The sequence below is a fragment of the Buteo buteo genome, chromosome 23, assembly GCF_964188355.1.
Source record: "Buteo buteo chromosome 23, bButBut1.hap1.1, whole genome shotgun sequence".
In the NCBI taxonomy this organism is placed as follows: Eukaryota; Metazoa; Chordata; class Aves; order Accipitriformes; family Accipitridae; genus Buteo; species Buteo buteo.
In genome coordinates, this window is record NC_134193.1 from 2,664,627 (window position 1) to 2,940,721 (window position 276,095).

Sequence of the window (276,095 nt, forward strand, 5' to 3'; positions counted from 1 at the left end):
ACAATAGTTCAAATACAATTCCCGTAATATAATTCTGCTTTGTAGCAAGTTCAACACTTGCCATTTATAACCCTTACAATTCCAAGTCAACTCTGTGTCAGTGGCAGAGCTGACCATAGAGCCATTCTCCCACAGAGAAGTGGAGGACTATCATTTCTTCACATCACGTCAATAATTCTGTTTTTGCTCCCTATCTGTTTGTACACATAGAACTGGAAGTTCTACTATGAACTACCTTAATTACACAGGCCTGTTTGAGCTAGTTCATCTCAACCAGGCATCAGCTTGAAATAAAGAATGAGCCAACTTTTAAGTAGGTTCAATCTTTTTTTTTTTGATAATAAAGAAGTTGTAGGTATTATATACAAAGTAAACAAACATCATCTATTACCCCAGCTGTCATGAATGTTACCAAACAAACCAATCATGGCTAGGGCTACTTTTATTCTTTCTATCTGAAATTCAAGAGAGAACTAAGCAGTTTGTGGTAAAGCCACTGCTCCTTATTCATAGGGTGCTAATGTTTTGGGTTAAGTTTCCAAGGATCACCCTGTGTAGGGAAATACTTTCCAGGATGATAGATACATCTAACACTAAACAGCTGGCACAAAACCAGATCAATATTTCTAGAAACACTGCCAAGTACTTCACCCCACCCAAAGCTTGCTTTGAAATAAAACAGCTCAGGTCTCTACTTTATGGGGGTTTTTGTTTTCTCTGTACTCTTCGACATACAAGATACATATGTTATAGTACAACCCTGGAATCTGCTGTGAACCATTTGGAACGTGACGGTTGCAAGGGATTTGGTACGCTGAACATTAAGACAGATAACTTCCGGAACGAATATATCAGCACAGTTCAACTTCCTGATGGATCTATGGTCAGTCTGATACAGAAAAAGCTGGGCAGCTGTTGTGTTTGGTAAGGATTTTACAGTGAAATTTTACATGATCTTTGCCATGCAGCCAATGAAGTCAAAAGCAAAGCACAAAGCTGAAAAACAAGAACCGAGTCCTAAGGCCTTTCTCTTCTGCTCATTAAGGTACACAAGGCAAGTAATTAAAGAACGTTAGTGTCTCTAGTCAGATCTGGTTTTATTCAGTAGGTACTGAAGACCAGGCAAAGGGTTTTAAATTTTAGACACAAAGTCAGCACTTCTGCAAGACTTCCAAAGTCTCCTGGCACTAACAGCACAGCTGAAATCAATGCAGCCAGCCTTAATGCCCTTGGTATTGCATCTGCCACAGGGCACTCATCGGTCACACAATGTACCAGGCTTGTTCCCAGCAGCTCTGCAGCTATAAGATATTGTGTAATACAGACTTGAATGTTCAGGGTCACGGACTTGTTTGGATGAAAATATTTGGAAGTAGAATTCCAAAACCCACTGAGGATAACTAACTTTAATTTGATTTTTAAATCACAGGGACCTGTGTAATCATGCTGCCATCGATGGTCAACCATTTTCTTTCCTGCAATGCATAATCTGCAATGCACAATACTAGCTGGAGGCGTAGGAGAAAGTCATAGCAAGACAGTGATAAATTGATTCCCCTTCATATTAAATAAGGCTTACTAGAAAAAGCATATTTAAATATTCTTCATTATTCCAGTACAGATTAATGCCTAATCATAATCTTACATTTATGTAACACCATTCATCCCGAAGTGCTTTACAATGACAAACAGTTAAGAATTCTTTTACCACTGAACTGCAGCCAACTCCAGGATGCAAAGCAGCTGCCAAGTAGACAGCATGCTGCAAGGACCATGGTAAGCATCATTCTGTAATGAAATTCAGTATGTGATCTCTATCAGTTCAAACCGATATGTTGATTATTGAGGGAGGTTCGACTTGAAAGACACTTTTCTTACACAGCCTGGAATGCAGTTCATCCACTTCCAGCCAGATGACAGATGGGTCACCTCTCCTAGGACAGAACCCAGAGTCCCAGGGTTTGAATCTGAGAAAGAGTCCTACAAGAGACAGAAATTACTAAGCTATCTTTTATTTTCTGCTCTTCTCTCTGGCACGTAAGAGCTAGCATGCTTTTTGAAGTCAAGTAAAATGGTCATTTATTATAAATCACTCAATTACTTTGTCATGAGAGATCAGTGTTACATACCCTATTACGTTCGCAGTCTGTGTGGTTTCTGAAAGCATACCCCAAGGAAGAGTGCATATCCCAAGTAAACAGCCTTTGTGTGCTATTATTTGGGTTAAGGGAGTGTCTACAGGCTAGTATAGTCTAACAACTACGAGTGCCTCTTGCGCAAGAGGCTGTACGAGCATAGCAACTTGCAGACTCGGAGAACTTGCACTGTGAACAAAGCAGCCAAGGGATGGTAAGGGAACGGCACCACTGGCTCCATCAGAGATCAGAGGTAAAGCCCGAACTGTGTAAGCCTGAAGAGGAGTCTCCTTAGTTCCAAGACTGCAACAGAGAACCAAGCCATACCTGTTCCTGCAGCTATGGATCACTTCTTCCTATTCCAACAGGCATTTGCAAGTCTATGAACAGATTAATCTCCTCAGCACACATACTTGATCATCACGTACTTAAAGCAAGGATCCTTCTCTGTGCCAGTGTTTCTGGATTTCTACTGCATTATTAGGTTTTTCTCTTGCTCTAGCATACAAAGTGGATATAGCCTCTAGCCAAACACCCATAAAAAGCCTACAGAGAAAACAGGTTATTCCAAACCTGTATAGATACTGCATTCATAGAACTGAGAGATGTGCTCTTCAATTTATGCAGCATACAGGAATGACGAGAGAGAAAAGCAGGATGCCTGCCTTGAACATCTCCTATGAAATTAACTCCAAGTTGTTGATGCACCACCCAAAATTCCCTCTTCTCATCAGGAAATATCAACTACGCTCTGCTCTGAAAAAGCATCAGCATTTCCAAGCAGCTATTAGCCAGGGGACATTTTAGCTGCTTTGCTGTCTGCAGTGTCTCTTGTCATCTTGCACGCGTGAGACAAGCTTAACAAAGTGAGTCTGCACTCCATTGATTTCTCATTAGAAAGCATGCCTCACATTTTGGACAGCAATGAGGGGAAAAAAACAACGGGGAACAAAGCTGGTCAAATAGAAGCCAAACAAAATCTCTGGTGCTTCACTTCTTATGTCATCTGAATGCTGACAGCTTGATGTCTCTGGGTAATGCCACACGAGGGAAATTAGCACCATAGCACTCTTAGGCACTGCCATCTGCATGTCAACGTATGTAGAAATTTGTGCAGGCAGTTATAAAGCAAGACTGATAAAAAAGACTTGATCTTTTGCATTTCTCTGGCTACACTTATTTCCTGGAGGAAAGTGCTAATTAAAAATAACCCAGTATCTCTCCAACGTAACTGCAGCCACACTAGGATTCTTCCCCGCTGTGCTATGGCAGAAGCTTATTAGTTCATCCCACCCTAGCATATGGCCTGCTTTGGAATAGGAAATTTCCACTAACAGAGGAGACAATGCTAGAAATACAGGTGTGTTGCGACTCTCATCCTGACTTCTATGGGAACATAAAACCAAAGAGAAACCGGTCCTGTGTCTACTGGGCACATCTGACAGTTCCATACACAAAAGCAAGCTAATAAGAATTGAATAAAAAAAAAAATTTTCATTTGATTTTGCTTCTTCCTATTGTCTGTCAGCCTCTCAGAGCCAATGCCATGCTCCAGCAACAGACTGCCCAGATAAGCAAAGGGGTTTAGGGACCAAAGGACACTGAGAAAACTGGGAATACAAAGGTCACACCCCCTTTGTCTACACCTTTTGGAGGTTTTGCCAGTAGCTGTTCTTTTAGTACCAATTTACTTGTCTTCATTTTGAAAAGTACAAGTATATATTTAGTTCTGAGACTAGCAAAGCTTCAACAAGAATGAATCTGGTCTGTTATTTCTGCTGCGCTTACAGAACATACCCAGAAAGCTTCTTCAAGAGATATTGGCAATGGAAGAGCTACAAGATAGCGTGCAGCATGCAGCAAGCTGCTTTGGATGTGAAGAGTGCCAGTCTTCATTGTGAGTGTTGCAAGCAGACTTTGGCCTAAATTAAAAACACAGCGCGTGAAGCTAGAGACCCAAAACCACTTGAAGACGGCATAGATAGGATCTATGCCCAAAACAGGACTAAGAAAGCACCTTCAAAAACTGTGTATTCAAGCAAAACTATGCATTAGGCTACTATGCTAGACACAAAATCTAGGCCCTTTCAATTACAAAATTTTTAAGCTGCTTTAGAGCCACTTGCTTTGACTAATTCACTTATTCTCCTGAGTCATCACTGTCTAAATGGACATAAAGACAGCTGTAGATGATTTTAGACCACCAGAATACCAAAGCTGCAACAGTTTCCTCACAGGGTGGTCAATGAAGCCAACACAATCAGATAATTATTTGGTTAAAAATGCAGATGGAATAACACAGGGTCACATTTGAGGGAAGATTGTGAAAGCTACTGCAGATTTACCCTAGCATCCACTCAGATGTTAATAAGCGCCTAAAATATTTGGAAAAAATTAAGCAATCTGCTCTTGTGCAAAGACCCATCACAAGACTTTCCACAATGTAGCTGTGCTTTTTATTGGACCCCAGGTTGGAAATGAATTTTACTCTGTAAAGTGAATTTTACTCTGCTTCAAATTTTACCCAAAGTCCAAATTACTTTCTTTGTAGCTTAGAATTTAAAATTCAGATAAATACATCTTTTCATCTCACCTGCTACCAGAAGGCAGCACTCATAAGTGCCAGGAAGTATATATTCAGCAGAATATGTCCACTTTTTTATTCCACTCCTTATGGGAAATCAAAATTTAAAAACTGCTTAAAAGCACCTGACACTGGCCACTGTAAGAAACCTTTTACCTTATTAACTGGGTCCCCACTCTGATTGGATACAAACATGCCAGTGATGCATGAACTTGAATTGCTCCTTACCTTTGTGCCACTCTGACGGCACAAAGCAATTCTCAGCAAATTGAGCAGCACTTGCTGTGAGTCGACCACAAAAATCATAGGACTTAATAAGAAGCAGCTTTTGGGCAGTGGCAGCACTTTGATAACAACCTGCCACTCTCCCTGCATCACTTGAGCCTCTTCTTGCTCCTGCCAGGGGGTTCAGAACATGGGCACCGATGGCTTTGGCATTAATTGTAGTGTACGTTGCCAGACCTGACAACAAAGCAGCATTACTTTCCCCTCCCAATGCCTTGCTAGTGTATTTAAAGCAGTCACATCTCATCGTATACTATAATGGCTAGCAAGAGATGCCAGGTGGATCCAAGCCTGCCGTTTTCCAAAGCCCAAGGGAAAGCAGTGCAGTTAACCCCATGCTCTGTCCCTAATAATAAGTTTGATTTTATAGTCTCTGTATTCTCCCTAGCCTCCCAGCAGAGATCAAAGACAGCTATGTTTGGGTGTGTGCATGCACATACATGCATGGAGAAGACACATTAATTATGGTCTGAAAATTTCTCTGCTAGAAAAAGAACTGGTTCCCTCTTTGTCACTTACCTCTCCCCCACAAAAAACTCATGCTGGCCCAATTTACTCCTTGAAAACAAGCTTGGATTGCAAATGACCTAGGGAGAAGAGGCATCAACCAAGTGTATCTTGGCTGAAAAACCTGTGCTTTGAAGAGCAGAAACTCAACACCAACGCAGGCTTTGATGCCATAGCACAGACCCAGTGACTTATTTCTTGAGCTTTACCTTCCCTGCCCAGCACACGGTCAGATCAGCAGTCACTGCAAAGGAGTCTATCTGCCTCATGGAAGGGGAGATGTTTATGGCTAAATGGCTACTTTGTTGGGTTGCTGCTTTCACAGATGCTGCTGGTTTCACAGACGCTGCTGATGGTATGACTGCAGAAAAATCAGGAAACTGAGATCTCTCTTTTGCTGACTTGGTTACAAAAAAGGAACAGTGCTGGGAACTCACAAATGATGCCATAGGACTTTCAGCTTGGATTACTAGTCAAAACTCTGCCTAATAAGAGTTGGGGAGAAGCATCCCTTCAGCCCAAAACTGCACAGTCTTTTGACATCATCTTCTGGCCACTGCTAGAAAGAGAAAGGAGAACACCCTCCTGGAGGGATCACAGCCTGACCCAGTGGCTTTACATCCCAGAGGAGACTCGATGGGGCCATGGTAGCCACCGATAGACAAAACCAACCCTGGATATTCCCTGTGATGCTGTATTTCATAGCACGGACACCGCGCCAGCATGGCATCTCCTTCGCAGGCTGCCACACCACACACTGGGGCTGTTGGTCAGGACACAGACCAACGTCAAGAATGATCTTGTTTCTTTTACTCCTGCAAGGGAAGCTGCTGTTTTTGCAGGACGTGGCCTCTGAGGGGGTGTAACAAAGCGGTGGGAGGGAAAGTATAAAATACAGGTTTAGTTGGGTGAATCCATCAAGCCTGCAAGGTCTGTGCACACCTTCGCAAATTGACCCCAGGTGCTGAACCAGTTGGAATGTGCTCAGGGGAAAAAGGTGTATAAAAAGTTGACAAGACTCACCCTTTCTCTCACTGGAGAGGTGGGGAGGTTGGCTTTGTAGCAAGCGATGTCTGGGCATGCCAATCTGAGTGAGAAAGCACGTTTGTGCCACTCAAAAGACGGGTCTATTGCTATGCTCGAGCACGCCGCTGGTCCCTCTAACTCATATCCATCCCTTTGCCTTGGCTAATGCTTCAGGAGACAACTGCCTTTATTCCTACAGTGCATGAAGACCCCAGTATCTTGCCAGATAGCTATCCTGTGCTTCCAGAGCTCTAGTAACAGGTTTTGAGTATTTTCTAAGCCAAGCAGGAGCACTTGTGCCTCCCCCACTACCTTCCAAATTTCTTTGTAAAACAGACAACCCAATTCCTCCCTCTTCCCACTTTTAAACACAAACCAGTAATTGTTTCATGCTAAATAATGTTTCATGCTTGACAAGCTTGCTTTTTTTCCCTGCTGTAAGTTGGTGCTAGTCTGTTGCCCCCGAAAGACCCCTTTTGCAGCCCCCGCAGATACCCAGCTATACCCTTAGAGCCCCCTTTAGCATTCTCATGGTGTCGATGTACACTGGAGGTGACAGTGTCCCTGTTGCTGAGGCCACGTAGCTTGACATCCTGCTGAAGTTACTACCAGAAAAACATTATCATAAGATGACTGCCGTCACAAATTGTGCCCCACACGTCAAATGCCTCCTCCAGCTGGTGGAGTCCCACAGCCAGAGCCGGACAACTGCGCTGCCTTCTAACCAAGGGTGAAGGAGGTTGAAGCACACAAATAAGCAGGGCTGGGGGTTGGGATAGTACAGCAAATTCATGCATGGGCACGTTCCATAGTGATCTAGGGGTCTTCCAGCTCTGGGTCTCAGCATGATAGCTGTCATCGGTCCACAGAATAAAAGACACCGGCATTACGCTCAACAAATTTGCATTAAGAGTGATAACAGAAAATCCAACTGAATTTATAACTTCAGCCAATTGTAGAAACAGAACTGTTCCTCAACACAACACAAGGTACTTAATTCTCTGATAACAGAGTGAAATAAAGATAGCAGGGAAAAAGCAAGAGCTCACTATCAATGGAAACAGAGAAAGGGACACTGATATTTTAAGGCATTCACCTTTAGGTTATAAGCCGCTTATCTCAGACTGCTACATATGTGGTCGCCTTGGGAACCGAGTCAGACAATAAATCAGATGTGCCAACATTTATCAGAAGCTCCAACTAGCCAAAAACATCAGCTCTCCTAAGAATGCCAGATCAGTTTTGCAAGATGCACGGCCAAGCCTGGAGTCACTCTTGAGGCATGCAGCAGGGGTAAGAAATGCTGCTATTAAACTCAACGGAAATGCTGCTTATATTCCTGTTCCTCATTGTTGTGTCCTGCTGGAGCCACGGGCTGTGTCAGAAGCTTCAGAGGAAGGCGAAAAGAGAAGAATCAACCTGGCATTGCGTTGGCATGGTTAATGTGCACATCAGGACAATGTCTGCGTCTCATGTGCCCAGTCAGCCACAAAAATAACCCTACCCATTCTCCTCACAGTTTGAAGCATGTAAGAGATTACTCTTGTCTTAGTTGGAACAGGGGGAAAAAAAGCAGTATATGGATAGGGTAGTGGTAGGAATAAAAACAGCTTGAGGGAAGTCAGCAAGATCAGTGTATGAATATTCTCTAACTGCAACTCTCCTGCCAGACACAAGGGAAAAATCCAGACATTTCACATGTGCAAAAACAAACAAAACAACCTCAACCAAATCTCTCTTTTTACACTGGTGAAAATTTCCCAACCAGTTCCAAAATGTTTAGCTGCTTATGTGTAACCAAAAGAATGTCATGGCAGGCGTTCTCGGGGCAAAGGCCTCTGTCTCATTTACAAGGGATTTGGCCATAATTAACTAGCGGGAAAGCAAAGGCAGCGATATTGCTTGGCGAGTCTTATTTATCCAGGAATCCTGACCCTGGTGGCATCAGACATACTTTGCTGGGCATGTAATAACTGCCCCACAGACCAAGAGCAAACATCTTCAGCATCAGTATTGGGGAGCGGGGTGAAAACAACGCCGACATCAGCCCACGGCACAGCTTTACACGCGGCCCAAAAGAGGAGAAAGAAGTCACCCTTTCCCTTAAATGTTGTGAAGCGACTCAAGCAATGCACGTCTTTTAAAAACATAGTAAGTAAAACAGCTGACACCGGGGCTGGCCGTACGCCGGCGGCTGTGTTTGTCCAGAGGGACAATCACCGTCCTCCATCCCAGCACAGGCGCGATGGTCCCAGCTCCCTGGCCGTCACGGAGCAACGCGTTTTGGAGGACACCTGAGCACAACCACGGCCAGAAGAGATGGGATCGAACGGCCTGGTCAGCTGAACTCGCAGCCCCCGCACGCTCCGAACGCGTCCCTGCCAAGCTGCAGCGCTCCCAAGGGAAAAATCCCCACCGCAAACCCCCCCCCCCCCCCCATCCCAGCACTTCCAGACTGCAAACCCCATTTCCAGCATCCGCCTGCAGCCACGTCTGGCAGGGGAGCAGCAGACCGAGGGGTAATTCCCTGTCACTCCTGGTGAAGCCGCAGAGGCCCCCGGGGCACCGGAGGAGCCGGAGAGGCTTTTCCCTGCCCGGGAGCCGCCCGCCCCCCCCCCCGGCTTCAGCCCAACCGAGCGGCCCGGCCGGGGGTCGGGACGGCCGGGGGTCGGGCTCTCCCAGCCGCTGCACGGCCAGGGCCTGCAGCACCGACCTGACTGACCCCCCCAGCCGCCAGCACTGGCAGCCCCCCGCCAGCACCGCCCGTACCCCCCCCCCACCGCCTGACCCCCCCAGCACCGCCCATACTCCCCCCCAGGCACTGCTTGACCCCCAGCACCTCCTGTAACCCCCCCAGCACCGCCCATAACCCCCCCCGGCACCGCCTGACCCCCCAGCACTGCGCGTACCCCCACCACCACTGCCTGACCCCCAGCACAGCCCGTGCCCCCCCCCCCCCTCCCGCCACCCAGGCACTGCCTGACCCCCAGCACTGCCTGTACCCTCCCCAGCATCACCCATACACCCCCTCGGCACTGCCTGACCCCCCCAGCACCACCCGTACCCACCCCCCAGCACTACCTGTACCCTCCCCAGCACCACCTGTACCCCCCCAAAGCACTACCTGACCCCCTCAGCACCGCCCGTACCCCCCACAGCACCGCCCGTAACCCCCCCAGCACCACCCATACCCCCCCAAAGCACTACCCGTACCCCCCCCAGCATCGCCTGTACCCCCTCAGCACCGCCCGTAACCCCCACCCATACCCCCCAGCACTGCCTGACCCCCCCAGTACCACCCATACCCCCCCAGCACTGCCTGACCCCCCCAGTACCACCCATACCCCCCCAGTATCACCCATACCCCCCCAGCACTGCCTGACCCCCCCAGTACCACCCATACCCCCCCAGTACCACCCATACCCCCCCAGCACTGCCTGCCCCCCCCCCCCCGCCCGTGCCCCCCCCCCAGCCGCGCCCCTGCGGCAGCCGGGACCACGGCGCCACCTGCCGGAGCGCGGGGGGATCGCGCCCCTGCGCGCCCCGCATAGAAAGTTTTGGAATTAACTTTTTAAATTGGTTTGGGGGTTGTTTTTTTGTTTTAGGGGTTTCTTTGTTGTTGTTGTTGTTTTGAATTTTTTTTTTTACCGTGATCGTGGCGTAGAAATCTGCCTGATTAGGGCAGCATAGTTCAGTGGCACTTCGGTGTGAAACACGGCCCCGGTACCTGACACTGCCGGGACAGAGGGAGAGCACTGCTTTCCAGAAAATGAACAGTCCGTACCAGGCAGGCAATCTAATTCGTGACTTACAGCTTTCCCTTTCTACGTGAATGGCAGCTGAACCCCTTCTGAGGTCATTCTCCATTAGCAAAATGAGAAATGAGGAGAAAAATAAAGTCTGTAGAGTCTCAGAAATGGTTCATTTAAAGTCTTTGCTGAAGTCGTCTTCTGGTTAGTGTTTTAATCTGACTTTACAAACATTTTTGCAGCTGTGTTTTGACTTTGTGGCTATGGAAAATCTGCCCTTCACCAAAACAGCTTCAAAATACTGTAACTGCCATTACCTCTCCTTTACTGGCCAAACCAAGATAATCCCTGGAGAATATGACGACTAGGACTTGGCTTCCCATTGGCAAACCTCTTCTCTTGGAATTTGTGCTGAAGTTCAGCACATACTTACCAGTCTGTTTTCCCCTCAGAAGTGCCATCAAGTGGATAATAGGTAGTGGAAAGCCATTTAAATCCAATTAAGTAACGCCTTACCTATTTGAGACTATCAAAAAGAAAGAAAACGGCTATTGAGGGGTTATCCAGAGAGAAGGCCTTCAGCAGAGCTAATCATGGGCATCAGGACTTAAGGCCATCCAAAAACAGCATTCACAATTTAACAAGCTTTGATTTAAGTTTGCATCTACTCTGCAGCACTGAGCTTTTCAGGAAACAAGCAATCCTTGGGGACCATGTGGGAACAACTACTTAAACCAGTCTCCCCTTAGCTATTCAACTCCCTTTTTTCTGTCCCCTTCTCTCCCTTGATCATACTGTGAATCTGAAAGGAGCAAAAGGCAATTACCTAGGATGTCAGAAAGGTTGTGCTGTTTTACTGCACGTCAGGTTGGATGCTTGAACTTCTCTTAAATTTCCCAGATTGGACTGGTCATTGCTGCTGCTTGGCCAGAAGGTTGCAAACAGTTCCCAGTGTGACCGTGCCCTGGCAAATACTTATTGACTGTTCGGGACTTGCTTTCCCCTTGCTCTGCAGAAGAGCTCAGCTCATTAGTGCCTCAGCCCTTCACCACGAGCACAGAGGCTCCAGAGACCCCAGCTGTTCAGGTTGGGAAGAACCTTAAGGGATGGAATCAGGAGCCACTGTCTGGCCCTGAAGTGCCGCTGCAGGACCGGCCAAGACCTCACAACACACCCTTGGCCCAAGGGCTGCCCAGCACCCTCAGCTGACCGCCTCGGATCCAAGCAATCTCACGCTTTAGTCCAGTCAGCCCCATAAAAGCAGACTTGTTGAGCTGATTCGCTTTGATTTCCTCCATTAACAACCAGCCTGCCTGAAGTGAAGCAAAACCAAGGAAATGAGGTGAAGAATGAGGTTTTCAGAAGAGGCAGAGTCAGATCCCAATCATTAACACTTATGTAATTTCTAAATGTTTCCCAACACCGTCATTGTGGTTCTCTCTCTCTCTCTCTGGTGACAGACTCTGCTGCTGCTTCACTTGTCTCCAAGCTGAAGTCCAAGACAAAACAACAATAAAATTCTACATTTAATCTACCACGGCCTCCCAGCAGTACACACTTTGTTGGAACTTATTAACCAGCTCCCAGCTTGTTCCCTGCATAATCAGTTTGTACTTCAAAGTCTCCGCCAGCAGACAGAGCTAAATGATGGTGTTAAATTCACTCATGTATAAAATTAATTAGTTTGGGGGCAGGACAGTGGATATTGGTTGTCAGAAGTTGGGATATTAGTCGAATGGGGTTGCCCAGGGCTCTGGGGACCTTTGTAACTTCCCAAGCAATACCTCGTGCTCTTCTATCCTGAACGTGGTCTTTCAAGTGGGGCAGATGAGAAGAGAACTGGTGGCTCCCTGCAGCGACTTGTTCAAGAGTGCGAGAATTATCCCCGAGTGCAGCAAAAGCTGCGCTTGTTCCCGTTAAAGGCAGAGGGACTGCTCCCGCACTTAGCACAAATGCACGCTTGCAAGATCAAGACATGTTAGGTCAGATACCAACTGCTGCTCCAGAAATCACCCAGCGTTATAATTCCCCTCAAAACTGCTGCACTGTCAGAGCTGCTCTGCTCTCCATCCCGGCGTGGCCGAGACATCCAGCGAGATGTCTCAAGGCCAGCTTTCCCAAGAGGTTGTTAGTCGAGGCCAGGGTTCGTCGAGAGCCCAGCCTGGCTGCTGGGACTAGCAGGGGATTCTGTTACACACAAATCACCAGGAGGGAAAACAGCATCTGGCTCATCACCCGCTGAAGCAGCAAGTACAGGTCACATCAGGGAGCTGTCCCTTTTCCTCTGCATCTCTGGTTTCCTTCTAGGATAATCCTTTCCCAATTAGGTTTTGAGGGCTTAGACATTAATTTAATTATTTTTGAGTCTCACCATTGAAGCTAACAATCAAAGAGACCCCGGACCCATGAGGCATCGGGGCGGGTTCAAGCCTCCTTGCCTCGCTTGGCTAAATGCAAGGGGTTTAGCAGTGATTTTCACATTTCATCTTAATCCAACAGTTAGCTGTAAATCCACCCCCCTCATTGAGGCGGTGTTTGCTCTCACCTCGGTGTGACAGGCGCAATGCTTCGTTAAGCTTCAGGCTGGGATTTGATGCCCTGAATTGATATGAATGGTCTGCGAGGAGAGCCAACAGCTCTCTGGCTTATGGTCCCAAACTCCAGCCAGGTTCAATGGTGATCTCTCTTTGGTGCTGGATAGTAAGGCAAAAGCTCCTTAGATATAACCAGGTATGGACTATCTACTAAACACAAGCAAATACAGGGCTTTGAAAGGCCCAGGGCAGAACCACGCACACAAATCCCCATCTAATTTGGAAATATCAGAACTACAATCAGAGCAAGGTCTCTCTCAGGTTTTTTTGTTTCGCCAAACAAAACACCGTAAAAACCTCAAACGACCGACGCACAAAAAAAGAAGCATCTGTCCTTCCACCCCCCACCTTGAACACTCTCTGGGATTCCCCACACTCACCCACTTCTGCAGCTAACTCAGCATGTGAGCTCCCCTGAAGACGGGATGCGGAACAGATGTAATTATTTTGTTGCTGCTACAGCAATACCCATATTCTCATGCCCATACAGAAACCCTAAAGAAAAATCACCCATTGATGCTTGACCTGCATGTTAATTTGGTTCGTTTTCTAGACAACAGCAGCTCGGTGAGACAGGGAGATAATGTAAAGGCCAATGAAGAAATCCATTGATTTCAGTCTGTGGTTTCCCTACCAGCAGGCTCTCACTACAGACTGTGATTTGCTTGCATGATGAAGTGATAATCCATTACAGCCAAAAATCCCGGTCCACAGATCATCTGAATTATAAGTGATAAAACTATGCATTTGGCAGGTTCCAAAATGTCATTATTCTGAAACACAGGGCAACATTTCCCATTTGCAGCAGTGCTAAGTACATCCTCATGGCCTTTCAAATCTGTTGTGCAAATGCATATGAAAATAGCTTTTAAGAGATGCCTTGGCAATTAGCACTGTACATGTAGGGAAGAGTCAGAGACAAAGCAATTGTCTGGTAATGTTAAACAGTGTTCTTTGGAGGCACACAAACCAGACTGCCACAGACTAGTCCAACCTTCAACTAAAATAATCCCTTCAATCTATGATCTGCCTGAAAAATAAGAGCTAGACTCCCGCCACAGCTTTTACCTTCATTCGCCGTTATCGTGCACTTAGAGGCACCAAGTCAGATACTTGTCAAAATCAATTTCTGAGGAGGGGGCAGAATCATTTCTCTTCCATGCTGCTTGAATACCTTATTGGACAATCAGTATGAAGTGAAACAAGTTGCTTTTATAAGAGCTCTAGATTGTTGGCTTTACTGTCAAAGCAACCAACCATTCTTAATCACAACTGCTGCCTCCCCAGAGAAGTCCTGGTCTGCAAGGAGCTCTTGGGAAACAGATGGACAAGCTTCCTGCTTTCTAGGCCAAAAATACCAATTTCTGCCAGTTCTTCACAAGAGCCCAAAAGGAATCAGAGGTTGAACTTCAGGATAAAAAAAAAAAAGTAAAAATTGAGATGCAGAAGAATATCCAGATGTTTACCCATGGATCCCTGGGAGGTTTAAACCTGATTTCCCATTGAGTTGAATAATCCCCTGAACACTGGAGCGCACACCTGAGTTAGACGACAAACACACCCACCTATAACCCTAACATTAGCAGGCATAATCCTAAATTCCCACCGCAACAAGTGCCCGTTCAGCATCCCAGATGCTGGGGAATGGTGTCCGTTGGGGGCAGAACAGGGACAACCCAGCTCAGCGCCCTGCGCTGCAGCTGGGTTCAGGATACGTCCCGCAGAGCCCGCACCGGTCCTTTTGCCTCGGCGCTGACGCCGCTGCCGGTAACAGGTCTGGGCTGCCTGACGCGACCCCAGCCATCCATCTCCCAGGCAGGCAGTACATTACGTGCAGCCGCTGTACTTTATCACCTTCTCCTCAGACACCCCACATCGGGAGAGGATTAAACAGCATTAACTGCCTTCCCGAGGGCTCCCATCCTGCTGCTCTGCCTGCCAGAGAACCGAGACGAGAGCAGTTTGAGGATTAACTACTCTTGCCCGAACCAAAGGACAAAGAGGTGGTGGGTGGGTGTTAATGAAGCTGCAGGGGAACGGCTCACCGCGCTTGTGCAAGCCCTTAAAGCTGGTGCCCGTTTCCAGCCAAGCCCCGGCAGTGGCGATGGCAGCGCCGCAGCCTCGGGCAGAGCGGGCTGGGGGGTTAGGGGAAGGACTCCCCGGTGGGGTGTCACCTCGCACCAAACCCCCTGCTGTTGCCCAAAGGGCTGAAGCCGCATCTCCCGGTTCACACCAGGAAAGTCTGCTCCCCTGGGTCACGGTCAGAACAGATCTGGGGCAGCATCGCCTTCGGCAGGCAGAGCTGGGATGGTCCCCAACCTCCACATCTGGGACCTTCCACCCTGGCAATTCGTGTGGCAGCAGGGATCGTCAGAGCACGGTAATGAACCGTGGATGCCCGAGAATCAAGAGCTACGGCAAGAAACTGCCAAACAAAGCCATCATCCTGGTGTTACAACTCCATCAACACTACGAGGCTCTTCTGCCCACAGCCATTTAATTAGGAGAACCAGACAGCATATTTAGAGCACAGCTTTCTGCTTCGTTTGCAAGAACCGCAGCACAGGGAGGAGGCAGACCATTAGGGCTACGTTTCCTAGGAGATTTTCACACACTAAGATAGGGGGAAAAAAACCCCACCCCACATTTCATGCAAGCTGAAGGTAGTAATTCCACTGGCACTTCTTATCTGTTAAGCCTGTTGAGCTAAACTACTAGTGAAACTACAATAATGTGCTTTAATTGGGCTTATTTTGTCCTATTCTCCATATACACAAAAGGCAGCAAGAAAAGGAAAGAAGTTGCTCAAACAGCTTAAGAGAAGCAGCATGCCTAATAGCAGCACTTCTAGTGGCTCAGCCTTGATTCTGCGAACTTGTCTCTCAGCACCTTAAAGTCCCTTAGCTTGACTCTCCAAGAGCTTTCAGGGTAATAATGTCAGGGCAGGTATGAAATACCCAGTGTTTTAATTGACTGATATAAGCTGACCTCAGTGCTGATCACTCAGTGGGAAGTGGACTCACCGAGGCAGCTGCACAGTCCCAGACAAGTTTCCCTGTATTTGGGCATAACCTGGGCCCGACTATCACACAGGCAAGAACAACCTTTAATCACGAAGCCTTGAACTTTGCTTTAGCAGAGAGAGTACAGATCGCTGCAGACATTTTCCCTATGATTCATCATTTTCTAATATATTGTCCTGAAACAGCTGCTCCTGTCCTTTCACAATCCTGATTGATGCCTCTCTTACCTGGAAGGCAATGGGTTCTGAATAACTGCAGCATTTGCAGCAGGCAAGCAGGGGAACAGTAGACAAAGCAGATCTGAGGTCATGGAAAGGTTCTTGTGCGCTTCCCCCCGGTATTGAGATTTTCAATTAAATGTATCTTAAATCCTGGGCTCTTCTTTGCCTACACCAAAGGGGAGGGAGGAGGGTGAGACCAGCGGTTCATCTCCCACTCCAGGGCACAGGACATCTCCAGCATCCCTGTGCCCACCGGGACTATTGCAACCCCGATTTCAGCTGCAGAAGCTGGAAGGTGACGTGGGCTGGAGCGGCTGTAGGTGCCAATGCCCGAAGCAGCCCAAGCAGCCGCCCTGCCGTGAACTGCCTGCGGGACCAGCTCTGCCAGCCCGGTCCCACGCAAACCTGTCCCCACGCAGCCACGCTCGGGACCGGAGCCTGGGAGTTATCTGAGCAACCAATGCAAATTTTCTATCGAAAAAAAAAAAAAAACGAACAGAAACCATCTTGTCTCTATAGGCTGTAGGGCCTGAAAATCCCATGCGCTGATCAGACCTCCACTGTATAAAGCAAAATACAGGACCTAAAGAAAGCACCTTTCCCAGTCTGACCACGGTGTCACTGCTGCCTTGGTGGGACTTCCAACCCGGGTGAATTCTCCTGTCCCCGCTGCCTCACGGCTGTTAACTGGCTTGTCTGTCTGTCCACACCAGAGCTAACAGACATATATTTTCCCCACAGCAGCCTGTCAGGAGAGGACAGGAAAAAGCCATTTGTTTCCAGCCTTGAAATGTAATTTTGGTTTTTTTTATTATTGATTTTAAGGTTGTAAATGCTCTGGCTGTGTCTGGAGTTTAAATGCTAATGATGATAACAGCAAAAGGAGATGAGGGAGTGGGGAAGTAAATTGAAGCATTTCACAGCTACCAAAGTCTTTAAACATCCCTGGCTACACAAGGAAACCCACAGGGAGAACGTAAGGATGATAAACAAGTAATTTGCTATCTCGAAGATGTCTGTAGCTTCAATTTTTCCTCTGGCAGTTGCCTCTACTTAAGCAGACTGTTTCCACACATATGGGTCAAATGAAAAGACACAGCAAAACAACAAGGAAAAAGTAAACTGTAATAGAGTTATCAGCTGCAATAACACCCCAGGATTGGATTTATTTTATCCAGCAGAAATCCCCTGGTGCTGTTCACCAGCCTGCAAGGCATTTCAGGCTCACCTTGCTGCCTGTGCCAGGGAGAAGAGGCCAGTCCAAACCCCACCGGTGCGGGTTGGCTTGCCTCTGCAGGTTTGGTTTTTTTTTTGGGGGGGGGGGGGAATATATGTGTTTCTCGGCTTAGTTTTGGGAGACACGGAGTGTTTGGGTGGGCAGGTCTGGCCCCAAGCAGCAGAGACGGGAGGAGCAGCATGGATGACGAAGGGAGCGATGCTCCGAGACAAGCGATGCTGAGTCAAATTCACAGCTTGGACGCAACACCTCCAGGGACAGCAGCTCAACCTCCCAAGTTTATGTTCAAGGCAATGTTTTTAAGTACTGATGCTTTAAAGTTTAGTTCTTTAATGCAACACTGTCAGCTTTTGTTATTCCACTTGCCAAGTTTTACAGCTTCACATGGATTTTCCATTAAAATCAAAACTGCTTGTTCTGCCTAGCAGTGTCCCTAACAGGCACTGCTTTGGGGCATTTGCCATGTGTTTAGCATATTTATTTATGCACCCAGCCATGCTCTCTAATATTAAGCAGGATCAGATGTTTTAATTAAATGGAAAAACCAAATCTGAATGAGGGAAAGGCAGGAGGAAAGGGGAGACTGACTGACACATCTGGCTTATAATTACCTTAAAATTATAGAAGCTCCTGTCTTCAGATCCCAGAGCTGTATGACAGATAATGCTGCCCAACTATACAGCAGAGTTTTCTCCCTCTGGAGGGTAATGGGAGTCATGGTGCAAGTGTTGAAACAGGTGTTCATTTAGAAACAGTTTAATATTTGGGGGCATTTCACATGGTATCAGGATGGACCAAGGCTGTGCTAAATCCTTCAGCACTCCCAGTAAAGGCTGCAGTCACATCCTCTGTCTAATGACCACACTGCAGAGAAATTTGTTTCCCTAATAAGACAGACACGGCAAAGTCACTTTGAGAACTCTTCACAAACATCACAAGCAATAAAAAAAAAATCAAATTATATCAATTTTTCAGCTTCCAAACTCCCCAAGTCTGAGAAAAACAAAGGATGGTCCTACATGGAGTTAGAGCAATAGCAAGAGCAAGCTAGGCTTTTAAAGGTCCTGAAGCCTTTAAGAACTGGAAAGTCTCAACAGTTTCTATTTTCAGGAGGTAGAGGGGAAGTCATTCATGGCTTAATTTTGACAGACACTTGGCATTAAAAGTAGCATTAGATACCAGGAACTCCCAGCCCTCATTCCTGTCCTCAGCTTTTCCAAGGAGATGATCCCAAGCTGCTATAAAGCAGTTGCAACACCAGTAATTTTACAGGATCTGAACCAGCACAAAATGATCAAATCTTGCTTTTTCCTGACCTGAACCACAGAAGGCATTTCAGTAATTAAATGCTAGAGACAGACCAAGTATGCTTTGTGCTGTCAGCAATAAGTTTAACACCATCACATACCACAAATAAAATATTTGTGTTGAAAAGCAAGCCAAATCAGCATATAAACCCAAGCCAACAAATTTTATTTATTTATTTAACCAGCAAGCTACCCACAAAGCAAAGTAACCAGCTACCCTGCCAAATGATTTAGCAATCACAAAACCTCTACCTCTGTGCTCCACAGTAAAAGAGCACAGGATACCAACTGGCAATAGAAACAGCATTTTACATGTTATGCTTCATGGTGTGTTGATGCTACCAGCTGCCAAAAATTAGCTACGTAATACAGTGTTACCTTGACAAACCAAACCTTAAGAGCTTAGAAATCCAGTTACACGGTCCCATACCTCAGCATCGCACCCAGAGGGAAGGGAGGAAACACAGACCTTGTGACAACAGTTTTCACAGCCTTTCAGGGCTCACATCACCCCACAGCAGCAACAGCCAGCAGCGCAGAGCCCTAAGGGTTATCTCCAATCCGTACACCCATCCTCCCTCCACTGGGGACACAAACCACTGCAGCACCAAAAAAAAACCAAACCCCAAAACAAACAAAAAAAACCCCAAACCCACCATTACCACAAAATATCATCATCATCATCTTCTTCTTCTTCTTCATCATCTTCTTCTTCTTCATCATCATCTTCTTCTTCTTCATCATCTTCTTCTTCTTCTTCATCATCTTCTTCTTCTTCTTCATCATCTTCTTCTTCTTCTTCTTCATCATCTTCTTCTTCTTCTTCTTCATCATCATCTTCTTCTTCATCATCATCATCATCTTCTTCTTCTTCATCATCATCATCATCTTCATCTTCTACTACTACTACTACTACTACTACTACTACTACTACTACTACTACTACTACTACTACTACTACTACTACTACTACTACTACTACTACTACTACTACTACTACTACTACACCCCAACTCCCCCAGGGCCTGGCATATGGGAAACAGCCTAAATAGCTGCAGTTAGGGCTGGGCAGGATGGGGCGGGGCAGGGTGGGGCTGGGCGGGGCAGGGCTGTCCAGGCACAGCCAGGCACAGCTGGGCCATCACCACCCGGGGGTTCCCAGAGCACTAAACAAACCAGCACCGTGCTTGGCGAGTAATTCCCAAGCTGCCGAGTTGGAGAACCCAGCTCTGGTTTTGCTGAAACACATCCAGCCTGGCAATACTAGTGATGTGTCAAAATGTTCAGGGAACCAATGCAAGAAAATTACTTTATTTTTAAATCCATCTGCTTGAAAAAATTCCTTCCTGTGATAATCTCTCTAAAGAAAATGAATTTCTACTTTCCAAGGATCATTTTTCTTTTGTGAATTAGCTTCACTTTCCTCTAAGCACCTTTGCAGAAGTATTCTCCCCACAACTAAACTTAGGTAAATCTGGAGTAAAAGCTCTAACTTTGAGGGAATTGCTCCCAAGTCAAACTGCTGCCAGTGAAAGCCGAGTCTGTCCCCAAAACCTTTTAAATGTTTCTTTCTCTCTGCAGAATCTGCCCTTTCGTCTCTGCCTTCATCTCAGCTTTTCATTGCTTTGTAGGTTTTTTGCACTGCCCTCTATTAATCTTCCAGAAAATCAGCTGTCTGATCACAAACATAGAAAATTACATTATTCGCTGAAATACCTTCCTATCTCTAACTCCAGCACCTCAGCCAGGCACTTTCCTGTGATGGGTACTTTATATCCATAGGGTCTCTTATAAGGATGAATGTCTTTTAATTAGATACAAACTGCGCTCATTTATGGTTATTAGAGGTGATCTGCAAACCTTTATTCAGCAAATAACAGCCTTCTTACAGGCAACTTAATTGTAATATCACAGCCAGTGAGCCAGAGCAGGCTCTGCAAGCAGCAAAGCCTGTGTCAAGCAGACAAGTGCTAGAAAGAAGCCTGTGTCGATGCATTTCTTTTGTTTGCTGCTGTTGTCTTTCTCCAATAGAGAAAGGGAAGAGTGCTGGAAATGGACGTGTGGCTTTATTTCTTATTGACATCATTCCACAGCCAGTAGGGGAAAAACAAAGTCTTAACGTTGCAAAATGAAAGTGAAATTGTGTATACACACACCTATATTTGTATAAGTATGCAATGAAAATATTTTGCAATCACACACCATGTGGGAAGACACATTAAAGGCTCAAAAAAGAGTGGGAAGGGAAGATCAGGAGAAGAGACAGGCGAGCAGGTGCCCAAGCTCCCGGCCCCGTGCTCAGCCGAGGCAGGCGAGGTGCAAGACCATTTCAGCTATAGTCTCATCTGTATTTTCTGCCACGGAATTTATAGCACATTTGTCCTTTGGCTGGGGGTGCTTCTGTCGTCCATCGCCTTTCCTCTGGCTCACACCACACCTTTGCATAAAGTCTGCAACTGCTGGCGCCCCTTCAGCTCACTTTTCCCCATCAGCTTTTCCTTTCCCATGACTTTTTCCAGGCTCTGTGCAGATGAGGGATGGGGCAAATACTGACGACCCGAGGCAGAGCCTGCTCTGCGGATGAGCAGCATCCCGCTCCCCACCTTCGGGGTGGTTTTCTGTCAGGTGGAGTAAAACAACAGCGTTTAGTTGAGGACTAAGCAGGCAGACTCAGGCTTTTGCCATATCCCAGGGACAATCTCCATCCCCTTCCTACACAGGAGGAAAGGGACAGCTGATCAAAACACAACGTGGAGCCAGTAAATGATGTTTCCGCCGACTTTGCTGCAGGGCTGAGACCCAGCCTCACAAACCTGCTGGATGTCTGACTCCTGCTGCACAAGCTGCTCTGGGGGACCCGCACCCCCTCGTCCCCCCCTGCACAGGCTCTCAGGACAGAGGCTTCTCCTGTTGGGCCCGTAGAAGCCAAGGGTAGAGATTTGGGGGGGTCAGACCAGTAGGGACAGTGCAAACTGGGGGCAGAGCATCCCCAGCCCTGACACGCTGCAGAAGAGGGGACGCGGGGGACGAGGGTGGAAGCGCAGGAGGATTCTCAGCCTTTGGCTCTCGCCCAGAAACCGCGTTTGGTAAAAGCCCCTGGCAAAGCCCATGGATAGCAGCTCCCGAGAGAACGGCAGGAGGGGAACCGGCTCTCACCTGCCCGTTGCGGCGTCCGGCAGTGCTCGGCACAGCGCGGCGGCAGAGCCGGCGTGGTGGAGCCAGGAGGCTGGGGCCAGCCGGAGAGGGGAGCTGCCAGGCTATAAAACCCAGACCCGGGCGGACGGCGTTCACACACAAACGGAGACCAAGAGCCATCGCCGGCAGACGGTCGCTCCGCTTCCCGCAGAGACACGGGCGCTTGGACACTGCTCGCCTGACGTCTGCTATTCTGGGAACGAGAAGGCCAAAGAGATGCAGCCTCTGTAGCGTTTCCCTGTTACTTTTACTGCACTAAAAGGAAGCAACAAAGACGACTCCCCTTTCCCCTTCAATTTACCAGCGCAGGGCGTAGAGGGGGCACACAAGATGAGCAGTCCAAGGAGAAACAGGGATTTGGGAATGTTTAGTGCAGATGAGAAAAAGATCGAGGACTGAGCCGGGAGCTCTTGCACCTCTTCACTTATAGGGAATATTTGCACGGAGCAGCCCAGCCAGAGAGGGGAATCGCAGCCACGCGGCACAGGATTAGCGTGACGCTGAGGAGCACAAGGCAGAGGAGGTGACAACCTGCACCGGTGTTGGGGACCGCTGGAGGAGGCATGTCCAGCCCCCCCGCGGCCAGGGGCAGAGGAGCTGGCGCAGCAGTGCTCGGGGGCAGCACCGACCCCGACAGCTCAGCCCTGGGGAGGCAGGGAAGGGTTTAACAGGCCATCAGAGACGAGCGTTATAGCTGCCTGTGCTCCTGCAGAGCTTCCTGAAGGGATGGAGCCAGGATGGGGCTGGAACAGCACTCATCGCAGCCGGTCTGGGCACAGCCAGGAGCTGCTGAGCCCCCAGACCCTGGCAGGGGACCCCAACCTGACCCTTTTGCACACCCGGGATGAGGAGCTGGCCAAGGCAGAGATCGGGGTGCTGGCCACCATCCTGGCCGTAGCGACCGTAGGCAACGTGGGGGTGCTGCTGGCGATGTACCGCCTGAGGAAGAAGATGAGCCGGATGCATCTCTTCATCCTGCACCTGGGGCTGACCGACCTGGGCGTTGCGCTCTTCCAGGTGCTGCCGCAGATGATCTGGGAGGTGACGTACCGTTTCCTGGGCCCGGACCCTCTCTGCAGGGCGGTCAAGTACCTGCAGGTGCTGAGCATGTTCGCCTCCACCTACATGCTCATCATGATGACGCTGGACCGCTACATGGCCGTGTGCCACCCGCTGCACACCCTGCAGCAGCCCAGCCGCCAGGCCTATGTGATGATCGGGGCTACGTGGCTGCTCAGCTGCTTGCTCAGCCTGCCCCAGATCTTCATCTTCTCCCTGCGGGAGGTGCGCCAGGGCTCGGGGGTGCTGGACTGCTGGGCAGACTTCAGGTACCCATGGGGAGCCCGAGCCTACATCACCTGGACCACACTGTGCATCTTCATCCTGCCCGTCAGCATCCTCACCGTCTGCTACAGCCTCATCTGCTACGAGATCTGCAAGAACCTCAAGGGCAAGACCCAGAGCGGTGCCCCCAGCTCGGGGGGGCCCGCAGCGGCTGCCCCTCCTGCTCCATGCTCCTCTGAGAAGAGTGGGCAATGCCCCAGCGGGCAGCCCTCACGGGTAAGCAGCGTGCGGACCATCTCCCGTGCCAAGATCCGCACAGTGAAGATGACCTTTGTCATTGTGGTGGCCTACGTCGCCTGCTGGGCACCGTTTTTTAGCATGCAGATGTGGTCGGTGTGGGACGAGGATGCTCCTGATGATGGTGAGTAGCGGCGGGGATCCCGGGCTCCAGCTCGCAGCAGGCAGAGCCCTGGGCACCCAACACACACAACACACCCGTTGCATTTTTAACAAACAAGAGCTGTCTTATTTTGTCATTTTAAAAATCATGGGGATGGCTACAGATTTGCTCCCCGGTAGTATTTATAGAAAACAGTTTGCAGAGTCAAATCATTTCTTTCACCAGAACACCCACTGAAAAGCAATGGATTCTGCCCATCACCTGTAGGGACGGGTAAAGTTGTGGAAATATCTTTGCCGTGTGTGTTTCTCCCCTCATGCGGGAATTTGCTTCAGGAGCTGCTGTGTTTGCTACGTGACTGCAGGGAGGGTTTGAATTGTGCCTGCTGCTCCCACCCTCCCACGGCCTCAGGGAGCAGCCGTGCTGCTGGAGCAGGTCCTTCGTGTGGAACACCAAGTGCCCGTAAGGCTTTTGCTGAGCCAGCTCCAGAGGTTTCAAAAGTGGATTTCTGGTTTCATAGTTAACTTTTTCTGGAAGTTTTCAGTAGCTCTTCTTGCCTGTTCATGGGTAGAAGGAACTTTATCCAAGATTTTGAAAGGCCTCTGGGAGATGCTTTGGCCAGCAAACAGGCTGAAGGAAGGTCCAAAAGCTGCCGAGTCTCATCTCCCAGCACTGTCCCTAAGGATGTGCTCCAGCACATCCCCATTAACAGTACATCACCCACCTCCAACCCACAGCCAAAATTAGACCCCAGCTCTCCCTGCCACACTGCAAACTCTCCTACCCAAAGAAATGCCCATCAGATGGGATGGCAATGGGACAAAGGACACGTGCCCGAGCCAGAAGGAGCCCCCAGGTCCTGCCCATTGCGCACTGGGACCCTGCCCAGATCATACCCACCCTGGTAGATGTTTCATCTCTCTCTCTTGCCTTCCCAGAGTCCACCAACGTGGCTTTCACCATCACCATGCTGCTGGCCAGCCTCAGCAGCTGCTGCAACCCCTGGATTTACATGTTCTTCAGCGGGCACCTGCTCCAGGACGCAGCACGCTGCCTGTCCTGCTGGGGCGGCCCCCGGCCCGGGCTGCGGAGACAAGCGTCCACCGGGAGCCTCTGCAGCAGGAAAACCACTATCCTGAGCCACAGCCACCACACCAGCCCCGCCAGCCTCCCCCTGCACGGGGGCAGCGCCAAGGACTTCTGCCCACCCTGCGAGGAGGGGGTGACCGAGTCGGGCATGCTCTAGGCTGCGGATGTCCCCAGGCACATCTCTCCATTGGAGACAGCTGCCACCAGATGTGACACCACGAACGTTGTCGCTGCAGAGCTGTCTCCCTCCCCACTTAGTAGCATCTCATTTTGCAGGAAGCTGTGTGCTTCACCCAGAAAGCATCGCTGTCCGTCTTGCCCTTGCGTGCTTGCTACTGTGCACGCTGCATCTGCTGTGAGCATCGGGGACGATAGACAGAGCCCCGTCAGCTCTTGCCTGACCACAGCATGCACCTCCCTTGTACGTTAGGAAGCTTCTCGGTGCCCGGCTGCTCTCCTCCAGGAATGCCTCACAACCCAGGTGTCTGCCAAGGGATGCTGCACCAGCACATCTTCCTGGAGGGACTCGAGGTTTGGGTGTTTAACAAATGCCAGCAAAGCAGCCTGAGCACAGCAGGAGGCAACGTGGCTACATCTGCTCGAGAGCTCCCTGCAAGCAAGTTACTCATCTCCCATCCTCAGGGTTTTGCGGGCAGAGCAGACACAGCTTTCCCACGCCCTGGGGCACCCCACACTCTCCCCTCTGGGCGGCATAGCGTTGCTTTCTAGCTGACAGGCAGCTCTGGAGCTGGACCCCCTGCCCACCTCCCCATGGGCAGGGACGGAGCAAAAGCCACAGGGCAGAAATGTCCTCTCCCGTTGCACACAGCGGCATCGCACCGGGCTGGTGCGAGCATCCGAACTGCAGCGCTGACACCACCAAAGAGCCGCTGGGAGCAGCCCTGGCCCAGCTCCAGCTTGCCCAGGCAGATCCTGCCTCCCTCCGTGCCCCGACACTTCCCATCAGGTTTATTTGCAGCCCCCAGCCGCTGTGCAGGGCTGCTCAACAGCTGCTGCATCCCATTAAAGAGCTGCTCTCAATTTACTGCTGCTTTTGTCTTATTTAGCAGAGATCGGAGTGCTGAAACCACCCAGGGCTCAGGGACGGCTTCGGGGAGCTTGGGAGCACAGAGGAGGGGTGGCTGGCAGCCAGGACCGAGCCATGGCCTTGCAGTCCCAGCCTGGCCCCCGTCCTTCCCCCTGTGTGTTGTGGGTCTCCCAGAAGCTGTTTGGTGTAAGAAGAAAGCACGAGTAAGGCAGGCAAGAGCATCCTTTTGCTCTGGGAGTCCAGTTCAAAAGCTAGTGATGGGGGATGTACAAGTGCCCCAGCAAGCACGAGGGTACCGGATTCCCTGCAAGAAAGGTGCATTATTCCCTCTCTTATCGCAGGCTAACTCTGTAAAAATAAGACATTAAGAGTAAAGTGTTTTGAAATCTTAAATTATTTTCACTTTTTAATCACCAAGCATTTGAATCAGTTTTTCCAGAAACTCCCACTAGCTGCTTTTGACCTCATTTCCAGTTCCATTAACGCACCTCTCCTGGCCTTTAGCAAAGTTTTCCAGAGATTGTTTGGGGTTTTGAACATTTTCCTTCATGTGCCCTTCAAGTTGGGCCAGATCTGCACAACAAGGTCATAAACCCAAGAGTGCCTGACGCCCCCAGGATCGATACTAAATCAATTGTCTCACAACCTTTCATTAAAGCACATCGCGGCTGAGCCGATTTGAAATGCACTTGGGGCAGCTCCATCCCTGATGGAGGGGGGCTGTGCTGGAGGCAGGGGCTCCATCCCCCTAACAGAGCTCCCAGCTATTGCACCGTTCCCCTTTCCCAGCACGTTGAAAGTTATTTCTTGAAAAATCATAAGTACCAAAATGCAGAGTGATGGGAAGGAACCAGCTCCATTTGCAGCAGCAATTTGCTGCAGCAGAGGGAGGGCAGCGAGCCCCAGCCATGGGGAGGGCTGGCCGGGCACTGGCTCTCCTGGACCTTGGGAGCATGAAGGTGACCTGACAAATATAATCACTGTCAAGCAGAGGAAACAGCACCTCTGAGAAGATAACAGCCTTCAAGCATATTCAGTTCACAATCACAAGCTTATCTCTGCAAGCTGGAAGACCCCCAACTCAGTTTTGTTAAAGAAAATTGCAGTGCTCTACTTCAAGTCCCCTGGAAATTAAACCAATACTTAAGGAAAATGTGAAACGTGGTGCCAGATCACGGCGGGGGGCAAGCAGCATGTGCCCCAGCCCAGGGCACTGACCCCCCCTCTGCAGCTCTGCTGGGTGCAGGCATCGCTCAGGCGAGGAGAGGCCGACTCCTGCACCCGGGGCATTCGGTGCAGGAACAAAGCAGGAAAAGCAAGACCTGGGAAACAGGGAATAGTGCCCCTCCCCACAAGACACAGTGGGATTCCACTTGCCTACACTCACGTGGAGACCTGTGGTCCAGTCCTGTGCCCTCACAGCCCAAGGGGACCAGCACCAACCCCTGTTACCCAGCTGAAAAGGGGGGATATAAATCCCCTGGGAATCCATCGGCCGTTTGCCAGCTGGGCTGACGACTGTGGCTTTCAGCTGGGGGAGGAAACTCTGGTGCGTGGTCGGGGAGGTCAAGCTGCCTGCGCTGCCACCCCAGCCCCAGTGACAGTTCTGGGAGTGATGGGGACTTGGAAAGATTTTGAGCATCAGTGGAAAAGGGCTGCAGGGGAGGGTGATGAATCAGGGCTTGTTGGGCAGTGAGGGCAAAGCTGGTGGAGGAACCGTATTTAAAAGTATTTTATGACAGCGATCAGCAAAGAAAGCATCATTCAGAGGAGCTGCCAGCCAGTTTGGGTGGATATTTTGAAGATCACTGCGTTTCCCTCCCCGAACTACATCCCATTTTGAGGGGCAGGGGGGGATGTTTCATTTGCTTTCATGAAATGAGAAAAAGGGCCGTCACACAAAACTGGAGAGCACATTTCAGCCCGGGTAGGAGGAACGCTTCTCTGCGCCATCCCACGCTCAGCAGCCTTCAGGAACAGTGATGCATTTAAGTAAAATACCAAGCAAATTGTATCAGCGGGATAGAGTGTTACAAGGAATAAAAGCTGGCAGGCGTCAGCCGGTGCCAGGCACTGACCGAGGCGAGGGGAAGGGGAAGCCCCGGTCGTGTGGCTGCCAGGGGCTTCGGGCATCTCCCCGTCCCGGCGGCGGTCTGACCCGAAACCCCACCAGCAGCATCCCGGGTGTCACAGCTTCACCTCGGTGTACTCGATGGACTTGGATGCCACGGGGCTGGAGCAGGTCCAGAAATCTGCTTTCCTCTTCTTTGGGTCCACGTTGACGTAGTCCGCCCCTGTCTTCATGTTCTCGTAGTCGCTGGTGGAGCCTGGCCCGCAGCCTTTCCCCGGGAAAACCAGGGAGGTGTAATTGAGCTTTTCTTCTGCGCGAGGGCCCTGCAGAACCAGACATAAACCCCAAGTCAGGCACCGGCATCCCCCGGGGATGGATTTGCCCTTGAATCCACACAAAGGCGTGCAGCCGCTCAAGGTGCCCGGGATGTGCCCAGGGATCTCCCTGGCCCCTGGGGATGCTTCTCTCTAAACGGGGAATGTTGTGTATGGCAGGTGACAACCATCACCCCAGCCTCACTGCCAGTATGTCCATAGGGTTCGATGCATTCGTCCCCCCGTTTCTGCTCTGCGGGTCTCAAGGCTGCTCTTTGCAAAGGCTCTCTGCCACGGCCGTACCTGCGGGCTGGAAGGGCTGCTGTCCGAGTCATCCGAGGTCTCTGAAGATGTGTCGCTGCTCTCTTAAAAAGAGGAAACATTAACACCTTCATCGCTATTTGAGGGGGGGTTAAACGAAAAAAACCTAATCAGGGAGAAAAAGCGAACACCCTCAAGAGTGAAAATTGAAAATCCAAAAGGCATCAATGTGATCCCTCCCCTCGTCATCCCCCTGCCTGTGGGGAACCAGGCAGGGCAAGCCCGGAGGAGGAGGCAGGAGGCAAAACTGGAATTGCGAGCGGCTGTTGCGCCTGCCCTTCGCCCGGCCGCTCGCTCCCTCTTCCACCCCGAAACCAGCAGGTGAGGGTCTTCCCAGCTGGTTAAGGAAGAGAGTACTGCACAAATGCAATACCATACGTTTCTATTCATGTGCCAGGACAAAACCCCGTTGCTGCAGGATCCCCTTACCCAGGTAGGTCGGTCTTTGTACCCCTTCCCCTCCCGCTGAAGAGGTCGGAGGCTGCCGGGGCTGTGCTGCCGGGCTGCGGCTCGCCTGCTTGCTGCAGGAGTGGCTGGCTGCAACCAAGAGGTGAGTTAGCATCTTGCTCCAGCCCAAAACGCCGGCTGTGTCCGACGCATCCCACACACCATGCCACACGGACCCCCACCCGCTCTCCGAGCCCCAGCACTGCCCCACAGCAAAGCCAGTTCGGTGCAAGCCGCTGGCACGGCAATAATTATTATTATGTATTGGAGCAGGCAAATATCTATCAGTTCAATTACTGGGATGATTAAGTGCGTGCCCTGTTCTCCCATGATGAAAGACTCCAGTGTTAAATCACGGCATCAGGGCCTCTTCCTGTGCAAGTTTGAAATTAGTTTGACCCACGGGGCCAAGCAGAGCTTGTCTGTGTACAAATGTGGGCAGCAGTTTTGCATGAAAGATTTTCCTGCTGGAAATTGTAGGTTCATCCGAATTAATACTTTGCAAATGGGTTCTGATGGTATTTTTCCACCACTTTACTAATAAAAGCAATAAAAGAAAATGGTTTTGAATCAACAAAAGGCTCTATAACCCTATCTGATACTGCCCACACCACCTATAGCTGCTCACAGGGGTAGCCTCCCTTAGCCGCAGCCTGGCCCCCCAGCACAGCGCAGCGATGTTGGTGCTCAGTCCCTGCCCTGATCCATTCCCGTCCCACGCCGGTGCCCAATCCACCCGGGGGTCCGGCGGGTCCCTAGGGGGGGCCCAGCTCCTGCACTCGCTCCAGGTGGGCTCCGCAGCGGTGCCAGTCACTCCCCGGAGTGGGAGCAAGAACCGGACCCAGAACAAGGACTTGGTTATGCTTTACAAACTGGGGGATGTTGAAGTTTTGGGCAAATGATTTTCCCCTTCTGAACTGGACGATTGCGAGTGAGAATGAGGAACACAACAGATAAAGCCAACAAGATAGTAAATTACCTATTTTCCTGCTGAGCATGATGTAAAGTGTCAGCAAGAGGAGAGCGTATAGGATCAAGGTGACAGCTGAGATGACAGCAAGCACCCACCTGAACAAAAGAAAAGTATTTTGTCTAAGTGAAAGAAATAACCAAATTATTTTAAATCTGTTTAGCTGCCATTGCTTCAAAGCATATTTTAGACAAAGGTTTGCTGGTTGTCCTGGTTTCAGCTGGGATAGAGTTAATTTTCTTTCCCGTGGCTGGTATAGTCTTGGATTCAGTATGAGAAGAATGTTGATAACACCCTGATGTTTTCAGTTGTTGCTAAGTAGTGTTTATACCAAGTCAAGGACTTTTCAGCTTCTCATGCCCAGCCAGCAAGAAGGCTGGAGGGGCACAAGAAGTTGGGAGGGGACACAGCCAGGGCAGCTGACCCCAACTGGCCACAGGGGTATTCCATACCATGTGGTGTCATGTCCAGTGTATAAACTGGGGGGAATTGGCCTGGGGGCGGATTGCTGCTCGGGAACTAACTGGGCATCGGTCAGCGAGTAGTGAGCTATTGCATTGTGCATCACTTGTTTTGTATATTCCAATTCTTTTATTATTATTATTATTATCATTATTATTTTCTTCCTTTCTGTCCTGTTAAACTGTATTTATCTCAACCCACAAGTTTTATTTTTTCCCATTCTCTCCCCCATCCCACTGGTTGGGGGGAGTAAGCGAGCAGCTTCATGGTGCTTAGTTGCTGGCTGGGCTTAAACCACAACACGGGTACAGTTTTTAGTTTTGCTTTTTGTCTTTACGGTGATGTGCCCAAAAATCTGGGGCTTCGTTTTCACAAATGACTAGTGCTCCTGGCACTTCATTTTTGGGTGCCCGTCTTAAGTAGGGTTTTCAAAAGCCTCATTGCCAGCGGGGTGGGGGAGGTTGCGCGGTGCTTGCTGAAAGAGAGGAGTTACAAATATGGCTCCCACCAAAATCACGAGCCCTTTCTGAGACTCTGCCAAACTCGGCCACCCAGCGAGAACACGTAATTGCCCCCCAGCACCGCAAAAAGCCGGCACGGTGTCACCAGCGACGGGGGCTGCAGCATCCCCGCGCTCCGCCGCTGCTCCCGGACCCGCGGCGCAGCATCCCTGCAGCCAGAGCCCGGCCAAGCGAGGACTGAGAAACTTAGCAGAAAGGTGCCACGTAGCAGCGGTTATCCTTCCATCTTAGAGCGTTTCCCTCCCTGCAGCAGGGCTGCCCGCCGCTCTTTAGCCGGGGGTGTTGTACTCACCACTCGCAAGCGCTCATCCTCCCCGCGAGGCGTCTCGGCGGTCGGCGTGACGCCCAGCGAAGCGCTGGAGGTCTTGGGAGGGGACGGAGAGAGGCAGCTGGCCCTGGTGGCAATCAACCAAAATGGTCCCATTGAGCTTCACGCTGCTCCTCATCAACTGAAGATCAGGCTCGCCACTTGAAAGCAGTGGTCTGACATTGCAGACGTAAAATAAATGTACCCGGCCTTCCCTCCGCGCGAGGCTCTTACTGTATGTGCAAGTCCTTCTCGCATGCACCCCTTACACAGCCAGGCTCTCCCTGCCGTTATCATCGAGCTTAATGGTTTTATACACTGTCGCCTCAGTCATATCTGATACTTGATGGGAGCTTCTGGGCTCCGCCGTGGCGCTGATAGTAACAAGAACTGAAATTTATTCTTCTTGCTTTTATCCTCTCTCACGCTTCTTTTTTTTTTTTTTTAATCCATGAGAAATATTTGATAAGTATAATCTGGAAAAAACTCCCATAGAAGAAAGTAACCAAAAGAAGGCCACGGGTTTCATGGCAGGCTCTTGCATCAGTCAAGATCCAGCCAGAAAGGTCAGAGGCCCTTCAACACCTCTGCGTTTGAAACACCTCAGATTTAATTCTAGATGAGTGCTTAAATCCTCTTGAAGTTAAGGGAACTTAAGGCACATAATCAGAAAACACATATGCCTGAACTGGGCCCCTTTGCTTGGGAATTTTGGCCATAATACTAAAGACATTTATAATAAAGGACGGCAATCGGGGTCATTCATTTTGTGACCTTTCACTTCCAAAAAAGTACGTTAAATTTTCACTCAATGCCTATATACTTACTATTTATAAATGGCTAACATAGTGAGGTATCTTCAGCTAAAGCTTTGATACAATGATTAAAGGAACCATATAATATGATTGATAGACTGACAGATAGATTGATAGTTAGAGCAAAGGCATTACCCATCCTATGGATCAGATTCTATAATTTCCTCTATGACACATTTCTAAGAGTAATTCATTAAAAGCTTTTCCGATAACCTCGCCAATCTCCTGTGAAATTCCACTTACCCCAACAGTTTGGGAACTGCCAAGCTAGAAGTCCATTTCTTGCTGGAATTTTCCCCCCTCCCTTATTGAACTGATCTGTCCCCAAATATCCTTCTCAAATGGCTGTCATTCTTAAATGGCTCATTTCCTACAGTGGGGCAGGAGATGCTGCTGCAGCAGATAATAATCTGAAAAATGAGGTATTCAAAAGGAAATTGCAAAACAAGACCCAAATCCAAATATCAGTAGCAGGCAGCTTCTTTGCTGAGATGGGGTATGGTGAGATTGAAGAGATGATATGCATATGCGTATTGAAATATCTATTTTGAAGATAACAGCTAGCACGATGCTGGCAGCACATGTACTTTTTTGGTGTATCAATCAGGTAACTTGCTGTGAGCCTCCCTCCCACCAGCCCCCAGGATATTAACTCTTTCTCAAGCAAGATGCCCTATTGAAATCAAGGCTTGTAAAGAGCTCCTACTCAGCTGGTTACCAAGTAGTGAATTCAAGACATCTACACTCAGTCAAAAGGTAAGCAAAATCACGGGAATGCCTCAAATTATTTTAATCCCATTTGACTCGGGCCTCGATGCCCCAGGTTAAGGCTCAGGCTGGCAGCGACGCACGCCTGCAGACATCCCCGGTCACCAAACCCAGCTCTCGTCCCGATGTACAACCCCTCTGCTTTCCGAGGCATCGCGTGCAGCAGCCGATGGAGCGCAATATCCAACGGTGTTTTACCTGGGGGACCAGAGGTTTCCGTACCTTCCCTTTCCTCAGGACCTGAGCAGCCAGGGCCTTGGAGGGAGCAGGAATTAAGGACGTTTCAGCAGCATTTTTGGTGGCCGTGCAGCCACAGGGGACCAGCAGTGCAGAGGCGCTCGCCGGCTCGGTGCCGGATGCGGTCTTGCTCTACCTCAATGGCGATGGCAGGAACGAGCCCACAAGAGGTTCCATGACGCTTCCCCTCTGTCAACTGGTTCATTTAAATATATTTGATTTGTGCTTCTCTGCTGTTCTGTGGCCACTTCTGATCCAGGGCTGGGGACGCTGTATCCCCCGGGCGGTTGTCCTTGGAGGTGTCCCCCCAAAACATCTTCCAGCAGTTTTGTGCTAAAATGCAGCTGAGTATCATTGGAGCAAAGCCGGTCCACGAGGGCAGAGAGCTCTGCCAGCAGCAGTGGAGCTGGCTCAGCCCTGAGCAATTCAGCTGCCACCCAAAAAGTGCTCCAGGTGCTTCCAAGTTAAAGTCTTCTATAGTGGTAAAACATTTTAAATCGTAAGGGACACGGTCCCAGAGCCTGGCATGGCTTGGTGTCAGCTGGGGGTGAATGGGCCTCCACCTGTCCATTTTCTGGAAAAATTTTCTGGTCAGTAGTGACTTGCAGCATCACTTAATAACGGCAGGGTGCAAACAGCAGACTGGCAGACTCACTCTCATTGGATCACAGCAGATTTGGGGACCGCCGGGCCACTGCTCTGTAGGAACTGATTTTGCAGCTCTCGCACTGAAGCAGCGTTTCGGTGCTGGAGATGCCCTGCAGCAGCCCAACCTCTCCTGTGCTTCTTCCCAGGCAGGAGATGGGCAGGGAGCGAGAGATTCCCCTTCTTGTGGGGTTCCTGATTCATGGGAACGGTGCCCGCTGGCTTTTAAACATCTCCATCGCCCCCCCACTCCCATAGCAATCCTCTCCTGGGCTGATAACATCCTGGCATCTCAGTGAATCCCCCTGGACTTTCTAAAGGCAAAGAGAAGACCGACTGCCTAAAAAGCACTACGTACCCCCAGCTGCCAGGCGCCGTTGGCGTTCACCCCCAGGAGCTGCATCGTGAGTTGGGGTCCCCTGGCAGTTCCCCAGCATCGCTGCCCGCATTTGCCCCCCCATCCCCTGGGACCGCGGGGACCACGCCATCCATCAGCTCCATCACAGGGCGATTTTAGTCCTGCTTTACCCACAGCTTCTGTGCTATGGGTAAATATTTAACTGAAGCTTGCTTGTTGCTTTTTTTTTTTTTTTTTAAAAGTATTTCCTATTGCAGGGTTTCATTCTTTCAAGTGCTCACTGATGTATAAACAGATTAACAGGTGGAAGAAGTATTTGATAAACAGAGAAAAAAGGCTTTTCAGAAAACCCTATTTGAGTGTGATTTGAATCAGTCAGAGCTAATCGTGGAAGTGGCTAAACTAAAGGAAATATAAAAAAAGAATACTGATAACATATTTTTAGCCTGAAAGCAGGTTTCTTAACATGAGTAAAGCGCTGTATGCTGAACCGGCAAGAGGCATGTCTTCTGCACAAGATGCATAACCTATTTCTACTTGAGGACAAGTATGTAAAGCTGGATGGGGTAAGATACACTTTATGACAGCTACTGCCTTTAAGCAATACAGCACTATATATAGGCCATATATTACTTATAAGACCTGGAATGTTCCAGTAGCTGGCAGTCACCTTTCATTACATTTCTACTGAATGTAAGCACTTTTTCTGCTGTTTTATTAATGAGGCGGGTCCAAAGGCCCCCAGTCTTATAAATAATTCTGCATGTTTGGCTCCGTCACTCTGGGCTTTCTCCGCCACATCAGGAGGGGCCGTAAAGGCAGCGCGGATGCCCCAGGAGCAGGCAGGGACGGGCAGGGATGGGCAGGGACAGGCAGCACCGCAGCAGACCCCTGCTGAGGTGAGGAGCACCAAGTATTGAAAATGGTGCGGCTCTCCCATCTGCAAACACAGTACGGCTGAAAGTATGTATGAAGCAAAGCCTTTTTTTCCCAAAGTTCCGGACAAATACAGCCAAGTCTCGCATTGGCTCCCAAAAGAAAGAGAAAAAAAACATTTTGTTCAACTTGAAAGAAAACTTTCGATTTACCTTTAAGAGTTTGGGGGTTAAAATTACTTTTAAAATAACTAAATAAAAGTAGAAATAGTTTTGCTTAACTTCAAAAATTTCTAAATGAAAGGTTTGGCCTCTTTATTTCTTTCATCTTCATATTTTAACGCTGAACCTACTGCCACGAGTTTGCAGATTATGATGATCCAATTGGGGATCTTTTCCACTAAATAAACTATTTTGCTTGAAGTATTCAGCTTGTCTGTACTACGGCTCACACTCACGTTTATCTCAGAAGCCCAGTGATCCTTCAGGCTGGATTTTCTTACAGGATTTTCAGGTTATAAACCATGTCCGTAACAATCGTCTTGCTGCTTTCGGCTGATCTGGCACTTGCTGCAATTGTTTTTGTTTTAGGATTTTTTCTTTTTTAAATCCCTTCTATGAATATATGATTAGGACAAGAAGGGAGGCTGGTATATTAAACTGCATCTTAAAAGGGAAATAGATAATAACTTTGTGTAAAAGCTACTCAGTAAAGAACACTGCAGCTACCGACCTAGGCATGGGGAAATGCAGGGAATTTGCATTTAGCTTGGAAAAAAAATGGCTGCATCTGCCACCAGCATCGACTCTGCCGTGCCCCGCGTCTCCGCACTCACACTAAGGAAACCTCTGATAAGATTTTTTTAAGCTTAAGCTGCCGGCGAAGCCGAGGAGAGGAGGAGCCCAGCAGCATCTCCCAGGGATGGGGACACAAGACACCCCTAAGAGGAGACAGGATTCGGCTCTTTCTCGGGCCATCCCCCATTAGCCGGGGTTGCATGTTGCTGCGTTGGGCTCACGGCCCCGCTGGTACCTGTGCCTCACAGACGAGGACTTTAATTAGATAAAATATACTAACCGGGATAAATGCAAAATCGATTAGCACAGTGCTAAGGGTAGAAACCCTGTTAGTTACATGAACAGCGCTCACTGGGTAAAACACCTTTCTTTGTGGCACCCGTAACCCATTACTATAGTGCCGTAAACACAGAAAACAACCTCAAGGACGACACGGCATCATCACAAGCCTTCAGCCGCGTGTCTGAGAGACGGTGGCAGCAAGAAAATCCTCGCCTTCCCCCACTCGCCTCCCCTCCGTATCTGAAAGCTTTATTTGTTCATTAGCATTTTTTATTTGCATTCACAGAGGCTTAATGAGACGGCCATCCTGTGTTAAACAAAAATCAGCCACTGGGGAAGAGCCCGTTAGTGGCTGTAAAGCAACGCGTAACCGTCTCCCATGCAAAGCCACTTCTTCCCGACCGTGCTTTGATGGCACTGACTGCTATTTAAAAGGGAAGGTTGCAGATTCCTGAGCAGTTCATCACTGCTAATTAGTCTTTGCCTTTTAAAGTTTGTTCAGCAGTGCTATGAACACATCCCTTCCCTGCACCCTCCCTGCAGCTATCGGGCTGTGGGGCACCCCACGGCCATGGGCAAGTCCCCGGGGGCGGCTGCAGGGGCAAAGGCAGGGGGAAACACATCTGGGGGGGCTTCCACCGGCTCAGGTGGGCCGTGCGATTCCCAGTGCATAAAGGGGCTGGTGCCGGGATGGACACCCCATTCTGCTCCTGCCACGGGAGCTTCGCTGGCCCCAAAAGCGGCCGACACAGCCCAGCGCCCGGCCGGTCCCCATGTGCCCCCCTGCTCGGCCGCCACCAGCCACTCGCCCACAAAAGCAAACTTGACCCGGCTCTGCCTCGCCTGGGGCATGGCCAGTGATTCATTTCTACTGCCAAAGCCCTGTGTTGACATTGAAAGGGTGTTATCGCGGGCGCTGGTACACCGGTGAGGGTGTACCCGTTGGTATAAGAACAAAGCCACGGTGCTGCCCGTACCCGCAGACCCCAGCCGAGACCAGCGCTGCCGCCGAGCCGCCGACATGAAGCACCTCCTCCTCCTCGCCATGCTCTGCCTTTCCTTGGCCAGCAGCTTGAAAAGGTAAGGGGGTCCCCCAGGGTGCACCCCAGCTCCCTGGGCTCTCGGAGGGACTTTGCCCCCAGGGTCCTGCCAGCGCCGAGCGCGGCAGTGACGAACGGGCAGAGTTGACACCCTGCGGCTGCACCCGCGTGCAGGGACCACGCGGTGCTTTGCTGCTTTGCTCCCATCAGTCCGTCGGCTCCGTGGCCGTCTCCATCCCTCTGGGCAGACCCCGCCAGCAGCGGTGGGCTGCGCTGAGGTCTGCAGGACGAGCAGCCAGCCGCAGCCGAGGTCTGTGCAAGCAGACGGGGCAGAAAATGCTGGCAGAAATTCACCTTGGCCCTGGTCCCCTCTCCCAGCCTGAAGGTCCTTTTCCATCAGGTTGAGCTCCTGCCTGCCCCATTGCTGCGAGCAGGACTGCACGGAGGCATGCGTGCTCTCCTGCCAGCTTTGCCCTTGACTTGCTGTCTCCTAAAACAGACCAAAAGTCCCCCGTTTCGCTGTGCCTCGGCTAGAAAGCGTTGCGGTGGGGAATGCAGGGCAGCAGGCTCTGGACCTGCATCCTGGCGGTGCTGGGACCCTCAGGGTGGACGTGGGGGCTGCAGGATATCGGCGGCATCCGTGGCCGTGGGTCAGTGACCAGGACCCTTGCTCCCCCAGGGTGACCCTGAAGCGGCACCCCTCCCTGAAGAAGTCGCTGCGGGACCGTGGGCAGCTCTCCCACTTCTGGAAATCCCACAAGCTGGACATGGTCCAGTACAGCGAGGACTGCACTGCCTTCACGGAGGCCAACGAGCCCCTCATCAACTACCTGGACGTAAGCGTGGTGGCATCGAGGGCTGGGGGGTACCGAGACCCAGCAGCGTGCCGCAGACACCCCAAAAGCACATTAGTTTGCATGAGCGGTCCCCAATGCCCGAATGCTTCCCATAAAGCCCACGCCTGCTAACAGAGCATGCCTGCAGCCAGTGCCCCAGCGTGCCAGGGCTTGCTGCCTGCTCGCTCCTGCCTGGTCCTTTGTTCCCGGGAATGTGATGATGAGAAGGGACAAGGGACCACATTCATGGCAGGCGCTGCCAGCCCTCTCCCTGCCTGCTGCACTCCCCGAGCCCGCAGTGCTCTCGGGCACACGGCGACAAGACAGGTTTTCTCCAAAACTAACACGTTTCGCATGCATCGGAGAAGACCCCACCACAAAGGACCCAGAGCCAGAGGTGGAGGGTGTTCCCCAGGCTCTTCCCATTCCCCACAGCGTGAGGGTCCTGTCCCCAAACCCCTGCCACTGTCTGCATCCCGCTGATGAGGGTCCCCTCGGGGCCCAGCCTTCCCGCTGAATCCAGCGGAAAGAGGATGGTGCCCACACCCGCCGTCCTGCCTTTTGTTCTCGGCTTGCCTTAAATATTTGGCTCCTTTAATTCACCTGGCACGATGTGGCCATGACAGATCAAACGCTGCCCCGGTACCAGCCATCCCCTGCACCGAACCCCATCGGTCCTCTGCAGACACCCTGGCACAGGCTCCCCTTTGCCAGGATTTCTTGCCGTGCCGAAGGCTAACGGCTCCGCTCTCTGCTAGATGGAGTATTTTGGGGAGATCTCCATTGGGACCCCCCCCCAGAACTTCACCGTGATATTCGACACGGGCTCCTCCAACCTCTGGGTGCCATCCGTCTACTGCGTCAGCAAAGCCTGCGGTGAGTAGGGGCTCCCCGACCGGCCGTGTCCCCCCCCAGCTGGCTGCAGTGGGACCCCGGGTGACACCCCCGGGGTGGTCCCAGAGAGGCTGGGGGGGGTTCATCAGCACACACAGCCATGGGACCTTTGGGGGGACCTCCCCACCCAGCTGAGCCCTCCAAGGTACACACGGATAACAGAAATCCAGGGCGGGGGGTGAGCGGGGGGGAGCCTCAGCGCGTTTGTTTGCTCAGGCGCAGGCGGCAATCACAGCACCAGCACCATCAGCCCGCGGGGAGATATCGGACCTGCTCTTTAGGCCATTCTTATGGGAGAGCCTTTAAACAAACAAGCAAAGATGATAGCACATAATATAGCCTGTCAGCAAGGGGCTGGGTGGCAGGAACAAGGCGGGCACAGAGAGCATGGCACGGCTCCGGGCTGGCTGCCCAGGGGCTCGGTGGGTGACAAGCACTGGGCTTGTTCGGGCTGTCGGCGATGAGCCGGGTCCGGCGAGTCCAGCCCTGCTGCCCTGGGATGTGGAGCATCTCCGAGCAGCCCCAGGGCTCCTCGGGTTCTTCTAACAGAGCCCAAGAGGGGTTGGGAAAAATAGCTGGATACAGCAGTGCCCATGGGGCTGCTTCTGTCTGTAAAACAGGAACAGCAGCGCTGATCTTCAGGTCTCATAAAAATATTGCACGAGCTAATCCCGCTCCCCTTAACAAACCTCGCATCTTTCAGGCAGATTGAAACCGGGTAAGTTTTATCCCTCCTCAAAATGCCAGCATGCCCTGTTGTCTCATGAGCAGCCCTTTCCCGCAGCAGCACGCCCACGACACAGGCATTTCGGCAACGCCACGTTGCCCCATCGGTTTGCTCCGAGGCCATGGCCGGGGCTCCTGGCATCCATGGCCACGCAGATAAATAGCATTTCTGCTGACAGCTCCCGTCTCCTTCCCCAGCTAAGCACACCAAGTTTCAGCCGTCCCAGTCCAGCACGTACCAGGCGATAGGGACCCCCTTCTCCATCCAGTACGGGACCGGCAGTCTGACGGGGGTCATCGGATCTGACCAAGTAGTCGTGAGTCACCTTTGGTTTCTCCTGCTCTGGATGACATGCCTGGGACTCGCCTACAGACTCAGCACCACCATCAAGCCTTCTCCTCCCCACAGGTTGAGGGCCTCACCGTGAGCAACCAGCAGTTTGCAGAGAGCGTCAGTGAACCAGGAAAAACCTTCCTGGATGCCGAATTCGATGGGATCCTGGGGCTGGCTTACCCCTCGCTGGCTGTGGATGGGGTCACTCCTGTCTTCGACAACATGATAGAACAAAATCTGGTGGAGCTGCCCATGTTCTCTGTCTACCTGAGCACGTATGGACACGGCTTTGCTCCCGGCTTTTGCTTAGACTCAGGCATTGCTTTTAGAGGGAGCTGCTAAAATAAGGATGTTTTACTGATACAGTAAAAGGTTTTTTTGGTACCGTGCCGAGCATCGCAGAGCTCAGGCCTTACAGGAATAAAGCAAATGACCTTAAGCATTTGTGGGGAGCCAGTGGGTATAAATCCACCCGTTTAAGATGCAATGTGCAAAGTAAAAGAGAGGAAATCCCTCACATCTCCTCCTCCCTCCAGGAATCCTGAATCCTCCCTGGGAGGAGAACTGCTTTTTGGTGGCTTTGACCCCTCTCGCTTCACGGGGACCCTGAACTGGGTGCCGGTCACCCAGCAAGGGTACTGGCAGATCCAGTTGGACAAGTGAGTGGTGCTGGGCAGGGAGGGAAGGGTTGGGCTGGAGCAGGGGAGCAGGACAAGTCCCTCCTGGTCCTTTTCTCTTTCCTCCTCCTCCAGTATCCAGCTGGATGGGACGGTGGCTTTCTGCGTGAACGGCTGCCAGGCCATCGTGGACACCGGGACGTCGCTCATCACAGGTCCCACCAAGGATATAAAAGAATTGCAAAACTATATTGGTGCCACACCTGTGGATGGAGAGGTGAGAGCAAGGGTGGGGAGAGGAGGGGGGCAAAGCCCTGGGACCCCCATCCCGCCAGGAGGGACCTGCCGTGGAGCAGCACCGCTGAGCCCCCCGGCTGTTTCGCAGTACGCCGTGGAGTGCAGCAACCTCAACGTGATGCCCGACGTGACCTTCACCATCAACGGGCTCCCCTACACGCTCAGTGCCCAGGCTTATACCCTCATGGTACGGCTGCAATTCCCAATGGCTCCGGGCACAAAGGTGGCCCAGAGCCACGCCGGGAGCTGAGCCACGAGTCCCAGCGGGTTCGAGCCCCGCTGCTTCGTGCACGGGACCTGCAGTCACCATTCCTGCATGTTTCCATGCGCACGAGGCTCTCGGGTTTGTCCCCAGCTTTGCACTTCTCCTTCCCCAGGAGTACAGCGACAACATGGCCTTCTGCACCAGTGGCTTCCAGGGGATGGACATTGCCCCTCCTGCCGGACCCCTCTGGATTTTGGGCGACGTTTTCATCCGTCAGTTTTACTCCGTCTTTGACCGTGGAAATAACAGGGTGGGCTTGGCCCCTGCCACCCCTTAAGGCTGTGGCATCCCATGGGGCAGGAGGGGAACGGAGCCGCTGGGCTGCTGCCCTCGGGCAGGGCAGGGGATTTCACCGCTGCATCGGTGTCCCTGGAGGTGAGGAAGACACCTGGGGACTGCGGCTGAAGAGCCCAGCAGAAGTGCAGTCCGCACCAGGAAGCCATTTAATAACGAATATGAAAATGTCTTGAGCAGCTCTGTGATCTGCTTTGCAGATTCTCTTTTTTCATACACGGGTCAATAAAAGCTTTAATAAAACAAAACCTGCCACGCTCATGTTGTCATTAGCACAGCAGCAACCCTGCAGATCTCGACTGGGTTGCACTGGAGTGTTAAATCCTCCTTGCCCAGACCCTGCCCTCCTCCTCCCTGGCGAGCTAAAAGCCTCGGTGCACCCACGGCACTGCCAGGGCTGCGTGCCCGGTGTTACCGGAATTTCCCTGCTCTGGAGGGAGCCTTGGTGGTGCAGGAGGTGCTGGATCTGACAAGTTGGCCTCTGTGGTCCTTAGCTGGGATTTCCAGCTGGGCAGAAGAGAACACTTTGTTCAGGTAGGGCAGAAAGTCCCCAGAGGTGGCTGTGGGCATCCCTGAGCTCCCCGCCGAGCCTGAAAGGTAACGAGGAGACTGGAGAGACCCTGGGGCTCTTTCTGTGCCACAAAACTCCCGGAACAACGGGTGATTTCCAGTGAATTTTACTTTGATCCGCTGGGGCGCTTGCAAAGACAACGTGGTTGGGTGCACAAAGTGAGAGAGGGCAGCGCTGGCTGGGAGGGTGGCAGGGGCTGGGGGGGCTGTGAGGGGCAGCGGGGGGCTGGGGGGGGCTGCTGGCCACGGGGGTCCCCAGGAGTCACCGCGGCGCATGTGACTTGCTGACGGTGCAAGAGATGCGGGAGAAAGCATGAGCAATCGTGGCTCATGCATGATGCATCCCGAAACACGCATGGAAGGCAGCGAGAAAGGGAAGCACAGAGAAGGGTTATTTTTATCCGTGCCTTTGCTCAGCTTTCCTGAAGTGAGGCCCTGCAGAGGGCTGGCATCGAGGTGGAGGTGCCAGGGTCCCCGTGGCCAGGGCCAGGCTTCGTGCCTGCTGCATCTTTCCCAGACCGGAGGGTTGGGTCTGCGAGTGCTGGAAAATTCAGATCTGATTGTAAACTTTGCGGCTCAGCCTTGTCGTTTGCAATAAAAGAAGATATCTGCCTTATTCAGAAACATTGATTGTGCCACTGACCAGCATATGGTTTCTGTAACCGGTTCCTGTATTGACTTCACCTCAGCTGTGCTTTCCCCAGGCACGACACAGATAAGATGCCAGGGCAGCTGGACAAAGGTCTCCTCTCCCTTTTCCAGCTTAACTCTCAGCACGCCAAGGTGCTGCTGGGCACCAGCCCATCACCGCAGCTGTAGGCAGCGGGGGAGCATCCAGCTTCCCCAGCATGACGAGGGACCACTGGCCGGCAGCGAGAGGTGGCCCAGCCTGGACTCGATCAGGACTGCTCCGGTGCCACGTGCTCTTGGGATCCCAGAGCATGCTACGTCTTCCTGGCAGGTTTTGGGGGGTCCTCTCCGGCCCTCCTCCCCACCCATGGCAGATGCTAAGGGAATGTTGCTCCAGCAAATACAGAGCATCCCAACAGGGAGCAACCCACCTCCCGCTGTCCCCTGGGGAGCAGAGGTGGCCGAACAGCCGTAGGGAACAGTTTAGTCACTTGGATGCCTTTTAGCTTTCTTCCCCTTCCCTCGCCGTCACTGCCCTGCAAGCCTTGCTGCTGGGAACAGCCCGTCCTCTCCTTGTCCACACGAGCCTTTCCTCTGGACGTGGCAGTCCCAGTCTGTGTTTCGTCGTGTCCTAGCTGCAAGATCTTCCTCATAGTCACAGGGCACAAAACCCCACGTTTTTTTCCTCAGAATTGCTGACTTGGTGAAGCAATCAGGACAGGGTTGTAGCTGTGGTTGCAGGAGCTGCCGAGCAACGATTTGGCCATCACCTCCCCTAAACCACTGCTCCCACTGCTCCCACCGCCTTCATGTGGGGCAAAGCTCACACCAGGAGCTGTAAGGAGAGCAGGAGCTTTGGGAAAATACCTTTTCTTGTGAAATCAAACAAAAGCTGGAGCCGGCACTGAGCCCGGGGCTGGGCACCCTAATGGGTATGGCCCCTCCTGCCCAGAAGCAGAAGTGGCTGCGAGCATCGGCTGTAGCAACGTGACCGCAAACCCCATCTCCACCAGCGTGGAGCGGCACCGATCATCTGACCGGGTGAGCAACCTCCATCCCACCGGGCTTGGAGGGACACGCGGAGAGGAATGAGGGCAGAAGTAGTCCGGGGGGGGGGAGGTTGGACAACAGAGTCTTGCTGCAAGGGCAAAGGTGAAGCGGCATGATGAAAATAGGCTGAAAACAGGGAGTAGGGGAAACATCAGCCTTTTACCCACCAGCGGTGAGAATTGGCTCAGGTGCTTCTCCTGCCTCATCCCAGCTCCTCCCTGAGCTTGCCCTGTGGGGGGAAAAAAACAGATTTTTCTGGCCAGACAGGTCCCAAAATTACACCTGGGAAGGAGGAGGAGGAGGGCTGTCCTGCTGAGTGCAGTGATCTTCCCTGAGATCCCGTAAGGGATGACTACAGCAAAAATAAAAAAGTCTACAAAAATGAGGCAGCCAGTGGGAAAGCAAAAGCCGGTGGTCTCAGAGGGACCCCATGCCTGGGGACGCGGGGGGGACACCCAGGTTCCCCCTGTGTCCCCAGGCGCAGGGTCCCTCCGAGGCCACCAGTGGTTGTTGTTCAGGCTGAGGGAGCCAGGAGGGTTCACAGATGGAGGGGACACCCCTCTCCCAGTGCAAACCCCAAACCCTACTGAATTCTTGGGAAAGGCTCAGGAGCTGCCCTTGCACACCGGGGAGCACAGCTCTGCCTTTGCAGCCACAATCAAGTGGGTTTTCCCACGTCAAAGAGCTGTGGCCACCAGCTTGATGCTCAGAGAGATATCCAGAGGCTTCCTCGGTTGCTCCATGGTGGCAGCTGAGATCCCCAAAATCCCACTTGAAGTTTGAACACATCAACCTCCAGGAGCTGCCACCCGCTCTGGTTACTGGGGCTCCCATCCTGACATGGTCCCCTCCTTTTGGGGTGCTCGCGGGATGCTGGCATTGACCGTGGGTTTGGGGTGGGAGCCCCTAAGACTGGGGGTTGCAGGGACGTGGCCCAGTGTACCGAGGGGCTGCAAACACTTCGGCTTTCCACCCTGCCCCTCTCCTGCCTGCAAAAGGAGATGAAGTCGCACAGAGCCCACAGCCCCCTCAAAGGGACCCCTGCCCATCTGCTCCCCGCTCTCTGCTGGACCAAGCCCCCAGCCCAACCTCCCCTGCCACCGTCCCCCACTGTTCCCAGCTCCTGAAGCCACTTATCCCATCCCACGCTATCATCTGAGCTGCCTGAGCAAAGTCCAGGGTGGCTCCCACGGGCTCCAGGGATGCTGCTGATAGCCCTGCCAGACTTTTGTTCTCAGCCCTAAGTAATTACCGGCAGAAACGCAGATAAGGGGTCCTGGGGAGGTGGGTAAAAGGTACTGGGGGATCCTGAGCAAGAGAAGAGGCCAAAAGTCAATCCCAAAGTCCGGGGGATGAGGGGAGCCTTGTTCTCTTTCCTCTATCAGAGTCTGAGCCGGGGAGAGCCTGGCAGAGCCCCAGAGCCGAGGGAAACGCCGTGACATCCCAGCACCCGCCCGTGGCTCCTCCGCCGGCTCCGGCAGGATCTCGGCCCCTTTCTGCTGATGTCACGGTGCGGGGCCCCACAGCCGCCTTCCCCGGGCGGTGAGCAGGCGGGAATCAGCGTCGGAGCCGGCCGCCCTTTCCTGGATCCTCCTCTTTCGTCTCTTCCCTCCCCAGGACGCAGGCTGGAAAGGAGCCGAGAGCCTTGGCCGCCCGGCAGACGGATGCCCCGGCAGGTGAGTGCACTGCCCTCCAGCCCCCGGGGCTGCGGCCGAGACCGCGGCTGAGCAGGGGACCCCCAGAGCAACAGCCGGTGGGAAAAAACATTGGGAAACTCCATTTTGAGTTTAAAACCCCCTGGCCTCCGAGAAAGCTGTCCAGCGCTGGCAAAAAGACTGGAAAGTTTGTGTATGCTGAGACATGAAGCTCTGCCTGTGCCAAGGATGCTGCCCACGGCCGGGCTGGGGTGGCAGAGGGGGTGCGGGAGAGCCTGGACCCCACGGCCGAGAGCCGCCCTGGCAGGGGCGATGTGCCAAGGGGGAACGGCGCAGGACTGGCCAACGCATCGGGGAAAAATGCAGAGATGAGGCTGTCAGTAAGTATTTCCATCTGCACCTTGGCCAGTGCTGTGCCTGATGCTGCCACATGGACGGGGCTGCTGAGACCACCGGAGGATGCTCTTCCCTGCCTGGGGAGGGGGTTTGCTGGAGGTGCGTGGGGCTCCTGCCTCCGGATGGCCGGGCACAGAGCACGTGGGGACACCAGGACATGTTGGGGATGCAGCCTGCGGGGAGTCTTTTGGGGTGCTCCCGAGCTGGGTGGCATCCCTGGGCTGTGCTTGGGGTACCCAGGAAAGTCCAGCTGACCATGGTCTTCTTTAATAACTGTAATTTTCCCCAGGACCCCCGGTGTGTGCCAGGTTTAGGGGGAAGGATTGCACTTTAGAGGGAGAGGGAGAGGCAGGGAAGTTAGTTGCTCACAGCAGCTTTTAATGGCGATGATTTGGTGCGGTGGCGTGTCTGGACGTGCACCGGCACCTCGGGAGCCAGTCCCAGGTGGTGACGTGTGCTGGGCTCAGCACGGGGGTTTCTGCCCCCACCACCGCCGGGATGTGAGTGCATCTGGGTGCTGGCATGGCACGGACACGGTGCTGGCACGGTGAGGACACGGTGGCATCCAGGGCCCCAGGACGACTGGGGTGGGAGCGGGGAGAGGCCGTGGGGAGCAGCGGCTGCTCCCACACCTCCACCAGTGTCGCAGGGCTCGCCGGGAGCCGGTCCCATCTCCGCAGCCGGGTGACCCCCTCTTGTCCCGCAGGGCTTGTCCATGGATGCCAGCAAGAAGGTGGATCTGAAGATAATTATCATAGGAGCTCTGGGGTAAGGAGCGGTGCTGGTGGTGGGAGGGAAGCCCCACGTGTGCACTGGTCCGGGAGCCTGTGGGTACGCAGCCCCTGTCCTTGCTGCGACAGACCCCCTGAGCCCGGCTTTGCAGTGCAAATCCTCACCCACGTCCCTTCCCTCCCGCCAGCGTGGGCAAAACCTCCCTCCTGCACCAGTACGTGCACAAGACTTTTTACGAAGATTACCGCACCACGCTGGGCGCCAGCATCCTGACCAAAGTCCTGGCGGTGGACAACACCCCCCTGAAACTGCAGGTGAGAGGGGCTGGGACTGCCCGGGGTGCCCACCCCGATCCCGTGGGCATGCGTGTGCCACCATGTCCTGCTGTCCCCAAATGCCTACAGGTGTCATGAGGTGTGGGGCTGGATTTGCAGGGCCTGATTTTCAGCAGCCCCAAGCATCCATGAGCCATACTGAAATCCCACAGGAGTTTTGGGGGCTCGGCACTCCCTGAAGCTGGTCCCCTGAGCTTAACAGAGCACAGGGCTGCAAACGCTCGTGCATGCCGTGTGTCTGTACCCATGCCATTCTCTCCCTAGATCTGGGACACAGGGGGACAGGAGCGATTCCGGTCCATGGTGTCGACCTTTTACAAAGGCTCGGACGGCTGCGTGCTGGCCTTCGACGTGACAGACAGGGAGTCATTTGAGTCCCTAGACAACTGGAGAGATGACTTTCTGGAGAAGGTCATTCCGAGGGAGCAAGATTTCCCCATGGTCGTGTTGGGGAACAAAATAGACATCTGCGATCGGCAGGTAAGGGTGGAGGAGAGACAGCGGGGTGCGTGGATCGGGACGCCTTAGTGCCCCAATGGCTCACGAGCGCTGATCCTTTGCCTGCAGAACCAGGCTTCTTCTGATGCTCACATGAAAACCAGGGCTTCTGGGCGAGGAGCTGCTGGGCACCCAGTGCTGCCGCCTCCCCCATGCCTCTCGGAGGGCATAAGCAGCATCCCCCCACTGCCCTTCACGGCAGAGATTGTCCTCGCTGAAGCCAGCAGGAATTAAGCATCTCAGATAGCTGCCTGCGCTGCCAGCACCCTGCCCTCTCTCCGCAGTGCCTGGGTGGGCGAGGAGGGTCCCCTCTGCCAACTCGCCAGCAGCTCCAGGCAGCCCCGCGCCCGGCTGGGTTGTGGCTCCATCCTCCTTTCCCGCAGGTACCCAAGGAGATTGCCTCAGCCTGGTGCAAGGAGAAAGACATCCCTTATTTTGAAGTCAGTGCCAAGAACAACATCAACGTCGCAGAGGCTTTCGAGACCCTCGCAAAGCAGGCCTTAATGACGGTGAGCATCGCTCCTGCACCAAGCCTGTGCTGGCAGCAGGGATTTCGGGTGGGAGCCGGACTCAGCCACCCCCCTGAGTTGATCTGACAGACCCTCCCAGCTCACCCTCTGATACAGAATATCTTCTATTTCTAACGTGTAGGAGAGCCCCAGGAAAGAGAACTGCATCAGTGTTTGATTTCTTAAAATAGATCTTAATCCAGTTAGAAAAGAATAAGAATCGCTATTTCTCTTTGCCCGTGGTGATGGGACCGGGCGTGCGGCACCGCACAGCGCACCAGCGCTGTCCTCTAGTGGCCACCCCACGGGGACCTTCGTGTCCCCACACTAAGCAAGCGGGATGGCCCTGCTCCCTGGCTGAGCCAGGTGGCTTTTCCCTGGATTTTGTCTTTAATCACGAATCGGGACTGAACCTGCGCTCCCCAGCCCTTCAGTCCACTCAGGCTGGCGCTGAGCTGGCATCGCTCACCCTTTCTCTTCTCTGTTTTTTTTTTTTTTTCCAGCATAAAGGGATTTTTGAGAGCTATTTAACCGACTCCATCAAACTCACTCCCAACGACAAGCCCAAGAAGAGCTGCTGCTGACCCCGGGCACGCTGCCACGCTCCAGGCTGTCCTGCGCAAACACGGCCCAGGTGTGCTGGACCCCACGATGCCCAAGGCTGGAGCCCTGCCCGGGGGGGTCCGTGCCCCCCGGCCGCCCCAGCCCGGCCGCAGAGGCTGGCCAAGCCAGGGCACAGGACGGCCGCTGCTCAACACGCCGGGTCCAGCTGGCTGCGCATCCTGGGACTTGCCACATCCCGCATCTCCGGAGCAGCTCTCCCAAACCAGCAGCCTCCCAAATGGCCGCTGCGTCACAGTGGCCTCGTCCCCCTCGATCCGCTGCCGTCTGGCACCCGAGCGGGCGATCCCCCTGCGGTGACGGTGCCAAGGAGCTGGGCGATGCTCCTGATGCCTTTCCAGAGACCACGACCTTGGCCCCATGGGTGACCCTTCCCCACGCGTGGACTGGTGGTCCCACGGCACTCACAGTGCTCACGGTGTGTAGGGGCTGTCCTAGGGGGAGAAGTGGAGCTGGTGGCCACGGCACAGGCGTGAGAGCAGCCGGGTCCCCTCCCGGGCTCAGCCGCTGTGGACGTAACCATTCCGTGCCTCAGTTTCCCCTGCTCTCATGCACACCCCCTGTCAAACACCTTCCACCTCCCGCCTCACTGGTGAGGATGCTCTGTAAAGCACTTTGTCAGGGATTCTTTTTTTTAAAAAAAAGGAAATTAAATATTTCATTTTTATTTATATACATGTGTCGCAAAATGCTCCTGTGGTCCGCCAGTAGGAGGACGGGGTGGGGGCTCCGGACTCTTGCGCTGTCCCGTGGGCCATGCTCCAGCCTTTCCTCCGGCGAGGCCAGGAGCTCTAAGTCTGTGCCAGCTTCTTGGGGCAAGGGGATGAATTTTGAGGCTGGTTTTTTTTTCCAGTGCAAGGGTGTGCGGTGGTGGCGTGGGAGCCTGGCCGGGGCGGCTGTCAGCAGAGGGAGCCTGCTGGGAGCCGAGCCGAGCACCGGCTTCCCTTCTTGCGTCCATCCTGCTCCTGCTTGGGCACCTTCGAGAAGCCGTGTCAAGGCACAGGCTGGGGCCGGCGAGGTGGCCATGGCCACCCCGTGCCACCTTCCCCGTGGCCTTGGGAGCCACATCCCTGGGTCCACGGCACCCCCGCTCGCTGCAGAGCCGTAGGGTTGGATGGACCCAGGGAGACCCCCGGGTGGGCACCCTGCCCCGTGGGTCTCCGTGGGTCCTCCTGCCTCTCTCCACCCTCCTCCAGACCCATCCACGACGACTGCAGTGGTCCCGCAGAGCTTCCCAGGGGCCGTGGGGGCTCTGCCCTGGCATCGCCCAGCCCTTTCCACAAGCAGCAGCCCCATCGTGGCTGTTCCCCACCCAGGACCATCGAGCTGTGCTGGGGACAGCACCCGTCCGTGGCAGTGGCAGGGCACGGGGCTGGTGAGTGTGTGCAGGCAGGGCAAAACCTGAGGGGGGGCTCGGCACGGGAGGCCACAACGCCGCAATTAGACAGCCAGTCTCCAGAGAGGCACGTAGAGGTGTTCCCACCCTCCTCCTTGTGCAACACTCAGCCTGTTTATTTGGGCACCAGGCCGGGGAAAGGATTTGTCCCTTAATATTGGGAGGAGAGGGGCATTAACTATTTCCTCCCCGAGCTCCGCACGCTCTTTCCCCCTGCATCCCCCGAGGCACCTCCCCAGTGCTGGCTGGTGCAGCCCCAGTCCCCAGCCGGGCTCTGCAGCCTGCCCGGAGCCCCCATCCCGGCACAGCTCTGGGCTGAGCATCAACCAGTGCGCTCGGCCGGGTCTGTTTGGATGGCAGGCTGTGTCAATAGCGATGTTGTTCCTAATTACACCCTTTCTCCGGCAGCTCTCAGTGCTGGAGGCAGATGCAAACTTGATCTGTTTTACTCCAGCAAGCAGTTATTTGGACACCCAGCGCTGAGCAGGTCGAACAAACGCACTCAGCGGAGCGGGTGCTCCCTCGGCCGGGGCTGAGTAGCCACTGGCGTGTGCCCAGGGCTACCGTGGGTGCTGAAGCCTGTGAGCGGCAGGAGCCGGAGCCAGGCAGGAGCTGCAGGTTTGGCTTGGGGGTCCACCTGCAGACCAGGCTGCTCCAGCAAGGCACGGGCAGGAGCGTGTCGCAGCACCCAGTCGAGCTGGGGTCAGAGCTTCGACTGCAGGCACAGCTTGCTCCAGAGCCCTTGTTCAGGGTCTGAGGTGCTGGACTTGAGCTCAAGGAGATGGAGAATAGCAGGGCCCGAGCACTTTGTGTGGCCATGGAGCATCATTCCAGACACAGGAATTAAGACTGCATAAGAGATTGCAGCCTCGGGAGCTGGCAGGATCTCTAATGGCATCACCACCCCATAGAGACCCCGCTTAACCTACCTTGCAGATGTGCAGCACCACGCTGGAGCCGACCGCAGCCATCCGGCTTTTCTTCTCCCTCCACCACCGGTGTGGTCCTGCCAGCCCGGCAGCTCTGGGACAGTCGGGATCGCTCCGGGAATCCTTCCTCCAGGAAGACCGGGAGACTGAATGGGGTGGCACCGTGCCAGGCAGGATGCTGGCAGGAGCGGCCAGAGGTGCTAAGCTGGTAATACTATCCCGTGGCCGAAACTTGATAAAGGACAGGGGGAGGTTTGTAACGCACGGGATTAACAAGGTCAGCTCAAGATTTTCTCAGGGTGAAAATCAAAGGGAAAAATATTTGCCTTGTGTGACTCAGTGAGTTCCTGTGCAGTCAGTGGTACCAGCTCACCCCAGCGGAGGGCCTGGCCCATGGCGATAGTGAAGAAACCAAATCAACCCGAGCTCTTGCCCTCCCGCTGTCCTACCCCACACTGCCGTATTTAATAAGTCAGAGATACTTTGCAGCCCTGATGCTGGGCTCTGCGCTTCACTCAGCTTGGCCAGCTCAGCCAGGCTGTACCTCTGCCCTTACAGGTTTTCATTCACTGATCAAAGCTACACACAAAAATGGGTAAAACCCCAGCCTGAGCATGCCAATCACCCAACGGAAACCATCCCTACCCTGTCGGCACGTACAGAAGAGCTGCCCTTGGTATTTGCAGAATTAGCACTTGACACTCACCCTAAATCCTTGACTCCCCGCTGCAGTTTGCTTCAGCGCTTCTGAGGTTTAATGACTCCTAACAGCTCTTCCACCCTCCGCCATCCCATGTGCTCTAAAAATGCAGCATGCGCTCCATTTTATCTCGTGTAACCAGACTGGTGGAGTTCTGACTGGTTCCAGGTGTGGGAGTCTGGTTAGAGCCTGTGGGTTTGCATTGCAAACTGCCTTTTTGCAGCGCTGACAGATAGCGGCTCCTCTGCAGCTCCTTGCCTGCAGACATGTCCCAGCAGTCTGGGGACAGGCAGCAGTGTCTGTCCGTCCACCCCAGCCTGCGGCACCCGGTGCCGGGTGGAACTAAATTCTCCTACTGAACTTGTGATAATTAAAATAAAGGCACTGCAAAGTAGCTTAAAAAGCTGCAAAGCAGATTTTAAAAAATCAAGTTTTCCTGTTCCAAAGGAGAAGCCCCATTAACCCGGAGCTGGGATTGAGAGTAACGCAGCGGTTTCAGTCACTTCAAGATGTTGGTCTTAAAAGCAAACCCGACAAACCCCAGAGGTTCAAAGTTACAGGTAACCTTTCAAGAACTACAAACACGAAAAATAAAATCATGGCATCACGCAAAGCCTTACCTCTGCCCTCTAGTGCAACCGGGCAGCAGGTATGCAACTGCAGCTGCAGGGTGTCAGCCCAGATTTTTGCAGGCTACGTGTGCCGTACTTGGACGCGCCTGGTCCCTCGCGTGCGGCAGCACCAGCCCCGTGCCGGGCACCGCTCGCTCATTAACGAAGGGTTTGGTGGCGTGGCGTGGCTGGGCACGGAGCAGCGCCGGAGCATCCCGCGGCACACTGGCACCTCTTTACATGAGCACGGCTGATGCTATTAATTATTTGAATGACTATTCTTTGTTTCTTCAATCACTGCCCCATTATTCCACCTCAACCAGCCAGCAGTGAGCCTGTTGCGGGTGACACCAATGGGATTTATGTGACTGTCCCCCCCGTAACCGCCAGGGACGCGCAATTAGCCCCTGCTTGAAGCCATCCCCTTGCCCTCTGCTTCGTTCTCCACCTATTCACGGCAAATATTGATGCTTCTCCTTCAAACCCATCACACGGGAGCTTTTGTTACCGCGTCCCAGCTGCGGCGAGCGTCCACTTGAAGGGTCGTGCGGGGCCGCGGGGCTCTGCCCAGCCCCGGGGGCTGCGAGCGGCAGGGCCGGGGGACGCAGCAAGTCTGCGAGCCAGCACGTAGAGAGGATTAAGGGCTGTGGCCAGTCCCCCAGTCAGCTAAGGTACATGCTGAAGTCAGCAGCGAGCCTGAGCCTCGGGCGTCCTTCCCGCAGCGCATGGGACAGCAGCAAAGTGCAGTCTGCTGGGACGGGCAGGTTTGCCCCAGCCAGCCTGGCACGGGGCTGTAACACGGTCCTGTGGGGCACTAGCTAGGGCAGTGTTCTGCTTGGAGGGCTTTTCCACCCTTTTTTGCAGCCAATACGCATTTTGCAAAGCCCTCCAGAAATGCCGAGTGCTGTGGAGAGGGTCCTGTGCGTGGGCCAGACCCACGGGCAAGGCACGGACAGGAGTAACGGCAGCAAAAGCAACTTGGAGAAATCCAAGCAAAAGCAGTGGGCAGCTCGGCAGTGACCGAGGCAGGATCGAGCGCGCAGCGGTGCTCGCCACGGGGTGGATGTGGCCTTTCGCGCAGGGGTGGACATTGTCTTCGCTAAGGACTTTCGGTGCTATCTGCACCTGGAGAGTGGGAGCAGCTTCAGCCTCCTGCTGATGTGTACCTGCTGCCTGATGAGGAGCTCACTGCCCCCAAATTCCCGTCCTTTTGGCTTGAGATGGGCCAGACTCTGTCCTGCATGAACGAGCAGCTCCTCAGAGTGTGGACAGATGCGAACCATGGTGACTTGCAACCTTTCCATCGCGCTGACCAAAGGGAAAGTGCAGACATACTTCTTCTTCTTGAGCACCGTTGGGTCTTGCAAAGCACAGCCTGCATGAGACCACCAGCATCCCTGGCGACATGGCCAGACCAGACCAGGAGCCCTGGGCACGCGTGGACCAAGGCTGCAGAACTCCCTCCAAGCCCTGGGCAAGGCTCAGGACAGAGAATCACGCTCCCACCAGATTTCACCCAGGCATTGCATCCCTCTGGCCCGAAATGATTTATTTAGCTTTAAATGCCTGCTGCCCACTGGCTCTTTCGAGGCAGACTGGCAGCCTGAGCTGGCTCCTGGCCTCGTGCCACCGGCGCCCGGCCATTGGCAACACCCTGCCTAAAACTTCTGAAAAAGGCCAAGCGGGCTGCCGGCTCTTTCATCTAAAAGCTGGATCCTGATCTCTCTAACCAGGGGCGACAGGACCTCCATCGCAGCCATCCTCACTTTAAACACCTGAGTACTTCTGAAGATACTGACCTCAGAGCCCTGAACAATGAGATGGTTTATCTCCCATCACTGAGGTTTGAGCATTTTGGCCTTAATGAGTTGCCCAAGGCCACGTAGCAGGCAGTGAGGTACAAACGCGATGGCTCCTGCTCTGCCAGGACCCCCTTTGCTTTCCACGCACACCCCAGCTGCTCCTGCGGCTTCCCCGGCTTTGCACTGCCTTGCACAAGCGCTGGTGTAAAGGAGGGAGCAGCTGCACGTTGCTGAGCTTCTCCCAAACTCCTCCGCACACTTTCCCACATTTTTGGGGGGAAAGATTCCTCTTTTCTTTTTTTTTTTTCAAAAAGCCTCCCTTTACTGGAATTCAATTGTGCAAAAAAAGCCTCATTTTGGTTGACTCTCCTAATTCACAGAGTGGACAGAAAGCCTCGAGGGGGGAAGCAATGAGCGGTTGGGGGGGGGAAGCAGAGCCCGGAGCCAGCCCCAAGCCCGGATTCCAGGCGAGCGGGATCCTCCGCACGGCAGCCTGCGGGCTGGGGGGCGATCCTGCCGGCGGTGAGGCCCCCCCGGCCACGGAGCTGCTGCAACGCCACGCATTTTTGACTGAAGGTGTGGGCTGGGGCTGCTCCCCACCCAGCCCCTGGGAGCAGCTGGCCCCGCTGCTGAGCACCGTTCGTGTTTCTGGGCCTTGGGCAGACCTTGCTGAGCACTTGTGTGTTCCCCCGGAGAAGGCAGCTATCTTGCACCTATTTTACAAATAAGATAACAGCCCTTGCTCAAGGTCACCGGAGGCAGAGCTGGGAAGAGGGCTGTCAGGAAAGCGCCGTCCAGCCTCAGCACTTTGCCGAGGACAAACAGCCCCGCGCCTGCTCCACGATGCTCGCCGGGGGCTGCCCCTGTGCTGGGCAGGGTCTTCTCAGGGGTGATGTGTGCTCTGGAGACCCTTGCTGTGCTCCAGTGGGAGATCACAGTCGGTGGGGTTGATTAACCAACAGAACGTGCCCTGGTCCCCGAGCCAGGATGTCTTACACGGCAAAGCCTTCAGTTGGGGGATGCACTCGCACGGTGCACTCGTGCCAGCCCTGCTGTTGTGGCCCAGGGCTCTTCCCGGAGGAGGTCTCCCTCTGAAGACAAGGGCCAGCACCGACGTGATAGGGATTATTCAAAAGACACGTGCAGGGGACACTGTCTCATCAGGAGGCTGCCCCTTCCCTTGCCTTTGGAGATGTTCCTGCAGGGCTAAGGCAGGTTGTAAAGGCCGTGCGCAGATGAGACACGACAATTCCCTCTGCTAGATAACCAGAAAGCTGTATGCCTCTCCCCAGCTCTAAGTTCACACCATGAAATAAACTGCACAAAACATCCACGTGGTGCTGAGCCATAGGGGCAGCTTTGAACCTCCTGATGCCTTTCTGCATTCCACCCTTTATTTTGGTGCTGTAAATAATCCCGCTGTCTCCCTCCAGGACATTGTGTTCCTCATTCCTCCCCGGATAAAGCCCTTGACCCCTGTGCCAGCTGGTGAGACCAACCGTGTGTCCCTGCAGCCAAGGGGGAAGCCTGGGAAGCGTTAAAAGTTGGCGGTTCCCTTTCAAGCGGGACCTGTGTCTCCATCGCCTGGCACCGCGGAGCCGGCGGCTCGGCCACGTCTGCCAGCGAAAGCATGGCGTCCAGCCCGGCCCCAGGAGCTGCATTCCTGGGAGAGAAGGAAACGATGATAACCAGCCCTGGGAATGTCACTGCTCCAGCCAGGCTCTGTGCGGTGACACGCGGTGCCCGCAGGTGACACTGCTCGCTGCGCTGCGGGGACCCGGCGGGTACCAAGCCCTGCCTGCCCTCTGCTTGCAGCCAGCAGCCCAGAGCATCCTACAGTATGGGGCATGTCCAACGCCCCGCTCCAGGAACGGCCACCTCATTCCTCATTCCTGTAGGAATTTGGCAGCCTGAATCTCTGCTTTCCCATCTGGCTGAGGTACACTACTGATTTCAAAAGCTCCCGAAGGGACAGACAGACAGACAAGCAGGACACTCCACCTAACTTCAGATGTCCCCTGTGCAGGTGTCACAGCCTGAGCGACACATCAGCCAAGTGGAGCAACAGCCCTTCAGGACCTCCCAGATCCACCTGGAAGCACCAGTTTCTCTCCACAAAGGCTTCCCGCTCCACCAGCAGCATCCCCATCCCAGACCCTGGCTCCTACCCGTGCCTGTGGCTGCACAAGCCCCGCTTCCTTGGCAAAACTCTCCGAAAGCAAGAAGCAGCTCCAGCCACAGGTCCCAGGGACGGGGGGGAGGGCTGCCTGCAGGTCCCACCACCAGCAAAGCTCCCAGGAACCAGCCCCCTCTGCCCCAGGGGATGCGCTGCCTTTCCCCACCGACTCTAACCTCAGGGCTCCAAGAACCTTTCTCATAATTTCCAGCAGTAAATTACCACTGAATCATTACCCTCATTAAGTGCAATATATCTGCTAATATTAATAATCTGCAAACAAATACACACATTCCAGCACTTGGTATGCTGTTATCGGACCAGAAGATAAACAGCTCAGCAGTCCTTGCACCCAGGGCTCCATGTTTGACTCAGGGGAGTCCGTATGGTGTCTTTCCATCTCCCAGTGCCTCCCAGCTTTCTGGGCAGCCCCACTACTCCCCAGACACTCGTCTTTGCCCTACACATTGTCCTGGCTGGTTTGTTGGTGGGCACATCCCATTAGAGTGGCCTGGGCCACACGCGGTGAGTTTGGCCGAAGCAGAAAGAGGCAGAACAGAGTTATATTTATAGTTACTGAAACTGGAATTTGACCAGGACTGCACCTCCCGTTGCAAGAAATGCCAAAGGACCATTGGTGGCTGTATGGGGCTGCTTTCCCCATAGGGCAAGACCTTGCAGTTCCCTGATCACACCCACCAGGACTTTGGAATAGCAGCTCTTGCAATGGGGAGCCGCCAGCCCTCCCCATGAGCTCACCTGTCCCCGTGCAGTGGGAACCAGTGGTGAGTCTGTCTGTACGGAAGGGACACCTGGATTTGGAGGGGACAGAGTAAGCCTGAAGGCCTTGTATAAGTCATCTCCTGCGGGCAAATTGCATTGCACAGGATTGAGAACTTCCTCGGGTTTTCCCAATGCTGGGTGGGCAAGAAACCCAACCAGTCAGACTTCTGCCCCGCCAATGTCCCAGCCCAGGCCACGAGCAACTGCACCACTAGGTCCCTTTGGCTGGTTTGGTTTTGCATCCCAGTGTAACTGCATTTTACCGTCTGTCTGACAGGGATCGCTGACATTCCCTTGGTCCTGGCATCCCCACTGCTGATCTTGCCAGGTCCTACACAACGTCCCTGCCCAGATGCAAAGAGCAGACAGCTCAGAGCACGAGGAGCATCCGCAGCTCCTCACCTGGACCTGTTCCTGTTTCACTCATGCAGTCAGCCAGCTTTGGGATTTTGAGATTGAAATTAAGGTGACGTTGCTCCCAAAGCTCAGAGCTGGGCTGGTCCCCAAGGTGAGACCTGTCCCCTCTGGATGCACAGAGTGGCTGCACAGCCCCTTTGCTTGGCAGCTTCTGTTTTTCAAAGGCAGATGGCTGTGATTAGAGTGGAAGCTTAAATTCAGGGCTCTGTGGTCCTATTCCAAGCGCAGATACTGATCTCAAACAAGTGATTTACCTACCCCCCCATGCCCATGGCCACTTCTGTAGCTCCACAGCTCTGCCCACACTGGGATGACAGTTTAGGAAAGTGAGGGGGAAAAAAAAATCTTTCATTGGTGGAGCTCTGCTAGGAAAAGCACCAGTTCAATGATGGCAAAAAAAGTCCCTTTTTGCATTAGTTGACTGCCCAGGCAGTTTATCAATGCCAGCATCACCTCTGCAGCAGAGATGCTGTTTCCCTTCTTTCTGTGGTGTTTGCGAGCAGGACCCCTGTGGCTGGGATCTTCAGGTGCTGGTGCTCCGGGTTCCCTGGATTTGCCCCATAGCAGGGACCACTGCGTGCACGTGAGGACTGGTCCTCCTGCCATGTCATGTGTTTCCGTTTCAAAGGGCTTGGGGCATATCAGGCTGCCCTTTTAAAATAACACTTGATATGGGTTATTAATGATATTTACAGGATAACCACTTGGCAATTATTACCTCTGTCTATCAGATGGCAATGAATCAGCCCCCTTTCCCCTGGCACCCTTCAGCAGGGTGTTCCTTTGGCATGCTCCGGACATAACAATCGATTCCCATAAGATGAAGTTTCTTGGCAGTAAATGCTGATGCCTTGTGCATTCACAAGGTACCAGAGATTTTTACTCTGACAGACTCTGGGAGTCAGCAAAAGCCACATCATTGCCTTCTCCCTTCCTCCCATCCCAGCCATATCCCCCCTCCTTCTCCCCGCTCTCTTGATCTCCTGCCTTCTCTCTCCCTTTTCCCTTTTCCCATCATTTTCCCCATACGCAGGCCAACAAAAGCTCAGAGCTCGCAGCACATCCTACCCGCCCTGCGTCTGCACTTTGGGATTGAGCCCGGAGCAGGGAGGGCAGCAGAGCCATCCCCTATAAACAGCTCATGCCAAGCTATCCTTGGGGATGATGGGAGCATGAAAGATCAATTCCTTCCGCAGCAAATACCCCCCGCAGCTTCCTTCTACGGGCCTATTCCTTCAGTGATGTCCCCTGCTGATGTCCCTATCCATCTCATATCATCTCTGACATCCTGGCCAGTGCCAGGCTCCTGCACTCTCGAATCCCTCTGGGAGGAGAGGAGACCACGAGCCCGGACACAGCTCGGCACGGCGGTGCCGGCGCGGGCTGGGGACACGGCGGCAGGAGGGGACGAGCCCGTTCCGCTAGTCCGAGCTGGCTGCTCCCCGCCAACACGCACGTCACACACGTGCCTTTTTCAGCTCCGAACATTGCATTTCCCAAGACAACGGCAAAACCCCGGGTCGGGAGGTTGAACCGGTAACTCTGGGGGGGTGACCCCCAGGTCTGCAGCTCCCAGACGGTCCAGCCCAGCACCTCCCTGCTCCATCCCTGTCCACTGCCAGGGGCATCCGAAGAACTTGTCAAACTCTCCTCCAGACGAGCACGTGGCGCAGGTGTGGCTCCCGCCTGGGGACCGTGCCTGCAAGGCTGATGACAGATAGCCCAGCCCGATCCGCACCGGCACATCCCCGCGCCGCCGAGGGCTTCGACCTCTTCCCCGTGCAGACGAACGGAGCCCGCGCCCTCTCTCCTGGGCAGGTAGCGGGGGCTTCGCCTCTCTTTCCCATTCCTCTCATCCCTTTGAACCTGGAAATAAGAAAGAAACTGCTTTCCCCTGCCAATCCCATCTTCAAAGCCCGAGCGGCGGGGTCCGGCGCTGGCACAAAGCGCACCATTGTCCGTTCCGGAGGCGGAGAGTCGGCCAGAGCACAAAGGCCGGGGAGACGCTACCCACCGCACCGGGAAGCTCGCCCAGGCCAACAAAAGCATCTTCTCCTGCCCCGGGTCCGAAGCAGGCGAAGGAGGGGGCCCCGGGGTGACGGTGAATATGGGCTATTGTCACCGAGAGCCCGGAGCACGGAGGGACCCGCAAAGGTGATCAAACGGCCCAGGCCGGAGCGGGAAGGGGTGGGGTGAGGGGGGACATCCAAAAAAGCCCTTGTCCCTCTTCAGATCTCTCCTTATCTCCCCTGGCTATCTCCTGGGCTTAGCCTGGGTGTACTTGCTTGCAATTACCTCCTCCAAGCCAATCAGGCGCCGAGCACAGCCCTCGGTCCCCTTGACTGAGGTGATTTATAAATGACTCACTGGCTTATTTGAGCACAGACCTCTGCACACCTCCTTGGGAGCACCTCTCTGCCGGGGCTTTCTTGCCACATCTGCAGCTCCCCTCGCAGAATCGGCCCTTTCTCCGCCCGGCGAGGCGCAGGTAACCCAGCTCCAACAATCGTGCTCTTTGTCTGGGTGGGCGTGGGGGATTTACACTCTGGTTGCACAGCCACTGGGTGTGAGTTTCAGTATTTGGAGAACTGGTACTTCTTTTTTTTTTTCCCTTCTCTTTTTCTCCCTCCTTTTGCAAAGAGGATTTACAGCAGCAGATTTACTGAGGAATTAGCAATACCAACGATCCAAGAGCTTGATTTATGAAGAGAGGCTGGAAGAGCCAAATATGTGAATTAATTATTACTAGAATAAATCCTGCCATCTTATCCTGGCTGGCTCCTGCTGAGATCTGTGGGGGGGATTTGCCTGGTATAGGAGAGGCAATACTGATGAGAGACCCTCTGTTTCTGGATCCTTGTTATGATCAGAACTTTCTGTGCATGGGACTATATAAAATGGTCCCTGCCGCAAGGATGTTGCAGCCCAAATTAGGCTTCGCACATACAGGCATAGTGAGAAAGGATGTGGAGCCCAGTGCCTGTAGGCAACGGTTGAGGAGCACTGGTTGTGCAATAGGAATCTAACCTAGGCAAGGGGTCTTTGCTGCACAGGAGATCCTGGTGCATGGATCCATGGCTGTGGGCACGCAATCAGATGAGGAGGGAATTTTAAAGCTGGGAATGAGAAGTGCTCCCAGGCTGAGACCTGTCAGACTGGGTGCAGGGTCTCCAGCTCCTCCCAGTTCCATTTCATGGGATGTTTAGGTCCAGTTTGGGCAGGCTTCCTCATATATAGGCGGGAGAAAATATCCCCATAAACCTGCCCCGTTGTACTAAACTGCTGTTCATGCAGCTAGGATGCTTTCTGCTCTGTCCTGATAAAATTTGTCCACACCTCATTTGTAAGCAAGCTGAAAACTTAAGCTGGGGACCAGTCCTTTCCCTTGAAGACAAGTCCTTGGAGTGACATTTGTGGCTGGCCACACAGTATTTCTGCCCCAGGTCAGAGATTTCCAGTAGAGAAATGCTGTCCCGTCCTCTGCCTCTGGGGGAGGATGGACTGGGTGACCCCAGAATCTGGAGGGGCGGGGAGCACGTGCAGGAGCAGCCTCTCAGCAGGATCCCGGATAAGTGTTCGCAGGCAGTGCAAGAATGCTGCAGTCTGCAAACTTTTTAATTCCTTGGGATTTGCATTGCCTACCTGCTCTTCAAAGGCGGAGGGCAAGGTCTGTGTCAGAGGCGTGCGGAGAGCAGAGACTCACGGCAGCCAGGGACACCAAAGTTTCACTTCTTTTAAGTGCGCTTTCCAGCCTTCCCTCCTTCCCATCCCAACGGCTCTGTATGCCGAGGGAGCGGCAAGGGGATGGCGAGGATGGACACACCACTTTCCAGGGGACAGACTCAGATGCCGTTAAGGTCAGGCACTGCTCTCTGCCTGCCAAGGGGCCGGCAGCCTGATCCCAGCACCGCTGTGCCACGCTCAGCAAGGTGACACCTCTGGGGGACTGCAGGACAGGGATGTTGGTGGCTTTTGGAGGATGATGATGGGGACGTATCTACATCCCGGACCGCAGCACCCCAGGCCATGCGCCTGCTGCCTCACCCCAGCCCAGCCCTCCCTCGGCGAGGTACAGCGCTGGATGCAACTACAAAAGTAATGGAGAGTTAGGGTGGGGTTGGGAATAAGTGGGTTAACCAAACAAATGACAGAAAGAGCGGGCCAAATCTGGGCTTGTTTACCCCCGTGTCAGTGCAGAGCAGATCCCCTGTGCCTACAGCATTTGGTGCATTTACGAGAGCATTAAAAAGAGCCGAAGCCGAGCTGCTGAATATAAGCATTTTACTTAATAAACACCCTTTGAGCCAAACACTTTGGCTTCACCTTCAGTAGCTGGCAGATGTCTGCAGATCTTATTATTCTGGTTACCAAGTGCAGAGCTAGTTTGGTTAGAAACTCATGTGAAGTGGTACATCAAACATTGGCACTGACCCAGCGACGGCGGAACAAGAGTACAGTGCAGTGCTCCTGCCTGGTGCCTGCGCTGGGCTGGGTCGTTTAAAACAAGAAAAGGGCCATCTGCCTTATGGAAATCACCTATTTAACACACCAAATATTTAATCTAAACAAAAAGATTTAATGCCTGGCTGCTCCATGGCAAAAGCGCAGGAGTGGAGGAACGGGACGGCTGCTCCCGAGGGGGATGTTGAAGCCGAGGCTGCAGCACGGTGCAACGAGATGGGAAGGTGGGAACCGGAGAGAAGCGGAGATGTCTCCTCCCTGCCCCTGTACCCATGGCATACGTCTCTGTCTATGCCTCTCCACAGTCAGGCAGGGCCAGTTAGCAGCTCCCAGCACCTCTCTCCCTCTTTCACCCTCTCCCTCTCTTTCTGGCTTTTATTCCACCAGCCATCATGATGGTTCCTGCGTGCTGCTCCTGGAAAATTGACTGAAACAGCAAAGTTCTGGCTGAACTTTTTGGACTGGCATTTTGCCTTTCCTGAGGCTAAAAGCCACTTTTGGGATAGAGTATTTTGCATAACTGATATATATGCTCTCCTAGCATCAGCCTCTTCTATTTCCAAAGGGCAGAGGTTAAGAAAAAGTTAAATTCCATGGCCAAATTGTGTGTATTCAGTGTGTGGCACCGTGCGTGCAGCCAGCTGCTCAGCCCCTGAAACAAAACCGCCACTTCCCTGTTTCTGCCTCTTCCCCAGATTACTAGGAAAGATCTTTTTACCAATACACTTGGGCCAGAAATGTGGGACTATAGACCTGGCTTTACCACCACAGGGTGCTTTCTTCCTGAATCAGTTCATTTGCAGATGAACCCTGGCAATTCAGAGCCAAAAGTAAAAGAAAACTAAATCGAATCAAAGCGATTTTAACTGTGAGCAAAAAAGAGTGCCCAGTCAAAGGGCCCATCTGAAGACACTAACCTGAATGAACGTGCCGGGGGTCCCTTGGTGATGAGCTCCCAGTGTGGCCCATCAGCCGGACTCGGTCCTGGCCTGTCCGGGATGCCAGAAGGTCGGAGAGAGTGAACAACCCAGGAGCGTGGGGGCGGATCCGCTGGGCTGATCGGCACCCGATAGCAGAGGTGAATTATACAACATCCTTTTGAAATACCTGAACTGACTGACAGCAGAAACCTCCTTTTCCTCCTGCCTGTGTGCTTTGCGAACCCAGCTCGACACCAGAGGCGTGAAAGGGAGAGGGAAGCGGGTGTGTGGCAGGAGGGTGAGGCAGAGTTCAGCCTGGGCGAGCACCCGGCACTGCAGCGACCAGCACTGCAGGGCCTGGCATTGCAGCATCCAGCACTGCAGCATCGGGCACTGCAGCATCTGGCACTGCAGCATCTGGCACTGTAGCATCTGGCACTGCAGCATCTGGCACTGCAGAGCCTGGCAATGCAGAGCCTGGCACTGCAGCATCTGACACTGCAGAGCCTGGCACTGCAGCATCTGGCACTGCAGCATCTGGCACTGCAGAGCCTGGGACTGCAGCATCTGGCACTGCAGCATCTGGCACTGCAGCATCTGGCCCTGCAGAGCCCGGCACTGCAGCCGCCCTGTCCTTCCCCATGCCATGCCTCAGCAAGGAAGGACAGCACAGGTTTCAGGGGAGGAGGTAAGGGCTTCCTTGCCTGACCTTGCGAGACTTGGGCCCTTTCACCGTGTTGCCCCAGGGCTTCCATGGCACCTGCAGCCGGAGCTGGGAGCGGGAGGCTGGGAGTCGCGGCAGACACGGTGCTAAAGGCACTGATTCAGGGGAACAGGAGTCAAGACCTTGTCCTGGTGTCGCAACCAAACCCTTGCACCTGTGCTTGCCTTCTCCAGGCAGACCTTGTCTCCTCGGGTAGGGGAGAGTTGCTTTTTATAACCCTTCCTTGGGCAATGGAGCTGGGAGAGAGATGTTTTTAATGAAGACTCGCCCAGGATATGGAAGAGACCAGACCTCTGAACTCCATCAGCTGAGAAGCAATCAGCAAGGAGATCTGCATGTGCATCGCCTTGTGCAAGGAGAAGCGAGGATAGAGAGGGGGGCAGACAAAGGAGGAAACGTTATTTCCAGAGCAGATTTTTTCTCCCTAAAATGTAGCAGAGGCATTCCCTGAATGTTCAGCTCTTGCACTGGGATCAATTTGGGCCCTTGTATTACGAATAAGGCAGTGATCAGATTGCTTTCCCACTAAATTTTGACTCGCACTCCTTCGACTGGAGTCCCTTTTCTATGCCTATGCCAGCACAGGAAAGTGGCTTTATGCCAATTGCTCCTATCAACACTAGCCAGAAACCTCAATGTGACTTTCCTCTTCCCAAACACAGCTATCACCAGCATAGGGACTGAAGATAAGGGCTTAGTAAATGCATTTGCAAGATGAACACTGGGAAAAAAGGTCTGTGCTTGGGATGCACAGGCTGGTTTGAGACTGATAGGGCAGGGATCAGCCAGGTATGAACTGATGGGACTCTTAGCTGATGACCTACTGGGACCATATATTTCACCCACCTCATATTCTTGGAGTGAAGCAGTTCTGCCTTCATTTGTTGCTTGCTCCAAGTATCAGGTCACAGTTATGTATTCAGTGTGCCACAATTTCTCCAAGACCCCAGGCTCAGTAGACTTATCGGTGAAGCCAAACTTCACATTTCTCAGCATCATCCACTCTAGCTGACACATTGGAGGAATGGGCTTCCTGAGAAGCTTGTAACGGGGGCTCTGCACTTGGAGCTCTTCCCCCAGACCTCGTCCTTTATTTCCATGCCCATACTGGAACAGAGCTCTTGAAAAACCTGGTCCCTGCAATGCAGCAATTTACTGGCACTCTGCTTTTCTCTCCGCACACATTGCATTGCTTCAGTGTCCTGCCCCAGCTGCAGGATTTAAACCAGCTCTGCAGCTTGCTGTGGTCATATCCCATCAACACCAGGACAGCTGGTTTTGCCTTTTGTTCAAGGAGCACTCACACAGCTCATTCTCTTTAATTCCGAAATCTCAAAGGTTTAACCTGGTGTTTGATCTAGGGCAAGGCCAGTGATAAGCCAAGTCAAGAACTTGACTCTGTCCGAGATGCTGACATCATTAGCCTGTTTGTTTAAGATGGAATTTAATCATGGGGATATTTTTCCCTCTATACTTGCCTTGTTTATTATTTTTCCTGATTGCAGGCACTTTCACTCAGCAGGAGAAATTCATTAAAGAGCTGTGATATAATTGGCTGATTCAGTCTGTCTGATGGCAGGCATGCTGCTCAGCAAGTGATGGAGCCGAGAAATAAAGCTGAGTGAGACTTCTTGCACCCGAAACTCAGCTGGGTTTATCACGCCTTAAAAGCTTGTTGCTAAGCCTGGACCTGGGCTACAAAATATTCACAAGGGAGAACTGGAAATCTAGAGCAGAGCTGTGGGGCTGGGACCAGGAGAAAGCCTGGGCACGCTGGGAATCTGTTCAGCAATGGGATCTGGAGCAAGGCTGCAAGGCAGGGACAAGACTTGCGCAGACTGACGTGGGAAAACCAGGGAATGACCATTTATCAGATGGGCTTCTGGCATGAGCGTAGGGACTGGGAAAGAGCCTAGGACACTGCTTAGTCTTGGCCTGCACCAATCCTCCAAAAGGTAAAGCTTGTAATTGCTCTTGGAAGGGTATCTCTAGCTGAAAAGGAGCAGCAGGGATGCCCGTGTGTGCATGCCTGCAGAGGGCACTGGATTAAGCACCTGGTAATGCAGGAAGAGGGACATGTCTCCTCTTTCAGCTAGCTGGCACCTAGCTGGCCCTCCAAAGACAGAGGCTGGGGTCCCTCCCGAGGCAGCACGGGTGCACATCAGAGCCTGGAATGAGAAACACACCGTTGCTGGAGCTGTTTTACAGCAAACTGCACTTGATTGCCCCTCTGATCACTAAAGCATCCACCGCAAGAGAGGGGTTGATGACCTCCCTTTCTAAACCCATTAGCTCCTATTTGAGTAATGATTCTGTTGACCTAAATTCTCCCAAAAGTTTCGGCTGCCTGCATCATACTTTCCTTCCTGTCCCGGACTGCTGGGCCACTCTGCTACATATTACTCATGTCTTCCAGCCCCCACTCCAAGGTAACTGCTTATCAGTGAGGACTGACATTAGTCCTACGGATGAATGTTTTGCTCATCCTGGTTCCAATGAACTCGGTGTCAAGGTGTGCACTGACTTCAGCAGTACTCACGATGCCAAAAGGGGAGAGAGGAGAATCTGGTATACTCAGATCACTCCATAAGCTCTCAGCAACCTGGATGTTGTTTCTTGGTACGTTCTCCTGCCTGAATCACCAGCTTTTTCCACCCCCTCTTCTACTCCTGTGTTGGGCGATGACCCACTTAGATACATGCCATACCACAAATAATTACCAAGATCCTTGTTTTATATCTGACCACTTCCTCCCTCCACTCCCAGCCTCTCCAGTTTGTAATGATTCTCCACACTTCCTAGGCATTGCTGGTCATAGTAAAATAAGGAAGGGTTCTCTGAAGTTCATCACCTTTCTTTGGTGAGACCCAGATACTGGGCAGGACTAGTCCATCCAGATGTTTTGACATCTTCATCACTGAAATGAATTAGCAACAGTTATCTTTCTGCACATCACTTCCTAGGATAAACCAAGGAGTCATCCACAGCCTCTCATGGCAAGTGAGAGATAGGAAGGCTGCTGAACGCAAATGAGACCACTCAGCAGCGTAGCAGGAACATCTCGGACGGAAACTGCGTTTAATCACAGTGCCAGTATCTACCATTGCAAACTGTGTCAGGGCTGCCCAGCGTTGCAAAGTCTCACCAACCCCACCGGCACATGGTGAAACTGAGGCATGAGAAAGGTCAAATGACATGCCCGAGGCAAAAAGGCAGTCACTGGCGGAGCTAAGATTAACACCCATGCTCATCTGCCAGACAATCCAGGACGCGCTCCGGTCCCCTTGGTGCGGCATTGCTCATTAGCATCACCTCAAAATAGCTGGTAAAAACTCCCTGTGCCGGGGAGCAGCAGCCCCCGGTGCTGGGAGAAGCCACTCCCAGGACCTGCCTCTGCGCCACGGGGAAACTATTTAGGGTGGAGATGTTCGGGGAGGGCTCCCAGACGCTGGAGGTGTCCGGTCTGTTATACTGCAGGTGGGGCCAGCTCCAGTCACATTCTTGGCTTTGCTTTTTCTTTTTTTCTGGGAAAAATTTAAATGATCCAGGGATGAACCACGCCAGGCCTCGCTATGTCATCGAACGTCCTGCATATTCGGTCAGCCTCTTCGATGAAGAGTTTGAGAAGAAAAGTAGAAGTTACCCCGTTGGGGAAAAATTGAAAAACCTTTTCAGGTAACATAGAATGCTATAGCTGGGGCAAATGTAAATCAGATTTGGTCTGGAATTGGGATATAATTCAGACCTGGGGATATAGCTCCCATTTTTATCCTGGGAAACCTTCTCCATGATCTTCAGGGCTTTGATGGATGAAAGGCACAGGAGAAATGCAAATTGTACTGAAGCAAGTGAAACTGGTTAGACTTTTCACTGCCTCAGCTGTTACACTGTAGGGCAAATAAGCGGAACAGTTTGCACCAAGTGCATTCGGGATTTGGGGTTCTGTTTCCCAATTTTTTTTAAGAATGAAAAAGGCATTATCGGTGATGTAGGTATGGGTGTGCGGATTATTTCTTTAAGCTTTCCAGCTGGGATTTCCTTTTATCAACTTTCTGATTAAAAACAGTACTGGCTTTTCTTAAAGAAAGATGAAAAATCATGCAAAGAAATATGAATAATCCTGCTGATTGTTGTCTTGGAAATCTAGCTCGATTTCTTGGAAAAATGAAGGCAGTAATACATGAAAGAAAGCGAACATACGTGTTAGCAGGCAGAGCTGTGAGATGCTGCATGTGCCAACCCACCCAGAAACAATCTTCTTTCAAAAACACTTGGGGTTTTTTGACCAAGCACCTGAAAAAGTTCATCTTTGGCTCTGTCCAACTGCCCCATGAATCTCTGAGTTGTGTTTCCTCTCTACAGCTTTCCTATCCCCTGTCTGAAGGGTATCAAGATATTGGGAAGCAAAATCCTTCACTTTGTGCAGGTTCTCCTTCCAGCTGTGGCAGCATTGGAGACCTTCCACTGAGTCAGGAACATCCCTACAATAATCCTCTATGGCATGTCCACCTAGTTAACTGCAAGAGCCTCACACTCGCAGGGGAGGGCTGTGAGCCAAATATCGGGCTCAGGATTTGGTGTGGGAGAAAGGCTGAGACATTCCTAGAAAGATTCTTCCTTGCTCCCTTGCTTGCTCACTTCCCAGCTCACTTGCTTCCTTCCTTGTTTACTTATTTGCATTATTTTTTTTTAATCTCCTTTAGATGTTCAGCTTCCAGATTCAAACTCATCCTCTTTAGCCTGTTCCCAATACTTGTGTGGCTTCCCAAGTATAAAATTAAGGACTACATTTTGCCTGATGTTCTTGGTGGGCTCAGTGCGGGGACGATTCAAGTGCCACAAGGTGAGATGCAACGACTTTCTGGGTGACCAAGAGGGGACAGCACTTTGCCATTTCAAGTAAAGGTCTGCAGATGACAGCTGATGTCCAGTCTGGCGGGGGTTAGCTACCTTTACTGCTGACATGTATAAACCTAAGCTCTACCTCTGACTTGGCTATCCCTATATTTCTCTGCGGTGCCCTTCCCTGGCCTCTTTGGCCTCTCCTGCCCAGAAAGCAGCAGTCTGTGCTGGCCATGGCACCTTCTTGGAGCTGATGTGAGTGTGAGCAGGGCAGGGGGCTGACACCAGCTGCAGAGACCTGGGTGACCTGCCCATTTCCTTGGTGTTTTCCAGGGATGGCCTTTGCACTGCTGGCCAATCTGCCTCCTGTCAACGGGCTCTACTCCTCCTTCTTCCCCTTGGTAACATACCTCTTCCTTGGCGGTATCCATCAGATGGTCCCAGGTAAGAGTCTGCAGAGCAATTGTCTGCACAGGGCAGTTAAATACTGGCTGGCAATACTTGGTGTGTCCCAGAACATAGACGTTTGGGTATGTTTGGTCCATCAGGGGTTTACCGGATCCCTGATTCTGGCTGCACAGCAGGATCTCACCCCAGTGAACTATTGCCGCATCTTGCCACAGGGCTGTCTGCGGTGATGGGCTGGGTGGTTTGGTCTGGACAGCCTAACCTGTCCAAGTGCCTTCCAGGACAGGATGCTCTCCAGAGAAAACTACTGACATCACTGTGTTGTGCTGTAGGTACTTTTGCTGTCATCAGCATTATTGTTGGCAACGTCTGCAATGAGCTGGCTCCGGAGTCAGATTTCCAGTACTTCAACCATACTACCAATGAGACCAGCGTGAATACCACAGCCCTGGAAGCAGCCAGGCTGGAGATCTCTGCCACGTTAGCCTGCCTGACAGCCATCATACAAGTAAGGACTCGCTGCACTGCCTGTGCTGTGTCCTCTGGCCAGAGCTGACCCACACGGAGTCAGCCAAACTCTCTCTCGGGAGCAGAGACGGTGGTCACAGATGCTAGAAGAGGCCCCACTTCTAAGTGGATGATGCCTCAGCATAGAGGTTTTTGGGGATCCCACCCCAGCTGCAGTCTTGGCGTGAAATTCTCCGAACGGACTAGCCAAGGGTGATCTCCTGGGGCAGGATCGCAGCCAGTGATGACACCCCAGCACCCTGCAGCTTTCCTCTCCCCACCCCTGCTACGGACCGGTCTGCTCAGCCCAGCCCGTGCCGTGGCTGCGTGGGAGGGATGCACCCTTCTTCCCAGCAGAGCAGCCTGCCCGGCACAGGCACGCTCAGGCTCTGCACCTCGCCCTTTTGGGCTGGCACGCTTCTAATAACGCCTTGTCTGTCCTACCCTAGCTGTGCCTGGGATTCGTGCAGTTCGGCTTTGTTGCTATCTACCTCTCAGAGTCTTTCATCAGGGGCTTCATGACAGCAGCAGGGTTGCAGATCCTCATCTCCGTGCTCAAGTACGTCTTCGGCTTGACAGTCCCATCTTACACCGGGCCCTTAGCTATCGTCTATGTAAGTGGGTGCTCTGGACAAGGGCCTTCCCTGCACCTCCTCCCCCAGTGACAATCCACACCGCAGGCATCACTGCCACCCGTGCAAGGAAAAGGGGGGCTTGGAGAGAGGGAAAGGGTGGAGGGAGGGGGAATACGCCTGTCCGCACCATCCCTGCCCAGCACACCTACGGTGCTGCCATTCTATTTCCTATACAGTATTATCTGAGCCCTTGTCTGCTAGTTTCTAATCAGATATAATGAAATGGGTCTGCAATTTGGGGAGAATATGAACTGTGTTGCTTTACAACAGGCGTCTTGCAAAGTTGTTAGCAACAGAAACTTTTCCCATGGACAGGTTTACCCATTCCTGGGCTTTCCTGCATCTTCCATGGATGCATCCTCCATTGATGCAGCTAGAACCGCATTTCACTGGACAGCACAGACTCAGGGCTGGCTGCTGATCTCTCAGCAGCAGGGTTTCTAGCATTTCTCTCACCCTCGTCACATCTCGGGGTGTTTGCAGTTGATTATGGTAAAAAGTGTTCTCCATTATGCTTGTCCAGAGTCTCTGGTTCCCCATGACACCTTCTCCTCTTCTCTCCCCTTTAGACATTCATTGATATTTGTAAAGGTCTGCCCAAAACCAACATGGCCTCCCTGGTCTATGCCTTGGTCAGTGCTGTGCTCCTGATCATTGTCAAGGAGCTCAACCTAAAGTACATGAAAAAGATCCGGATGCCCATCCCCATGGAGATCATCATTGTAAGTGACGTGTGAGCTGTCCCTCGGACCCTCCAGGAGACAGTCCCTCCCCTCACCTTACAGCCCTGGGACACCCACTTCTGCTCGCAGAGGGTCCATCATGTAGAGCATCTACACAGTGAATATGACATGACCCTCACGTGGGTTGGGGTCAGAAATAGGGCCATCCTCATGGAGGATACCTCTGATGCTCAGGTCATCCCTGTTAGACTGTACCTGCATCCTAGTGATGCTGAGGATGAGGAACATAACTCCTGCTGGGGAGGTCCTCTCCTTTCCAAGCCTGAATTGGGTGCTAATTTTCTACTGTCAGCCCCAGGAGCACAGCAAGTTTAGTGCTTCTGAGAGAGCTCATGCTCTTTCTGCTTACTGCTCTTTTATTCTCTGTACTTTCAGGTAATAGTTGCGACTGCAATCTCTGGCAGCTTCAACATGCCCGAGAAGTATGGCATGCCAGTAGTTGGGAAGATCAGCATGGGGTAAGTGCATGTGCAGGTCTGACTCAACTTCCAGATAATTTTCCTTCCTCCTCCTCCTCCTCCTGCAGCCTGGAAAACAGCTCACTCTTCCCTGCTGTATGACAGTCCCCTTCCAGGACTGTCAGGCAGCACTGCTGCGCCTTGTTACACAACTGCCACCATCCACTCGAGCTGTCCACGGTGTAGACACGGATTATGTCATTCCTGAACACACAAGCTCCTCACCCACTTCACCAGCCTCCGGACACTAGTGTCACAACTGCTTCTCGCCTCCACTCTGAGTGCAGGTTCCCAGCGCCAACCCTGCCCCTGGTGAACAAGTGGAAAGACATGATCGGCACAGCTTTCTCACTCGCCATCGTGAGCTACGTGATCAACTTAGCCATGGGGAGAACGCTGGCAGCCAAGCATGGCTACGACGTGGACCCCAACCAGGTAACGCTTGGTCTGGAAGGACGCAAAGACCGTTCCCCTTGCTCTCAGGCGTGAAAGGAAAACCTCGCTGCATGAATGGGAAGCTTTCAGACGTGCTCTGCTTAAAACAGACGTGCTGCTCCCATGCATGCAGGCTCACGTGGCAGCTTGCCATGTGGGGGTTGAAAGGATATGGCAGATCCATCTCCCATGGACTGGAGAGAGACTGCAAAAGGGAAGAAAACTTTAGGCTGAGCTCTCTGCTTTGCTCTCCCTCCTGATCTGAGGCTTCAGCCCTGAGTGCTGGCACAGATGGCATTTTTGCAGATTGTTGAAGCACAATGAGGCGCATGTATTTTTCACTGAGCAGAGAAAGACCTGGATTCCTGGTGTGTCACCCAGATACTGTAAGAGGCAGGACATTAAATAATCCTCTTTTGTCATCACTGGCACAGTGGCAGTTTTCAATAACAGCCACACATACCACATGAAGCCCTGCCCTTAGTGTGTCAACAGATGACAACATGTTTATGTGGAATTGTGCTTCCAGGTTTCCCTGCTATACCAGAGCCCATCCCAGCTCTTACTGGAAGGAAAGGGTCTGGGACACACCGTAGGGAACCCAGGTCCCTTCCCTGGCCATGCAAACCCCAGACTCGGGTACCTGCTCTCCTGCCTGGCAGCTCACACACGTTGGCAGGGCAGGATGGGCAGCTGTCCTTTCTGATGACCATGTTCCCCCATCTCCACAGGAAATGCTGGCCCTGGGCTGCAGCAACTTCTTTGGATCCTTCTTCAAAATCCACGTGATCTGCTGCGCTCTCTCTGTCACTCTCGCCGTCGATGGGGCAGGAGGGAAATCACAAGTTAGTACCTCCTCCTCCTCTCTTCCCTATGTGACCCTACTTGACCACAAACCCCTATAGCTGCTGCAAGCTGCCAGCCTGACATCGCTGCTGCGGGTCTGGAGAAGCTCCATATATAAAAGTGCTTCACGTTGCTGTTGGTAAAGCAGAATTTCCTCCTTCCCCAACCCCATTTTGTTCCCTGGATGGTTCTTTGGATTGGTCACAGATGTAGGGCTGTAAATCTGCATTCCCAGTCTGGCTCCCCCAATTGAGCAGAGCTACCACGTGAGGGAATTTTGGGGTTATCCGTGAGATCTGCAAAATCCTAGCCTACTTCTCGGAGGCAATTGTCTGCTCACATAAAATACTGCAGTGATCAGTTTTGCCGTTGGCTGAAGCAGCGGGAGACGAAAGACCCAGATGGGGTTTAGGAAGACCCTGATGTTTGCTGAAGTGATTTCTCTTTTGCAGGTGGCAAGTTTCTTTGTGGCCTTGGTGGTTATGGTGACCATGCTGGCTCTGGGGATCTACCTTGAACCTCTTCCAAAGGTAACACAAACTGTGCAGGCAGCGTGGCCATTGCATCGCATACTCTACACACCCAAGCGAAGGCACAGCCTTGCTCCAAAAACCCCTGACGCAAACTGTTGCACAGCACCATTTGCTCCTGGCCTGGGGTCCTGTCTGCACTGAGTCTCTGGAAGCAAGAATAGTCTAAATTAACATACTCGGCTCCAAGCGGGATCTTTGTGAGCATCACCCTTTCCCATTCCCTTGTGGTAACTGGACCAAGGAAGGCAGACACTGCAGAAAGCACCTGCTGCAAAACGTGGCACATCCACACTGTACACCCGCATCCTAGCTGATACAGTCCCCTCTCCTCCGCAGTCTGTCCTGGGAGCCCTGATCGCGGTGAACCTGAAAAACTCCCTCAAGCAGCTGGCTGATCCCTTCTACCTGTGGAAGAAGAGCAAGCTGGACTGCGTGAGTGCCTGGGGACGGGTGGGAGGCATCCGCCTGCCTTACGCTGGCTGCTCAGCCCAGGGCTGCGTGAGGCAGAGGCAGGGCGAGCAGACTAGCCCCCCAGCAGGCTTTTGCAGAAGGTGGGTTTCACTCTCTCGGTGCGATCGTGCTTCCAACCGCTCGCCAACGAGGTCCCGAGCAGCGGCGGAGCCTGTCCTGCCCAGCTGAGCACTCTCATGCTTAGCGCACATATCAGAGAGGCCTGAACTATTACCTGCTCTGTTTAAATGCCAATCAACTGCGGGAGCCTGTTTGCCCAGAACTAGCCAAACCGGCCCTGCTCAATATCTGGGAGTCATGACTTAAAAACTCACACAATAGCCCTCCAGGGTGAGGAGAGCCCTTCACAGCGATAAGGACTCCAGGCACTGGTTGATGTATAAACCCAGGCAGGGGGTGCAGGGGAGTGAGAACGGAATTTGGAAATGTCTGACATAAAAAGACAGTGTTTGAACAGGACTCCCACGGCTGAGTGGTGTGTGTGGACACTGAGCCAATATCCTGTCAGGTCCCGACAAACCGCCTTATCGGAGAAATCAGGAGTCCAAAGGGGCTGACCTGAGTCATCAAGAGCTTTCCCAAAATACGGTTCAAACAGGTGCTGGAGAACAGATGGGTTAGCAGTCCAGGCAGAGATTTCACAGGAGTGTGATCGTGACATGAAGGCACACTCCAGCACAGGGCATGAGCTACAAAAAAACGGTCCATGCTTAGGAGTGATCCCAGCAGACTAACCGGACCAGGGATGTGCGACATCTGAGCTGACACGGTTATGCAGGCAAGAACCAGCAGAGTGGGAAAGTTGCTGATGGGAAGATGCAATTCTCTGTCGGGAATCGTTTATGGCAGTTTAAGCACATCTCTGAACGGGTTCTGCTGATGCCTGGTAGGTAGGATGGAAGGTCTCGGTCGGCTCTGGCAGTTCATGTGAGGGCAGGTGAAGTTATTGCCTTTTATCAGACCTCGCAGAGGGGAGCACAGACTATCCCCATGGGCTCCACAGCCCCCAGCCCAAAGTCCGGGCAGACACCTGAGCAGACACTGGACTGAGCGGAGATGCATGGTGCTGCCTGGGGAACACCCTGCCAGCGTGTCTCTGCCAGACTTGGCCACCACAGCGGAGGCAAACGGCTCTCAGAAACCTCTTTGATTTGCCCCACGTGAATCATCCCTCCTCCATGGCACAGCCAGACCCACTGACCCGGCTGTGCTGTTCCCACTGAGCTGCTGGAACAAAGCTCTTGCTACCAGCAACCACAGACAGCCTATAGGTGTAGGGAGCGTGGGGACCAGGCAGATGCCAATGGAGTGAACGGCATTCCCCTGACCTTAATCTCTCCGGAATTTGAACTAGATTCAGTGTCCTGTCCCAAAATGGGGAACACCATTTCTGGGTGATGTCAGACCATCAGTGTTCATTACGTCAAGTCTGGTTGTGTTTCAGCACTAACTGCAGGGATCACTCCACAGATACAGCCCAGTGTGAAGTCTGGATGGAGGGAAGCCCTTACTTGACATTTATATGCACAATGCATATAAATTAAGATGCCAAAGTCATCAAAGTTACCCTGATTTGTCCAAGGTCAAAGTTAGGTTTTATCAGTTTTGAGGATGGGATTGTAATAACCTGATAATTATTCTCAGAGGGCATGTTTATATGCTTAGGCAGGACTAATCTCATACGGAGGGAGATGCTCGAGTGCTAATACATAAAAATGACAAATGACAGAGCTCTGAGCTCAGAGGTGGAGCAGGATTTGGTATGCTCTGTCATACTTTGTCATCAAATTTGCTCTGTGTTCAGGTCATTTATAGTAGGTGCTCAGACGGTTTTCAGATCGATGCTCATTCCTCCTGAAATGCTCTGACAGCAGGAGCTTTCTTGGGGTTAGGAGCAGTTACTGAGCATCAGATGGTCTGATCTGCAGGAGCCTTTTCCTGACTAGTTAGGCTGATGCTTTTTGAACTGAATGAGCGGTGCGGGTGTTATGCACTAGCTGCTTTTACGGCTGAAAAAATGGGGCTTCTGGCAAGCTTCCCAGCAGTGATGTTTCACACGAAAGCGTGCAATAAACTGTATCATTAGAATAGCTGCAGAATTCAGGCCTTGGTCTTTTGATCCTCAGCTGTGTAGCTCTTGAGGTCCACAATATCAGCACATTGCCATTTTCCATCCATCACCATGCTCCAGCCTGTGGTACAGTAAAATTATCTGCCATGCTCTTCTCTTGCAGTTGGTCTGGCTGGTGAGCTTCTTGTCCGCTTTCTTCCTGAGCCTTCCCTATGGAGTTGCTGTGGGCGTGGGATTTTCCGTGCTGGTTGTGGTTTTCCATACCCAGTTGTAAGTACCAGTGTAGCTACAAAAAAAAAAAAGAGAGAAGGAAAATCTCCCAGTTGCAGAATAAACGGACAGATTATTTTTATAACCGACCTCTGCCCATGTTTCGAAGGAACGTGCGGCAGGAGCCTGGGGGAGTGCAGGTGTCCTCCCCAGCCCCTGGAATGTGCAAACAGGAATGGCAGGCGCTAATTTACTGCCTGCATTCTCACTCCTGCGCACAGTTAGCGATGTGCACATCCCAAGGCAGGGGGAAGTCTGCAGGTATTTACTTCAGCACGAAAAGCTGCCTGCATAGTTCCCAGCAGAAAATCCTGCTCATAAAAAGAAAGAGCACCATATATGTGCAGAGACTGGTGTGAAGTTTTCACACCATTTTTAATCCATCAAAGCCCTTTATTAATATTTCCGAGCGTGGGATCTCAAACTGCTGACTCTTTTTTGCCCTGTAGACTCTGCAGGGATGAAATCTAAGTATTTTCATAAAGCAAATTTTCAAATCCTGGTATGGAATGTGAAGCAAAGCAGTTTTCTTCCCTTGCAACATTTACTCTAATTCTGATCGCCTGTTTTCTCCTAGCCGTAACGGCTCTGCCCTGGGCCAAGTAACTTCCACTGACATCTACAAGAACCCTAAAGCCTACAACAAGGTAAGCAGAAACTAAAGCATCCTCAGAGAAAATGCTGTTCTTTGCCACTGGTACCCAATGTGATCAGGAAACTCAAGTTCATGTTTCTGTCTCAGAGAGGCTTTTTGCTGCCTGTTTCAGAGGTAGCAGGAGAGCTCCTGTTCAGTTTGACCTTCCCAGTTATCTGCTGGCCAAAATCCCAGCCACCCTGCACGCCACACACACCCCGTCAGGCGTGGTTTGAGCTCTTGTCTCTGTTGCAGGTACACGAACTTAATGGGATTAAAATTGTGACCTACTGCTCGCCACTGTATTTTGCCAACTCAGAGATATTCCGTGAGAAGATTATAGCCAAGGTGAGCAATGCTCTAATAAATTTCTGCTTGCAGCCAATCCCAAATGGCCCTTGCTCTCTCCTGTATTGCTCCGTGGAGATAATTAAGTCTAGGATGTTCACGAAAGATGGTCACATCCATTCTCCACTCTTCCATCCTTTTCTCCCTGATCTTCAGGACTGTTTGTAGACCTCGTTTTAGAGGTTATGCCTGCATCCTGGCAGGTATCCTCCTCCAAGCTCTGCCAGAGCAGAGTCATCCTGCTACTGCAAGTGTCTCCTCCCTGCATGTGCAGGTACCCTGAGTTACTGAAGATGTTGTTTGGTTGCCGTCAGGATCACCTCACTCCAGTGTACAGCTGGCGCTGTCCTCCTGTGCCACATGCCACAGGCTGGGAAACAGCAGGAAAGAAACAGCAGCCCTTGACTACGGGACTGAATGGACTTTTTCAGATAAAACTCCCTCTCTTTTCCACAGACCGGGGTGGATCCTGGTAAAGTGTACTTAGCCAGGAAGAAATATGTGAAACAGCAGGAGAAGGGGACAGCACAACCACCAACAAAGCTACCAAAATTCTTATTGAGGCAGAACAAGGTAACTCAGTTTGGGTTCCTGTGTTGATGAATAAGACTCCAAGCCCCCATCAAACAGTTCCTCTTGACATAGGATTTTCTGCACTGTCTTCCTAGCCACATTTACCACCTCTTGCCTTCTTTCCTTCCCATCCACATCTCCATTCCTCCCAATAGCCAAAACTTTAAGATGCATGAGAACTGGAAATGGCTGGGAGCAAGAAAGCCATAGAGACAGCTAGAATGGAAACATGGTGAACAATTTGCTAGAAACTGGGCTTGCCCTCTTTCTCTAAGGATGCATCTATGTCAGCATTTCAGTTCAAAAGTGCCCCTTTGAAGCACATTTCCCAGTCATCCCAGCTTCATTTGGTTTGCATTGCTGAGCAGTCTTGAAGCATGTGAACAGGAATAATTTAAAATTAACCTAACAATCTCCAACCCCAAGGGACATTCAGTCTAGCCCAAGTCTAGCATCAGGCTGGAGTTAGTCCAGATTAAAACACTTCACGCCACTGCATAGGTGCATTCACGTGTCAGGATCTCAGCTTGTGCTGATAATTGTGCCCTGCCCTGACTGTGCATTTCTGCTTTGCTGTAGACCTTGTCTTTGCAAGAGCTCCAGAAAGACTTTGAAAGCACCTCTCCAACAGATACCAATAACAACCAGACGACTGCTAATGGTGCCAGTATCTCCTACATCACATTCCGTCCACCGGCCAACGGTGCTGGGCAAGTGCACACCTCCAGCGAGCTGGGCAGCACCACTACTCTGCAAGGAAGCACATTCAGTGTCATGCCCACAGCAGATGTTGACCCTATGATGACAGCACCGCCCTATATCAGCTTTCACACCATCATTCTGGACATGAGTGGAGTGTGTTTTGTTGACCTCATGGGCACAAAAGCACTGGGCAAGGTTAGTTCTGTATACTACAAACATAGCCAAGCAACACATCAACCAGGTACCTTCTACTCTCTTGGGCAACTCAGACAAAGATGTTTACCCTCCTCAAGAGAAGGTTTGTGTGGCTTTCTCCTTCACCTTCCCCAGGATACATGTAAAGCCCTGGGTAAAAGACTTTATGTCTAAACACAAAACTGGAGCAGCAGTGTTATTAATCCTCTCTCTCCCCTCTCATCCCTTCTAGTTGTGTTCCAGTTATCAGAAGATTGGGATTAAAGTGTTCTTGGCAAACGTGCATGGTAAGAATCCACGAAGAACACATTTCCATGTGATCTTCCCCCATTTATGTGCTCCTGACAGACAGGAGATCTTTTTGTGTTCTTTATGCAAACTGTGTGAGCTGTCAGCTTTTTGTTGGACCAAACCAGAACAGATGAAAGAAGAGAACAGAAGAAAGGAAACACTGTTCTCTGTGTGTGAAATAGGTCCTTTCATTTGGGAAGTGATATGACTGGAACATCATCACATTTAGCACATAGAAAAATAGATCCTTACACTCTCCTTTCTATAGCAAACCTGCTTCTTCCCTATGCATCCCAGCCTTGCTTTAGCTCAGAGGACCACCGTCAGCCATGTGCACTATCAAAGGCTTCCTTCTTTGGTTTCCTTCTTGTTCATGTGCTTTTCATTTCTTCAGCTCAGGTGTACAATGACATTAGCACAGGTGGAGTCTTTGAGGAAGGAGGCCTGGACCGAAGTCACATCTTCTTGACGATCCATGATGCTGTTTTGTTTGCACTGGCCAATATCAAAGAAGTTGTCCACCCGCCCATCTTAGAAGAGGTAAACTTGCTCCCCAGTCTTTCTCCAGCTCACGGTACTGTACTATTAGGTTTACACATTGCATCAGCAGAAAGGAAGAATAACAACTCAATACTGCACCTAATGTAAGTTTCTTATTTATCTCAAGTGGCAAAGGTCTAAATCCAACAAAATATTTCATCTCCTAATTCTCATGTATGGGCCAAGTACCTACTGACTGAATTGATTTCAATGGGAATTCAGAAGTGTAAATGTCTTCTGCAAACCCCTAGCTGGGAGATGAATGTTGTCCCAGCCTGGAGAAGCCAAAAGAGCTGTTCCAGCACTATGCCCTCGGTTTGGTGTTGGCTGGAACACGCAGCTGCACACAAAGGCAGAATTTGGCCCTCGGAAATGAAGGCAAAGCACGTGTCCCTGTCCTTGAATAGCCCCAGCATCCATGAACGCTTCCCTTGGTGGGAGGAGAAAAGGCCAAAGCAGGAATGTGGCACATGCTGACAACACAGGGTCAGACAGGCTATTCCCCCAAACATGGGTTGGTTTATTGCATGGTAATTGGAGTTAGAACCAGGGCAGTGTTAGCCAGTTATCTCATGAGAGTAAGTTAAAGTATCTCATACCTCGGCAGAGAGATATGTAAATGCCAGCTCAGTCAGAGGAGATAAAAATTGAAAGAGGATTCCTTCTGTGCCCCTTCTTCCTGGGCATTTCCCTTTGAGCACGTGTGATGTTTTAAGCCTGGGTTAGTAATTTTTTTCATTCCTTTCAACCCTGCACTCTGCTAATTTGTGGAATTGATTCTTTCCTGCACAGATGCCGAATCAGACAGAGCTCTCCATCTATGATGAGTCCGTGGACGAAAGCAGTGCAGAGTTCAAGAACTTGGAGGAGGTTAGTTCTAGTGCCATGGGTCACTTCTTCAGCTGTGGACACAAGGTGGAAATCAGAAGTCATGGTTGGGATTGGTTAGATGGGAAGTCCCCTGTGCCACTGCCAGGCAAACTGCTAGCAACAGTAAAGCTTTGAAAAGTTAGTCTCAAAAATAATTTAAAATCCCTGTCATGAGGAGCTCTGGCAGGCACCTGGAGGAAGGAGCAGCTAGGTTACCCCACAGGGGAATCCTTTAATCCATTTTGGGCCACATAGCTCAGGTTCACAGTCAGACCTGTGGTCTCTATGCCCTGGGATAAACTTGGAGAACCAGGTTTAGCTCAAGCCCAAAAGAAGGGTCACTGCTTAAGTTTTTCAGCACAGACTTTCTTAATGCTGAAGTGATCTGCACCCACCGAACCCAGGTCCCTGGGAGGAGATCTGTTCCAATGTTGACCTTCCCCATGCGATCCATGCACAGCTGGAAGCAGAGCAACCTCCCCACCACCAGCTTTCGGTTGTGGAGGAGGGCTGGGAAGGGTTGGAGTTTCTGGTGGCGTTTCTCTCTGTGATTGAATGACTGCTGAGCTGCACTGCTGGGTTTGCACCACGGTATCAGCCCTAACCCAGCGTGCCTTGTGTGCCCTTTAGGAGATGTTTGGAAGCATGTTCCACTCAGAGACCCAGACAGCTCTGTGAGCACACAGGGAGCGTCAGCATGCGGGCAAACCCTCCCGAACAGACTCTGCTCTCCCATCCCTTCGTGAAGAGCTGCACTTCTACCTGGGGATACAATAAGTTTGCAAAGCAAGGGGCCATCGCTCCTCTTGAACTGATAAATTCTTCCCTCCTTCCTGCTCTGCTTCTGGTATTCAGAGCAATGGACGCTGGAGCAGGCAACAGAAATCTATGGAAGCTGGAACTCAGGAAATGCCATCTCATTAATTACAGAAGAGAAGCAAGTTTATTCGGAGGCAGGTGCCTTAACTCATGGGACGATTAGTCATTATTGCCAAGTGCTCTCCTTTGTCTCACACAATCGCACCCTTCTGCCCACACAGGCATTACGTAATTCAGGCATCCCCCTTCTTTCTTTTCCCTCCTCCCTCTTTTCCTGATGAAGTGAAATACAAGCAAATATCAAGAGCCTCTCATGGCCTTGATTCACGAGCAAAAGCAACTCCTGCAAGGTGCAGCGATGCAGCTTTGTAAGGCAACGTTGTTCTAAAACGTGCACTGACCTTCGGGGTGTCTGCGCAGTAAGTGCAAACCCCTGAATTTCCCTGCGTGTCTGTGTAGCACCACTTCTGCCTTTCCTGTGACCCCTCTTCTATCACCCCCTGCACTGCTGCCTTTGTGACCCAGCATCCCAGAAACCACTGGTCAAACCAATGCTCTATTTCTGATACCCCAAAGACGTTGGTACTATCTCTCAGTAGGGCTACTTTCTGGATTACATTTTTCTTTTCTTATTAATAGGACTAGCTTGTAACCAGAAATAAGAATTCCTTGTTCCTGTGTGTTACATGCACATATTGTCCTGCCTGTCCAGTGGGTTGAGTGTGTGTTCAAAAGACCCGGGGTCCAGTTCAAATCCCCTCTGAAGTTTTTTAGGGATCTTTCTACTGACTGAATGGTGTTTCAGATAAGGCTCTTAGACTGTGAAAGGCATGAAAGCATTAATCCCAGGGCATTCTGACTCTTCCCATCTTCTTGTTGACTGGAGCAACTAAACGATTTAGACTAGAACATGGATGAGTGCTTTGGGGAAAGATGTTTTTCCCAAATCATTTTGATCACAAGTAGCAAATTCTAGGGAAAGGGAAGGAAGCCCTTTCTGCACACTTTTCATGATGCCATCGATCCACAGCAGTAAAACTGAAATTTGAGTGTATTTTATGCCTGCAACTAAGGAACAGCCCATGTGACACCCTGTGCTATGCAGGGCTTCTGGTGACAAGCTCTCAAATGGTCACTTGTGCAGCAAAAGAAAACTCTTGTATAGTATGTGATATTTCCACAACAATTGTCTACTACATGTTTGATGATTTTCACTAAAATTCACCACAGACTGATGCTACCAGGACCATCTACCTCTCAGGCAAACAAGCTTGCCTCACTAACCCAGAGACAGACAGCTGAGATCTTAATAATTTCTAAAAATCTGACATTCTTTTATATTTGAGTGATGCTAATAACAACTGCTATTTTAGTTTCCTTTTCCGATGCCTTCCGTTCTTACCCGGTGCTGATGTTGTGACAGTAATGACAAGATGACAATATTTCTTCAGTGCATTTCAACCTCAAATATGGCTTTTATGAAAATAAGGTTATAAAAAAAATAAGATAAAGACACATACTGGTATGTCTTCAATTGCAATGAAAACAATTTCTTTTGTTTGAATTTCAAGTCTTCCTACAAAGTATTTCCAGCACTGGGATAAAATGCAAGAGTCAACAAGAAAAACAGAACAGTAATGGAAGAAAAAGTGAACAGTCTGTTATCTTTCCATGACTGCAAAAAATAAAGAGTGGCCTTAATAATGAAAGTAGATTATATTTTTAAAAGTTATTTCTATTTTATTACTCTAAGATATTAAAAATATTAGCAAGCTTTAATGTACAGTTTTGAAGTACATACTCATTATTGAGCTGATTCACTAGCAGATTGCTAGGAGGCTTTCTGGGGAGAGAAAGTGGGGCTTTCCTACAGCTCCCAGATGTCTCATTTTTAAGGAAAATAGAGCTTCATGAACCATCACAGCTAGACAACCATTAAAGAAAACAACATCAAGACCCTGCCAGTTTGGTTTTATGTAACACCTCATTAACTAAGTCACCATTTCTCTACCTCAGTTTCTGATTATGTGGTGCAGGAGAGAGTAATAAAACCAAAGGAGGTTAGTTTCCAAAAGGAAAAACCCACTAACTAATGGTTATTACTTATTTTAATCTTAGACAGCAGTGATTTTTCCAGAACCATGTATAGCTTGTTCTATAAGGTAAAATCAAGAGATTAATTCTCTTAAATTATCTTTGAGGATGATTACTCATGGTCTTTTGTTACTGCCTGAGTGCTTCTTTTACTTGCTCATTTGAAAAAAAGCAACAAAGAAATTGGTGCAATGGAACAAGAAACTATCCTACAGTAGCTAATCAGTATTTCTGTATCTCTGAGGTGGCATCATGTTAAATGAGGAAAATTCCAATTTCCAGTTCTTCATTCAGGGTTAATTACAGGAGGCTGATTTCACAGTCTCAGGGGCCAACAGGCCAAACACAGGAAGCCTCAGAGCAACAGACTTTGTATAAAAATAGACTGTATTTCTTGAAGTTCCTACAAGCATAATGGATGGGATGTCAAGAGAGACGGCTTGAAAGTAGCAGCAGTGACTATATGCTCTCCGATTCTGATGACCCAGGAAGAAGAATACCTCATTTCTGCAGCCGTGGGCCAATTCTGGCAATAAATGTAACATCAGTGGGCAAATGGCATTGCTGGAGGCCAGCTCAAAGTCTTAATTTCCAAGTGCCCAGGCAAGAGAATTAGGGAAGCTCAAATTCACGCTGGGGTAGAAAAGTTTTAATTTCCAGTGTCCCTTTATTGCTTTTAAAGTAACAGTGATGTTGATGTGTAATGGCTCTGAAGCCTTACTTGATAAATGCATGATGTATAACCAGCTCAGAAATGTTTGTAATTTATTTAATTTAATATTGGTTTTGTTCTTTTTTGATAATAAAGAATGTGTGAACAATCATCCGCTGCTTCTGCTGATTCGAGAGCAGGCTTTCCATGGCAGCTCCCATCCAGTATCAAGCATCTCGGGACAGTTTATGCCATGGGAAGATGGGATAAATCTTCAAATTCAGTACAAGACAGCTGTAAAGAAGGGAAGAACAGTTTTTCCATCGTGCTCCCTGGTGAAACCAGGCAAGAAGCAATGTATTTTGAAAGCCAGGCCGATTTAAACCCTGTCAGGAGTGGGGCTGGCACACCCGAGGGCACACCACCGTGCCCGACTCAGGCCCGTCCCTCAGCCTGGTCCTCACCGGCATCCTCCTGCCCAACTTGGGGCTCTCACTGAACCTGGAGGTGGTTATTCCCCACGGGCGTCCCTTTTCCCTCCAAGGGCCCCCGCATTTTGGGAGCAGCATCCTGAGTCCCAGCGCTCTTGGCCTTCCAGCGCGCTCCAGGCCCAAGCCAGGGTGAGGGGACATTCCCATTACTACCTGCTGCTGTGGGTACCAGACACAGTTCGCCACAGCTCCTAAACGTCCCCTCGGGATAAGGAACATGCGATTTCCCGAAGAGGAGAGAGAGAACCGAAGCGCCCGCCCACCTTCCCGCCCGCCGCCATTTCGAACGTGCCTCGGCGCAGAACTACAACTCCCGTGAGCACTCGCGGTGGGGGGCGGGCTCAAGCCGCCCATTGGCCACCCTCTCGGGCAGGTGCGTGACGATTGGCGTTCGGCTACGCCCGTCCGTTCCTCAGCGGGGCGGGCGGCAGCGGCGGCCCGAAGTCCGCCGGGGATGGCGGGCGGGAGCGGGCGGCGGTGGCGGGTGGCGGCGTGGGCCGCGGGCCTGGGGCTGTGCGCGGTGTTGCTGGCGCTGGTGGCCGCCGTGCTGCTCCGCGCTTACCTCCTGCGCTCCCCGGCGATCCCGCGGCTGTGGGCGAGGCGCGGCGGCACCGTCTCCTTCAGTGCCGGCGAGAGGCTGGAGCTCAAGGAGGCGCTGCGAGGTGAGGGGGCCCGGCGGGCCGCCCTGGCTGGCCCCGTTCTGCCGGCCCACCGGGCCTCCTCGGGGGCCTGCAGCCTGTGTGCCCCTCTTCCAGCCCCGGGTCAGGGGTTGTTGTCGGCCCCCTGTTTCCCCGGCGTCGCGGCTGGGCCGTTCCGAGCTCGCCCTGGGGCTTGTGGCGGCTCTCTCCGCAGGGAGAGAGGTCGGCGTCAGGGGGCCGGCTGTGGGGCACGGGTGGGAACGGGGACACCACTGAAGAGGGACAGTTCCTCAGGTGCTTTCCCCTTGGAGGAAACCGGTTGTTTGTTCTCCTAAAGCCAGCTTTCTTCCTGTGTTGATTTTCTTCAGTGTTTCCCTCTCACACCCGCAGAAGGCTCCAGGCACCCCGTGACTGCGTTTGCTAGGCGTCTTTTTGTCCACTGGATAAATCATTGTCAGGTTGTTTTTTCTTTCTTGCTGGCTGAAACCTTGCACACTGCTTCACTGCAGGCAGCCTGTCTGTAACAAGGGTGTGTTTGTGCTCTCTGACATAGTCTTCTGCAGAAGCCTTTGAGGCTATTTGGATCTCATGAGGTTGGCAGTTTGCAGGAAACCACAATCTGGCATGAACCAATAGTCGTGGACTGTTCACGACTCAGTAGGAGTTGGGTTCTTGTAAATCTCATACGTTGCTGGCGTGTAAGATTTATTGCCTAGAAAATTGTGTTTACATACGTTTTTAATGGGAAAATGCAGGGATACAAAAGATATTTATTTTTGTGTTTCTTCTTGAATAACACGACCTTGAAAAGAATTTGTAACCTCACTTGACAGATAGTTTTAGGAAAGGCAGCTGTGATTGGGACTAAGTTATACCAGTGTTTTGCATGACAGTCGCTGGATGTTGAAGAGCAGCCTTGTCTGACCCTGTTTAAATGACAGAGCAGACTAGAAGGACCAACAAAAGACCTGTCTGTTTATATGTCTTAATAGGTTGGAGCAGTATGAAAGAAGGTGTTATAAACAATCTTGCCATCACAACCTTGACTTACTATTGAAAAAGAACCTTGAACTGCCAACTAAGCTGCCTGCTTAGCTGCCAGAAGTTTATGACTATGAGGAATCAGGTCACCCGAGCAAAATGCAGCTCCTTCTGGACAGTGGCATTTCTAACAATATCATTCAACACTTTAGGCTTAAAAATGGAATTGAAGTATCTAGAGGAATACCTTGGCTGAAACTGGGAGGAAATACTGGTGTGCTGCATGCGCACAGCTCAGCTGGAATACATCAGTCTTTTTGGATAGTGGCAGCTCTTGCTATCTGTGAAATAATCTTTAAAGCCTGGAAAATATTCAGGAACATAAATACTTTCCCCTTTGAAATGCAATTCAAGTATTGTTTGACTGATTGCAGTGTCGAATGATTTCTGTTTTGTATTTCATTGAAGGTGCTATTAAAATCCCAACTGTTTCCGTATCTCCAGAGGACTTTAATACAACTGCCATGGCAGAATTTGGGAATTACATTCAGAAAGGTACTGAACTTTCATTATTAGCAATCTCTGCTGCTCAATTTTATTTTTGTAAACAAATTGAAGAGAATATATGGTTCTTGAGTGTAATGGAACAGATTTTTATTTTGTTTTTTCCTCAGGAAAGGACTGGCAAAATGGCATACATAAGTCACCTCTGCAACAGTGTACTTTGGTGTAGCAATGGCCAAAGCTAGAAAAGACAAGGTTCCAATGTCTTTTTGCAGTGGTGGTTTTTGGTCCTCAAGCTGGTTAAATGACTTTGCCATTAAAAAGAAAAAAAAGAGGAAGACTACCCCTGCTTCAGCCTACTTTTTTGGCAGTCCTGTCATTGCTACCTACAAAACAGCTGCAGCACTGGTGAACAACAATTCCTGGTTTTGCTTAGGAAAGTCTTAAATACAAAGTGAGGTGGATTGGTAGAAGTATGAGAACGAAGCTGCACATCTGCTTCCTGAAGGAAATTTGTTGCGGTCAGTCTTATTTACAGTGCTCCCATTGAGGCTAAATAGGTGACTATTCTATGGAGTGTATAATGATAAAATCGGACGTTATTGTTAATTTTTCTTTTTCACTTGTTTTTAATTTTTTTCTTAACAGTCTTCCCGGCTGTATTTTCTTCAAAGTTCATTCAACATGAAATTGTTGGGAAATACAGCCATCTCTTTACTGTTCAGGGTTCTAACCCTGAAATGATGCCCTATATGCTGCTTGCACACATGGATGTTGTGCCTGCTCCCCCAGAGGGCTGGGATTTCCCTCCTTTCTCAGCTGCAGAGCATGAAGGTTTCATCTATGGACGAGGAACGCTGGATAACAAAAACTCTGCCATAGTACGTCATCTTGGTAATATCATTTCGGAGAGATGCAAAGCTTGAAAAAGGCAGATTGGAGGAATCTATTCTCTTGAAATTTACTGTATTGTCTCTCTTGCCCCTCTTTAAATGCAGGATGTTAGTGATAAATGCCTAAGCCCTGCAGTTTTCTCCCAACTTTTCCTAGAGAAGAAGCAGAGTGTTCTTTTGTCACTGAAGAAAGCAGAGTTAAAGCTCTTGGAAGATACAGAAAAACATATTCACAGATGCAAATGTATTTGGTTAAATGACATATTTAAATTTGATGTCAGATGCTGTGTTTGAAATCAGGGATAGACCTTTTACTTTTTCCCAGGTGTCACGTGGGCATTCAAAGCCAAACTTGGCCCTTTGAAAAGACTTGAGTTTCAAAATAAACAATGTTTATTTAATATTACAGTCAGATAACCTTGTATCTTTTATCTAGTCTGTGGCAGAACAAAGAGCTGTTGTACTAAGTACATTTGGGAGGAATAAAGTACAAAAAAGATTGATCTGTGAAGGATTTCTTATTTGGGAAAAGGTTGGTGGAAAAATTAATAAGGAAAATAGTCCTTTGTGACTTGCAAAGATTACTACCATGACAGCCCTGTATTTAAATTTAAACAGCTGTTTAGCAAACCAGTGTCACAGGTGCTGTGACTGCTTATTGTGGCATAGGCCATACTCCTATAAAGTTTATTCAGGTTGTTTAATCATCAATCTCAAAGCCTTGCAACTTAGAACTTTGTTTTGGTGCTTCCTTCTACTGTGAACTGCACAAGTAACTCCACAAATGGACAATAAAAATCAGCAATTTCAGTGAACACTGCAAAAATGGGTGCTGACAAGGTAGAAGCGATACAATTTCTCCTAATGTAAAAAATTAACTAGCTTAAATTGAAAAAACAGGTGAGATGGAATAATATAGCAAATGGTAGATTTCATTTCTCATTCTTCAGATTAAGTTTGTCATTCTTCTGTTTCTGTCATCTTAGCATTTTTGTACAAAATATACTGCTCATTAAAATAAATGGATTTGGTAGCTCAAGTCAGAGCCAAACTGTGTGTAGGATAGGCAGTTTAAAGGAACAGTGAATTCCTTGGATAATTGTAACTGTTGTGCTTCCTGTGCAGTTTGTCACTGACTTCATCAGTAGCAAGAACAAGCCTATACTGTATTTTGTGTATGTACACTGACACTGTGTAGCACACTAAGTCTTAAGCATTATTGATCAAAAAAACAGCGTGTTTTCCAGAGAATACGAATATCATCAGTAGGAGCTGTAGAAATAAAAGCTTAACTGTGAACAGGACAAAGTCTCCTTAAAGGCTGTGGATGCATCACATTTCTTTCACGTTACATTGCATTCTTTTACATTTATTCTTCTTACTAACACACAAAAGTAGTACAATACATTCTGCTTTTTTTTTCTGCAGGGTATTCTGCAAGCTCTAGAATTTTTGCTGAAAAGACATTACAGACCACGCAGATCTTTCTATGTTGGTATTGGACATGATGAAGAGGTATTTTCTTTCATTTCATCAAAATAATGAGTTGCTTGCATTGTTCGTGTATGTAGCAAGGCTTAATTTTTAAACATTGTTTAGCTAGAAAGTCTTTCCTGTTTTTCTTGGTTATGTGGGTAGATACTGTGTCAGGCACGTGGTGATAGTTATATATTGATTGTTTGGCTTTAAATTACATTGACAAAGGGTTTGGTGCGATGAGCAAAGGGAAAAGAACACAGTAGAATGTTAGTTCAGATTCTTTTCTGCATGAAAGGTGCAGCAGGAGTTGTGTTTTGGACTATAGTACATGAAAACCTGGCTTAAGATTTACCCAGCTGTTCCAAATGATCAGGAAGAGCTGACAAAAATGTTCCACTTTTGTTGTGGGTATGCTCACTAGTAAAAGGTACAAAGACTGATGAGGTGGTTTTGTTTATTAATTTTCAAAATATAAAGACAAAGAATTGTTAATAGTTAAAATGAATACCTCTTTAAAATGACTAATCTGTGGAGCTTAAAGCTCTGAGATACCATTGTGTCCAAGACCTAGTAGGATTCAAAGTAACGTTCAGTGACTTGTGAATGAGAACATTCCTCAGTGTGAATATAAATTCATCTGCTACTAGGCTGTTAACAATCTCCAATGAATTTTGCTAGGAAGAATCTTTTATTGACAGGTTGCTCTAGAGCTGTTCACTAGGGAATTTCTTGCGTTCTTCGCACTGTAGCACTGATCGCTGTGAACAGCAAGATGTTTTCCAGAATTCTTCCCAATGGCATAGCTTAATCTGATCAGTTCCTCTGGATTCTCACAGGTGTTTGGTCGGAAGGGAGCAATGAAGATTGCAGCTCTGTTGGAAGCTAGAGAAGTGAAACTCTCCTTCTTACTAGATGAGGGAAGCGCAATACTAGATGGCATCATTGCGGGCGTGAAGAAGCCAGTAGCTGTGTAAGAGAGAATGCAATTGACCATGATGAAAGTGATCCATTTTCAGTAATTAATTTGTGGGAAATGACCTTGCTAATGTCAGTAAAATATGTTTTCAAGGCATGTGGCAGTGTTCGTGTTGCTAAAGCTACAGCAGTGGCACAAAGTGCAAGCAAAGGACCTTCAGCATTTGCTTGCCATCCATCACAGCTGTGCTGACAAAAGCAGAATGTTCCACTTAGCTAGTGCAAGCATGTTAATTTTATGCTGTAGAGTCTGCTCACTGGAGAAGCAGCCAAGACATCAGTACTCCAAACATCTAAAGATTGTGTTAAGGATTTGTTGTTGCTGCTTCTCTGGTGTTTTTTATGATACTAAAAATAGGCAGAGTAGTTCATTTTACCTATAGTGGGTGCATGTGTTTGGAGTTGCATTAATGTTTTACTTATTTATCATTGACCAGAATTGCTGTCACAGAAAAGGGTTCATTAACACTGAACTTCACTGTGGAAAAAGAGCCAGGACATTCATCCTTTCCTCCTAAGGAGACAAGTATTGGCATTCTTGCAGCAGCGATGTCCAGGTGAGAGCTGCGCTGTCGTCTGACATCAAAGACGGTCAAGCAGACTCCTAAGTCACTGATACGTGACTTTCTTTTTTAATATTTGTATTTATAGTATTTTGCAATTCCCTTTATATATTTGAAATTGAAATTTGTAGTGCACTTTGAAGGGCAGAAATGCAATCCCCAGCAACGGGACAATTGCCAAGTGTCTGAAGTGTCTTTTCACTTCAACTGTTCCTAGTGTTAGTTGATTCTTTACAACCAAGACAATTGCTGCGTCATTATGTCTACCATAATTTACTTTGTGGTGATAGAGATTGCTTTGATTGGGTTGCAGAATTTCTCTGGAATTTATTCTTGTGCATACCTGCTACCTCTAGCTGGTAATTATCCAAGCCAGTAAACATGGTGTAAAGTCAGAATGTGACTGGGTAAATCTTCATTACCTCTCTGTGTAGGTATCAAATTGGCTAATAAATACGTATTTTAGAAAAACTTAATATGTCCAGATATGATGGAATTTGGTGTGATATTTTTCTAGATTTCTGTGTATTCTTTACAAGAGTCAGGCTTTTGGATTTTTTCAGCTGTTCTTGAAAGAAAGCCTTTGCATGTGACTGGCATGCTCAGAAATCTGTCGTGGAGGTGTGCTCACAGATATACTTACCAGGAGAGGAAAGTGTGATTGCATCTCAAATACATGGATACATTTCAGAAATCAAATTCCTATCAACCTTCTGGAGCAATAATAGTCAGAGATTTTTTAAATTTCAAGTGTTGATTGCTTTGCTGTAGACTGGAGCAGAATCCTTTGCGCAATCTGTTTGGCCATGGACCAGAACTCATGACTGTGGAGCACCTTGCATCAGAGGTGAGGAAAGAACTATGATTTCATTCTCAGATTTTCATATTAGTAAGTGAAGAGTAACCCAGCATATGAATTTAGAGCATAGTTACGTAGTTCCTGGAAAGGTGAAGACTTGAGCTGGCCTTTCTCCCAGTTAACTGTTTCTGCTAGAATTGTTTCAACCATAGCCAAGTGACTACACTGTCTTCTCAAAAAAATAGGAACTTTCTGATTTGTGGTTTTGTTTCTTCCACTTAGTTCAGGTTTCCTCTCAATCTCATCATGAGCAATCTATGGCTGTTTTCACCTATTGTCAGCAGGTAAGAAAATACATCCTTGATGACCATTCCCAGCCTCTCGCCCTTAAAAGATGAAGACCACTGGCCATTTCTAGTCTTCCCAGGAAATCAGTTATACCATTTCATAGTTTAGACAATGTCAGTGCTTTACCATTAATAACCACTTTGTTAATTGAATAGGCCATCATTCAGCTTATTGCCTATGTAATTGTGGTGCTTATGTTTTATCAATATTACTATTTTTGAAATTTTTTTTTTTTTCTTTTTTGTAAGAGTTCTTGCCTGGAAACCTTCCACCAATGCTTTGATTCGAACTACTACAGCAGTCACGATGTTTAATGCAGGAATCAAGGTAGCTTCATTTTGATTTTTCTCCATGTAGTACGATGAGACAATTAGGATGTTTGCTTTCCAACTATTTATATCCAGTTATGAGATGAGTACAGGCCCTGGTGTTAGACCCTGTGTGGTGTCACCACCAGTCTCATTTTTACTTTAGATTTTGGGTTTAGCTAAAGTTGAAAACTTTCAGAAGTATCTGATCTCTGTCACAAAAAGATCTCTGTAAACCAGCGTTAAGATTGTTTATATTAGGATGGACAAGAAAGAGAGTTTTCTGTGTAATCATACAAAGTATCAATGACTGTATTTGAAACTGTCACAGTTGTAAACACTTCCCTAGCCCAGATGGGGTCTTGCATTTGTGAGAACAAGTCTGGCATTTACCTTCATTCAAGTAACATTAGTGTGCACCTTGGACTGAGAGATAACAGGTTCTGGCTGATACAGCCAGATCTTGCCTTGATAAGGAGGTGTAGCTATCCAAAAATATTGTAGCCCTGGAAAATAAACAAGCTGTTTGGTGTGTCCCTGAAAAAAATCTGTTACTGAAAGGCATCACTGGACAAGAAAACAAGATGCAGTGGCTGAACAGTGACACTGAGTGGCCAGGAGAGAAGTGACACCCTGGTTTCTTGTTTAACAAAATTATAAATACTCATTCTGTAGAAAAGAGGAGTTACGTGTGTTCAGTAACATCGTTTGTTAAGTGACTTACATACTTGGGGAAAAGTAATACGACAATGAGGTAAAAATATTGCTTAAAAAAACCAACAAACTTTCAGAGTTTGTCAATATAAAGTTTCTGAAGGGAGAGGGCTTATCTCAAGAAGAAAACTTCTATATAACAGCTAACTTCATTTTTGTTGAATTGATGAATATTTCTTTGTGTAGTTATCTGCATTCTAGATGAGATTTATGGTATTTTAACACAGAGTACAGAAAGAGATATCACACTCAGTGGAGATGGTGAAGCATTAGTCTGAGGCCTGGAGTTGTTTGAGCAGTTTCTGAGTTTTCAGTTGGCATTTTAATCTGTTTTTATCTTCCTTTTAAATTTTGGTCCTTCATTTTTTCTAGATCAATGTCATCCCATCTTCTGCAAAAGCAACCGTGAACTTCCGGATCCACTCTGCAGAGAAGGCCACTGAGGTACTTACTGTACCCCCAGATGCGAGGCTGTTCTCCACCTCTTTCTGAGCAGAGTGGCACTGGGCCATTTGTGGCAGCAGATCTGTTCTGTAAGAATACTCTTTTCGTCTCTCCCTGTATTCATACAAGCAGTAGAAGGGGAAGATTTGGGAATTGCTCCTTTATGGAGACTGTTAGAAACACAGCTTATCTCAAGTCTTTTCTTCTCCTTTGAGATGGATTGCAAAGTGCATTGTTTACTATGGCTTCTTGAATGTGGAGCAGAGCAAGAGGCAGACCAAACTTGCAAGTGTGCGTTGCAGTTGCATCGAGCAGATTTCAGAAGTCTTTTTGTGCCAAAGAGCACACGGATCGTATGTGATTATGGAATGGAAGCGTTAAGGTTTGTGACCTGTGAGAATATGGCCATCCACTGAATAAGAGGAAGAGAGACTGCCACACTGTTTCAGTCCTAACTATCCATCTGTGTTTGCAGCCACAGTTGGCAGATCATGGACAAATGTTTTCTGGAAAGTGGAACATTTGCTGATATCTAGAAGGGATGTGCTCTCTTTTTTTTTTTTTTTTTTTTTTTTTTTCTTATTTAATCTCTATGTTTTACCCATAGGTACTAGAGATAGTTAGAAACACAGTTGCTGATGACAGAGTGAAGATTGATGTAGTAGAGGCCTTTGACCCACTCCCCATCAGTCCTTGGAATGACCAGACATTTGGAGTCCATATTTTTCAAAGAACCATTCTGGATACTTTCCCAGATGTTGACAGTGTAGTCCCAGGTAACAGTAAGCACGTGATGATTATTGTTTCCTCTCCAGCTTCCGCCCTGCTTTTCTCTCCCCCATCCCCCAATATTGACTTGTTTCCATTTTCTGTGTACTTCTCCACCCCAGCTGTTAACTGCTGGAAACAGCTGTTTTTTCCTCTTTTTATTCCATTCCCTCTTTATGTTTTAAAAGTTTTAATGTTGTTTTTTAGTAGTGGAAGTAAAAAAGCAAACAGGAAACTGACAGAAACAATGAGCCTTGAATTTGACTCTTTGCACATACAAAGGAATCTCTTCAGGGAAGAAAGGAATTGTGAGGGAGAGTAGGAGGTCTTCTTGCTTTAGCTCTTCTTTTATTGTTTTCATAGCTGGCAAAGCCATTGCTGCTTTTCTGTATTGTTCCTTATGATCCCAGCCCCTTCCCTTTCTCGCAGCTCCTTCTTAGTTCTGTACTGTTTGTTGGACTGCAGTTTTAAGGTTAAACTTTTGTGGAGGCTGAGTATCATGGCTGTTCTTAGAATGATTGAATTGTATGTTCAGCTCCTCCTGTTCATAGAGAGAATGTTCTTCCAGGATGTACCAATAAACTGTTTCCAGTGATTTTGCTTTTGTTGTAGCTAGAGGTTATATAGAACTGTTATCAGATGCCTTTCCTTTCTCCTGGGAAAAGTGTGGGTCATTAAATTGCTGCTTTCATGCAAAGTAAACCTGAGGTTTGTTTTCCAGGCACATGTATTGGAAACACAGACAGCAGGCATTTCACTAACGTCACAAATGCCATTTATCGATTTAACCCACTGCTCTTGAAATCAGATGATCTTCCCAGGTACTGTATTCTGGCTGCATGTGGGCAGATTTTTGGGATGGGGACAAAGAGAAAATCGATATGCGTTAGGCAGAAGAAGGAAACCCAACCTTGTATACCTTGGCGTGGTGGTGGTGTTGCCTCACATTCTGTTAGGCCACCCATTTCCTGCAGATTTGGGTGCTGCACAAATACGGGATGGTAATTACACTGGGAGAGTATTAGCCCTTACCCTTCTTTACTTCAAATGCATGCAAGACCTCATTTAGGTGTCCCATTTGGTAGTACACCAATGCTGTGAAGCTAACTGGATCCTTTATATAGTGCAGCAGTGTGAAAGGTGTTGTTCTGGTGGTTGGCCTTGTTTAAGAGATTTATCTGTATGTTTGGACACATGCCCCTCTGAATTTATTTGCTCTTTAAAGCTGGCAGTTAGGTTTCCTGGAGCAAAGTGATAACAAAGAACATCATCATGCAAGGGACTGTTTGTTTATTTAGCATATACTTGATTTGTCATTTTATTGAGGTGCAGATGATACAGGAGTAGAGTGTTCTTGTAACTGTACAGCACAGTGGCATAAATGGCCAAGAAATGGGCAGAGAGCTGGAATACTGTTTTTTCTTTTCCACATACACCGTGGACTTAGTTGTTGTGCTCTAAGCCTTAGAATCATTAAATTTGGTTGGCCTAAGGAACGGACATTGCAGTTACAGTACAGTATTTGTTGTATATTGCTATATTTTTATGTTGTGCATTGCTTTATGAAGTGAAAAGGCAAGTAAGGTGCTGGATGTATGCAGGTGGGTGGGTCACAAATACACACTGGAATGAAAAACATTCTTTTTCTTCCAGGATCCATGGGTTGAATGAGAGAATCTCAGTTGAGAATTATGAGAAACAGGTCGAGTTCCTCTTTCAGCTGATAAAGAACTGTGATACTGACAAGCTTCCGGAGCCTCACACAAACTCCCACGAGCTGTGAGAAACACACCAGAGACAAGCAGCTACTAAGGTGGACTCTGGGATAGCAGGGGTCTGGACTCAGTTGTGTGTTGCATATTGAGCTGCGTCTAGAATTTGGGTTTTGTATATTGTTGTTTATGTACAGATGGAAAAACTGCTGGTTGCTGCTTTAGGCAAATTTACAGTTTGCTGGAAAGTGATAAGAAACTGGGCAAAATACAACAAATGACCCTGATTTCTGTTCTTCTCTGGTCTGACATGCAGCCATTAATCTGATGGTATTAATTCTTTCAGCGCTTTCTTTAAGCCTTTGAAATTGGTAGGCACTTAAAAATCTAAGCTATAATCAGCAGTCACTCACCTATCAGTAAAAGAGGTGAATCTTCCTATGCGTGCTTTTGACAAACTCATTTTATACAGTTAATTGATTTTTCACAAATGATGTCTCTGTCAAAAGCTCACGTGAAAGGCTTGTGACAGGGCATAGGTTTCATGTAATTGGTAGAGTTACACTAAGAGTTTGTTGCACTGCTGCTTGGTATGGGCTTCTTCCCCAGGTGATGCTCTCAACCGGCATCAACGGTGCTCTCAACCAGTGTCAGTGTTAACTTGATACCGCTAAGTTCTCCCATACATGCACTGATTTCTGACTCTCTTTTAAAATATTGAGCTCCAGAAGTTCTAGCTATATTGCTTTAACTGATGTTGCCCTGATATCAAAGGTGCTGAAAACTTTTCCTCCTGTCTTCTCAGTGACTTTTTTCTTTTTCCCCTCTCTCAATCTTAGTTATGGCCCAGGGTATGTTGTGCAGCTGAGTGTCAGAATAAGGAATTGCAGCTTTAAATAAGAAACTAAATCAGTGTTGTCTGCTCATATATATTCTCTTTTCACTGAATCAGTTTCTATAGTGGATGTTTCTCTTTTGCTTCTCTGAGAACTTGATTATGAAAGATGGCAAAGCCATTCAGTTTCTTCCAGTTCAGTGGGAGCAGAAAGTCTTTGTTCCTTCACTGCCTATGCAAGCAGTTTTCACTTTACTGCAGCACTTCTGTTGACTCAGCTCTTTGGGAATCCTAGTGTAGACAGGCCATGGATGTTGATTCTATTTCATCTTGCACTTCTTGCACTAGCATGCCTATCTTTGTTAGCACTAAAGGGTTAAGCATTCTTTTGGCCTGATAGTCTCTTTACTTGGGTTTACTGTTATTAATTAAAGAAAGAAAGAATCAAGAACCAGATGTTAGCCACAGTAAAAACTGGGTGAAAGCTGCTTTGTTATACTGACATGCAGACTGTGCTGCAGGTACTAGTCCAACTCCTCCTTTTGCACTGTTGCAGAGATGTGTGTTTCCTTCAGAGTTTGAATTATACACTGGAATGGGTGGTTGTTCTGCTCTAAATTCATATTGTAAAATGTACTGGAATGTACAGGAAATACCCTGAAACGTATCCGGAAAAACAGCGATGGAACTGTGATTCCTATTCTTTCCGTTCACCTTTCTCTTTATTTATTTGCAGTCTGATCTTATCAGTATGGCCAATGGGCTAAAACTGTATCAATCTACTAAATAATTGAAACCAGATCAGCATTTTCATCTAATAAAACAAGGCATGCAGATTCTTTTCTGGTTATTATTTTGTCTTTTTATGTAACTGTATAATTGCAGTGAAGTCACTTCCACACCTGATTCTACACTAGAGCAAGTCATAAAGTTTCCATCAAAACAAATCCACAAATTTTCCTGCCTGCTTTAATCTTTGCACCCTCCCTGGTGCTCCCCTTTCTATACAAAATTAGCTAACACTGTTTGTGCATTGCTGGGTAGTAAATAGCTTGCATCTTTTACGGTTTATTGCTTTTTGTCTGTGTGCCCTAACGTCATTAATTTGTTTAGCCGCATGTCTATGGCTCTTTTGTGAAGGTGTCATTCCTCTTGCAAACTCCTGTTGCAGACACAGCAAAAGTGATGTGTCAGGATACAGCACAGAATAAAATACATTCCCGGGAGTGGGAGGTGGAGGAAAGTTTTGTTTGTTTTTTCTCTGGCAAATCTCTATAGACTGAGTCTAAAGCCTTCACTTTGACTATGGCAGTATGGGGTCAATATTGTTTAACATCTTCATTAATGACCTGGGTGATAGGACAGTGCATCCTCAGCAAATTTGCAGATGATGCAAAACTGGGAGGAATGGTTGACTCACCCAGTGGTTTTGCTGCCATTCAGAGAGACCGTGAAGGGCTGGAGAAATGGGAAAACAGGACCCTCATGAAGTTCACCAAAGGGAAGTGCAAAGTCCTGCACCTGGGGAGGGATAACCCCATGCTGGGGACTGGCTGGCTGAAAGGCAGCTTCGCAGAGAAGGTCAGAGAGGTCCTTCGTGTCGTCATTGAACACGAGCCAGTAACGTGCCTTGGAGGCAAAGAAGCCCAACAGCATCCTGGGTGTAAAAATTAGATGATGTCCTGAGATCCCTTCCAGTCTCAACTGTTCTGTGATTCTGTTGTAGGACACAGGTTGCCAAAATCCTAACTTGGGTCATGCTGCAGTGCCATGAAGGCAGTGTTGTGGAAGGAGGGATTTGTTGCCTCTTGTAATAACAAATGGTTCCTAAAGACATAAAGCATCCTTTATATTTTGTAATCTCCTGTCCCCAACCAAAAATCACTCATCTCTGTGTTTTGGTGAGGATTGTTTCTTTAATGAGCATTCATCTGAAAATTCATTTTGCTGCTGAAGGAAATGTGAAGGGCAAATAGTGCTGGGAAGACAGGGTTGGTTTTGGCAGGTACTGTGCAAATGTGTGCTGTGAGGTTTTGCTAATGCAGCTTGTTGCAGAGCCTCATTAAGTGCTGCTCATCAGCCAGTGCTGAAATCATGCAGTTCCTCTGCAGTGAGTAAATGTTCAACAGAGCTTTACTGCAACCTGATGCCACTAAACTGAAGTGCTTTAAACAGACTGTATCTTGCAGGATGCAATGGTGAAAAAGCACATTTCTCATCTCTGCCCATTTTTCCAGTCACTTCTGATAATTGTCTGTGCTTTTTTCTGTGCAGCAGCTTTGCCCTTCGTATTCTTAAGTCTCCTTATTTTATCATATTAGCTGCCATGTCATGCTTATCTGGCACAATTCTGAAGGGTTGCACAACGGTTTGGTATCTGCACACCTCTCCTGACAGAAGAGTTTTCTTTCCACCCTGTTTTACTGCTCCCATGAGATGTTTTCAGAGAATGTCTCTCATCTTGAGTGGTATTTGAAATCTTAGTGTCATCATGTAAATAACAGCGTAAGGATGATGCGCTGGGCTTTCCTGTTAAGATCGTATACAACTTCACGTTGTATGAGTAGTTACTTGATAATGCCAAGTATGTCATGAAAACACAAGATTAATAGCTCTGTTAGCTTTTTTTTTTTAATGAGTCACTGTGCTCTCAGCATGCACAGCAATTACTTCTGATTCATCAAAGAAGGAAAAGCTGATTTTCTGCTCTGAAGGCACATAACTTGGTGCCATACCTAATGGTGTTTTGAACGGTGTTTGTATTAGTCCAATTCCAGTGTGTTAACATGTTCCTGTGTTATATCCATAGCAAATTCCTTTCTTCCCCTGCTTTGTAGCCAAGTCTACAAAGCTGCCATTCTTCTGACAACAGTTACTCAAAGTAACATGTCTGTAAGTTGTCCAGCTGTAGCAGCCTGCTTGCTAGCAGACCACCTGATTTAGGGTCATGGCGGGCCTGCTACATGATGGAGAAAAGGTCACATTCCACACCTGCATTTCCTAAAGAAAGCTCTGTTGCTGGCCTCTATTTAAAAGCTCTTGGTTTATTTTCAGACCTGAGTGACCATGGAGAGTTCAGGCACGGAGCTGGAGGAGAATGCAGGAACAAGGTGTTTACAAAGTTGTTTCCTCCAGCCTTGCGTTTGACACTTGCATTCTTGGCTCCTCTTTTGCCATTTTGTTTAATATTTCATGGAGCTGGTGAAATCCATTTTCTCAAGCAGGTGCTGTGAAAACTTCCCTGCTCAGCTCAGCCCATGCCACCAAGCCCTAGTCTTACCAGTGCTGTAGAGCAGGACATCCACTGAGGAATGTGGAGACTGCTCAGTCAGCCTGCAGTGTCCTTTGCTATTAGAGAAGCAATCCTCACCTGTAGCTCAGCCTGTGCCCCTGACCTTCAGTGGTCTTCAGTTCCACCTGCTGCTGCCTTGTTGAACCCTGCATGGATTCTTGCCAGTGCATTCAGTCCTCATCCGCAGCTCCTATGCAGAGCTTGCTAGCACTCTGAAAATTTTGCAGACATGTTTGTCATTTTAGTCCCCAAATTCTGGCTCTCGCAATAACCCTTTAAAGAAACTGCACTGCCATGACCTGTGAGGTCTCTAGTACAGCATTTGTAGTTGCATGCTAACATCTCTCAGTGCCTGTAGCAAGGCCTAGAGGTGTGCAGAAGTGCTGCTTGGAGAATTATTTTGCTTAACTGAACACCACAGTGAAGGCTGTGTGTCATGTGAGTTGCCATGCAGGGGGCTTGGCTCCGCTTTCCGGTTCCACAGCTTCCCAGGGTAGCAGGGGCGGCAGAGATAAAGAGCTCAGCATGGTGAGGAAGGGAGTGACCTGCTTCACTCAGGAGAGATCACTGTGCCTGATTTAAGAGCTGTGATGGTGGGCCCCAGAGGAAGCTGCAGTCAGTTCTCGGCAGGAAGGAAAATGACCACATGGAAGGGTGGTTAATGCAGGGGGTAGGGGACAAAGGGTAAATGCTCTTTGTCACGGATGGATTTACCCAAGAATTGGTCACGGCCTGGGCAGTGGAGTATGAGAAGCAACATGCAAGTCATGTAGCATATCCCAGGGGGCTTTTCACACATCTTTTAATTTGTATTTTTAATCCAACACAATTGTCTTGTTTATTGTAGCCCTGTAAATACTCAGATCGCTTGAACACTGTGCCTGATCTTGTACTAGAAAGGCAACCACATGGAGGGGCCTGGCTGCAGTTCAGCTATTTAACAGAGTAACCAAAAAAAGTCCTTTTAGTTCATGGCAGTAATCCTCTGCTTGGTAACTGTGCTGACTGTGTGTCAGTGCTGAGGCTCTCTGCATGCTCTCTATTCAGTTACCACAGCTACATAGGTTATTTTTGTATATGTATACGAATATTGTATGGTGAAGATGATTAGAAAAGGACAGCCGTGGATTACCATCACAGATTGATCCAATGGCCAGAGTAAGGGATATGAACTCCTCCAGAAAGCCCACAGGAGAAAACGTGAACTTTTTTCCAAATTCTAACTCTTTTGGCTGTACTGCAGCCACTACATCTGATGTGCATATCTAAACTACCTTTAAACTTACTAGCTCACCTACTGGTCTTAGCCTAACTTCAGTATAGGTCTGAGTTCAGCCTACTTGACAAGCTGTATAAGTACTCAGGAAGAATAATTATTATTTGACCTGGAGCACTTTTATCCTTCCAAGTCCACTTGGATTTTTAAACGTTGTTACTACAGTACTGCCTAGTTGTATATAGACATCAGAAAAGGTTAATCCAATGTCCTCTTTGGGATTTTGGGAAGTGAGAGGTTCTTCACGGAGTAAGAAATAGGGCGGAGTTAAGAGGTGAATTTAATTTATACTTTTTTTTCATATCAGTCTCTGCTCTGATCAGCCTTGTGGTGTTAGTGCTTTCTTCGGCCTAATTTCTGAATATAAATGAATTCACAGTTTATATCCGGAACAAAGCAGAAATGTAAGGCATGTCCTCAATGCCTCTATGACAGGTGTCCATGCTATCGCTGGGTCAGCAGCTGCTGACACAGGAACCGCTGGCCTTGTGGAGCGCAGGAAGCGAGGACCTTTCAGCTCCTCTCTGCCAGATGCTCTCACATGGCAAAAAGCCCTAGGGATGTACCTGACTGAGGTTGACCTGTGTTTGTTGCAGCAGGCACAGCACGTGGGTGACACATGAACACAGTTGGGAGCGGTAGTCATTTGGACCTTGGAAAAAAGGATGGTGATGGTTTTGTTTGCTTCCAGGCTGGTAAAACAGAACTTCCGTGGTCTGCATTTCTTCTCCCAGATCAGGACCAGATTAGGGTCAGCTTCTGACATTGTTGCCTGCCCCCATGAACTGCTTTGGTTCTGGACTGACATCTGAAGGGGTAAGCCGTTATCCATAACCTATTCAGTCTTTGAGTTTGCCTGTTGAGATTCCTGGTTACAAGAAATTAAGAACTAGGTTCCCTCAGAATCCTTGGTCAAAGGCAGCTGGGACTCCATTCAATTCAGATCAGCAATTAGATCTGTGACAGACAGCAGTGGAGCTAGAACAGAGAGCAAATGGACCTCTCAGGACACTATCAGTTCTATGTTAGATGGGTTTTTGAGTGACTTTGGCTGAACCACTTTATTTTGCTGGATTCTTCTGTAAAAGGGGGAAAATCATCCTATACACATGGTGGCCTCCTGGGCTATTACTGAGTGCTTGCCCAGAGCTGGACAGCTTGGTAGTGCTAAAGTCACGTGGCTGCTGTAAAACACATGGGCACGAAATTCCATGATGTAGTGTAGCTCAGTGGTAAACTCTTTCCTTTCCAAGCATTTTGTTGCCTTTGGTACCTGCTACCCTGCAACTGGAAACCCATTTCCTGCCCTTTCATCCTGTGCCTTTCTGATCTCAGCGCGTCAACGTTGCTGGTGAGGATTTTATCTATTTCTGTTTTCTTGTCTCGGGTGGCTTTTGTCTCCGTGCTTCCACTTCCTGAGCGTGCAGCTGGCCGGACTGTTAATCAACAAGGTCACATTTTGGTGCACTTTGTTTTTAGGGGGCTGGGGGAAGAATGGTTGCTGCAGGGGAGATATGGATTTTCCAAGTCAGGAAGGAAAGATGAAGGCAGAAAGAGAGCCTTACAGACCAGGTTTATTTGGACAGAGGAAAATGGAGGCTAGGGTTGGAGGCAGGATTTGGAACTCCACTCGCAGCTTGAGTGTGGAACTGTGCTATGGCGTTAGTTAAGACATCATCTCTGTATGTCTCAAGATTTCCTTGATGTCTCTTTGCCGGTGTCACAGCAGGAGGTCCTGAGAATTAGTTATATGACTGCAGATGCTCCTCACCCCTTGAAATACTGGGTTCAAGTAGACTGTGTAGCAGCAGTTACGTACAAAACCCAGTGCACTTTGCCTGTTACACAGTGAAAGCAGCACTCTGCTCACCTGCTCCAGAAATTCAGCTTTCTTAGTAGAGACACATTTGCAAGGGGTTTTGTGCCTGAAAAATTAGAAGACCTAAGTGGATTTATCTGAGCTATCTTTGTGCTGCTTTATATAATTGTATATCCCGCTCTGCTTCAAGTGTACCAGTCATCCTTTTCTTCCAAAGCAACAAGTATTTCAGGAAAGAAAGCTCCCCATGCTCAATTTTTAATATGAGCAGAAAGAAATTAAGTAGCACAGCCCACATCTTCAGAGGGGACTCAATCACAGCGGGTCTCTTGCTGCCATTGACCACGACTACCTTCCTTTCCTTATTTTAAGAAATGAAGTCACCAGCTCTAGTCACACTTGACTCAGTGTATCTGTGGGGGAATGCAGTTCCTGCGCTGCCCTCCCTCTTCCCCTCGCACGCATGCTTGTGTCACAGCGACCGTTATTGGCTCAAGACCTGTCTCCAAGGCATGGGGCTGGGGATCACGTAATCATTCTGGGTAATAACTTGCTGTTGACTGTTTCCTGGGAGGAAAGGAAAAGCAGGAAGGAAAAACAACAACTGGCCAAAAGTTCCAGTCATGCAGAAAAAGAAAAGGAAAAAAAGGAAATAAAAGGAAAATGTGAATCAGAAGAGTTGGTTTCATTCAAGAATACAGTTCTACAGAGCAATGAGGCACTGACCTCTGTAGCAGGAGTTACTGCCTTTTATGTTTGTATTTGCTGTGGGACAGTTTGGCGTAAACAGACGTGAAGCGAGTAATGCGACAGTATTCCTGATTTTCTTTGCTGAACTACATCAGCAAAGGCTTTGAGTCTGGCACAGAGGCCTGAAAGCCAGCAGGTACTGCTTGTACCGTATTGGTGTTCCTGGGCTCGGTCCCAAAATGGTAAGACAACGTACCAAAGCTGCGCTTAATTAATAATTTACAGAGTTAAAATGATGAAATGCCGTGGGGTTGCTATTTCATAGTTATTTTAAGCTGACCCAAGGGATTGGTACGGCTGGAAGTAGCCTTCTCCTGCGGAGGGGTTTGAGCGTCAGTCCAGCCGCCTTTCCCTGGATAGGGGATATATCCAAACACCTCTGGGGGTGGGATGGCAGCGCACCCCTGCCCGGCCTGGGGAACGCTCTGTGACCTGTGAACCCCCTCTCCCCAGGTGAGGAGAACCAGACCCCGGGGGCACCCCCATGCCCCACTGCCGAGCGGCTCCCCCGGCTCAGCGGAGCGAGAGCGAGCGGGCGGACGGCGGGGAGAAGGAAGCGGGAGCCTTTCCTTCCACTACCGAACCCCAGGTGAGGGTCAGGGGTGCCCCGGGAGCAGGTGAAGCCCCGGGGAGCGCTCCGAGCCCGGCGGAGGCAGAGAGGGAAGGAGACGGGGCGGGATGGCGGCCGCCCCACCGGCTCCATGTGGGCTCAGCGACACGTGACCGCCCCAGGCCACGCCTCCGCGCTGCGAAGGGGCGGGACCTGCCGGCCCACCCACGGCTGCGTGGGCAGTGAGCTCCTGGCGGGGGCGGGGTCAGGCTTGACGCCACGCTGGCCTGGCCAATGGGGAAGGCGCGCAGAGCGCTGGGCAGGGCCATCATTGGCGGGCGGTGATGTCAGGGCGGTGCGGGGCAGCAGCGCAGGGCGGCGGGGCAGAGCGGAGCGGAGCGGGCAGCGCCGCGAGTGCGCAGCGGTGGTGAGATGCCCGGTGCACCGGGCGGGTGGTGGCCGTGGCGGGACCGTGGGGAGTCCGGGGCCGCAGGAGGGTTTAGCGGGGGATCCGCGACAGACCCCTGCCGCAGGGAGGGGGCCGACCGGTCGGTCGGTCTGGTCGGCCGGGACATCTCCGCTCTGCTCGGGACATCTCCGCTCTGCTCGGGGCTCCGGTTCCCCGCGGCCGCTGTCCCCGCCGGCGGGGCCGGGCCTCGGCCGGGTCCGGTCTAGAGGTGGTGGCTAGCGGGGCTACGGGAGTACGGGCCGCCCGCTGGCCCTGCGCTCGCCCAGCTCCACGGGGCTGCGGGGCTCTGCGGCACCTCCAGCGCTGCGGCACCGGGAGAGGGGGGGGAGAGCCGCGGGCCGCGCTCCGTCCGCAGGCCTCCTCTGGTTCTGCGCTGGGCTCATGGGAGGCAGCGCCGGCTGCCGCGGTTGTAGCCGGTGGCTCCGTGCGGGGCTTTGGCCTCCGGGCAGGGTGCTCTTGTCCTGCGGCTTGGGGGTCCCTCCTGGGCGCTTGGTTCTGGGGCTGCTCTTCCCAAAACGTCCTCTGATACAGCTCCTCCAAAGGGTTGTGAAAGAAGGTTTAAAGAGTCAAGGGATAGTACAGCTAACGGCTGTACGTTGAAGGCCGTACCTTCAGCGTACATTGGATGAAAATACTGTTGAATGAATGAGACATTACGCTGACTGCCGCAAGACCCAATAGAATGTCTGTTTTCCTCCTGTATATTTCAGGTGAAAGACGAGTTCTTGGAGAGTGACGTTAAATCTAAGGCTGTCTAAATGCCAGCTCCCACCCTACAGCCTGCTCAGCTCAGTAAGTAACCTTAACTGGGAACTTGCTGTTACTTTAAATAAGAACTCTTGTTGCCTCGTGCTGTAAGGTGAGAAATTCTTCTGGAAGAGGAGGACGACAGTGACACTTGGAGCTTGCTGGTATTGCTGGCTCTTTTGGCAGAGAGCACAAAACAGGCTGAAAGAGAGCAAAAGCCCACAGGAGCCTTCAGACTCAGATTCTGCAGAGGGACAGTGCCACTGGAGAAAGTGACAAAGCCTTGGTAGTAAGAAGAGCTTTTCTGGATTGTATCACCTCTAAAAGCCAGTCCCTCTCATACCTACTCTCTGCTTCCTCATCCTTTTAAGCTTCTGTGTTATTCAGTGGTCTTTACTTCATCTGTTTTTCTCTCTGCCTTGTGTGCCCCATCACAGCAGTCGTGCTGCTGGAAGAAGACCTGGAGAAAGATGCACTAAACTGTCATACATCAAAGAAGAAAGGCTTGGATCCTGTCTCGGTGGCTGCTGTACCTCACAGTGCTGGAAGTGAGAAGAACTAGAGTGAATTTGCTGTAGTTCCCAGTTCCTGCAGTGTTCCCTGCTAGCTCAGTGGTTGGTGTCCTCTGTTCCTGGACTTTGCTTGATGGGGATCTCTGCTGCAGGAACAGTCTCTGCACTCAAAGGCAGGCGAGCAGGGATAGGAGAGGTTGCCTCTAGATGCCGGAAAGGCCATTTGTATAAGCTCCTGGCAGAGGATCTCTTCTGGAACAGCTGCTGGCTGTAGGCACACTAAGCCAAGGGTCAGGATAGCCTCTCTGCAGCATGTCTTCCAAGTCAGAGCAGAAGGACACCCACCAGGCCAATGGGGCTGTGCTGCCCATTGTGCCTGTGGACTGTCTCACCAGTCCAGACCGGGGGCAGCTGGTGGAGCCCTCAGATTTCCTGGGACCTGATGGTGACACGGTAGAAGTGGTGGTGTTGGAGTCCCGTGCCAATGCTAAAGGGGTGCGAGAAGAAGATGCCCTGCTGGAAAATGGCAGCCAGAGCAATGAAAGTGATGACACCAGCACAGACCGAGGACCTGAGCCAGCCTCGCCCCTCAAGGAGACCTCATTTTCCATCGGGCTGCAAGTCCTCTTTCCCTTCCTCCTGGCAGGCTTTGGGACAGTTGCTGCTGGAATGGTGCTGGACATTGTGCAGGTAGGACTGATACTTCCCTGGCATAGCACTGGGTTCTGAATCCTGTCTCTGTAGACCATGGCTTGATCCCAAGCCAGGAGGGACTCAAATGCCAAGGCTATTTCAGCAGATAACAACTGTGAGGGGAGGAGACCAGTTACCTCATATGCTGGTTGGGGTAGGGGGAGACCTCAGTGATGTCTGGAGTAAGGGGAGGAGAGGCTGCAGGCACCCCTGCACTGCAGCTGCCCAGCTCCAGCTCAGGAGGAGGTTGCAGCTGGTATATGTGCAGCCAAAGCACCTGCCTGGGAACTGAGACCGCTCTGTGCATCATGGCTGGAAATAAAGCACTTCCCTGATGGTAGCTGTAGACATCCCAGCTCCAGTTGCTAGTTCCACAGGTCCTGTGTCCCTTTTCCATCTTCGATGTTTGCTGCACTGTTCCAGCATGCCGGGCTCGTGCCAGCCAGGTCAATGATTCGCCTGTCACAGTGTGTGCGGGACACTTGCATTGTGGCTCCCTCCAAAGGTTGAAGGCTGGCCGAGTGGCCCCTATGCTGCCTTCTTGTGCTCTTGAAATGGACAGGGGCGACTGGGTTAACAGGATGGTTCCTCCTGAGCGATGTGTGGAGGTGATCCTTAGGAAAGGCCAGCCAGAGAGCTGGCTGTTACCTCTGGATGAAAACTGATGTGTTACCAGACATGATCTCTCATTCGGGCTCTCATGGTATATGACCCTGTGGGAACCCAGCAGCCGTGCAGCTTGATTGGGTTTTTATGTGGGAAATGTGCCTTTGCAAACTGTGGCTCCTGCGCCAGTCTCTAGCGTGTGTTTTCCAAGCATGTGTGTCTCTGGCAGCAGATCAGCTGCTTAACCTCTTCTCCTTTGCTCTGAAAGACAGACTGTGCAGAGTTGTCTTGACGCCTAGCCCAAAACAGTGACTGAGGCACAAAACTCAATCATCTGTGCAGTGTAGGTTTATGAAATTATTTGGATGGAGGAGGCAGCCATTTTGGAGCTGTGGTCAACCAAAAATGCTCTGCTTGAAGCTCCTCTGTTTGCTTAAGTGGGGTAAACAAGCCCTTGCAGTGTTGGCATAGAAAGACTCGAATGCCAGTCACTTGTCTATATTGCTGGCAGTTACGGTCATCTCCACCCGAGCTGTGTGCCAATAGGGTAAGTCAGGCTTTTTTTTGTATTTGTGGGTGGTCAAGCAGACACTTCTCTTGCTTTCTTGCCCCTAATGGCTACTTCCCTGCATGCCTTTGCACGCTGGTCATCCTTACGGTTTCTCTTGATCCAATGTGTTGAGAGAGCTGTGAAGTGACTCAAAACAGGAAAGGCTGGCTGTGCTAAGTTAACCCAGGAGAGATTTACTGGAATAATTCTCTTAAAAAGAAAGACATTTCAAGCATGTATCCTTTCGCAAGGTCCCTGTAAACTTGTGTGTGGGTCTTCTGGCAATTTCCCACAGCCAGTGATTTGAACCCAACCTAAAGCCTTTCCCGGAGAAGGAACAGCCCTCCTGCCTGGGGAGGAGTGGGGCAGGAGTGGGATACTGCAGCTAGTGCTGTGTTCTCCTGCCCTTTTTTTTTTTTTTTTTCTGTGGCCTTTAGAAATAAAGCTTCATAATTCCTCTGTCCCACAGCAGCTCAGCATGTGGCTATGCAGCTTGTTCTGCCAACTCTTCTAACTCCCTTTAGCCTTGGGATTAAATGAGGCATTTAAATGCTGTAGGGTGGAAAAGTGAGATGGGAAGTGTGTGGTCTCAGCTTGCTTGCCTGCAGAGTCTGGGGAGCTGATCTTGATAACTGGCTTCCCAGCGACTCAAAGCCTTGGATGAAAAGAGGGAAGCATGTGGAGTGGGTAGCTGGTGCACTGGGGCAGACTGGAGTCCCATTGCTTTGGATGCAGCCATGGTTTGCGATGGATGGAGGGCTCCATACACTCAATTTCCTCCGTTTTGGATAAATGGACTAATCAGCCAGCTGTAATTGGTCTCCCCACTGTGAAAACAAGCAGCCCTGGCCTTTGGCCATGCTGTCCCATTAATGGATCCCTATGAATTTGCCTCCTGGGAGGAGAATTTGCCTCTGCTCCCTCTGGGATTGCAAAGGCCTTTGGGCCAGGTGACATGTGAGCATAGCAGCTGCTTTTTTGTGTACAGTAGAGGACTATTGGCACAGTCCGCTCTCCCAGCAGAGCCTCGATTGTTGTTTTCTAGACTTGTCTGCTCCCTGGAGATTCTTTGGATGGGATGGACAGTATTTGGTATGGAGGAGTCTGCTCGTTTCCCCTGCTTGACCACCTCTGGTGTTAGCATCCCTCTGGGGTGGGTCATAGCCAGGGCCAGTGGGGAGTGCCAGCCCTGGAGCTGTAGCTCTCCTGTTAAGACCACTTGTTCCTTGCCATTTTGGAGGGGCAGTGCTGGGAGAAGTGCAATATGTGAAGCAGCCACACCAAGGCAGTCATAGCTCCAACCTACAGCACATCCCTCCCCTCCCAGCTGTCATGAATCACCGTCCCACTATAATCTGAGTGAAACCACACTGTTACTCATGACTCTTGTAAGCCTTAACTTCGTACGCGGTGACTAAAAATGACAGCAGCTGAGAGGCAGCTGTTATCCTGGAAATATCTGTTGTCTGCAGGTGCAAAGCTTCTGAAAGGCAGCAAGCCTGGAGGAAACTGCAAAACACCACCTGAAGTTTGATGTTTCTTCCAGAACCTCTGGCAGGCTAGAGTCCAATCTTGCCCCTCCAGTGCTGCATGGGAGAGACTGGGGTTCGGTGGCTCTGCTATCTGGGTAGATTTCTGTTCAAATGGACCACAGGCTTAGTAGAAAATGAAGCTGAAATAAGTTAAACCTAGATCGCTTATACTCTCTCTGCTCCCTGTCCCCAGAGGGCAGGGAGGAGGTGCTGGAGGTGAAGTGCCTCTCCCTGTAATTCTCTTCCACAGCTCTGCTGAAAGCCAGCTGGGAACCCCCTTGCTCCCCAGTGCAGTGTGTTCCCCTTTGCATGGAGCAGACTGGACAATATGTGCTGTGTTAGCTTCCCTCCTTGGCCCTGGAAACAGCTTATTTCTGTGCTTCTCAGAGGGGCTGTTACAGGGGGGAGAGGGATTTTTAACAGCTCGATGTCCTGAACTTAAACTCATATTTCCTCTTCTCTCTCCCTTTTTTGTCTTCCCCAAACAGCCTGGCTCAGGTTCTCCCCTTGGAGCCACATCGTGGGCACACGTCTCTGCAGGGAGCTTTCTTCTCTGCAGGAGCCAGGGAGTCCTTCGAGACGTACTAAATGCCTGTAGACCAGTGTTGTATAACATCTTATATTAAGAAAGTTGGCAGGAGCCCATGGGTCCTGCTCTTTGCAGTGAGCAAGCTGCTGATGTCTGCAGAAATCTCCTTGTTTTCCTTCCCCAAAGATGGCTTTTATTCCTTTCTCCAGGAACACCCCTGTCTTGCTCAGGGAGCTGCTTTAGCAGGCTCCAGTTACAGCAGCTTCTGGCACCGGCTTGCAGTACAGCCTCCTTTAAAGGTTAATTTATAAAGCCAGGGTTGGGACAAGGTGAGGGAGAGCTGTGAACTTGTGCTAGCTATTGCCTGGTCCTGCTTCTGTGATCTCTGGAGACAGAAAGAGCCAGGAAACTTTTGCACAGCGCTTCCAGCCTGTGGTCTGACTAATGACGATGTTCCTTTCATTAAGTGATTCTGGTGACACCCAGCTTGTCCTGTGGGAAGTGGGAGCATGTTGCTTGCTGATTGAATTCTAGATGCTGCTAAGGGAAGTTGTAGCAAAGGATTCACTGGTACAACAAGCAGCAAAATAATCATAATGCCTGCTTAAAAATAGACTGAGGAGAGCTGAGCTTGCCTGTTCCTAGGCGTGACCTTAAAGGAAGCACAGCCTGATGTGCCACTGTGTCGGATGCAGTGTTTCAGACTGATTCTCCCTCCTGCCCTGCTCAGCAGTGAGCACTGAACTAAAATGTGCCCCTGCTCGGAGAGTCATGCAGAGCCATACCCTTTCAGAGTGCCTCTGGCTGTGGTGGAAAGGTCTTCTAAGGAGCTCAGTTTAGCTGGGTGCAGGGTGGTTGGAGCAGGGGCTGCAAGGACCGTGGTGGTTTCCTTAGGCGCTGCCTATCACAGCGGCTGGGAAAGGAGTGTTCATTGCGTTGGGAGAGTCTGGAAATGAGGTATCCTCAGGAGCCTTGTCCTCGAGCAGAGAGAGGGTTGTGGCTGTGCCTGAAATAGCTGAGCAGCTTTCATCTGTGCACTTGGGAGCTGGAGAGCATGGCTAGCTTGTCTTACCAAGCTGTCAGAAATGTTAAGGGGATTTTTATTGACTGGAAAACAGATTTTTCCCTTTGAGGAAAGATGGTCCCAGTTCATCCATCTCAAGCACTTACCTGCCTCCTGTGATCACAGTTTTCTCTCAAATGTTTTTTCAAGCGAATGCAGCTTGAATGTGGTATTGCAGAGGACCTGGCAGGAAACTAGAATTTGTTGGCTCTGTGGTAAAGGCAAGCAGCACAAAGGATGGAAAAATAAAAAAAATAACTGAAGTCCTTCCCCACAGGAAGGTATTAGTCATGCAGGTAGAGTGACTTGTATTTGCTGTAAGGTGTTGGCCGATAGTGTTCCTTGTCCTAGAAAGAAATACTGTCCTGTTGGCTAGTTAGCCTGATGGTCTGACACTGCCAAGGAGAGCGCTGTGAGAGATGGAGCCTGTTGCAGGTAACACTTGCAAGAAGAAAGCTGCGAGAGCCGTGACTGTTACCATGTTCAGCGCAGCAGCCGGCTGTTGAGAGTGCAATTCCAGCCGTGCTCAGTGTCCTTTAAGCAGTATGGCAGTCAGGCAATGTGGGAAGCGGGAGTTATTTTGGACACAGGGCCTTCTTGCAAAACATTCATGAAAATAAAGAATCAGGCAATGAGGTTTGTGTAGATTGCAGGGTTTTTTTTAAATGCGGTTGTAAGGGGTTTTTGGGGTGGTTTTGTGTTTTCGTGGAAGCCAACTGTTCTCCTATAAGACTGCTTACCCTGCAATTACTCTTCGTTTTTTCCTAAATAAACATGGCTGCCTCTTCTGCCTCATGCCCAAGAGAGCTGACTTGTTTGTAGAGCTAGAATAGTTAGTAAATACCTGAGTAATGTAGGTGCCAGGTGAGGGAGGGCACACATCTCCTCGGTGAGGTAGAGGGGAACGGAGGCCACGGTGGACTGCTTTTTGGAGCTGGCAGGATCAGGGAGCAGCAATGCCCTGCTCCAAAATATATTTGTAAGACATAAGTGTAGGGAATGGCTCTCAGCTGAGACTGACTGAACTTCAGTACTCGTTTCTGCCAAAAACTGCAAGTATTGGGCAAAGTCTCTTCATCTTTCCCTATTTTGGCCTCTGTATGCGTAAACATTTTGTCAGTGGTTAATCTTTGGGGGATTTTTAACTGAAAGTTGCAGGCTGAGATCCGGTTTTTAAGCTCAGCAGGAACATGTGGTCACTACTATATGAATGTCAAAAACAGTAAAATTGCTGCAAAATTCAAAGCGTGACACCAGAAGGGGAACTGGGTTGTCTCTGCTCAGGGCTGCACATGGGCAGTGCCAGGTTGCAAAGGCAGATGAGTAAGTGGCACTCAGTCCAAAGCAAGGGTTTCTAACAGCCATGATTATTTTTTAATGGTCTGTCTTTGTTTTAATCTTACAGCACTGGGATGTATTCAAATATGTGACTGAGGTATTTATCTTAGTACCTGCATTACTGGGCCTGAAGGGGAACCTAGAGATGACTCTGGCATCTCGCCTGTCAACAGCTGTGAGTATCCAGGGAGTTGAGGGAGGGAGCGGGATACCTGGTTTGGGAAGGGGTGGGAAGGCACATGTGTGTGTGGTGGCTGGGCAGACAAAAATCTTTCAGTTTGTGACCACAGAAACCGGAGCCTGGAGTTTAGTGTGCTAGGAAGGTGTCTTCATTCCACTGGACTGATCAGATTTGAAGGCTTAATAGTCTTTAAGCTTTGCTGACAGTTCACTTCCTTGTCATAGCTGCTCGTGGGCCTGGAGGCATGGTGTGTGAGCTGGCTTTGGCAGTTTAATGTCTGGAGTGCTTGGATCCAGTTTTCTTCATGAGGAAGCTGGGTGCAAGCATGTCATCAAAGCAGGCTAAAACAAGCCAGGTTCAGAAGAGCTAGGAGATGAGAGAGCCTGGAGAGAATTGTATGGCAAAGGCTAAAACGGAGGGGACCTTGCAATGAGAGCTAGCAGGTGGATTGACAGCCTCTTGAAGTTGATGGAGAGGCATGGCTGGGCATTTCTCTTGCTAGAATTCAGTCCCAATTCCTGTGAAACAGTGAGCTCCCTGTGAGAGACGGGGGCAGGCTCTGTTAGCTCCTAAGAATACTGTGTTAGTCCAGCTGTAAATGAATTGCTTTGTGTTTAAATGTTTCTATAACACAGCAGTCTGTCTCTGTAGCTGAGCAGCGCTGGAGAGAGACTGACATCCTCTCCTAACAGGGACAATAATACTCCGTCCTTCTGAAAAGCATCTTCTGCTCAAGCATGATAGCAAATGACTGCCTGATGTTTCTGTGTTTCCCATGATGGGAGTACATATAGCTTTGAATCTTATATCTGCAAGGTGCTAGCTGCCTGCTGTCAGGCTTTTAACTCTACTGTCTCTATACTGTGAATTGGTGGAAGAGAGAGCCCTTGCAGCAAGCAGCCTGGTCTTGGCCTTGACAATGCAAACGAGGTGATGCGCCTTGGCCCAAGAGAGCTCCTCAGGAAGTGCTCACTGAGATGTAGGGATGGAGAACTATTTGCCTGGGTGGTAGCAGCAAGCATAGCTAGTGGAGAGCTGCTGCTCAGCATGCTCCCTTCCTCTCAGCCTTCCTCTCTCTGCAGGAGAAAGCACAGGAGAGTGTTGAAAAGGTCTGTATATCTGCTCTCCTGGGTCCTCTCTTGTTCTTCCATCTTGAGCAATGGGGTGATGCCAGCTGTGACTCTTTGCTGCTCAGTAGCTTCTTGTTGGCCTCTGAGGCCCAAGGTTTCTGGTGCATTCCTGAATGGCGGCAGAGCCAGCATCTTGAGCTGCTCGTGCAGCCTTTGTCACCAGCAGCAGTAGCTCCCTGTGTGTGCCCTAAGGGGTGCTGCTCTCATCCACTGAACCAGTGGCACATGAGCATCGTATTCTGTAGGGTCTGAGGTTGTCCCTGCAGTCCCTGGGGAGCAGAGAGGCAAACAGCATTTCCCTGGACTAGCCCTTGGCTTGGCCTCTGCACCTCAGCCCCTGCCTGATGATTCCTGCCAACTGTGGGGACTGCCTCCTTCCTGGATTCAGCCTTCACTCTTTGTTCTCTGAAGGAGCGGGGCACTGGGCTGCCTGGGGGATGGCCGTGCCAGCCCTACCTGGCAAGAAGTGGGCTGTGGCTGCTTCCCCTCCGTGCTGGTCTCCTCTCCCCAGGCACTGCTGGGGAGGACAAAGCTGCCGGGAGGCTTCGTGCTGCCCCTGGCCCAGCTGCGCTCCGGTGCCAGGGCTTGCAGGGGCAGAGCCTGAGCACTGCAGCTTGCGTTGCAGGCTGAGCATTGTTTGCCCCTTCTTTCTGGGAAACAAATCCCTTTGTTTTATTCCCTCTCTATTGTTTGGATCATGTCAGGATCCTTGCTGTCCCAGACACAGGCCGTTCTCCCTCTTGGCCTTGGCCAGCTTGCACTTTCTGAGCATGGGCTTATCGGGGTGAGCGCTTGGCTCTCCTGGGACTAAGGCAACACGGCACTTCTCCGTCCTCTTCCCTTAGGGGCTGGCATGGAGCAATGTTGGGGCAGGCTTGGCAGAGAAATGAGACTCTGCAGAAAGTCACAGGAATACAAAAGTTTCCCCTATCTGCTCTGGTGGCTGCAGCAGCATCACAAGGAAACTGGCACAGAGAACGCCCGTCTGGCTCACCTGCCCGTCTATGCCAAGTGGCTGCTGTCCTTGCACCAGCTTGGTATCCTGGTGCCTCCTCCTGCCCCTGAGCTGATGACAGTGGGGTGGCATTAGCCTCGTGGGCCAACACCTAGGCTTTGTCCTCTACTTTCTTGTGCCCTGGGAGGAAAGAAGGCTGTGCTGCCTCTACACAAATCCCCTAGCCTTGCACTCTACCTCCTTGTATCTGTGCATGGTGGGATGGGATGATTTCTTGGGCTTTCCTTCTATTTTTTTTTTTTTTTTCTTCTCCTTGCCCTGTTTTTCCCTCAGCGTGAGGGACCCACGTGCAGGCATGCAGAGGGAGCTCCCCTCTGACCAGGGCTTCACGGTGTGGGTCTCGTGCTCTCTCCACAGGAAAGCAGCCTGGAATGGTTTCTCAGACTGTGGGTTTCTAATTAGTGCTGCATTAAGGCACCTCAGAAATTCCTTTCACAATTAAGAAGCAAAACTCTCCCATTAGTTAAAGGATTAAAATCCTGTTGCCAGTGACTACAGCTAGGTTATGTTAATCCCAACCTAATTGCCATGTGGCTGGAATTTTAAGGTCAGGCTTCACATGGAGCTCAAATTCCTGTGCTGGATGTGCTCAGTGCTACTCCAGTCAACTTTTTGTTGGTTTTTCCCCATTCCTTCCTCCTCTCCACTAAACTGACCAGAATAATTCACTCCAGAGATGGGTGCATCTCAATGCTGGTTGAAAAGAGCTGGCAGTTCTCTCAAGCGCATGCAGTAAGGAGAGCAGAAGGATTAGTTGATTGATGACTTCTTGTGTTTTTTGCGGAGACCAGCAAGGAAACCTGAGAGGAAGAAATTGCTGCTGTATTATTGTGCAGAAGTTTGAGTTTGACGCTGTCAGCCAGTAACTCCAACATGCATTTACCACTTCAGATTGTCTGAGCCTCTCCCTTGTTTCCTCTTCATGTTTATCAGCCTCTAATAATACCAGATTGGATATAAGCTTACACTCTCTGCTTATCCATTATTCCAACTTTCTGTAAAGACCTAGAAGGTGCTAGGGAAGAGCAGAACCTCTATGCTCTGCAGTAACCAGCAACCTGCAGTGATTCTGCTGGGTTATTTTGGATTGTATGCCAGGGAATTAAAGCAACTTTCCATCTCTTCTGGTTAGTCTGATTAGCATCTCCCGCAGTTGTAGTGGTGCCAGATGACCCGTGTGCCATGGCTGCTTCCCGCTACTCAGTAGGTCTCCACGTGCCATTAGTCTTGTTTACTCAGCTTTTGACTGAAACAGTAGTTCTTGCTGCCAGCTTCCTCTGCCCGCATGATGCTACTCTGGCCTTGGTCTGTATTGGAGCTGGGGCACAGAGCTGGCCTGAGAGTCAGTACACCCCTATTTCCCTCCTGGCTGGCTGACCCTGAGGGGCAGCATGACCCAAATGGGCCTGAGCCAGGCTTGGCTTGATCACCAGTGGAGTGAATTCAATGAGTAAATAAGCAGCAGTGCGTGACTCCGCATGGGGACAAAGTATATCTTGTTGCTTTTGCAAGATTTTCATCAGACGTTCTATTGACGTCGATTCCCCTTTACACTCCCTTCAGAACTCCCTCTGTAGTGGGTCTGGCTCCACTCCTGCTGCGTAGGAGGGTGTCAGCCTGTTCCTGCAGCTGGGAAGGAGAAGGTGCTGAAGCTGAAACTGGGAACAGCTTTGGTGTTCTGGAGTACAAGACCAGAGTAACTGTTGGAAGAAGCACCATAGTTACCCAGGGTGTATGGCCCAAGCAACATTCACAGAACTGCATGTCACAGACTGGGGTGTTACTGCAGAGCTGTGTCCCAGCTGTACACACATACATGCACACACAGACACGTGCGCCTTTTCTACTGAATTGCTCTCCCATAAGAGCTAAGGATTTGAGGTCATTATTCTCTCCTGCTCCTGGCACAAACTTGCATAGCTGGAAGGCAGGAATTGGACTGTTAGCAAGTGCAAAGTGTTGTCAGTCTTTAATGATGTTGCGATGTCCTCTTGCAGGCTAATATTGGCCAAATGGATACACCCAAAGAGCTCTGGAGGATGATAACAGGGAACATGGCTCTGATACAGGTAAGAAAAAGCGAAAGGAGAAGAAAGTGGAAGTATTGGTAGCTGGTGCAAGCCAAACTGTGACAAGTGTCAGAAGGTTTAAATGCCTGGTTTTTGCTATCAACTGTCAATATTGCATGTCTAACGGGGAGGCAAATGGCACCTTTTTGTCCCAGAGTCATCTTACCATAACGGTTTGCCCTATAGGTTAGACTTGATGTTTCCCTGCTGGATGCTAATCCACCTGAAATGGTATCCTGGGTGGTGTTTCCCTCTTTCCTCACCCTCGGACCATTTTGCTTTCTAATCCTCTTGGTGACTGTCTAGTTTTTATTTTCAGGTTCAGGCTACTGTAGTTGGCTTCCTGGCCTCGATTGCAGCCGTAGTGTTCGGATGGATCCCAGATGGGCACTTCAGCATTGACCATGCTGTGCTGCTTTGTGCCAGCAGTGTGGCTACTGCTTTCATTGCTTCCCTTGTTCTGGGTGAGAGACAGACCCCGCACACCCTCCATGCAACTCTTCCTAAAATGCTGGGCTCCCCTTGGCCTCATCCTGTTTTCTTCCTCTTTTTGGCTGTAGGCATGATTATGATTGGGGTCATCATCGGATCCAGAAAGATGGGGATCAATCCCGATAACGTCGCCACACCAATTGCTGCCAGCCTGGGGGATCTCATCACTCTGGCTCTGCTTTCAGGAATCAGCTGGGGCTTATACAAAGAGCTGGGTGAGGAGCAACAAAAGGCCTTTGTCTCTCTCTGGTCCTTCCATGTGCTGCTGCATCTCCCTCTCATTTCACCCTCTTCCTTTACCCTTTCTGTTCTCGGGGTATATAGGATGCCTGGCCTGGAAGCTACCTCAGTTAGTGAGACCTAGTCAGAACTGATAAGGGGAGGAAACGGACGTTCTTACTGCCTTGTAGCTGCAGACAGTCTTGGCAGTGATCTGCATACTTCCTTCTCACCAGGTAAAGTGGTAAGGGAGAGGTTGTCCCCTTCCAAGTGCCAGGGGCTTGACTGTGGCTGAAGCAGTGGGAGAAGGCAGCTTTGGATTTCATCTTTTGTACTGTCAGCACTAGCTGGGGACCCTCAGTGCAGAGCTGCAGCTGTAGACTCTAGACTTCCTCCTCCCTCCCCTCCATCTTCCTTCCCTGGCGGCTGGGATGCAGGGGATGTGACTCAGCCAGGTTCAGCCAAAGGTGAAGCAAGGCTGGGAGGTCTTGCCCAGGAGTGGGAAGTGGGAATGAGCAGTTGAAATTGAAGAGATCTCACTTTGATCTGTTGATAAAGCCCCTGTGAGTATACCAGGAGAAGGAAATGCCATGTCCTGCAGAGCCGAGGCTGGTCTGATCTAGTTTGCCTGCCCTTACTGGAGTTTCTGACTCCAGGGGTGATGGCAGTCTGTAGGCAGGCTTGATGAAGTAGCTGAAGTAGCACCTTGCCTCACTGCAGTGGGATGTGTCCTTGATCTGTTGCCTCTGCTTATTTCCCCCTCAGAGAGCAAAGCCTACGTGAATCCTTTGGTATGCGCCTTCTTCATAGCTCTGCTGCCCATCTGGATCATCATTGCCAAGAAGAATGCAGCAACACGGGAGGTGCTGTACTCTGGCTGGGAGCCAGTCATTATCGCAATGGCCATTAGCAGGTAAGAAGGCATGGAAAAGTTCCTCTCCCCCAAACACAGGCAGACGACGCACCCTTTCCCCCAGCCCTTTCAATCTCTTAGCCCTTGGTAGATTCCAGACCAAGAGAGATCCAAACCTCTTCTGCTTCCATGGTCCGAACTCCCAGGAAACTGGAGGTCATTTTATGTTTTCTAGACGAAGACAATGGGGTTCTAGGTCCCAAGGCAGAGGAGTGATTAAGCCCTTGACTGCTGGAATCCAGGGCCTTAGCAATGTCCCAGCTGCTGCACAGGGAGACTCTGGCATGGCCACGGAGGAAACACAGGTCCCGTTTATCAGTCCTCTGCACAGGAACCCTCTCTGCCCTCTGAAGGGCAGTATTGCTTTTGATTATTGCATTGCAGTGCACTGTACATGAGACGATTTAGTCTTTGATCTTTTCGGCAGCAATGAGAAAAGACCGTGCTAAAACTGTCTTCTGTTACGAAATATTGAGGCTTAAAATCATGTGCAACAACCGCAACCATAGGTGCATGTTAATAGGTGTATATATCACCCTTGGGTGCACACACTGCAGCAGTGAGAACCCTCAGTGCTTTCTCTGAGTATTTGCTAATGAGCTTTCAGCACTGACCTCTTCAATCTTCCCTTTGCAGTGTTGGGGGTTTAATTTTGGACAGAACAGTCTCAGATCCAAACTTTGCTGGGATGGCTGTCTTCACACCCGTTATTAATGGTGAGTTCCTTTACACTCTGGTATTGCAGCTCCTGGAGACTCTTGGCAAACAGTGGACTTGTCCCGTGTGCTTTATTTCAGGCAGTTTAAGGAGATTTAATTCCCTTTTGGTTGTCGGTGAGACATGGGGGTTTGACTCAAGCTTTACAGCAGCGTGGCTCCCCCTGGTGGCAGCCTTTCACCAGAGGGTCACTGGCCTGGGATGTTCGTTATTGCCTAAAAGACATGTTTTCCAGCAAAAACTGTCCTCATTTCCTGATTCCTCCCGGCTGGTGGAAGACCCCATCTTCCAATATATGTGCCTTGTGGCACCTGGCGTTGTAAAGATTTGGATTTGCAACTCAGAGTCAGGAAATCTAATTGCTTCTGGTATAAAGCTTGGACCTCCTTTCTGCCTAATGAACCAGGGAAATGTTTTTTTTATTACTTTTTGCAATAAACAGAGTTAATTCTGAGCCAGTGTATATTGTGCTAGTGGGTTCCACAGTTTCGTTATGCCTCATGCAAAAAATAGTAGTTTTAAACTTCCTGTGTCAGTTTTGGTGGCTGACTCATCATTTTTTTGTTTCACGTATTTCTTCCAATGAAAGCTGCACTAATAGAATTGCATCTATTTTACTAAGGGGCCTAAGGGGATACCATAGAACGGTGTGCTTTGTCTCAACTCTTTACATCCTGCAAAAGTGGAATTCAGGTCAAAAATAGACTGTCCTACATTATTGCAGCACCTGGCAATTCCAGATCTGCTGGCTGTTGAAAATAGCGCTTTTCTTTAAAGTGTTTGAGACGTCATCTTACTGCTCTCTCCTTATCTGCAGGTGTGGGTGGCAACCTGGTGGCAGTGCAGGCTAGTCGCATCTCCACTTACCTGCACATGAGTGGGATGCCTGGAGAGAGCTCCGAAACAGCCCCTCGCAAGTGCCCCAGCCCTTGCAGCACTTTCTTCAGCTCAGGTAACCAAGTCGGGTGTTGAAATATATTGACTTCTGCCAGCAGCAGCTGATGCAGTTGCCTGGCTGAACTTGTCTGTGACAGTCGCTGGAGCACTGTCATAGGAAATGGTGGCTGAAGTCTGCTCAGAGGCAGCTGTTAGCTCACGGATGTGGCTGGTCCTCTGGCCTGCCCTACCCTCTAGAGACGGTCAGGCCTCTAGTAAAGCCACTGTGTGAGAGGACATAGCCCTGCTGGATGAGGAAAACATGGTGCAGAAGTCCTGTGCCCTGACTGTCTAATACTGTAAATCCTCCACCCTCTAAATCTTTTCCAGATGTGTCCAGGATACTGAAACCTGCCTTGAGGCTGCTCAAGTGTTGCAGCTCTGCTGGGCTTACAGAGCTGCAGTTACAGAAAGCTTCTCACTTACAAAGGCTTCCTAGCAGCTCTTTTATTTGTGGCAGTTGTGTGGCAGAGCACAGCCCAAACTTGCGTTCCAGCACAGAGTGTGGGCAGAGGTTATTACTCTCCAGACTTCCTAGAGAGGCTTGATAGCTGGCAGCCTGGCTCCTGGCCTTCTGGGCCAAGGCTGTCCCTGAAGAGCAAGAAGGGGCAAGAGGTCTCCAATGTGGTGGTGATCTGTTAGAAAACTGATCACCAGACAAAGTTGAGACAGAGCTCCGAGGAAATTCAATGCTCACGGTAAATTCTTGACAGCTCTGTACTGAGCACTGTCAGAGGTGGGACATGAGTCCTTTTGGCAGCTGAGGTCTGAGAACAGTTTTTGCTTTGGGTACAGAATTAAGGTCTCCCACTGAGCTTGGTGCAAAGAGTCCTTGGGTGTCCTGACAGCTGGATCATTGTTCAGGGTGCTGCCTTCCAGCCTAAATCTACAGTGTGGGGATGAGGGTTCAGTGTGCTCGTCCCTACTTCTGATTTGACCATAGTTGTGCTGCCTTGTCCCCTGGAGCCCAGGAAGGTTGCAGAGTTCCTGCGTGTTCAAGCCTAATCTTAAGCCTGAACTCCATCTTTGTTTCCTTGCAGACGTGAATTCCCGCTCTGCTCGTGTGCTTTTTCTTCTGGTGGTGCCTGGACACTTGGTTTTTCTTTACACCATCAGCTCCATGCAAGGTGGACATACTACGCTCACCCTGATTTTCATAGTCTTCTACATGACAGCTGCGCTTCTCCAGGTAAGCTGGAGCCCTTCCAGGGGCTGTAACCCCTCAGGCTGGAATAAGGGGACGCTGCCATGTCATCTGCAGTGGGGACCTATTCAGCCAGTTAAGTTGTAGAAGGCAGTTGCTGAAGGCAGAGTGATAGGCCCTATCCCTAGGTAAGAGATTTATGTGCTGGGAAGAGGTATGCCAGGTAGATTTTATTTGTGAAATGAGCCGGTATCAAACTGCGTAAATCTTTTTGTTGATACCTGTACACACAATTGTTGCTTCCTACCATTCTAGGCAAGTTTTTAATCTGTCTTTTGTCTCTTTTAAGTCCTTCTGATAGCAGAAGTGTTTACCTTGTGTGTGTTAATCTATCCTATAAGGTGCTTTAGCAATCTTAAAACTGCTGGTGAAGAAAACAGGATGTGGAATTTGCAGGGACCCCATGCCCTGTGTGGCTTGTCCTGCCCTTTCCCTGCCTCCCCTGCAGGGTAGAGACCTGCCAGCTCTGCAGCGTGGGGCTCCCAGTCTCCTCGCAGGAGCTGTGTGAGCCCATAGCGATGGCTGTTCAGAGGGTAATGCACAGACCAGGGTATTCATGCTACAGAAATCCAGCGGCCAATTGCAGGAGTCTTGCTGCGTGCATTGGAAAGCACGGAGAGACACTCTGGTTAGGAAGTTTACTACTAAGCCCAGCTACGCTCCCCCCTGCTCACCCCCTCCGCTTGTGGAAGCTGTGCCTGGTTTCGGTGTCCCCAAAAATCAACAACTGAAGCCAGCGTGAGGAAATGAGTCAGAGCATCCATCAGAGGCAAGAGCAGAGTGCTGTCATCCAGGAGGCTAAATTTAGGTTGTGAACTCCTGCTGGGTGCTTGGGCACTTGGAGGGGGCTTCCGCTCACAGCCACTCTGCAAAGCCACTGCTATGAGCAGCCTGCAGGCTTGGAGCACCGGAGCAAGAGCTGGCAGCAGAGGGACCGCCATGTGCTGACATTTGTGGTCCTGAGCTCTGCTGTGTCCTGAGCGAGACCCTCCCAGCCCTGGAGACACCAGAGGCATTAGCAACAGGCCTGTGGCCGCTTCAAATCTTGTCCCAGATCTAAGGCTTGAGAGGATCCAGTGCAGATTTCTTCTGTCTTCAGGTACTGATACGAGCCTCTGACTGCATTGAAGCAGTTGGGGAGAACATCACACTCTGGTAGTTTCAGCTGCTGGGCAGTTGCTCTTTTATTTTTGGAAGCCAGACGTTGCTGTCCCTGCCCGAGCATCCTGCGTGTTTCCGAGTCCCCTCTTTGCCCCATATGTCTTCAAGCTTGTTCTGGTTAGATCTGAAAACTGCGATGCAAAATTTAGACTTGTTGGTGTTTGGATGCCAGTGTTCTCCTCCCTTCTAAGCCTAGATTTGATGGTGACATGTGAAGCTAAAGAAGGATAGGGCAGAGGCTGTTAATGATACAGGGGATTTGGATGTCCAGGGGCCCACTGAAACTCGCCAGGTTCCTCTTTGTGCTGTACTTGTTGCTTTGGGGATGCAGCCCGCATTAAATGCCTGGAGCGCGGCGCTCAGCAAGATGGTTCTGACCTCCCACCAGCTCCGTTCCTCAGGATGAGGTTGTGCCTCTCTGACCCTGACCTGCCCAGCTGCAGTTGCCCCAGCTGATGCTCTATGAAGACTGGGATTGCAGCGGTCAGGGTTTTGTGGCTGATGTGGCTCTTTTCTTCCTGCCTCCCAGGTTCTCATTCTCCTGTACATTGCTGACTGGATGGTGCACTGGATGTGGGGCAGGGACCTCGATCCTGACAACTTCTCCATCCCATACTTGACAGCACTGGGGGACCTGATTGGAACAGGTCTCCTCGCCCTCAGCTTTCACATCCTCTGGCTCATCGGTGACCGGGACTCCGATGTGGGAGACTAGCTCTCCCTGCTGCCTCCTGCTTACAGCTCTCCTCCTCCTCCTCCTCCTCCTTTCATTTTGTTGTTGTTGTTTCTTTTCCTCCACCCTTGCTCTTCTTTGCTTTCTCCTGCCACCCTGTCTCTCTTGAGACTTCATCTTTGATACTGAATTCTCATTATTTTCAATGGGAATTTTATGTGGTTTATATTTCAAGCCAAGTTTGTACAGAAAATAAATCTAGTTTTAGGAAGGACAAAATAAGTGTAACGAGACAATCACCAAGTGCAATTTCATAGTAGTTATGTCTGAACCAAGGTTACAGTGAAGATACTGATCAGTCGGATCATGCAGGGAGCCCACCCTGTCCCGGTCACTAGAGGTGAAGGGCTGCTTTTTTCGCTTCATAAGCGTTTTAAATACTGGAGGTAAGGTTCAGATTTATTTTACTGAACAGGCACCTTCTAGCAAAGTACAACCTCATGGATGAGGGCATGGGGTATCTCCTGTCTTCTCTGCCCTGTCGCCCTCCTCCCTTGTGTTTGCTCTCTGAATCCCCCTCCTGTGCCTAGCATCCAAAGCACGCAAGTCTCTGATAGAGGGATTAGCAAAGATGGCAAGGAAGGGTCCTCTATGCCTCAGCACCCATTCCTGTGTGCACACAAGGAAAGTGAGTGATCCTGGGTTTGAGGACTGCAGAACCCTGAAATCTGGCCATGAGCAGGCTGGTCTCTGCTGACAGATTTAGGCTCCCTTTTGTCAACCATCCGGCAGCATCTCAAACTGCAGACTGCTTGTTCTGCCTCTCGTCGTGAACTGAGTTCAGCTACTGCTGCATGCAAAGGGATACGCTCTGCGCTTTGTCTGAAGAGGCCATGAACTCTCCCCATCTTTCCTTTTCCCCTTCCGCCTGCCTGTGCTCTGCTGGAGGATCTGCTGGAGCCGTCAGGGAAGCTGTGTGCAAGCCTCTCCATCATGCTGGTATGGGCACAGCACTGTTTTCATGGCAGCATGCTCAGTTCAGTTAATTTTTCTTTCCTGGAGGGGTGGATGGAAAAATAGGTCCTATTTTGCATGTTAAGATTTTCTTTCAGTTGCTGAGTGCTGCTGACGGGTCCATTGCAGCTGGGAAGAAGTCGCCCAATACCTCTCCCAGTTGAGCCTGAGGCATTTCAAACTTGGGAGCATTAAGCTCTTGGTGTCTTTTAGAAAAGGACATCCATGTTCAGCCACTGGATTTCTGTCTGTGTAGGCGCCAGCTGGAAAACAGGTCAGTGGGCGCAGACAGATTTCTGAAGTCCTGGTTCTTAGTGCAGCTCTCTGTATGGGACTGTAGCAAAGGAACCTGCTTGCCCTTGAGCAGGAGTGTAAAATCTGGCATCGGGGTTACAGCCCAGCTTGCAAGCGCTGGCCGAGCACCGTGAGTGCAGGGTTCCCTGCTCTGTTTCTTTCCCCTCCGCTTTTTTGTGCTGTTCAGCTCAGCGATGGCCAAGATGCCTTCTCTTCTGCTGCTAGAGTGTGTTGGAAGGACTCTCATGCAGTCTGCAGTGGCATAATGAGAGAAAACCTGTTGTGGCTGTGTGACTAAGGCGTTTGTAAATGATCTTCCTGAACGCTGTCAGCACTCAACGCTTTTTAGTTTTCCCATTTGGATATAAATCAATTCAGTAAACTGAGTGGGGTTTGATGTAAGCAGGTCTTATCGACTTGGAAACTTCACCCAGTTATACCAAGTTTTAAATGATGTGCTCAAGCAGACTGCGCTATTAAACAGGCTCTAATGCATGAATATAAATTGAATGCATAAGTGTGCATGGGGGGAAAGCTCTTAACATCTGTCAAGGATGGAGAAAATACAGTATATCCCATGGAGCCTAATTTCAGTGCTGCACTGCGCAAAGCTTGGGGAGCTGCCAGTATCTTCCCAAATGCTGGGGGAATGCCTACAGTATTCAGCATAGTAGCACCTTGCATCCTGATCCTGAAATGACAGAAGAGCTCTCATTTTAGTTAGCCGTGCAGGCCCGGAGTGTTGCAGTTCTGCCCCTGGTCTGGACACTGCCTGTCCTGCTTATTTGCAGCTCTAGAACATAACCTGAAGGCTGCTGAATTTGTGGTTGTCTGCTTTTCCTCTTGCTTTAAGTGTGTTTCTCACAGCAGAACACGACCATCCTTGATTGGCCTAATTTCCTCCTTCATGTTAACTTCTGTATTTCTCATACAAACCAATGTTTGTCTTCTCCTTTTGGCTTTCTGTCCCAGCAACGCTGGGCATCTCTGCTCAGCTGGGAAATGGTGCGATGTGGTGCTGGGAATGCTGATCTTCACCTGAAATAAGGCCAGGTTGGGAGATCTGTTTGTTACTCTGGACAATGCCTGAACTAGCTGAGCTCTGCAAAGCCCTGCCTAAGCGCAGACGGTTTTGCTTTTAGGTAAGGAGCGATTCGTTAGGAACAGTTCCTGCCACCCCTCAGAAAAGAGAGCTAATGCACCCCTTATGGTCCAAGTCAAGACCAAAGTTAGTCGGGGATCGTGCACTGTCCCAACCCAGAGACCAGGTTGCAGAGCTGGTCCCTACCCTGGAGAAGAGCATGTTGGAAAGGAATGTCAGGATTAGGGAGTGGGAAACCAGTTCTGGAAAGCCACGGGAGCAGATGTATCCAAACCAAACAGCAGTCAGGCTCTTGCCTGCTCAAGGACCTCTCTGAAGCTGTAGAAGAATCCTTTCCTGCTTCAGTGGGTGTATACTGGGTTCTCCTTCTCCTACTGCCTAAGCTGTTTGTAGTGTACAGGAGGTCGAGATGGAATCCTTGCCCGGTCAGGCTGCTCGCTCTCAGACCCTCAGAAGAGCAGGTGATTATATTTTTGAGATGGCTTTCCCCTTTCTCCCTTGCTAATATAAATAACATCAAGCTTGCTTTCCCCTTTCCCATCTTTGCAACGTGTCCTTTATGGCTGTAGCTCGGAACCTCATGCTCTCCACTCTAGTGACAAGACTTCTCGCAGATCTCATTTGGCCAAAGCTCTGTTCAAGAGAAAAAAAAAAAAAAAAGAAAAAAAAAAAACCCAAACAAACCCCAACCTTCACACCCTGCTGTACTGAAGTCTCAGCCCAGGGACTTCTGGAGTATTCTCTGCTGCTCACCTGATTTCTCTGCCTAATGTTGAGGAATAGATATGAGACTTCTTTCCATTAACACTTAAGCTTTTATGTATATATATGAGAAACTCTCCTGGTCTTTTAGGTGTCACATCACTATTTAGTTTCCCAAGAAAAGATTCCCCAGAGGAAGAATCTACCATTTGTGGTCTCCTGTAAAATGAAGAGACCCAGAGGTGATTGAGAGCTGTCGTGCTGCTGGGCTGGTGGCGTCCGTACATTTATATAAGGTCTAAGGTGTGGTGGGGGAATAGGTCAGGGAAGAAACTAATTTAAAATTGAAGAATATGGATGGTCAAAAACTTTTCCCACCAGTTGCACTCAAATGCATGCCTACTATACAGCTGACTGCAAATGAAAAATACTGGTTTACTCTTTTTATTAAAGGAAAAAGACTGTCTTAATTATTTATAGTTCCTATAACTGAATTGACAGATGTCAACTTAACTGATAAATTATATTTGGTTAAATAAAGATGACATTTATTTATGTGGACTGTGGTGTCTTTCCTTCAAACGCCTCTCTACGTGGTTAAAGGTCTCTCTCTCACATCTTGCAGCTTATTTTAGCTTACGCTGAAACTCTTTTGATGCGCAGTGGAATGAGAGTTAAGAAAATCAAATAAATTGCTGTGCACGAAGCAAACTGTGATTTGTGCAAATGACAGATTAGCAGGTTGGCTTTGGCCATGCCCTTGCTTGGATCCAGGTAGCTGCGTGGGGGCTCCCAGCAGGAACCGCAGGTGTTTGTTCTCGGCCGCTTGCTGTGTACAGAAGCCCTGCCCTGGCTTATGTGTGGCCTCTCTGCCTCTGACTGTTCGTTAAGGTATGCGAAGACAAAAGGGTTCTGCATGCTTTTGGGGGCGTACTAAGCCCCTGAATTTGCAGGAATTAGTGGCTGTCGAAGGACTCCCACTCTCCCCAGCTGCGGGATTTGCTTTTGTGGGCTGTTTTCCTGTAGGGCTGTGCCTCCTGGCTGCTCACCCAAACAAGTATCTTGTCGGAGAGTCCTAAAACGAAGCCGCAGCAACGCCAGGGACTGGGGGGCAGCCACCAAGGCCTTGTTGGCTCCAACTTCTCCAGTCCTGGGCTGTGCTACCCGAAGTTGTAGGTGATTTCCCGCACACACTAATATCAGAGTGCTGATGCGCAGGGTGGGTCATTTGATATCTTGGTCTCCTGGGGAATGGGGGGAGGGTTGTGTTTTCCTTTTCTGGTTGGGGAAAAAGAGTGTTGGGGGAAGCTACTGAACAGGTAGGACAGAGAGAAACATTTTGGCATTAACTGAAGACCCTGAGGGAATCCCCAACAGTGGTGTAGCATTGCTTTAAAAAATATGTATCTACGTGTGGGCACCTTGTGGATTCTTTTTATTTGTCTGCTGGTTGCAAAGGGGCAGAGTCTGGGGGTGCACAGGGCAGGGTCCAGGCGTGCATGGGGCAGGGCGTGGGGGTGCAGAGCACAGGGTGCGGGGGTGCAGAGGTTCATGGGGCAGAGCCTGGGGGTGCAGGGGGCAGACCCCAGGGGTGCAGAGGTCCAGGGCCGAGGGATGCAGGGGTGCATGGGGTAGAGCCCGGGGGTGCAGAGCACAGGGTGCGGGGGTGCAGAGGTTTACGGGGCAGAGCCCGAGGGTGCAGGGGACATGGTCTGGGGGTGCACAGGGCAGGGCCCGGGGGTGCAGAGCATGGGGTGCGGGGGTGCAGAGGTTCATGAGGCAAAGCCTGGGGGTGCACGGGGCAGGGCCCGGGGGAGCACAGGGCAGGGCTGAGGGATGCAGGGGTGCATGGGGCAGAACCCGGGGGTGCAGAGCACAGGGTGCAGGGGTGCAGGGGGTCACGGGGCAGAGCCCGGGGGTGCAGCAGACATGGTCTGGGGGTGCAGGGGGCAGAGCCCGGGGGTGCAGAGGTTCATGGGGCAAAGCCCGGGGGTGCGCAGGGCAGGGCCGAGGGATGCAGGGGTGCATGGGGCAGAACCCAGGGGTGCAGAGCCCAGGGTTCGGGGGTGCAGGGGTTCACGGGGCAGAGCCCGGGGGTGCAGAGCACGGGGTGCGGGGGTGCAGGGGTTCACGGGGCAGAGCCCGGGGGTGCGCAGGGTGCCTGGGGCGGGGCGGGGCGGGCCGGGGCAGGTCCCGTTCGGCGGACTACAGGTCCCGGCAGCCCCCCCGGCAGAGAGCGGTTCCGCCGCTGCCTCCACCTGACCCTCACATGACCGCGCCGGGCGGCGGGGCCGGGACCGGGACCGGGGCCGGGGCCGGGATGGGGCAGCGCGATCGTATGTTCAAGGTGCTGGTGGTGGGGGACGCCACGGTGGGGAAGACGTCGCTGGTGCAGCGGTACGCCAACGACAGCTTCAACCGGCACTACAAGTCCACGGTGGGAGGTGAGCGGGGCTCCGAGGGGGGAGCTGGGTCCCGGTCCCGGAGGGTCCCGGTCCCGGCGGGTCCCGGTCCCGGTCCCGGTCCCGGTCCCGGAGGGTCTCAGGACCGGCGGGCCGGCAGGGCTGTCGTCCGTTTTGCAAAGCCCAAGCGCTGGCCGGGGCGGTCTGGGCCGCAGGTTTGTCTTCTCCGCTGAAGAGCAGCGTGGGGCTCAAAGCGCCGGCGGAACTACGGCATTTGTGAGCTTTAAGCACCCCTGGCTCTCTGGCTGTCGTGGGAAAGTCGCTCCTCTCCCTCCCCTGCGGACGGGGAGGCGAGAATTTGGAGAAGGAACAACCGCCCGTCGGTGGTTACTCTTATTTTGCGGCTCCTGTAGCAGCTCCGGGATGCGGCGCCGGGTGCGCTCGCAGCCCGTGTTCAGTGAGTCCCCGGGGACAAAGCAGTGACTCCAGTCCCTCCTCACGGCTGGTTCGGGGTGCCCCATCGCTCCCCCCCTGGGAACAACCACCACCCCCGGGGAGGTTTAACCTGGAGACTTTGAGGTTACAGCCTCGGCTCTTCCTAGCAAAAACAGCAGCAGTGTTGTTTTGGTGGTTTTTTAACAGCATGAAACCAGCGCTGAAGTATCGGCAGGGCTCGGGGAAGATGGTGGGGGAACCAACAGCTTTGTAACAAGGTGGCTGGGAACAAGGTTGAGTGGGATCTGTTGGTTTTTGTTTAACATCAGTGTAAATGAATAACCTCCAAGGAGCGGGAAGTGCCGAGGCTTTACCCAGTAAATCTCCCCGAGGACCCAAAATAGTGGGGGCCGAGCACGGCTGTTTGAATTTTCTTATTCGTGAATGGAGAGGGGATGAATTAGAAGTTGAAAACACTGGAGAGCCACATCCCACTGGGGCAGAGTGCTTGGCCTGTGCCCGCACTGTCACTCCCAGCAGTAAGAGTTGCAGATGTTTTTATTTTTCTTTTTAATTTTTTTTTAATTAGTTCCTGGCTTCAATAAGTTCCAGCCCTGTTAAGCATGGCTGGCAGCATAGCTGGACAGTTTTCCCCCTGCAGTGAAAACTTGATGCATTGTAATCTGAGAAAAACGCAGTGTTTCCCCTTTCGACTCTGCGCTGGTGACAGCTGTGGTGTAGGTGGTGGTAAGCGGTGGCTGTGAAGGAGACACGGAGCTCCACGTACCAGCGACTGAATGGTTTAGGCAGCGCAGAGCAAAGACAGGCAACAGCAGCAAATCCAGCGTTTTACTGGCATTTAGAGTCAGGCAAGGGAAGCTTTCCTTAAAGCTCTCCAGGCAATAAGGTTTCCAGTATCCTTTCATCTGCCTGTGGTTGTTCAGGGTTACGTGCTGGAGGAATTCTTAGTCCTGAGCATTTTAATTTCTGCTTCCTTAGCTCTTGGTTAGTGTCTCTAGTGCCGGTGTTACAACTCCAGAGATCGGGAACGGGTGTCTGGGCTCCCTGCCGCAAGCGGGGCATTGTGCATGGGATGGTTACAGACCATTGGTGGTCCAGGATTTTTAAAAGCCCCGTGATTTGGGGCAGTGGAGTCCACCCAGCGCTGAGTTTGCTGGAAATATTCCACCTTGCTCTCTTCCTTCCCAGAGTTTCAGAGCAGCATCTCTGCCACCATTTGCAAGGGCTTTGACAGCAGACCTGCCAGGCTGGGCTTTGCAAAACAGGGAGAAGTGCTGCTCCATTCGTTGTGTTATTTAGCTCTCTAATCTGAAGTTCTGGAAGGGACAAGCCCAGCGTAGCATCCCTGGGAGGGGTGAGATGCTGATAACTCGCTTGACTTTTGCTTATCTGAAGGCATTTTGTGTGCCTGTGGTCATCCTCTCTGCAGGGTGTGGAGCAGTGAGTGTGTGGAGCCCTCTGGTTTTAACACTTATTTTGCAGCTTTCTGCAATGGAAGAGAGGAGTCAGCCCTTGCAGGCCCTCCTGCTCTGTGTGTGGTCTGTGCTGGCGTGGGTGATGGTCCAGTACAAACTGCTGTGGATGTGAAAGCGTTTGCTGGGTTAGCCTGCACTGGGAAATGGTGAGAGGCTGCAGAGGAGCAAGTCCCATGGTGCAGAATGCCCCTAAGTATGTTTCCTTTCTTTTTTGGGTATTCTCTAGTTGATTTTGCTCTGAAAGTGGTCCAGTGGTCGGAATCGGAGACGGTACGACTTCAGCTCTGGGACATTGCAGGTATGTTCACATGAACCACAAAGCTGCTCAGGAGCGGAATTTAAAGCTCTCAATGGCTTGGCCCCTTTCCTCCTTTCCTCCTTTCCTCCTTTCCTCCTTTCCTCCTTTCCTCCTTTCCTCCTTTCCTCCTTTCCTCCTTTCCTCCTTTCCTCCTTTCCTCCTTTCCTCCTTTCCGTAGGAGTCTGCTACAAAAATAAATCCTAAAAGCCTGTCGAATCAAGGGGCAGGACTGCTCTGGTTTGTAGTGCTGTCTCTAGTTTGCAGTAGTAATTTAAATATTTAATCAAAAGTCCATCTGCAAAGAATGCAGCAGCGCAGATGATAAATCCTATCAAGCCTTTCTTTTCAATTGCAAAGCCAGAGCAGAGTGAATGGAGAAACAGGCTGATTTTTGGATACATTGGATATGTAACTTCTCAGCTCCAAGTCTTCTGTTAAAAACCTGATTTCTGGCATGATAGCCAGGAACGCCTGAACCTTGCATGGAGCAGCTCCGCTGACCTCGCGCTGCTCTGGCTGCTGGGATCAGGGTTGCGATCTGGCTGCTCAGTGACCAGACCCCCCGGGAGCAGTCGTGGCAAGAGGAGACCGTTGGGTGCCCCCGAGGTGGTGGGGCTGGGTCAGGAGTGGGGCACGCTCCGGGGTTCAGCGTTATACGTGATGAAGTGGAGTGAGGAGCACCCACTCCCTGGAGAGGCGTAGAGAAACGTGGTTCCCGAATCTCCCTAGCACCAGAAGACCGAGGACAGGTTGGTGCAGTAGCGTCTCTAAAATGGCACCTCTGGATCTAGAAGGGTGCCGAAAACAGGGTTGTGGTTTCCCCTGGTTTCGCTGCTCAGACATGTGTGTCTGGAATCCTTAAAAAGAAAACAGGAAGGAGAAGTTTGCAGCAAGAGGATTGCAGCAAGAGACTAACTTCAGTTTCAGCCCCGAAAAGGCGTTTAAGATTTGGAAAGCAGAGGAGCCGCGCTGGTCACGGTGTTTTTGGCGTGCCCCAAGCAGAAGGGGACGCACGCACCGGCAGTCCCTGCCACCTCAGAGGTGTGCAAAGGCAGTCGGATGGCTTGAAGTAACTCAAGTGCTCAGTTCTCAGCGGCTTCAGAGCAAAAAGCCTGTTGACCAGCTACGGGGCTGCATGGGACCCCACAGTGAAATCTCTCTGGTGTCAGAAACGCTGGTTTTCACCCTGCCCCTGACCTGTGTGATGCGATGTGACCGCTCTGCGATGTGTCCCCGTCTACCCAAGTACAATCAAACCACGCAGCAGCATGGCAGAGTTACTCTCTGGATGCAGTTTTGGTAGTACAGGCAGGCCGCAAGGTGTAAACAGTAATAACAGTGTATGCGAGTTGTGATGCTCTCTGTTTAGTAATTGATTTTTTTCTCTCCGGAGAGCCTGGTCTGTAGCGCTGTGCCCGCAGCAGGCAGCAGCACGTGTCAGTGCTGGTGGCACGGTCCTGCCGGAGCGGGGACGGCTGGTGGTGGCCGGGTACCCTGCTGCTGGTGGTTTTGTACTCAGGGAGAGGTGGATGTGTTGTCGGGGACTCTAAATTTAAATTGTTACACTGGGAGGAGTGCAAGTATTTCTGGGTCATCCGAGTGTCTGGGTCAGGATTAAGAGCTGCCCAGTTTGTTCCAGTTCTGTCGCTGCATTGCTGAGGTACCCCAGGCAGGACGCATCTTAGTGCCTGTATTTCCTCATTATTTAAGTGGATATTGTTAGTGTCAACTTAGAAAATGATGTACCGTGATAAACATGTTATTTGCGTGAACAAATCTAAAAATGGTAACTCTGGGGGGTAAATTTTTTCTCCTTTTGATCCTGAAGGGCAGGAACGCTTCACGTCTATGACCCGGCTGTACTACAGGGAGGCGTCAGCCTGCATCATCATGTTTGATGTCACCAACATCAGCACGTTCAGCAACAGCCAGAAGTGGAAGCAGGATTTGGACAGCAAGCTCGTGCTGCCAGATGGGAACCCCGTGCCTTGCCTACTGCTGGCTAACAAAGTGAGCAGCCCTAGATGCGCTCCGTGTGTTTGTATGTGTGCACGTGTGTGCAGGGGAGTGCAAGATGGAAGGAGATGCCGTTGGCACTAAGCCTCGCCTAAGCCTGTGGTCTTTTTAATCCTTCCCTTAACTCTCCTTCGATTTTCTTTCTCTAGCAAGGATTCTCCTCTGAAACTAGGACACTGGTAGGACTTAATGCGTGGATGGCACTTAGGAGAAGTTAACAACTGCTCTGCCCTAGGAGGCAGTGCCTTGTGCTGTGCTGTCGGAGCTCGAGCTCTGTATCTGCTGGATTGTAAAGCTTTTCTTTTTCTTTTTGGGCCTTTAACTTGCAGTAGCCTGGGAAGGTTGTGTATGATGCTGCAGGTAAAGGTTCAGAGCTGCCAGAGAGATGTCTAGTTTTCATTTGGATGCAGCGTCAAGTTTCACTGTGTAGATTGGTTGCTGTCTTTTAATGATTTATTTTTCTTTCATTCAAAAACTGCCTTTACGTTCTTCACGTGCCAACGTTGGCTCAGCATCCCTTTCCAGATTCAGTTTGAGACTTGCCTGGTTTGAGAGAGCCTAAAACTGGAGACGACTCAAAAACGTGATGGGTGGGCAGGAGAGTGGCTTTTCTTCTCCACTTCTTCCCAAATAACGCTTTCCCCCAATAGCTGTTTTAAGGTAACATTTTCGCCTGCATTAGGGAAATCTGTGCGACTGTACGCACTGCAGTCGCACCACGGCAAGCTGTTACGGGACAGGTTTCCTCACTGCCTCTTCGTACGTCCTGTTGGCATCAGCGTGGCCGCCGCGGGGGCACCGCACCGGTAGCACGTTTCCTTGCTGCTGAGAGGCCGGGCAGATTTTGGATGAGTGACAATGCTTTCTTGTCCTGTGCTGGATGAACCTCCATTCCATGCGTGCTTGACTGAGGTGTGTCAGTATCTTAGATGAGATAGATATATTGCTGCTTGCAACATCCCATTAAGAACCTTGCCCGAAGAACTCTCTATCAGCTTGCAATCTGGGAGATGTGAAGGGCTGAGCCTACCGCCTGCCTGCCTGCCTGCCTGCACACAGGCAGAAAATGGCTGAGAGGGAGAATTCCCCTCCCAGCTTAAAAATTAAAAGGCTAAACTTAAAATGACTGATTCCTGTTTTACAGTGTGACCTTTCCCCATGGGCAGTGACAAGAGATGAAGTGGATCGGTTCAGCAAAGAAAACGGCTTTTCTGGTTGGGTGGAGACGTCTGTCAAGGAAAACAAGAACATTAATGAGTCCATGAGGTAGGCACAATGACTGGTGATACAGCTAAGAGTTAATTCCCTCTTTCAGACTCAGCCATCTTTGAGGTGAAGGGAGATGCTGTCAGTAAGTAACAAATAGCAGCAATAACATGCAAGTAAATCTCCTGAAGGGAAACTGCATTCTGAAAGGTCAGAAGTTTTTTCTCTCCTTTGTTAAGCTCTGACATGCTTTTGGAAACAGAAATTCTTTGAACAATACCAGGGATGTTTTTTCATATGCTGGCCTCTACCAGGAGGATGGGACTTCTTGTGCAGAGATATTAGAAATTCTCCTGTAATGCACCAATCCTTTGACGGAGAATTTGGCCTTTTCTGAAAGGTATTAGACTGGGTATTCGCACCTGATATTGAGGTTGGGCAGTTGGTACCTAGGAAGCTTGTTGCTGTGTCCCAGTCCTAAACTGGACCCGAGGTGAGGTGGTTGCTGTAGGTGTTGTTAGTGATCTGGTCACTGCAGAGTCTTCTGATGCTGCCAGGTAATAGCAGTAATGCTGTTGTCAGTGTTATGAGGTTCCTTAACCTGAGCATTGAGTCATGAAGTTCTGGAGTTTTGTGTCCTTCTAGAATGAATTGCTATTTCTTTTTTGTACTGCTGAAAAACCGTGTGGTCCAATGTTACTTGTTTAAAAAAAAACAAAACAAACTCACATATGCTTGTCTTCTAGAGTCCTGATTGAAAAGATGATGTCCTCGTCCAGTGGTGATGGAAGTTCCTCTGCTGCCGGGAGTGGGGATTATATTAACATAAAAGAGACAACCCCGCCAGGCTGGGCTTGCTGTTAGATGCACTGACCACACCATCTGCCTTGGGTCTAGCAGCAATGTCCTTTTATTATTACCATCATCATTTTCTCCTAAACTGGCTGTTGCTGTTTTGGGGTTGTTTGGGCTTTTTTTACATGATCATGAACTGTCAGAATTCTGTTTAGCGCATATTCATTCTCAGTAGAGCATTGCTACAATGACTTGGACCGAGGAGTGGAAAGAAGAGAAGATTCCTCTTTCTTCTAGTGTAGTAGCAACTGGGAGCTCTGCTGCTAGTAATGTAGCATGGTCCGTGTTCAAGCAGATGGCTTGGATGAATATTTTTTTAAATTTTGAGCACTTCATCTTCTGACATGTGATGGCCTGTCTCAGGCAGGGTGAAGGATGTCGAAGGTATATTTTTAATATCATTGCACCTTTTATTCCCCACTGCCTGCACCCACCGTACACAAAGGCACCAGTCCGAAGCGTCACACTGACCTTTCTTGACACACACAGAGTTCAAGCGGTCTCTCTGTGCCTGTGGATTCCCAGTGTGGGATTACACCAAACTCTTTACTTCATGCCCTGGAACTACATACGTCTGCTCATGTGTCCTGGAGAGACCAACACACCTCATCATTGCCACTAACTGTCCTTAAGATTTGAAGCCAGATGTGGATTATTGTGGTGTCCCACATAACCAGACCTATAAAATTATCAGTGTGAATTTGAGAAATGGTGTAGCACAGCCCTTACTTTCGTGTATATTGACTGTGGTGCTTAACAGCAGAGACCTCAAATTTTTGTCAAGAATTTCCCAGTTGCCTTCTGTTCGTTCCTTCTCACTCACCCTCTGTCTAGCACAATCCTGCGTATTCTGTTCTGCTGTTCACTTTATTAGGACACGGAGAGCTGAATGAGGAATAGGTTGTAAACTCCTTTGTATGACAGAACAACAGTCCTTTTCACTTTTAGAACACGCTGTATCCTACCATCTCAAATAGCTTTGCAACTGCCGATGAATTGCCTTCCCACAATTATTCTGTAGCGATGAGTGAATTTGGTAGCAGGGATGGTGCAGGAAAGGCAGCTCTCTGAAAGCCCACCTGCTGGTTTTAGTGGTGCAAGGGGGAAGCGAAGGAGAAGACTTTGCAGGACAAAAGGAAATGAAGAGAACTGCTCCCCACTTGCCTTTTGGTGCCTGCTTTCCCTAGCATATCCCCAGGTACTCGTTGAGAACGGTTCTTGCCAACAACAACAAAAAATTGGTAAAAGCGTACTAGATAGTTATCTCGGGAGAGTTAACAGGAAATGCGGTCTGTAGGGCTGGAGTTATATAGCGTTGTATGCATTTTATATAAGCGTGCTATGCTATGGAATTGTCTTGCCCGTGTTTTAGGTTAGGATTTGAACAAGTGGTCGTCAATAACGTTTTTCCCTTCTTGAGTAGTTTCATTTGGAAACAGGAGTATAAATTGGTTTGTCCCGATTCCTGCTGAATTAGGATGGCTTTTCTTTGCAAAGTATTCCTTCTGTCGGTCTTTCCTGACTTTATACAGTCTATGGAGGGAGAAGGTGGTAAGAAGAGGAACCAATTGCCTTCACTAAGCACAACAAATTCTCAGTTTTCATTCTCTGAAGTTGAAAATGATTGATAAGTAAAAGTAAGGGCTAAGAAATTTAGAACTAGTGTTGTGTTCCACTGTTCTAATTAAAAGCTAAAATGTCTGGGCTAGGATTCTGTTGTGCAAATATTGGCAAATTTGGTTTTACAGGCGCTTAAATATACCCTTTTCTGCACCGCTGGATTCACTGTAGAAACGTGTGAAACATGTAGAACTGGTTAGCAACAAAATTGAACTGTCGTCTTGAATTTTACTTCCTAAACATTGTGTTTAAAAAGAAAAAGCATATTTTTTTTAATCCTATAAATATTTCTAGTTCTTTATGGAACATGGGGAGAAAGGTCTGATTTTTTTAAAGGATCTGTCATGAAACCATTAAGATTCCTGTGTTATTTATTGATTTCTGTATATGTATTTCAAAGCGTTTCAGCAAAGAGGTCAAGTGTTAGAGCTGTCCTTAACAGATGGAGAAGCTGAGGCACGCAGTGGAAATCTCTGCCCAGGACCAACTAACTACTTAAGTCTAGTAAGAGCCTGGCCCTGAAAGGAAAATTTCCGATTCCTGTTTCAATGGCCTAGCTGCCAGGCCGTGCATCTTGCAGGAAAGCATCTTGATACCTTTTGCATGTCAGTTTGAGAGGTATCAGTGCCTCTTTGGTGCCTGGACCTCTTAATCTGGACCTCTTTTTTTCATAAGTGCCTCTCAGAAACAAACAAAAAGCCAAAGGCCAATCTTTGAAGGTTTTCTTCTATTATACATAACTTCTGTTCTGCCCGGTGGTTTCCGGTACCGGTGTGTGCCTTGGGGTTTTTTTTTTTTTCACGCTGCTTACTGCTTATTAACATCTTAATAGACACAGTAGACAAGTGTAAAAAAACAAGCCTGCACTACAGAAACAGTCATTGCTTGAGATTGGTATAAAAACCCAGCCAGACAGGAAAACGATTTTACTGTGCAGATGTGTTTTTTCAGAGCTTGCTCTGTGGCACATAAGGTGCTTAAAAAAACAAGACAAAACAAAAAAAACCCCTTGATTTAGTCCTGTAAAACAAACAGATTCAAAAGCCCCATCTAAACCTGCTCTTTGCTGGGACAGGCAGTGTGGAGAGAATAGTTGCCTGTGAAATCGATTGTGCCCAGCATGTGCTAGCTGAAATAATTCTCGTTTTTAAAACAACTGAAAGGGAAAAGCCAACTTGAGTGAAGCAGTTTCTAAGAAATATTTTAAACAAAGTTAAGTCTTATTCGTGCAGACCGACAAAAACTTCAGTCCTTCAAATATGAATCAGAAAAGCCTCGTCTTTATTATGGTGAACTGTGCTTCACTGGTGTCTTTGTCAGGGGTGACCTGTTTTGAAAATGAAGGCACTTGATCCTCCCTTCTGCAGTGCCTACTTTGACTTTGTACTCTGTGTGTGACTCTGGGCCAACTGTACCCATTTCCTTCTCTTCCACATGTTGTTTCTCATTCCTATAACTTTTAATTTGTGGTCATGGGACTCAAAACCACATGACATTTAATGGTGTATTTTATATGTTGATGACAGCACACTATGGGTCCACATAGCTGGAAATTTTCACTGCAATAGAATTTGAAAGCATGAGGGCAGATTATAGTTCAGAAGTAAGTCAACAATATCAAAACTTAGCTTTTTTTTTTTTCTTTAAACCGCTTGCAGTTACGCAGAAGTATTTTAGAGACAGGGTTCTGATTACTGTAAAGCTGCAGTATTATTATGTTTATATAAAGAGAAGAAACTGCTGGGTGGTTTTCTCCATATCAATCAGTAACTAATGCAGTATTGCAAAAGTTTGAAATAAAAGTTTGACAGTGCCTGTGCGGTAGTTGTTGTTGTTGTTTTCCTGTCTCAACAGTCCTTACAAATGGGTTCACAAGTTCAAACTAGAAACAGTCTGGCTGTCAATAACAAGGGGACGTATAAAGCATACAGTGTGAACTGCCCTGTGTTGCCAGCAAAACAAATTAGATCCTTTTCACTGAAACATCTTTCGGTCTCAATTATTGTAGTCTTACTGACCTACAGGCGGGACGTAAGCATGCAAAACTTTTGCATCTGTGAATCAGTCCTAGTGGCTTTTAATCCAATATATCCAGCTAAGGGGAGAAAGAAAAGAATTCCTTGATGTGGTTTGTTGTTAATACACCTTCCTCCTTATGGCTCATTAATTTACACAGTGTATTTTGAGGCTGGCTATGCAGGCAGGCAGTTGCTCTGAATGCCTGTCTTTCTTTCCTGATCAGCTTGATTTTCATGAGTATTGACTTGCATGAAGGACAGGGCACATGTGAATTGATCAGAAAAATGGCAGCAATTCCAAAGGAGACAAATTAAGCTCAAGCAGGGCATTAAATGAACTCAGATTACTCCTATAATTAGGTAAAAAGCTGACCATATTTTATTGTCAAACCAGTCTTCTTGGGTAACCTGACCTATAAAAAAATGTTTTTGAGTACTGTTTTTAATAAAATGGAGGAATGGGTCTCCCTAAAGATTCAAGTGCAAAGCAAAAGTGACTTGCTATTGCAGAAGCTGTCATTTTAACAGACTGCAGAATTCGTTTTATTTTTCCGTGGCAGAAGCAGCTCCTTTTCTAAACAAAATGCGCAATTTCGGGTTTCTGGGGAATTTAAAGAACCCAAAACCTTCCCTGGACTTTGCAGGAGTTGTGCGTGTTCTTCCTATCTGCTGTTGAGCACTGGGAGAGGTGGCGGTGGTAATGAAATCAGTACTGGTAATAAAATTTACACCTGCTGCAATTAATTTTCTGCGTTTCTTCTCAAGAATTGTTTCGCACCGGATCTAGGGCTGATCGGTGCAACACCACCAAAAAAGAAAAGGTGATGTGCTGTAAAAATAGGGAAGTGCGTAGGTTTATTATAAAACCCATCGCACAACGTAACCTTGCCTGCTATGGGGGCTCGCTTCAGGTGCTTGCCCCGGAGTCAAGGTGCGGGAGAACGGAGGAGTCAGGCGGGAAATGCGGCGGGATTCCACGGTGTCCGTCTGTCCGGCACTGGCTGCAGGCGGCTCTGGGTGCCACAGACACGGCGCTGGCCCGTCCTGACGCTTCACCCCTTTGTGTATTACACACACACACACACACACACCCCTTCCCTCAGCAGACCCCTCTGAAGTCTGGCCCCGAATGGCGGCACACTTCCATGACAAAGGACCCGCGGCAGGAGGAACGGCGCCGGGATCACCCTCCCGGGCCCTAACCTCCTTTCCTAAGCCGCGATAAGCCCGGCGTACCCCCAGGGCACCGCCGCCAGACCCGGCTCCTTGCTCCTGTCAAGCCCCCCCCCGTCTCACCCCCACCACCAGCCCCGTGGGGTCAACGCTGACCCGGACCCCCCCGCTGTGGAGAAAAACGGGAGCAGCCGGCTGGGGCCGGGACCGCGGCGGCGGGGGGTCCTGAGGGGAGGAAGGCTCCGCGGCCGTGGCGTGAGGGGGGGGCGAGGTCCTGAGGGGAGGCCGGCGGGCTGCCAAGGGGCCCGTGGGCCCTCTGCGGCGGGGACGCCGGTAGGGAAGCGGTGCTGCCGGGGGGGGGGGGGTGCGGGGGAAACGCGTTGCGGGACCCTCGAACGGCCGCCGGGGCCGCTGACGAGGCGGCGCGGCGCTTCCCCGCGTTTTCCCTCCAAAACCACGCCAGGCCCCAGCGCGGCGAATCTGCGGGTCGGGTCCAGAGACACCCCTCCCACCACTACCACCGCTCCCATACCCGCCGGCCCACCGCCGTGCAGCCGCTGAGGGGGAAAAATACGGGCCGGGTACCGGCGGCGGATGGCGGCGGCGTGGGCACGGTGGGGCGGGCCGGGCCGGGGCGGCGGTGCGGGGGCGGCGGCGGCGCGGTGGCGAATCTGCCGTCAGCGCGGCGGCCCCGCTCTGCCGTTCACAGCAGCTTGAGCCGTGTGGGGCGTCCTCGCCCCCCTCCCCTCCCCGCGGTGGAGAGTGGGCAGGGTCTGCCCGCCGTGATGGTTCGAACTAGCCAATGGCGCGCGGCCATCCGCCCGCCGCGGCCAATGAGCCGGGGAGGAGGTGGTGCCAGCGGGATAGGCTGCGCCGCCCCCCTCCCCCCCCCCTCGCTCGCATCCTCTCGGCGGTGCGAACGCGACCATTTTGCGGGGGGGATCGGCGAGCGGCGGCGACCGCGGCGGCGGAGGAGCGGTGACCGGGGGCGGCGGGGGGGGGTGGGCCGCGCGGCCCACGCAGCCCACGCTAGAGGTAGCGGGCGTCTCCCGCGGCGTGGGGCGCGGGCCGGCGGCGGGCAGCGCCTGAGGGGGAAGAGGCGGCTCCGGAGGCGCGGCCTGAGGCGCTGGGCCCAGGGCTCCCGCTCGCTCCGGGGAGGGGACGGGCGACGCCGAGCCCGCAGCAGGCCACCGTTTGTTTTTTGGTTTTATTTTTGGGGGGGTGGGGGTTGTTTTATTTTTTTCTCCCCCGTTGTTGTTGTTGGGGCTTTTTGGGGGTTTTGGTTGGGTTTTTTTTTCCCCTCCTTCCCCTCAGCGCTGGGCGACGTCCCCCGCGCCGGGCCCGAACCGCCGGGGAAAATGTCCAGGCCTGTCAGGTGAGTCCTTGGCGGAGCGCGGAGGCCCCGCTCCCGCCTCTCCTCCCACCCGCGGCGCCAGCGCTGCCTCCCTCCCTCTCACCCTCCCTCCCTCTCCGCTCCCTCCTCCTCCTCCTCCTCCTCCTCCTCCTCGCGGGCCCGGCCCCCGGCGGCGGCGGCGGCGGGCCGGCGGTGTAGGCCCTCCCGCAAAGGCCTCACCGTAGGCCGTTGCCCCGGGGCGGGGAGGAAGAACGGGGCAGCCCGAGGCGAGGAAGGCCGGGCCCCGGTCGAGCCGCGGAGGACGGTGCACGTTGGCTGGAGGGCAGGCGTGCGGCCGGGCTCCCGCGGGGCGAGGGGCGGCTGCGTGGCCGTGGGGAGGAGAACGTGGGGGGCAGGGAGGCCGCGCGGATGCAGCACGGGCCGTTTGCTCCTCTATTTCCTACCTTCCCCCCACCCACCCTTTTTTTTTTTCTTGCAACTTTTTATAGATATTATTATGATTTGCAACGCGCCTGGTTGCTGGCCTGGCGTAGGGTGATGTGCATCGCCCCGGGCTTTACTGGGGGGGGTGGGGGGGGGCGGCAGCGCGTTACGGGGGGGGGGTGCAGAGGAGGAGGCCTTGAGAGAGGCTGCGTACGGCCTCCCGCATTTTGTAACGGGGAAAGTGAATCTTTGCCATCCACCGTGACCCACTTCGCGCAGAACGGGCGGGCGAGAGGCGGTGTTCGCCAGCAGGCCTCTGTCGCAGCCCCCTGCACCCCCTTCGAGGCGGGGGGGGGGGGGGGAGCCGAGCAGACCACGCTGGTTGGGGGAGGGGACACGCATGCAATCCGCCGTGACCAGCGAGGGTCTGGAGGAGAGGGGCTGTGCATACAAGTTAAACCACGTTTAGGGGAGGAGTTCGGAGGAGCCGCCCCCTCTGGTGGGAACAGCATTGAACACACGCCCTTTTCCTCTCGCCTGGTAGCTAACTGCTCTCCCCGGGTCGGTTTCCTACTGGTGTTTCCCCCCTTCCTCCCCCCAACCCCCGGGGGGGACTGATTTTAGGTCGTGGGGAAGAGGAAATCGTGGGCCATTTAGCTAAACGGGCTGTATTCTCCCCAGCAGTAATCATGAGGTGGGTCGTGGTGTTTGTGTCTTTAGTTAGACAGCGTTGGACCTGGAGTTGCAGGGGGATCTTAACTACGTTGTTGAATCGTGATAACTTTGAAAATCTGTGGCATGGAGAGCTTGCCACGTATCTGGAAGTTTACTGAGGGGGGAGGAGTGTATTCTTTTTTACTTTTCTCTGGAAAGTACTCAGAGAGTGAACTTGCAATTTAAATTGTCTTTATAGAAAAGGTAAGAGGTTTCTTAAGGTATTCTTCGAACGCTCTGGCCTTTTTCCATTCTCAAGATACTTTAAGTAACTGGTTGTACTTTTATTCCCAGTAAGGCTGATCTAGGCTGTGGATCCTAGGTATTCTGGATCTTTTGGAATAATAAATATGAAATTAATTGCGGCTATAAAACTTACATACATACATTTATAGGTGATAGCCTTTGTTTTTAAGTAATATCTCTAATATGTGAGAGTTTAAAAAGTAAACGGAAACTAGGACTACTTTGCTAAGTAGGGAAGTTTGGCACAGGGATGAGTGAAACAGTTGTTTTTCGTAGCTTTTTTTTTTTTAACCAATAGTGTGTTCCTGCATGCAAAGGTAAGGGTAAATAAAGCTCAAAGTTCCAGTCCTAGGGAATTGTCTCGGGTCCAAAAGGTGGATTAATAGGACCAGGTATACCCTGCTCTGAAGCATCAGGCTTTGGCCTTTTGCAAGGCAGAATGTTGAACTAGATGCACTAGTGGTCTGATCTTGAATGACAGGGCCTGTGTTCTGAAATACAGTGACTTTGCTGCTCAGGGTGACACTTAGGTGTATGTTCTGCTGGTGATTTACTTGCCAGCACTGGAGTCTTGCTACAGGTAAGGAAAGTATTGTATCTTTAAAAGTATAGCTATAGCTTCTAAGGTTTCTGGTATTAAGTAACTTTGTAAGCAACCATTTCTAAAAAAAATAATTAAAAAAAAAATAAATCTGTATGATCCTGCAGTGTTGTGAAAGATCTGACTTGTCTTACCCTCAGTTGACAGGCACTGGTCTACAGGAAAATTAAGTGCTAAAGTCCAGCAGGCTGTGAGTAGCAGAAAACCTTTTGGGACCTGTCAGGATAGCATTCCGCTATCTAGCTGTATTGAGCAGCCCTTTCAGGGGAAAAAAAAATAAATATTCAGTGGCAAGTACATTATGTTGCTCTACTAGGTAGTAACTGGAGAACTATCCTAATAGATTTAAATTCAAAACTTTAAAATTGTATAATTTTTTTTTTCTGGATATCTTAGCTAATTGTTGGCAATATGGAAGTCTGGTGAAAGGTTCCTCATCAGAATAAGATTTAGTGTTGGAAAAGTTTTCCTCTGTTCAGTGGTCTTTGAATTGAGTTATTATTTCTGCTAGTTTGTAGTGAATATATATATGCGCAGCTAAAACAATGAACTTAATAAAATCCAATGTATATCCCCAGTTTCTACTCCACTTGTTGGTAGCAGACTGCCTTAAGACTGAGTCTGGTTGTTGAAGTCAGTTTTTTATAATTGTTAAGAAGTAGTAATAAAGTCCTGGTATTTACAGGCTTCATGTGCCTGGCACTTAGAGCCAAGTACTTTCTACACAATTGAACTTCTGGGTGGATAACGATGGTATCTGCACTATTGTTAGAAAATGGCAAGAAGTAAAAAGTAAAGGAACCTACAGTTATTGAACCTCTGCATCTTGTGGCTAACTCTTCTGTAGTACTGCAAAAAGAGCATTTGGAGCTGGCGGCTACGTTATTATATCCTTGTCCTTGAATACAAATGAAATAAAACATTCTGAGTCACTGTTTTTATATAGAGCATCAATTAGTGTGTTTTAAGTAAGAATTTTGGCTTTAAATTTGATGGAGCTTGCTTCTGCTTTTCCTTGCTGGTCACTTTCACTTGCTGGTACTCTTCTCCTGCAGGCATTGCAAAATGAAACAGTGTGGGCAAGTATGGAAATCACAGGGGTTTTTCATTTGTTCATTTTAAGACTAAAGCCAGTTATGAATTGCTCTATCTCAGTGCTTCAAGGCTTTAGGTACTTAATTTTTCTTTATTAGTAACACTTGAATCCCAGTCTTGCATTGGCACTACAGTGGAAGGGTGGTCCTTCGAGATTTTACTTGCAGGAAAAAATAGATTTATCTATTAAATGTAACTTGTCTTGTTGCCAGTGTTGTACCTGGACAATGTAAAGTATAAATATTGTGATTCTGGAAAACTTCCATGGGGTAGCAGAAAAGCAACACTTTCTTGGGGATTGGCATTTAACTTGAGTAATAACATGTGGTAGTGTCCAGAGATAAGCTATAGACACTTTCCAGATAAGTAAAAAGATACAATCCTTGCTCTGAAAACTTTCAGTCTAAAGGGAAGCAGAGAGCAAGGTAGAGACACAATAAAAATCAAAATACCAGGAACAACACAGGTTGCAGAATTGATTTGTGTGTGTGTGTGTGTGTGTTTTGGGGTTTGTTTGGTTTTGCTTGTGTTTTGTTTTGGTTTTTTTTTTCCCTGGTTCTGCATCAGAGCATTTCTATATTATATTTTGAATTCTTCTCAATTGTAGTTAGGCTCAAATGGAGGATGGGCACAAGACTGCTAAAACTGTTGCTGCATAAATCATTTAATTGTTTTATGGAGTTTCAAGTCATGTGTATCCCTAAAAATTCTGCAGATACCATGAGCAGTGCCTAGTCTTACAGACGTTTGGAGTTACACCAAGTCCAGACCCAAACAATGACCTCTGTAATTGGGAACCTCTAGTCGGTGAGTCTTGTCTGAGTACAGTTGTGCCAATTTTTGAATAGACTAACACCATAGTGACGTGTTTTAGGTACATAACTGTCACTAGGCTTCAATGTTTCAACTTCTGATGCATAATTGTAAGTGAATGTTCATTTAAGGCCTAAATCTAGCACGGCGTATTTGTTTAGCACAACTTTGAAAATACCTATAAGAAACATTTCCTATCTATCTTTTTGCTTATCTATGTATAAAAAAGGCACCAGAGGGGTGCTTTTAATGGCACTATTTATTGATAATATGTTGACCTCAGTGAGACACCTTTACCAACTGGAATGAGAACCAGAAAGTGAAACTGACCGCTCTGTGCCAGACCTGCAACAGGCCTTTACAGTGAAGGAAGTTCCGTAACTTTTTTTCACAAATGCTTAGTTTGATGGTTATATTGGTTAAATGCTGTAGTTTAAAAAAAAAAACAACACACAAAACAAACAAAAAAACCACAAAACAAAAAAACCAACAAAAACAAACAAACAAAAAACCCCCTCAGTTACCATTTAACCTGTCATGCGTTTTACTTGCCATATTGTATAAGAGGATGGGTTTTTACTTCTGCTGATAATCATTTAACCTAAATGTTCCTCTTCAGTGCATGATGAGATCAGTTACTAGCTTTTTGAAGATTCCTTCTAGCACTGCTTTTCAGGAGTATATGTATTTTTTTTTAAACTTAGACTATCTGTGGATTTTAATGCCTGTGGAAATATCTGGGGTTCTAAGTATTCCCTTTTAAAAAAACCAGAAGCTTTCTAACTGGTCGTTAGGTTGCATTCTGATGTGTTGACTTACAAAGACTGAGGATTTAGGGACCTCACTAGCTGAAGATAGGGTATTACCATACAGTTCTTATTCAGTTGTATAGGCATTTAGTGATCCTTTTAAATGTTAGTATTGCTTTTCATCATTTCAAAATTTCAGTTTGGTAGGCATTGAGTATGGGTTGTACAAATTACTGTGCATTTCTGAGTTCTTACTAGATTACTTGACTATTACTTTGCTAAGTAGGTGCTTCCAACATAACGTGTTGATGAGTTACTCTATTCCAAAAATATTGGACTGACAGCTGTTACTAAAAACTTGTGCTATTGGGACCTCTCTCTACACCTTTCCTCCCCCAGTTCCTTCTCACATGCACACTTCAATTGTTAAGCTGAATTAGTAAGTAAGTTATCTTAAAATTTCAGTGCGTATTTTAAACCAGATTGAAAAATATCCATCCCAGATGTCTACTAGACTGTCTTTTTATGCTCAGTCTAACTGAATTTAAAAAATTGTTTATTTTTATGTCTGGTTGCTTGCCTTAACATCTTCTAGATGGTTGCTGGTGGCAAAGAGATACTCTTCATTGACAAAACCAGCAATTTCTTTTTTTTTCAGGCTTTTAACTCCAGGTAGCTTATCTACTGTGTTTTTATCACCTTAGTGTAACAAAATGTGCAGTCTCTCTTTGCAGACTTGTAATTATTAAGCATTGCACATCAGTGCTGTTGACAGTTCTAAAGAAAAAACAGAAGTTGATCTAAATGGGGTGAATGATGAGTATGGAGTGAGGAGAATGGCAGATGCAAGAGTAGTTTGTTTGATGTTTCTGCCCTTGTGAGCTTCTCTGGTTCTGTTGGGAAGACTTGCAAGTTTCTATCTTCAGTAATACCAGTGTAAATATTCCTTCTTTCCTCCACCTTTCTCCTTGCCCTGCAAAATAAGATACAGCAAGCCAAACAGCCTTCTCTTTTGTTTTCTTCTTCCATAGTGATTTTTTTTTTTATACAAGTATCACTACTCCTGTTCACCAGGTAGTGAGAGCCCAGCAGGATTTACTTTCTAGCTGAAAACATAGGGTACAGTGCTTAGAAAGAGGAAGGTTGTTTTCCATAGGGACAATGTTTTTCATTAATGTTTTATCTGACTGTGTTACATTTTCAGTACCTGGTTTAATATGGGTCTCTGACTGAAGAAGATGAAGCTGTGTATGACCACTTTACTACAAGGCGGCAATATTGCAATTTCCATCTTGTTTGTTAGATAAGTGATGTCAGAAACCATTGTTTTACAAAACTGCTAGAACAGAACATGTGGCAGTTCTACTTCCCCCCGCCCCCTTTACACTTTTAGAGGAAAAAAACCTAATACCTGATACTTGTACCACATCAAACATCTTATTTAGTAACTTTATTGTCCTTCATATACTTACCAGAATAAAATCAGTGTTTTCACATGTGAGATGGGTCAGGAGACAATCTTCAGGAAGACTACCTGTTGCAACAAGAATTTGAGTCCCCGGATGGTACACCATAACAAGGCGTGCCAATAGTTGTATTTCTAAATTGGTATTTTACCATATTCGGACTGTGAGTGAGTGAGCAGCACTCTGTAGTGCATCACTGTTGTACTTTGTTCCACTCATGCATACTCTGAAGCTTGGATGGGATCCAACCTGTAGAAATCTAATGACTGGTCTTGCCTTCCTTTTGTTTTCTTGGTTTTTTTGTTGTTGTTGTTGAGGGGTTGGGGGGTTTTGGGGGAGTTTTTTTTAAGAGGCTTGGTGTAGGGTTGAAATAAAATAATTATGCTCCTTTGTCTTTTGAAGGCTGCTGCTGTAAGCCATGAATATAGGGGTACTTGTACAGGACGGTGGCTTATAATTGATTTCAAGTGGATCAACAGCCAGAACACAACAGTGACTTTTGGGGTATCTTTCAACTAAACAGCCTTATTAGCAGTGCACGATGTTAATTGCAAAGTGCAGTTCAGTTATGGGAACTGAATGTGAAATTCAGCAGTCATGCTCTGCAGTGCATTGTGGTTCATCTGCTGGATGGAGCTTGTGTTGGCTTCTCTTTGCAGCAGTCCTCGAGTCTGTGATGCTGGGTAGGTCACTTAATCTATCGCCTGCCTGACTTTTCTAGTTGTAGCGGTGAGCTCATGTGATGATTACTGCAAAATCAAGTTAATCATTGGCTTTGGGTCAAAGGGATTGTAAAAAGCGTGTGGAGGGCTGCCTGAATCTCTAGTGCCTTTTTCAGCTGTGCCTCATCCTCCCATTGCATGTCAGCCATAAGAGGTAGATGTTTGGAGTCTGACTGAGGCATTATCAGCTAGAACTCAAATATAATTCAATTATGTAGATGTCTTGGTTCCCTTGAGTAGCTGTATTACAGGGCAGTTATGTCTTGTCAATAAAGTAGTTGGGACAGGTGCTGAGAAAATGGCCAACAGTTACTTAGATTTTGTTTTTTAGGTTTTGGTAAGTCAGAGAAACGCATCTAATTTTGTTGGCAAGTGAGGCATTGGTTTCAGTAATAGCTGCTTGTGTAGTTAACTAATTTTGTCTAGAATTGGCCATTGCATTTGCACTGTTAATGATACCTTGTTGCCTGTGCTACTTTCAGTTAGGTTAGAGAGCAGAGAAGGTGCTGATGAGGTAAATAAAGTATGGGTCCATGCTCATTCACTGTCCAAAAACATAGGTTGGGTGAAATGCGTATGTTCTTTCATTGTTGTGCCTAGTGATACAGTCAAGCATTGTAACAGCTCTCTTACATCTTGTTAGAGCATCAAAGTAACTAATTGAGAAAGCTCCTAGAAGCCCCTGGAGAAAACTTAAAATGCTTTAGAGATAGGGATCACATAGGAAAGCGAACATCTTGAAAGGAAGGTATGAGAGCAAGCATGATTATATTGAGCTGTGAGAAACAGAAATTCAAAAAAGAACAGTTAGGAAATGTTTATCTATTTCATGATAGTATTTGTGTACTTGTTTTATACCTGGAATCCTAGTCTTAAATATCACAGCTTTGAGACAGGGTGTGGGGGGGCTCTGGCTTAAAGTTCAGGCTGATGCGTGCTTTAAATGCGTCTTTAATCTTGAGGTGTAGACATTGCTTTCAAATAGTGCTTTCACTAGTATCATGATATATATTGATAGATATGTAGTTTTAATAATGAAAGAACCATGTAGCATAGGTTAAGATGGCTCTTCCTCACTGCAGTCAGGAGCCATCAGAGTGTGCTACTTACCAAAAAGCACTTTCAAATTCTGAGAATATAATCCAGTCTATTATAATAGCTCCTTAGGAAAATGCTTGAATACACTGTGTGTTCATTTCTGACTTGAAAGATGTAGGTGGCTTGCTTATGAGAGTGTTCTTGGGATGTTTTTGGGCTACAAATCTTGCACTGGAAGCAAGGATATGGCACTTTCTTGTTACTTGAAGAAAGCTTTTGTATCTCTGAGATTATGAATTGCTAATTTTTTTTTTTCACCCCCCTGCTTTTTAACAGGAACAGGAAGGTCGTTGATTACTCCCAGTTTCAGGAATCAGATGATGCTGGTAAATTACTTTTTTCTTAACAGTATAATATTCTTGGGCTAGAGCAGTTTATTGCTTTGCATATTAATTCTTTTGCTTCTAGTCACATCTTTAACTTAAATGCTAGGGAGTTTCTGCTCTTCACAGTCTCTGAACTGTTAATAAGTATTTGAAAATATAATGATTCTCATATGTTTTGTATTAAACAAACAATGGTGATAGAAATCTTATTATTTAATGCTTGTATTGTTGTAGTGCCTTGAGGCTGTTGGCAGCAACTGTCTTCTTCCTTGGTCTATGTTATGGTCTGTGGCAGAATCTCCCTGATGCCACTTTTTTCTACAGTAAAATATGTTTTCAATTTATTTTAGTGGACTAGCGTTAATCCCATAATGTCAGGCATTTTTGTGGATTGCATCTAAAAAAAAATAATCTTTAGGTTCTGTGTGAATTAACGAAATATTTCTGGAAGCCATATGGAATATATATATATATTGTGTTCTTAAAAAACAGACATACTGCTACTGTTTGCACTGATAATTAATGGAAACAAATATGCATAGTTCTTAATTGCAATCCTGTTACTCGTATTGTATAAGGTATTGTGTAATAGTTGTAAAAAGTTACACTGTAAACTACTATATAACGACATACTTTCCCCCGTCATAGGACAGTAAATAAAATGCTGTTAAAAGTGTGTAGAAGTATGTATGGATGTTAATTTTTAACAGGTTTACATAAAAACTCTGTTTCTGACTAGCTGTAAAATGAGATGCTGTGTCCTCTTGTGAGGCTTTTCGTATGTTTCCTAGTAGTCCTGTGTCAGACTTGATTGTATGCAGCATTTTTATTGTGCTGTTGGCAGAAGAAAAGGTAAATCACTAGTTTAAGACAGGACTTTGCTTCTGTGAAGTTTTGTTTGAAGCTTTGTGACTTTTTTTTTTTTTTTGAAGGGCTTCTTTTTGATGTGCATGAAATGGTCAGTTTAAGTTATAGCTGAGGAAGTCAGTTTGCTGGGAACTAGGAGTTTGATTCAAAACCATTTTGTACTGTCCCGTCCAGATGAAGATTATGGAAGAGATTCAGGTCCCCCATCCAAGAAAATCCGTTCGTCTCCCCGGGAGGCTAAAAATAAGAGGCGATCTGGGAAGAATTCTCAGGAGGACAGGTAAAAGAAGCACTTCATCTGTGTGCTGGTTTTGCTGGGATAGAGTTAATTTTCTTCATAGTAGCTGGTATGGGGCTAAGTTTTGGATTTGTGCTGAAAACAGTGTTGATAATACAGGGATGGTTTTTGTTACTGCTGAGCAGTGCATATACAGAGACAATGCCTTTTCTGCTTCTCACACCAGCCCACCAGTGAGGAGGCTGGGGGTGTGCAAGAAGTTGGGAAGGGACACAGCTGGGACAGCTGACCCCAGCTGACCAAAGGGATGTTCCAGACAATATGACGTCATGCTCAGCATATAAAGTTGAGGGAAGAAGGAAGGGGGGGATGTTTGGGGTGATGGTATTTGTCTTCCTAAGTAACTGTTACATGTGATGGAGCCCTGCTTTTCTGGAGATGGCTGAACACTGATGCCGATGGGGAGTGGTGAATGAATTCCTTGTTTTGCTTTGCTTGCGTGCACGGCTTTTGCTTTACCTATTAAACTGTCTTTACCTCAGCCCACGAGTTTTTTCACTTTTACTCTTCCAATTCTCTCCCCCATCACACCGGGGGCGAGTGAGTAAGCAGCTGTGTGGTGCTTAGTTGCTGGCTGGGGTTAAACCACACCAATCTGTTACGAACATTGTCTCCAAACCTTGTCCTGTATGTGGGGAGCAGTATCTTCTAAGAAGAGTGATTTTTAAGTAGAATTCAAGGCCTGCAGTGTAAGATACAGAGCTTTCAATCACAAAGCTTGCATAACCAGCTTGGACATTGAGGTGGTTCTTTCTTACCCGAGTAGACAGAGAAATCATGTGTAAAGTACTTGTCACTAGTACTTCATCATTAAAATAGCTTTCCAGAGCTAGAGAGTTGGAATGGGAAGGAATACGACCCAAGTTAGAAAAATTGGTAACTAGTACAATTACCCAGGTAAGTTAATGGCAAGATGCATTTCGTTTTCCATGGTTTTTTTGGTATGCTCAGAGCATTCCTGTGGTTAAAGATTAAATGGGATGGTACAATGGCAGTTAGGAGGAGGGGCCATTTGTTAGTTATATCGTTCTTTGTTTGTCATTTCCAGTTTTGTCTAATTCATAAACAAAGTAACTTGGTTTAATAACTGAGTTGCTGCAGCAGTGTGAAAGGACTCAGTTCTAAGGGATGACTTACTGAATAATGAAAGTCTTTACTGTAGAGTGAAGGTATCTTCCTTTTTACAATAACTATGGTCAGTAAATGATTGCCTTAAGACCTGTTAGGTCAAATGACTGCTTTCATGACAGGCATCAACTTCAGGCATGGAGGTTCTGCCAGCTGGTTCTTACTCTATAAGCCCAAGGTGTCTCTTTGTTCTGTTGCACTGTTTGCTGGAATATAGGTAACTTACCAGTAGGTATGCTTAAGAGGCTTCCACATCACACTCCTGTTTTATAAGTTGAAAGGTGAATGGAGACATGGGAACATTTGCATGGTCCACCTGCTATTGTGAACTGAGGGGGAGAGACTATTTTCAGCCCGGCAAATGCCTCTAACACCTGAAATCAAATATTTAATGGGTGTAACATATAAAGAAATTGGGCTAGGCAGCTCCCAAAGCAACTAAATAGTTGACCTTGATGTCCCATTAGCTTTGGGGATTTTTCAGTATGTAAGAGCATTTCCACATGTGTCACAAACATTGCAGAAGGCTTGCATGTAAACCAAACGCACGTATTTAAGTGATTGAAATCCAGTTGTCTGTACAAGACTGAAAACATACAGGCCTGAGGGCCTGTAATGTGACAAGTTATCTATACTATTAGAGTTCTTGAGAAATGTTGTGTGTCAGCGCCAACTACCAAATTTGATAGTAGCGATGGTTTGATCTATTGTATTTCTTGATCTTGGTAAACTCTGCAGTGCAGCCATTCCTGAAGCATGCTGTATATCAGTGGCCCTTGACAGAGTATTCACCATTACTCTTTAAAACACTTGTTTACTTTCTGATTGGAGTGCGTGTTCTTACATGCTGGAAGGAAAACTCTCTCTGGACAGTGGTGATGGCTAATGATGGGGGTTTGGATAAGAGCAGAACATTAGTACTGGCTTGATAGGGATACTTTCTGATGAGGATTGAAACCACTACAAGGGAGCAGTGAAGCTATCGAAGATCAGATCATTTGAGAGATTGTAGACCAAATATGTGCTAGTTAAGTGCTATACAGCAATGTACACAGAATGAAGGAGTCCAAAGAAGAAAATGACATAAAGACAAGTGATGACTATAAATATATTCAGAAAAAACTTTGTTCCATTTATAGACTCAGACATGCATTAGCATATAAAACTTCAAAATTCTAACTGTAAAATGGAAGACAGCTGGATTATTGGTAGGTTTCAGAGTGAAGTGTGTGGTTCATCTCAACCTATTCCTGGTTGGTTCACTTGAGTCTGTAGGTTTGTATGTGATTCAGAATTTATCTTTCCAACCATGATAACTACATATGCAGCTCTGTAATCCTGAAGTATAACTTGGTAATGTCCAGGAAAAGTGCATATTCCCAGCCTAGCGATATGTTTGCTCTCTGAAAATTGTTATTTTCCATACCGCAGTGACTGAAATCGAAGTAAAACAATAGTCAAACCCTGTTTTTCTCTCATTTTCAGTGAGGATTCAGAAGAAAAAGATGTGAAGACTAAGAAAGACGATTCACACTCAGCAGGTAACTAACTACATTGTACTGATAGTGTATCTTCAAAATAAAGACCAATTTGTAAGAGTTACAGGAATAGGATTTGACATAGGAAAGAAATTGTTCTGACTAGAGAAGCATGCACTTTTCTTAATACACTTATCTTAAGCTGGATGCTGTCTCTACTGTTGTTACTTCCGGCCCTGGTTTGGGATAACATTTTTTTGTTTAATATGATGCTGCTATAAAGTTTATCTTCACAGATAGATAATGTGTGTTAATCTCTTCCCTGTAGTTCCTGTCCATATTTCAGAATGATACAAGAAATTTCATGTTTGTACCTTTTCCTTCCAGATGAAGATTTTGGCAGTGAAGATGATGACTTAGGAGCAGATGATGGCAAAGCTGACAGTGACTATGAGAGCTCACAAAAAAGCAAAAAAGGAAAAAAGGCTAAACCAGAAAAGAATAAGAGAGCAGCCTCCAAATCCAGGAAAAGGCCTGCAGGTAAAAAAAAAAAGAAAAAAGGGTTGCTAGTCTTTGCAGTGAAAGATACCGCACAGGATCATTGTTGGGTGATTATAGAAACACGCTTATTAAGTTGAATGTGGCTATGTTCCCCTCAGGGCTCAGTTATTCAGCAAGCATTTTGATTAACTTTCTCGTGAATGACTTGACCTTTGTCTTGCCCACATGCTACCTCAAGACAGTTAGGTGGTCAGTATTCTGTATCTTCATTATAACTTGGTGACTTTTACTGCAGAGGACAGCGAGGACGAGAAAGAAGACCACAAAAATGTGCGTCAGCAGCGACAGGCAGCATCCAAAGCAGCTTCTAAACAACGAGAGATGCTTATGGATGATGTGGGTAGTGAGGAGGAAGAACAAGAGGATGATGAGGCACAGTTCCAGGAGAGTGAGTAAATGGGATTGTAAAAAGTTAAAATCAATGTGACATGGGTATAGTACCAGACATGAGTTTATGGGTCTGGCGAGACAGCAAAAGGAACATGGTTTGCTTTTTGACTGTGATAGTGAAGGCATAAGTTTGCCTTCTCGGTAACTTACTTATTACTGCGTATCTGTCCAGCAGACCAAGCTTACGTTTTTCACATCTAGAATTTTTGTTTGAAGTTTGCAGCAAAGATCTATGTCTTTATAAGCAGTCCTAAAGGATTAATGTAAAGTTCTTAATGCTTTTTGCTGCTGCTTTGTATCCTATTGGTATTGAGGCATTGATGCTACTTTCAGATGAAGTACTTTTTCCTTGATGGATCAAACTAGGACAGTTTGTTTCATAAGAAGAGATGGGTTAAGCTGCTGATGAACTGCAGCAAGTTCCTGAAATACTGAGTGCAAACATGATTTCAGAATGAAATATGAGTACCACTGGAAAGATCATGTAACTTATCTTTGTCAAGAGATTCTCTTTATTTTGAGATGGGTTACTTATTAAGGAGACGGAGCATATTTTGACGACCTCAAAACACTTGCCTGTTTCATCATACTAGTGCTTTATCCCTACCAGTGTAAAATCTTCTGCTATGTCAAATTTCTTTAGCACAGCAGATAGGTGGAAGCTTATAAGGTCGCAGAGTCCTACTTTCCAGTCTCCACAGTTTTAACTGGCAGATCTCTCAACTGTATCTTCTGCTTTCTTTCCTTTGTTCCAAAACCTTAAATTTCTTTGTGCTTTCAGCAGATTCAGGAAGTGATGAAGACTTCCTCATGGAAGATGATGATGATAGTGACTATGGCAGTTCAAAAAAGAAAAATAAAAAGGTCTCCAAGAAATCCAAGCCAGAGAGGAAAGAAAAGAAAATGCCGAAGCCCAGGCTAAAGGCTACAGGTGAGTCTGTGCAAAGAAAGTTTGCTTTAGAGGCTAGTATTTTCTTTTTCTACTATAGAAGACTCAGTAGAAATCTTGGGGTCGGTAGGCATTCACATATAACGTTGAAGGGCTAATTCATGTAAGGTGCCATGATTTAAAGCAGGGCTATGAAATAATAAAGTCGCTTTAATTCTTACTTTAAGAGATTGAGTTAATATCTATGTCTCGTTGGCAAAAACTGCATAGATTGCAAAACCTTCCCTATTGAGATGCTGCATTTCCTATGTATCATAGCCAAGTGATAAAATTTGTGGCTTTGTTTGGGACTCATGGACTTTGTGATGTTTTCAGGGTGGAGGAAGGTGGAGAAATCTGAACCAAAGGAAAATTTGATGTATTTCTGCAGGAAGTCTAAAGTCATGATAGTGACATATGTACTGGTTTGACAAGAGGCTAGCTATGTTTATGATGTCATATCCAGTAATTAATCAGGACTTGCAATTAAATAGTTTTTAAATCTTGTTAGCTAACTTTTCAGTTCAGCTTTACTAATATGGAGTGCAAAAACCACCATGTGTGTGGTATGGTCAAGGTGAAATGAAACCTGCTACCAAAGTGTCTTGTAAATCCTGTTTGTATAAAGCCATATGACTTTCTTGTCTTTGTTGCTGATCATAACCTTTATAAGCTCTTTCTTTTTTCAGTGACCCCCAGTCCAGTGAAAGGCAAAGGGAAGGCAGGCCGCCCCACAGCTTCCAAGGCAACAAAAGAAAAGACCCCATCCCCCAAAGAAGAGGATGAAGAGCCTGAAAGTCCCCCAGAAAAGAAAAAATCAGCCAGCCCTCCACCAGAGAAGTCAGGGGATGAGGGATCTGAAGATGAAGCACCCTCTGGTGAAGATTAAATGGCAGTTGAGGAAATCTTTGTTTAAAAAAAAAAAAAGAAAAAAAAAGAAAAAGGAAAAGAAAACATACTTAGGGGTAGAACACGGTTTTGGCTGTGGCTTGACTCATGGGCTTTGAATGCTGTCTTTACTTTCAGCTGTTTAATACAGTGTATCCTTTTTTTAATAAGGAAACCCTTATACAGTAATATTTTGAAGTCGATGTTCTCTGTTGGCCATTCCGTTCTCCCTCCCCCACCAAATCTGAAAGCCATTTGAGACAAATTAACAGACCATTTAAATATATATTTTTTTCAAGGGATACTGCAGTTGTGAAGCAATAAGGTTTGAGACTGATACGTGGAAACCATACTTACAAATCGTTAAGTAGAATAGATTTTCCAGTGCTGGTAAGAGTTCTTTAAAACTATTATTCTGTATTTGAATATGTGGAAAAAATGAACCTATGCTTTAACAGACTTTTGTTGATACAAGTTCACTCTCAGAAAAAAATGTAGTTGATACGAATTCCAATTGAGGAAGAGGAAACATGGGGAGGAAACCTGTGTTTCTTGGATTCAGGCACGTTTTTTGTGGAAAGCAATCAAGAGACTTGTAGATGGTCCACTGTTTTTTATTTAGAAAAGACCCTCCAATTAGGATGCGAGATCTTTTGTCTTTGCTGGATAGAACACTATTCTGCTTTAGGCAAATTGCAGTTCATTCTATACAAATTTAGATATACAACCTAGAAGCTCCTCTCATCCATTAACTCTATTTTATTTCTTCCAAGGTTGGCTATAGATGGGCAGAATAGGGCAGAGGAATTGAAAACAATTTTTAAAACTCTGGTTTCCATTTGGTATTGTGGAAAATGTCTTTAAAGTTTTTCCAAGGAAAAAAATTAATGGGTAGTGTAAACCTAAATTCTTTAGCTTTTGGGGCGAGGGATGTCCTTTTATAAATGTGAAGCAAAGGATTCCTGTAATGCTCTGGTCAGTCTCGGATCCCATGAGTCACGCTTAAGTGTTTCTCTTCTCTCCCTCCATCTGTCCTTGGAAAGGCTATGTAGTCATACCTCTCAGCCTCTCCAGCTACAGTGTTGGACACCAGACTTCCATTGATAGTGAACATCACCATGATACCACTTCCATTTCTTCATCCTTCCACCCTACAGTGTGGGAGGCTTTGCTCCTACATCGACATGTCTGCTTCTAACTGTTGGTCATCATTCTGCTCCCTAAGCCTAAGAAGTGCTGAATAGGGAACAGTATTAAAGGATGAAGCTGGGAGGAAGTGGAGTTTGGAAGCAGTGTAGCAGGGCTGTCGTTTTATAATAAAAGCAGGATGTCCCTCTAAATGCAAGACACTTGAGATGTGTGTGGTGGCATTTTAATGTGTTTTTATCAAAGCAGCCATATCCTTTTTTAAACTTCAATTAAAGTACACAAGCCTTGTTTTTCAAACCCTAATACAGAGGTTGCTGCCATGTTTGTTGGTGGAAATACTGAAAACTGGACCTGCCATTTTTCTTTCTTTTTTTTTTTCTTAAACCCTTTGTGCTTTCTGTATGTTGCTCGCAGTTATCTTATAGCTGACAAGCTTTGCATCTTTTTTTTTTTTTTTTTTGTTGTCACAGAACTACACATTTTGTAACCAGCCTCTTGAAGGTAACATAAGGCAGCTAATTAGTTGGATTTCTGGTGCACATGCTACCAGATTTTTAATCCTGTTTGGATTTTAGAGAGCTTTTAGATGTGATACACTAATATGACCAGGAAGGACACTTGGCTGAATGGCATAGTAGCCTGAAGATGCTGAGCACAGTGTGGAGCCTAAAATGTGGAACGGAATATTAATATAACAGCCAAGTGATTGTCGTGTGTGATTCATAGCCATGGATTTTACTGAGGCTGATAAATTACTTTACCTTGGCTTATAAAAATTTAAGTTCTCTAACATTCTTTACTATAATGAAACTACTGTTGCCGTTACAATAAAGATGATCGGTGTTTCCATTGTAAATCTTTTTTTTTTTTAAGTGGTTTAATTTTACAGAACAGCTTAAGGCTGGAGTGAAGTATCAGTCTTGAAAAATAAGCAATGTAATCCCTTCTCCTCTCCCACACCTCTTCCTATCTTCCAGATTTCTGGGAGAGCAGAGTCTCTTGCATTCCCTCCTCTCCTAGTCCAGTGTTTCTTGGGTAATATGGGAAAAGAAATGGCCAAGTTTTAAAAAACATTTGGATTAAATTTGGGGTTAGCATACACTTTTGTGAATGTCTGGTCCACACAGTTGTTGCCCTTCAGTCCAGACTATGTTTCAAGTTACTCTTGTCTATTGGGTTCTTGGGGGTTTTTTGGTATTAAAATGTACAAGGATTACTTAAACGTAGAATACCTCTAGCTGATCTGGTCAAACAGCTGTTTCTTTACCCGCTAGACCAGATTTTTTTTGAAGAGTCTGTTTTGTAAGTTCCACTTAAAATATATTTTGGTGGTTTTTTTTCTAACACAGTTAACTAAAGGCTGTTTCTGTTGTTCTCAGTTCAGGTTTTGGACTGGATTATTTTATGCCTGGCAATTTTGGCCCTTTATCTTACCAAACTGTTCTGCTTTCTCATATGTTCATCTCTCATGGCTGTTAGAGGCTGCATGATGCTTATCTTTGAGTTTGTCACAACCCAAACACTATGTAAATCCTGTACTACTTCTGGGATTTTGTAACTTTTTCTATATCTTACTGTTTTGCTGATTTGTGCAAACACTAAGCCCTAACGGTCTTTTGGTTACTCTGTTAGAAATACAGCAGTTTACATTTTTACAGGTAGAAGAAAATTGTGAATGTTAATACTTTTTTTTTTAATTATTTAGTACACAACATTTTTCAGTAGTGGCAGACTTAACATTTTTAAATGTCCTTTTTAATTAATTTGTATTAAGCATTCTGATTTCTTGAAGGAAAGCTGTAAAAATGCCTTTCTTTAGGAGCATGAATAGTTCTTCATGGAGCAGAAAGTTTCATTCACAGAAGAAGGCTTTGAAAAGATTGTCTTCTGTTACACAGCTGTAGTTTTGGAGCCTTTGCAGAGAGGTAAATGGATTTATTCCAAAATTCAGTTAATCTAGTGCCCTGCCCTGGTCTTACTCTTAAAACGGTAGTTCGTAACTAACTTCCATTATATATCCTTTCATACATTCTGTTTCTGAATCCACACCATCACATTGAGTTTCGCAGTTACATGCGAATAGTACTGCCTTTAACTGGCCACAAGGCTTGATCAGTAAAAATTTGCAATTTCAGTTGCAATTTCATACTAAAAATTACTTGCTTCAGTTTCTGTTTGATGAGCCTGAGAATGCCAAACATGCCAAGCTAAATGGGTTTCAGAATGGATTGTGGGTGAGAGCAAGACTTGGAAATGGGGCAGCCAAGAAGCTTTTAATTTTGTTGTTTTAACTTCATCAAAGCAGAAAAGTGTGTGGGGAGAGAAGCAGCACACCTTGGGTGACTTCTGCTAGGGGAACCTCACCAATGCCAGGTAACTGTTCTGAGCATGCTCAGCTCCTGTGCCACCACACGGCTGCATCTGCAGGTGATGGACTACCAGGGCAGTGGCAGAAGATGTGCTTGAATTCCTCTTTTTCTTTTTTTTTCTTTTTTTTTTTTTTCCCCTCCCCTCTGCTGGTGATGGTCACAAAGGTACAATAGACACTGAGGCACCCAGGTTAAGGAGGGAGGGAAGTAAACTGTAACATGCTGGAAGCTTTTGAGCTGTAGAAACTGGTGCTTTGCTTTATGTAATTTGTTTGTGAAGTGTTTATTTTTATAACAGATCATATTGTTGAACACATGGTTCTTAAAAACTACAAACTGATCCATGAGTTTAATGTTTGAGAAGTGGACGTTCATCTGTTGGGGGAGGCAGGATATGAAAATGTAAGCAGATGGATATTTAAAGGGACACTGTCACAAAATAGTTGCTGGCATATAGGATATGTTAGTTTGTGGGGGGGTCACATCTATATGTGGAAATTATATATTCTATATGTATATGATCAAATAGAAAATTTTCCCTGAACTCTGAATATTTTCCTACAGTTTTGGGAGGCTTAAATACAAGTTCTGGTAATGAAACTAGGAAGCAAAACTAACTATCCTGTTCTTCCTGTCCAAGATGATTTTTTTTTTTTAAAGTACAATGTGGAGTGTGAGAGCTCTGAAAGATGACAGTGTCCTTTGGAGACCTCCCCAAATCAAGTGTATCCTCGTTTTAGACTTCCCACTTCAGTAGATGACTGGCATTTGAATGTCTTTTCATTGAACTCTTTATATTAAAAACAAAACACAAATATTTCAAAGTCTAGTCAAGTTCTCACCATGTGCTGACTCTGTGTATCAACCACTATTGGAAACGACTCTCTAGACTGCCTGCCCCCTTCAGCCGCGGTGAATCGAGTGGGTCCATCAGTCTGAGCATGCTCAGTGTGACTGCAAAACACCATTGTGCATATGCTTTGTATATTGGGGCAAGGGTTTTTTATATATATATTTTGGGAGGGGTAGTGGGTGGGATGGAGAAATACTCAATCAGCTTAAGCCAGAATAATGTGTGTAAAAGCCCCTGAAGTATTTTGTGTGTGAGTGCGCGGGTGTGAGTGCGCGCATGGGAGTGTCTGACATCTTATTCCCTTTGTGTTCTGAAGTGAGTTTTACTTTTTTTTCTGCAGAAGCAATTGTTACAAAAAATTGTATATAAGAGCTACATAATTTTTGTTTAACCATGAACATCGTGTCACAGCAAACCCTGAATAATCACTTTGAAGGTAGAGGAGGAGACTCCAGGCAGGGCCTTGGGCCTTTGGCTATCAGCAAGGCATCATTATATGGTATGCAGTGAATATTTGTCTTGAGTATTTGCAATCCCCTGTTGAGCTTTTCTAAAAATCAGGCTCTTTGCAGTTCCCCTCTCTGCCCTCTTTAATTTCTTTTTAATCTCAAGAGCAGACAGAAAAGGGGGCAGCTGCAAACAGTGTCCAGTGCTGCTGGCCAGTGATCGGTGTGTGTGCGCAGATGTGGTTGTCATCACTGGGCCCGATAGGGTTGGCTACGCTTGCAATACCTTGACAATACTGAGATCTACCGCATGGTACTAGGAGTTAAGTCTGAATGTAACATTAATACTTTATTTAAAATAAAAACAACACTTTTTTTTTTTAAGGGGTTGAAGTGAACATGACTGTTGACCATGTTCGTGAATTTATAGATGCAACATTCATTGGTAGAATTGTGTGATGGTCTTTTGTGCTACTTAATTTTACATATTCCAGTCTCTGTATGTACCTGCAAAGAAAGAAAAAAAAAAATAACAAAACCCTGCTTTGCTTTTATTGAAAGGGTTCCCAGGACTGCATACCTGCTCCTGAGCTCTGTTTTAAGTATGTGTATCCTTCGCTTGTATTTTGTATTAAAAAAAACCACAAGGAAAAAGAACCCTTTATTGTTCAGCATGTTGGAATTGTGTCCCCTCTTTTATTTTTCTCCTTTTTGGAATATATTAAGCAACTCATTCTTCTGTATCTTTTATTTTCTTTTGTAAACTTTTTGGTTTTGTTTAAAAATGGCTTTATAAAAGGGCTTTTATAACCCATAAACATGACTTGTGTAATTTTTCTGCTATTCAAAGGTATTATTCTTCTGCGGTTGTTTTTTGGTTTGTGAGTGTTGGCGAGATGTAAAAAAGTGTTCATTTTTCATGATGTCTGGTAGTTTTGGGATTAATTCCGTTGCAGAGCTCGTGCTTTTTCAGAGGAAGGTAAGTCAGGTTTTGGCCAGAACAGTTTGGCAAGTATGACCTTCCCATTGCTACCTGTGAGTGGAGGGGAAGATTTAAAGAATGAAGTCATATTGGCTGTAAAGAGCACAATCCTTGGTTTCACAGGCTCTTCAGTGACAGTTGTGAGTTGAGGTTTTCAGGTTCAAAACCAAAGCGATGATGAGGAGAGATGAAGTCATTTACCTGTCATGCCTTTTTGCTGTCCCTCAGCAATCGCTAGCCTTTCTCTTTTGCCATGTATGTCCCAGCAATGACAGTAAATACACAGCCTGTTCTTTGTGGGTGTCGTACGAAAGAGGACTACTGTGTTCATCGGGAACGTGCCCTAAATCATTTCAACTGCAGCTGACGTGACCCAAGCGCGGGTCCCTTTCCCGGCGTGCTGTCCCATGCGCCGGAGGTTATGGCGCACAGCGAGTTGGTGCTTTTAAGAAATCCGTCGTAGCAGATTTCGTCTGATTTCTTGCAGAATCTTGGTTCCCATGCTGGACGAACGGCAAAGCCGGGCGGCAGCCCTACAACCGCTCGCTCCTTTCTCCGTTCCTCGCCGTCTCTTCCCGCGGGCCCGCGCCTGGTTCCGCGCTGCGGCAGCAGGGGGCGCGCCGCTCCCTCCGCCGGCCCGGTGGGGGTGCGGCGGCCACGCCTCAGCCACGCCTCGGCCCGGCGTTAAAGGCTGCGCTGAACGGGTGTCGGCCGGGGGTGTGTGTTGTCGTCACCGGCGCGATGAGTCGCGGATCTCGTAGTTACGTTTGTGTTTTGCTCCGGCGTGCGCGCCCCTGTGGTTTAAAACTGAAGTTTGGGTTCTGCAGGACAGATAGCTGGGAGTGGTTTGTTTCCAATGGGGTTTAGGATGAAGCTGCTTTTTGGGATCCTAAGGGACCTAGTTTTCCAAAGGGTTCCACGTGGCAAAACACTTACACTCGTGACCTTATTGAGCAAGTAATTTGGGTATGTCTTGTACTTGCCCCAGTTCAGCAGCACACTCGACCGTAATGAAACAGTGGTCTCTGAGACGTTTGGTGCTTGATAGAATTGGACAGGAGACCGGGTTGCCGTTGTCCCCAGCTGCAGCATAGGCTGGTTAATGTATTTGTTTTCAGAGGTTGTTTGGGGTACTTTGTGAAATGCCATCTCTGTTGCCCAACACAAAATCACGTACGCTTATTGATAGTCATAAGCTGGTGCCTGGCTGCAGGTTCTGCTTCTCTACCTGTTCTATTTTATTCCATAGTGTGGTAAAACGAGATTGTATAACATAGGCGTGTTTGGTGTTGGATACTGCTGTTGACAGTGATGCTCCAGGTTTCTGGAACGGAGTGGTTTAATAATGCAGCTTATGGCATTCCTTTCTTCTTCTTAAATGTACCAGCCAATTAACTGACAGGTATTTCTACCTCACTGCTATGGCATCTGCAGTTATATGCTGCAGTCTTGACATGGATTCTTTATCTGGAGCAGCTGTAGGGTTACCTTCAGGTACTGCTATGCTACTTCAGTTTTAGGATTAATTAGCAGTTAGCAGGTGTGGCACTTCTTTTGTCCCCAGAGGTAAACACTACTTACTCTAAGACGTGGTGCAATACTAAGGATCTGTGAACTCTTGAAAAAGAGTTACTCTTCTTCCCCACTTCCACTAGTCTTTGACCATCCTATTAGTATATGCAGCCTTTGTCTGCTTTTCTCCTCAGTATTGCTCTCTTGAACCCAGTGTATTTACTGACTGCTTGGTCCTGTAGGCAGATGCTCTGCCAGCATAAGTTTAAAAAGTTCCTATTGGCTTTGTAGTAGTATTTACAGGGAATTAATACCAGAAACAAATTACTTGTTTTCACATGTAATGGATGTACATCTGAGAAGTGGACGCACAGCGAGCGCTACCAAACCAGGGGGATAAGATTCCTTTTGCGAAGAATACTAGCTGTCAAGTTTTAATCTAACAGAATTTTGCCTCAGGAATATCCTGTTTGTGTTTCTTTTGGTAGTATTTGGTTATAGGATGAAAATAAAGTCAAAAGGTGGAATTTGAGATTAGATCTGTTTTCTGCCATACAGCTTGTTTTTACCCTATAGGTGGCCTTGAAAGAGCAAGTAAATGGGACAAAGTTGATGTAAAGAGCTGCTCTTCTGTTCTTGCCCATCTTGTGTGTTGAAGGAAACCTGGAAAAATTGTGGAAATGGAGAGATTTCCCAGCAAATTCCCTGTACTTTAAAAGAGTATTTTTAGGTGTACTTTTTGATGTAGCAAACCACAAGGTGAATGGTTTGAGGTTTTTTACTTCTTTCACTGGTATTTGGGGTGTCTGTACCATATAATATGATAAATCAAGTATGGAAAGATATCACTAATAACCTAAATTCCTGTGGAGCTCGTACAAAGTCTAATCTGGGGGTGCAGGGTAAGGAGAACGTAGAGCTCTGAAAGGTGTCTGTTCATTGTGCATTGATTGAAAAGCCCCAGACGTCTGTAACGTGTGATATGTTAGACTTGAATTTGATCTGGGAGTGCTGCTTGTTTGTTCATAACCACATCCTGGGCTAACACATATCTCCAGCTTTAGAGTTTTATGTAGACCAGGAAATGGTTTTGTGTGTTTGGGGTTTTTTTTCCTCTTTCCATAGATATAGGTCAAGTTCAAATGCTGTTATCCCACTGTGGGCAAGCATCGGAATGCAGTCTCCCCCCATGAATGAAAAAGACCAGTGAGGGATAGCTCCTTTTTAAAGTCAGTGCTGAGTTAAAGTCTCTAGGACAAATTCAGCCCTTGGCCTTAAACTATGATTGCAGTTTGGTCTCCTGCGTGGGCATGTTTTTTGATGGACAACAAATGAAAACAATCTTTCACAAAGTCAAAGCCATTTCCTATTGTCTCTTCAATAATATTTCATTTACCCTTCAAAATTATAAGTTTTGTTTTATATTCAAGGGTTTGCTTTATATTTGCTTGCAAATTCTGTAGTTTGAAGAGAGACTGGTATTTTGAATAATCTCTTGTCTTTCAGGTTGAATAACATTTGTGTTTTGAGTAGATAAGATAGCAGTTCCAGCAGCAATAAATTTCCTGTTGTCACATTCTCTCTTTTCCTTAAGCATTTCTAACTAAGTAGTTGGCCTTGTTAGGAGGTCTTGGTTAGCATTATCAATTAGTGGCTTTCCCTAACAGTGGAGTCTGTTGGCTTTGTTCATTACAAACATTTTTGATTAATTGGAGTGGTTTATGTCTGAGAACTTCTGTCCTAATTTTCTTGTGAGATGCAGTTAGTATTGATTTTTTTAAAAAAATATCTCTTTCTGCTTGAATATTCTTTTTTCGTTGTTTTTTTTTTCTAAATGGTCTTCTGACTGTTTTATAAAGAGGATATTATTGTATTCTCTCCTAATGCACACTCTGTGTTTCTGCTTCACTTCCTGAGAAATGAATGAAGGGAAGGAATAGTTTGAGTATAATCTTACTTATTATATGAAGCCATCATTTCTTTTTCCCTAAAATGGCTTTTTTTTTAATTTTACTTCATTGCTGATTATGATACTGCATTTGAAACAGTCCTTTCTGTTCCCAGAAACAGTTCAGTACATTAGTTTTAAACTTAATAGGTGATATATTTCTCAAAGGCAAACTAGGTCTTGTATTGGAAGTGACTCAAGTTCTTTCAGTCTCATTCACATTAAACTGTTTTTGCACCTTTAAATGCGTAATACCACTTAAGTGACTTTTTAAACATTTTTCCTATTTCCTTCTTTTGTTGAGCAGGGGTGCCCAAAGGAAAAAGAAAATACCCTTGGGTGTAAGTCCTTGTTCTCTCTCTTGCATCTTTTCCCCATACCACCAAGAGCTTTTAAGTGTAAGAGACCAAGTTGCAGAGTTTAACAACTTGTGTTACCTCTTATATTTCACTTTCCCAAGTTAGTTAAATGCAAACATAAATATTCTTAACATGAATAGATCACTTTGAAAAAGCGAGTTGTTATATGAGTGCTAAAAATATTGCTATCTTGGCTCAGCTCTAAGGTGAGCTTGTTGGATATTTGTTTCTTTCCAGAAATACATCTTCGGTCTGCTTTAAATTCATGGATTCTGCCTTCCACTGGCCAGGTCTTTGCTGGATGGCTGTGCTGAGTGTAGGTGAGGACAGAAACTATCAAGTCTCTCTCCTTTAAGACGGGCCCAAGCCATGTTACAGCTTGGACCCTAAGACAGTTTGGGGAGAAGAAACCAGCTCCCTTGACCCCTGGCAAATCTGACTGGCTGAAGGATAGCTCTGCCTCTTAGTATTCTTCCCCAGCTACAATTTTATATAGATGGCCCTGAAGCAGTACTCCGTATGGCTGGAAAGAGAGCAACTGAGACCAATGTGCCTGACGAGTGCAGCGTGGGAAGTAGGCTGTAGGGAATTACTCTCTTTGCACATTCAGTCATTTTAGTTCAAACCCAACAAGGAAGAGACCAGTTCTCTGATCGTAGAACACTGTACTAATTAAAATAAACAAAAATTCCCAAGACTTTAAATGCTTGAAGGCATTGCTGACACCAAAACAAATAACTAAGCTTTAAACATAAACCTGGTCTATCTGGCAGCATTGGCAGAATAGCTGTTGGCATAACATACTTTTTAAAAAAGCCTTTTCCTCACTGATACTGCAATATTTCTCAAAACTTACTTTGATCTCCAGACTTTTCTCTGAAGTATGTGGACCTACAACAAGGAAGGGGTGAGAAATGCCATCTCTAGGCACGTGTTGCATCTGCTCTAAGGGGCTATGCTTGCATAGCAGGTTAAAAACTTGTTAGTGTAGACAAAGTTTGTCCTGGTGTGTAGTGAGCCTTGATAATAAACTTGGACTCAACCTGTGAAGTTACCATGAACACAAAAAAAAAAAAAAAAAAAAAGGGAAAGCCAGTTGAGACAAATTATTTGTATTCTTGGGAATCTTTTCCATCTAACTGAGGAACAGACTTGATATTGGCTCCCTGTAGCCCTGCCCTTTTGCTACAGCTGAGTGAGAGGGAAGCTGCTGTCTTTAACTGGGGGTCATGTGGTGGAACAGTTGAGAAATGCTGTATAGAAGTCAGGAAAAGGAGAAAGAACCTCAAGGAGGCTTGTCCTTATGAGGCTGACTCGGATGCTGTCTGAATCATGTGCACCTCTCAGCATGTGTCTTGTCTGTACACAGCTGGACCACTTGAAAATGTTCCTTCTGAATTTTACTGAGAAGTGGCCATGGCCTATCAGCTGGTGACTTTTGAGCTGTCCTGCTGTAGAGGAGGCATGGTAACGAGCGGTCCTGTGTTAATTCCAGTGGCAAGGCTTTCTGACCTTTTCTAGCTCTCATGTTTAGCCTTCTGCAAGAGAAAAATTTCCCTATAAAAATGAAGGCAAGTGACAGCTAAATCCTCTCCAGAAGAGGTTTCTTGGCCCCTTAGAAAAAGGGAATAAGGGAGGGTAACAGATTGTCCTCAGTGGTTGATCCCATTCTGACAGTGCTCATTACATCAAATTTGAGCACTCACTCTACCATATGGAAAAAGGGGGGACTCGGTCTAGGACCACTGCTGGGGAAAGTCTCCAATGATATTTGCGTGTCTTGACCCCAGGCAATTCTTCCATTCTTCCTTTGTTTAACAAAGTGATTTGTTGAATGCCAGTGACCCCTTAGTAAGTCTCCTGAGCTGCTATGGCTGGGAGTGACACAGAATTGTCAATAGTAATATCTGGTAGGGTTCATCATGGAACAATTTTTAACATTCAGGTCAAAGTCATCCCTAGGATTTAAGGTAGTGAGGCTGATTAGGAGGTGAATTAATCAACAAAGTTATCAATGCATGCTCACTGTTAATACTTTTTATTTTGTTTGGGAATAGCAGAAGCAAAGGAGCTGATGCCTTGGCTGGTTCTAGAATACCTCCTTCCTGACTCCTGGTGCTGCAAATAGCAATAAAAATTCTAGAGGAGTGTGACACAGAAAGAAAAATAGCTTTTAGAGAGATTAAAGGGAGAGAAGGGCAAGACCTGTGAAGACACAGAAACCTGGGATGATGGTAGGCTAATAAGATAGCTGTGTTTGCCCTGTTCTGTCATTGCGACATTTGAATGGAAAACTCTCTTATTATTCTTTTGGTGATTCCTTTTTTTTAAAAATTAATTAAATAGAATCAAGGTTCTCTCAATCCTACAGGATTCTTCACATTTCTTTGCAGACAGGTGTATAGCCTCATTCTTTTTCATCTCTACTATCTCAGTTCCTCTAAGGCAGGATTCATCATCCAGCAAAGATGTAGCTTATCTAACAGCTGCTTCCAGCCAGTGCTTTGGAAAGGAGCATAGCTTGGGTGTCTTTCTTCTGCAGTCACTTCCTCTCTGTACAGTACAAGTATTTCAGAATAAACATGCTGGGAACTATTTGCACTGTCTGCTATAAACAGGGTGCATGGTGTTTACCTGAAGCAAATATCTGCCCATCAATTGTATAATAAAATAGTCAAGAAAAGGGAAATTTTAATCTTGTAAGGTTTCTTAGATTATTTTTCTTGATCAACAGGTTTGACAAATTTCTTTTTGAGCAAATATGGCTGGAGTGGTTTCTGTAAATACTTTATAGTTGTTTTCTGTTTCAAGTTTCCTGTTTCATCCAATAATGATGAATTGTGGCAGTTCTCTGCCTTCTTTATTACTGCTTTTAACAGCTGAGCTGCTAGAGCAAATACCACAGTATCCACAACAAAGCATAGTTCTTCACCTCATGGATGGAGTTTGATCTCAGTTTAGGCTGTAAAATGTATATTTAGACATACATAATTTCCTACAGCTCCTTCAGACTGGGAGCTCTCAGGCCTTGTTCAGTATGGCAGGCTGAAAGCTAGTGAATCAGTTTGTGACGGTTCAGGTTTGTATCGGGTTTTACTCCCATCTGTCCTATCTCCTCCTATGCTCAGATGTCAAGATCCAGGCCTAGGACCACCTTTTTGTTTTCTGTTAGGACATCTGCAGGAGCGTGCGAGCTTGTGATGGAGCCAAAGAATTACTCTGAAAGAAATGACTCCAAGTTCTGCACAGAACTCTCTGGCAAAGCTGAGAACTGTCATGCAAGCAGCAGGGCTTGCTGATGCAGAAGCTAAGGACATCGAGTGGAGGAGCTGTGGCTATGTAACAGAAACAGGGATGGGAAGAAAAAAATTTGAGTGGGGCAGAAAAGCCAAGGGCACTGTCAGAACGAGTCTTGGGACACCTCCAGTGTGAGCTGAGTGCTGTGGCATTAGGTACTGCCTGGAGAAAGGGTTTGGATTTATAATCAAAGAAGGCGTTTCTCATTGTTTAGGCCCTGCTTTATTCAAGGAGCTGGAACTTTTTATGTCCCTTTGCAAATAAGTAGAATTTCTTTAAAGAAATGAGATGGCCCCCAACTGGAACAAACAGCAAGACCTGCTTTTTCATCCAGTTGTCCTTGTTCAAGAGGGACTTGCATTAGTAAGTTATTGTTCAGTCAAGGTCATCAGCCTCTTGCATACCAGGGCCCCTGGTTTCATCTGTTACCTACGTAATGTCCCAGGGTCCCATGGCCAGCAGTCACTGCTGAAGCTGTCCTGGGAAATTGACTGGATGGCTCATGGGGTGCATCATTTGCAAGTGGCTGAGCAAATGTGTTGCAGGGAACGGCTTGGAGACTGAATGGGAGCTGACAGTTTCCTTGGCACCCGAACCAGAAAGAAATCCATTGCTTTGTCTCTAGCTTAGCAGAACTAAAGGGCGGCAAGGCAGAGAGTAGCTTTAAGTTGCAGGTACCAAACATGCAGGGTGGAATGAGCTCAATCCATAGGCAGCTTTCTCTAACCAGATTTGAATCAAAATAGGCTATTTCACAAGGAAAACCCTCAAATCTTATCCTGTGAGCTGGAAATCGTAAACTGACACCAGAGTTGTCTGCTTTGCCCTGTGGCAATGTGACTCTGGGCTGCAGTGAAATAAAATTTACCCCCCTGGGGTAAGAGTGGGAAGTGGGCAGGATGCAAGCAATTATCTATTACTCTGGTGAGGAAGGCTTGAGCTACATCAGAGGACAGTGGGACCCTTCCTAATCTGGCACCTACTGGGCTGTTGCTGAAGGTACTGGCCGGGAAATTCTTCCCTGCCTCCTTTGTAGGACTGAGGTGGGTGAGGAGGGATGTATCAGGGGAGGAGAGGCAGGGTGGTATCAGAGATGCACCGTAGGTTGTAGAATAAGGTGGTGCAAAGGGTTCCTTATCTTTACAGTGGCCTTCCTAAGTGGTGCCTGGCTGCCCTTGGGGTGCAGAGTGTTAAAGAGCTCACTGTGGCCAGAGGCCAGGTGTGGGGGGCACGGCAGTGCAATGCTAAGGATTAAAGTTCACAGTAGCCAGATGTTCAGATTGCTGAAGCCTGTACTCCTGGAGCCTGTGGCTGCTGCCAGACAGGGAACCGAAACAGGGCTGTGCTTTCCTTTTTACACAGAGGAAATTTGGGCTTACCTGCACACCGGAGGTGACAGCAAAAAAAAAAAAAAAAGCAAAGCAACGGCGGGGGGAAGAGGATTCAGCAGAGCTGTTGTTCAGTTCCTCTCTAACTTCCCCTTAGTGAAGCTGTTTGGATTTTGTGCTGCTGTTGTGCTCGGCTGTTTCTCCTTGTACACTCATAGCAAGGACGTCCCTCGCTGGCAGGTTCTGCAGTGTCCTCCTGGCAGGGCAAGGGGCAACCATAGCTTGCTTGGTGGGTGGCACAGTTCAAAACTCTGGCTACATCCTGAAAGGCAGGGAAGGCAACTGAGCACGTGATGGTGTGTATGGGGAAAGGAGGTTGGCTAGAAGAGGCAGAGGTTAAGAATGCAGACCAGGGAACAGCAGGGGCAATGCTAAAATGTTTGTCCTGCACTCTGTAAATATAGCAGATATGCCTGGATTTCAAACCCAGTTTAGCAACACTTGTACACACACAGTTTCATGGACAGCTTCCTTCTTTCTGCATCGCCTGCAGGGACAGTAACGTTGACGCTAAGCGGCAAACAGTGGGAGCTGTTCCAGTATCAATAAGAATTTTGACGAGGGAGCAAGTTTGTTTGCTTGGCTGCAAAGGCCTTGGAATCCAGTAAGTAGTACAGAGTGACCCCATCTCCCTACCAAACAAGAAAATCTCCCTAACCAAATCCAGCCCTTCCAATATGAGACAGGCGTTGCAGAGTCCCAAAAATCATGAGATTGTTTAAGTCTTGAGACTCCCAATTAAAAAAAAAAAAAAAATTGCCTTCTGGTTTTGACAGTGTATGGCCAAAGCCTTTCTCTACAATCAAAAGATGTGGAAATGGATCTTTTTAAAAAGAAAAAAAAAAAAGACAACAAAAACCCCACCTCACTGAATCCATGACTCCATGTGCTTTGAGACTAAATATCGTAAAACTTACGGCAAAACTGGGGGAGCTAAAAATTGTGCAAAACCAGTACAGTGCTGATAGAGTGTCCTCCCTGCAATCTTACACAGAGAAAACCAGCTGCTTGAACCATTAGTTGGGGATGATGGCGCTAAGCAAGGAGATAGTAAACCTGTGGGATGTTGCAGCTTCAGTTTGCTGTCAGAGAGGAAGAACGAACGTGTGCTGCTCTCTTCAGTCTTCAGGAACGGGCACCTTCCAGCCAGGCACTGCTCCAGCCAGAGGTAATGCCTCTACCAAGGAACTCCTACTGCCATGGAAAATGCACTTTCTGTAGTTTCCCTGCCCAAAATTCTCCCTCCTCAATTATGCTGACTGCAGCAGTTTTTGCATGCACAAGAGCTGATCTGGTAGCCCCACTTACATCCCTTGATTTTCCTACAGCTGATGTGTTGGCGGACCCGTGGCGCACAGCAGAGCTGGCCCTGCAAAATTCCTGTCATTGAGGTTAGAGGCGATACCCCTGCTCTTCTGGGTACCCACCCACCATATCTCAGGTCTCGTGAAGGAGTTGGAAATGCTCATTTTTGGCAGCCCACATTCTGAAAGTTATAGCCTGGTGGCTTCTCCTGAAATGCTTGAGACAAAAATACATTTCCTGTTTAGAAAGAGAGCGAAGATAAGCCCTGAAGTGCAGCCGCCTGCTCTGGCTACCTCAAGTATAAACAGCCTGCGCAGCCGAGTGCTGCTTTTGTTTGTTCTAGTGGCTTTTTCTCTTTAAAGGTGCATTAGACGCAATTATACAAAGTCCATTTTCTGGCAGCATCACTCCCGACTGGCACGAGAGGTCTGGGGCTGTCGGCTTGTCAGGAAAGATCCTTCTAAAAGCCCTCAGTGTCCAGCATGAATTCCCACCTTTATTCTCGAGGCAACAGCCCCAAGCACCACCAAAGTATGTTTCTACTTTGCATTTCTCTAACACTTTTCCACCTTGGTATCTGAGTGCTCTGTAAATAGTTACTCCTAACCTCCCTGGGTGGGGTGCCGAGGATGGGTTTATTTTCTCGGCTTACAGAGAGCAAAAGGTTTGCATTGTGAGTCAGCAGTCTGCAATCAAGTTCAGGACTCGCGTTTTCTGTAATTAAGCACAAAATGGGCTTAAAGCTACCTTTGGCCAATCTGAGGCTGTTGGGGCTTCCAGACTAAATCAGAGCATCCATGAAATCCCTCTCTGCAGCAAGATTAAGATCTGTAGAGAAGACCAGGATTGTGCATTCTCTCTGTGTAGCTGCGGCAGAAGAGTCTGAGTTGTCACAGCGTACCCTGTGCCCAGGGTAAAGCCGAGATGCTCTCCTGCTCGCTGGCTCCTTGTTTTATTTGCCACGTGTGATGGTGCCTAACCCCTGTCAATATTCTAGCAGATACCGTGAGCTCCACTTGGCCGGGTACATGAGATTTAGATAAGACCAGGGCAAATCTGTGCTATGATCTAATCAGGCATGACCAGCTGAGATGGCAGTAGACTCTGTTATTTCCCCTTTTGATAAATTAATCTAGTTTGCAGATTCCCATGATGGCTCAATCCTGTAATGTTCTGAACCTTCTAGTCCTGCTTCAGCAAAATGATTAGGTCCATTTATAAGCCAAGGACTGGATCTACTGAAACCAGTAGTGTACACAATGTCAGGCTCTTATTGCCATGTTCAGATACTAAAGTATGTGGTCTAAGTTTTCCGAGTTGCTGATCCCACAAAAGATCCTACTAGGCCCTTGCCAAAGTGCTTCTGGGAACTAGGTGTGGGATCCTCAGGAGCTATCAGCGTGGAGCCCTGCAACAGGACAATGTATAACGTGCTCTGAAATCCTTGGCTGGTTGGTGGATGAGTTACGAGAGCACATAAGAGGGCTCAGGAAATGCTGAGCCTTTTGGTCCTGCTCAGCTGTGGGGAGTTGTCGTCTGGCAGATAGGAGATCTGTAAAGCTGTAGTGGAAGGAAGGAGGACCTGAGCAGGGAGGAATGGAAGTTCCACCACTGCGTGGCTGTATTTTACTTCTTGTGATGACATGTGCCTCCTTTCCGTCTGGTAATGTTTATAAAATGACAGCAGAAGGCCCTAGCTGAGTCCCTGTAGGCAAGCATCGGTGTTTGGAATATTGGCGCTCAAACACTGCGTAGGTGCGTGAACTGGTGAGAGGGAGTGCAGGGGAAGAGCTGCCCTTGCAGCTGTTCCTGCTGTGTTCGGGACTGTGAAACTCAAATTTGTGCTTGCTCACAGCCACGCAAGTGGTGTCCCTGGTGTGCTGCCACCTTAGTCTCTCTTCTATATGTCTCTGTAGCTTCTAGTGCTTATTCCTCCAGAGGGGAGTAATGTTTGTTAATTTTTTGTTTTCTTCTTTATCTATGCGGGACTAGTACCTTGCAGTCAGCTTAGAAAAAAGCATGGCCTTGTCCCAGAGAATTTACCTGTCATGAGCAGGAGGCAGTAAATGAAAGCAGTGGCATTGTGGAGAGGAAGGGGCAAAAGTTGCGCAAAGAAAAATCAAGTAGAAGAGCTCAGTGTTCCCTCTGTGCTCCTTGTACCCGGAACTAATACAGAATGGAGCTAGTCCTGTACAGCAGATGCCAGGTGAGATGAAGGTGTGCTTTAAGCTAAATGTGAAAATGCCTTGCTGAAGAGGGAGGAACTAGAGCTGTGTTTACCTGCGGCTAGAACCCACAAATGCTTTCCATGGAGGGGCAGAGTCTCTGGCTGGAATTTGAAGAGATTATTGCAATAAAGATACATCGCACCAACTGGAGCCTTTATCAACAGGTTGCCAAGTGCTTGTCAGAGTGCATAAATATTGTTATCACTACTTTATTAAAGGGAAAATGAGATGAGAGATGGGAAGGCTGAATTATTTGAGTAGCACCTAACTTCTATAGTGCCTTAATTGAAGGGCATTGGTCCTATGTGCTAGGAATTTAAGTGAAGCATGAATGAACTAGTATTTGAAGTAGCAGAGTATCAGTTGTCCTGATCTGCTCTGTTAGCCATAGTTAAACCCACTTTCTGTCTGGTAAATCTAGAAAATGTGATCTGCCTGCTAACAACGTCAAGTTCCCCTGCCTCTGGTCTGGACCACCACTTCTGAACAAACCCTGTCCGTCTCCAGGAGGTCTTGGTCTTTTGTACTGGTGTGGAACTGTAAACGTTCATCTATCTCATGACTTTTGAGAGGAACAAGCAAGACTTTCTATGACTTGCCCTGTCTCCTGTTGTTAGTATAGATGATATGTGGAGCTGCTGTTTTGCTCTCTGACTCACAAAGCTTCGCAGAACTCTCGGCCTCTTGAAACAGTGCCAGCACACTGTGGCGTTCAGTGAAACGAGCAGAGCCTCCTCTTAGTGACAGTCCAGGAGTATCCACCACCACAGCCTGCAATTTCTTTTTTTAAAACTGGCTGCTTGTGCCTGAACCAAGATCACACAGTGAGTCAGAGCCGGGAATAGAAGATAGGAAACTCAAGTTCAAGCTGCTAGTCTAAGTACTGAGCCCTACAATGCCGAGCTCCTTGAGCTCAGTGTAGGCACAGCATTTGGGAATCCACCTAGTGAGAGTCATATGCTCCAGTGCAAAAGAGGAAAAAAAAAAAAGAAAAAAAAAGAAAAAAACCCCAGCACTAACAGCTATTTAATTGCTTGTGAACTTCCCTGACTAGAAAACAGGGGCAGTTCTCCCCACCCAAATTTGGACTCTGGCACTTGACCAACTTAAGTCATAGCCTAGCTCTTCAGCGGGTTTTGGGTGGATTTTTTTGGGGGTGGTTTTTGTTGGTGTTTTTTTTCGTGAGTTCCTAGCTGTATCTGGTGTGCCAAAAAACTTTTTGCAGGAAACAGCAGTGTCCTTTCTCCTTGTCAGCCACCCCAGTGAGTGAGTTCTCATTAGTTCAAGTGACAACAAATGCAGGTGCTTCTCTGCTTTTTCCATGTAGGGTGAGTCCTTTCAGCAAACTTTGGGAGGGAACAGCTGCTCACAGTGAAAACAAGACTATCCTGCTGATCCAAGCTGAAATGTGACATGGAAATGGGATTTTTGACCTTGAGAGGTACAAAGTTGCTCAAAGGAGGGACCCTGTGAAGATTAAAAATAACTAAATCTTTATAATGCTTCTGCAACTAGTAGAGCTGGATGAATACATTGCAAAACAGAGGGCCAAATCTTTAAATAGCATAAACTAGCACAAGTCTTTTGATGACCTATCAGCTGAAGAACTGGCCCAAGCATTTGCAAACATTAATTTCAGAACAGCTGGTTTTGTCAACTGCATTCTTGTCTCATTTTTCCTATCCTCTGTTCGTGAGTGCTCACACACAAAAAAAGATATTTGTTGATGCAGATGTTTAAGGGAAGCTGTTCTTTCTAAGGGTTCTCAGCTCAAGGGGTGTGTGTATGAGTAAGAGCGCTCATTTTTCCTCAACTCATGGTTCTGTCCAGCTATGGTTAGACAAGTTAGATACCGATACGCTGCCTCGATCTCTCTGTACAACCATATATATTCTGTCTGTCTCTCTCCCTCACACGCACACCCGCCATGTGATTTTAAGCAGTCATCTACCATGAATAATGTCCAGGGGCCAGGTCACAAGCTTCCCATAGCACGGAATCCATTTGCATACAATCCAAGCAATTACAAGTAATGAATAGATTAGTAAAACCAAACAAACCAAGAAACTCTTCATACCGCGGGTAACTCTCGAGCAGAAAGGAGGAAAGAAAAGGGGGGGGGGGAAAAAATAAAAATTTAAAAAGCAGCAGGGCTTTTCTAAAACGCAAGTTATTGGCGTGGAACGACCGGTCCCCGCTCAGTGACCAACCCACGCGGCTGATGGCAGCGGGACTCGCTCCGCGGCCGAGGGGCCGCTCTCCCCGCCGGCTGAAGGCGGTGGCGGAGGGGGGGACGACGGGGGGGACGGGACCCAGCCCGGTCCGGCGGAGCCCCCCCCCCCCCGCCCCCGGCGGCCCCGCTCCGCCCGCGGCAGCGCATGCTCCCTGCCGGGCCTGAACCTGCCCATTTAAACGGCGGCGGAGGCGCGAGTGCCGCACCGGGGGCCGGGCTGAGCCCCGGCCGCCGCCGCCGAGGTAGGGCTGGGGGTCGCGGGGGGTGGGTAGGGGGAGCTTTCCCCCCGTGGACGGTCGAGGCGAAGCGGGGGGAGCCCGAGCTCGGCGGCGGGGGATGCGGTTGCCGAAGTTTGTTAGTTCCCGGGGCGGCGGGAGCGGGTTTTTTTCCCCCCTTTGAGGGGGGGAGCGGGGAACCGCCGGGGTGGTTTTGGGGGGGGGGGGGGGGTCAGTGCTTGTACTCGCGGCCGAGAAGAGAGCGGCGCTCCGGAGGGTCCCGACCGGGGACGGTTCGCTCCGCTCGGGGCGAGGCGGTGGCGGACTCGGGTTTGGTCCCGCCGATGCTCCTGTGCGATCGGGCGGTGGTTTTGCCGGGGGAAGAGAAAAACAACCCCCCCAAAAAAACCCCCTCGCGCATCAGGAAGCGGAGCAGGGGTGGCTGCAGGTAGGGCGGCTGAGCCGGGCGGGCTGCACCGCTTCAGGCCTCCCCCAGCCGCGGTCGTGCGTGGATGTGGCATGAGTGGTTTTGCCGTGCTTTTCATCGTTACAGAGGCATCTGCCGCGAGCAAGTTCCTTTTAAAGATTATTGAACGGAGAGGAGTTTGGGGAGCGTGATGTGACCGTGGACTTCCAGAAACCCTGAAGACTTGTGAGGACAGGTCAGTGAATCCTTAGGATCAAAGGAAGCCAGCACTTGACAAAGGGAAGTTTTCATTGCGCCTAATTGTAGCTTCTGCCTAGATTTGCTGCCAGGTTAACCTGTCTCCCCCCTTCAGCTGTAGCAGGAGCTTGAGGAGGCTGTCTTAAAAGTGGTACCTAAATGTCATAATGTGGATATTCCATTGCTTACTGACTTTGGCGTCGCTAGAGACTTTGGTGGTAAAATGCCTTAGTTTTTTTATGGTAAACATAAACTAAAAGACTAATTCATCTTCCTGCGGATGACAGCTTTGGGAGGAAGAGAAAAGCACTAGAATAAACTAATACTTTTACACTGGTGATGGCCAGACTTGGCAAGACACTTGCTTTTCATGCTTATGTTTAAAAAAAAAAAAAAAATTGGAAGGGAAACTTATCAGGAACAGCTTTCCCGGTTCTCATCTAGATCTGTCAGACTCACAAGCAGTACAGAGAAAGTGGCCAGGCTCAAACCGTTTCTCATTCTGGCACTGTTCTAGTTCTAGATGTGGGTTCAAGGGAGCAGCGTTTGTATGTGTAACATGAGAATAACTAGAAATTTATAAAAATAGAACATGAGTAAGAACTTCAAAAGTACCCAAATGACCTGGGCATTGAAGTCATGCAGGCACTCCTGAAAAACGTGTACCAGCCTTTAAACATCTTCCATTATTCACCCTACCTGCAATTTTCTTTCTTTTTTTTTTTAAAAATGTGTGCTGCTACCTGGACTTTCTTGCATCATCTGTAGCTACTACCCTTCCACTCGGTGGGGAGTGGCTGTGGTGGCAGAGCCAGGAATGCCAGATTCCCAGCCCTGTGCTTGGATTCCAGGCAGTGCCTTAAACTCTGGAACTTACACAAAACATCATGGAAGCCAAGAGTGCTTGGCTTATGGGATTTGAAAAAAGGATTAGAAATTTGATATGGATAACAAGAATCTCCAGAATTAATAGCAAATTAAATGAGAGCTTTACAAGGGATATAAATCCCTGTATTTCAGGGCATAAACCAATCTTACGATTTAGTAGGAAACTTCTCCTTGTAGGGAGATTTTTCTTGCACTTTCTGCTTGTGGGTGTATTCCCCTACAGCTTGTTATGTACGTAGCCTGTGCAGTGTCATCTGTGAGTGTCCTGTTTCCTTGAAGGGCTTCCAGTTAAAGCACCTGAACCTCAAGGTGTTCCCCAACATTGAGCTGTTGCTGGAAGGCCCAAGCCACATGGCTTTGTGTAGAAGCTGCCTAGAGGTAATGGTAACGTTATCTGTGAACAAAGCAGTCATCTTACAGACTCTAAGATTACCAACACTGTAATATAACAGAGTAATAGTAGGTACTGCAATGTACTCTGGACAAACTCCGCTGGCAACATCTTTTTGAAGGTACACAGTCAATTTTTGTCGGCAGTGAGAAATGCTATATCCATAGCGCGAGAAGATGAAATCGCTGGCTTTGGTCTGCTTTATTTTTGCCAGAGTCCCTAGAAAACATGGATGTCTAGCGTAAACTCTTGCTAACCTTTTCCTCAAACTGTTTATTTTGCTGGAGCACTCAAGTGGCAGTTTGGGGGAGGATATCGGTTTTGTTTTTTTCCCCCGAGTTATACATCTCCGCTCTCTGACTAAAGCCTCTGTATGGAGTTTAGGGTGATGGCTGGACTGTTGTGGCTGATGGCATTGTGAGTGCGTGCTCTTAAAAATAACAAAAAATAACCTTGGCTGCTCAGTTTTGTAAGGAAGCTGCTAGTAGAAGCTTTGTTCAGAGCATGGACCAAAAAAGCTGGTTCTAAAAGCATCAAATGCGTTGTATGATGAAGTGACAGGGCAAAAACTGCTCTTCGAACATAACTGCATGGGTCTCCTTGCGTGTCTTTTTGCAAAGCCTCTTTTAGAAACATTAGCCTGTCTGCAGAGTGCCTACATCGCTCTAAAAATCTTAACCCAGAGCCTTTTGTGTTGGGTCCCCAAGAAGCTCTGAGGGTTTGCAAATTACTTCCAAGGAATGTACAAACGCAAACGAAGACAAACATCGATGCTCTGTAAAGGTAGTCTTTATACGTGATATTTCTAATCTACTATCTTATATTAGTCTCAGTCTCTGGCTTCCACAGTTTTACACTGACAGAAGACAGCGTGAAAAGTTATGCCTGTGGCAGTTTCCTGGCTGCTCCCTTTCTAAGGGAGGGAACTTCAGAATACTGCTGGGTTTGTGTATTCTTCTCTAGACATGACTAGTGGTTAGTTTGATTCAAGCTGCCTATTAGGCTGTCAGGTCTGGTACCAGGCTAGACCAGTGCTAGGAGCTTGCTTAAATGACAAGAAAAAACACATAGCAGACATTGCAGAGTAATTTGCTGATGGTCTCTCTTTTTCTCAACAGCTACATATTCTCAGGCAATTTAAGCATATTTCATACACAGCAGTGGATATAGTATTAATGCACTCCTCTGACTTTAGCCTCTTCAGAGGCTTATACCACTTTTGTCGCAGTGGGATTGTAGAGCTTTTCAGATGAGCTGTAAGCAGTGTGAGTAACATCTGTTTGTGTTTATCCTCCACCTTTCTCTATGTTGGAGCAGTTCATCCAAGGAGTGTCTTGTTTTGGTAGTTGACTGTTTTGGGGTTTCTTTAATGTGTGTGTTGCTATCTCCTTATCTTGGCTAAGGCAACGTCAAGGAAAACACTTGACCCATTGGGTGAAAGTTGTGCAGGTTTGAGATGGATTCGAGGCTACAAGGGACCAGAAGCAGAAGGACCAGAGGGATGGGAGGAGAGCAGCTGCAGGTAGCGGTGGTAGGGGTGACCAGGCGATAATAGTTGAAAAGTAAGAGAAGAGAAGTAAGCGGCAGACGGTATGGAGAGGGATACGCAGAAACCAAAAAGAGTTATATCTGGCGAATCTCCTCCATTCGCTTCTGCTGTTGCAAATAATTACATCATATGATTGTGCCCTGGGGCTTCTGCAGGAGGTGGGGGGCAGTCAGCATAAGACAGCTACTTTTAACGAAAACTAACCCTAGACAGCCAACCTGTGGAGTCTTGTGATCCTTCAGCCATGCAGTTAACCTCATGATCGAGGCTGTGCTGGGAGTGGAGCAAGGGAGTCATGAGAAGCTCGTGAGCAGCTGTCAACTGTTTTCAATGTTGACTTGATTTCTGAATGCTTTATATCAGACATCAAAACTATCCGTGTGAAAAACCCTAGGGCTCAGCTAAGAAGGGGGTCAGAGACCCTCACGAAGGAATCCTTGCTTTTAAAAAACAGGGAAACTTTAAAGCGATCTCTGCAAGGTAGTCAAGCAATGTATATGCTCATGGAAGACTGCCCATAAGCACGGATCTGCATAACATAAAAGAAATCTTGCACTCACCACAAACAAAAGAACAGGAAGATAGTAAACCAAAGGATTATTTTTGCAGTTCTGTGTCCTGATGCTTGTGTTGTCCAGTTACCTAAGACTGACAATACGTCGAATCCATGTATCTATCCCTTGATACCTGTTCTGTTTCTTGTGCTGCTGTTGCTCCTCGCTGCTCTAAGAATCTGAGTCTGATCTTGTATTACAGAGCTGCAGAAGTTGCTGATGTGTCCGCCAAATAAGCTATCAAGTTGCTTGTTCAAAAAACATAACTAAGTGAAACTATAAAGTCACCGTTTTATTATTATTATTTGTATGCATGCTGTTCCTTGGAGGTCCTCAAATTTGTGCCCTTCCTCCTTGTTTTCATATCCTAAAATGTCAGTTCCTCTTGCAGTTCAAAAATATTTGTTTAACATTTTGCCAGCCTGCATAAGAGGAGAAACAGACCCCCGTGAATATTGTCTGGCAAAATAAGAAATGTAATGTCGGAATGTGGTCCGAATGGCTTCTTTGTCTCAGTGCTGGAGGGCGGCTGGAACACACACAGCAATAAGCAGGTGCTTGATTTGCAGCTCTGAACCGTTTTTCTTTCTCCGTGTTACTGTACATGTACTAAAAGAAGCTGCTGCTAGTCCAAGTCTCAAGGACCTGGCCCTGTCTTACATCCAGGGAAGCCTTGTTTGAGTAACGCATGAAATCAGCTCTGTTGATTTCAGAAAGAACCAACTTCTGGTGACTTGCAGATGAATTCTCATAACTGCCAGGTTTTGAATGCTCAGAAGGTGTGAGGATGGCCTCTGGCAAAATAATGAGGTTTATTTGAGAAAAGAAACTTAAAACAGTGATGGGCACTGGGTTTGGTTTGTGAGGTCTAAGGTTTTTCTCTTCAGTCAAGGGAGCAGATTTCTTTCCACCTTCATTTTGTTGGAAGCTGAAGTTCTCCATGGTGGTTTGTCTCCAGGAGCTAGGACTTCAAGAAAAATAAAAATATAATGAGTGCAGTGACTCAAATCTGTGAAAGTTGTCAGCACTCAAAAGACATTAATGTTCTTGCAGAGCAGGCTAGAGCCAACTTCAGGAATAGTGTGTACATAGTTGTGGGTAACATCTAAATCTTGCTTTAGATTTATGGGTTAAGACTTTCAGTGAAATGGTGCATGCAATAAAATCCATGGATCACGCTTTCTTTACCAAACATTAGGAGTGATTCCTGCTGGGATCTGACCTGCTACATCAAAGAAACTGAGGTAGTGATCAAACCTCAAATCGAACGTTTATCTGCCACCTCCTCCCAATTGCCTGCTTCTAATTTATCAGCAATGGGCAGAACTGGCTGGCTCTTCAGTTACATTCAAAGTGGATGTAAGTGTTGTCACTCAGTTCTCTGTCCTCTCTGCACAGAGACCAAAACATTACTCTGGAACCTGTGCGTGAGTTCCCTGCTGGTGATTTTATGCTTTTGCTATCAGGAATGCTCTGTCTGGAAATGTTGGGCTGTACTCTGCCTCTGGAGAAGCATCTGCCACTGATTCGGGATGTTCTGCTGCTCTCTTTCCCCTCTGCCCAGGGCTGTAGTGCCACTTCTGTTGTGATCTTCTGTTTGGAGAGGGGGTACCCAAAGCATTTCAGGGATCTGCAAGACCTGAGCGGAGACTGCTGTTGCTGAGTGTCCTCTCTTAGTGCTCTCCCTGCCCGTGTGGTGTACTGGTTATTGCTGTGCTACCTTGGTCTGGATTCTGGAAAAAATTCTCCCTTTGCTTAGAGCTGTGCAAACAGAATAAAGGATTGTTCTGACCACAGAGAGAGCTTCCTTGTAGGTCTGTGGTGAGAAACAGTTTATAAATACAAAGAGATGGAGCACAAAGGAACAATGAGATGACAGTGGCTTTCCAAGGCAGCAGTCTGTGCGTACCAGGTACCGGCTTTTGGCGTGACAGGGGAGGGCTTTGTGCGGGCACTGTTGCTGTTGGACTCCAGAGGTGTGTTTGGGAATGTTTATGACAAACGACTCCTGTGTGCGAGGGGCGGTGGGAGCAGCTGGAGCAATGCTAGAACAAAAGGCTGCTGTGCTACAGCCAAGGCCGACTGAGCAATTAATGGGCCTGGAAGGGTGGCTTTTCATAAGAATTGACTAAAGCCAGGTTTAGGAGAGTGGCTAAATGTAGTCTGGAGAGGGGTCTGACCATGCATATAAAAAGGAGAGCACAGGAATTACACAGGGGATAACTGGAGGGAGGGAGGGAAGGAAGGAAGGAAGGAAGGACGCTTCCCAGCTATTAAATCTCTTAGCCCATGGATATTGTTTCAGGGGAAATTCTTGCAACCTCCGTGCTCGAGATCCATCCATCCAGGCTGGACAAATCACTGGAGAATGTGCTGTTGGGAGCAGTCCTGCAGCAGCCCCAGGGAAGATGATTCAACAGGGCCTCTTTCATCTTCGATTTCTGTGAACACAGTCTACATTTGTGCTGCCCCCAGATACTCCCATTCATCACTGTCTGTGGCCAATGTTGATAGCAGCATATTAAGCCTTTTGGGCAAGAGCAGGGAATGCTAGCTATCCCCTCTGCTAACAGAAGACTGTAACTGAGGCTAGTTAGCACATGCTGATGCACAGCCAGAATGGCCCAGGACGGTGCTGGTGATAAGCCCTTTCCTGACCGCACTGGGCAAAAGCAGCACTGTGCCTGCCCGGGTGCCCTGGCTGTTTGCCCAAGGCAGCCCGGAGCATGTTGCGGGAATATCAGAGGTCTTTCTGCTTCATTTGTAGCTCACTGAACTTTACTCCAGTAAATATGGGCAAGAGAGAGCCCAGCGTGGAGAGGAAATTCTGCCTCTACTTGGGGTCTGAAACGCATAAACTTTCATTTATCCTCTGCCATTACAGCAGGCTTTTTCAGCAAGCATTAAGTAACTTCAGCGTTCAGACCACTTTCCTGCCTGTCCTCCTTGATAGATGCCGTCTGTACTCTGTATCGGAGCAAGAAACTAACCATGTGCAACAAAAAGCCTGAGCACCCCTGCTCAGAGGGCTCTGCAAAATCCAGGGAGCTTTGAACTTGAACTCCATGCTTAATTACTAAAAAGCTAATAATTTAGGACTGATATTCTTTCCAGGGCTCAAAATAGAAGTTAGGTTCCTGTTCATAAGGAGAGATGGGGTGGGGAGTGAAGGGGGTGGTAAAAATGTCTTGCTCCATTCACCTCCTGTAGAAATGGCAGCTTTGAGCCTTGTCTTTTGAAAAGTGGAAAACTCCCCTTCCAGATACTCTGTGCTGCTGTGTGTTCTGTGTGAATGGCCACAGCTTAATGTTAAATCCCTGCATGTTTGGAGTCCATAATGCATTAAACTGACAGTGAGAATGGGGAAAGGAAAAGGCTTCTTAAGTTTCCCATAAAGATCTTCCGGTGAAACTTATCTGTCTTAAAAAATAAAATCTGATTGCTTATCTTTGCAATTATCCAGACAATTTCAGGCAGAAGTAAAATCACAGAATCTCATGTTTTCAGACCCAGGCCTCATGACTGGTCTGCCATGATAAGGGGAAGACTCTCTGCTCCAGCAGTGATCTGAGGGCCCTCATTAACACAGAGAAATCGGTGTGCTGCCCGCAGAATTCAGAGAGCTTGTGCAGTTTTTGCTACTCCAGGCATGTAAAACTGCTGTTCTTATAAGAAAGATCGCAGGACTCTGATACGTGGTCTTTGACCTTAAAGCACCCCAGAGGAATCCTGTTATTCCCTGCACACGTGCTCTTCGCCTCTCCCTTTGGCAGAGGATGCTGGCCTGTGGCTGGTGTGACAGAAGGTGCCTTGCTGACAGTCTGGCATATTGGCATAAACCCACTTCCACTGGCTGCTGAAGCCCAGAGGGTAGACTGGGAACACGGGTGGCTGGAGAGCCAGCAAGCAGGGTGGAAGTGGTAACTCTGCCAGAGGGGCAGGCAGCGGGGACAGCGATATCTTCCAGCAACTCCCAGTCCAAAGTATTTGGAAAGTTTTGTTTTATTCCCTCCCCCTTTGAACGCTTCCACCATGGGTGGCTGCCTGTTCCACATCCGTTCTTGCACCCGCTCTGATACGAGCAGTTGCGCGATATCTTCTCAGAGCAGGGGGGGTAAAAAACCCAGCCGTTCCCAGCAGAGCTGTGGGCTGCTGCCCAGCTCGCTTGCCTCTCGTGCACTCGGGGTCTGATGTGACTGATGGGGGTTCTGTACTCACAGCTGTCTTGGGGCTATTCCTCGTGCTGCAAAGGCTCTTTGTCTCATTCAAAGCCATGACCTCATTTTAGAGACAGAAAACAGAGAGGGAGAAACCCACCAACCTGCCAGTGGAGGTCAAAGGGCTTGCTGAGAGATATGTTAGCATCAAACTTCTCCGGCAGGGACACAAATAACTGGAATTGCAGACCAGAAAATTACCATGAAAAAATGGACTAACTACCATGTGATTACAAAAGAGCCCATTAGTTCTGTGTGTGTCTAGGACTGAAAGTGTATCCTTTGAGGAAGAGCACGAGGTCGTGCTCCCAAAACTTTTTAGCAAAAGGGACTGTGTAAGTCTGTGCCTGTTGCTCTCTGAGGACTACCATGCGTGGAGTTTTAGCTGGTTGCTGTCCTCCCTCTTTCCTAGGCACAGACCTCGGCAAACATGACTTCTAGCAAAATGTGGGAAGGTTAGATTTCAGTGTCAGGTGGCAGCAGCTCCCACTGTGGTTAAATTTGCCAGACCCCTCACTGCTACTTTATCACCAGGCTGTTGGGGTGCTCTTTGGGCTAACGAACACCCCTTCAGCCCTCCTGCTGGGGCTCGGCACTTTGTTTCTGCAGAGCTCATGGCTGCTGCTGGCCGGGATCCATAGTTGATAGTCCGGATTCGTGGTCTCACGTGTTATTGCCAGCCGTGGCCTTTGCTCTGGCCCCTGGTTTTTGCTAGTGTATCAGAACTGTCCTCCTCAGTTTTGTGAGAACTCCATCCCAAGGCTGGTCCTGAGATTCAGCTGGCCCCATGACTGTCAGTGTTTTCCAAATAAAGCCAAAAATGATGAAGCTCTATCCTGGGGTAGGACTCCTAGAGCTGCCTCGGAGCCACAGTGTGCCTCCTTGGCAGGAGGAGCCGAAGTACGGCATTAGCTTGCTGAGAAGTCAGATGTCCCATCATGCAGCATTTGTGCTTTCGCTGGGAACAAGAAGTTCCAATTTCACTTCCCATTTTCCCAGCCCTGTGAACAGGCATTGCAAAGCGGACGCAGTAAAGCAGCTAGGGTTTTTGCCTTCCCATCTCTTCTCTGTGACAGATGGGCAAATTATGCTCCTTCTACTCAGCACTAGTGATTAAAACCCAGAAGTTGTGTGTCACTGTTCTCAATGCTGAGGTGACCTGTGTAGCATGCAGTGGGACAGCCATGTGTTCTCTGTATGCAGTAACAGCCTTCCACCAGAACTGGTTTGCTCTTCTCTTTGCCAGTTCCAGTTTGCTGGGGTAAGTGCTTTACTATCGGCTTTCCCTGTCTCACTCCCAGGGATCATTTCTCCCTAAGAAGGATTACCGTAATGCAAACCTATGAAATCCCCTGTACTTGCTTAGGCAGAGCTGGTGGACAGAGAACTTCATACCTCCGAATAGGGCGGTGATGACCAGCACAAAAGTTCATGTGCAATTTAGGTAGCTGCAGTGGAAGAAAATACAGATTCAATGTCCAAGCAGACATTCACAGAGTTTTGGTGAGTGTGGTCTTTCTTTGGCTTTGCTTTGCCTCTGGGGGTACCGTTGAAGATGCTGTGAGCCTTAGACAAGCTTGTCGTCTGTTAGGTGTTCTGCAGGGGTTTTGAAGAACGGCCCGGCTGCAGGGCTCTGGGGACCGTGTAGGTGGCGTGGGGTGACACTGCTGCAGCCTGTGGTCAGGGGCACTGCCGGACCCCAGCCCTGGTCCCCGGCAGGAGAGGCTCAGGCTGGCTGCGGACTCTGCCTTTGCAAGCCTCGTCTGTGATGAGGACGTGTCCGTGGGTCCGTCCGGGCACAGCAAACGCATCCCAGAGCCCCGAGCCTCCTTCCGTGGGGGAGCATGGGTGGGCAGGAGGTGCAGCTCAGCGTTATCGGGGCCGGCTCTGCTGCAGGGTCCCAGGAGCGGGGGGGTCTGAGCCACCTGTTGGAGTTTCAGACATGGGGAGGCTGCTGCCCTTTTTAACAGTGTCCGTCTCTTTTTCCTCGCCCCTTGCTTCCCGGTATTCCCTTTACAACCAGCCCATTGTGCTGTGGGCTACAGCAGCTGGGTGGAGTGTTTCAGGCTCAAGTGTAATTTCAGTGCCTTTAAAAGCCTTTGGAGGGCTTTTTTTTTTTTTTCTCTTTTTTTTTTTTTTTTTTTTTTTCTCTGAAGAGGACAGCAACGCCAACAAGGGATAATTTGATGGATTACTCTGCGGGGCTGAGGGGCTCTCCTTAATCCCCTTTGTGGGCCTGTTTGACTAGACGCGTAGCAGAAGCCCCCAGCCTCAGGCAGAGAAAAGGCGGCTCAGCAGGGTAGGTTTTACACACTGACATATAAATACGGGCCCTGGTCATGTGGTGCCGGATATAATCTGTGCCCGTTACCACGCTGTAGAGAAGGGGGGCACCTGGAGGGGGCTTATTTTTTCCCTTTCCAGTTCAATTTACATTTTTATTCTTCTGCTAAAAATAATAAAAAAAGAAGAGGGGGCGGGGGAGAGGCAGGCTCAGACCAAATGCCAGGGTGATGGGCACAGTATTTAAACACCAAAAATGAGCTAAAGTGAAAAGCGGAACCAGATCGTCTCTCATTTCCCCTCCCGCTCCAAAACAGGGGCTCCTCTCATGAATAAAAGCAAGAGCTTGGGTCATGCAGCAGCAAAACAAAGCTGTAGCTCTGATGTAGAGCCAGCCAACCTTGTCCGGAGGTCTTGAGTTGTTTATAGCAGACCTGACGCCGACTCAGGAAAGGGTGGCCAGGAGTGAGGCTCTTGAGAGCGGAGGCTGAAGATGCCGCTTCTTTGGTTGCATTGCATGTGTTTAGGAGTACGTGAGGCTTCTGTGTGCTTAATGAAGTTTGGTGATTAGATGCCAGTCCTGAGCAGGTAAAACACTGCGAGACCATCCTAACGTGTGGCAGGCAGAAGCAGTCCCATTGCGGTTCCTTCAGTGCAGTCTGGAGATCCCTCTGCAGCTGAGCTCAGCTATGGGATATTTATTGGGGCACTCAGTCCTTCATTACGTGACAGCTGAACTTGGCCCTCCAGTTCGGTTGTCTTTTGCGGTATCCCTGATGGAAATGGGGCTGAGCTACAGACCAGCAAGGCAAGGTTTCAGCCCGTCAGCCTCAGCCCCTGCTCGTCTGCAGAAAGCACAGTGCCCAGCTCTAATTTGCGCTCTGTCTTATCTTGGCCACGCTCCTCCTAGCAGGGGCTGCAGCAGGATCTCCCAGGCGGCCTGAAGTCTATTGCTGTCGCTTAGGGAGGGTGAACGTGGCAATGACGCCTGCCAGCTGCAGGAGAGCTAATGACACCCGCTGGCATCGTGGTGTGTGTGCTGGGCTGATGTCTGTCCCTTTGAGAAGAGTGGCGAGCTCCGAAAGCGTCAGGGTGGCCTCTGCTGAGTCAGTGACCTCGTTAGTCAGACAGGCGGTTCCTGGTGGTAACGGCGAGGCGAGGAGGAGGAGGACGGGCTGGAACTGGCCGCTCTTTGCTGCTGTATCTTTTCCACTGGTCAAACAGGTGGGCATGGGAGCGAAAGCAGCCAAAGCCTGGGAGAAAGCCTTCTGGCAGGAGCAATCCCTTTGCCTGCCAGAGGAAGCAGCAGGTTGTGGGACAGAAGGTCAGTGGAGCCTGTGGGCTGCCCTGCTGTCTGTTTGACGTTCGTGTTGTGGGGCGAGGATAGAGCGTCCGTAGAGCTATTGGCACAGCTCCTGAAAGGAGCGTGAGATACCAGAGATGTGCAGAGTGAAGGGCAACCGGGACAGATCTTTCTCCACCCTGGAAAGCATCCTCTCTGTGCGATAGGCTGAGCGAGGACAGTGCTGTTAGCCTGCCAGGCTGGGAAAGCATCCTTTCATAACTTCCATTCTTAACAAATATTTTGACCATCTCCTCCATCTCATAGGGACCTTCGTTTGCCTTTCCCTGGTGCCTTTGCTTTATCCGGTTGGTGAATGTGGGACAAACAGTGACCTGTTTCACTCGCCCTTGCTGCTTACTGTAAAATATGGAAGACGCTCAGCAGTCACTTGCCCTCACACATGCACCTTTACCTGAAGGAACCACTGATACCAGAAAAAAATGCTTCCCAAAGCTTCTGCAGACGTGAACCAGTCCCTTGGGCTGGCTCTGGAACAGCCCAACCCTGCTGGTTGTCAGGACTAACCAGCCTCTCGGGTTAGGAGAGCCAGAGGTAGAGGGAAGGTCACTGGGTGGCTTGTGCCCTATCTTTGCTCTCTAGCAGTTGCAGATGTATACTGGTAGCGCCGAAATAACTTGCACCCTGTGGTCAAGGCAGTGGGAACCTGGCAGGACCTGAGGTTACATCTCAAACTCCATCTCGGTGAGCCCCAGCCATCTGCGGGGAAGGTGAGTGGGTCGGCGGTTATGGGAGACAAGAGCTTTGCTCAGCATCTGAGCGGGCGCAGCCTGGTTTAGTGGCCCACGGAAAGTGGGAGATGCAGCCCCCTGAAAATCAGCTGCTAGCTGCAGCTTAAAACTTGGCCCCTTCTTCTCTCCTTGGCTTCTTTCAGTTCACAAAATGGAGATGGTAGTGAACTGCCTTCAGTCTTGGCGCATGTGTCTGTTGGGACAGGGATTGGTCTGTGCATCCGGAGAGCAGCGAGCACAAAAGGGCCTGAGCTAAGCTCTGGCTTTTAGGTAGCCCTGAAAGCAGAGTGATCATCTTGTAGGTGCTGCAACAAAGCAATTGTAGCGTGGCAGGAAAGAACCAAGCTCCAGTCCTGCCAAATACAAATGTCTCCCTTGGAACCAAACTGTGTGGAAGGTCTTCTGAGCTGTCGTGGGGACCTGCTCCTTCCTGTAACTCTGGACACATCTGTAGCATCTAGCATTTGCCCTGGATTAATATATCCTGGTGTCTGGGCTGCTGGACGCTGCACCGTGGGGTGAGGGAGGGAATTTCAAATGGGCTGGGGCGCCTGGATCTTCCTTGTTCTCATCTGAGGGGATTTCCACCCGCTGCTGCTCTTTCCCTAAGCTGAGCTGCTGAGGCCGATATAATGGAGCCCCTGAGCTCAAAGGAAACGCAGAGCTAATTCAGAGCGACTAAATAAATCGCGGTTCTCCCATCCCTGCTCAATGACCACTCCCCTCTCCCCACACTGTGAATGGGGTCAAGGAGATTTGGGAGGGGAGGGGGAAGGGGAGAGGGTCAGGAGAGGTCAGGTGAGTTTTCCATTTCATCCCGCGCAAGCCTGCCAGAGCTATTCTCCATGGTGTATTTCACATTCAGCTGCAGTGAATGGACACTGATAGCTGTGAAAGGATCTGGCACTGTATGAACAGCCCTTCCCTAAGCACTCGCTCTTGTGCTGTCTCCCACCCTTTCTTCCAAAGGGCTTCCAGGGAGCGGGGAATTAATAACGTTCATAAAGAGCCCCTCGGAAGGTTGGAAATGTAACGGTGTGGTTATGAATGGAAACCCAACGGCTAGCAGTACCCTTCGCCCTCCCCTCTCTCTGCTGCCCGTTGGGAATAGGTTTCTGCACGAAACCTGCCGTGCTGCAGGGAGGGAAGGTGCGGGTCCGCATCACCTGGGAGCTGCTGGACCGGAGCAGCCCCTGCCTGAGCTCCCCGCACAGCACCATCTCCTGCCTCCAGCGCTGGCCAGTACCAGCTGCCTCGGATGCTTCTCCAAAAAGCTAAGGCTTTTCCTTTTCCTTTGCTAAGGCAAAGGCTTTTATGGGGTAATTTTTTCCTGTATAAGACAGGGCTCAGGTTATTACAGAGCCCTGACAGGTCACAAATAGTTGATGAATCTAATTGTCTGTTGTCTGATCATTACTGTGGCTGTTTGTTGAACTGCAGGGTAGGTGCACAACTGCCATAAATTAGAGAGACTGCTACCACATTTAATAACATCTCTTGTCCCTTCTGCACCCATGTGAGAGACTGGAAGGATTATGGAGTGGCAGGGTATGGATTCTTCTAAGGAATAAATGAGTTTTTCTCGGTCACGTAATTACACTCAAATTTCATTTTTAAAATGTCCGTCCCTCAATCTTCATTCTGTCTAAGCACTGTTTAGATGTGATTACTTGTAAGATCCTATGTTGGAAAGATTTGAGGAGATCGGGAGGAGGAGAGACTTCTTTCAGTCTTTGTTTGTGCATGTTCGTCAGCTCCCTGCACGTAGTCCACTTTCTTCAGGTGTCTCAGGGTTTGTTTCTTCTAAAAGCGAAAGGTGTGGTTCAAAGGCCGTTAGCGAGGATACACAGAGCAACCACTGCACCGGCTGAGAGAAAGGAAGTGGGAACTGAACCTCCACTGGCGATGGTGTTGCTTCGCGTAAGTGAGTCCGTACATCTGACGTTGCTAGTAATTTCAGTCCTATTTCCACGTGCATGTCTGTGCACTTGCTGGTGCTTTTCTCAAATTCGGATCGTGGGTTTCCTCAAGCAGGGCCTTGCTGCATCTCTACCACATTGAGCACAGGAAGACATTTGTCAAAACTTCTGTAGCACGTGAACAGAGAACAAACTCTGAGTAGGGGAAATGTGTGAATCCAATCTGCTGGCCCGCTGCCTTTAGAGAAATGGACTCTCGGAAGCCGCTTTCCCTGGCTTCATCCCTGCTCCTTCTCCTTGCTCCCTCTTAGTGCTACTAGGGGAGTCGCACTCCGCAGAGGCAAACTGCCTGGATTCCTCCCTGTCCTTGTGGGTGCTTAAGCAGGAGAGGAGAGAGAGGGCAGGAGACACCAGGACTGCAGGAGGTGCAATCCTCTCTGCTGTGGCTGCCATTGCTGAAAAGGCTCCTCTGTGCAGGTGGGTGGCAGAGAGCCCTCTCCTCTCCGGGTTTTGTCCGGCAGCCTGCTGCTTTGCTCCTGCCCCCAGGACCCGCCCTCCTACCTGGCTGCCAGGTGAACCAGCCTCTCAGGGTTGATCTGTTGTTTCTCTGCAGAAAAAGGAAAGGAAAAAGTTGGTTTGCAAGCTTAGAAGTAAAACAGAAACCCTGGGTTTAAAGATGCTTTACTTCTTGGGGAAGGAGAGGAAGAGCAGAGAAAGAGCCTGAACGCTCAGCACCAGATGATGTCCCCGTGACATGACAGCTCGGTGAGCAGCTGTGAAAAAGCCCCACACGTGGCTCCCTTCTGCTTCTGTGTGCGGAAAAATCTTACACAGAAGGGCTGGTATGCCCCTTGTTGGGGGGGCTGGCTGTTATCCTTGTCAAGGTGCTTGGCATTGTGCTCCGTAGGGAAGAACAAATACTGTCCCTATGGTAGAAGTTCAGGGAAACTGAGGCCAGAGGGCGAGAAGTGTCTGCTGTCATGCAGCTTTTTGGACCAGCCACCCCCCCGTCTGACTGTGAAAGGTCTCCCCATCACAAGATGCCAAATCCCACTGGGCTGGACAGGCTGTTGCCAGCTCACTTGGGTGTGATGTATAAATGCTGCTGTTAGACCAGGATCTCCCAGCTAGGAGATGGTTTGCCTAACTGACTCCTTCCACATCAGGACAAAGTTACAGAGCACCGGACGCAAACCAGTCCTCCTGCATCGCCTGCCAGATAAATTGTCCTGGAAGAGATTAGCAGTTTAAAAGAAGCGTTTGGTTTTGCGGCTGGGACTGTTATTTAGAACCAGACTGTTACCTGCAAAGCTGCAGGGAACATCTCATTGTCTTTAAAAAGAAAATAATAATCTCGTGTACTAAATCTCTCTCTGCTGGCTGTTTGTGAAGTGCCAGCAGGTCAGCAAGGAAAGGTGACAAATGTTAACACCGGGGCAGGGCTTCGGGCAAAGTTCAGCCGTGAGTCCAGACGCGGAGATTTCTTCTGAGCTGGTTTGGGGCAGCAATGGCGAAGCACTCTGCGAACAGTGGGTTTTGCAGGGCTGGTGCCCGCAGCCTGTGTTTGCTCAGCACCTTGCGCGAGGGGCCCAGGCGCAGGTGCGGTTGTGGTGCTAATGACACACCAGCACGCCGTGTTATCAGGAGGCAGGGAGGGCCCTGAAACCAAACCCGCGTGTGTACCTGCAGCTCGGTTCCACCTCTGCTTGCCTGCAAACTATTTAAGTAGCTTTTCCTGAATGCTGTGTACCTGGGCTGGGCTGGCTTTGGGGAGCGCAGCTCGGCAGAGCCGCGGGGATCAACCTGTCACTGCTCTGCGTGGAGGGAGGTGAGTCCTGGCTTCTGGCTTCCTTTCAGCCTGGCTCCTGTGAGCTTCCCAAATCTTCCTTCTCCATCCCTCTGCCCCTGTCCTTACAGATCAGCGGTTCAGATGATTTTCCTAGTCTGCACTGGCATTTCTTAACAGCTAAGCCAATCCGTCTCTCTGTATTCTGTGAACAAAATAAAAAAAAAGTAATTGATGGGTACTGGGACAAAATGCAATTTAAATAGAAAAGGGTTCATAATCTGTTGCAGCTGGGTCTACGACTTGATTGCTGTTGACAGCTTTCATCTCCGGCTGTATATGAGTATTGCTTCTGGGTACACTGGGATTTATTTTTTTTGTTAAAGCCCTCTGAGGGTGTGGAGGGGGGAAGAGACAGGTCTTTTCTTACCTACTGATAAGAAAGTCAGCCTCTCTGCCTCAAAACTGAAATTCTCAGGCAGCCGGGGAGAGGGACAGATTCCTGCTCTTTCCCCAGTGCTAGAGATGTCACTGCCACAAAAAGGAAGAAAACCATTTTTTTTCTCTGTGTGTGTGTGAGACATCTTTTACTTAATGTTTAGGGGTTACCTTGGGATAAATCCCCCTCTGTAAGCCCTCCAGACCCTGGACTACAGCAGAGAGTGGACATTACATCTCCTTTCCAGGTCTAGCTTAGAGTGATGGTGGCTCAGTTAATTTTGTCTTGTGAGTCTGCTTCCTCCAGCTAACAGCACCAAGGCTTGTGCTGCTGGAGCTGCAGGGCTGCAGCTTAAATTCCTACCCCAAGGCTGTCAGCCAGCTGGGCACCCATCATAAACGAACAAGGCTGAGACATCCTGTGTCTAGCCCACATCTAAGAAAGGTGGTTGCTGCCTCCAATCGCTTCCTTGCAGATAGAGTGCATCTGAAGTAATGCTGAGCATATCTGGGGCCTCTGAGTATTCCTTTGAAGCCATGTCTAGTGATTAAAGGAAAACTGTTGCTCTTCCCTCTCTGCCGTTAGCTTGCTATTTGACCTTGGGCAAGTCATTTAAATGTTCACGGTTGTTAAAAGGTGGTATCTTTTGTGACAGTCAAGGTCCAAGTGAGCGTGGAGGGGGAAGGTGAGGGGTCCTGGGAGGAAATGATAATCAGTACTTACTGTGTGTAATTGGCAGCCTGTCAGCTCCTCAGCCCAGGAGTGGTGCCTCTCCTCTGCAGCAGCAAGAGGCGGAGAGCGATGCTTGCATCTTTGTTAAAAACCTTATCGCCACACTTCCAGCTTCACCTAGTCATCTCCGTGTGGGTTATTTGGCTGATGGCAAGAGGGGAAGGAACAGAAAAGTGAGAATGTGGAAACTGTCCCAACTGTACCTGTCTACTAACACTTGTGCAGTGATGCAGGTCAAACATATGTGCTCTGTGAAGTTAGGGAACACCATTTGCACCGTGTTTAGTGATAACGTGGAGTTTTATCTCTGCACAGTGGCAAGGCTATGGTCCAGCACACTGCTGGTTCAGCAGCTCCTCCTGCGTGCACACTTTGCATCCCGCTTGGACCTCTGACAAGCAGCCGTTCCAGCTCTGCGAGGTCTGCCCTGCCCTGCCAGGCAGGGTCTCCAGCACTGGCTGCCTCAGCTGCTGAGGAGGGAGGCGGGTGTTGGCCTGGAGATGTTCCCTGTAGGAGTCTTTTCCTCTCCCCTGTAACCGAGGCAAAGAATTTAGAGAGGGACCAGGCTGCAAAACTGGATTTTTACCTCGTTTCTTCTGATGGGTTCACTCTCTGCAGCTAAGTAAGGGAAACTCTGTACCAGCTAGCTGCTCTGGCATGGAGGGGGTGTACAGGCGGGCAGGTATGCAGTTACAGCTTCCCCGCAGCCAGGGAGGGAGCAAGTGGAGATAAACTCCTCCGCCTGTGTGTCTCACATTCTGTTCAGCCTCCTTCATCCAAAGGACTTGGGGGCTGTGCTCTGGTGGGACAGGAGGCAGAAGCCAGAAGCTTCTGTGCAAACTGGGAGCACACTGCACAGTCCAGAAATGGGTCATAAGCTGAAGCACGTTCAGGCCAGCAGGACCTGTTATGCCTTGTCCCCACAGAGAAACTTGGTGGTGGCTCATTTAGGGTGAGAAGTTAGACCATGTGAATCCTGAGAGTTAGACCGCAGTTTGTTTTACTCCTAAATTGACGTCTGTGCAGGAGCTTAATGTCATCCTTCTTGCTAACCCATTCTACCTTTCCCAGCAACTACATCTTCCTGAGATGCTTGTAGGAAAATGGCAGTTTGGTGGACTAGCCTAGATGCTGCTAACCTTGCAGGATTTCTTACATTTGTAGACTGACACAGTGGCAGACTCGTAACAGGTTACTAAGAAGCATCTGCTTACTCTTGCCTTAGCTGCTTAGCCCCTGTCCTGATCTGCTGGCCTCTCCCCTCTGAAGAAGGCTGGAGAGAAGGGAGCATGTTACAGGGCAAATAGATGACTCAGACTAATGAGTGAGGTAATTGCCGTTCACTGTTAGATGAGGCTAAAGTGGGTCAGGTTTGTTTGTGAAACTCCATGGAGGCACCATCTGTTCTCTGTGCCCTGTCCCAGGGGCTGGAGACAGGATTTGGGCAAAACTGCTTCCCTGGGAGCCCGTGGAAGATGCCCCGGTCATTAGGCAGTGGCGTGGGTCTCTAGAGATGACCCTGTGTGACTGCAGGCAAGTGCCTGCAGCCCTCATCCTTGAAGGGACACTTAATTGATTTCACTGGGAGAGGGGACCCTAAATCCTTTGTCTCTCTGCTGCAACTGCCCATCTATGAGATGAGGCTGGACAGGACACTGAGAGGTCATTAGACCTCCCTTAGCCTGAAGGCGGGATTGGATTTTCCCAAACCGTGTCTGACAGGTGCCTGTCTCACCTGTCACAAGCCCTTGGAGAGAAACCTGGCGCCAATGTAGCTCATGTTTTTTAACTCTGCTGCTCTCCCAGATGTCCTCTCTTCATCCTCCCGTGCCTGCAAGCCTTTGGGGGACTGTCTCTTCCAGCGATGACATGTCTGTGGGGTACCTACCTGGTTTTAGCCCTTTCCCATGCCCTGGACCCTGCTGTGTCTAACAAGCTCTTTCTTCTCTCAGACCACAGCGTGTGAGCAGAAGGGGAAACGCGGAGTGGGACCCCTGCCTGCCCACGACATCGCTGGGGCCACATCTTGTAATAAGAGGAAGAGGAAAAGACGGTTCATTCACCATCGCTAAAAATGGGAGGCAGCATCTGTCCAGCAGACCAGGAAGGGAAGCTCCAGACCTCGCCTGTGGGGCATCCCTGGGAGTGCCGCAGCCGGAGCGACACAGCCCTCTGTCAGTAAGGGGTGTCGGGGCAGCATGGCTCAGAGAGCCTGGGTCAGCATGCTCTTCCACAACCGCAAGACCCAGCTCCTGCTGGTCAACTCCCTGACGTTCGGCCTGGAGGTCTGCCTGGCTGCAGGGATAACCTACGTGCCTCCGCTGCTGCTGGAAGTGGGCGTGGAGGAGAAGTTCATGACCATGGTTTTGGGTAGGCAGTTTTTCTCCCATCTTCAAGGTCCTTCTTTACCCTTTGAGTCTGGAGGACAGGGGCAAATAAGGGCTTGTCTCTGCGGGGCGGTTGCAGGGCTACTGTTCCGTCAAGGGCAGCCTTGTGTTTGGAGGAGGGGGCTGTCACCCAGTGAAGCTTACTGAGTTCCTGAAACGTCCCAGGCTTTTTTTACAGTGCATATAGACCAGTGTCCTCCAGATCTGTCCCCCTAACACCACCTCTTTCTCTTTTCCAGGGATAGGACCTGTCCTTGGCTTGGTTTTTGTCCCACTGATCGGATCCGCCAGCGACCACTGGCACAGCAGCTATGGCCGAAGGCGACCTTTCATCTGGATGCTTTGCCTGGGAGTCTTGCTGAGCCTCTTCGTTATCCCACACGCCAGCAGCCTGGCCAGCCTGTTTGCCCTCAACACTCGGCCGCTGGAGATTGCCTTCCTCATCCTGGGCATCGGGTTACTGGATTTCTGCGGCCAGGTCTGCTTTACTCCGCTGGAGGCCCTGCTCTCGGACCTCTTCCAGGAGCCAGACAACTGCCGCCAGGCTTTCTCCATGTATGCCTTCATGATCAGCTTGGGGGGCTGCATCGGCTACCTCCTTCCAGCCATTGACTGGGGGGGCAGCTTTCTGGCCCCGTACCTGGGAGGGCAGGAGACCTGCCTCTTCAGCCTCCTTGCCATCATCTTCCTCGGCTGTGTGCTGGCCACGCTCTTTGTGACAGAGGAGGCAGCCACCCAGGCAGATGTTCTGGATGGCCCCGCGCTGAAGGACGTTCCCCCGAAGTCCTCGCCTCCTGCCTGCTGCTCTTGCCAGGTCTCCAGGAGCTCGTGCCTGCTGCAGGCCAGGCACGCGATGCAGGCCCTGAGAAACCTTTGCACGCTGGTGCCACGGCTTCACAGCCTCTACTGCCGCATCCCCAAGGTCATCCGGCGCCTGTTCGTGGCCGAGCTCTGCAGCTGGATGGCACTCATGACTTTCATGCTGTTCTACACAGACTTCGTTGGGGAAGGGCTGTACCACGGCGTCCCCAGAGCCAAGCCAGGCACGGATGCCAGACGCCACTACGATGAAGGTGAGAAGTAAACCAGCGGCTCTGAGGCTGCAGCTCCTGTTACCTTGGACAGGAGCGTTTAGGGGGAGCTAGGAATGGGCTCAGCTTTGCTAGTAATGCAAAAAAAAGTTACAGGAAAGTAGACTTTCTGAAGATGGATCAGGAAAAAACATTCCCCCGTGGCCCCCAGAGCATTGCACAGAGGACCAAATAGGGAAATGCCTCTTTCTTCTCCGAGCTACCCAGAGCAGAACTAGATCTGGCAGTGCAGCCCTGGCCTGGGGCTGAATTGTTAAGTGGCAGAACGGTCTGGCAGGTTGCATGCTGAACAGGATATATCCGGCTCTGTCTGCAAGCTGTGGTTACCGCTGCCAGGTCCTTTCACTGCTCTTCCCTCCTTTTTAAATGAGGTGTGATGGTGCTCCCCAGCTCTTGGAGAGCAGGGGTTGGAAAGCCTGGACACATTCAGTAGCAGTGAGGTGGGCTTTGCTGCATCTGCCTTTCATGCTGCTGTGAGATTCCCTTCTCACATCTGTATCTGGGGAGCCCCTGAGCAGCTTCTCCAGTTCTCACCCCTGTCTCCAGTGCTTTCTGATAGCACTTGCCACTAGAGTCTATAGCTGCCACGTCCGCATCATGGGATACTGCTCAATGCAGCACGTTACCTGCTTACTGTTATTGCCTGCTGTCCCATTTTTGCTGCTGTATTGTGCCAGAGCCTTGACTCACTGCCTAGCCCTTCTTTTCCTCTCTCTGATCTAAGTCTTTTATTCTTGGAGGCACCTACCTGGCCCTCCTCCTCCAGCTGTATATCTTGCCCTCTGAGTTTTCCACTCACTGCCTCCGTGAGCTCTGCAGTACACTGCCTCTTTGTGCTGAGTGTCTGTTTAACTTTGAGGGAGCTTAATTATTATTTAACACTTGCACTGTATAGCTTCTAGCAGGTCAGGACTCCATTGTGTTAGCTGTCATAGAAACATGTGTTGAGTAATGATCCTTGCTGCAAAGAGTTAATGGGTTTAATTCCTTGAAATCTGATAGATCTTTGCAAAGGGTAAGGTCCGGATTGCTACCGGATACTGCAGTCATTTAGTGGATGTTGTATACTTTACCTTGGCTTAAGCACAATCCCTTGTTTCTTTTGTTCTGTTGCTGGTTTTCACATCAGATAACAACAGATCCTGGTTCACGAGCAGGTGACAGATCCTGGGGCAAGAGTAGGAAGGTGCAAACAACAACCTCCAAAGACAAGAATGGCATTCCTGTTCCTGTCTCCTATTGCCCCTCTGGTTAGACTGGGGTGCCCAGGAGCACGTGTAGGAAATACTGGCTGCTGGTGGAGGGTGGGAGCTGCAGTTTGGCTGGTGCAACCCTGCGGTATGTTAGGGGATGCTGCTCTGCTTCCTGACCCAGCCGTGTTGTTGTCAGGGCTGTTGGCAGCTGTGCCACACTCTGCGTGGGCTGTGCTGAGTTGGGCACCGAAGGAGAGGGAAGGAGGCCCAAAGGTGTTTGGCTGGGTGAAGCCTGGATGCAGCCAGGGCAGTGTCTGTCACCACCTCTGCTTACCTGCAGGTGTCCGGATGGGTAGTTTGGGCCTCTTCCTGCAATGCATCACATCCATCTTCTTTTCGACAATCATGGACCGGATGGTGAAGCAGTTTGGGACGCGGGCGGTCTACCTGGCCAGCGTGGTGTTCTTCCCCGTGGCTGCCTTCGTCATGTGCCTCTCCCACAGTGTCATTGTTGTTACCATCTCAGCTGCTCTGACAGGCTTCACCTTCTCTGCACTCCAGATCCTGCCATACACGCTGGCATCACTGTATCATCACGAAAAACAGGTAGGGACCTGCTCCAGCGGGCTATGTGCCAGGTAGCTGTGAGGACAGCCTGGCCAGCCTCCTTTGCCACTTGTAGCTGGTACAGTCAGTTCAGCCCATGGAAGAGAAACACATGCCTGTGTGTAAAGGTTTTGCACGTGTGCCTCTTCTCTCCAGGCTGTGTCTTCTCTGAAGATTCATCTGAAATGGGGGAGATAAGAGAGTTCAGCATCTCCTTCCTTAGGCATCCCCTGCTCACAACAAGCATCATGCAATTTTAAAAAGTAGAGAGTGGGTAAGATGGGAGAAATCACCTAGGACTGATGTACCAAAAGGGATCTCCTATGTTCCTCTGTGTTCTGCATATTCTTAGGGAAACTGGTTCAGGTTAGTTATACCTGTGTGTGTTTTGTAACCAAGTCACATCTGCAGTACTGCCAACCTGAGGTGCTAAAAAACTCAAGAATTTTCAGCCCTTAGAGGTCCAGCTTTCCAATTTTTGTCCATAGCATGAAGATCAGTAAAATGAAAACTGAGGTTCTTCCTATTCCCCTAGCTCCAAGAAAAATAAATGTTGTGAAACTTTTGACACCAAAACAAAAGCTAGTAATCCTGTCCCACAGATGTTATCCTTGTGGGGAAGTCCTAGGAGGTTCCTGAGTTGCACACTGGATTAATAGGAGTTTCTCTTGTGCTGCAAATGCAAAATTAATTTGTGGTTTGAGAGCAGCTCTTTCATCCCAATGGCAGGCGGTTCACTGTGCAGTGAAATAAGTAGGAGTTTTTACCACAGGCATCCAGATGTTCACATTGAACAAATACTTCTGACCAACCCATCCCAATTTGCACCAGGCACCCTGTCAAAATAGGGGTACAAGGGAGTGTTCTGCTTTGCAAAAACTTCAGTTTGGCTGGGATCTCCCATGGACATGATATCAACAGAATGAAAACCAAACTCCACGGGCTGAGAATGTGAAGGCCACACGCCCAACTGTTTGCCAAAGGCTTGACGGGGAAACGCTCTTAGTACAGTGAGGTGTGGGGTGTAGCTGGGTTTGGTGTCTCTGTTGCCCTAATTTGAAAGTTCCTCTTTCCTTTACCAACTACTTTGCAGCAGGCTGCAGGGAGACCCCCCAAGAAGTAGTCTCTAAAATGCTTTTGCAGAAAATTCTCCATCTGCCCCATTTCTGTTCTTTTTTCTTAACTGTTGAAATCTGTCATCATTTTTGTTTGCCCTCCCTCGTTCCTGCTTCTTCTCTTCCCTCTCTTTTTTTACTTTTTTTACTTTTTTTTAACTCTAAACACTCCTCCCGAAGCGAATCGGCAGAAGGGGCATCCAAAGTGGCTGTTGCTTCCACTCTGTGCGGGATCGTTGGCAAAAGCCTGCAAGGCCACCTCAGCTGGAGCTCCTTGCTTTGCAGAGGCTGTGTAAGTCGCTCTGTTCTCCTGCATGCCCTCTCCTCTTCGCATGGCCACTAACCAACCCTTGTCTAGAACGGGAGGAAAAGATCTGCATGTTCTAACAGTGGCTGAAAGGTTGGTAGAGGTGAGATGCATGGTGGGCACTCACACCTTCTGCAGGAGATTAGGGAGAGCTAGGTTCCTCATTCCCACCACTCCCCATCAACTATAGTGGGAGATGAAGCTGTTGATTGAGACACCAGTGACTCATGTGGTTCTATCCTGTGTTACAAGGGGTGATTTTAAAGCCTAAGTTCTCACTAAGCACATTCTTGTGAGTGTTTAAGTCATTCTCTCTAGATTTAAATTAATTCTCCACGCTAGGTATTCAGACACCCCTGCCGGAACTCATACCTCTGAAGTCCTAGCCTGGATCAGTATAGAAACCAAGAAAATGTGGCACAGGCCTTCAGGGCAGCTGAGCAGGCTTCTGGGAACATCAGTGTCAAATATGAAGGGCTGGAACTGTGGGGGATAGCCTAGTTTGGCTCACACAATGCCCTTTCTGTGCTGGGTTTTGAGTTGCTTTGAAGTCTGATGGCAATAGGAGGCACGTGGGAGGATTTTTAAGCTCCACATAAAATAAGTGACGGTCCTGGATTGATGCATTTAAGCGTAAATTCATGAGCCTAGGCAGAATTGAGGAGTTGAAAGGTATAGTGAGCAGCTGAGCAGAGCCCAGGTGAAGCTTTTGGAAGATGATTGCTATTTAGCGAAGCTCTTCTCATCTGGTTTCTCTTCTCCGATTGAATCTGAAACTGTGCTACAGATCCGCAGCCATGGCCTGGGGCAGCATGAACAGAGACTGGCTGGTGCTGACATACACTAGGGCAGGGCTGGGTGTAGCTGGGTGGGTGCCAAGACTGCGGAAAGCTTTGGGATGGCCTGCAACAGATCTGGAGTGCCCACACTCCTGCACCAGCAGTTCCCTCCCGTTCGTCTGTGTCCGGGTCCCTCCTGCGAAAGGGAGGATAGTTCAGGCAAGCCCCTCTGAGCCCTGCAGCTGGGTAGAGTGCTCTCTGTTCTCAACCAGGTGCTATTTTTTTCCTTTTTATTTTCTTTGTTTGTTCAATCTCACCATGCGGATAATGGATTAACGTGTCCTTCGTTATCTGCTCTACCCCATGCAGACCAGCGGTTATGCATAATTGCAAATGCCCTGGAGTTTTAAAGCTGGAGCTCTGCAGCTTTTTCACTGTCTGCACATGACTGCCCATTATTTGTTGGCGTTAACGTGGAGAGCTGTTTGATCCAAATATTCTGTGTGAATACTGCTCGAGTGAGCCGTGCCCCAGAGATCTCACAGCTTGAGCAGAGCAAGGCAAAAAAGGGTGAGAAGAAAAAGATTTTTCTTCCCCCTGACCCCCTTTTCTAGCCCGAGCGAGGAGGCTCAGGTCAGGCAGATGAAGCAACTCGGTTGAGGTCATGCATGCAGGGTCTGTTGCAGAGCTGAGAAAAGAGCTCTTTCCTGAGTTCCCAGCACCGTACCATCTCAGCTGGTGTCACTTTTTAAGTATTCCAGATACTAAGAAGTGGCTGTGGATCCAGGGCTCTGAACTGTTCGTCTGCTCTTTGGGCTCTTCTGCGGGAAGGTTTTCGGTTCCCAGTCGGCTGCTTTATAAACACTTCTCTTTGCACCATAGCGGACTATCTGGCTTTGTGATACGTCCAAAGTGGGCTCTGGCCCTTCAGTCCTGTCCTGCAAGTGTGCATCAGCTGATTTCAGGATGGGGTGAGCTGTAGTTGGTGCCCAGATTCTCCTGGCACCCAGTGAGGAGGTGACAACCCAGGGCTCAGTGCAAAATGTCCCCAGGCAGACCCTGGGCTGGCTTTGGGCTGCAGCAGCCTGCTGAGCCCCACAGCTTCAACACAACAAAGGCACCACTTGGCCAGATTCCCCTGGTGAGTCAGGGTTGCTTTGAATCCCGTGCCAGTCGGGAAAAGCCAGGCTGGCTCCTGAAGGCCATCTCACGTGGGCCAGGCTCACTGCAGGCACTCCCCACCTCTAACAGCCTGACCCAACGCACGCAAAGCACAGAGTGGTTTTGCTCTCTTGCACAAAAAACGGGGCCCCCTCTGCCCCCCACCTCGCTTGCTGGGCTCCACCTTACCGACTCATTCCTCACGTGCCCTCCTTCTTTCCCCTAGGTATTTTTGCATAAATATAAGAGCGAAGAGGAGGAAGACGCAGCTCGACTGGAGAAGAAATCAGCTTTCTCTAAAGGCCACCTTCCCAGCCAGAAGCTGCCTTACCAGAATGGACATGCTGGGAGCCTCTTCTCTTCTTCCTCTCCCTCCTCCTCTCCTCCAGCCGCCGGCTCGGCTCTGTGCGTCAGCTCCTCCTGCGACGTCTCGCTCATGATGATGGTGGGAGAACCGGACTCAGTGGCTCCTGGCCGAGGGATCTGCCTGGACCTGGCTATTTTGGACAGTGCTTTCCTCCTTTCTCAGGTTGTCCCCTCCCTCTTCATGGGGTCCATCGTCCAGTTTACGCAGTCAGTGACTGCCTACATGGTGTCAGCTGCTGGCTTTGGCCTGGTAGCCATTTACTTTGCAACCAAAGTTGTCTTTGATAAGAGTGACATGGCGAAGTATTCGGTGTGATGTGGAAGGCACGAGGGCAGCACGCGGGTGCCTGCACGTGACGAAACGAGATGTGTGTTGTTCACATGGCCGTTTGTGCGAAGCCTCGTGTGGAACCTGCTGTCCCCATGCTGTTGCTGTAGCCCTGGAGGGTAGTTCTGGGGCTGGGGGCAGGAGAGGTGCAGCAGGGCTAATCTCAGGTGTAAATAGGAGGCATCGGGGCATTGTGATTCTGGCCATCAGTGCTTTCCAAAGGTGCCTTTATGAAAAGAAAGCGCTGCACAGCCAGCACCAAAGGAGGTTATACGGGGGGGAGAAAGGAAATGGACTTTTCTTTTAATAACGGGTCATGTTTCTGAGCAGGAGAGGCAGTAGTATGGGGAGGGAAGAAATCATTGGCTCTCCTGTTTTCCAGTTACAGCTGTATCCTCTTCCCCTGCTTGTTGTAGTTTTACTCAACTTCTTGAGCAATACTTCTGCAAATAGGACACTGGGAGGAGATCTACTTGGGAAAAAAAAGATGGGTGGCTAATGTTTGGCCATGGAGCAAAGGGGGTGCATATGGGTGCGTGCATGCTTCTGTCCTTCCCCACCTCTGTTCTGACTGGGAGAAACCCTTTAGGAGAAAAGTTACAATGTCTTGTTTCGGAAAAACAAATAAGGTTTCATTAGGACCAATTCCAAAAGGTGACTTATCTTTTACCTATGTACCAGATTGCATCAGATGGAAAGGACTTCTTAATTTTTTTTTTTAAATGATTGTTTTTAGCTTTCCTCACACAATTGTCAGTAACTCTGACCTCTTACTCCTCAGCGCTCAGAACCGCCGCCTGCTCTCTCCCCTAACAGATCTAGACTGTTGTGCCTCTTCCACACGTGGCCCCTAAAAGATGCTGTCATATCACAAGGAAAATCTATTCTCAGAGGGTTTTCAGTCCTGTGACAATGAAGTAGAACATAAGAGCTATCCTGCAAGGCTACCTGGGAACAAGTGTACCCGGCCTGAGGAAGCTGGAGGAATTGCTTGTTCACTGACAACTAGTTGAACTCAGCAGCAGTCACTGCTGTAGTAGGTACCTGGAGCTGGTCGCTGGCTGTGTCTGCTTTCCCTCAAAGATGCATCCCTAAAGCAACCTTCTAGACCAGACTCTTCTTTCCAGACAGAAAGGCTTTCGGCTGTGCTTGCAGGCTGGCAGGAGTGCACCTTGCAGAGCAGACTGCGTCCCAGTACCCAGCACAGTGGCTGAGTTAACACACTGCCAGCGTGCCCCGAGAGGCTGCTGGAAGCAGCATTGTAAACAGGAGGTGGGTAGGATGAAATGTGCCTACAGCCACTCTGGCAGCTGCTTACAGAGTAGGGTAAGCCTAGTTCTTGGTGTGCTGGGCAAAAGAAGGAGCAGGACAGAAGCTCTTGATGCTGTTTGTGCCTGTGGTTTGCTGATCCGGATTACTTATTTACTATGTTATGCTTCTTTGGGCTTTTATTTATTTATTTTATTTCCAGACAGGAGTCAAGATTCTTACTGAGGAACAGCGTAAACACAGTTACCTGTTAGAGTAAGGCAAAGTGCCTTTTGCTTCCGTAGCACTGAGACCAAATGCTCCTGGATTGTTCAGACTGTTTAGCTCCCAGGTGCAAGTCACCTTCCACTGGCAGAAGAGTGGCTGCAGCTGTGTGTCCTTCTGGCCAGTACTATCGTACCATTCTCCATATGAGTGGACCAGCTGGAATAATTCCGCTGGTGGCAGATTTCTACCACTCAAAGACTACCCATATACCAAGCAGGAGTCAAGGTCCTGTCCCACAGTCAGCACTTAGACTTTGAAATGATCCAAACTCTGCCTACAAGGCGTAGAGGAAAGCATGAATTGGGCCTTTGGAGGCTAGGCTGTGAGTATGCAGAAGTTGTTCAACAGTCCTTAACTTTGGCTGGTCTAAACAAAGTGTTTGTGACTAATTTTCTGCGGAGGTGTGTGGGCAGTGAGATGCACTTGTGAGGTTCGGCTGAAGGGCAAAATGTTGCTATTTTTGCAAGATCTCGTCAGACTATTCCTTGGCATGGAAGCATGGTTACTCCCCTGCTGTCTGCAGACGGGTCCTGAGAGGGCTTCTCCTAAGCTTTTTCAACATTTCTTTCCCGTAAAGGGTCACTGTTTTTGTTTTATTTCTTCTCAAATTATATGCCTACCAGCCTCCCTTTCCCACAACAAGGTTTGTGTGCTGAAATGCAGCTGTTTTGGGGATGAAGTTGGCAGCTGCTTAACCACCTACGGAAACAGTTTTTCGTCTGTACTTCCTACCCTGGTCTCCATCCACTTAAGGCTTCAGGAGGAAGTCTTTGAGGCAAAATGTTATTGCCAAAGGTGAGGTGTTTCTTGGATGAATGCTCCTAGTGATCAGTAACCTCTAAACCAAGATTTTTCAAACAGGTTCCTACCTGAGTGCCGAAGAATCCTTTATTTTTATTTTTTCTTACTTAAAATGTGGGGAACCTTCACAGATGGAGGCTGCTACGATGCTAAGTGCTTTTGATAAACGAGCCATTTCTTTACGTGCCTAAGGAGTACTTCCACACCAAACTTCAGGTGTACAGGTTTGATGATAAAGGCCTTGAATGCTTCATTACAGACATCCAAGTGATAAAGCAGCGGGCTGGAGGGGGAGACAGCCTTGTTTTATAGTGTCCTTTGGTTTGGAACATGAAAGAACAAGATGCTGCAGTTCTTGATCCATAACTTGTATCTGTCCCTCAGGAGGAGAAGACTTACCCCAAATGACCAGCCCTCCATCTGCTGAGGTGGCTTTGGTGCAGCTATAGCCCAGCTGTAGCTGGTGGACACTCGTAGGTTTGGGCTCATGGCACCTGCAGCAGGCTCTGTGTCTTGGCTGAGCTGGAAGGCTTGGGAGTAGTTGGTGCAGGCTGGGTCTCAACCCTGTCCTTCACTGATGGATCGAGTGTGCCTTTAGCCTATTTTCCCATCTCCTTCATTACACTGGTTCACAGACTTGGCACCCAGATCTCCTTGGCAAGTCTGGCATCTCCATCCAGAGTGGTGGCTCTGATCTCACTCATCCTAGGAGAGGCCAGGCTGGGTTTGTCCAGTTTTCTCATAATTCAGGTATGCTTCTGGGGAGGTGCCTGCCTTTACTTCATTTATGTTCAGAAAAGACTGCTGAGCGACTGAACTTGTGGCTCTGCAGCCAGCTGCTCTTGCTCCTTGCTCTTGCATCCCAGACGAGCACCCATCGTCTTGCTTTGGCCTGACCTGTGACTGGGCTGATAACAGAGCTCGTTCTCTGGAGCTCTCCGATCTAGCTGGAGAGGCACGACCTAGTCTGAACCAGGGGCTCCTTATCCACTTGTCCTCTGGCTGTGCTGCTCTTGTTTTAGCCAGTTCAGCAAGTATGAGAAGAACTACTTGATTATCCACCAAGAAATTCTGATTTCTCCCTTCCCCCTGGCACCCTTCTTCCCATTTCTCCGTCTGGAGTGAAACTCAGCAAATTCAGTAATTGTTCCTTTCCTTCTTACCCTCCTGTTACACCAGGAGAAGATTTGGGCTATTTGCCCTGAGAGCGTGGCTGTTTGCAGAAGGGGAGGAGGGCTGTAGGAGACTGCCACATGCAGTCATGTCCTGGGTGGGTGGTGGGCAGTTGGGGAACAAGGGGAGCAGCTTTCTGCGCAAAAGTTCAGCGGGGAGGGAAGACAAGGCAGCAGTCTGAGAGGAGAATGGGGAGAGATCAGGGCGAGGGAGCAGGGGGAAGAGGAGGTTCAGGGGAAATCTGAGGTTTGTAGCAATGTGAGGGACTGGTATGGGACATTGGCTGGAACTGGGCTGGCTCTGCCCTGGTCGTGGGCCTTTGGCACCACGCTGCCCTGGCAGTGGGTAGGAGCGTGCCCCTCGTTGTGGCCTTGTCCTGTCCATAAAGCACTTCATAACCCTTCACGCTTGCTACCTCATGCCAGCATGATCCCAGCCGCGTCGTGAGAGCTGGCTGCGTAGCCTGAGCTCGGGTCCCGAGCTGGGCTGTCGGGAGCTGCCTTCCTCAAACCCCTAAGGGTTGTTGGGCTTGCCATCACTGCAGTGGCCCTGTCCGTGTGCTCTGTTATTACCAAAAGCCTTTCTTCCTAAGTTCAGGTGGTCACTGGGGCTGACAGGAGAGGGATTTCCAGAGCGTCTGTTGAGAAGCTCCTTTCTTTGTAAGATTGTCCTTTCTGGCTAACCTGGTGTGCTTCTGCTCTGTGTTGGGATCAGACATAGACTGGCAAGGGACACAGGCATGTTCTAGTGAAGGTAAGCGCATCCCTTAGATGCTGTTACTGATATAACCTGTGTGAACATAGAAATCTCTCTAGGACTTGATTATACTGTCCAACGGACAGGTATCGGTACAAGCTCTGCAGAGGCGGTTACTGTGAGTTTTTCTGTTTCGGGTAGTAGGTGCCCTTCTGCTTTCTTCTCACAGGTGAATCCTGCTGCGCCTCTCCTTTCCTTTTGTGAGCTGGGGGTGTTGAGGTGGGGAGCAGAGGGGAGAAGGGAGGATGTCTTTTTAATGTGAGACGATTGCGAATCTCTAGGTTAGGGAAGGATGTGTGGACGCTGTTTTTTTTCTTTCGAGATCATATCCTGTCTGCGAGATGTTCGCGTTTTATTTATTCAGTAGAGTAAATATTTTGTATACGATGTAAGAGGAACGCTATTATAAATTTTTATCAAAAGGAGGAAATAAAAGGTGTTTAAACGGGACGACCGTGTGTGTCGCGAAACGGACGGCGCCGGCGGCCGCCGGGGGGCGCCACCACCGGGCCGTGGGCGGGGCCGAGGGTGGGGCCTCGGGCGGGGCCATGGGTGGGGCCGCGGGCGGGGCGGGGTCTTCCCATCCGCAGCGCTCCCTCCGGCCGGGGCCGCTCTGGGTCCGGTACCGAGCATCGGGCCGCGGTCCTGCACCCTGCGGACACCAAACCGGGTGCCGAGGGTGGGATCTCGGAGCGCCGGTCGCCCGGGGAAGGGGCTGGCTCTGTGTCCGACCCTCGTCTGCAGGGAGGAGGCGGAGAGCGAGGTGCAGAGCCGCCTGCTGTTACCTGCGGCTCGCTTTTAACGTTGTTCCTTGTGGATCCCTGGCGTGAACATCCCGCTTACCCCGCTAGGTGCTGTACGAACCTCGAGGAAGAACTGCTCCCTCTTGTTATCCCCGGTGATTTTGCGACGTGGTGTAAATCGAAGCCATTCGTGTTCGAACCCCGCAGTATCACAGTAGGTAGTACCCGAGGATTTTGAAGAGCTAAGACTCTCCCTGTCCGTGCAAGGAATTTTAAGTATTGTCAGCACTTAGGTTAAACACTGTGAAGCTGAGACACAGGGTAAGTGACACCCAGGGGCACAGCAGCGAGTCGGGGGAATAGCTATGGGTTGCCCTTTCCAAATGATGAAGCCTCTTCACTGTTGGGTTTTGGGTTTTTTTTTTTGTTTGGTTTTTCAAATGTGAGGCCTTACTCTGGTCTGGGACTTTTTGTTCAGGCTCAGAATCTCATGCTGCTTACAAAGCAGGGAAACTCTGCACTCACTTGAGCTGAAAATCTCATGCTGCTTACAAAGCAGGGAAATTCTGCACTCACCTCCTTGGGTTGATGGGGCTAGCTGTGGTAGCTAAGAGAAACTCTCTTTTCCTATAGGGGCACTGCCTGCCTCAAAATTGTCCTTCTGCTTGGAAGTATTTAACCCCAAACCACTGTCACCATCAAACCCTATAGGTGGTTCGAGAGAGCAGAGGCAAACAGGACTCCTCTCTCCGATCAGCATGTTTGCGCTGTGCACGGGGCAGCACACTGTCATTTTTGTTACTCTCATGCTTTTTTCCGTCACAGGGTGCGTGTGATGCTGTAAGGAACACCAGGCATTTTAGAGTGACCACCATGAGCCTGGAAATCCACTGTTGCTGGCAGAGGATCGCTCCCGGGCGGCCTGCGAGTCCGCTCCTCTGCGGGGTTCGGTGGGGCGCAGCCTCTGCTGTCAAAGGCAGCCCCAAGGCCACCCTCAAGCTCATCCTTGCCAGGACTCTCTCTGGAAGCCACAAGCTGCCTGCAAAGCCACCGTGAGGGCAGAAGACCTCATGCACCTCCTTACCGCAGCAGCAGCATCTGAACGCTATGGCCCTGCCAAAACTATTCCTCCTGAAACGAGAACCTGTATCCGAACGGGTGCCAGCTGCTGCTACCTGCTAGGACTCGACTTTTTTTTTTTTTCCCCGAAATGTTGGAGAAATCCGGACCGTTCCCAGCGTAAATTATCAGGGGAGAGGAAACAACGGCGAACTGCAGCGGGGTCCGAGGCATCTCCTCAAGGACCGGCCCCAGCAGTCGGGACGAGGCAGCAGACCCGGGACAACCCGAATCCGGGCGGCCCGTCTTGTCCTCCCCCCCCCGGTCCGGGGGTTGATCGGGGCCGCCCCACCACCGGGGCAACCGGCTCAGCCCGGTGCGGGGCCGGGCACCGGCCGCCAATGGGACCGGCTACCGGAGCCGAGCCCTCGGCGGGGCGGGGCGGGCCGGGAGCCGCCCCCGCGCTGCGGGAGCCGCCGTGCCGGTATGGACCGGAGCCGGGTAAGGGGGAGCGGGGGGCTCGGCGGCGGGGGGGGGGGGGGGCAGCTCTCCCCGGGAGGCTGCCCGCAGCGGCGGAGGGGCGGCTCGGCGGGGGCAAGGTCGGCCTGGGGCGGGTTTTCTTTTTTTTAATTTTTAAAATTTTTTTTTTCTCCCCCTCCCCTGCTCCTCACCCCGACCCGAGGGGGGATGAAGGGAACCACCGGGCCAGACTCGGTCTCCTCGGCCCCGGGGGTTTCCAGCCTGTTCCTGGCTCCGCTCCCCGCGGTGGGGTTTGGGGAGAACCAGGCTGGCTTGTCCTTGGCCGGGTCGAAGCGTGGGGCACCCCCCTTTATCGCTGAGGGATCTGTTACACGTGGCGCTGGCTGTGTCTGGCTTATTTAGCATGTTGGAGTTGTCCTGAAAGGCTTCGCGCGTCCAGGTTTTTTGCACGGGCGCCGTGAATGTAATTCACGGCTCTGAAGAGGTTACAGGTGTTTGTTCGTGTTGTTCAGTCACAAGAGGAGAGTCATAACCCTCGGCTGAGTTCCCAGCTCCTGCTTGTTGGCTGACCTTGGGCAAATTACTTTCTCTCTATGTGCTCAAACTGCACATCTGCTGATTTCATGCAGTAATCGAGTGCTCTTAGGGAATTGAAAAACTATAGGAATAGAAATGCAAAGTGAAGCTTGAAAACGACATTGACCTTGTCTTTCAGCATGCTTCACTGAAGGCCAAAGGCAGGTCTCCATTTTCTTGCAGTAGCTTATCTGGGATGACAGGACTGTTGACGTGCATTTTGCAACAATGCCTTGGATTGACGAGGCACTGACATCTGTGACAGGTATCTACAAAGTCTGTTAGTAATGGAGCATGCCACCAGGTTACACATTTCCCCTTAGCACCGCTCTGCAAGGTAGAACGTTACTATTGCCCCCACTTAGATGGGAAACTGAGGACCAGAGCACTCCAGCAACTACCCCAAGGTTGCATGAGAAATCTGCAGCAGAGCAGGAGACCTGCTCGGATCTCCTTAGTCCCAAGCCAGCAGCTTAACCACCAGACCTTCCTGCCCTCTGGTTGTGCTTTTCTTCGTGTTGTTAGTTCAACAGAACTGTTCACTCTGAATTTGCAAGATATGTACTAAATGAGGCTCCTGAGCTAAAGAGTTTATAGTTTAATTCAGTTGTCCTGGGGGCACACTGAAGGGATGGAGACTTCCTGAGCTGCTCTGCAAGGAGACCTTGTTGGAAAATCAGGTTTTAAGACTTTCTGGAAGAGGTAAACAGGAGTGTTTTGTAGCCAGAGGGGGAAGGCTTTTCTAGCCTCTGAAGCTTGTAGAAAGAGGAGACAAGAGTCAGAGAAGCGGAGATCAGAAAGAGATCATAAAATTGCTGTGGAGGAAGGAGTGGAACTGGGTGCTGCCTTGAAGGTGATGGTTCAGAGCATGAATTTGTGTTGTGATGAAAACTTGAAGCCTGAAGGTTGAGATTGGCCCAAACACCTTTCTTACCTCATGTGTGAGCAGTGATGGTCTCTGCTCATCATGACTTGTTGATGCGGAGTTGTGCTGGAGACAGACTGTGGGCAGCACTGCAAATGGCCCTGAGCAATGTGGCATCTTGCTCTTCGCAGGTTTTGAACAATGTGGGGATTATTTCTTCTCAAGGGGAAGAGCCTTGATATCACATCCAGACTGCTTCTCAAAAATTCCCTTTCCAAGCTCTCAGGAAGCAATGATAACAAGGACTGGATTGACTGGTTTGCAGCTCTGCAGAAATCTCATGGACTTACTCACTTATTCTGGAAAAGGTTCATAGGGGACTTTGGCATAGGTTTTCTTTATCTTGGAAACTCACTTGCTGCATTAAATGTAAACAGTAAAAAGATCCTGCCTTCTTGGGTGGTTTAGGTGTTGCAGGAGGACGATGCAGCCTTGAGGCTGCCCTTTCGCAGGGGCAGGGACAGTGTGTGGCTGCTCAGGCACTGTGCTCACAACCCCACGAGCCACACAGCAGGGCCTGTGGGGTTTGATGTATTGAGTCGTGGGAGAGCAGTCACCTTCTGGACACCACACAGGTCTAACCTGGAGATATTGTGATCTTCCTCACCTGTTTTGAAACATGGTGTTGGTGTCCTCAAGGGCCCTGTGGGCTGACCCCAGACTGTCTGCGATGCTTTCTGGAGGTGTGACTGAGCTGGGGCAGACCTGCCTGAACTGGTTTTAAACTCACTTGTTCAGGCACCGATAGCCAGTGTAACCACAGCAGCGTGGTTGCTGGTGAATGCTCACCAGAGCCCCAAGCAGTCTGGCAGCAGGCGCTCTCATAGCTGTCTTGTTATCTGTTGCCAAACTAGTTAGCTTTACTCCAGCCGTGATAGGTCTGCGTCAGGTTGTGGTTGTACCAACATCTGCAGTGTGGAGAAACCAGCACCCTCTCTTGGATCTCAATTAACTCCTAGTTGTAAGCCACAAGTCATCCTCTCTGCCATCTAGCAGCCCATACCTGCCCTCTGGCGTAGTGGGAAGAGGGATGAAGTGTTTCATTGTGTATTTTTACCTTAATAAACTCCCCAGAGAAGTTTGCTTCTGGGGGGAATCTAGCTCTTTGCAGCCTATTGGCATCCTGCATAGGAAAATGGTTAGCACGTGGTTTTTGAGCAACAGACTCTGTAAAAACAAAGGCCACTGACTAGTTTTGATGTTTTCTTTCTAATGCACAGTCCATTTTATTCAAAGGTTGAGGTTTTCTTGTGTGTTTTTTAATTTGGAAATAACCTTGGTGGTGTTCCCTTGCAGATGAACCAAGACTTCCCCAGCCTCCAGAGCCCCAGCTGAGCTCTTACAGAGGCTTGTGATCCAGCCGAGCCAAGAGCTTTGTGTGGGTAGAGGACGTGAGTCAACAAATGGTCTCTGTGAGTTGCCAGGAGCTGCTACCTTCCTTGACCAGCTCTTCCCTCCTCGAAAGCTTTGCGAGCGCTCTGCAACGCAGCATGCCACCATCCCTTCTGCCGGGACACGGCAGCGGGAGGACGTCCGGCCACCCAGAAGACTCTGGCCATCTCCTTGCAGGCAGCACAAGCCACGCTGAAGGCACCCTCCTCCCCGTGGCCGGTGCAAAGGGGGAAGACACGAAACCCCAAATTTGCGAGGCTTACCTCAGGCTGCCTGACTTCTGCAGCAGCCTCTCCCAGGACTTCACTCCAACCCTGGAGGAGATTGAGGAGTTCCTAAGGGAGAAGGCCGAGTTCCTCAAAGACGAAGAAAGTGAGCTTCACCCGGTTGGAGGGAAAGTCGAGTTCAAATCTGAGATCAGCTTAGGTAGCTCTGGGGGACAGCCTGTCTCCAGTGTGGTTCAAGAAGATGATGTCTCAAATGCTGCTCAGCCTGGAGGGACAGCTGATGGTAGTGACCAGGCAGTAGCCGCTGGGAGCATTCCTGTTGTCCTCCAAATCCAGCCTCTCCAGATGGACAGCGGCAGCCCGCTAGCACAGAGTGCTACCGGTGGTGTCAGGGTGGCCCAGCTGGTTATCAACTTGCAGGGCCAAAACTTGTCCCTCCTCCCTCAGGTCCAGCCCCCTGTGACCACCATGGACCAAAAGTACGTCAAAATTGCCCCCCTGCCAGTCACCATGAGGCCGGGGGTGCCGGGGGATGTGCAAGAGGTGGAGGCAAACCCCAAGTATCAGAAAGCCCCCCCTTCTCTCGTCCGCATCCATAAGTGCTCGCACCCGGGCTGCGGCAAGATGTACACCAAGAGTTCCCACCTGAAGGCTCACTTTCGTCGGCACACCGGCGAGAAACCCTACACTTGTGCTTGGCCCAACTGTGGCTGGCGGTAAGTGGGAGCCGCGGGACTCTGTGCAAACGGGTGTCTGCACCAAAGGCCTGCCGTTGCTTGCCAAGATGCGGGAGAGCTCTTGGCTGGTGAAAATCCGGGATAAAATCACAAGTTTTCTTTCCTGAGTGAATTATAGGTGAGAGCTGGAAGGAGGCCTGGAGGAATAAAGTTTGTTGAGCGCTTTGGGTAGTTTTCACTCAGTCCAAAAGTGCTGAAACCTCCAGCTGGGGAAGCATAGCTGACACTCTCCCAAACACCCCAAATCCCCCTTGAACTGGATGCCTAAACACCCTCTGGCAATACAGCTTTTCCAAGTGATGTTGTAATTTTACAAGCTTTCTCTGTCTAGTTCAGGATCATTTCTGCAGTTGGGCTACAAAAATGGCTTTTCCCATTAATACTTGTCCCAGGAAATAGGAGTCCCACTGCTTCCTCAGGAGCCAGTGCATAGTTCTGTGTTTAACGTTTAGCAACCCTTTGCTTTCTCTTGCTGTCTGCCTGCCCTGGCTGCTTGTATCCTTCAGACACCTGTGGGCCTGTAGCGTATCTCCGTGTTGCATTTACTTTTGTTTGCTCTGCGCATGATGATGGTTGTCATTTTCTTTCATCTGTGTTCCCTAAATTAACCCTGCTTTTTAATCTTGCTGCACTTCTCTGATTATTTTTCTGCTGTGGTGTTCTCTTCCTGGTACCGTGTACCTGTCCTGGGGGGCAGGATGCTCAGTACAGCCTTTGGCAAGGAGGGCTGATAGTCCTCAGGTCTTGCATAGCGCTTTTCATCAGCAGATCTCAAAGCGTATCACAAAGAAAACTGGTGCTGGCAGCACTGAGCTTTCCTCGTTTCTTATGCAATGCTTTGGCATACATTCGCTGCCTTGTTTCCCCGGATGGTGTGTTATGGCTTCTGTCTCAGAGTGGTGAAACTCGGGAAGGTATGAGAATAGATCTGAATTTCGGGACTCCCTCTTGCCGAGCTGCTGTCCCTTTGCCATCAGCAGTTGTCTGTGTCCCTCCACTTCACCTAGAACCGCAGTACAGGTCTATAGGCATTGGCTCCTTTTGTAGTACCAACCGGTACTGCTAAACCCTCCTGCACCTGATGCTCAGACCATGAGGACTGAGGAACAGGACAATGGCAACCACACAAGCATCACTTTTCCCTCTGGGAAGGAGGAAGGGGATGGTGCTAGCCTGTACGATAGCATCCTGCAGGCTGTCCACCGAACTGCTGTGTTCTGCTTCACTTGCTTCCCTGCCCTCCCCCTCCATGGGAGCAGTTATACTATCGAGTGATGTACTCGGCTGGGGTTCTCTGGGCCATGCTCTCTTTTCTAGATGTGGCCCTAACTGCAAATATATATGTCTTTTCTCCTGGCCCTGCTTTCTATGAGGAGCTGAGACCTTGGAACTCGCTTCTTGCAATAAAGCTGGAAAAGAAGTCAGTGGTTTGCACAGAAGACCTGAGGATGGCCTTGGGACACATTTTGTTTTTGCAGAGCCTTTTGTGAGCAGCCACAGTATTTACTGTACCAGGTGCGAGCTTGAAATCCTGTCGCTGGGAGTCTGGGGTTACATCTGAAGCTCCCTGCTTTGTGCTTCTTTGCGTGGGCATGTTTCAGCCAGATGGAAAAACCCTTCCGTCCTAATACTCCTGCCATCTGTGTTGGCTCCTTGGAGGCAGAACAGGAGTAAATCCTGTCCAGTCCTCTTCTCCAGCACTCCCCTGACACTCGGACATGCAAAGCATACTGAAGTCACACCAGCTCCCAGGCCTTGTTGAGATCTTTGAGGTGGCACTCGTAAAACACCTGCGGACCAACTTGCTGCAGGTGCCCCCAGGTCTGGATCTGTGTGTGCCAGGTGGAAGAAAGGGTGCAGGAGAATTAAGTGGGACATGCACGTGGTTAAAGGGACTTTCCAGGCTGTTCAGCTGATCTGCTCCAGATGTGCAAATTGCACAGACAAGCAGTCAGAACACTGGGTATTCCTGTGGTCCTTGTTACTGCATCCTCAGAACAGCAGCCAACTTGCTTCGGCATGGAAACCTCTGCTGCTGTGCTCCAGGCCGGGTGCATTTCTTTTCCTCCCTTGTGCTTGGTATTTAAATCAGCTCACAGGCAGCTTCTCTCTCCCCAGCTCGCAGTCCAGCCCAGGCTGACAGTGAAAATTCGCTGCCATTCTGAGAAACAAGGGGATGCTCAGAGTTTGCAGGGAGAACCCATGCTCTCTCGGGAAAAACAAACCTCCTCTCAACAGTGATGCTCTTCTTGGCTAGATGTGGGAGTTATTGTAAAGCCTTTCCACCCTGGCTCCTGAACTGTGTCCTTCAGTCACTGCCAGCTCAGGCTGATGCCCCGAAAAGCAATTTCTCTCACCATCTGGCCTAGGGGCTGTCAGCCCCAAAAAGGTTTCAGCAAGTGGAAAACAAATGAAGGAAGTAGGTGGACAGTGTTCTTTAAGAGCAGTGGAAAGAAATTAAGATCTCAGTGGGTGGGTGAATTCTTTTTCTCTTTCCTATCTCTAAATCACCCCTTGGAGGGGTTTATTCCTTTCCATTCCTCCAGCAGGAGCCTGGGGTACCTGTGCCTCACTGGGAGATTGGACGGAGCAGAGCAGAAGCGACCTGCCTAGGGTCACCCCAAGAGGCTGGGGCAGAGACAGACCTCAGCCTCCCACGTGCTGGGGTCCTCATGTTCCCTGTCCTGTCTAGCAGCGAAGGCTGGATCCACCATGCTTCCCTTCTCCTGCAGGTTTTCCCGGTCGGATGAGCTCTCCCGTCACAAGCGCTCCCACTCTGGTGTCAAGCCGTACCAGTGTGCCGCCTGCGAGAAGAAGTTTGCCCGCAGTGACCATTTAGCCAAACACGTGAAGATCCACCGGGGCCAGCCTTACAGCCAGCGGACACTTCAGGGCAGCAGCAGAAATTAAGTCTCGCTGCTCATCCTTGCGAGGCTGAGTCCAGGAGGCCCTGAAGCCAGGCAAACAATGCAAAAAACACTACACTAATGAAAAGGGGGAAATGACTCTAAGGAATTATAGGAGATCCAGCATTATACCTCTATTCAGGGATGACCTGGATTCATTCACAGCCTGTTTCTGGTAGTACTGTCCCTCTCTCAAATATAGGTGATGGAAACCTAAGTTAATTCCGGGTGAGCGTCTGTATGTAAGGGAGTGGGGGCTGGGGTAGGGGACAGCTTTACAAAAGATCCCTTTGCACAGCTTGTAGGTGTCACCTGCCTGCTGCAGCGTGACAGGCAAGAACTGGCTTACAGCTCTCCATCCCCACCGTGGGGCATCCCCTGGGCTGCTGCAGCTGCGAGTCACACCGGCATCACAAGGCTCTGGGTCAGCAGCATTTCGGAGACAGCCAGAGAAGATTTGTTCTGGCTGGACTTGCTCAGAAACCCACGTGCATGAGCCCATCTGGCCCGATGGCAGCCAGGCAGAGCCGTGGATGGACGGGGCAGGTGTTTGTGTGTTGTGCGGCAGCTGCGGAGGCTGAAGGCAGACGTTGGGGACAGCTTTTCCGATGTGGTTGAGATGGTGGTTGTGTTGTCCCTAACTCTGCTTTTCTGTGCTGGTGGTTTTTCAGCTGACTGGTATCGGGCACGCTGATGTCCTTGGGGAGCATGACGTTGCGGCTACAGTTTGAGGGGGGTGGGAAATGCATCTGTTCAGCTCGCTCAATGGTGCGTGTTGAAATGGGATCAGGAGAAACGTACGCAGCACCAGCAAAGTCCTTTTTTGCAGACTGGCATGAAAGAACAGTGGTATGGAGAGACACCAATGTGTATGGACCCCAGAAGAGCTGTGTGCTCTGGTCAAGGGGAGCAGTGCAGCTCACAGGTTGCTGACGTCCTTTTTGTATTTGACTTCTGGTTAATTAAAGGCCAACTCCTTGCCCCTGTGCCAACTTCCCGAGCTTTTGCAAACATCTGGGAGGGAATTAGGTGCTTGTACAAACAAAGAATAAGCGTCAGGAGTTTGAGCTAGGCAGCGTGCCCTTTCAACGTGGCTTTGCCAGCATGTCTCAAGCTGATATTTAGCACCTGCAGGCTCTTTTCAGCTCAGGTGTGCTCGTGCCATTCTGCTGCTACCCCAACACTCCTCCAGAGTAGGACTTCATGCGCTTGTCTCAAGCTGCCCTTGAGCTGGCTTTAGTGTGGAGTGTTGGGTCATACCCAAAATAAGGGCAAGGAAATAAGCTAAACTCTTTTCCCTGCCCTGTGGAGGGCATATTTGTACAGCAAAGAGGTTGTTCTCTGGTCCCTGCAGCCCTTTTCTACTGATGACTCCAGGGAAGGAAAAAGCCAGACTGGTCAGGATGGATATGGTGTCCTGCTCTAAGGGTTGGTACAAGCATCTCTGGAGGAGATTACCAAACTTCTGTGCAAGAAACACAAGCTTGTAAAGCAATCTGTCCTAGTGAAACTGTTGTGTGGCTTGTTGGTGGCTGCTCCTTCCCCAGTGCAGTGACTGGAGCTCTTCCAGCTTTGTTGAGAAGCTACCGCAGTGTGGCTTCAGTAAAAGAAAGAGCAAGGGAGCTGAAAATACTTAATTTATTCTTAGTCTAGAATATTTAGGGATGCTTATGCTGCCCCTGAAGGAGATGCTGCTGCTGTGGAGATTGGAGACGGTTGGAGTAGGGCACTTTCTACCATGGAGGTTCTCTGGTACACTGAGGGTCCCTATGATGAACTTCTTTCTCCTGCTGTTTGTTGTTCCGATGCTGCAGGGCCACGGTCCAGCCCAGGACCGGGTGCTGCAGGTCGCTATACGAGCACCAATGAGAAGGGTCCACTTCCCCCATGCCTTTGGCCCCTATAAATGGCAAAAGTGTCTCTAAAGTGGAAACTTCAGCGTGCAGAAATGATGCGTCCGCAGAGGAGAAACGTTACTAAAGCTGGCTTGGTGTTTGGATTCTTCATTGTAAAAACAAGCAGGCCAGCAGCCGAAGGAAGGCTCGCTGGCCAGCTTCCAGCCGCAGCGTAGCAAGGAACTGACTTGTGGCTCACCCAGCTGCAAGGCTGCAGAATGAGCCGCAGCTAATGAATCTGCTGTTAGGTTTCCAAAGAGCTGGCGTGCCTGGGTTGCGTGTTTCTCGGAGAACACCTGCATTGCTTACTTTCCTAATCCCCAGGCGGGAGAGCAGGGTTTACGACAGAAATAGCTGGAGCCACGCTGCTCGACTTCAGATCCAAGCTTTCCCCAAAGGTCTGGGAGGTCTGGTTTCTGGATCCCAGCTGAAAGTCCTTCATCCTTAGCTCATAAGTGGGTAGGTGTGGATAGGCTGAACAGAAAGTAGCTGCTTGCAGCATGGTTTCTTTCCTGTGTGTGCAAGTGGAAGTGTGTAAGACCTGCAGCCCTATTGTTGGCTCTTTGGAGAGAGCTCTCCCCTCTGGGGAAGGAAGGCAGCTTTTGCAACGATTAGCTGGAAATCCGGGCCGGCCTCGGGGAGCGAGTGCTTTCCCAACACACTGTGAGTGCTCCCACCTCTGCCCTGGCCTGGCCAAGCATGACCAGATGCCAGCAAGAAACACAGCCTGAGTTCGTGTGATGCTGAACCTTTAACGATGAGCCAGAGGAGACAGGTATGCAAGAGCCTATTTTGGGTTGCCTTTTGTTTTAGTGGATTTTTGCCTGACTAGGAGTTTACTTCATACCCTCTTTGCTTGAGGGCTCTCTTTGGAGGCCATAAGCCAACATGACTCATGCCCGTCTCGTGCTTTTATCTGTCCCCCTTTGCTCTTCTCCCTCGCCCCAGACTCTTTCACAGCACTCCCTGTTCTTTTTGGACCTGCCCCATCCTGCCTCCCTCGGCTCTCAGCCGAAGGCGACTGGGGAGATTGCACGTTTCCAAACTGTGGAGCAAGAAGAGCTGTGCCTCATCGTTAGTCCGAGGCCCTTCTCTGTTCTCCAGAAGCTTATCTGCTGAGCAGCTCCCGCAGAGTCCACGCCGGTCCCGGGGTGGATCTACCATGGAAGACAGGGCTGGGAGCGTTGGCAGCAGTGACTTGCAGCTTACCTGGTTTGTTTTGCCATTCCTTTTAAACAAACCGCAAAGGGAGGGGAGATATTTTTATAAAATAAAATACCCTAGATACGTATCTCTTGTGCAATGCGTATTATAGTCTCACCTGCTTCCCTCTGGGGACTTTGGATGAATGGCTTAAAAGGTTTACTGAAGGCTCTGTAATTACCTATCCTTTGCTTCAGTGTGGATATTTCTCCACAGCAGAAACATTCGTTGTGGAAGTACAGGTGAGATCCGTGGCATCAGGAGGGATGAGGGCCCTTCTGTCTTCCCATGGATGAAAATACACGGGAGTTGTCAAGAGGTGACACAAACTGCCCTTGTGTCACTGGGGCTGCTGGGTTGTTATAACCCTGGCTCCATCTCAGATGGTGCCGTTAAGTGAACGGGGCCGCGTGCCTGCCATGGTTTCCCTGTTGGAAGAGTGGGAATTGGAGGAACTGGTTGCCTTGTGCTCAAAGTGAAAAGGCTGTCAGGTTGCTAAGCAGTGCTTTTTAAGAAATGAAATGCAAGCAGACAGGAGTTGTAGCAGGGCAGGACGTGGGAGAGCACAAAGAGAAATTCAGGCAATGTTTCTAAATTTGCAGCTGTGGCTCTGGATATAGCAGTACGCAGTGCAGAGCCCTCCATCTTCAGCAGCGTAAGTGACAGCACTGACATCCCCAAGCTGCAGCCCACGTGGAGCTCGTGCTGCCTGCTTGTCCTTTGAGATGAGATAAGGGCCAGCGCAAATACACAGTTTGGTTTAAGGCCTCTTTGGAAATATATCTCTTAAGATGGATCGTAGCGTTAGGTTTTTCTTTTTTTTTCCCCCAGTAAAATCAGAACTGGATTTTTATTAATGATTCTCCCTTCCAGAGTCCAGTTTTATTTGGGGTAAATGCAATTCTTGGCGTAGTTTCTGTTTCTCCTGGTGGTTAAGCAGCAGAAGCTGGCTTGGGGCAGGGAGCAAACTGGAGCCTTGATTTTCCTTGAAAGGACAGGAAAGGGCCTTTGTGGGCATGGGACCGCACAGGCTGGAAAATGGGCAAACATTTGCAGGAGCAAAGAGGGTCAGTTGAGTTTTCCTCCGGTGCCTGGCCAGCTAGCCACCAGCTGGGCCAGATCCTGGTAGTGAGTAACAAAAGGTTGGAGCTGGTAATGGGAAACAGGTGGAGAAGTTTTGCAGCCCTATCAGCAAGGCGTTAACCCTCGGGTGGCTCAGCAGCACTTCTTGGGCTTGAAGCTGGAAGCAAAAGGGCCGGGAGCCCCTTGTTGATTTGCATGTGTCATGGGAGGTGGTTCAAGCTCTTCTGGAGCCATGGCTAGGCACAAAATGCGACATTTCCTTGCAAAGGAGTTGGGTATATCATGACCTTGTGCTGCAGCTGATGGAATAGCTTACACCTGATGCCCTGCTCACCTCTTCTTGCTGTCAGCTGGTGAGCAGGCTCCGGGGGAGCTCCCCTGAGCTACTGCCCTGGGAACAGAGGGGTTAAGGGCACAGCGAAGCTTAATGAACAAAAGAGCTAAATTAAAACAGCTGGCTGGCTTGACTTGGCCTGGCCATGCTGGATGACTTAGTGCTTCATAATCAGCTTTCCAAGTAGGCACAAGTCCACTCGCAGGGTGGCTGGAGCAGGGAAGAACATCTTTGTGTAGGAATAAGGCTAATAAATTTTGGCTTTTGTTCATCGCTTGCCCCGCAGGGCTCAGTGATCCTAACCCCTGGCTGGATGCTTGTGTTTAGCATGGACTTCGGACAGGTTGTTTGCAGGGATGTACCTTTCCTAGGAGCTGCTCTCCACTGCCTGTGCAGGTAAAACAATTTGCTTTCTGATGTTTTGTCTGAACTGCCTTGCTGGGGGAAGGTTCCCAGCTGATGTGATAAATTCCTTGGCTGGAGCCCTGTGGGAGAGGATGGAGGTGATGGTATCTGGTCAGCTGTGCCATTTCTTGTTGTTTGATCCAGAAAGGGCTTATCCTCCTTCCCTGAAAAATCCACCCAGATAAAGCCTTTTTTGGCTTAGAAAGTATGCGGTGGGAGCGGGGGAAATCAGATATGCGATTCGACATCCACGGATCTGTGTTCGCTTTTGGAAACGTTGGTTTTTCTCTGTGAATTACACCAATTTCTCCCCAACTGCAGTTTCACAGCTCCTTGCTAAGTGCTGAGCACGCTGCAGTCTGCTTCTCACCTCTTCTTTTCAGACCTTGGCTTGTTTGCACAAACAACAGGCTCTGAAATGAAATTCTAGATGTCATTGAAATGGTCATGTCGGGTCCTGACTTTGCCCTGTTGTTACCAGCTGTGACAGTGTTGTTGGGTTGAGCCAGAAGGAGAACCAGTGAGGTTTTTAAGAGTTGTATTTGGGAATTTTATTCAGGATGTGGGAACTTCACAAGGGGAACTGTGCTTTTAGTAGGAGAAGGGCTGTGTAGGTAACACGGTGGAAACTAGTTTGGCAATGTTGTGTAATAACCAGAGATCCTCTGGTGCACAGCTTTAGGGCTTAACTTTCATAAGCACCTGAAACCTCCTCCAAGCCCATCTGAGTCAGTGGAGACATAGTCCTTCTGGAAAAAAACCCCAGCCTTTCTCCTGCTGTATCTAGTTCCTCACTTTGTAGTCAAGTTCTCATGTAACTAGGTAATTCTGCTTTTTCCTGAAACGAAATTTTGAGTGTATCTTTGAATATTAACAGCTGTTGTATGATCTGGGCATTGCATGTCCTATTCAGCAAAGTATTTAACTCTGGAGCATTTACTGCAGCAGTGAACTCCCCTGCATGGCTGTCTGCTGACAAGCCTCAGGCTTGCCCCAGTCAAATATCTCCTGGGGGAGTGGAGTTGGAGACTCGTGGACTGGATTAGCCACCCTGTGCCTGCTGTAGGATGCTGAACTTCCTCTCTCCCTCTTATCCGCCCTGAGCATGCAGATTGCCCGGTCCTCACGGCAGGGTCTCTTGCATTTGTAGACTCAGAAATAACAAAGATTTGAAACCAGCACAGATCTGTGGCTTTTTGAGAACATCAGCAAACACCAAAGCAGAGGCAGAGCTGCTCTCTGCGAAGGAAACCCAGAGAACTGAAAAGCCGGAGTGCAAAAAGGCTTTATCAGGTCTGAGAAATACGACATCACTGGCAGCTTGGGTGTGAAAGGGATCACGAGGATGGGAACCGAGTTACTTCTCCATCTTCTTCAAGGTGCTCCTTTCAGCTTCAGCAAAGGCAGCTGGTATTTGGGGGCCCCTCTGTGCCTTGTAATACTCTGTGGGCATCCTGCGGCGCCTTTGGGACCTCTGTGAAGCGATGCCTTCCCGCATGAGCAAGTGCCACCGCATCCTGGGATGTTGGGGGTGGCATCTCTATGAGGAGCGTTGCCTTCATCTGGGTCGCAAAGCCGGGGGCTTTATGGTGGGTTGCGAGCCGGGTGGGAAGCTGCTCTGAACCAAGTGACAGCAGATTTCCTGCTGTAAACTTGTCAGGTTGATGACTAGCACCATCTAGGCCTCGTAGGCAAACTAGCACTCGTGCCCGCTTTTGGGTAGAGCTTCTGTAGGGTAAGAGGGCGGTTGGCAGCCCCAGAGCTGGATGGTGCCCCTGCGTGTCCGTGCTGCTGCGTGACCGGTGCTGCTCCTGTCTCTTGTGTCTGGCAACCCGGCTTTTGCACGGGGTACGTCTGAAAGCGAGCGGAGGTCTTGCCTTTCCCCCCTGCTTTCACCTCCAAGGATGTCTTAGGAGCTGGGGTATAAGGCGCTAATATTGGTAACTGAAGCCTTAGTGATCCAAGAAGGCGTTGAGCTTCCCGAGAGCATCTCTTCTGAGAGAGCAGTGAGTGGATTTTTGTTGTGAAACTTTAAAAATGAACAAACAACCCTTCCTTGATCTAAAGGCTTTTCCCCTGTGAGTGTATCCTCTCCCTAACGAGGCATGAAACCTCTCGTAGCTGTTCTGCTTATTTCACGACTTTTAGATTCCCAGTACTCTTGCAAAGCTTGGTCTCAGAGTTGGGAGCTGTATTAAAATAGCACCTCCATATTCTGGAGCAAGGCCTCATTAGGGTCTGCTTAGCTGTTGCATAATTTTCTGGCTTTCCTGGTGCCTGTGCTTCCCCGCTCCCTCCCGTCGCTCTTGCAAGCCAACAACCATGTGATGGCAAAGTCAGAACCTTGCAGTAAGATTTCTCTTTTTCAGTAAGTCAGTGATTTTAGAAATCTCTGCGCTTTTCTGACTGGGTTGTCCTCTGTTTTCCTAGAACTGGCAGTTACGTATCACTTCATGACTTTGTCCTTGCCTCAGAACTTGCAAAATCTATTTCTAGGTGCTGCCGTCTGATTAACCTTCACCAGAAATCCTAACCGAAATGTATTCATTTGACTTCCTTTTTCTGCTGCCTCTTTCTCTTTAAAGTGCCTTTGCATGTGAGCTGCTTTTTAAAAGGTCTTTGCGTATGAGCTTTTTCCAAACCCTGCCTTGTTGCCTGCTTGGTTTTATTCCCTCCCTTTGTCTGTCCTATATTTTTTCCCTTGTGATGTTGTCTAAGATAGGAACAAGCCCACGTTGGATTGCAAACCCACGGCAGGGGAAGCAGAACAAAGTGAGAGTTGCACAAAGTAGGAAATTTATTCTCTCTCTAAAAAAAGATGCTTTGATTGTTTGTCAGTGGAGTTACCCCAGCTGATACAGCTGTAGCTGAAGCCCTTTAGGCCCTTTGGATGCTAGGGTGGAGGGGAGTTGATTTTTGTGTGCTGTCCCTCTTCCACAACAGCCTGCACTGTCTTTCTGGGTTCAGCTCATGCATCATTTCCTAACTGAATGGTAGGGAAATATGAAATTTTTGGGTGTGCTGGTAGATCTTGCTGATGGCAAGTGGAGTCAAAGCCAGGGAAGAACCTGGAGTCGTGGTGATGTGCTCAGAGATGGAGCTCTGCTGTTTGCCCTGCAAAACACGTTTGGACCCCACTTGAGTCTGGCACGCGTGCTGAAACGCCGGGTTTGTGTGATCGCATATCTTGTGAAATGTTCCTTTTCGGAGCGGTATCATTCTCCCGCTTTGCAAGTGAGTTATCCTCGGTGCCAAATGAGGAAAAGATATTCAAAGAAACGGCATGGCGTGCGCCAGTCCCGTAGGTTGTTCATCACTGCAAAGGCTACAGGAGCTCCCGGAGAAACCAGCTGGTTTCAGGAGCGCTCCCTGAGCGAGTTGTGCAAACTCAGGTGCCGGTCCTTTCCCAGACAAATGGGTTTAGCTCTGTTTGAGGTGCACACATGCAGATGTTGGCAAACCTCCCATGTGTGACTCTACAGGAAGAGCCTGAGCGAGCACAGGGCTTTTCTTTATTTTCCTCTTTGTTTTTTGATTCGGTGTGGGAGAAGGGAGTCCAAGCTCTAAACAGAGCAAGAGGTTAGGGTAGAGCACAGCAGAAGAAGGTGAGAAGGATGGGCACAGGGAGACACTTGACCAAAGGCTTGTGGTGTTTGTTAGCAAGTCTGGCTCGCCCATGGAGTGTCTGTTGTATTTGAGTCATCTGCAGTGCAGAAGATCAGGTAGAGGTGAGGAGGCGATGGCTCAGTGCCATGGGAAAAGGGCCTCCTGAGCTCCAGACCTTTGTTCCTGGGTCAGTGCTTTCCTGGCTTGGGCATTCCCAAGGGAAAAGCAGTACTGATAACGTGAAGTGCTCTGTGGAAATAAAGATCGATGCTTTCCACAGGAAAAAAAGAGAAGAAAACAGCACATGCTTTCATTTCAAAGGGACTTTAATTATTCTGAAAGCTAAAGAAACCGACTCTGGAGTTTTGTGGGGGATTCTCTTGTCCCTTTTCCTTACCTTTTTCTCCTTTTCCCCTCCCTGCCCAGTCTCTTTCACACTTCTTTTTTTTTTCTTTTTGATAGTGGAGGTGGGAAAACCAAACCATTCTCTTAACTACCACATTTTAAAATAAAATTAACTTCTGTAAATAAATAAATAGTGGTCAGTGTGGTTGAAAACTTCCTCTCTCCCCATGACAGAAAGCATGCTTTGGGGAAAAAACCTGTACTTCTTCCCTGTAGTCAAGACATCTCGATTCCCTAAACTTCCTTACTTTCTCTGCTTTCATCTCCCTTCTGATCCTCTGTGACTGTGTGGTAAGTGCTGATAAAGGGTTATTTAAAGTTATTGTGAAATGCAACACTGTGTTCCCTATCTTGCTCCCAAGTTTACAAACCTCCTTTCACTTTGTTTGGTCGTCCTTTGGCTCTGTGAAATGGGACCGGCTGAAGGAGATGACCTGGTAATGATACAGCATTTGCCTTCATAGAAACAGCATTAATTGCAGCTGGAGCTGCTCAGGCTTAACCAGGCTCTGAGCTAGGACTTGTGTGTTTGGGGATGATGGTACATCCCAGACAAAAATGTACGTAGCTGTGCGGTGCTGTGGCTTCTACCCACGTATCGAGCAGGACTCAAGTTTGTGAGAAGGCAACTGGGTGAAACGTGCAGAGAAGACTTTGTACTAACGCAGCTAACCTTTTACCGGCATGTGTCTAGGAAACTGAAAGCTGCGTGTTTTGGCATGTGCAGTGTTTGACAGTGAAGTGCTGCTTAAATGTTTTTCTTCTCTGCCAATGGGTGGGAATCTGATGGCGAGGCAGCGAGGGCTGTTTGCTCATCGGAGGCAAGTGGGAGAGCGCTGCCTTCTCCGCGCTTCACCTTCCGCTCCCGATGCCTGATCCAATGGAAAATAACTCTGCTCTCGAACCGGTGTGAAGAATGCTTTTTTAGTGGATACCTCAGGACCGAGACTGCTCATCTGTAGGCCGAGGCGGTGCTCCTTAGCAATAAACTGTACCCGGCTGTGGAAGAGCAGTTTCCCGGGGACTTGCGTGTGGGCATGGGCTGCTTTAACGAGCTTCAGCGCGATTAAGGCTTCTGCTGTGCGTGCAATCTCCATCTGCCCTCCTGCCAGCAAGCCCGGGATCGCCTCTCCCTTCTGGGGAGCTCGAAGGCATCGTGCCTTCGCCACCGGCGTGCTGGGATCGGGTGAGCCATGGACAAGATCCAGGAACGGAGAACATCCATGAAGCCTTGGCTGAACCCCGCGGCCTTCTGCGGGGAATACATCCAGGTGGGTTTCTTCAAACCAAGAGGCCCGGTGCCGCCGCGTTTCCCGGGGTCGAGAGCACGAGAGCGCGGTAGTGCCTTTCTCCGGGGGGAGAAGTATTTTTATGCGTGAGTTTGTCAGTGTGGGGACGAGCGGGGAACTCCGCTGAGGAGAGCACTGGGGTGCGAGGGGGGAAGCGCTGGGGTCTCCTGTTCTGCTGACCCCCAGCACCCTCCTCCCTCGCCTTCACCTTCCTTTGCCTGATAACCTCCCTCGTTTTGCCGGATTTCTCTAATTTTTAAACACTTTTGTTTTTTAAACATTTTAACGTTCTGCAGCTCCAGCCTGTGCTCCACCGGGGCTGGGGCCCCCCGCCGGTTCTCAGCCCCGCTCTCCCCACGGTCCCCCCCGCCTTCCCCGGCCCGCAGGCTGGCGGGGGTGTCTGTGTGCGGTGTGTTCCGCCCATATTCGTAAGACTCGACTCGAACGTCTACCCGGCCCGCGGCCCCCGTCTCGGGCTCCCGGCAGGCCGGGACCGCCTGCGCCGAGCCGAGGGAGCGGGCCGGGCCGGGCCGCGGGCACATGGCTGCGAGGGGCCCGGGCGGGCGCTAGGACCCGCGGACTACGCTCCCCAGAGAACCTTGCGAGGGGTGGGCGGGCAGAGCCGTCCCATTGGTCGATGTTTCCGGAGGTCCGCTCGGGGATTGGCCGGCTACTAGCGAGCGCTCCGCGCCCCCGCGGGGCCGTGGGCGGAAGTGTGGGGTACGGCGGCCGCGGAGGCTCCGCGGCGGAGGGACTGGCGCGCTTCGCGTCCCGCCATGTAACGCGCCGCCGCCGCCGCCTTCCTCCTCCTCCTCCTCCGCACCGCTGCCCTTCGCTGCTCGCCCGGCTCCTCCCGCCCGGGATGGGAGCCCGGCGCCCGGCCCGCCGGGGGGGTGCCCGGCCATGAAGGGCGGCGGGGGAAGCCGCTTCCACCACCTGCCCGCCGCGAGGGGACCGCGACGCCCGGGGACCGGCGGGGCTCCTCCTCGGTGAGTCGGGGGGGGGGGGCTCGGTGGCCGGGCAAAACCGGGTTGGCTTCCGGGCTGGGGGAACGAACGGGCTCCGTTCTGCGCGGGGAGGAGGGACCGGAGGGGACCCGGTGGGGGCTGAGGAGGCCCGGGGGCGGTGGTGGGGGCCGGGGGCGGCGGGGGCCGGGGCCGGTGGTCTCTGAGGGGAGGGAGAGGAGGGGGGGCATCGCCGGGATGTGGCGGCCTCGGTGGAGGGGGACGGGACGGTGGGAGTCGTCGTCCCGTGTCCCCCCGCCCCGGTGCTGGTGCGTGGCGGGGGGGGGGGGGGTGTCGGTGGGTCGGTCGGTGGGTCTGCGGGGCTTCGCCTCTGTCGGGAAACCGGGAAACGAAAGCGACAGCGAGGGCTTCGAAGGGCGGGCAGCCCGCCCCGGGGCTTTGATCCCCGCTGTGCCCGGTTCCCCCCCCCCCCCCCCCCCCGGCTCCGCACCGGAGAGGCTTCTCACGCAGGGACGGGGGAGGGCGAAGCCGTCCCGGCGTGTGTGTGTGTGTGTTCGTGGTTTGATTTTTATTTTTGGGGGGGGGGGGGTTGAGCAGGCGAGCTGTCCTCGGGAGGAGCGTCCGAGCGCAGGTTGTCGCCGCTCGGTGCTGGCTGCCTTGCTTCTCTCTCTCCGCTGGCGGAGGTTGGAGCCGGAGACTGGGATCAAGGGATTGGTTTTGGGGTTTTTTTTCTTCCCTTCCTGGCTCTGCTACTATTTTTTTTCTTTTTTTTAATACTTGTGTACTCATCTCTCTCTGAAATGGGTGGATGCCTACCCACATCAATACAGGAGTCCATGGAGAAAGTATGCAAATACATGCTGTTACACTTTTATTATTTTGTATGCATATATACATACACACACACATATATATACGTGTACCTGTGTATTACTTCCACAACACTTAACCTTATTTTCACAGACAAACATGTAATAATCCCCATTGTGCTGCTGCCTGGGGGGGTGGAATCCAGAGTTCTGGCTTCAGTGGTGTCATTTTTAAGTAGCAGCTCCTGAGAAATACAGGAATCGCTTTGTAGGCGAGTGCTCTGTTCAGTGGGTGCAGAATCTAGTCATTAGCATTTCTTTATCTTCATCGTATTCAGAACAAACACGATCCCTGCACCAGGCGCAGCCTGCCTGACAAAGCTGCGTGTTCGTGATTTTTTTTTTTGTCGGCCTGTTTATTTTTAGGGTCTTAGCGCCTGTTTGTAGAGAATAGTTGTTCCATCGTCATAGCAACTAGGCTGAGTGTATTATAAACATTATTAAAGGAAACCTTTTCCATCTTAAATGAGACTTTCTTTTCACGATGAAGTTAGGATCAACATAAAACGTTTAAGCTTTTGTTTGGGGTTTACTCCATAACGTGATGTGGAGACCTGACCCCCTGTTCTTAAACGAGGATGCTTTTACTTTCAGCAGATGTATTGTGCCTGTTGAAGCTAATTTAATCTGCTGTTGGTAAACATTCCCCTCAGCCCATTGTGGTGGCAGATAAGGAGGAAGCAAGTGTAATCTACTTAGAGAGGAGCTTCTGCGGAAATAAGTATTTCTATGGCTTATTCAGAAACAATCACATCAGTGTCAGAAACCAACCAAGGAACCGATCAAAGGCATTTCATTTTTTTGAAGCTTACTGTTCTCTCTATTTGTCCTAAACTTTCCTGTGTTCTCTTCAGTCTCATGTCCTATAAAAGGAGGGGTAGAAAAGGGAGACTTTTCATCAAAGTACAGAAAAGCAGGGAGATGAGTTCTGCTGTCCATAAAACTAGCTATGCTGAGCTGTCAGTCCTCCTTAGCCAAGGGTGGAGGATCGGAATGATTGTAGCAGTGTACGTGGACTGTGCTTTGTAGTCCCCTTATTGGCCGTGTTCAAACAGGTTAAACATTTTTAAGTGTCGGGGTGTGCTAGTCAAAACCACATTAGATAACAAAGCGGGCACCATTGTCTCTGTATCAAGATTCAAAAAAACCAAAAAGCTGTTTGGATCATCTACTTCTACCAACTTGAGTCTTCAGCCATAAGTACGATGGGAATGCTGATGCCGCTGTTCTCCGTCATGGCTTGTTTTCTGTTGCTTGTTTGCTAATACAGAAAGGTGGAGAAGACTAGAAAATACTTACTAAGAAAAAGAAACACTTCTCAGATAGGAGTTGAAAAGCTGAAACAATTTGCTCTTAAAACCCAAAATATTTGCTAACACCTTAATTTCAGGTGAAGTAACTTAATTTTTGAGCCAAGAACCCGAAACTTATTGCGATGTTTGTTTTGAGTAAATAAAACTGTCAAACTTGGAGTGGGTAAGGCAATGAAAACTCTGGAGCAGCTCTTATCATGAGGACATCCTCCAGCATTTCCTTCCAAGGAGCTTCCTGCCTTGATAACCATGGCTTCTCTTTCAGAACAAGCTGATTTTCCTGACTGGTTTGGAAACAGTGGTGCAGTGCATGCCAGAGCCAAGGGGAAGACAAGAATTTATTGGAGTCTAGGGTGTTTTTTTCTTATTCTTGCCTGATTTCCATATTTATTAGAGAAGGTATAATTTGATTACTGCTTGGAAAGCTGCCAGGGTTTGGAGTTTTTTAACAGTGGTGTTGCAGATGTAGAAGTCTGCATCTCTATTTTAATTCCTTGTAAATAGTAACTTTATTTTAGGTGCATAACAGGCTTTTAACTGGTAATTCACCTGTCTTTGGGAAGTAAGCTAACAAAACAAGTGATAGTGACAGGAGTTACAGTACTTTTACAATGCTCTGTGTGTTCTGGAAAAGGGCTAAATACCCTTACACACTTCCCACCCCATCAGAGTATGTCAATAGCTAGATACTAGCACCTTGAAGAGACTGGCTTTTGGACAGTAGGTTTTTCACACGTGTTAGGCAGCAGGCTCTTTCTAAAATGAATCAAAACTGATAAAATCCTAAGAGTACTAGTTCAGGTAAATTGCAATATTGAAAATATTTTATGAAAGGTTTATTAGTAATGGGATATTTTAAATGCTGTGCTAATGAAATTGTTGCTTCATTGTGTGTTGATAACCACTTAGTTAGATACTTCATCAGCAATGTTATACCTCTTTGTCACTTTACTGAAATCAAAGGGATGGGGCATCCATTTATTTATTTATTTAGTTGCCCAGACAAAGAAACTGAAAAACCTGATCTGACTTTGAAATTAACCCTGTTTTGAGCGAGGAGTTGGGCCTGTGACCTCCAAAAATCTCCTTCAACCAAAGTTATTCAGTTGTTTGTTTTCCTGGAACAACTATCAAGGCCTTGTGTCCACAGGCATATTGCACAATGCAGCAGGAGTTATTGTCTACAAATTCCTTCTGTTCACACACCATGGCCATCTTAAACTATTAAGAAACCACGGGAATAGTTTTGCACAGTAAAGTCTAAACAGTTCGGCTTTGCTGCGCATGTGCGGAGTGCTCGTGTGTTGTATGCACAGCAAGTCCGGCTTTCCTGGAATTGTGTGAAGACTTAATTTGCTCGCCTGCTGAATGTCTGACTTGCACCATTAAGTGTGAGGTCCCCAAGACCATCTCTGAGTTACCGTTGCTGCCTTTTTTGGTTTTGTTTTTGTTTTTTTTTAACGAAGTGTCTGTGATCTGAGAAGAGGTTTCTGTGTCACCCTATGTATTTACCTCTGCTCTGTGCTGCTTCCAAAGTCATCTTCTGAGATGTCACTTCTGTATAAATACCTGGACAGCTCTAACCATGCCATTTAAATACGTGGTAGCGATGATTTTGTCCTCACTGTGTAACGTCTGTGTGACATCCTTTGTTTCCTTTGCACTGTCCTTTGTTTCTCTGTGGGTTCTGACAAGGCTGTAGACCTGACAGCTTTATTCAGTCCATCTGCAGAAGTCATTAGGCTGCAGCAGATGCTTATAAGAGGCTGTTAGAACAAATTGAGGTGAAAGATTACTTGAGCTGTTCTTGGTGATGACTCAAAGCGCAGGAAATGTGCCAGAAGACCTTGGAGGATGGGGGTTAGGGCAGGACCCCCACCACCCCCCAAGTCCTGCCTCTGCTACCTTCTCAGGGCCTGGCTGGCTGCTGCTTTGCTGGGGCATAGCGAGGTCTCCCTCTCCTTTTTGAGGGCGAAGGGATGAACACCCGAGTGTGTTTTTGCAACAGTAAGTATAGCTGCTGGCCACAGGAGAGATTACCGTATGCCACTTCCTAAACTGTTCCTCCTGACTGCTGTGCCACCCTGTGATTGCGCACTCTCCTTCCACAGAAGTTGCAAAGCCTTGAGGCTCTGTAATCAAATGGATTGCGTGGAGCACGTTGTGGCGCAGGTGCACGAGGAGAAGTCACCGGAAAAAGATGCTTATCTACTGTCCTGGCTTTTTTGTAAACTCAAGGCTTTGTAAAGTCAAGGCCTCAAACAAAGCTACAGCAACCTCAAACGAAGCTGCAGCAGCATGAGAAAGCTCAAGTTTGCAGCGCTTGTATTTAGAGTACTGCAGCCAAATTCTGTCAGCTACTCAGTATACTTCAAGGGTCATCCGTAGGCGTCAGAGAAGATCTCAAGACAATAATTGTGCTCTATTTTAGCATACTCATTACAAAGTATAACTGCCCTCTGCCTCTAGCAACTATTTTTTCCTCGTACTCAAATGGTGCAGAAGTGGAAAGACCGTCGTCATAAGCAGCAGTATTGCCTCTCTGCCTAATTCCCTCATTGTCTTTTCAAATGAGACCTTTTTCTTTCTCCATGGACTCTTATAAAGAAAATAACCTTCAGCAAAAAGATGGTTTGCAGTGGTGTGCTTGTAATTATTGGTGTATTCATCTTGAAGAAAAAGCAATCAAACTGCTAGGCTTTTTATGCTGATGGGGAGCTGTGCTAGGAGATTGATGCCTTTTCATGAAAGGAGATGTAGTTTTGAAAGAAGTTGAAATGCTGCTTACAAATTAGGAGAGAAGTAACATCTCACCATTGTTAGTGTAGAGTAGGAGTGGGACAGTGGGTTCCTGTCCTCATCCTGATTTCTTTAGTTTCTCTAACTAATGAGCCTGTGACATCTCTGAAGAGCGTGGGTTTTGCTGCATGTCTGGATAAAAAGGACAAGAGGATCTTCTGAATTTCTTCCAGTGTCAGTGCAGGAGGGGGATGCTTTTGAGTACGTGGCCCTGAAAATGGCTATGGTATGGACAGGAGCCTCTCTAACAGCTGGTCCCCCCCATGCCAGGGCAGCTGAAGATGTTCTGTAAAATGCAGGATAGCACAAGGAGCTTGAACTGCTGCTCGGTCCCTGTGGTTGCAAGGTAGAGCCTGATGAAAGGCATCAGCTGCCTTCTGCCCCAGGTGCTGAAGAAGGAAGAACCTTTTTAACATGTTAGTGGGTTCTTCTTAAACAAAGAGGGGTGCTCATCTCGCCTATACTAGTTTTAATTTTACATCTTGTGTGATGTTTTTTTTCTTCTGCTTTTTCCTGAAGAAGCAACAATTCTTTGATGTAGTCTTATGCCGTATCAAAGCAACTTTAATAAAAAAGTTAAATGAGGTGTCTTGATTCATAATGCAACGTTGTCTCCTGTATATGCATTATACTTTCCTAGTTACAGCTTGCTCCTGGACTCTGAAGGGGCAAGATCCACCTGTGATCCTGTTGCTTTGACCAGTTTGGAGAGTTATTTTCTGGTCTTCTCTTTGTATATAATCTTCAGAAAAACTTCATACTCCCAGTTCCATTGAGGTATCTCTCCGTTGTTTCCTGTAGATGCATGCAATAAGCATTTAATAAAGAGGGACATTCATCCTCTCATATGCAATATAACCTATCCGTTAACAATTCCAAAGTGCTCTCTGTTCCTGTTCTATAACAGGCAAGGAGTAAGTAAAACTTCTCTACCCTGTTGTTAATGTGTCTAACCTAAGACTTTTTAAAGCAGAGGGTGCTGAGGATATGCAATGTATCCTCCACACGATGGACAGAATCATGACAACCCTAAAGCCTGTAAATGCCGGAAACATGAGTAGTAACTTGATCAATCTAACACTCCAGCACAGACCGTAACTCTGCCCCTGGGAGAAGGATCCTTCCAGCTGAAAAGCTGCAGTATTTGGGATTTAGGCAGCATGAACTTTTTTTTTTTTTTTCTTTTGGTAAATGTTCCTCAGAACAGCATAGCTCATCACTGGGAAAGGTGTTTTTTTTTAAAAAAAAAATCTTGTGCCTTCCATCATTTCGGTCACTCCATGAGTACTCTGTATTGCTGAACTTCGTGCTGTCAGAGTGCTGGTCTGTCAGCATTGTGCGTCTCCAATTCAATTCAAAACCAGCTGTGACCTAGGCAATAATGCTTGACTGCAGTAGAGGTTGGTGAGCTTTGAGATAATGGCAAGGTACTTCTTACTAAAGGGAAGCAGCCCAATGAAATAGTAGCATTTAAATTTTGCAATGAAATCTGCATGGGTTTTTAGGAGGAGGAGAAAAAAGCCTTTGCCACTCTGAAATTCTGCTGCTAATCTAATTTCTACGTGATTGCCTCCCGTTGCATCAGTCAGCGCTATTTGGTGCAGTGCTGCTTATGGGTTTTGGAAGTGCTGTAGATAAATGTAGCGTGGGAATAATCACTCAACTTCATTTTTCCTGCTCTTTCTCTGTTAACAGATATCACTAGTATTGACAGCTCTGCAGAATGGTAGAATCAAGTCCTTATGCTACACAACACCCCATGCATGTGCATCACCCTGACAGGATAATGAGGCTCTGCTTGTGATGCTCCGCAGCGTGCACGTCCTCTGCGTTGCCAGTAGGCAGATAAGAAATGCTATCGGCAAACGTGAATATGGGTTGGAGGAGAAGTCCTGGAAGAGTTTTAATGTCGTTGCCTGGCCCCGAGTTTTCATACGGTTCAGCTGGCGTGCCATGGTGCAGTGTGGGAAGAGTCTCAAAGCACAGTGTTCAGCAGCTGATATTTTCTTAGAGTACTGAGCAATTAATTTGGGCAAGCATGGAGTTGTATGCATATGGTAATTAGCAAGGAAAGCACCTTAGGCCAGCATAACAAGGTGGTGTGGGTGTCCTTCATTTTGAGATTGTTCCTTGTAATTGCAGCAATTTAACTGACTTGATCAATGTAACATCCCTGTGTAGTCGTGTAAGCGTGCCATTAGGCAGGTATTCTTAAAAATAGGTTAAATGCAATGGGCTGTGCCCAAAGAAGTACCTGCCCTAGGGCACCTTATTTAAATAAGAATGTGTAGTCCTGTGTAAACTGTCAGCAGTAATCCTTTTACAGGGCTGACTAAATTCTGCAGCTCTGACATGTAGACTGTTCTCTTCCTTATATAGGGCTGGATAAGTGCTGGGCAGTAATGAGATTGGAATAAAAGGCTTTGGTAACAAAGATGAACTGGCAGTCCCGACTGAATCTTAAACTTATCCCTGCGTATACATGGACTTCAAAGAATACGGGTGTGGGTCCTGCTTGCTGAAGTTGGACTTGATGACTCTGTTTTGGAGCTTCTGCTTATGAATAGCATTTGGTCGCTTGGGCTGCAGATTTACCCAGATGGAAACCCCTGTACTCTTTAGGTTTGCCTTTATTGAGGTTTGACTGTGTGCGCGTGTGTGTGGGGGGGAAATCTAGCAGTTACGCATATCGAAACATTTTTAATGTAATTCATCGTGATGGTTCTTATTCCAGAGTTGCTGGGTTTGTTTTTATTTCACTGGAAGAAGTTTAAGCTGCATTAATAGAAGCCGTTCTGTTGTGGAATAAGATAATCCATATGGGATACTGAATGAATATAATTTTATCTGGTTTAATTCACAGTGTATCTTATGCTTCCCTTGTGCAGACAGGATTATTAGTGTTCTGCTTAAAAATATCCGTGGAAGCACTGTTTTGTGTAGTCAGATATGGTCAAGGAAAAGCGTCATCTCTACTGCCTTGTCTGTCCTTGATGAATTTACACATTGACAGCTTCAGTGCAAGAAAACAATGCTGGAAGTGCATGAATCAACTGACAGATACTAGTCCTAGAAAGTCTCAGCCTAAATGACTGATGTAGGTAAGACATGGCAGGAATCAAGAGGAAAGCAAAGGCAGCATTTGGAATCATTTTATTTACTTTCATGTTTACTCTCTTAGAAAAGACAGGGATGATATCTGGCAAATAAAGGAGACTTGAAAGAGAGGAGATTGGGCGTTGATTGAGAGGGCTGCTTACAAAGAGGCAGTAGAAATGTGAACTGAAGGAAGATTGAGTTGTTCTGCACTGGCATCTTCACGTAGCTTAAGCATTTACTTGATCGGCTCTGTTTTCTTAAAGATACCGAGGTTGGAGGTGGGTGCAGGTAAGGAAGGGAGGAGGCAAGTGGGTGATTTGATTTTTACCTGGGTGCACCTGAGCTGTTTCTCATAAAGCAGCACAAGTCAGAGTGGGTGAACATGGAACAACTTAGAAAAATTTTTTTTTGGAGAGTGACTCATTGCAACTTACCCAAAGTGACCTGATTTAGTTAAATGAGTCTAAATATAACCCATGTGAAAAGTACTGACATGTGGGAGGAGACGGCAGCAGTTGGCTCTCAGCCTCTCTGTTCTGCAGGGAACATATTTCACGACTGGTGACTAATAATTTTTACTCTTGATAGCTTTGGAAATAACACCTCTGCTCCATTACCCCCTTCTAGGGAGATGAAGAAAATGCGCTGCTCCTAATCTGTTGCCTCTTACCTGCCTTTCTGAATTTCAGCTTACTGCTATGGACAGTGCTATCACCCTGTGGCAGTTCCTCCTCCAACTCCTCCAAGAGCCTCAGAACAAGAATATCATCTGTTGGACCTCTAACGACGGGGAGTTCAAACTGCTGCAGGCAGAGGAGGTGGCCAGACTCTGGGGAATCCGCAAGAACAAGCCCAGTATGAACTATGATAAACTCAGCCGTGCTCTCAGATACTATTATGTGAAGGTAACAAAGTCCGTAAATCCACCCCAAATCCTTATCCATCTTACCAGGTCCTGCCTAATGAGCTTTGTTTCCTTTTTCGTTCTCTTCAAGGGGATAGGTGTCACTTCCATCTCCCAGACTTAAGCAAGGTGTACTAGTTGATGTTTAGAGGGTTTATTTTCTTTCATTTATCATTGTGCTGCATTTCCTCGCCAGTGGTTACTTTGTAAGGTTCTAGCTAGCTTTGTGCAAAAAGTTACCTTCTTTGATTTATGTCCTCCCTAATACGAATCTGTCTTTGAACACTAATCACCTTTCCAAAAATATGTGCCCCTGTAAGGGTTAAAATCCTCAACACTCTTTAACACTCAACACTGTTTAAGCAACAGAATGATTATAATGATTGAGATGGTGAATATTGCACCACCTTGAGATCTTTTCTGCATTTGTCTCTCTGAAGGGGCTATCAAAATAAGGATTTTCAGTGAAGCAGCCCAAAGTATTTTTCTTTTTCTCCATGTATGCAGAATTGCACCTCTGATGTGGTCAGTGAGTTTAGTCCAGCAGAGTAAGATGCTACTCTTGTTTAGCTAATGCCTTCTAATAACTTGCGAGAGCCTTTCATTAGTGCACAGGTAGTGTCCAAAAAGCTGAACTAGAACCACAGTGTGGGAGTCTTACCTTCGTTTTAATCAGCTGTATATCCCACAACTGCTTATTGTGTGGGTGTACAAGATAAAAAATAAAACACAGTTTCTGAGGAACCTGTCAGTTTGTAGCAGGTGGTATGTTGCTTGGAGTTTATTACTGGGTAGCACAAATCTGACTTCATATTGAGAGGTCTCAGTAATAATAATTGTACGATAAACAAGAATCTTCTTGGGTCCAAACTGTGTGTGGCATTTCACTTAGGAGCAAAACAGGTTCGACATACGCTATTTTGTGGTATTGAAGTAGCTGATTAGCCTACATTCTGCTGACTAGTTCAGCTACTTATTTTCTTTTATTATCATCTTATTAAGAAAAAAGGTGGTTTGATTTGAAGTATTAGCTCTCAATTCTGCTAAACCTGTAAGCTTTAATTCTGCAGGTTCTCCTGTTAGATTATACTTACTGTACCCAGGTCAGTAATCTTTTATGGGTGTAATGGGTATTTTTTTGTTTCTTAGTGGATCTTTTAAAATATGCTAAACAGCATTGCTTGGCAGTTTTTAAGGGTGTTGTTAGTATATTTAATGTCAGGTTAAGCTCGCCTGTTTTAGTGTTTTGTTTGCAAGCTCTGGAAATGATACTTCGGGAGCATAACTGAATTGCAAAATGCAGTGTATTTTTGAAAAAAGAAACAATTGATGAAAGATTACAGACTACCTAATTCCTTAGTCTATTTTAGGCAGTGTTTGTAGGAAGAAAATTAATCTGAAGAAGGTCTAAATATATATCTATATCTATCTTCTTACCCACAGAATATCATTAAAAAAGTGAACGGTAAGAAGTTTGTGTACAAGTTTGTTTCTTATCCGGAGATTTTAAATATGGATCCACTTGTTGTGGGCCGTATAGAAGGAGACCCTGAAATGACTGGTTTTGCGGAAGTTAGCAGTGCTCCAAAGGATGTGGAAAACTGTGGGAAGGAGAAGTCTCAGTCATGTGCTAAATCCTCCAGCCGCAATGACTATATCCACTCAGGCTTGTACTCCTCTTTTACTCTGAACTCCCTGAACTCTTCCAGCGTAAAACTCTTCAGGTCCATCAAGATTGAGAATCCAGCTGAGAAACTGACAGAGAAGAAACCTGCTCAGGATCCAACACCCTCTGTCATCAAGTTTGTAACCATGCCCTCCAAAAAGCCGCCTTCTGTCCCCCTGGTCTCTACCACTTCAGCGGTCTCTGCCACTTCCACGGCTTCTGCCACTTCAACCGCATCCTCTCTTCCCATGGGATCGGACGAGACTCTCCAGACCTTGGAGACGCTTGTTCTACCCAAGTTAACTGTCCCTGAAGCTCCAGCACCTTTGCCAAACTTAACCACCAGCTTCACCCCAACTCCACCCATATCCTCAGTTTCTCCCACTCTGCAAGTTCCTTCCACACCCCCGTCGCCGCCCCTGAGCTCTAATCCTGACCTGGACATTGACACGGACATAGAGTCCGTGGCTTCTCAGCAGCTGGAGCAGGCTCAGAGCCTTCAGCATCAATCCCCAGAGCCCAAAGAGCAGGATTCATCTGTGCTGGAGAAGGAATTTGCCAATCACCTCTCCAGATCGAAAAAACCTAAAGGGCTGGAGTTGGCTCCTACTCTCGTCATTACAGGCAGTGATCCAAGTCCACTGGGGATTCTGAGTCCTTCTCTCCCAACTGCTTCTCTTACTCCAGCACTTTTCTCTCAGGTAACCTAATTCCCTTCCTGGTTTTCTGTTTTTTTGGTTTGGTTTTTTTTTTTTTTTTTTTAGTAACAATAGTGGTTATGTTATATTTTAAAACAGTAAGGGAAGCCAAGTGGAAAATGAATAGTCAGTAGATTGTATTTGGAGTTCTGAAACTCAGGATGTCACTCCCATTTTTCTTATAAAACAGAAACTTTATTCATAATCGGTATTACTTCCACCCCAAAGTGTGCCCAAGTGGTATGTCAGCTGTACACGTCTGTACAGTATTAGCATGTGGAGGCAAAACGCAAGCCAGCACCAGCAGGATCCTTTGTAAATCTTGCCAGGGTGATATTGAATTATTTCAAAACCCCTAAACCCTGCCCTTATCCTTCAGGCTGATTCTGGAAATGCTTTAAAAATAGAGAACTACGGAGGTGTCTGTTTAGCAGCTTGCTTTTGCTTGATTTAGTAGCCGTTTACTTAAGACCAGAGTATTGTGACTTAACAGGAATAAGAACGACTGCTTAATTTGGTGGTTATTTTTGTGTGGGAAAGGAAAGCTTTTATGCCGCATGGAAAATTTGGAAGAGAACTGATTCCAACTAGGGTGTTAAATTGTTCTGTACATATTTAATCTCTTTGCTTTAATAAATTGGAGTTAGAGTGAAACTGTAGGGAAGCTGATTGAAAACTGAAGTGGCTGAAGGCAGGGGAAAAAATCAAGTGGAGTTGCTCTTTTGGCACCCTTCAAAGTGTTTGGTGGGTGAACCTGGAACATCCAGAATATTCAGAAGCTGGACGTAAATGTCTTTTATCGTGGCTTACATTGTCGGTGTCACCCAGACCACGCATGTGCCCACTGTCTGCTCTTTTTAAATTGATGGACTGAGTTTTCCAAAGTCGCTCGCAGGTGCTCTATGCTGATCTGCAGGAGGAGCCGATTTGCTGTAGGTTACAGCGGGATTTGGCAGCTGTTGGGAGAAGAGGGCCAGTTGCTCAGGAAGGGGAGGGAGAGCCGGATGACTGCTGCTGCTGTTGTGGGGTTTGGAGGGAGGAGGAGGAGGTGGGAGAAGGCGGAAGGAGGGAATGGGAGTTCCTGAAATTTGGACCCAGCCCTCCACAGCTGTAGGAGCTGAGATTATTGCGGCTCGATTTACATGCGCTGTGTGTTACTCACAGCGCAGGTTTCGCACAGCTGACTATCTTCATGTGTTTTGCAGACACCCATCTTGCTGACCCCGAGTCCCTTGCTCTCCAGTATTCACTTCTGGAGTACGCTAAGCCCAGTTGCTCCTCTCAGTCCTGCAAGGTTGCAAGGTGCTAATACACTCTTTCAGGTAAGTTCCAGCAAGTTTAGCCAATCTCTCTGTGCTTCTCAGTACCTTCCTCAGTAGACCTGCAGGAATCAGTTAGCCCAAATATCTGATGTAGAAACAAGATAGCGATCTTTCTGTTTTCTATCCCCTATGTTAGCTTTTGAGAGCATTTAATTTTAGTGTTTACCCAGTTTTATTGAAGTCTATTGTAAATGTTGGTATTTCACAAATGTTTTAAATTAATAGCAGTCTGTGCTGTAGTTAGAGAGAGATTGGGGGGGGGGGGGAGGGGTGTTAGGTTTGTCCTTCCTGTAAAATTTGTCTCCCTGTAACTTTACTGGTTGAGATTTTCCTGGAAATAGAATTTTGCTACTGTATTGGTTGTTTTAATTGATTGTTAACAGTCTCTTCTGTTGAAAGACAGGAAGTAAATCTCACCACTAGTAAAAAGGAAGATTGTGTGTGTGATCTCTGTGGCAATATGTAGCACAGTTCTTTAAGATCTTTATGTTCTGCTGTTTTCTGTTGTTTGGAAATTCTCAGCTTCACAGTTTTTAATAAATATTTTTGTTTAATATATAAGAAAAAAGTCCCCTATATTTAAAAAAAAAATCCTTTAGTTGTAATTACTTGTGCTCTTCATTCACCTTCCACTTTAGAATTGGAATAACCGCATCTGTTGCCTGAGTCTGCTTAGGCAAAGGGTAAAATTTAACTAGTTGTCTTTTGGGTTCATATCTGTCATCTCCATGGTGATGAAGGAAGTAGCTTATATGTACCGTGAGGATAGGGAATAAACAAGTAGTTCTGAAAATGCGCTGGTCGTTTTTCTCTATAAATAGCTGATAATTAACTGATGAACAATTTAGACCACGGTTTCCCAACAACCTGTATTAAAGTCACTTACTAGTTCAGGACATAGGCAGTGCTCAGTGCAGAGGTTACAGACTGGGTCCTCCTGGTGACACTGGTTATGATAGCTGGATTGCTGCAGTCTGCAATGCAGTGGCATTTAAAAAGTAAATTACTTGGGAGAAGCCAAGGAGATTCTTTGAGAGTTTGGGGTTTTTTTCTTTATTGTGTATTGGGTTTTTTTGTATTTTGGTTTTTTCCTGGGGGAGCTTCTACATGCACAGATATGAGAGGACCAGTAAATTAAACTGGCCTTTCCCTAATCATTTTTGTTTTGTCTCTTAGTTTCCATCAGTGCTGAACAGTCATGGCCCATTTACTCTGTCTGGACTGGACGGACCCTCTACCCCTGGCCCATTTTCCCCTGATCTACAGAAGACATAGCACATGAACTCAAGGAAAGGACATGTTGGCAAGCAAGGGAAAGATATGACACTTATATTTAACTGTGTTTTTTAAATGAGCAATTTATAATTCCACAGAGATAATCAACAATCATAGTTTTTGCCATTCCCAAATAAAATGCCTTTTTTGCAAAATTCCCTTTTTTGAAGACCCAGGTTGGGAATGTATATGCAAACGCCTTAATAGGAGCTGAAGCTCCAGTCTCTTCTCTTCCCTCCTTGGTTTGGAACACTTCACTATGGTTAAAGGGAGTTTTGGTTGGTGTTGCAGTAACTGAGTCTGCACTGATTGCAGTAAAACGGTATCAGAGAAGTCTTTTCTCTGTGACTCTTGGAAAAACCCTCTGTTCTTCTGCTTCCTGTGCTTGGCAAGAAGAAATCTAATCATGATCGAAGCTGGCATTCCAGGAAATGCTTGGGAAAGGGGTGTGTGCACTCAGCTTTGCCTTGGGGCCTGATAACTTCGGCAGCAACAAAACAGCCCGCGTCTTTTCTGCTGTAAAAACATCTTGTCTTTTTGCAGGGAGAAATTTTCAAGGAATATTCAACGATTGTGTTACTAAGATATGGACAATTTTTGAATGGCATTGTATGCTGACAGTCCAGCCCCTCGGAGAAGTGGTCTGGCTAGCTTCTGGATGCTTCCCTGCCCTCCCTTCGGTGAGGAGGCAAGGTGGAGACGAATGAGTGGTGGGATTAGTTCCTTTCAGTTCTCAGAAAGTTTTAATGCTGAAGTCCAAACATTTCTTGTGCCAGAGACCTGTTACAAAGCCTGTAATCTCACTGCTGGAAGATTCGCAGGGTGGTGGATTTTACATGCGGTTTTGAGAGTGTGTATTTGGTGAGGTTGCTGCCTGATGCTAGAGTTTCAGACCCAAACAGTGGGTGAGAACACTAACGTGTAAGCATTAACGTTACTGCTCTTTTCCCACAGTTGAAGTGGAGAAGCTCCTCTTCTACCAGCTCTTATCTCAAGTTTTGCGTTAGATCTATTGCTTTTTTTTATTCAAGGAAGCACTCGGACCCAAAATAAATTGGGCTCCGTGTGTACAGCTAGCTGAGAGGGGTACCACGGCATAGCAACCTTACTGTAAATTTGCGCTTGCATTCCATTTCTTTGTAGCCGTGTGTGTGGATTAATGCAAGGGTAGTTTCCAGAGCCATTTGAAACACGGATGAAATGAAATTTGTAGTTAGATTTTTACAGCTCAGGAGGCCTTTTAAGAGAACTGAGCGATGTAAGAAGAGAGGCTCTCCTCTCACGGCCCCTCAGAGGCTGCATGTCTTGGTCTGTTGGCGCTGGGCCATGCGCCGTTCCACTTTGGGCATCTGATGTCAGGCAGCAACTTCTATTTGCTACTGTTTACATTGAGTTGGTGACGTAAGATAATCTTCTCCCTAAAATACCCACTAGAAAACAGATGGAGACCATCTCTTTCCTTTGGCATCCTCCCTGGCTGTCTTCAAAGTTTTAATAAGCAGAGGAAGATTGTACCTTTACAGCAAGAGGAGCTGACAGTGTATGCTGTATATATTGCACCTGTCTTACGGATAAGTGGTGAACTCGAGCTTTCCAGAGTTTTCCTTTTGCCACTTTTGCAGACTCTGCATTCACTTTAAAGCGTATGACAATACCCAAGACTTAATTTACTGCAGTGACGTTATCTTTCTAGACTCTAGCATTGAAATGTCTAAACCGCTTAGTATGTTCCTGACATGACACCCAAGACAGGTGGGTGTAATGGAGTTGCTTTTTGGGTATTGTTCATCCAGAAAGTCCCCTGCCCGGTGGGAGGTGGGAGAAAAGGTTATGCCTTCTTCAGGTGGAGGTAGCAGGGAGCGAGCTCATGTAGTGAACTGTCTTCCTGTTCAGTTACGTCAGAGGCATAATACTGCTTCACATTTTAGACATCAGCAGATCCAGGATAAAGTTCCTGTGCCAGCGGCTCTTAAAATGACAATGTGCAATATTGACCTTTTTTTTTTCTTTTCTTTTTTTTTTTTAAATGCAGAAAGAAAGCTGCAGTTCTAATTAAGAGCAGGCATCTGGAATTTCCTGGTTTGCATGATGGCTTATGAGTCTGCTTTAGCAAATATATATAGCTATATATAAATAGCAGCACTTTTAATGGTTGTTTTAGGTTGGCCAATTTTATGCCCACCAAGTGTGTGGACTTGAGAGCAACATTGCAGACTAGGATTAGAGTTTAAAAATAATTAATGAGCACTAAAGACTTGCAATTTAATTGCTTCCCTTTCCTTGTCCCCTATGGAGAAAAGCCAAGTTTATTTGTTTAAAAGTTGTGTATGTGCACACATGCACTTAATTATTTGTAAACTTTTATCACTTTCAGCATAGGTATGCAAGAAAACCAAATGCTAACATAGCTTGTCAGTTGTGCTTGGCCTGGTTTCATGCTCTTCTCCAAGTAGCTTCATAAGATTGCACTGCCATAGCTGGTTGATGAGATACACATTCACCTTTGGGAATACCTTCTTCAGAGAAAGTTGATGTGAAAATGCAGCCTGTATGTGTTGGTTTCAATCTGGTAATATCCAACTTCCTGACAGATAGCACTGAGGAGATGATTGCTTTTGCTTCTTAAGCACCTGCCTAGGAAAATAAAAGTCCTGTATAGGATTATAATCTCAGGAGGCAGTTGGGAAAGCAAGTTGAAAGGGGAGGGGAGGGGGGAGAGGAGCGGCTTGCTCGCCTTTTCTCCATTACAACTTTCAGGTCACTTAAGGTAATATTATCTTGTATATATGCTGCCTCATTAAACACACATTTACTAACAAGTATATAACTGCCAGCTTTTTTGGATCACATTCCTGACAGAGCCCAGTGTCGCTGTGACTTCTTGGAGCTTGGTTATGTGAATTGCTGGTACTCTACTAGCTCACTTCAGGAGCAGTTTGCAGCTCGTTGCAACTTGTTTTTAATGTAGTGTAGGGAAGGTGGGGGTTAATATAGGCTCTCTTTTAATTATCATGGTAGCAGTCTGTAATATGGGTATAGTACCGTGTTGGTTTAAAAAAAATAATAATGCAGCATTACGGAAACTTTTTATTACAATTTGTGTTGCTGAAGTAGCCATGGTATTGTTGAATGCTTGATAATATTTGCATCGGTTAATTCATAGATGGTGGTAGAATTAGACTGGATGAGCATGGAAGCTGAACATCTGTCTTGCTTCTGGAAATCTCTTTTACGTGTCGCTGCTGCTGTATAATAGTACTGCAGAGTTAGAAAGCTTGCACTGCTGTTGCTATGTGTGCTATGTCTGGCTTTTTTTTTGAGATCCTGAACTGTCAGGATGCCACTAGCAACACGTGCTGCTAGCAGAAAATCCGTGGAAAGCAGAAATGTGTTAATAATACCCTACGGTTATAGAACCATACTTGTTCTGTCTTACCTGTTTTCAGAGAATGTGATCCTAGTAATGCGGGTGATGGAGGAAAGTTGCTTTAGTTTTTTTCTTAACAGCAGCTTAAGTCTAGATCCTCGTTTCAGAAATCGGTTTTCAGCAGTGATGGCTGAATGTAATTCCTATGCACTGTCTTTGGCACATTCAAGTTGCATTTTGCAATAGGTCAGGAAGTAATAAAATTCCTTGAATTTGAGAATTCATTGTTTTAACTTGGAGCATTCTAAGACTTCAGGATCCGTATACTTTGGTATAATGGAGCATGCATTATAATATGAAAGGCTTTGGCTGTTCAGTGGTTTGTTTGGAATAATTTCTCCCTCTGATATGTTTTCAAACCTCAGATATCTAGCAAATAGATTCTTCTTTTTTATAGTGTTCATTTTAACCACAGTGAAGGCTGCTTATGTGCATATCTTCCTTTACACAGCTTTTCAAAATGCAGTGAGATGCATTAATGTCAAATTCCCTCATGACTTCAACTTCCATGCGAGAACTTCTGCAGGTTGAGATTGGGTGAAAGAGCTAGCCTAGTGCATTGATGCAGTTTCTCAGGTGAGCACAGGTGTGGAGTTCTGATCCATTTCTGTAGCATTTTTCTAGTGCTGAGGTCAGAACCTATAGTTCTGACAGTCTGTTGGCTAGCCATGATTTATTCATGTATCTCTTAGTTACCTTTTGCTACTGTTTTATAGCATTTTTGTATGTACTCATGTTTTACTATACAATTTAACCTCTTCCATTTTTAATGCATATTTGTTTACAAGACACATCTCAGTGTTGTATCAAGAGGCTATCTTGGTATTGTCCGATATGAAAATAAACTACATCAGTAGTTAAGGAACATTGTCAAAGTTGACAGGTATTTTAAAACTTGATGTTTGAGTTTTGGGTGTCCATAACAATTTTGTTCTGTTTCGTTCCTTAGTTCTCCTGTGTCAAGAAATACACGTACCTTCTGGCCTCTGAGGTCATGGGTATGGATAGTTTATTTTGTCTTAATAATCACGGAGCATGGTATTGCAAACAAACAGCCCGAGCCCCACAGGATCTTACACTCGGCAGATAAGTTGAAAATCCATTAGAATTGCAATTATGTTGCTTAGAAGCTATTCGGGATGTTTTAATGAGGTATAGTATGTCTTGCCTAAACAGGAATTTTTATGGTTTGATTTGAATTTAATTAAACAGTAATTGGCAATGGCTGCTGTTTAGTCTGAACAGTATTAGCAAATCTGCTTAATGTGGAAGCCTTTGGCTATTGTAATCAAGTTGAGTGGTGGTTAATATGTGACACGCTAAAGTTGATCTGCTGAAATTGGAGGCTGTCAGATGAAGATTAAAAGATAAAATGCAGTGACAGTTGTTTCACACAGTCCTTCAGGGCCATTACTGCAAAAGGCTTTGTCTTGGAACGACATCTGTGGTCACAGCATTCCACTTCGTTTGAGCGAGTAGTATTGAGTGTGTAGGAGCCCTTCCTAAAAGCCAATTCTGGACAGAGAAGAATTTTTGAAAATAGAATCAAATCTTTTCTCCATAGCCTGCTTTTAGTTATAAGGATACAATATAGGAGCTACAGAGTCGCAGTAATGGCAATGCTGTTGCACTTCTGCAATCTGTGTTTATCATCAACAGACCTTGTATTGAAATTTCCTGACTGTCTTGGTGCCATCTAAGAAAGATTTAGCTTTGGTTTTGGGCGTCTAGTGGATCTTGAACTGAGGAATATTACTCTTGCCTTTGTACAAAGAGCAAACAAAAATAAGGGGGAATATGTCCACTGCAGAACCTGATTCTTTCTGGAGGATGCAGCTTTGCTGACCGTAACCATGCTTTGCAAAAAAAAAAAAAGTGACCTGCAAGGTAAGAAAGCTGGGCAGGGCCCAATGTTTCTTTTTGAATGTGTATGCTAATGTATTTCCCTTTCGGGATAGCAAGATGTCTGCTTTGTATAAATTATTCTACAAAGAAAAAAAAGGAAAACTGACTAGAATTTATTTTTGTTTACCCCCTCCCAAAGAATGTAGTAGAAGACTTTGACTGTGGAGCTGTTCCAGACATCTGATAAAAAGCATACTTTGAGAACTGAAAACTTGTTTTTAGATGCATCGTTTAACTGAGACTGGAATAGCTTTCTTCATGCAAACATACGTGTGTACACATGCTCACTGCCTGAGAGGACGTGTGTTCATTATGTAGTCTGGCTTCCAGATCTGCGTAAATAATGCTTACCTTGTACACTCAAAGCAAATACTGCACTGTGCAGTTGCCACTTTTAAATGTTTTGCACATGCTGGTGAGGTTTTTTGGTTTGGGTTTGTTTTGGTTTTTTTAGTACTCAAATCAATTGTACCACAGTGTGAACTAATTAGTTGCCAAAGGTTATTTTTAAATGCATCTTTGACATTGTTGTATGCCACATCTTCTAAAAAAAGTGTCTTAAATGTGTCTTTGAATAGTTTTATGTTCATGGAACAAAAGTTTGGACTTCTTTTTTTACTTAAAACACTTGCTTCTCTGTTGAGACCATGCGTTGCAGAAGGTTTTCATCTCAAAGTAGGGTTTTTGGCAGGAGGCGTAACAGGAAAATTATGAACCTTCGGAAAACAGGGGTCTTTTAATGGAGACACTGAATGAACTGTAAGCAGCACGGTAAGGAGAGGGGAGGAGAGGTTGGAAGGCATTGTGTTCGGAGCCCATTTCAGTCCTTGAGCAGTACATGCAGCAGTGCTGTACGAATAACTGGAAGCTGTTTTGTTTTTTTTTTTTTGTTGCTGTTTGTTTGGGGTTATTTTTTTCTTCTGTTTTTTTTGAACACAGGAAGGCTTTGAGGATGGCCTCTGCATGGTTCCTAGTGTGTGCTGTGTGCTGGGGGGGTTACAATACCTGGGTTTGCTCTAGGCTCCTTGAGATGTGTTGTGTTTTTTTTGGCTAGCATGTCTTAAATCTTCAGGCTTTGAAACTGCTTTATAGAATTGTGTTGACTTTTTGTTCTGCTGTTGTTCAGTTGCACAGAGTTTTATATATATGATGTACTAGTTTTAACGTTAATTCTCTGTGAACAGGGTTGAGATTATTCATTGTAGTTTAAAAAAAAAAAAGTTGTATTCTAAATCTCCCTTTTAAAATCTTGTTTGTATTCTGTTGCAGTGTTACCAGATGGCCTTATGTACGTCACAGTGTTTTGTGATAAGTACAGTAGCACATTTAATGCTTATCTTCCCCCCCCTCTGTTTTTATAGCCGAGAAGTATATTCCTAATGGTAGGGATGAATAAATGGGAAAATTCTAGCAACATGTATGGTAAGGATAGTGGTTGTCTCCTCTGATGTGTATTAGGACAGCTGGAATTAATCTGGGACTGAAATGACTCTGAATAGGGATCGTTAACCAGCGTGAGACTTTGTCTTGGGAATTCTGAGAATCTTTGAGCCAGCTGATGGCAGATGTGAATCACATGCCAGAAGCTTGTAAATCAGAATAGATCTGTTGGCATCACCGCAACTGGTCTAACTTACACTGGCTGAGAATCTGGTCTTTGTCTATGGCTCAGACAGAGTCAGGGGAGGGAAGTTTAAGTTAAATTTTAGAGAACTTAAGCAACCTTATCAGCTGTGGTAATGTGTGACAGTTGTTCTGTTTATTTCTAAAGTGCACATCTGTTTTGGAAAGTGACTTTCTGATGCCTTTAGTGTTTACTCCTCAATTGAAATTTTAGGTTAAGCTGGGTTCTTTGCGAATTGGCAAGATGATGTCTGCAGTATTTTTTATACTACAGCAGCTCTGACATCTCTGCTTGGGGCAGACTGAGCAGACGTTCATGTCAGTTAACTTACTCTTTAACTCGAATGGATTCTGTTTTACTTTCCTCTAATTGTAGTAGAACCATCAGTGGTAAAAATTACATTGAAAGCAGCAGAGATAGCATTTTCAATTACTCTTTCCAGAACAGAATTGCATTTTTTAATGTATATATATATAGTACCAAGTCAAGAGACAAAGCAAGTTATGTTATAGTGAGTGTCTTAACTTCCTACACTGGAGACTTTTTCTAGACACGGTCTTTTAGAGACAACTGTAATCTTACACCGCTTTGGTGCTCTTGTTACAGTTGGGTAAACTTGCCTGGGAGAGAATAGCTTCTCAGTCTAACTTTTTTTGAAAATAATACCTTATAATAAGAGTATCTTAATGCCATTGTGTTTTAAAAAAATAAATGCCGGTATGTAATGCAAGTACATAAATAGCCAAAGTTTTCAGTAATTGTTCAGTGTTACTAAATTTGCTTTTATTTAACCTTCCAAGATAACATATTAGGAAGACCTTCAGCGTGTTGATACAATATTGGAAAAAAGTCTGATCAACTTGATTATAGCAGATATGCAGTTATTTGAACACATTTCGGGTTTGAATATAATTTGGCGGCGAAGTTCTAAGATGCAAAACTTACTTTGGAGGAAGTGCACTGTAATGACACTTCAAAGTAACAAATGCTGCTTTTAGAGTGGCGTATTGGCAGTTGTTATTCAAACATAATGAAGGTCTTTCCTGAGAAATCAGGTGACTTTTCTATTGCTTCAATTTTTGTGCAAAAAAAAAAAAAAATCAATGTATTGCAATCTTTTTTAAAAATGGGGTGGGAATAGTTAAAGAAAACTATTTTATGTAAGAACTGACAGAGGGATTTGCTTTGTATAATGCAAGCTGGCTTTAAAAAAGCATTGTAGCAAATTATTCAAGTCAATCATATGTTAATAGTTATGTGCAACCAGACATGCAAAACAATTGTATTTTTTTAAATAAATATTTTTAACAAAGTTTCTGATCTTTTGACTGGTTTTTTTCAGTAGAGGAAATTGAAAGTTACAGCTGCAGGGCAGCTTGCTCTCTGATAATGAGGGAGTTCCTCAGACCTTGAGCTAACCTGTCTGTTCGCAGCAGCACAGGCTCTCTCCCATCTTGCTGGAACGCAGAGAGAGATGGAGTTGCTGTTGCTAGCTTTGTAGTGCTGCACAGTCTTTTTGCAAAATCAGGTACTATTCTCTTCTGGTGAATGTTTCCTTTGGTGAGTAGCTCCATTCTATAAATAGTGCTGATAGTGAAGTGGAGATTTGAATTGTCAAATACACTTCTAACAAAAGAAATGTTATTCTGGCAGTAGCATTTAGCTACATGTTATCATTCTATAAGAACATAAGATACTTTTTTTTTTTAATAGCTGACAGTCCCTGGTGTGATATATGTGTAATCTGAGTAGACTTCTTTCAAAATAAACTCCCGCATTGTATTATTTCATGCTCATTTCCTCTGTACAGGGATGGAGAGAATGCTGTCATAGTGGGAGGGGCTCTATTAATGACAGATTGGGGTTTTCTGCTGCAAATGGGTTTTGTGGTACATGCTTTTTTCATTCTCGGTATCTCAAGGAGAGTAACAGTGGCATCCTGTGGTGCTAGAGAAGAATTACAGCACATACTGCGCTGGATGTGAGACAGGAGGGCTCCTGAATTCCATGGATGAGTTAAGCCCAGAATTCAACTGCATTTGCCTCCTTCCTGCACTGGCCAAATGTGCGCTCAGCTTTAGGTATACAAAGTCAATTCAACAAGTCTATTCTCTTGAGACTTCTACAGAACCATCCATGGGAGCTTGTGAAGATGTTTTATGGAAGGTAAGATCTGCTGCTTGGAAAAACAGAAATGCTAAAAACGGTTTAAGTTAAACAGCTGTTAGATTCAGTCTGAGTTTGAAAGCTAGAATTGGTGAAGGTAGTAGCTGATAGTCTTGGCCAGAAGCAGCTTAAGTTACCTGAGTCCAGTCATGCTGAGAATCTAGCAATCGATCACCTTTAATTAAACACTGCTTTATATACACACGTACATATGTACATCCACATACAGCAGTTAAAGCAAAAAGTACATGTCCAATCACTCACTGAAGAAATAGATGTATGTAGCTTTACACTCTTCTAAAGCCAGTCCTTTCTTCGTAGCTTGTAATAGGTCATGCGTGGGTTATGAGAGTACCTTACAGAAGGCACCTGTTATTATAATAAGTAAGTATTGCACAGATTAAGCAGCTGGAGGCTGGCTCCCAAATACCTCTGTTTAAGCTTCAACTGGAAGCTAGAAATAAAACCACCCTAAAAGACACTGCAACTGTAGCAGCTAAACTAGTGACTTAAAGCAAAACAAACCATCATTCTTGACTCAAAAAAAAAAAAAAAAAGCTAATGATCTTAATAATCAAGAGGCCTTAGCATGCTGAATAAGACACTGTCTTAGTGAACATGTCTGATACTGTGTAATGTACAAGAATCAGCTGTGCAAATACAGATAGGTCCCGCTACTACTGTGCACTTGGTGGGTTCTTGTGTAATTTTTCCCCTTTGGAAGTATACACAGAGGTGACATATACTTGAGTCTGTGTTGCACAAAAATGAACTCAAATCCAGTATTGTGCTGTAAATTGTAGGGGCTTCTGTATGTTACAGGCCAAAAGAAAAATCTGTTAAGTTCAATGACTAAGCCAGAAGATATTCACTCTTATGTATGGAACAGAGAGAACCTCTTCTTTCCCACCCTCCATCCTGAATTGGTAAGAAAGTTTGTTTGCAGGAGTAATTTTTCCCATCATCCCTGCCACATACCATAGCCTTTCAAACATAGGGTCAGTCTGACGCTGACAGTCTTATTTTTGGTACATGTGACGTGGGCAGCTTGTGCTTAGCTTGATGCAGTGTTTTAGGATGTTTTCTTGATTCTGACTTACCCAATCTAATGTGCTTTTGATTGCAGAAAACTTGCATGATTCAGTCATTAAATGTGAAATCATCCTTAACAGTAATGCTTAATTGTGTGTTGTTTTATTGCTTGTCTAGGCCTTGGCTACTTCTTTAGCGCTGATACTGTCCAGTGTCATCCATTACTGCTGGTTTGTCAGGCGAGGCATCATCCATATCTGCAAAATTGACATTAGGTACTTCATCTGAACGTACCGATTCTATTGAGCTTTACAGGAATGTGCACGAGCTCTCCTAAACATGAATGTTGCTATTCTATCACCCACCACACTAGCTTGTTTACTTTGCTGGTCATGGAAGAAAGACCTCCGTTTCCAGTAACCTGGACAAGTTTTTTGCCCATCATGCAGTGCTGCTTTTGTAAAAGAGGCTTATAAAAACAAATAGCGTATGCAGACTGAGGTGATATGTAAGAGAAATCCTTTACCAGTGAAGCTTTTCTCAGGAGCCTGGCAGCTGCCTGTGGATGGCAGACCCGCTTGTTCCCTGGATTTAGCCAGGGAGCAGCGTAGGGAAGCTTCTGCAGTCTGTACTAGGAGGACTTATTCCTGCTAGCTCTGCAGTAGCACAGTAGTGCTTTCACAGCCAGCATCCTATGTGCTTTATAGTTCCTCTGTGATCCACAGACCATTCCTACTTTTTCCCTTGCTTCTGCCACAGAAAAGAAAGCAAACCCTGAGCTGTGGCTGCCAAGGCTTTGTGGGCAAGTCAAAGCAGGAAGAGGGGACAGGAAGCAGCAGTAAAATAAACATTTCCTTGCATTTTGCTGAAGTGCTGCACCCTGGTTATGTATTGATGCATATGCTATTCTTCCACTCATTATAAAGCAGGGCTGAGTGCTGGTGCTGTCTTACCTGATGAGGGCCTGGGGTACATCCTGTGGAAAAACAAGAGGAAAGCGTAGAAGGTAAAGGCCAAGCCTCCAAAGATCATCCCACAGACCAGGAAACTGTAGCTGCCCTGATCATGTATAATCTGCAATTGGAGGGGAAAAAAAAAAAAAGGGAGCAGACATGTCATCATAGCACTCAAATACCTAATTAGCATTCAGTAAGAACTTCACTATTTATCAAGGGTAATGCAGTGCTTTTTCCCAGCAGCTGTCCAAAACCAGGACTAAAGTTTCTACTTAAAAGTTCCAGTCACTTTCTGGCATGCCTTGTCTACACTTACCGATCCCACCAGTAACTGTAGTACCATCTCTCCAATTCCAGCTCCGGTCACTAACACGGTTGTGGCACAGCCTGCAGAGAAATAGTGCAAGTGATGTTGGCAGGGAACAGGTGAAACGGCCAGCAGGATCAGCCTGTAGCTTCTTTAAACTGCTCTGTCATGGATCTCTCCCTACAAGATTTATAATACTTAATGTATGTTCCCATTCAGGGTTGAAAATGCCTCTTCTAACCTGCAGTAGTGCAGAAAGGTAGAAGTTTAAGCCAGAAAACCATCTGCTGTTCTGTCACTTGTCTCTGTTGGCAGAGGTGCTGTTGCTTCTTGATGGAAATACTTTCATTCTTCTGTATCGCTGCCCCAGAGGCAGACATTGGCAGAGACCTCCCGTAAGAGGTGGCCAAACTCTATAATTTTCAGTTCACTGATAATCTGGATGATGTTTTCAAAACTAGCTCCCTGTAAGCCTCTAAAGCAGACATTCTTGTCAGACCCTGAGAGCTCTAAAGCTGCAGGAAACTAAGAACCAGTCTGGATCCCTGCCTGTAGAAGTTTTTAATATAATGAAGCCAGGATTTGTGCAGTCTGGTTTTCTGACTATAAGCTTGAATAAACATTGTATTCAAAAGCAGATCTTTCTTCCAGCCCTCCTGAAGGGGGAAGGAGTTCTAGGCATGATGGTATCTGAGTTTGTCTTGAACACCCACCTGCTTTCAAAGTCTGCCAGGGATGCCCGAATCCCTGCTCACCTTTGTACTGCAGGATGTCCTCAGTATAGGCAAGCATGCTGGGGAAAGTGCTGCTGAGAAACAGGCCCAGAGAAGCCGTTCCCACAAACAAGAAGACAACGCTGTAGGAGAAAATCAGGAGCAGGAGGAAGGTTATCAGGACTCCGACCTGTGAACACCAAACACAGAGTCAGGAGGAAGGCAAATGCTGAGTTGTAACAGGCTCTAGATATTTTTTTATCTTTTTTTTTTGTAGAGAATAGTTTGGAAAAGAAAATAAACTATACTGAAAAATTGTCACAATCTTTGAAAAACTGAACTAACTAGCCAAATAAAATCCATCTACCTTTGCAGTAAAGAATTTGGTACTTTTTGTAACAGGACTTAAAGTGACTATATACAATTCATCTGTCTCAACTTCATTAGGTAGAGACTTAAGAGCATATGTGAAAAAAATACTTTTTCTCTGCAGCTTTAAATACAACAGTACTGCTACTTATATAATATTTACATGTCTCAATCACTAGTAAGTCTTATTCAGCACATTAAAGAATTAACTCACTCTCAACAACTGCTAGAAACCACTCACAGGAGTAAAGCCAAAGAGCCAACTAAATTTAAACAAGCTTGCCCTCACCTCTGGCTTGCTGTAGCGTACAAGTAATAGCAAAACCAGTCCAGATGCACTAAATTAGCCACAGCACAGTCAGCAGAGGGAGCTCTGCAATACTAAGTCAAGTTATTTTTTTCTTAATTGTTTAGGGCCTGATTATGGGTGTGTGCATTGTACATAAGAACAATTTGGATTCTAAAGAAATGAAATTCAAACTGCAGTTTGCTATAATGCTGAAATGACTGCCAAGAGCTTACTACATATAGCAGTACCAATGAGCAAGCATTACACAAAGGATTCAGTGTTAGTTAAATGAATTTTTGTACTTGGATGATACTACCATACCATTGCCTTTAAGGGGAAGTGAGAAGGCTTCCATTTAAGGCTGGAGGCTATGCCCTCTCCTTTCCAAATATTACCAGCAGCTAAAGTTGTCCTGTCCTCAGGTTTGTTAATAAAGCAATAGTGCAGTTCAGACAAGTGATAAAGCCAGTAGTATGCATCAAGGAGATGCATGGGACCTGCGATAGATCTGCTGATGCTGAGCTTTCCCTGCTCCCATGTAAGCAGTGACTATGTGCTGAAGCAGGAGATTACACTCATTTTTAAAATAATTGCTTTTCATTTGGGTGTAGCTATTGGTATCTGAGTTCAGTTTTTAAAGTGACCAGTGGCAAGGTGCTGAGCCAGCTGCCTCACCTGCCTCCTGTCTGCAAAAGGCATTGGCCTAAATCTTCAAAACATCCCAATGTGAACTGTCACTGCTGTTTTCTCACCACCCTATCATAAATTCTTGACCTCACAATATTAACTGTGAAGCTTGCTACCAAAATAACTTCTGGTTTACATAAATTGTAAATTAACTCCCTTCTCACTTGTTTTGTTTCTTCTTTCTTTGGAAGAAGTGTAAATGAGAACATCTCCCTCCCTGTTGCCTGTCACATCCTTACATGCATCTTTCTTATATATCCTTAAAGGACTCCTTCCTCTTTCTTCAAGTGAATGTGTTTTATTGATTTAAGCAACCTCACATCACATCACTGGTTTCTTTGACAGCTGCTGCAGTCTAAGCAGAGAATTTACTGAACTATCTACCTTCCCTTTCCCATGGCTAACATGGGCATTAAATTCCCTGTAAATGCCAGAGAAGACAATGTGCAAAGTAAATAAAGTTGGCAGACGCTTTACTAGACGCTTTCACAAATCTAACGTTAGATTAACTGAGGAGCAAGCTCAGAAAAGCAGTGCAATCCAGCAGTAAGTCTGAGCTACCCGGTGCAGCGGAGTCAGCTGCAAACCTGCAGAGGCAGCGGTGCAGGAGGAGGCTGTGGTGGGTTGACCCTGGCTGGACACCAGGTGCCCACCAAAGCTGTTCTATCACTCCCCCTCCTCAGCTGGACAGGGGAGAGAAAATATAACAAAGGGCTTGTGGGTCGAGATAAGGACAGGAGAGATCATTCACTAATTACCGTCACTGGCAAAACAGACTCAGCTTGGGGAAAATTAACTCAATTTATTACAAATCAACCAGAGTAGGGTAATGAAAAATAAAACCAAATCTCAGAACACCTTCCCTCCACCCCTCCCTTCTTCCCAGGCACAACTTCACTCCCGGATTCTCTACCAACCCCCCCCAGCGGCACAGGGGGACAGGGAATGGTGTTTACGGTCAGTTCATCACACATTATTTTCTGCCGCTTCATCCTCCTCAGGGGGAGGACTCGTCACACTCTTCCCCTGCTCCAGCGTGGGGTCCATCCCACGGGAGACAGTCCTCCACGAACGTCTCCAACGTGGGCCATTCCCACGGGCTGCAGTTCTTCACGAACTGCTCCAGCGTGGGTCCTTTCCACGGTGTGCAGTCCTTCAGGAGCACACTGCTCCAGCGTGGGTCCCCACGGGGTCACAAGTCCTCCCAGAAAACCTGCTCCGTGGGCTCCTCTCTCCGCAGATCCGCAGGTCCTGCCAGGAACCTGCTCCAGCGCGGGCTTCCACAGGGTCACAGCCTCCTTCGGGAACCCACCTGCTCCGGCGTGGGGTCCTCCCCGGGCCGCAGGTGGAGATCTGCTCCCCCGTGGACCTCCCTGGACTGCAGGGGGACAGCCTGCCTCACCAGGGTCTTCCCCACGGGCTGCAGGGGAATCTCTGCTCCGGCGCCTGGAGCATCTCCTCCCCCTCCTTCTGCACTGACCTGGGTGTCCGCAGGGCTGTTTCTCTTACATGTTCTCACTCCTCTCTCTGGCTGCCGTTTTCCGTCTGTCCCAACTTTTTTTTTTTCCCCTTCTTAAAAATGTTATCACAGAGGCGCTACCACTATCACTGATGGGCTCGGCCAGGAGCAGGTCCATCTTAGAGCCGGCTGGTATGGGCTCTCTCTCGAACACAGGGGAAGCTTCCAGCAGCTTCTTACAGAAGCCACCCCTGTAACCCCCCCGCTACCAAAACCTTGCCACACAAAGCCAATACAGAGGTGAACGCAGCTCGCCCCGGACGGCGTGCTTGTCAGGCACTGCCTGGTGCAAATCTACTCCAGGTATGGCATGAGAGTAGCTGCAGCTCCGCACATCAAAACCAAAACTAGACAGCATCTTGGAAGCAAGCGGGAGAAAAAACACAGTAAAACCAGCCTTACCACGTTGATGAAGACCATAGTTGCCGGCTTCATTCGGTAGGACACAGGGATGGAGATGAGCCTGCCCAGTGTGATGAATCCCCAGAAGAGGCTGGGCAGGTAACCGGCCACTTTATGTACTACGGAGAGAGGCTCTTCCACCGCGTAGCTGTAAATGAAGCCTGAGTACTCTCCCTGCAGGGAAAACAAAACAGCATGTCACATCGATGAACACTTACAGGCTTTGCAGTTTCAACTTCAACCTGTCCCTCAATTATTCACAATATTGTGATAGTGCTGGAGAGCCCACCTAGGGGTTTGCTATCAAATCTCAATGAACCTTGTTCCCAAGGGTTTGCAGCTGGAGACAGGCTTCCACCAGAAGTAGAACACAGGAGTTAACCTCTCCTAAAAGGGCAAGACTTCACAGCATTACTAGGAAAAACGCATGCTAAGCTCTTAGCTGTAGAGATGCTCTCTTCCCTAGGGGCTGTCTTGTCCTTTCGGAACTGCATACTCTCAAAACGTATCACATTAAGAACCCAGAGTTGATCATCCTTGAAGATGGAGGCCCTGGAAAGTTCCTGTATCTGACAGCTGCTTTGTGTAACCCTGCTCATCTTCCAGGACCCTATTTAACGCCCTAGTAAGACCCAGCAGTATTTTACCATGAGGGGACTGAGACAAAACTGTTGAAAGAAAAAGATCAGCAACTTGCCAGCCAAAAGCGAGCCTTCCTCGCCCAGACAGAAATGCTACACACGGCAAACCCCGTGTGACTGTGCCGGCCGGGGACGTGCTGCCGGGCCACTCCAGAGAGACTGCACCATCCCCGCGTGCTCTCATCTTGGGTTTTGAGGGCTCGGGAGACCCAGCAAACAAAGAGCCACCGTTTCTTATGAAATAAAATGAAGCTGCTCTTGCCTGAAGTGAGAAGAGACCTCCGCTGCCTACCAGTAGACAACATCACACCTCCAGCTCTAAACTGGCCAGGTTAGTAGCAGTAGCAATCTAGCTGCAACACCACAGAGCCTAGGAGAAGCCACGAACCCCTCCCAAGAAGCAGGGCACGTATCAGCCTGACTATGGTTAGCGTTGAGTGAGCTACCTTGGGAACCAGACTGCTGCTCCGGCAGACCCTCGGGTCCAGCCCACTGCTGGCAGAGGACATGCGCTGGGTTTGGGCTGTTACAAGTGATTTGGAAGGAAGAAAGCCACATAGCTTTGCTCAGACAAGATCCCTCTATCAGCTGAACTCACCACAATCCCATCAGTCATGAAGAGAACAAGAGCCCCAGTGATGTGGACTGCGAAGTAGGTGTAAGAAGCCCCTCTGAAGTTTTTGCTTTGGCAGCAGCTAAATAAGTCATCATGACCTGGTAAAAAACAATGCAAAGCAAACTTAGCTGGAACGTCCCCCTGGGGCTGGGTGGTTGCCAGCCCACAATGGGGATTTGTTTTGCGCTCAGCTGCACGACAGAGATTCATAGAGGACCGTGAACAACGTGGAGCACTGCTAACCTCTGCTGGCACAACCTCTCTCTTTACCTACCTCTAAACTTTCAGAAGGAAGACTGATAACGCTTGTGGGCTGCTGTCCACAGACTGGGATCCTAGCTCTCCAGGATACTTGCTACTTCTCTGACTGTAGCTGCTTGTGCTCCTTTCCCATTTAGGAGCTCCACATTGCTGGCCCCGCTCTTACAGTCAATAAACAAGCCCATCCGACCGTAGCACTTGTGCTCAGAGCCCCTCGGCCTCGGTACCACCACACAGGAGAGTCCTGCCCAGGACAGCTCACATTCCTCAGATAAATGATACTTCAGACAAGCCGACTTTGGGAAAGAGTGATAAACACACAGCTAGCGTCACCTCCTCTGACCAGACCACGGGGAGCGACAGCCTGCCGATGCTGGGGGTCAGGACCCCAGGAATTCCCGACTCTCCCGTCCTCATGCTCATCTCACACGTTAGAGCACCAGCACCTGGAGTCCTGTGCAGGTGAGACAGTTGCTCCCGCACGGCAAAGATGAAATTATCACTGCTTCTATGGGGAAGGAGGGATTTTGCCAGCACAGATGGGTCTGTCACAGATCGCCGCAGCCGGCATACAGCCTTCCTGCTTCTCTAAGGGTTAATCTCAACTGCATTTAAGAGGAAGATGGAGATCTGAAGAGCATGAAACTCCAATGGGTTGTATGAAAACGGGCAGCTGGGTTGAGGAAAGAAACCATCAGTGTCTCAGCTAAGGGAAATGCTATCAGATGAGCACAACCTTCTCAGACACCAGAGAACCCGCTCCATTAGGGACACCTATGATCCTTCCCTGCAGCACCTCACCACATCCCTAACTGCCTCCACCTTCAAGTATTCCCTAAAATTTCCTTTTATTGTTCAGGTAAAGCCATCTCTTCTGTAATAACACTAAACGCTCCTCTGATAACCCTACAATATGATTACTTCCAAGATTCACTATTTAGCTGAAGAATTCACTTTGATACGTTTCTCTTGGGTAGCGAAGAACAATGTTACTATTGTCCCCAAAACAGGGTGTAGTCACAAGTTCAAGAACAAACTATTGCTGGAGCTTAACTTTTCCTCTCAAACAAGGGCGCTGTCCTTATTCCTGTCAGATTTATAAGAATCAGCATTCAGCAGCGTGGTGACCACTTTTAAACAGTCCGCGGAGCCAGCTCAAAACCTGACCAAAAACCAGAAGGAAACGAAGGGGCACAACTTCCAGGTGTGCTTAAATAACTTGGGAGCCCAGGTTTAATTTTAGGACAGTTTGGAGAAAAGTAGCCTGGAGTCCCAACAGCGGGTTACTAATCTCTGTTCAGGGGTTACGGTCCCATTTAATTCGAGGGCAACTGGGCACCAAAATTGTCTGTTTGGGTGCTTCTGGATTACGTTCACGTGCATGTTTTGGAAAGTTTCCTCCTTAGACAATAGCGACGGATCTCACTCGTTAAACTCAATGGAGATGCTCAGAAATAGGGCTTTTTTTCTCCCCCTGCTCACCCCCTGTTCCTCCAAACCCGTAAGAAAGGTGCCTCCGGCTCACCTCCTGCTGCCTGGGGTCTCTGCACGGCGGTGGGGAGATCGTCCTTCTCTGTGGGCTGCGTTTCCATCGCCAGCTCGTCGGCCGACAGCAGCGGGTGGCTGCTGCTGTTGAAGCACGGCACCATCCGCTCCTTGTAGAGCAAGAAAAACACCGCGATGGGGACCGGCAGCTGGGGAGGAACGGAGAGGGGCAGGTGAGCATGACAAGCCTCGTGCGAAATACAGTCCAGTTCCCCCGTCACAACTGCCTTTTAGGAGGCTGCACTCAGCATCTGCAACAGATGTGCCTGAGTTAACCTCTGAGAGCAAGGACAGAGGCTGGTAATGGTGTAATGAGCCACTGCAGGAGGGATGGAGGCTTCTTAGGAGAGCTATTAGGGAGACGGGGAAAAAAAAAGGCAAGTTGAGAGCAAAGACTCCTGCTCCAGAGCATGGCTGGGGCATCTCCTGCCAGTCCCTGGGGGATGCTGGCTGGGCTGGGGACCATTCAGCTGGGATGGGGGACAAGGGACACTGGAACAGAAGGCACCTAAATACAAACCTCCTGAAGCACCATATGTTGTGGTTTAACCCCAGCTGAAACCAGGACACTTCAAAAGCAAAATGTTCTGGCTTCCAAGTATTTGGCCATTTCTGCCCAAAGAATATAATAATAAAGCAGCTTTTGCCTGTGGAAAGCAGAACAGTTTTAATGGGAGACCTTCTGCAGCCGAAATTCGTTCTGAGGGAAGAGCAAGCTGCTCCAAGACCTGCTTTGCCCATCTCCAGCCATTAGCAGAGGTTGCTCAGCATCTCCTAAGAGACGAGCTCGTGGTTCCCAGGCCAACAACGACAGCACCGCTACAGCCGAGCGGCTTCAAACAGCCCCTTGGTACAACCTGTGCTGAGGGGCCTGGGACTGAAAAGCAAAGACCCTCCACAGCCACAGCCCTCTCCGCTCTCACCGCCTTAGAGACCCCCGCACGTCGAGGGATGCCGCTGCACCGGCTGCCGCGCAGGCTCCCAGCGCACAAGAGTCCCACCGGCACCGTGCCCTGCAGTCAGGGCTTTCTGCCTGGTGCCAACGCACACAGGGACCGTCGGCTTGTACCTGCCCACTGGATCCATCACACGGCAGCCGCAGCATCAGCCCCCCCGGCACCGCGCTCCCTTCGCTGCCATGTGCCCGGGGACCAGCCTACTCCCTGTGCGCACCCGCGACTCGCTGGTGCCTCCAAGCCCGGAGGGACTTGCTCTTAATTTTTTTTTTTTTTTTTGGAGAGAAAACAGAGGGAAGCAAATGAAGCTGGGTCTGCCTCTTGCCAGCCCTCCCTTCTCCTCCCGCCGCAACCAAGTGGTGTTTATTCTGCAACAAACTCGGGGAGAAAGCCAGGAAATCCTAAGTGACAGCTCACTCTCCAGCCGCCGAGCGCTTGTTTTCTACATGTCTGTGAGCAAGTGTGAGCTCTAGCTCCAAATTTCCTGCCTTTTGTTGGCTCGTGGCATGATTTAAATGTATGGAGAATTCCACACACCCCCCCCGCTCCGCTTCTCTTGCCTGAATTCATTTAGGAGGACCTCATTGTTCTGGGAACAATGGGAATAGGAACAGTTAGTTCGGTCCCATGGAAGAAAAACGCATTTGCTTGATAGTTCTAATCCTTCCGGAGGTCAGGACCAGATTTTATTCTTCTAAACTGCAGATTTTGCAAAAAAATACCCACACAGAAGGACTGGCCATACAGATAACGTCTCTGGGCACTTCCAGCCTTAAGGAGCACTCGGTGCCTATGCAGAAAAGGGCCCCAGCTCTGGACTCCTCCAATTCCCAAACTGTAGGCATATCCCTGCTCCCCAGATCCTCATCTCTAAAGCAAGCAGGTCCCTTTTGCTTTATCCAGACTGTAGCACCTTGAAGCTGGCAGCGCCTCGGGTGCATGAGTGCTCCGACCCCATCAGCCGTGAGCTGCTCACCGGCGCTGGCTGTTTCTGGTAGAAAATGCCCAAAAGCTGGAGACTCACCCACAGTCAAGCGCAGTCCTCACCCATAGCTGCCACCATGCCAAAGCAAGCTCGGGGAAGTAGGGAAAAGCAAAGGATCAAGCTCAAGAGAAAGCAGGTTCCCAGGGCTCCGTTCCCTGTGTCCTGCAACACTGGCTGGCAAATCGCCTGGGGGACAGTCACCTGCGGCCACCCGGCCCACCGGAGTGGCCAGCCGTAAATCTGGGATGCGTACAGAGGACAGAGCATCCACGAAAGCAGTTCGGTTATCACGCAGGCAGGCGTAGAGGAGCAAACAGCCGAACGCCAGAGCCCTGCCAGGCATGTTTCACCAAGCAAAAGGACAAATCCATCCCAGAGGAGCAGCCTACCCCAACCACAGGGCAAGGACAGCTCGAGGACCATCCCTTCCACTGCCCACATGAGCACGGCCACCGCCACGAGCTGCCGGGTGGGTGCCGAGCCCCTCTCCCCATCCGCAGCTCCCATGTGCCCCAACTGGAGAGGCTGGGTGATGATGATGAGCCTCGCTGGCCCCTGGAGCCCGGACACATGCCAAGATACACGCCAAGACACACAGGGGCAGGGCCACCATGCTTAGGACAGGATCTTGCTACTCAGCTCCTAAAGCAGCTTCAGTTTTCTTGGGGCTGACACCTCGGCTGCCTGGGCCGCTTGGCACGAGGCAAAGAGCCATCAAAGCCTTCACACCCTGCAGGGAGCCCATACAGCGAGAACCAGAGATGAGCTGCAGCCACAGCCCCTAAAATAAGGACACTGGTCCTCAAAGCTCTGCCCTGCCCTGCAGAGTCGAGGGTGCCCCACGCCATCCCCAACCACACCAACCTGGACACCTCCAGCCCCCATCTCTGACCAGTCCTCCCTCCTGAGCAGGCAGAGATTTTGGAGCAATAACCATTTGCTCGTGGGCTTTCTTCCTAGGGCAACTCTGCTTCGCCTTTTTTGGCAGAAGGCTTTTCTTTTTTCCAAGGGCTGAGGGGCATCTGAGCATCCCACCGGGAGCCTGCACGGGCTGAAGGGCAAAGCGGGCGGCAAGAACCCGACCGCCTGGACCCGGCGCTCCAGCTCCACACTCTGAATTGCCGGGGATGTTCCCCTCCCCCTGGCAGCTCTTAACCACTATTATAAACTCAACAAGTTGCTGCATCACACAGTTAAGCGTGGGTATAATCCAGGCTCCTTCCCTCCAGTTTCTATTTCGGTCTCTCCCCCCAGGAGCACGGGACCGTTCCCTGCTATTGTATCCAGGCTACTTTTAAGCAACCTAAGCACAATGGAGTGTCCCGCACTTCCCCTGGGAAACCACCTTCCGGACAAACACATCCCTCTCGGAGGAACATTTTCCTGATTTCCAGCCCCTTGGAACGGTCTGGATGATGAAATTTCCGTTCTGTGGGAAACTGAATTTTAAAATATGTTTTTGTTCCAAATCTGGATGAAAAGCCAAAATTTTCTGTTAGAATGAAAAATTTTGGCCAGGAGTCATCCAAGCACTTCAGTTTGATAATGTTGAACCACTTAATTTTACTAAAGCAAGAACATTTTGCTTCAATAACATCGAAACAACTATTCTGTCAGCTTTACACATTGCATTTATGCCAAAGTCAAATTGAGACATTTCCACTTTAAACAAAGCAAGAATTTGAAACGAATCATTTCAGCTTGTGTCTTGTCAGAATACACAGAGCCCTGTGAAAACTGGGATGGAAATGTGGTTTTGACCATTTTATAACAAAGCTGCTGGTCCTGTTTTTTATTTCTATAGCTTACTCATTTCATCCACTTCCCTGGGGTTTTAAATACCAATTATCATCATCTTGCTCTGACATTTACACCTTAAACAAGGGTCGGCAGTTTCGGAGCTGAGCTGCTCTCAGTATCTCCAGCCAGTGGGTTGGGTTATTGAGTTTAAACGAGGAATCAAGTCAGCTCCCTCAGCGAGGCTTTGGGAAAGGAAATAACAGCTCAGCTTTGGCACGGGGACGCGCTCAAGAGCCGCGTGTGCAGCGTACGTCTGACTCCCCGCTCCTCTCATCTTTGTTACCTAACCCTCATCCCAAAAACCATCAGTCTCCCAGCACCCCGGGACTCCCTGCCATATTCCTGGTGATCCTACGCAGCGTGTGCACACACGTGCAAACCACCCACACGTGCAAACAGCACTTGAGCGTGCAGCGATGCACAAGCTCAACTCACGACCTGCCACGCATCAGCTGCTGGGCACAGCAAGACTCAGCCTCCTGTCCCATCCTGCTCCCAAAAAGTCCGTGGGACACAGCTAGGAACAGAGAGGGGTCTGGCAACCACCCTCCCGTCAGTGCTCCAGATATCAGGCGCATTGTCGTATTCAAAGCAGATGTTAAATGCTGCCTTCAAAACTAAATTAGTTTGCTCGGGATTGACTGACAAAATAGATAACGCTCCGGTGTAATTAAAAGCACATTTCCCATGGCATACGCGGAGTCGGAGGTAATTAAAGCTGGCTTCTCCTCCTAGGCAGAGAGCATTCGCCTTGGTACTTCTGCAAAGAAACTCATTACAGCACCTGCCCAGCTATTTCAGTTGCCTGTTCTTCGCCTCGCGTCAGCGAGCTATGCGGGCCTCGGTCTAATGAAAGCCCCCGGATTAGGTGCGCTGGGGTCTGTTTTAGTTATTCAGCAAATGGGAAGACCAGGAGCACAAAGAAACCCGTTCCCTTTGCCTAGCGCGGACGGAGTGGTGGAAGATCAAGGGCTGCTCGTTGGTCTGGGACAGGGAGAAGGAGCATCCTTATGTTTTGGCAGAAGGACAATGGCTAAACTTAGACTGGGAAGGGGCAGCAGGTCCCAGGGCTGCTGGGCAGACAGGCAGGGAGAGGTCCTTCTGGCAGGATCACCCTTCACTTCTACCACAGGAGGTCTCCAGCTGAGCAAAATGGGCACCAGCTTGGCAGTCCCTGCCCTGGCACGCTCTTTATAGACAGATATTAGAGCATCTTAGGGCAAGGGCTACACAGGCTGGGCTCTGCTCACGAGGGGACCCCATAACCGGGCACTCTACAGGTGTGGGGCAGAGCTGCCCTCAGCATCAATCCTGGCACAAACAGCACCCCTCGGCAGGGCCGACACTTGCTCGCTGCAACAACACGCTCCGCTCTTATCGCTCCAGATCTCCGTGGACAATTACACACACGCTCGCAGGGCTCCTGCCGCCAGGGAAGGGACAGCAGCGGGTTAGCAAGCTCTGCTGCGGGGGGACCGGGCATGGGCACGGCCACAGCCCGGTGAGGCTGTGCAAGGGGACCAGCTGTATTTAACCATGCTGGGATTTGGGTATTAACTGGGGGGTAAGGAACAGGGCTAGGTTTCAAAGAGAGCCCACAGACTGCAGGCAAGAACAGCTTGCTAGAGATCAGGTTTGGGACTCAGCAGGGCAGAGAAAGAGGACGGGCACTAAACCTGATGTCTCTCACAAAGGAAGGGCCACAGGGCTTTTATATCTGCTGAAAATCACCAAACACAACAAATAGGCAGAGACACCCCCGATCAAGCTTTCGGCCCCAGTAACTCAGTCCATCCACGGGCACTTTCCTATGAATATCGCTGCAAATCACCCTCCCGCTGAGCCATCCCCACACCACCGAGCTCCTCCCCAGACTGACCACGGAGGAAGACCTTGTGGCTCTGAGTGCAGTTAGCTGCTGTAACTCCTGCCCAGAGGTACAACCTGCTTCCAGAGAGATCAGAAAAATCCCCACAGAACAGTACATTGACCCTATTGCATCTGACGGCGCGGTGACTGCTGGCTCAGCTTCGCCGAGTCCTGCCCTTCTGCCCCAAGCACCTGCTGGAAACCCAGCACTTGCCAAAAAATGAACCTTTGCTGCGGACCAGCACAACCATCCTCACGCCTCCTTCCATCACTGGGGCCACCTAACGGGCACCAACACCCCCCAAACACATTTAAAGCTGAGAAGCAGGGATGTCCCCAGCAATAGCTTGGGCCACTCCGCCTGCAGCACTTACGTTGATGAGGGCCATGATCCAGAAGGCATAGGAGACGCGCGTGACCACCATGCCCTTCATCGGCAGGTCGTAATGAGACAGGTTGCCCGGATGGTGCGGGACCAGGGACTTGCGGATGTGAGGGAGGTTGCTGGAAGCGTTGGCCGTGGAGTTCGAGAGGATGCAGTTGGTGTCCGAGAGGAAGGGGTCAGCTATCAGTGGGCTTAGCAGCGCTCCGAAGCCCACGAAGAAATGAAGGGCCTGCAAGAGATGAGACACACAAGTAGAGCAGGGGGGGTTACTGCTCTTCTCTGCAAGGAGGCTGGCCGAGCCCCTCGCTCCTCTTCCTCAGAAACACGGCCAGAGGGGAGACGCGGGCTCCGTGGTCACCTGTAGGAAGATGGCCGAGTCCTTCTGGTAGATCTTCACCAGCTGCATGTTGGAGATGGTGTCGATGCAACCCATGGCCAGTCCTGCCACAGCCATGACCACAGCCAGGACCACCACATTGTGGCACAGCGGAATAATGGCAAAGACCAAGGAGATTGCCAGTGACGAGGCGAACAGCGCAAACAAGGACTGAGCCAACCTGAGACAGGGAAAGAGGAAAGACAGGACAGAATTACTACCGTGAGAGCAGAACCCACACCACAGCCCTGCCTCTCATTTTCAGCCCCAGGTCAGTCGGTGGTGTAGGCATTAGCAGGAGATGGACCCACAGGCTGTAGCTCCAACACGTGCTCTTCTGACAAGACAGGGGAGATGCTACAGACCCTGCACCCCCGTCCCTCCGTGTCACAGCCGCAGCCAGCCTAGGGCACTGCCATCTCCTGCGTGGAGGGCGATGCCCTGAACAGGCTGATCTTCCACCCAGCTTTTGTGGAGAAGAGTTACCATCCCTTCAAACCCACTTTCTGCACATTTCAAAGCCCAAGAACTTTCCCTTCTTAACTGGGCAGATCTGGGAATGGAAAGGGACATGGGTACACGCAAGCAAGGCCATATCACGACTTTTGAGCAGCTCCAGGGAATTTCTCATGCAGGGCTGTATTGCACAAGCAGGTATGAGAGCTGCTGGGCAATCCCAGTTCCCGGCAGGGAGAGAGCTGCTGGCATCCCCATCACCGTGTCATCCCGGACCTGCCTGCATGTCCTTGTCCTGTCCTGCCCCACAGGGAGCACTGGGGAGCTGCTGCAGTTCTCTCTCCATGCCCCCATGCCATCTCCATTCCCCCAACACGATGGGGCTGGGGGATGCAGCACTTTCCAACCCGTGCAGTCCGTCGGAGAAACCCAAGGGACGCGCGTGGCGAAGACAAAGCTGGTGCATTACATCTCGGGTCTGGCAGCAGCTGAGCGGAGAGGCTGCTCCCGGTGCGAGCCGAGCGCTAGCCAGATCGCTGGAGAACGGCGCCCAGGCTGGCACCGCGCTGCTCCGGAGCTGCCAAGTCGAAAGGCAGGAAGGAAGGAAGGAAACAGGGACCAGACAGCAAAGCACTGAACTAGCAGAAAGATGGGACTATAAAGTCACAGCAGAGCCTCGTCCCCTCCCCACCCTGGGCTCCCAAACCCTGGTAGAAGCAACGGCCGGCAGCTTGCTACAATGAGTTGCTCATGAGCAATCGGGGTCTGCTGCTGGGGGATGTGGGGCACGGCCGTCTGTCCGCAGCAAAGGACTGGCAACGCGCAGGTACGTCCCCAGCATGGGCACATAACCAGCAAGCAAAACACCTACATCTCTCTGCTTCGTGCTCTGCCCAAAAAGGGAGGAGAAGGCTACGGAGGAGGCACAGGCTGGAGGCACAGCAGAGAACCTCCGTGGCTGCCGGGCACCGCGCTACCAGCCCTCCTGCCCCAGCTGCTCGTCCAGAACGGCCTGGCCTTGGGCATGTCACCGTGTTTCTGGTTGGCCCTCATTCACCTGCAAACCCAGAGTCGTTTGGCCCTCCACATCCTGCTTGTTGCTTACACTGCACTTCAACAGCACCGGGGAGAAAAACGGGCCAAGGACACGTCTCCTTTATTCTCCTGCCCGGTGGCACAAACCTGGCTGTAGCAGCACCTTGGTGTGCTCACATCTCCCAGCCCAGCCTCGCTCACCCATCCAGCCAGACCACGTTGGAGGAGCCAATGTTTCGCAAAGCCGTACCTACTGATCTTCCTCTGACAGTAAAACGGGGAGCCAGCGCGGAATTTCTGGGGGAGGGAGCAAAGCGAGATGTGCACAGTCACGGCAGGAAAAACAACTAGCAAATGAGAGAGAAGCAGCTTCGAGCCTGGAGAGACAAGGCAGCACTCTCCAGGGTACAGCGGGAGCCCAGCAGGAAGGAGAGAGGCAGAGGCACCAGCAGCTGGCAAATCCGAGGCCGGGAGTGACGGGGAAACAGGGAAACACACGCTGAGACATCCCAGAAACGCCTCTTCTCTTCTGCAGCCCTAGCAAAACAACCACAGCATCGCTCGTGCTTGGCTAGGGAGCACAGTCGTTGCTAGAGTTAAACATTAATTGCAGATGATGTTATGTCCTTAAAAAGCATTAAAAAGATCATCTCACTTTTTCCCAATGAGCAAAAATTCCTGCCTCCGGCCGTAAGATGTTAATAACACAATTGCACCTCCCCTGCAAACACCGGCAGCCCACAGCCCAGGCAGGCACGCAGCCCTGCTGCCCCCTCCCCTGGCTCCGGCATTAGGGGGCACCAAGAAATTGCTGGCTTCCCATGCCAGATCCCCCAGATGTAGCCAAAGGACACTGCTCAGCACCCGGCAGGCACCGCACAACCAGCTGGGGGATTTCTTTAGAAACAAACCTCTTTGCAAGTGTCCTGAAACGAGGTACACCATGACTTTCAGAGGGGGTCTCAACCCTGTCTCTTCATGATGCGAAACCAACGCACCCCTCCAAAGAGCTTAAAAAGCAACCCTGATGTTTTGCTGCGGTCCGGTTGCTGACATTGCTGCCCTCCCCATCACTAACTGGTCCCCATGTCCCTGGCTGAGTGGATGCACAGCTCTGCACCAGCTGCGGCTGTGCCCAGGGCAGGCTCTGCTTCAGCACCGTATGAAACGAGTCTTGTAACGTCATGGACTCTGTTTCAGGACCACCCAGAGCACGTCCTGACTCTATCACAAGGCTTGAGGGAAGGCCTGCAGCTCCCTCCCAAAAGGTTTAGGCTGATCTCCTCTGTAGGATTAGGATGGTTAATGCTATTCTGTAGTCACAGCCAGAAAAGCTTCCCCTCTCCTTCCCACACGGCGTATATAAACCCCCACCTCAGTGTTCCTGTTGCAGCAGGCATTCTTCAACTTCAAGTATGTTTTTCCCCACCCCAGGGAGCATTTTCTAAGTCCCTCACATCAAGAAGAAAAATTATAATCAGGCTAATTCAGACTTGCAAAACTGATAATTAAAAACCCAAAGCCCTAAGGGGACGAGGTGAGGACATGGAGGAAGAAGGCGGCGTGGATTATCCCACATCTGCCTTCAGGTACCCTTGTCTCCAGCAGAAAGCACGGGCCAGGCTTGGGGAGCATCGTCTCCCCCAAGGAGCTCATGCTCAAGTCACCGTGCTCTCTGCTTTCTCAGCAACAAAAGGCTTTACTTTCCTTTGCAGTGAGAAGTGTCCTGTGTGCATCAGCCACATGCTTGAATAGAAACCTTCAGGAGATGGGAGTCTGAAGGGCAGGGAGAGAACAGGGTCATCCACTCTCAGCTGACACGCTGTGACGTGCACAGGTGCCCAAGGGTAAAGATGAACGAAGGGGAAAAGGGTCCCATCTCATCAGCCCTCCAGGTCCTGGTGTGGGTCACTCCTCTGAGCAGAGCCTGCTCAGGGATCCCAACACACCTACCACCCCTCTCCTCTCCTAACACCAGCAGGACTAGCTCAGGGCTGACCTGAATGCTGGGACCAAAAGCAAAAAATACAGGAGGACACAAAAATGCAGTTTCTGAATTGGGAAAAAAATAAAAAAAGGCAAACTGGGGCATGGGCACTCAGTTATTCTGGTGCTTCTGTCACAAACATGTGTAGCACAGCAGCACAGAGGGAGCATGGCTTTAACTTCACAACGCAAGCTTAAAATCCAGCAAAATGGGAAAGGAAAAGGGGAAAGCAAGGGGAGCAAGAGGGGAAGCGGCAGGGATGCAGGTGCACAGAGCTCACCCCTGGAGTTTGCAGTGCCAGGCACTCAGGGGTGGATTTACCGAAGAGCTCACCTCCCACTTGGGTTTCTGAGTCTAGGCAGGGTTTCAAGTCCTCTCAGCACTCCCACCCCAACACTGCTGGCTGGATTTGCAGTCTCACAACATGTCAGGCACTTCTGAGAATCTAGTCCAGGTAATACCAGGAAACAAGAGCCTTCAGCGTGCTTCACGCAAAGATGCACAGGGCTCCTTAGGGAGGGCATCAGCAGCTGCCAGGGCTGTCTTTGCTCGAGGAACCTCTACCAACACCACGGCAGCACTAGGGTTTGAGCCAGGGCACGTGCTCCACCTAAACCCCAACCCCGCTCAGCCAAATACCCTGCGAAAAGCTGTATTCTTCTGAAGCAAAGCTCGCAATTCCAACCCAGCAAACGCCACGTGTGAGTTACCAGAGAGCAGCAGCCTCTCGTGAACCCGAGTGTGAGCTTAAACAACACGCACGGGGCTACGTGGGGAGCTGCCCTTCCCACAGCTCCGGCTTCGCACCTCCGGACACGCCAGGGATGGGACCACACGGCAAACCCGGGTCTCCAGCGCAGGGCACCGCAGGCAACGATTGCGTTTCTACATCACTCGGGGGAAACTCGCAATGGCAAACTTTCTTCTTCCTTGAAATCTCGCACGAGAGGGAATTCTGGAGCTAGTTCTGGCAGCCCAGGCTTGAGCCGAGTTACGGAAGGGACGGATGCCATCATTATGCTCTGTCCTCCCAGTGCTCCAGGACTCCAGCTGGGCCGAGAGAGCAGAGACTACGACCCAGCATTCCACAACTTCTCTGGTGAGAGGAACCAAACCACTATTTAAGTCCCACCACCCACTTCTGCTGCAGAATCCAGTAACAACACTGCTTTCCCTCGCGAGTCCATCATTCAGAGCAGACAGCTCAGACCGACACATACTTTAATCAAAAGCAAGCAACAAAGTCTGTGTTCCTCAGGCATTAGAAATTAAACGCAGTTTGCAGCCAGACCTCAGCTCGGCTGGCTTGCAGGCAGGCAACACTTTGGGATCCTCCACCAGCAGCTATCTGTCTCCTAACCGGAAAAGACGACTTGTCCAGTGCTCCTCCCTGCCTGGCACCAGGACCGGCATAATTTGATTTATAAACCCACAGCATGGCCCAGATGGAGAAATCCATAGCAGGACAGCTCGATCTGTCTGTCCCCGAAGAGGGGATAGTACAGGAGCTCTCAGAGCCTGAACAGTTAATATTCTCATCCAAACCCACACGTTTGTACGCCACGCTGCTCCGAGTAACCCCCCACAACACCCGCAAGCTACAACTATCCGAAACATGCCCTCCTGCCTGGCAAGGCTGCCTCTCCTCAGTGGGGCTTGCAGACACTGTGCAAAAGCCCGTTGCTCCAAGAGGCTGCGATCACAAAACGCATCCGTGTTTGTAACCGCAGCGAGCAACAAACACGCTCTTTTCCCCAACGTGCTGCTGCGGAGTTAAAAGTTTGGGAGTCCCTGAGCACGAAACCCCAGACGGGGCCGCGTAACCCACCAGCCAAGGGCAGGAGCTTTGGGTAGGAAGCTGACAGCAGGAAACAATTCTGCATTTTCCTTCGCAGCTCCTTCAAACATATGTGAGGCAGACTGGAGGCTGGCAAAGGCACTGCCTGCTGACCCAGCAGTCTCAGATCCGTGTCGGACCCAGGGGAAGGTTCCCATGTGCCATTCCCATTCCCACGCACCCCACCTTGCGCCTCCTCTCCCGGCACAGCCCGACAGAGAGCAGCTCCCGCTGCTCCATGAAGCCTTTGGGCTCTGTCCGGATGGGGGGACTGGGACAGTTCAACGTACCAGGATGGCAATTTAACAGGTGCTCTAATGCCACCTTCATTAGCCAACGCTCTCCACAATTCACAAGAGTTTAATGAAACATTTTAAAACGGGCATTCCAAAGCAGCGAAGGATTCATGCAAAATTCTCTCATATACACGTTAAGCATATACATGACGTGTATGTCAGAGACACACGCGGAGCTGACACGTTACATCACTGCCTGAAGAACTAGTGACAATGTAAATAATCAGCTGGTTCTCAGCAGAGCACAGCTGTCACCGAGCCTCAAATCAAATGCCTGTTTGGCGATCTTTAGGGTTGAGCCAGCGCCTATTATTTATTTTAAACACATCCTGGACAGAAGGCTGGGTGCAAATCCCCGTTCTGTCTCGCTGGCCCACCCTGCACGGCTGAGGCACTCGCCCCCTGCAGCAGCAGGACCACGAGGACCGCTCGCATCTCGCCTCGTGTTTGCCCAAACTCCTCGGGGAGTGCGACGCTGCCTCGATTCCTGACACCGAGGTTATTAAAACAGGCTTCCAATAATATTTTCGGGATAAACAATCAGGTTAAGGAAAACACCCTCCAGGAAGTTCTGGCTGGAACTTCACGCTAAGGCTCGCTCTGTCCCGAGCTCCGGGCGAACCGGCCGCTTCTCTCCACGGGTGCAAACCCGTGCAGAAGGGGAGAGCGGCTCCTGCCCCGCACCCCCAGGGAAGCCCCCCCACCTCTCTCCGAACCCCTCGGGGACACGCAGGGAACGCTCCTCTCAGGCAGGATTTTCCCACCCGCAGCATCCCAGCTCAGCCATGCAAACCCGGCGGGGGGAACGTGGGAGGGAAGCGAAGCGCGGGCGGGGGGATCTTTGGGGAGAAAAGGGGTTGGGGGGGGTGGGGGGTGCTGCCCACCCCCGGCCTGGGGGGAAAAGCAGGAGGGGGGGGGGCTGCGGAGAGCTAAGCCCACCGGCGGGAGGTGCGATGAGTTTGCCAGGCGCCTTACGTCCTCTTGAAGACCCCCCCGAGGCAGCTGCCGAGCAGGAGGCAGAACTGCTGGGAGAAGAAGACCCAGGTGATCTGGGAGAGGGAGCTCTGGGTCTGGCAGCGCAGGTCCAGCAGCGTGGGCCCCAGGAAAGCGATGCAGAGGCCGAAACTGAAGAAAACGCTCCAATAGGTAAGGGTGGGTTGTAGGTTTCTCCGGAACCGAGCCGACACCCGTTCGTCCCACCACATCCTGGGCGGTGGCGAGGGGCGGTCACGGCGATGCGGCTCCCGCCCCGGTGCCGGTCCCGGTCCCGGTCCCGGTGCCGGTCCCGGTCTCCCCTTCCCAGGATGTGGCTCCGGAGCCCGCCGAGCCGAGCCGGGCGCTGGCTCCGCCTCCGGGACCGGGGACCGCCGCCTCCTCCCGGGGCCGGGACCGGGGCGGAGCCCCCTCTCCATCCATCCACCCCCCTCTCCATCCATCCACCCCCCCTCTCCATCCATCCACCCCCCCTCCCCATCCATCCACCCCCCCTCCCCCTCCCCCAAAACCGCCCCGGAGGACCCCCGCTCCGGTTTGAGGTCAAACCGTGCTTCAGCGCATCCCTCCGGAGCTCCCGGTTTATCCCCTCCTTCCCCCAGTTATCCCCGGCGGGGGTTTGCATCATCTTGCCAAAAGTGGGGCAGCCCCCCCCCCACGGGTGACACCTCACGGCACGGGTGACACCGAACTACGGCCACAGCAGCAGCAAACCTGGTGCAACAGAGAGCCCCAGCCAAGCGAGGAAACCCCGAAATCCCCTCGCTCTGGTGCCGACCGTCTCTGCGGTCCTCCCGTGCCAGTAAATAGGCACGACCGTTCCAGACAAATGCAATTAAAGTTGCCCCTTCTTTGGGTGAGGAGCACAAGATGGTTTGGGGGGGGGGGGGGGTGCGGGTGCGTGCGCCTTTTGAAGTCGGAGTGGTTGATGCTTACGCAAAAGGTCTCCTCTAGGGGATGGATTTATAAATATTTCACCTACTTTAGCGAGGAAAGACTAGCAATTTTTAGAACGCTCTTTCCAGGCAAACCAGAATGGATGGAGCTCAGCCATGACAGAGGGCTGGCTCCAGGCCTGCACACCAGGTCCCTTCCCGTGCCAGTGGACCCCGCACACGTATTCACACGTCCCGTGACCCGTGCCTCAGGAATGCTGCTCCGGGGCTGTAGGTGCTCACTTCCACCTGGACATAGCTTAATGTTTAGCTAATCCAAATTGCATCTGAGTCTTTGTTCTGGCTGTGGCATCTGCTGGAGTCTTCCCAGAGTAAGGAGAACAGGATCATATCCCCTTCCACCACCAAAGGGAACAAGGCGACTGGGGGCAATAACCCAGAACAGGTGGGCAATAAACCCCTGATGGCCCTGAAGGCAGAACCGTGGCTGCCAGGCACCTGCACCTGAAACCATTAAGCAATCAAAGAAACAGCTCAGCTGCCTGGAGGGACGGAGCAATGTTGTTATCCCGTTTTACTGATGGGGAAACTGAGGAATGAAGCCCTTTGCTTACAGACACGGAGTGAGTCAACAGCATGGCCGGAAATTGGGTTTTATCATTATGTGATAAACCATCTTCCTTAATAGCCTGGATGGCAGGATGGAGGGGAGGAGGCTGATGCACAGGCCTGTGAGCCACAGCCTCAGGCTCTCCCTGCCAGGCAGTAACCAGCTTTGAGAGGCCACGCCACTGCAGACTACCCCAGCTTCTCTTCCTCCATCAATAAGTGGGGACAAAATAGCACGAAGGAAGAAGGATTGTGACAGTAAAGGCCTTTCCATCAAAATGCTGCTGGGAAGATCATCTCCTGACCCTCTCTGTCCATACACCTCCTTGTGCATGGAGCTGGGGTTGCTTGATGAAACAGCAGATCCTTATCTTCCACACACCAGGTGCCGGCCATGCCCCAACAAAAGGGCTGACAGGGCTTTACCCGTGGCTCCCCTGGACCACATTCTTGATGTCAATCTTGATCTTGGTTCTCCCCTTACGGGACAGGGAGTCAGGAGACCTGCAGTCTACTCCTGGCTTCCATTACTGCATCACCATCACTTGATAGCATCAGCTCTCTGGGCCTTGACTTTCCCAATTATAAAATGGCTGAGCAATGCTTTCCCCGCCTTTGCAGGTTCACTGCGTCCACTCCCAGATGAAAAGGCAGCATCCAGGCACCAGAAGTTACAAATGTTAGTACAACCCCTATCCCAGCTCCAACAGTTGACCCCACTTTGCTAAGCAATGGCCTAAATGCCAGCACACTTGCTTCCAGGAATATCAGGCCATTTTATCAGGGATAACACAAATCATGCAAGATATGCTTGCAAATAAGAAACGAAGCGTAGGTGGGTTAGTCAGCATAAGAACACACTGATCCTTTCTGGCTCCACATACTGAAACCCAGATCCTCAGAAGTAGCTCATAAAAATGCAAGCCACAGGACTATGAGTATGTGCAATACCAGAATTAGCTTCACGAGGAGGCACTTTAGGCTGTTTTCCAAACTGAAATCAATGTTGTACTTGCAATGAATTAAACACCCACATTTTTGCGCTTGCTGCAAACTGCAAAGTGAAATCATGAATGAAGGAATAGCGGAGCAGCATGATCAGAGAGAGCAGCATCAGTCGGTGCGTGCCATTGCTGCTCAAAAAGATCCGACAAGCATTTGAGAAGCACCTTCCTTTTGCTTCCTGTGCCCTCGCAAGTTCCTGGGCCAGCAAGAGGCACAGCGGGGTTTTTTCACACTATATCAGTTAATCTTTTCAGCCAGTGGAGCAATTACTTCTTTAACATGATCGGTCCTGCTTTGCAGTGACTACTCTATAGACCTTCAACCGAGAAGCCAGATTTTGTTCAGATTTGCTGTTGTGATGCTGGCATCACTTCTCTTAGCCCAGTCTCAACACAGTGGGGAAATTCAGTTCTGGTAATAGGTTTTCTAAAGGTTTCCTCGGGGTGGAACCAGCTGAGGCCCCACGGGTGAGCTTGGGACAGCAGGCGCCTGGGGACAGGCTCCTTCAAGGCTTTTGCCAGTGTTTGGGTTGGCAGCTGCGGCCAAGGGCCTGGGGCTGAGATACTGTCGAATGGTTTTCCCCCTTTTGCCAAGAGACCACAAAGGGAAAATCTGGGCTGACACCCTCAGAAACCCAAACACGTTATCCCAGCAACGACGCGTCTGGTATGATGGGCCGACAAGCCGCATGCGCATTTGGAGACGGGCGCAGCGATGCCTTTCAACAGCTGTAGCTCAGCCCAAAAAACCCACCACCAAGCAAGCTTAAGCAGGTAAGAAAATAACCACCACGACTCATTGAACGTTACTGAGAAAAGACATGATGCTTCTTACAACACCGGGTAAATTCTCCATACAATGGGTTGAATTATTCTAGGCTGCATGTAAGGTGCTCAGCAACCCAGCACGAATGGGCTGGGCAGCTGGAACGGCAGGCAGCACACAAGGGAGGTGTTCACCTCGTGTTATTTCAGGGTCAAGAGTTTTAAAACACACCGTGTGATTTGGAAAGCTTGGCTCCACTTCTAGGTCAAGCATTAGCCTGAGATCTTGGCCCAGTTATTACAGATCCTGTGACACTTGTCTAAAAGGAGGAAGCGCTCACCTACATGTTTTCCTACCGTCCAACTGAAATAATTCACACACCCACTCCGATTTAGCTGGAATCAACGTGCTTCCTCCTTTACTGCACTAAAACTGCGGCAGAGGAGGGCTGCAGGCTGCAAGGAAACGACCAGGCTGAGCCTCCCGAGACGCACCTGTAATTTAATGACACACAAATAAACTCGTTGAGCGCAGCAGGTATCGTCCCCGCCTTGGAGATACACTGAGAGACCCGGGGACCGATGGGTGACCTGCCTTGAGCATCCTTGTGAGGGAGGAGGATCCCCCCTAAGGGACACGGAGCAGGGAGGTCGTGGTTATTTGGGCAGCCGGGAACATCCAAATGCCGGTGGGGTCCGTGGGCTGGGACTGCTCGGTGGCATTTCCCCCGGACCCAGTGCCGGCAGCTGCCGCGAGACTGGAGGAATGAGAGCGGCAGATGGAGGAACTGGTTTGGCAAACACCTTGTTACTGGGGATCTGCCCACACCAGTGCCTGAACGTGACTCAGGCAGGCTGGGCGCTGGCTGGAGGTGCAGCCCTGGGAGGGGGATGAAGGGCATTGCCCCCTTCCCTAAACCAGCCGCCCGTCGTCCGTGGGCTCACACCGCGGGTCTGGCCCCAAAGATCCCACAGGTCCCCCCGTCCTCCACCTCTGGCTCATCCCGGGTCCCCCAGACCCAGGTGGCCGTAGCTTCTCTTCAGCACCGATGGGCCAGAGAGCAGGAATATGTAAAGGGGATTGCTGCGCCGAATAGCTCGGATCTCAGGGAGATTTTT

General features: G+C 48.9%; 13 protein-coding genes across 22 annotated transcripts; 11 read left to right on the forward strand and 2 right to left on the reverse strand.

The window, feature by feature from the left end:
* The first annotated feature begins 22,589 nt into the window (after positions 1-22,589).
* On the forward strand, positions 22,590-24,793 carry AVPR1B (arginine vasopressin receptor 1B). Its single transcript, XM_075055186.1, has 2 exons — positions 22,590-23,568; positions 24,486-24,793. The coding sequence occupies exons 1-2, from the start codon at positions 22,590-22,592 to the stop codon at positions 24,791-24,793; spliced, it is 1,287 nt and encodes a 428-aa protein (XP_074911287.1).
* Positions 24,794-27,807: 3,014 nt separating this feature from the next.
* On the reverse strand, positions 27,808-62,418 carry RHEX (regulator of hemoglobinization and erythroid cell expansion). The gene is made up of 6 exons (XM_075054754.1): positions 62,367-62,418; positions 31,083-31,185; positions 29,817-29,905; positions 28,820-28,927; positions 28,373-28,434; positions 27,808-28,078 (listed from the first exon to the last, which is right to left on the reverse strand). The coding sequence occupies exons 1-6, from the start codon at positions 62,416-62,418 to the stop codon at positions 27,872-27,874; spliced, it is 621 nt and encodes a 206-aa protein (XP_074910855.1). The 3' UTR covers positions 27,808-27,871.
* On the forward strand, positions 38,510-41,161 carry CTSE (cathepsin E). Its single transcript, XM_075054753.1, has 7 exons — positions 38,510-38,627; positions 39,570-39,688; positions 39,781-39,980; positions 40,242-40,364; positions 40,458-40,599; positions 40,708-40,806; positions 40,997-41,161. The coding sequence occupies exons 1-7, from the start codon at positions 38,510-38,512 to the stop codon at positions 41,159-41,161; spliced, it is 966 nt and encodes a 321-aa protein (XP_074910854.1).
* RAB7B (RAB7B, member RAS oncogene family) lies at positions 43,207-48,794 on the forward strand. The gene is made up of 7 exons (XM_075054768.1): positions 43,207-43,419; positions 44,814-45,104; positions 46,186-46,247; positions 46,399-46,525; positions 46,811-47,026; positions 47,428-47,553; positions 48,057-48,794. Exons 2-7 carry the CDS (start codon positions 44,931-44,933, stop codon positions 48,135-48,137), a joined length of 786 nt encoding a protein of 261 aa, XP_074910869.1. The 5' UTR covers positions 43,207-43,419; positions 44,814-44,930; the 3' UTR covers positions 48,138-48,794.
* A 4,225-nt stretch (positions 62,419-66,643) lies between the features above and the next one.
* On the forward strand, positions 66,644-80,802 carry SLC26A9 (solute carrier family 26 member 9). The gene is made up of 20 exons (XM_075054919.1): positions 66,644-66,768; positions 67,797-67,936; positions 68,269-68,379; positions 68,676-68,851; positions 69,300-69,464; positions 70,055-70,207; positions 70,604-70,686; positions 70,974-71,121; positions 71,853-71,966; positions 72,420-72,497; positions 72,837-72,932; positions 75,206-75,312; positions 75,890-75,959; positions 76,202-76,294; positions 76,751-76,867; positions 77,447-77,764; positions 77,997-78,051; positions 78,450-78,595; positions 79,388-79,465; positions 80,096-80,802. Exons 1-20 carry the CDS (start codon positions 66,644-66,646, stop codon positions 80,141-80,143), a joined length of 2,421 nt encoding a protein of 806 aa, XP_074911020.1. The 3' UTR covers positions 80,144-80,802.
* Positions 80,803-83,943: 3,141 nt separating this feature from the next.
* Positions 83,944-96,321, forward strand: PM20D1 (peptidase M20 domain containing 1). 3 transcript variants are annotated; one of them, XM_075054985.1, is made up of 13 exons: positions 83,944-84,183; positions 85,609-85,695; positions 86,293-86,525; positions 87,966-88,052; positions 88,853-88,986; positions 89,429-89,548; positions 90,326-90,401; positions 90,636-90,697; positions 90,950-91,028; positions 92,096-92,167; positions 92,775-92,943; positions 93,657-93,756; positions 94,589-96,321. In XM_075054985.1, exons 1-13 carry the CDS (start codon positions 83,976-83,978, stop codon positions 94,716-94,718), a joined length of 1,557 nt encoding a protein of 518 aa, XP_074911086.1. In that variant the 5' UTR covers positions 83,944-83,975; the 3' UTR covers positions 94,719-96,321. The 3 variants fall into 3 exon arrangements, with proteins under 3 accessions (XP_074911086.1, XP_074911087.1, XP_074911088.1); XM_075054987.1 differs by lacking the exon at positions 83,944-84,183 and adding an exon at positions 84,541-84,617; XM_075054986.1 differs by lacking the exon at positions 85,609-85,695.
* Positions 96,322-103,506: 7,185 nt separating this feature from the next.
* SLC41A1 (solute carrier family 41 member 1) lies at positions 103,507-125,587 on the forward strand. Of its 2 annotated transcripts, XM_075054880.1 has the most exons (11): positions 103,507-103,596; positions 104,349-105,587; positions 111,276-111,383; positions 115,532-115,603; positions 115,923-116,067; positions 116,164-116,310; positions 117,080-117,227; positions 117,864-117,943; positions 118,762-118,896; positions 119,921-120,069; positions 121,775-125,587. In XM_075054880.1, the coding sequence occupies exons 2-11, from the start codon at positions 105,210-105,212 to the stop codon at positions 121,958-121,960; spliced, it is 1,548 nt and encodes a 515-aa protein (XP_074910981.1). In that variant the 5' UTR covers positions 103,507-103,596; positions 104,349-105,209; the 3' UTR covers positions 121,961-125,587. The 2 variants fall into 2 exon arrangements, with proteins under 2 accessions (XP_074910981.1, XP_074910982.1); XM_075054881.1 differs by lacking the exons at positions 103,507-103,596; positions 104,349-105,587 and adding an exon at positions 111,108-111,193.
* A 1,712-nt stretch (positions 125,588-127,299) lies between these two features.
* On the forward strand, positions 127,300-137,171 carry RAB29 (RAB29, member RAS oncogene family). The gene is made up of 5 exons (XM_075055173.1): positions 127,300-127,474; positions 129,590-129,661; positions 131,490-131,671; positions 132,822-132,943; positions 133,630-137,171. The coding sequence occupies exons 1-5, from the start codon at positions 127,300-127,302 to the stop codon at positions 133,745-133,747; spliced, it is 669 nt and encodes a 222-aa protein (XP_074911274.1). The 3' UTR covers positions 133,748-137,171.
* Positions 137,172-139,550: 2,379 nt separating this feature from the next.
* NUCKS1 (nuclear casein kinase and cyclin dependent kinase substrate 1) lies at positions 139,551-160,329 on the forward strand. Of its 2 annotated transcripts, none has more exons than XM_075055742.1 (8): positions 139,551-139,924; positions 148,107-148,156; positions 149,198-149,303; positions 151,935-151,990; positions 152,315-152,467; positions 152,724-152,876; positions 153,660-153,809; positions 154,496-160,329. In XM_075055742.1, exons 1-8 carry the CDS (start codon positions 139,908-139,910, stop codon positions 154,693-154,695), a joined length of 885 nt encoding a protein of 294 aa, XP_074911843.1. In that variant the 5' UTR covers positions 139,551-139,907; the 3' UTR covers positions 154,696-160,329. The 2 variants fall into 2 exon arrangements, with proteins under 2 accessions (XP_074911843.1, XP_074911844.1); XM_075055743.1 differs by having other exon boundaries at positions 139,558-139,924; positions 153,663-153,809.
* A 14,078-nt stretch (positions 160,330-174,407) lies between these two features.
* SLC45A3 (solute carrier family 45 member 3) lies at positions 174,408-206,543 on the forward strand. 3 transcript variants are annotated; one of them, XM_075055085.1, is made up of 7 exons: positions 174,408-175,005; positions 175,532-175,640; positions 194,447-194,864; positions 195,121-195,954; positions 197,506-197,771; positions 199,067-199,178; positions 201,360-201,547. In XM_075055085.1, the coding sequence occupies exons 3-7, from the start codon at positions 194,693-194,695 to the stop codon at positions 201,371-201,373; spliced, it is 1,398 nt and encodes a 465-aa protein (XP_074911186.1). In that variant the 5' UTR covers positions 174,408-175,005; positions 175,532-175,640; positions 194,447-194,692; the 3' UTR covers positions 201,374-201,547. The 3 variants fall into 3 exon arrangements, with proteins under 3 accessions (XP_074911186.1, XP_074911184.1, XP_074911185.1); XM_075055083.1 differs by lacking the exon at positions 199,067-199,178 and having other exon boundaries at positions 201,360-206,543; XM_075055084.1 differs by lacking the exons at positions 175,532-175,640; positions 199,067-199,178 and having other exon boundaries at positions 174,571-174,612; positions 201,360-206,543.
* Positions 206,544-207,716: 1,173 nt separating this feature from the next.
* Positions 207,717-215,357, forward strand: LOC142043776 (Krueppel-like factor 15). 2 transcript variants are annotated; one of them, XM_075055340.1, is made up of 4 exons: positions 208,375-208,396; positions 209,135-209,216; positions 211,173-212,211; positions 214,965-215,357. In XM_075055340.1, the coding sequence occupies exons 3-4, from the start codon at positions 211,280-211,282 to the stop codon at positions 215,140-215,142; spliced, it is 1,110 nt and encodes a 369-aa protein (XP_074911441.1). In that variant the 5' UTR covers positions 208,375-208,396; positions 209,135-209,216; positions 211,173-211,279; the 3' UTR covers positions 215,143-215,357. The 2 variants fall into 2 exon arrangements, with proteins under 2 accessions (XP_074911440.1, XP_074911441.1); XM_075055339.1 differs by lacking the exon at positions 209,135-209,216 and having other exon boundaries at positions 207,717-208,396; positions 214,965-215,356.
* A 10,733-nt stretch (positions 215,358-226,090) lies between these two features.
* On the forward strand, positions 226,091-248,536 carry ELK4 (ETS transcription factor ELK4). Of its 3 annotated transcripts, none has more exons than XM_075056056.1 (5): positions 226,091-226,347; positions 235,093-235,308; positions 236,751-237,674; positions 238,877-238,993; positions 240,170-248,536. In XM_075056056.1, exons 2-5 carry the CDS (start codon positions 235,102-235,104, stop codon positions 240,266-240,268), a joined length of 1,347 nt encoding a protein of 448 aa, XP_074912157.1. In that variant the 5' UTR covers positions 226,091-226,347; positions 235,093-235,101; the 3' UTR covers positions 240,269-248,536. The 3 variants fall into 3 exon arrangements, with proteins under 3 accessions (XP_074912157.1, XP_074912159.1, XP_074912158.1); XM_075056058.1 differs by lacking the exon at positions 226,091-226,347 and adding an exon at positions 232,739-233,141; XM_075056057.1 differs by lacking the exon at positions 226,091-226,347 and adding an exon at positions 234,491-234,691.
* A 552-nt stretch (positions 248,537-249,088) lies between these two features.
* Positions 249,089-272,006, reverse strand: MFSD4A (major facilitator superfamily domain containing 4A). The gene is made up of 10 exons (XM_075056055.1): positions 271,685-272,006; positions 265,081-265,279; positions 264,712-264,951; positions 258,708-258,876; positions 256,904-257,019; positions 255,665-255,838; positions 252,441-252,588; positions 251,695-251,765; positions 251,376-251,496; positions 249,089-250,679 (listed from the first exon to the last, which is right to left on the reverse strand). Exons 1-10 carry the CDS (start codon positions 271,912-271,914, stop codon positions 250,615-250,617), a joined length of 1,533 nt encoding a protein of 510 aa, XP_074912156.1. The 5' UTR covers positions 271,915-272,006; the 3' UTR covers positions 249,089-250,614.
* Positions 272,007-276,095: the final 4,089 nt, after the last annotated feature.

What these genes read in the sequence shown, in the direction of transcription:
- AVPR1B (XM_075055186.1), top strand. Translation starts at nt 22,590, where the DNA reads ATGGAGCCAGGATGGGGCTGGAACAGCACTCATCGCAGCCGGTCTGGG. An exon ending in CGAGGATGCTCCTGATGATG is followed by an intron (nt 23,569 to 24,485) that starts GTGAGTAGCGGC and finishes TTGCCTTCCCAG; the next exon opens with AGTCCACCAACGTGGCTTTC.
- CTSE (XM_075054753.1), top strand. Translation starts at nt 38,510, where the DNA reads ATGGAGTATTTTGGGGAGATCTCCATTGGGACCCCCCCCCAGAACTTC. An exon ending in CTGCGTCAGCAAAGCCTGCG is followed by an intron (nt 38,628 to 39,569) that starts GTGAGTAGGGGC and finishes CTCCTTCCCCAG; the next exon opens with CTAAGCACACCAAGTTTCAG. An exon ending in TCGGATCTGACCAAGTAGTC is followed by an intron (nt 39,689 to 39,780) that starts GTGAGTCACCTT and finishes TCCTCCCCACAG; the next exon opens with GTTGAGGGCCTCACCGTGAG.
- RAB7B (XM_075054768.1), top strand. Translation starts at nt 44,931, where the DNA reads ATGTCACGGTGCGGGGCCCCACAGCCGCCTTCCCCGGGCGGTGAGCAG. An exon ending in GCAGACGGATGCCCCGGCAG is followed by an intron (nt 45,105 to 46,185) that starts GTGAGTGCACTG and finishes CTTGTCCCGCAG; the next exon opens with GGCTTGTCCATGGATGCCAG. An exon ending in CAAAGCAGGCCTTAATGACG is followed by an intron (nt 47,554 to 48,056) that starts GTGAGCATCGCT and finishes TTTTTTTTCCAG; the next exon opens with CATAAAGGGATTTTTGAGAG.
- RHEX (XM_075054754.1), bottom strand. Translation starts at nt 62,418, where the DNA reads ATGGGCCACACTGGGAGCTCATCACCAAGGGACCCCCGGCACGTTCAT. An exon ending in AGGATGAGCGCTTGCGAGTG is followed by an intron (nt 29,906 to 31,082) that starts GTGAGTACAACA and finishes TCTTTTGTTCAG; the next exon opens with GTGGGTGCTTGCTGTCATCT. An exon ending in CATGCTCAGCAGGAAAATAG is followed by an intron (nt 28,928 to 29,816) that starts GTAATTTACTAT and finishes TCTTGGTTGCAG; the next exon opens with CCAGCCACTCCTGCAGCAAG.
- SLC26A9 (XM_075054919.1), top strand. Translation starts at nt 66,644, where the DNA reads ATGAACCACGCCAGGCCTCGCTATGTCATCGAACGTCCTGCATATTCG. An exon ending in ACCCTAAAGCCTACAACAAG is followed by an intron (nt 75,960 to 76,201) that starts GTAAGCAGAAAC and finishes TCTCTGTTGCAG; the next exon opens with GTACACGAACTTAATGGGAT. An exon ending in AGTTCAAGAACTTGGAGGAG is followed by an intron (nt 79,466 to 80,095) that starts GTTAGTTCTAGT and finishes TGTGCCCTTTAG; the next exon opens with GAGATGTTTGGAAGCATGTT.
- PM20D1 (XM_075054985.1), top strand. Translation starts at nt 83,976, where the DNA reads ATGGCGGGCGGGAGCGGGCGGCGGTGGCGGGTGGCGGCGTGGGCCGCG. An exon ending in TGGGAATTACATTCAGAAAG is followed by an intron (nt 85,696 to 86,292) that starts GTACTGAACTTT and finishes TTTTCTTAACAG; the next exon opens with TCTTCCCGGCTGTATTTTCT. An exon ending in GTATTGGACATGATGAAGAG is followed by an intron (nt 88,053 to 88,852) that starts GTATTTTCTTTC and finishes GGATTCTCACAG; the next exon opens with GTGTTTGGTCGGAAGGGAGC.
- SLC41A1 (XM_075054880.1), top strand. Translation starts at nt 105,210, where the DNA reads ATGTCTTCCAAGTCAGAGCAGAAGGACACCCACCAGGCCAATGGGGCT. An exon ending in CATTGCTTCCCTTGTTCTGG is followed by an intron (nt 116,068 to 116,163) that starts GTGAGAGACAGA and finishes TTTTGGCTGTAG; the next exon opens with GCATGATTATGATTGGGGTC. An exon ending in TGACAGCTGCGCTTCTCCAG is followed by an intron (nt 120,070 to 121,774) that starts GTAAGCTGGAGC and finishes CCTGCCTCCCAG; the next exon opens with GTTCTCATTCTCCTGTACAT.
- RAB29 (XM_075055173.1), top strand. Translation starts at nt 127,300, where the DNA reads ATGACCGCGCCGGGCGGCGGGGCCGGGACCGGGACCGGGGCCGGGGCC. An exon ending in TCAGCTCTGGGACATTGCAG is followed by an intron (nt 129,662 to 131,489) that starts GTATGTTCACAT and finishes TTGATCCTGAAG; the next exon opens with GGCAGGAACGCTTCACGTCT. An exon ending in GCCTACTGCTGGCTAACAAA is followed by an intron (nt 131,672 to 132,821) that starts GTGAGCAGCCCT and finishes CCTGTTTTACAG; the next exon opens with TGTGACCTTTCCCCATGGGC.
- NUCKS1 (XM_075055742.1), top strand. An exon ending in AAGAATTCTCAGGAGGACAG is followed by an intron (nt 149,304 to 151,934) that starts GTAAAAGAAGCA and finishes TCTCATTTTCAG; the next exon opens with TGAGGATTCAGAAGAAAAAG. An exon ending in AGACGATTCACACTCAGCAG is followed by an intron (nt 151,991 to 152,314) that starts GTAACTAACTAC and finishes TTTTCCTTCCAG; the next exon opens with ATGAAGATTTTGGCAGTGAA.
- SLC45A3 (XM_075055083.1), top strand. Translation starts at nt 194,693, where the DNA reads ATGGCTCAGAGAGCCTGGGTCAGCATGCTCTTCCACAACCGCAAGACC. An exon ending in CAGACGCCACTACGATGAAG is followed by an intron (nt 195,955 to 197,505) that starts GTGAGAAGTAAA and finishes GCTTACCTGCAG; the next exon opens with GTGTCCGGATGGGTAGTTTG. An exon ending in TGTATCATCACGAAAAACAG is followed by an intron (nt 197,772 to 201,359) that starts GTAGGGACCTGC and finishes TCTTTCCCCTAG; the next exon opens with GTATTTTTGCATAAATATAA.
- LOC142043776 (XM_075055339.1), top strand. Translation starts at nt 211,280, where the DNA reads ATGGTCTCTGTGAGTTGCCAGGAGCTGCTACCTTCCTTGACCAGCTCT. An exon ending in TGGCCCAACTGTGGCTGGCG is followed by an intron (nt 212,212 to 214,964) that starts GTAAGTGGGAGC and finishes CTTCTCCTGCAG; the next exon opens with GTTTTCCCGGTCGGATGAGC.
- ELK4 (XM_075056056.1), top strand. Translation starts at nt 235,102, where the DNA reads ATGGACAGTGCTATCACCCTGTGGCAGTTCCTCCTCCAACTCCTCCAA. An exon ending in TCAGATACTATTATGTGAAG is followed by an intron (nt 235,309 to 236,750) that starts GTAACAAAGTCC and finishes TCTTACCCACAG; the next exon opens with AATATCATTAAAAAAGTGAA. An exon ending in GTGCTAATACACTCTTTCAG is followed by an intron (nt 238,994 to 240,169) that starts GTAAGTTCCAGC and finishes TTTGTCTCTTAG; the next exon opens with TTTCCATCAGTGCTGAACAG.
- MFSD4A (XM_075056055.1), bottom strand. Translation starts at nt 271,914, where the DNA reads ATGTGGTGGGACGAACGGGTGTCGGCTCGGTTCCGGAGAAACCTACAA. An exon ending in TCATGACTGATGGGATTGTG is followed by an intron (nt 255,839 to 256,903) that starts GTGAGTTCAGCT and finishes TTTTCCCTGCAG; the next exon opens with GGAGAGTACTCAGGCTTCAT. An exon ending in GTACCCCAGGCCCTCATCAG is followed by an intron (nt 250,680 to 251,375) that starts GTAAGACAGCAC and finishes TCAATTTTGCAG; the next exon opens with ATATGGATGATGCCTCGCCT.